The 256543-nt window shown below is 41.5% G+C and overlaps 3 protein-coding genes across 3 annotated transcripts; 2 read left to right on the top strand and 1 right to left on the bottom strand.

The window, feature by feature from the left end:
• The first annotated feature begins 4252 nt into the window (after window positions 1-4252).
• On the top strand, window positions 4253-32199 carry LOC116689421 (golgin subfamily A member 1). The gene is given in 26 exon segments (XM_032515944.1): window positions 4253-4462; window positions 5263-5559; window positions 8346-8436; window positions 9917-9955; window positions 9958-9990; window positions 12336-12433; window positions 12581-12613; window positions 13726-13854; window positions 14133-14302; window positions 14868-14979; window positions 15102-15185; window positions 16289-16414; window positions 17724-17819; window positions 19919-20014; window positions 20806-20901; window positions 21279-21419; window positions 22171-22245; window positions 22917-23006; window positions 23274-23376; window positions 24416-24502; window positions 24505-24572; window positions 25554-25712; window positions 25847-25906; window positions 27299-27523; window positions 27725-27811; window positions 29034-32199. Coding segments are annotated over 25 exon segments (2508 nt in total). The 5' UTR covers window positions 4253-4462; window positions 5263-5430; the 3' UTR covers window positions 29115-32199.
• A 2593-nt stretch (window positions 32200-34792) lies between these two features.
• rpl35 (ribosomal protein L35) lies at window positions 34793-37645 on the top strand. Its single transcript, XM_032516028.1, has 4 exons — window positions 34793-34912; window positions 35419-35555; window positions 36560-36641; window positions 37459-37645. Exons 1-4 carry the CDS (start codon window positions 34910-34912, stop codon window positions 37606-37608), a joined length of 372 nt encoding a protein of 123 aa, XP_032371919.1. The 5' UTR covers window positions 34793-34909; the 3' UTR covers window positions 37609-37645.
• A 14656-nt stretch (window positions 37646-52301) lies between these two features.
• galnt9 (polypeptide N-acetylgalactosaminyltransferase 9) lies at window positions 52302-166187 on the bottom strand. Its single transcript, XM_032516021.1, has 11 exons — window positions 164991-166187; window positions 149634-149814; window positions 133752-133918; window positions 124034-124208; window positions 108552-108749; window positions 98773-98890; window positions 75482-75667; window positions 73636-73773; window positions 71399-71494; window positions 52618-52785; window positions 52302-52459 (listed from the first exon to the last, which is right to left on the bottom strand). The coding sequence occupies exons 1-11, from the start codon at window positions 165229-165231 to the stop codon at window positions 52313-52315; spliced, it is 1815 nt and encodes a 604-aa protein (XP_032371912.1). The 5' UTR covers window positions 165232-166187; the 3' UTR covers window positions 52302-52312.
• Window positions 166188-256543: the final 90356 nt, after the last annotated feature.

The following is a 256543-nucleotide window of genomic DNA, read 5'->3' as shown; positions in this document are numbered from 1 at the left end:
ATAAAGTTGAATGCTACATGCGTTTATGTAGGGCTGCTTTCATAAAAAGGGTTTCAGAAATCCAAAATCAGAATTATGAAAAGCTTTAATTGCCACATTAAGTACACTTAAGTGGAATTTATCTTGGTGATACACACACAAACAAACTTATTAAACATGAATATGAAATTAAGAATAAATACAGAAAGCCAAATGCATGCATCCAAAATAACTCTGCATGGGTTGAGTGCAGAATTTGCAAAGAATAATATGTTCAATGGGCAGATGCATTGTCCAGTTCAAGTGTAGAGACTGAAAGGGGGGTGGGGGGGACTGCCTCGGGATCCCCCAGTCAGAGCTGGTTAAAGGGATTTTTGGGGTCTCCTGCTGGAGCTGCTGCCCCCTCAACCTGACACCGGATAAGTGGATTTAATTTAATTCATTAATTTATTTAACAGGGACAGTGTACATTAATTAACATTGCTGTAAATGCACCATAGTTAGCCAAAAGGCTATTTTTAATCCGTTGTCCCTGGACAGATCTTAAAATTGTCTACCTTAAAAACAACAATGAGAAGATTACAGTCAACAATACAAATATAAAAAAACAGTAAAACAGACAAAACTCTTCAAATCCCGTTGATAAATACAGGTTCACGTTTGCTATGATACAAAAAAAAAATATTTTTACCACATATTGACACAACAGAGACACCGTGGCAGCATGGTTGGGTTGAGGGAAAATACATATTCTTATTAATGTAGGATGACAATGGATTGATGGATAACAAGCCAGAAAGGTGATTAGTCCCAGATGTAAAGTACATAGGCAGCTGATGACCATGCCCCAGGGCATTGTGGGTGGCTTCGTATACATGCAGAGCTGTATCTACGCAGGGTCAGTTGGCTGAGTTGGTAGGGCAGTCTTGAGTAGGTAAAGGTTGTTTTGGCCAGATTCCTGGCTGATGATAGACTTTCAAAGCATTGATGATGAACAGGTGGAATTGAGGGGAGAAAGAAAAGCAAAGGAGGAGAGTAAAATGCCAAACGATGTCATGAGTTGATCACAGCTGACGTAGCTGCTACAGGAAGAAACAGGAAGGCTCTATGAGTCTGTCCGTTAATCAAACTGCTAGAGAAAGAATTTGGTGAAACGTAGAAGTAAAAAATCTTTCACCTATACTTCCACTCACACACTTTAGAATAATATCTAGTACTGTGAACCGGTATGCTGCAGTTAGATGTTCTTGTCCTCGGTTGGAATGTGCAGGTAACTGACTATGATGAAGAAATGATGGTCCACTGTTTTCTCCAACGACAATATTATGTAATACAGGAATGTTAAAAGAGTAAGATCCTGGCTTCCACACATCCACATGGAGGATGGGGAGAGTGGTGAACAGATGTAGCTAGCTGGTTTATGCTGCCCTCTATTGGCTTAACATCGATGCATGATACAAAAATCACAAATCAGTGCAAAAAGGCATTTTTTGATATGGTCGATGAACCTCATTTTTAGGAAATTATATCTAATGTTTGAGTTAGAAAAGCAGAAATTAGGAATTATTGAGACTAAAATTAAAGGAATGGATGTTGATGGATAATCACAGACTGGAATATGTCAACTTTTACTCAATAATATTTCAAAAACACTTCAATTTGTTTTTTAAATGTTATAAAATTGAATAAGATTCCCCAAAATTAATGAAAGTAGAAATTTGTACTTGCCAAAGAGCGTTGTGTGGAATTAATCATGTTATTTTGGGGAATTAAAAAGAACATTGATATAGGAAAACGGGTCAATTTGTCCCAAGGACAACATGAGGGTTAACTAAGAGCAGTAAGAGAAAAGTAAGACTTCTGTCATTTTACTTGGTCATTCCCAAAGCACATCTGTATCAAGCATGTATTAACCGCATACCCAAGTGACATGGAAGAAGAAATATTATACAGTATATCTTTGATATTCCGAGGGTAATCCACAATCTCCAAAACCTCCAAAACGAAGAGGATCTTTGTTTTTGATGGCTTCCAGCACTTCAACTGTTGACTTCTCTTGAGTCAAATGTGCAAAAGAGCAAAGAGTGAACAGTGCAGGCATGCAAGAGTCAACAAGGACATTAATGTCTGGCTTTGTTGGCTTTCGCTCCTTGTCGGAAACACGGCCACGCAGTAGAAAGTGCCTGGGAAATGTCAACAAGTACTCCACTCCTCTGTCCTCACTTGACAGGTTACCAGTAAACAGTGCATCAGCCTTTTCTTCTCCCCAGACAGCAAGATGATGTGAACTTTACCTAGAGTCTGGACAGGCTGATGGTTCAGGGAAATGGCCTCACTGAAGAAAGTGGCAATCCCACAACAGCTTGTCATAAAGGCCCTGACACACAATACCAGACGGCCAGGAACTAAAGGCCGACTGCGGCGATGCCTGGAACACAAGGGCCTAGGTTGTGTTTCACAATTGGGGGGGACACATTGTAACGGGGGGCTCTGGGTGTCCTCCCCCACAAAATTGTGTACGTCAAACACTTCATCTTCTGCATTCTGCTGAATTTGTAGGCAACGATTTGTGCCATTTCTGCATCAATTCATGGTGCAATTGTATATTCAAATCTTCATTTTCAGAATGTTTTTTTAGGAATTGTGTACGTCTCAACAACAAATCTGTTGACTCATTTCACTTCATATTGATAGCACACCACCCCAAACAATATCAGAACATTCTGACACACACACACACACACACACAGACAGACAGACACACACACACAAACCCACACACACACACACACTGACAAACAGACACACAACAATCAGACACACACACAAACAAACACACAGACCAACAGACACACACAAACCCACACACAAGCAGACACCCACAGACAAACAGACACACACGAACAGACTTACAGACACACACACACACACACACACACACACCACACACACACACACACACACACAGACCAACAGACACACACAAACCCACACACAAGCAGACACACACAGACAAACAGACACACACACACACACACACACACACACACACTCACACACACACACACAAACTCACAGTCTGCTTAACAGCACCAACCTGGTCTCATCCTCACCTCCGAATACTGCAAGAAAGGAGTACAGGTTAAAGACTGAACGTGTCATCTATCATTATTCTTTCTGTCTCTTTTGTTACGGCTTTTCTTAATATTTACTGATTTAACATTCACCCTTTGTCAGGGAACTCATTCTGTCCCAAGCAAGGGACTTCAGCCTGTCCTATGTCTCCTTTGTGGTCTCTTTGGCATGAATATAACTAAAGGTTCAATGTCAACAGCTGCCCTTGACGTCACTGTCCCAGGACAATAACCAGTATACGTCCAGCTCCTGTAACTGGCACCAGGATCATGGAGAGCCCCTCCACCTGCTCTGGATTACCTTGTGTGAGTGTCTACCCTCCTGTATCAGCCATCATTGTAGTGGTCCCACCATAAAAAAGCTATACATTTGTGCCATTGGGTGAAGAATTTGTGAATTTCAGATGGCTTGATGTGTTTTCATTTTAACTATTTTCCATGTCATAAAGGAAGTGTGCAGACACATTGCAAATTGAGCTAAATATGAATGTTTTAAGAGGGGCATGCTGTAATAGATTTAAAATTAGCTGAAATTGTGTCAATAAAATGACATAAAAATAAAAATAATTATTCTACTTCTTTGGATACAAAGTCACTGTTGGCCAGACTTGAGGGTTCTTATATAGAGATAGGCATGGAGAACTTTCCATGAGATCATCTCTCAATGCCAATCAAACCAGCTATTAAGCTAACTGAAATAAAACCATGCCATTTTCAAGGTATGGTGATGGGTATGTGATGATTGGGAGGGGGGGGGATGCATAGTATCCTGATCCATGAAATAACTGGCCTTTAATAATAAAAATCTGCCTGCCTCTATGGGAATTTAACATAGGGGGAGGGTGTGTACCCCCTGTATTTTAAGGAAGAAAATGAATACATGTACAACACATTATTCATTCACAAAGATAGTTGGTGTCATTAAAAGGTTGGATTTTTTTCTAAATATTATGTATTAAGGCATTGAGATCCATTTCCAATAGATGTTTTTTTTCGTCTTTTTACTTTTTTTTTCTCACTGTACAAACACAGTTGTGCCTTTACTGTTTGTATCCCTATTGTACAATAAAGAAAGAAAAAAAAAGTTCTGCTAGCCAATGAACAGAGGCGCTGCCGTGACGTAGCCAATCATCTGTGTTTAGCTAATGATTACGTGTAGCCAAAGATCCTGGTGTAGCTCACCAACTAGCAACAGCTAGCTTGTCAGACAGAAGAGACAGTACCAGCGAGTCCTTATCTATTGACACAACGGTAGCTATTCTATGAGTGCAACGTGTCCAGGGGAAAATACTAACGTTCAGTGAACATTTATAAACGCCACGGACTGATACTTTCTCGAAGTTAACATGGTAAGAGACTTCAATGAACGAGTAAGCTAACGAGAGCTAGCATCGCTCGGTGATGGTAACGTCAACACTCATTGTTATGGCCAGAAGTGCTAGATGGCTACCTAGCTTTCTGTCAAAACACAGCTAGTCTGACAGTGTTCTGTACGTTTCCTAATGTGATTAACACGGATGAGACACAACAGACTGAGCTTTTTCTTTGTAGCAAAATGTGACCTAACGTTAATTTATCCACACATTGGCTAAAAGATCGAGTTAACGTTAGTTGGGATACACTATCTCACACGGAAATGGATTTAACTCAATATCTGGTTTTACTTTCCAGTGCAATCATTTTTGAGGAACTGCATACGTACTCCAGTATTAGATTTTCTAATCCATATGAAAGGCATATCTAACATGTAGGGCTTTGGTGCAGTTTGTATTATAAATGAAGCACTCAGTAGCTTGTCATCTACTAATACAAATATCTGCAAAATATTAGACAACTGTTAGAAAATTTTTTTGTCCCAATCCACAGTATATCAGATACCAATTTGACAAACACTGACAGTGAAATACTAGATTATTTGGTAGATGTTGCCTTTAGAGCAGACATACAACCACAGCCAAAATGCTTTGTCATTTGTCATTAATAAGGCAAAATTGACAGTCCATTCTATGATGATAATAATAGAAGCCAAAAAGATCTTGATCTTGTTAGGCTTATTACAACAATGTGACATGTGACTGTTGCAGACAAGTAGCCACTGTTGTCAATCTTGGCATTTGGATAACTGTCTTTTTTTCTTTTCTTTTTCTAGCTGTAGCAGAATGGAATTACCAGTACAAGCTTGTTTTGAGTGGTACTGCATAAGGACGCGGCACTGTTTCGGCCATCAAAACAAGGAGCCATAAACTCCATGCATCTTGTGTAGTACCTCCCCAGAAACTGTAAATTGCATTCAAAAAGAGACCCTTAAAGGACAGACATGTTTGCCAAGTTGAAGAAGAAGATTGCAGAGGAAGCGGCCACAGCACCTCGGAGTGGGGTTCGTATACCACGCACCATCAGCAAGGAATCCATCACCTCAGTGGGGGCAGACTCCGGGGATGACTTTGTAAGTATCATCACCAGGCACTAGCCCACTGCTTCGCAATGTGTGTAACAGTTTGCCTTACACCAACCAGCAAGGGAAGAGTACATCACGCAAAATATAAAGGTAACAGACGGATCTGTTATCAGCCGAGGTAAATACAGTCCCTGCTTACTTTCATTTAAACCGCACCTAAATCATACAACACGAGCCCTCTGCCATTAAGTGGGCTTAATGAACATGTTCGTAAACAAAAGAAAGACCATAGATATGGGTTTAACAGTGTGTATTATACAGGTATGCGTTGCGGGAAGATCGGACACACTACTATACAAAGATATTTAACATGATCATAGACTCCCACACACATTTAAACCACCAAAACCCCAATGTCCCAGCAGATCAAATGTTCATTTGTTTAATTCAAATAGTCCCGATAAAGAATAGAAGTCCTCCTCATTAGAAAACAAAACACAAAAGATGCCAGGTAAAGCGTGGCGAGACGCCGCAGTCACAGGTAACATACGCAACCTCGCCACAGTCCGTTCAGCCGAAAGAATGATGCAGTAGTCCAGGGAAAAATCCCGAGAAAAAATAAAACTTTACCTCGCAGTTGACTTCATCTGGCAAGCCAGCGAAAACAGACCCCCCTAAACACTGACCGCTTCCCCTGTCAATCTCCAGAGTCCTCCCATGTCACTTCCCAGTCTCTTTTATCAAAACGCATCTGTCAGCAAACCACTTATAAAAGGAATAATACACAAAAGTCAGTCCATAAACAATCCGTGATCCACGTCCCAATATGCAACATTGCTTCCAAATATATAGATATCGTCAGTATCACATCGTTCCTCTCGGTGATGTTCACAGGACCATATATAGCTGTATGATGAGCACAATTCTTTTATTACTTGTTTATTGGATAAATCATAAAATGTCTCAGGTCAGGGAACGGGGACAGCAGTCCATTTAATTTGTAAACTATTCTCCCATCAATTGTATTCCACTTTTTTATTTTTTTTATTTAGCTTTGATAGAAACTAGATTTGAAAACAATATTGATCAATGATGGCTTGTCTTGTCATATATATATTTTCACATGATACTTTTACTCTCTGAATTCTGGAAAGTCACAGAATAATGCAGGAATTTAACGTCAACGTGCAATGATAGGAACTCTGGCTGGCTTTAGGATATTAGTCACCAGTCAGGCAGTGGAGGTAACAGGTCTTGGGTGTGACTGGCATTGTGTTGTGTTGCCAGCATGTAGGCTTAAGACCAACCAGTCCAACATGAAGCCCTGTTAATTACTTCTCAATTTACAACAGCGCACCAGCACAGCTGACTTTATGTGTTTTATCCCTGAGTTTTACTTCTTTTTGTATTTTTCTGTTTTAAGTGGAATGCACATAGTGATATTATTAGGGCTTTTGTCAATCTTTTCCCATATGGTTTGAAGTCATAGCTCGGAGAGGAAGTCTATATCTGGGGTAAAACTCCCGAGGCTGTAGCGCTGTCTCAGTTGCACTTGGCTGAATTATTTAGTGAAGTTGCCGAGTAGCAATACTGCCAGCTTACATGTGACACAGCCACATTTCTTTGCTTTAGGTACAGGTGTTCATACCTGGCAGTAAAATGTGTCTCCAAATGTGTCTTGAGTGACCACGTGTTAGGACCCCTTCTGATCGCGGTGGAGTCCTAGACGACGGATCATAATCGATTATAGACTAGTGATGTTAGGGATAAACCGATTATCGAACCATTTTTTTGTCAATTTGCAGATTGTCTTTATCCGCGTTTTAATAACCCATAAAGTTAATTAATTAAAAGTGTTCTACTTTTGGCTCGGCTACAGCTCTGCATCTTTCCCTCTGCTTCAGTTTCACCCACCACTGAGTCTGACTTAATGTCCCGCCCACAACACTATCTGACTCTCTTTTACTGCGGATTATGTTGCAAGTTTCCCATATATTAATAGTTTAGAGCATTTAACCAGAGTCGTGTATTGCATTTTGTAACTGTTAGAATAATTTCATTATCAAGAGTAGACAAGAACCTCTGAAGTTATAAGTTCCGTTTACTTGCTAGTAGGTCCGTTTTACAGTACTCACAGCATCAGTACAGAAAAATGACTTCTGAAAAAGTTTTCTACAGCAGCTCTTGTAATACTATGTAGAATGAGATAAATCATGCAGTCACAACGAAGCAGTAAGGATGACCGTTTACAGTCCAGCTGGCGCCTGTTCTTTTCCCCGCGTCACACCGCGCTCCAGACAAGGACAAGACAGTGGTTCCCAGATACCAGGTGTTCAGCAGTAATTCAAACAGTTTTAACACTGATCAGAGAAAAAAGTATAAATGTAAAAAGTAAATATGTAACGTAATTCTTCTAACCGTAACATTCCAAAATGTTAATTTTTCGTAAAAAATTTAACTTTCATTGCATCGGTTACTATTAACTACTAATAATCAGTGGCAGAATGTACAAGTACAAATACTTCGTTATGTACTTAAGTACATTTGTCATTTTTAACCCTGAGTGTGATAATAATAGAATGACCTGAAGATTTCTGACAGTGAAACAGCAACTTCAGATATATTTGTTTAAACACCCCTCTACAAACAGATGAATAAAAGTGCTACTTCCTAATGCTGTGTGTGTGTCTGTGTGTGTGTGTGTGTGTGTGTTGTGTGTGTGTGTGTGTGTGTGTGTGTGTGTGTGTGTGTGTGTGTGTGTGTGTGTGTGTGTGTGTGTTGTGTGTGTCTGTGTCTGTGTCTGTGTCTGTGTGTGTGTGTGTTTTTTTTTTCAGGCATCTGATGGCAGCAGCTCCAGGGACGACTTGCCCGCTCAGCTTCTCAGGAGGAATGATCAGATCCGGAAGCTGGAAGCCAAGCTATCAGGTAGGACCTGTCAGCCTATCAGGTAGGACCTGTCAGCCTATCAGGTAGGACCTGTCAGCCTATCAGGTAGGACCTGTCAGCCTATCAGTAGGACCTGTCAGCCTATCAGGTAGGACCTGTCAGCCTATCAGGTAGGACCTGTCAGCCTATCAGGTAGGACCATTCAGCCTATCAGGTAGGACCTGTCAGCCTAAGGGTGAGCAGCTGGAGCCATTCAGCCTGTAGCTCTCAGGAGAGATCAGCACCCAGGATCAGACTCATTTCAATTGAAAAAGTCACATTGTTACCTGTAAGCAATAGATCCTATCTATCTGTAAGAAGATAGAATATCAGAATTATATCAAATGGCCAATTCTGTATGAGCGAAGCTGAAGCATTAACCAAAATGGCAGTGTTGACACAGTGTGTGTTGACATTATTTTACCTGCAAATTATTTAATAAATGATTTTAAAAGGCAGTATACTGCTTTATTTGTATAGGCAAGGCAGCTTTATTTGTAGAGCACATTTCAGCAACAGGCCAATTCAAAGTGCTTTACACAAAAACAGTTAAAAAATAAAAACAGATAAAAGACAAGAATAAAAGTTACAGTGCAGTATAAGAAATTATACATTAAAGAAATGAACAACCATGTAAAGAAAGGCAACATCAAAAAGAAAGGTCTTCAGCCTTGATTTATAAGAACTGAGAGTAGCAGCGGATCTGCAGTTTTCTGAAAGTTTGTTCCAGATATATTTAACGCAACTTTTGACTGCAAATGATGTCCCAATTTCAAATAAACTAGCAATTTTACTTTGAATGATTCTCTTTTTTTACCGCATATACCAGACAGATTGACAACCACAGTACCAGACATCTACAAGAACAGAAGAATCCTCTAGACGAACACTGCACAGTCAAAATGTTGTCGTTTTTACTCAGTATGCTGTATTTTAGCTCATCTTTCCTTTGGGGGGGGGGGGGGGGGGGGGGGGGGGGGGGGGGGGGTGTTTGTGACTGAGCACCCTTAGAAGAGGTTAAAGGTCACACATTCTCATGCCAACCACTATGGTTTTTCTCATATAAGAAATCATTAATAGTTTTACCTTCCATTTTTTCTCAATCATGTTTTCCCTTTTGCTTTCTCCCTCTCCTTTTTATTCACTTCTCTCCTGCCTCTCTCTTCACCTTCATCTCCCGGTTCGTGTGTGTGTGTGTTGTGTGTTGTGTGTGTTGTGTGTGTGTGTGTGGTGTGTGTGTTGGTGTGTTTGTTGTGTGTGTGTGTGTGTGTGTGTGGTGTGTGTGTGTGTGTGTGTGTGTGTGTGTGTGTGGGTGTGTGTGTGTGTGTGTGTGGTGTGTGTGTGTGTGTGTGGTGTGTGTTTGTGTGTGTGTGTGTGTGTGTGTGTGTGTGTGTGTGTGTTGTGTGTGTGTGTGTGTGTGTGTGTGTTGTGTGTGTGTGTGTGTGTGTGTGTTTCCCATAACCCTACTTCCCAACACTAGACTACGCTGAGCAGCTACGAATTATGCAGAAGACCAAGGACAGCTTGAAATTGCATTAGAAACGCATCAGGATTGTACGTACCTCTACTCTCCTCCCAATTAGCTTCCTCTCTCTCATCTGTCTGTTCGCTGTAATAACCATCACCTGGCGTGTCATCATTTCCTCTCATGAAGATGATATATTTTTTTTATTGCAGATGCTAATATCATTGGTAGGGTTGGGCATCGTTTGGATTTAACAATTCCGATTCCTTCTTTTGATTCCAGTTGTTACTGATTCAGATTCTTTGAGGGGTGGAGCTGAAATGGCTCCAACACAACAAGAGCCTGGCTGCTACGGAAACCAGAACTTTTGCGTGTAAAATCTGGAACCGATGATCAGATGATGATCAGATTGGAAACCAAATCTTCCAAACGATTCGACTAGAGTCGCAATTATTAAAACGAATCCAAGTAGGAATCGGTCCTCGGTGCCCAATCCTTATCATAGCCGAGGTTTGCTTTGGGAGTGCTGAATCTGAATCTGAATCTGATCCAAATCCACCCTTGAATCTTTTACATTGGTATTTTTTGAGAACATTGATTTCAGAGCTTTGATTGTTGGCGTACTCACTTTCTCTTAATTTGCCCCACACACCCACTTAATGCTTTTCTAGATTCCCTACAATGCGTGGTAACTGCTCCTGAAGACGTGATTTGCCTGTTGTTTTCAGTTGGACTTATGCGTAAAAGAAACACAGACAGTATGATATAAATATAGCTCACTAGCATCACTACCTACACTTGCTACGGTTATGAACATTAAAACGATTGGTATTTAATTATCAACATGTCTTATAGGTTGTTGCACTGTTGGGCTCACTGCCAGCGGAGAAGCTGGTACATCTTCTGTGTGCCTAATCCATGTCTCAATGAATGTGACCATGTATTTTTTATTGTTTTTGTGGCAGTAGTTGGACTGTCTGTGGATAATTGTGTTCCTGAGAATGAATTCTAATGTCTTTGGTGACCTTTCCCCTTGGCTGGAATTTGGATTTGTGAAATACAAAAATACAGGAAATATCACAAACTAACCCCCTAATGTCCACTGGGAGCATTTGTGTCCCGTTCCGACTCGGTTCTGCTTCTCACTCGCAGGTCTTCTGTCCGTGTTGCTCTCTTTACACCCTAGGTTTATTTTTGCCAGCTCCTTCTTAAGAGTAAAATTGACTTGCAAAGGAATGTAGATAAACGCCTATATTTAGGCTGCAAAATAGATAGTTGTTTTATTACTTTGCAATATCCACTGACACACTAAATACACCTCGAAAGGCTGTGACATATCTGGAAAGACACTCGGAGAATCTTTGTGTTAGTTAAACGAAAATATCAGCAGAAAACTGCACTTTAAAATGTAACTTTCTCTTTTTTTAGTGCTGCCTTACTTTGATATTCAGTTTAATGTTTAATGTGTTTAATAAAAGAATGTTGGAAATTATTTCCTTTTGTTTTAAATTTAACAAGCAAGTTGTTGCATTTAGCAGAACTGACACTTTAATATCTGTTTATGGCAAATAATATTGCTCTCGCGATATTCAATGTTATTGCGTACTGCATATGATCCTCAAATGCAACCCAGCCTCATATTGATCGCCAATTGACATTAATTTCACGTCAGTGCATTATCATCACTTTTCTCGCTATGCAATGCTGACAAATCAATGCTAAACTTTATTGAGATGCAGATGCTAAAGAACAAGCTACTTGTAGATGTTTCTGAGACTCTTCCAGCACACATTAGCACAAGAGGAGAGCAACACGGCTGCATCCGTTGGACATGTGGGGTTACCGGCAGGTTGCCAGGAAATTTGGGCACTTCACAAGTCTCTAGTGCCACGATCAGCCTAAGATGTTAACTTTTCTCTGAAAATATCTCAAAACTTGTTAGGCATGAACCTTTTGATTTTGATCAACCCACAGCTTTTCCTCTAGCGCCCCTCTCAGAGCGAATTTTAAAGGTTTAGTTCATGGTAAAGAATTACTGAATATTGAGGTCTATTCTCAAGTATTACATATTACAGCTTAAGAATTCTGTCTTAAAGCTGTAATATGTATTGTGAGTTGTAATGAACAGTGCACCTTCAACAACGACTTTTTCTAGGGTGGATATTTTTTTCTTAGTTCACACACACTGATATTGCAGGGTTAGCTTTCATAAACAGTTTTTTAGTTTTTATTTAGTTGCCATGCATCGCTTGTCTTTGCCTCTCTTTGCTTTTGGGATGAAAACCCTTCTTAATCTGACTCTTAACTTTTCACAGCTACTAACGGTGCAAACTGCTGTGCTATTTAACATTTCTGTTCTCTTTGGTTGCATACAAACCTCTGTGTATGTTTCCATCTTTCTTTTCTTTTTCTTTTTCTCACTTTCGCTGCACAGTATCCATAAAGAAACTTCAAGACCAGAACGAGTCTCACCAGGCCAGCAGAGCCAAAATGGCAGAGGGGATGTCTTTAGAACTGGAAAAGAAGGATCGGGTAAATGCGGTCTTACTCTTTGTACAGTCCTGATTTGTGCCTTGTCTACTTATCTCTTCCTCATTCTTTCTTCCAACATGTAAAATAGGATTTACCCTTACGGGTTTAATAAAGTAAAAGTCTTCTTCTTCGATCCTTTACTTTCAGGAATGGATGGAGAAGTTGGCTGATATGGAAAAGGTAAGGTTTGATCTAGATTTGAAATTGTAAGGAATTTGTGATGAAATTTAAGATGTTAAAATGAGTGTTGTCAGTTTAACGCATTAACGGTGTTAACGCAAACCCATTTTAACGGCGTTAATTTTGTTATTGCGAGATTAACGTTCTTTTTGGCCTAGCAAACTTTGTAGTACATTTTCACATGCTGTTGCAACAACTAGTGACGTTACAAAAACTACAACGAACTAGCTAGGCTTGAAAGAAAACTACAGGCACGCCGTTTAGCTTGCGAGCCAGTCACAGAGTTTTGAGTAGATGGCGAGCGCGAGACGCCATAAAGGGACACCAATAAGATTCTGGATGGAAAGTTGACTTTTTAAAAGTTGACAAATGTTGCAAAGGGATCTGTGTTTGTGAACTGAGCTACCATCGCAGCACGTCTTGTCTGAAATACCCTCCCAGTCTGAAATACCACTTTATGGCCAAGCATACAGCTGATGCCAATTCTCACCCCCACCTCCGTAAAGTATTCTTTTCCCCCTTTTATTGATGGACAGTGTTATATTGTTTGAGAGATTATTTGCTCCAAGTGAGAATGTTAGTGTGAAATTGAACACTACAGTAGGCTATATCCAGTCATCCTGTGATGCTGTGTGGGCAATGCAAGAGGTGCAGACTAAACAACCAGACTGAGACTCCCTGAATAGGAGTCAAACATGTGTGGTGCAGTTTGATTGTGGTGAATGAGCAAAGCAGACCAACCACAGGATTTTAGGGCAGTGGATATGGATTTTAGCATGATTCAAAGCTAGCCATATATATATATATATATATATATATATATATATATATATATATATATATGTGTGTGTGTGTGTGTGTATTGTGGGAACATTGTGTTACTTTATTTTACTATGGTTATATTTTTGGTTGGAACCAAACAAACTGAACTTTAGGTGTAAAATCACACTTAAATTAGATTTATTTTGAAAATGTCCTGAAAAAATGCACAATTCCCCAGTGTGTGTGTGTGTGTGTGTGTGTGCGCGTGCGCGTGCGTGTGCGTCTTTGGGTTGTGTAAAGGCGCTATATAAATAAAAGTTATTATTTTTATAACTGTTGTGTTTGTTTAGGAGAAAGCTGTCCTGTCAGCCCGGATAGAGGAGATGATGGAGCAAAGCTTAGCACTCTTCCAGAAAAGGGATGACCTGGATGAACTGGAGGGTTTTCAGCAGCAGGAGCTCGCTAAAGTTAAACACATGGTGTGTACATGTGGAGTTGGATGGTTGGATTTGCAACATTAATTAAAAACAGAGATGCAGTTTGCTACCAACTATTTATCAGTTTTTTTGCTGATTTAAAGACATATACTAGAGTAATATGCTAGCCTCAGTGCAGGATAGGAGAGTCTGAAGTGCTTTTTTGAAAAAGCACACAATTTGTTCAGGCGTGATTTAATTTGACCTGGGTTCATAATAGCACTTTCTTTGCATCGTATGCTCTTTGATTGTGATTTATTTTTACGTTTATGTCTTATCAGTTGCTGAAGAAGGAGGAGCAGTTGAGCCAGCGGGATCAGGAGCTCCAGCAAAAGGAGGCTGAAGTTCAGTCAGCAAAGCAAGGGCTGTCTGAGGCTCGAAGGAAACTCCAGGCTCTGGAACAGCAGCATGAGGAGAGCTGCAGACTCAACTCAGAGTTCGAAATAGAGCGGTAAGAAGGAAAGCAACAGGCAGAAGTACAGTATTTTTATGAAAGCCCTGAAAAGCAAGGTGGAAAAAAGTTTTACACTGTTTAACCCAAGTCAGCGCTATACACAGTTCCATTGTATTTTACAGTAAACATTTGTTGTTAACTAAAAATGTAAAACCTTTTGTTCATGCTGCATTTGGCCAAACTCGCAATTCCCTTTCTGTAGTGCACTAAGGGCTTCAGCACGGCTGTCTCACCCTCAAAACAGCTTAATAAAGAAGTAAAAAAAAGTTAAACTTGGCCAAAACCTACGTTTAACTTGTCTATACACTTTTTTTCCCCCTTGCCTTTTAGGGCTTCTGTAAGTTTCTATGTTCTTTTCAAAGTTGTTGTCAAGCTACTGAATCAGCTGTGTTTAGCTGCTTTGCTACAATTAATAAATCTGTTAAAAATACAAACCAGATCTGTGGCAATTACATAGGGGATTTGCCTTTTGTTAACTTTAAAATTAACTTCACACCTCACTCTAGAAATTCTCAGATTACATTTGTTGTTGGTTTTTGTGCATGTCATTAAACGTGTACAGAGAGGAACTGCTGCTGCTCAGAGAGGAGGCGGACAAGAAGATCAGTGAGCTGGAGGGAGGATGCCAGGAGCTGCAGTCAGTCATCCAGCGGGTCTCTGAAGACTTCCAGAAGGTCGGTCCTGAACACAAGCCCACAAGCTACAATCTACTACTTCATGCTGAAGACATCAATACTATTTATTCATAAATAATTTTTCAAGGCAGCTGTAAGTTTGTAAAATGTTTGTTTTCCAGTCACAGAGTACGGTTTCAACTTTAGAAAGGTCCCTCCAAGAATTACAGACTGAGCATGAGGCCCTGAAGTTGCAACAACAAAAGGTCAGAACATAATCACATTGTGACTCTCCATTAGGGCTGGCTACCTTAGGGTGCTTTATTTTGGTAAATGCCTGCGCTTCACTCTTTCTTGGGCTCCAAAATGGACATTACAAGAAAGAAAAGCATAACTGTGTGTGACATAGTTAACACTACACTGGCAGGAGGTAATTTTAGCCTACCGTTAGGCTAGTCTCACATTGCCAGCTCTACCTCCACAGTGCTGTGGAGGAGGGTCTGGCTAGTCCACACAGCCTTTCGGGATGGGAAAAAAGAGCTCTGTTTTACTGGCATTTCTTTAAACCAATCACAATTGCTTGGGCGGCTCTAAGTGCTGGACAGAGCCACGGTGCCGCTGCAAAATAGCTTTGAGAAGGAACTTGTTTTGGTGGAACATGTGTACGTTCGAAAGTAGTTTGACGTGCAACAGAAAACTCTGATTGGACAGATAGTCTAGCTAGCTGTCTGGTTTATCCGCAGAGATGAGACCAGTAACCATAGTCCTCAGATTGGCAGATAGTCAGCTAGCTGTCTGGTTTACACTGCAGAGATCTGAGGACCAGGTAACCATAGTCCTCAGAATTGGACAGATAGTCCAGCTAGCGTCGGTTTACCTGCAGAGATCTGAGGAGCAGGTAACCATAGTCCTCAGAAATCCACAAGAGGTTAGAACGCCAACACAGAGAAAAAGGAAGGTAACAGACATCAGGCCTAAATGAGGGACATCCGGGGTACCGGAACAATCCCATAAATGAAATGTTGTCGGCATAGTCTACCATGTGGCAGTATTTCACTCAAAAGGATTCCAACACCAAGACATACAGTACTACTGTCGGCATCTATATACACAGAGTAGACACCGATGGGTGCGTTCAGTGGAAACTCAGAAGTTTATTGTGCATTAAATTTTATTGTAAAGTACCCCTCTGCCATCTAATGGTTCTTCCTTTTGTTTAACAATAGTTGACTGGAGATACAAGTTGTTGTTATAAATTGTTATTAAATGATTCTCTTTTAGAATAACAATTAAGAATACAGGTTGTAAAAATTAAGTTGAGATAAAGTTTGCTGGAATCCTGTTTCATGTCTTCCATCGCCATCGTCAGGCTGCTGTAACGGAGGAGGACAAGGAGCGCTTGTTAGTGGACCTTCAGAAGAAAGTGACATCTCTGGAGAGACGGTTACATGGGAACCTGAGCCAGGACGAGCATCTACAGGAGCTTCTCCAGGAGGTGAAGAACATCCAGACCAGGGCTTAGTTTAGGCCACTGTTGGCTGGAACCAGGGTTCACAATTAACTTATTTGTCCACCAGCCAAATGGCTAGTGAATGGTTAAATTTCACCAGCCACTCAACAGATTATCATTGTTTTTTGGGCAAAAAATTGAATTGCGATAGTTAGCACTAGCACCATGGCAGTCTTAAATTACAAAGCAAGGACTTTATTTCAATGGCTACATTTCATGTTTATTGTTTTCTTAAATTATTTGAATGTGTTGACACAGGATATTTAGTGATGACCTGAAAATATCTGTCTCATAATATTAGCAAGCAATGCATCATCAAGGCTGTTGTAAATGTAGATGAAAGCCTTTTACCCTTGCTGTGCACCCATCCATATGATGCACATTGCACACATCATTTGGGTGTAATGAATGTAAGATGATTGCATCAGTGACACTGATCTGTGTTTTTCTTTATTATTTTTACAGAAATGGCAGAGCAGATTTCACCTAGTTTACATTTTTATGATGTAAATCAAGGTAGCAAAAGCAGTATCGGCTCCAAATATCGGCTCAAGAAAATCGTCAGCCTGTATCGGTCATCGGCTAAGGCTGATGAAAACAAAACGGTGTTGGCTCTAAAAACAAACAAAAAAAACATATTGGTTGATTCCTAATTACGATTTGATTTGCGATTTAAAAAAAAAAAAAAAAAAAAAAAAAAAAGTTTCAAAGAAGTTCAATATTTACTGTATAACAGATAAAAGATGTCATTGAGCATTATAACATGAGACACCATCAAAGCTTCTCTATATTCCTATGCAAGAATGAGAGCATAGATATGAACACTAACACTAAGTTTCTTTTAATAAGCATGGAACATTAAACAGTCAAACAAAACATTTATCACAAAAGCTAAATTTCTAATAATTTAAAAAACATTCCAAAAAAATTATCGGTACTTTCCTGTAAACTGAAATGTGAAATCTGCCTCAGTTCAACAGCAACATCTACAAATTAGATTTTAATTCCCAATTCTTAATGTTTTGGTGCTGTTGATATTCCTTTGAGGCTGGTTAAAAACATCTTTGACAAAAATTCCTCTTTGCAGGAAAAACCCTGGAGATGGACAAATGTATATTTTTAGATAAAACAGATGTTGACAAAGTTTTTCTTTGGGGACATAATTTGAAGTTGGAAAAAAGTCAATAAACTGCAATATGTTTAAAATCGTAATAATATCCCAAGCCTAATAGATGTCAAGCTTATGTTAAATGATGTAACCTCCTATTCATCAGTCCAGTTGTTCCCTTTTCAGAAGTCCAGCCTGGAGCAGAGTTTGGAAGACACCAGAGCAGAGCTGCTGCTCGTCCGGACAAACCACGCCGATACTGTCAGCTCTCTGGAGACGCAGGTAAACCGCTGCATCTGTTCACTAACCTGTCCTATTGAATCCATAAACCAACATTTGTTATCAAATCTGGAAAGCCATTGTTATTTATACAGTCCCTGACAAAAGTCTTGTCTCTTATCTATTTTGTAGAAACACCTGCTGTTAACCTGACTTTTAATTAATCAATTGGTGTAAGAAATAGCTCATATGAAAAGCTAAAACCCTCCCAAATGATGTTCAATGCACTGAAATAAATTAGTTTCACTAAAAAAAGATTTATTATTTAAACAAGACAGAAAGGTCAAATTTTGACAAGACAAAAGTTTTGTCGCCTATACAGAAATTGAACAAATTTACTACAAATGCTAAAATATGTCAGCAAATTAAATAGTGGTGCTGTGAGATTCAAATGTAATATCTTGTATGACTTCCATGAGCTTGAACGACTGCATCCATGCGGTTTGGCAAGGATTCATACAATATATTGATGAAGTCATCAGGAATAGCTAGAAAAGCAGTCTTGCATGCCTCCCAGAGTTCATCAATATTCTTTGGTTTGGTCTTCCATGCTTCCTCTTTCATCCTACCCCACATATGCTCCATGATGTTCATGTCTGGTGACTGGGCCGGCCAATCCTGGACCATCTTGATCTTCTTCGCCTTGAGGAACTTTGAAGTGGAGATTGAAGTATGCGATGGAGCACCATCCTGCTGCAGAATTTGGCCTCTTTTATGGTTGGGAATATAAGAGGTAGCTAAGATGTCTTGGTATTTGAGACTATTGATGTTGCCTCCCACCCTGCAGATCTCTCTCACACCCCCATAATGGATGTAACCCCAGACCATGATTTTTCCGCCACCAAACTTCACTGTTTTCTGGGTGAATCTTGGATCCATGCGGGCTCCAGTAGGTCTCCTGCAATATTTGCGGCAACTGTGGTGTAATTCAACAGAAGATTCATCTGAAAAATCCACGTTCTTCCACTTCTCCAACATCCATCCTTTCAGCAAGCTGTGGGCCTTGGCAAATGCCAGACGGTTTTTCAATTGTCTTTTGTTTAGTGCTGGCTTCTGGGAACTGATTCGACCATGGAGGCCATTTCGGGACAGAATCCGACAAACCGTTCTGATTGACACAGGGACTTCAGGGGACCAGGTCTCGTGGAGCTCTTCTGCAGTGGAAAATGGGCTGGCCTTGGATTTTCGAGCCAACAAACGGTCCTCTCGAGCAGTTGTCTTGCGGGACCTGGGCTTGTCAAAAACGTCTCCAGTGTCTTCAGATGTTTTTTTAATCCTCTGTACTTGACGCTGAGACACATTGAAGGTGTCTGCCACATCAGCAGTGGATCTGGTCTTCAGCCTCTTGATAATCAAAACTTTAGTCTCAGGGTGAATCTTAGGCATGTTTACAGAGGTCTAGTTGCAGTTGATGTGAAGGTCTAGTGTACTGGGGTTGTTTTTATACACACCTGAGACCTGATTGATCCATTATTAGTCCCAGGTGAAGCTCATATGACAAGGCGACAACACTTGTCTTTGCAAAAATTGACTCAATGGGCTTTACCAAGCTGTGAATATTAGAATACTTTTTGACAGTTTCTTTTTGCACTGAAACATTATTACAAAAGCTGTTGGGATTAAAATGAGCCCTTTCTTGTAAATAAATCTTGGTTAGAAATATATTTCAGCGGCACTTCAGGTCAATTTGTACACAAGCGACAAGACTTTTGTCACGGACTGTATATTTTTTGTGGATTAGGTTGAGTTTATAACTGCTGTAAAATCTTCTCACTTTGTTAAGTTAGCAAACTTAGGTCATTAAAGAACAGTTTATACTGTTTCAGCTTCAGGTGAATAGAAAGAATGCACCTTTTAATTATTCCGTTTTCCACTAAAATGACATGAAATCTGGTCATTATAATTAGGGTATATTGCGAAGAAGATAAAAACACGATATATTGTGCAACCCTAATTTAAATTTCAATCCAAAGGAAAGGTTGACAATGGCAATGCTTCCTCTGGAAAATAATGCAGCTTTCATTTTGAGAACAGTCTTAGCAAAGGTTCTAAATCAGTGTGACAGAATGTCCCTTAAGCTGTTTGTGTCCTGTCTGAACTAGGTATCCAGAATGAGCTGCAGCATTACTGAGCTGCAGACCCTTCTCCGACACAAAGACGACTCGTCCAGAGCTTACAGAGAGCGAACAGACACACAAGTAAGCAATCAGATCACATTACTGCAACAGTAGCAGATCATGGAATTATTAAATGACCCTAATCAGCTTCTTGATCCTCTTAAATCATTTTTTATTAACAAAATCACTTGGATGTGGGGACCAAGGGAGCGTAAAGACTGTCAGATGACAACTGACAACAGTGTAACATGATGTTAGGTCCATATGTAGGACTGTAACGATAACCGGGGAGGGGGAGGAGGTATACAGTTATACTGTATTAAATGTAATACAACCGTTTTCCTGCCTCATGCCATTGTATAGTTATTGATTACATGCCACTTTGCAACACAGTCATAAAACAGAGACCTTATAATTGATATTGATCGATTTCAATATTGATCAATCTAACACCAAAGATTCTTTTGTACAATGGTGTATGTTTTGTACACCCCCTGTCTATCTGCTTCAGTTGGGATGAGAGCTGACAACAGCCCCGACCCGGGGACACGTCCACAGTCTGTCCCCAGCCAGCTAGCAGCCAGCCAATATCATGCAATCCAAACCCGGTCAGCACTTAACTCCGTTGCTAAGGACGCTAACGGCAGTTTACTGAACCTGGGAAACAGACCCAGGCACCCGAGTCAGAACAGCAGCCAACAGCGTGTGGCAGGGCACCTTTAAGCAATGGCCAGGGCATTCTTGCTGGGCTGACTTTTGTGTATAACAAGTCATACTAATATGTCTGATTCCTCACCTTTTAATGGGAAACAAAAGGATTTATGATGATGAAGTCTAGTCACAATCATTAATTGTACTACTTTTCATCTCAGATAGCTAATTTGGAGCAGAAGGTCCAGGAGAGTAGAGAGAGACTGAAGAGTGCAGAGCATCAGGTCACAGAGAAACAGCAGCACATGGAGAAACAGGTGAGTGCCACAACAGTAAAGAAAGAGCACAAAATGACTCTTCTCCCCCCCTCTTTTTTGTGTTAGTTGAAAGACAATATCAGCAGAAGACTGCAAATAAATATAACTGTTCTTTTTATAGTGTTGCATATTATATTCAAATAAAAAAAAATTGAAATTATTCCTTTCATTTGTTTTAAATTCAACAAATAGTTTGTTGTATTTTAGTGGAACTGAGTACACTTTAATATTTACCCCAAGTTATATCATTATCGCGATATTTCACATCATTATCGCACATTGCATATTTTCCTCCTATTGTACAGCCCTTTTTAAAATCAAATTAAAGTTGGTTTTTGTATGTGTATGTTACATATGCATTTGTGTGTTGTGTTCAGCTAGGAGAGTGGAGTGCAGAGAAGGCCTTTCTAGAGCAGCAGGTCTGTTTGTTACAGCAGCAGAGTGAGGAGAAGACCAGCCGCTTGGAGGAAAGCATCGCCTCTTTACAGACAGAAAGACAGATGTTGCATGACAGAATGGTAAGTTCTTCTTCTCAATTTCAGCTACTGTCATTTTTCAAAAAATGTATCAATCAATCAATTTATTTTGTCAGGTAAAATCTTATAAAAATACAATTCCATTGAAATGCAATGCTGTCAGTTTACTACAATTTATGTATTTTTATTATTTAATTGTATTTGGGTTTCCCCCAGTGTATTGTAAGCCTGGTGGCACACCGGGCCTGAGTTGCCCCCCACCAGGCTTAAACTAGGGGAATCTTTTTTGAATGTATTTTTAAGATGTTTCTTTAAACTAAAGTTACATTGGAAACTTAGACGTAGTCATATTTTCAAATGTCCAGTTAGCGTTTAGGACTGCCTTAACGTTGAGCCCATGGAATTTGTGTTTAGCTTTTTTAAATTTCACAATTTCATTCATGATTTAGTTAAAATGGAAACTATTGGGCTCTACATTAATGCTGCCATCAGTCTGTGACTGGCCCCGACCGAGCCCTTGTATAAAAAAAAAAAGACACTTGCCACAACTTTCCTGGAGGAACCTCCGAGTCATGCTGTTACTCTAGGACAGTGTTTCTCAAACTTTTTTCAATAGTACCCCCTTTGAATTGCTTTTTTTGAAATATTTTCAACTTTCACATACCCCCTGCACTCCAAAATACCCCTAGGGATAGACGTACCCCCATTTTAGAAACACTGCTCTAGGAGATGTGGGTTAATGAACGGTCTGTGGTTTGCTCTGTAATGACTGTTTCCCTTTGCTGTGTGCTAGGCGGATCTGGACAAGCAGAGGGACGAAGCAAACGCCACTCTGAGCCAGCGGACAGAGGAGCTGGAACAGTGCAGGGTAAGATCAACTTCAATGGTTTTTTTGAATGCACAAGTTCACATTTGATTGCCTTTTAAATGCAGATAATTCATATTATCTGGTGTTGTTGTGATTGGTGTAAAGAAACGCCAATAAACCGGAGCCCATTTTCCTCCCATCCCTGAATGCTATGGGAACCAGCCAGACTCTCCTTCAGCGCGCTTTGGAGGAGCGTCTAGCAAAGCAAGACTAGTAAACCTTGCACATTCCATCCAGTTGTAGACTTCACATAATATGATATAGCTTCACTGACAGCCATATTACACCAAAAGAAATATATGTAGTACTCAAAATTACCCAAATGGTAATTTTCATATAAGGAAAGCAAAGGTATCTGTAGTCTTAGTCCTAAATGGAAACTTAGTTTTTTATTTCAATCTGGACCCTATTTTCCTATATTTTTGTGTCTATGTGACTGATGGGACAATCTTTAAATCTAAAAGTGCTGTTTTTGCCACTGACAGACTCTTAGACACTTAGATTATTATTCTAAGTGCCTGACACCATTATGGAAAGGATCCCTACAGTGATAGACCTTTTTGTTAAAGAATAAGATCATTTTAGTCTAACATGAAACAGCAAAACCAAAAAGGGGAGTAGAGTCGAGCTTGACTCAACCCAAAATTCCCTTTTTTAATATGTTACCTCAGGCGGAGCTGAACAGTCAGCAGACAGTGAGCACAGAAATTGCCAAAGCTCTCGAAGAAACCAGACGACAGAAGGAGGAGCTGCAAACACAGGTCTGTTGGCCAACATACTGGACACCATGCAATGTTCATAATAACCAATAGGCAATGGCTAACATGTGGTTCCCCTCAATCATGTAGCAGTCTCTCTCTCTGGACAAGTTCAAAGGAAGAACAGACAAGTTGCTATTGAGTGCACTGAACTTTTGTATTTGATCACCCACAGATTATAATGTTAAAGAAATTGAGAGCCGGTTGTCATGTGTGAGTGTGAAAGCCTGCACCATGTAATGAAAAGTGTTTGCCTTTGCTTGTTGTCAGGTTGGAGAGCTGACCCCATCTCTACAGACCTCTCAGCAGGAACTGACCGCTGTCACTGAGAAGCTAGCACTGAGAGAGGAAGACATCAAAACTCTCCAAAATGGTACATAAACACAAACACTTCAAAAATTGCTAAATAAAGTTCCTTTGCTTCCATTTTGTAATCATGAGTTACGCTCCTAAAGTATTTTTTTGTGTAACAGCAGTTGCTCATTTCTTAAAATGGTGGACCACGATTAGACTAAATATCATCTTACCATTTTATTACAAGTCCGATGTGGTTCATCTATGTGGTTCACCATCGTAAGGAGGGATTTGATTGTGGATTGAAACAATAAAACAGAAATTGTGGATTTCAGGAGAAAGATTTAACATTACATGATGGTCTCAATGGTTTTCCATTCTGAAAAGACTACAAATATAGGTAAAGTTATGAATACTATACTTGTGTGGCTGTAGGTTGCCTGTGACTCTGCAATAAAATGAAAGAGGTCTAATATCCAATATTCGGGATTGTGAATTTTATGTTTTGTATTTTAAGTGGTTGATTGTGTGGTTGTATAATTTTTGGCACAAATACAATCGTGTAGTTTGGCTGTTAATGCATGTACTGTACATTTAGGGTGTGAGTTTTTCTACAAATGTAATTAGTTGAAGCACACAGTTCCTATAATAATAAACTGTGTATCCAAAAGACACCCAGAACCTTATGGTCAAAAATGTCCCATTGGAACACATTAGAACCAGCATGAAATCATAAATTCTATTGTGTCAGGCTGCCAGTCTATAGCCCTGGCTTCAAAACTGAAGTTTAACTGATTTCCACCAGATGGAGGCAAATACATGCAATTTTAAATTTTTAAGTGAAGCTACTGTATTATGAAACTCTGCAGCATATGTACACAACTCAAAGTGTGTGTGTGTGTGTGTGTGTGGTGTGGTGTGTGTGTGTGTGTTGGGGTGTGTGTGTGTGTTGTGTGTGGTGTGTGTGTGTGTGGTGTGTGTGTGTGTGTGTGTGTGTGTGTGTGTGTGTGTGGTGTGTGTGTGTGTGTGTGTGGGGTTTTGTGGGGTGTGTGTGGTGTGTGGTGTGTTTTGTGTGTGTGTGTGTGTGTGTGTGTGTGTGTGGTGGGTGTGTGTCAGAGGTGCAGGGCGGCAGGCATCACTGGTCCAGCTACAGCAGGTTGTAGAGCAGCAGCGAGCCCAGCTAGAGCAGATGGAGCTGGACAAAGACTCCAGCTGATCAGCCTGGGGGAGGAGCTGCTCAGCCAGACACAGCAGCTAGACAGCTGCCAGGCGCGGGTTAGCACCTACACACAGAGTCAGAAATGCATACATACAGAAGCTGCTGGATGGTATACAGTATTATTGCGGATAATTAGAAAGTTGTTTGGGATTTTAAGTCCAACCAGAAGTTTGTCCTGTCATTGTTTTGTTCAACACTGCCCTGAGGTCAATCTTTAATCTCTGGCTCATTGCCCGTCACACAGTAAAAAACACAGTAAGACCATATTTGGAGCTTGAGACTTAGGTTTTTTTTTTTTTATAAGATTATTATTATTATTTATTATTTGGGCATTTTAGGCCTTTAATTGACAGGACAGATGAAGATATGAAAAGGGAGAGAGAGGGGGAGTGACATGCAGCAAAGGGCCGCAGGCCGGACTCGAACCCGGGCCCGCTGCGTCGAGGAGTAAACCTCTATACGTGGGCACCCGCTCTACTAACTGAGCTGTCTGGGTGCCCGAGACTTAGGTTTAAGTTTAAAAATAAGTTTCATATTGTCTGCTGTACTGACGATATGGCCATATGGAGAAAATTAAATATCACAATATTTTTGACCAAATACCTTTATATCGATACCGCAATGATATTGTAGTGTTGACTATTGGTGCTTTCAGAAAACATTTACACAGTGAGGTTTTTGATAAATAATCACCAATGTGGATATAATGACTAAGTGGGTTAAGGCAAATAATAGAACAGCCTGGAATGTTCAGAAAATGACATCACTTTACTGATTCGCAGCCTTTAAAACCAGAAAAAGACAACACTGTGCCATATTACAATATCCAAAAATCTAAGACAATATCTAGTGTCATATCACGATATTGATACAATACTGATAAATTGCCCAGCCCTACAGTATACATTCATACATACGGTCTATATTCAGATTTTCTCATATCTATAACATGTTTTCTGCTACAGCTTCTCCATAGAGGTAACTGCCACTAATCACATATGAATTAATGGTCAGTGTGGTTTGGGATGTTTTGACAGATCTCATACCTGGAGGTTGAGGTGGAAACCTTGACAGAACAGCTTCACAGCCGTGAAGTGTGTGAGGAGGATCATAACGGTAGTGTGACGGTGGATGATCTGGATCACATTCAGAAGGTCAACAGAGAGCTAGAGCAGCAGCTCACCGACAAGAACAGGGTCAGTTCCCTTCATACTCCCACTCTGTTGGTCCTCTAGCTTTATATCAAATATAGCAATATCAGCTCCAAGCAGAAACCTTCTGCAGAGTAATCTATCCCCACACATAAAACACATTGACATTTATTTTGCAGAGCATCAAGCAGCTGCAGCAGAGACTGGCAGAGCTCAAGAGGACGCTGCAGAAGGAGCTGGTGAGACACAGTGAATCTCATCATGGGTTTCTGTTTTCCTTTGTTCTCAATAGGTCTGCCAACTAGGGCTTGGTACAATTCAGAAGTATTTGATAGTGGTACCGTTACCAATACCCTGACTTTGATACCAGTTCCTAAACAATTGTTTTTTTCGATACCAATTTTATAAAACAAATGGAAATGACAACATTATGGTACAAATCTTTTTATTTATTTTCCAGCTCCTACTACATGAGCCCCTTCTCGGTGTGTAGCGTAGAGTTTCTCCTGCGTTTCTCTATGACGTGTTACGTTAGACAGCCAATCACATACACTATTAGATCTTGGTAGAACATTCTGCACGCTTATTGGCTCACTGACTCTATTGAGATTTACTCCTTTGGTATTGTAATTGGGTATTGAATGACGAGGTATTTTTTGATACTCAATACTTATAGGCATAATAGGCAATAGGCAATTCGGTCAGTGCCTAAAAAGTATTGAATTTGGTTCTACATGCTGCATACGGCTATAACGTAGACGCTAATCTTCATGATTTAACATAGTGTTTTTAGTTATACAGTGCTTGGGAACTTTCCTTACCTTGTGGAACACAAAACAGAATCTAACCTTCAGTGTCTGGCAAGGAACAGGAGCTCTTAAAATAACACGCCATCCACTGTTACACCTAATGTCTTATTTCACCTTTATTTTTACAGGCAAGTCATTAAGAACAGGTTCTTATTTACAATGGCAGCCAGACAAGTAGCAGTGTCCTTGAATGGTCCTGCCAGAGCCCGGACCTGAACCCAATCAATCAAAAATCTTGTTTTTACTTTGTCATTGTGGGGGTATGGAGTGTAGATTGGTGAGGTAAAAATGTCTACTTCTGAAATATGGGTTTCTTTTTAACTAAATTACCACAAAAAAATGGGTAGGATTCCTTACAATGCTCTCTGTCAATACAATTGATCACTTTTATTCCTCTGATCTTAACTACTAATCAAAATAATTCATAATTTCTGCTCATTTTCACTTAAATATTAGGAATAATTCTATATAATTGAGGGTTATTGACCATGAATTCCAAAAAGTAGTGTAAAACTAGTGGTAGTAAGGTGGTGTTAGTGAAAACTTCTGAAAAAGTCTGAAAAACTGACAAAAATATCAAATCTTTGTCCGTTTTTGACCCGGGAGGATAACACAAGGGTTAAAAATACCAGGATTAGACTAAATATCAGCATATCATTTTATAACAAATCACACACACACACAACACACACACACACACACACACACACACACACACACACACACACAAAACCCACAGATGGAGCTATAGAGCTGTTGTTAGAGCAGCGAGGTGAAGGGGTCTAAATACATTTTGAGTGTCTTCTTCTTTCTCCTCTGTAGAAGTTAAAGCCTGAGCCAGAAGCTGAAGGGAAAGAGAAATTTCCAGAAAGCCGAGCAGAAAAACAAGAGAGAGTTTGTCCGGACCCGCTGCCAGCATCGACGCAGAGCCCCCCGACCTCCAACACCACGGTGACCAACACGTCAGACCTCAATGACTCGCGAGAAATCAACTTTGAGTATCTCAAACATGTCGTACTCAAATTTATGTCATCCAGAGAGGCTGAGGTAAGTCTTCCGTGCACATTATTTAAGTCCCTTCCATTCAACGCCTAAGTCAGCAAAAATACGAAGATAAAGCTTTTGTAGGTCTGCCTGGTATTGACTAAATGACTGACCCTGGTTCTGTTACACACCCGGTCTAAATCTGTTTGTCTTGGTCTTTTTTTCTTTTTAAAATCTCTTTTTATTCGTGTCTTGCTCTTTCAGGCATTCCAGCTAATACGAGCTGTTTCTGTGCTGCTGAACTTCACTCGTGAGGAAGAGGATATGTTGAAACAAACTCTTGAGTACAAGGTTGGTTTTTAGTCCTCAGCTTTTAACACTTTCATTTCAAACAGACATCTGCTCTTAGACGTCTGGAATGTGTCAATTAAAAGTCCACTACTGGGCGCCTGGGTAGCTCACCTAGTAGAGAGGGCGCCCATATATAGAGGTGTACTCCTCCACGCAGCAGGTTCAACTGCGACCTGCAACCCTTTGCTGCATGTCATTCCCCCTCTCCCTCCCCTTTCATTTCTCACTCTGTCCTATAAAAATAAATGCCTAAAATGCCCATTAATAATATTTGTTTCTTGAATATTTGTGTTTATACAATCCGCACCAGAGTTAATTTGATCAGGGAGGAAAAGTCTCCAAAATGTACGCCATGAGGCATACATTTGTACACTAACCAAAACCTATTAAGTTAGCATTTGGGGTGCAAGTAGAAACCTTAAAAAAAAAAAAAAAGAAATAATCGCTTGGTCAGAACATAATTTCACACTAGTGCTCACAATGGGCCAAGAACCACATGTAAGAAAGAAATCCTCCTTAAGTGGCACCTACGAGTGGTTTAAGTCGACCTTCACCAGTTTTGTTGTATTTAGAATATTTCTCTTGGTTCCAAAATGGTCCAGTCCATAACAAATCAGCCGTACATGTTGCAACTTACGCCAAACTGTAGCCCCAGTAGAGCAGAAACCATGCTCCTCTGTTACCTAGTAGCAATTTTGAAGTCCATCACTCTACTTTTTGCAAAAACTGCAAAAGTTCTTAAACCTATCTCCTTCCACATGTTTGTTTCAATTGACACCAAATTTGGGTCACTTTTCAACATTTTTCCACAATGTCTTTGTCCCTTATTTGACATTTTAGCCCTTTTTTCCAGCGTTTTTGACACTTACTGTCAGTGTTTTTTTCATAGTTTTTGTCACTTTTTCCAATATTTCTTATGCTTTTCTCCCCAATGTGTTGTCGCCTTGTTGTTGCCTTGTTGACATTTTCGACCTTCCATATTTCTGATATAACAAAATCTTGGAAACAGGTCAAATTTGACCCTAGGACACCATGAGGGTTAAAGATACAATTTAATGGCTGTGATTATGCTAATGATCACATCTCACAAATGTGCACCTCTTTGGGAACAGGCAACATTTATCACTGGCCCAATGTTTCTTTAGAATAAAATTACCCCTATATATTTTTTTATATATACAGTATATAACTTACCTCCTGACTGCTATGTTTTGTGTTCTAGATGTCCTGGTTTGGATCCAAGCCTTCTCCAAAGGGTGCCATCCGGCCTTCAATCTCAGGCAATCCGACTCACTGGAGCTGATGAGCTGCAGAAAGAGCTATAGCGATGGAGAGAAAGAAACCGAAGGACCGCCTCCAGGAGGAAAATGGCCGTACGCTGTGGCTTCCATCACTGAGCAGGACTCAGCTTTAAACTCTGAACAGCTTCCCACAGTTTTTCTCTGGCTCCGTGTGTGAAGGACTGTTTGGACACGGCTGCACAGTATGTTCATAATCAGTTGTTGATTTTTTTTTTTTTTATGACATTATTTCCTTGTCAATGGTTGAAGCAGATGAAGATTTTAATCATTATAGAGGGTAAAATATCACACATAATTAGCACTGGAGTTTTAAGTGTCTCAAGTCTCCTTTTTCTACCTGACTAATGTTGCAAATCTGATGTTTTCTATTCAGTGGAAACAGCAAAAAACAAGTAAGCATGTCAGAAATGAGACAGAGGAAATACCAGACTGACATAACTGTTATCTTGGGGGCTGCCTTAATTCTGCCCGGATTCAAACAACACAAGTTACATCTACATGTGACTTGATGCGACTGTCTTCACTCAACAAATGGTGCGGCATTGATTGCTGAAGGATTCTGTCACTTAGTTCATCTTTAGGTTTTGATGACAGGGAGGGCTTCTTATTAAAATATCATTAAATGGTCACTACAGGTTTACTAAGCCGATTGGTTTCAGTATCAGTGAGAGTTTATTTAATAGTACTTGCCAAATGGGCGTTATTATGGAACCCAGGCAACTTTTAGGCAAGACCCGCCCTTCAATACCATTCACACACTACTATTGGCTAGGCGTCCATGCTTATGCAAGGTAACATAACCCGATTTGTTCAGGTCCTACCCCCTGACCAATGGGCTATCCTATCCTCAACCGCTCAAAGTCAATGCGTAACCCCAACCAATCAAGCTGCTTCGTAGGGCGAGACTTGCCTAGATGTTACATGGATTCATAATAACGCACCAAATGGACATAAATGGTTCACATTTATGTCGATATCTAAATCTACATTTGGAGTTTGAGGCCCATTCGTAACTTTTCATAAAAATATCGTCAACCATTTTCTTTACGGAATTGTTTTCTTTATTATCTGTAGAAACATTCACAATAGCATTTTAATGATTGTGTGTCTACTAGGGCTGCATGATATGAGGAAATTATGCAATACGCGCTAACGTTGAATATTGTGATAACGATATTACGTACGATAAACGGATATTTAAGTGTACTGCTTTCAGTGTTCTGCTAAAATACAAATAAATTGCGTTTTGAATTCACAAATCATTCATATTCACTCACACAACAATCATTTCCAACATTATTTTATTGAACAAAGTGAATTGAATATAAAAGACACAACTGATAAAAGAAGGACAGTTATATTTTAGAGTGCAGATTTCTACTGAAAGGGTCTTCCACGAGACATCGCAGCCTTTTGCGATTTCTTTAATGCGGCAGTTGAAATTGCGATGACAATAAAAAAACTATATATATATATATATACAGTATATTGTGCAGCCCTAGTGTCTATGTTCTGATGGCCGAGGATTGCAGTTAGTATAGGACCACTTTACAAAGCTCCTTGCACAAACAAGGGAGTCCAGGCTGGGATTTCTGGCCCGTAGCACCCCTTCAAGAAGAGACAACGCTGACATTTTACTGTCTGTTTGTATTTTAATGTTTAATTTATCAATCATCAAAATGAAGTTGGGCATGCATTTTTAAAAGAAACTTCCTTGCAGTCATTTCGCTTTGAAATGTAATTTTCTTCATCTTGTACTGGTATGGATTTTAAAGGCTGATACCAGTAATACAGTATAGTACATACAGAGTTTAAAATTCTGCTAATATTTTGGCCTATATATATATATATATATATATATATAATATATAAAATTTACAGTAAAAATAAACATGTCCGTGCAATGTAATGGTGGCCTGTGAGCCAACATGCAGGCTGAATTTGGCTGTGCTGTAGTTGAACAGCTCATTTAAATGGGTGTCATACCCTACTGCCTGGCCATTGGACTGGTATTACTATGACGTGAGCCTCCCAGCAGACCTTGCTCTCAGATCTCAGATCCTCCCTCTGTTCACCTGGATTGCCATCTAACCCTAGCCCTAACCTAAACCACCCATAAGCTAAAACATTTGACTAAAAGAGTTTGTTGTGGGATCATACTGTATTTACGTAGCTTGGAAGTTCTGGCTTAGAGGCTCAAGTCAGGGTAAAATAAAGACACTTTTTTTTTTTTTCTTTGCAAATGCTGCTACTGGGGAAACAAATGGCTGACGCAAGCTGTATGCACAGACTGTCTTTTAACACCAATATGAATGATTTACACTATAGTCCATTTGGTAAATATATATGTGATAAAATAAATGAATGGCCTGTAAATGATGACTGGAGGACATGCTCTACCTTTACCCGCCTTTGGTAATGTAAATGAACGTACATTCCACATATTTATATATAGAAATATGTACATACTGTATGCATTGAGAACTTTATAAATCAGTGGATGTAAATGGTTTGATGTGACCAGTTTGCAGTATTTATCAGCATCATCTTCATTCTCCTTCCCACTGCCCATCACTATCCTTCCGCTGTGTGATGTCGGTCACGACACGATTTTTTTTTTCTATTTACATCAGTGGGTAGACCAGGGAGTCGTGCATCAATGCGTTGTTGACTCCCCAAAAGACCCCGGTCAGTCTTTTATAATTCTCTTCATTTCTAAAAGCCACAGGATTCTGCTTTTGTATTTATTCCAGTAATATGCATACAATATGAATCAGAAATCCATTGGAGTGCTGTCTGCATAAGATTATCATGCACAGAAAAGAACACTGTAATTTAGGTTGGATTGGGGTTTTTCTGGCATTTCAGTTTGTATCTCCTATCTCTATTTTGGAAAAAGAACATCTTTGAATGCAAAACTGTCATCATCTTGTGTTATTATTGACAGGTAACAGACTGCTGCAGTCCCCCAGACTCCGCTGGGTAAGGTAATAGACCGTCTCCATGAGAAACTAAAGAAACAAAGAAAAGCACTTTGGAACCTGATTCTGTTGTAAGATTAAACCATGAAACACGACTGTACAATCACTACAGCTTTTCTGTCTTTTGCTTTTTAGGATTTAACAATTGCTGGCGTTACAAAGGTTTTCTTTTCCCACATTTATGAATAATAAATCCAAATCAAATCACACCTTCTGGCTCTGAATCCTGTATCTTTGGTGGGAATGTTTCTCTGTTGACCTTGGGTGGGAGGCGGCCTGCACCCATGACAGGTGGTGGGAGTAAATCACAGGGGTGACAAACAACCATTCCCACCTATGGGAAGTTTGTAGTAGAGAAATTATTTTGTTGTTGATCAAGTTCATTTTGAACATGTTGAAGAAAAAAAAGAAAAAGAAATGAAGGACATGTGCATTTCAGTACATGCAACAAAACCAACAAAACCAAAAATACTCAGCAAACATATCTTTCAAAACAATGAATGAACTACGATTTGAATAAAGATTTCCATGATCAAAAAGTAGAGTAGGAGGAAGTTTTTAAAAAAAAACATCTTTTCTACTTTTCTACTTTAGTTATATACAAACAATTTAATTATTAACATTTTACCTTTTTTTTCACCTTTTTACTGTTGCAGTGTTTGTGAATGGCATCAACTGACAGGACGTTAGCAGGGGGCCAGACTGTTGCCTAGCAATGGAATTCCATTGAAAAGGTCTTATAGATATGTATATAGTAGTTACCAGCTACTTCACTTCTCCCCGGAAATTGTACCCATTATCATTTCCACAGTAGCCCCCCCCCCCCCCCCCCCCCCCGAGAATAGGGTGGATAAACACTAATTTAACTGAATATAGAATAGAATAGAATGCCTTTATTGTCATTATACACAAGTACACGGTACTTGTGCAACGTGATTAAAGCAGAACTGCATGTTCTTAGACTGTGGGAGCAACCCCACCCAGAGAAAACCCACAGCCACAGGGAGAGCATGCAGAATCCACAGAGGGCCCCAGCCTTCTTGCTGTGAGGCAACAGTGTCAACCACTGCACCACCATGCAAATGCTGATATTAAAAATGCCTAATCCTGTTAGAAAAAAATGATTTCCTCAAAGGGTCACTGGGTAACTTTAATGTAAACAAGAATGTTTGTCATATTTGCTTCAACCTGATGCCTCTGTACCCTGATTGAGAGCCGACAGTGCTGACACCAAAAGTGGATGGCATCTGTTTCACAAAGACTCACAACACTGTAGAACGCTCCCTGTCTTTAGTTTAGTAGTTTACACATACAAATACAGATTAATATACACATAATCAACACAAGATGTGATGGGTGATGCACTCTCCAAAGCATAATCCTTTCATTCATTTAGCATTAGTGTGCCTGAGTTTTAAAAGGCAATGTGATTCTTCAGTTGTTTTTTTTTTAATACATTTGCAAAACAACAATCTCAAAGGCCTGTTTTCCTTTTGTTGTGGGGTACCGAGTATACATTGATGAAGGAAAGATACATTTAATGGAGTGTGGATTGGTGGCTGGAGAGGTGCCACTTCACCTCCTGGGCACTGCCAGGTGCTCTTGAGCAAGGCACCGTACCCCCCCCCCAACCGCTCAGGGCGCTGGTTCTGCTGGCAGCCCACTCACTCTGACATCTCTCCATTAGTGCATGTACAGGACCTGAGCATGTGTGTGTGTGTGTGTGTAGTTCAGGCCTGTGTGTGATTACTAACAAAGTGTGTACGCAGAGTGTAAATTGGAATTTCCCCACTGGGGACTAATAAACAAATTAAATTAAATTAAATTTAATTAATTAATTAAATTTGATTTGCATGAGGCTGCAACATGACGAAATGTGAAAAAATAAAATGTGTCTATATGTCGATTGCATCGGTTTTGACAACAGTGTCATGTGCAGTTATACATTTTATTAGTTCATAATTACCAATCAATCATATCCTTTTATGTTCACTTTGGTGGTGCAGAGGCAGATGTTCTTATCTGTGTAGTACTGTTGGTCTGTTCGCAATACATATGTGTATACACACACATGATGTGTTGTATATCTGTTTCAGTTATCACCGTTATCACCGCCCAATAAATTAAACATAACTACTATTAGTAGTACTACTACTAATAACATAAATATTACATAAAATATATTATATTACAGAACCATTATCAACTATTAGAACCATAACTTACACGTCACATAAAACAAGCACTCAAATGTGAAAAAAAAAAAAAAAAAAAAAAAAAAAAGACAAGACCACAAAAAAACTAGTTACCCACAGCCGTTCTGATATCCCAGACCAGCTGGGTTGGGAACCGGAGGGTCGCTGGTTCAAGTCCTCATACGGGCCAAAGCATGGTGGTGGACTGGTAGCTGGAGAGGTGCCAGTTCACCTCCTGGGCACTGCCAAGGTGCTCTTGAGCAAGGCACCGAACCCCAAACTGCTCGGGGCGCCTTTCCATGGGAAGCCCCCCCCCACTCTGACATCTCTCCATTTAGTGCATGTATAGGTACTGGACATGTGTGTGTAGTTCAGTCCTGTGTGTAATAACAACAGAGTGTAAATTGTAATTTCCCGCTGCGGGATTAATAAAGTATACATTATTAAGAGTTTTTTCTCACGTAAGTTGTTTCTGCTTTATCACGCTCCACCGTCAGCGGCGCTGTTTGTATGATTGCGACGTGACATTTAAAGCGACGAAGAAGATAGACATTCTCCGGAAGCTACTTTCTCTGAGCACGCGGTACGTCCGGCCTTTCCAACAGGGCAGCGAGAAGGAAGATGGTGAGGCGCGCGATACTCGTCAAATAACTATGATTTTATAGTGTTTAGCGCGACTAAACCTCATTAAATGTGTGATATGCGTTAACATAAGCGTATCAGGTATTTATTCGTTTAAGTGTTGACAAGTAGGCTGCTACTGGAAGGGAATAAAATGTTATATTATGGAGCGCTGGTACTGACCGACGATGCTAAGCTGAGTTGCTAGCTTTAAGCTAACGTTAATGGCAACATGTCTGCCTATTAGCCTGCTAACTGAGGATACTGACTAACTACGGGTAGCAATGTGCGTACATTTGGGTAAATGGTTTAATTGGCTACATTAGAGCAAAGTGGCGTGTAATGTAAAGTGACGGTACAATTAGTACGTTATGCTGGTGTGTAAACGCAACGAGATGCGTTCACGTACGCTCGGCTGACTCGTGTCGGGAAGAGATCTCAGGTGGCGTGAGACCACTGTTGTGCGGTCTCTTTTAACATTATACATGTTTTCTTCTGTCACGGACCAGGCCAAGATCAAGGCAAGAGATCTTCGGGGCAAGAAGAAGGAAGAGCTCCTTAAACAGCTGGACGACCTGAAAAATGAGCTGTCCCAGCTCCGTGTGGCCAAAGTCACCGGCGGCGCCGCGTCCAAGCTCTCCAAGATGTGAGTAACGAAACGTTAGGGTATACAATGGTTTAACACTCGGGCACATATCCCTACTAGGACCGGGTTGGCCCAGATTTGACATAAGAGTCTCTGGCTCCACGGGTCGTGGTAATAGGTGCCGTCTTTGATGTCTAAATAGACCGTAGACCGAGCCATAGACCACCCTAGTCTGGCATGAACACCCCGGCCATTGACCGGGGCTACCCTCGGTTTGGGTAAGACATGGATGCGCGTATTTTTGCGGCTTCCCTCAAGAATACCTCATTATTTTCAATGAAACAAAATGTCCAATTTTACATTTTGGACCATTGATACCATACATGTGTCAAATGTTGATCAAGCTAACGTTGGAGCATATAAATGACACTCAAAGCTTAAAGGCAACACTTAAAGAGGTCCACTAGGGACCAACTATCATATCTGAGAAGACTTTTTTTTTTTTAATGCTCATATTGATTTTAAAGCTGCAAATTAATTCATAAGTTGACAACTATTGAAAAATGAATGGGTTTAAGGTGTTTCCTAAAGTCAAATCTGACCTTTGAGCCAGTGGGGACTTAGACATGTGCAGACTACTCAATGTACAACAGTTTTCTTGGCCACTATTTTCTTTCATGGTAATCTTAATATCATGTGATGTAAAAAATTTCCCATCAAATCAAAACTTGCGCTTTGGTTCTCTGGTCTAGGATGATACTTGTTGAGCTGATGTTTTGCTGATGCACAATTGCTTACCAAAAGACTGAGACTTGAGAGGACCAGAGTGTTCTTCGTAATCAGTACTGTACTATGGGCTAAAATAATACTCATAAGACCATTTGGTTTGGCCGTTCATTGGGGTTGCAAATGAAATGTGAAACAGCTCTGTAGAACAGCTGTCTTGTGCTTTTTTTTCTCTTTTGTGGTGATTTTAACATGAATTGTTTAGCTGTATTTGCTAAGACTAATTCACCATTGAGTCAAATCCTGCTGTGCCTGACTTTGGTGTTTGTTCATTACAGTCGTGTTGTCCGCAAATCGATCGCCAGAGTCCTGACTGTAATCAACCAGACACAGAAGGAGAACCTGAGGAAGTTCTACAAGGTGAGACCAACCAGCTACCTTGGGCTGTAGTAACACTGCACCTCACCTCACTGACCACACAAGAGGACACGTCTGTTTGGGAGCTAAGCTTCTTCACTTTGGTTCTCTGGTCTAGGATGATACTTGTTGAGCTGATGTTTTGCTGATGCATTAACAATTGCTTACCAAAAGACTGAGACTTGAGATAAACCTATTCCTTACAATCAATACTGTTTACATCATGGTGGTAAAATATCATCCCATAAAATATCATCCATCAGTTGGGTGGTACAATAAACAGAATTTACCAAGAGCACATTTTGAAGGAGACACAAATGATACAGCCAAAATTGTACTGGCCAGGCTATTTTATTCACTTTAAACACTGGATGAATTATTCTTTTCTAGATTAAAGGATGCTGAACAGAGCCCCCCCATCAAGCCAGCTAGCTAGCTGCCCATTAAATTAGTACAATGTAACAACTTAGTGTTTCATTCACACTTGTGTCACAGCATAGTGTAACCAGTACAGAATGGCAGCGTGGTGGGTGGAGCTGGGTCAATATCCAAGCTATTATACGAGCTAGGTAAAATAACAATCGCTTGCATAGCAGAAAATACATCAGTTATTCTACCCTCAATGGGGTAGGTCCTGACCCCTCGGCTAATTCCGCCTATGGTTTACATGACGTTATTTTGATTTGGATGTTCACTGGGTGATCAATAAACTGTTGCACAATCTCGTCACTGCAGAAATTAACATTTTTCCTGTCCTTCAAGGTTCAAAAAAGAAAAAGAAAAATCAGCTCCATTGTATGTGTACTTAATACCTTTTCAGGGTAAGAAGTACAAGCCCTTGGATCTGAGACCCAAGAAGACGAGAGCTCTGCGCCGCCGGCTCAACAAGCATGAGGAGAGCCTCCGGACCAAGAAACAGCAGAGGAAAGACCTCCTCTACTCCATCCGCAAATTTGCAGTCAAAGCTTAGAGGCTTTTTCTATTGACAAAATAAAATCTGTGTAAAATAATTTTTGTATTTTTTCCCCCACAAACATCACACTTAAAGCAATCACTTTAACACATTGTAGCAAATATAATCAGTAACTATGCATAAAGGGTTCTCCGGATGCTGAAAATGGGCTCATGGGAACATTACAGTATTTAGCCTCTTTAAATGTTGAAGTGTAATTTTCTGATCCATCTAATAATGATGTGAACAATAATCAGATCGGTGGTAGGAGAAACTAAGCTGCTGAGGTGTTAAGGTTGTATTTTTTTTTTTCTGCTTATGCTGGCGGAAATGTCATGAATCAATGAGCGCTTGTGATGTAAACCTTCAGGTAGTATCGGGGTTGTGGTGGAACCTCTGAGGTGTTTCAGCTTTAAGATTTAACTCATCTGAACTTCAGACAACATGTTAGAGCAGCCCCTCAGGACGGGCCCAAGCACTACACAACATGTTTAATGGTTTCAGTGTGCAATTAAAGATCAAGCCCAGGTGTTATTAAATATACATATTGTGCAACATGTTGCAGTTAGAGAATGTATTATCCAAAAATACATATACAATATTAGTACTGACGCAAAACCTTAATGTCTGCTGTATGTTTAACCCTTATCTTCCCGTCAACCAGGTGAAAAAACATTTTTGTCACTTTTTCAATGTTGTGGGTTGTTTTTGTTTTTTCCAAAGTTATTTGCTATTTCTAATGACATTTTCAGCGCTTATTTTGAAGGCCCATTTTTTGTGATTTCAAAAAAGAAAAGGTCAAATTTGACTCGAGGACAACATGAGGGTTAAACTTCATGTGATGGTCTCACAATGTATTGACACTGAACTTCACAGAACACGTCTGTATGCATAAACGGTGTTTAATAAGTATTCTTCCTAGCCTTTGTGGTAACTCCATGTTCTACCGAGTAACTGACTGGTTTGTTTGGCTGTCACTAGTTATTTAAAACCATTTGAGTCTACTTAATCAGACAGTATAGTTTCTAAACATTCAGTACAGCATATGACAGTTAAGTCTGCACTAATCACGGTAGATTCTGAAAACAGCTACAAGCATATTTGCTTTATTCAGAAATCCATGGTGAAGTAACCCTGACGTCCTGTAAGGGAACAGCCAGATTCTCACTGGGTGTGTTTCCCTGGTCTGGAAGTCAGTTCTCCTGTCCTGTCTGGATGTGGGCCTGTCCTGATGGAGCCTCACACCTCTTATGATGACAGCGGGTGAGAAGGCTGTGGGTTAATTAAAAAGTATAATAACTTCTAAAATCTAAAAGTTATCTCTGGATTGTGATAGAAGATCCCAACCTATGAACCTACCCAGACACACACAACAACTAACAGTCTTATATAATCCAAACCTTGTGGCAATGTGGGCCATTTGAACCAGAGAAGTGTTTAGCCGATTAAAATGCAGAGCTAAAATGTATTAAAAATATGAAACATGAACACATCTACTTTCCAGTACAGTCAGCTGAAATTTAATTTGCATATACTGTATTTAAGCAACAGAATGAAATGTGACTGGCAAGTAGTAGGAGGAACTTAATAATAATAATATAGACTTTATTAATCCTGCCAGGGGAAATTACAATGTTTTCCCTCTGTTGTTATTACACACATCACACACAGGCCTGAACTACACACACATGCTCAGGACCTATACATGCACTAATGGAGAGATGTCAGAGTTGTACCCGTGAGTACGCAGGCCACAATAAGTACTTAGGTTTTTTTTTTATTGTTGGCTCACTTTTACTCACAACATGCTAACCGGAAAGATAAGATTCCATTCACTATGCTAAGCTAACTAGCGGTGTAGCTGCCGGTGTTGCACCAGACTAAAACAATGCATGCACTGAAACAAAAAATGCGTTGCCCCCCCACCCCCCCCCCATCTACAACTGGGGGAGACTGTGATAAGCCATATTTCAACAAACGGTGGCATGTTCCTTTAAATACCTTTTTTTTTTTTAAAAAGCATAAGCATAAATGGACTGCATGTAGCAGTGTTGTTCTGTAGTGATGTCTGGTTAAATGGACTGTAGGGGGCATTGTTGTTCTGTAGTGATGTCTGGTTAAATGGACTGTAGGGGGCATTGTTGTTCTGTAGTGATGTCTGGTTAAATGGACTGTAGGGGGCAGTGTTGTTCTGTAGTGATGTCTGGTTAAATGGACTGTAGGGGCATGTGTTGTTCTGGTAGTGATGTCTGGTTAAATGGACTGTAAGGGGCATTGTTGTTCTGTAGTGATGTCTGGTTAAATGGACTGTAGGGGGCATTGTTGTTCTGTAGTGATGTCTGGTTAAATGGACTGTAGGGGGGCAGTGTTGTTCTGTAGTGATGTCTGGTTAAATGGACTGTAAGGGCATGTGTTGTTCTGTAGTGATGTCTGGTTAAATGGACTGTAGGGGGCGGTGTTGTTCTGTAGTGATGTCTGGTTAAATGGACTGTAGGGGGCAGTGTTGTTCTGTAGTGATGTCTGGTTAAATGGACTGTAGGGGGCAGTGTTGTTCTGTAGTGATGTCTGGTTAAATGGACTGTAGGGGGCAGTGTTGTTCTGTAGTGATGTCTGGTTAAATGGACTGTAAGGGGCATTGTTGTTCTGTAGTGATGTCTGGTTAAATGGACTGTAGGGGCATGTTGTTCTGTAGTGATGTTGGTTAAATGGACTGTAGGGGGCAGTGTTGTTCTGTAGTGATGTCTGGTTAAATGGACTGTAGGGGGCAGTGTTGTTCTGTAGTGATGTCTGGTTAAATGGACTGTAGGGGGCAGTGTTGTTCTGTAGTGATGTCTGGTTAAATGGACTGTAGGGGGCGGTGTTGTTCTGTAGTGATGTCTGGTTAAATGGACTGTAGGGGGCATTGTTGTTCTGTAGTGATGTCTGGTTAAATGGACTGTAGGGGGCAGTGTTGTTCTGTAGTGATGTCTGGTTAAATGGACTGTAGGGGGCAGTGTTGTTCTGTAGTGATGTCTGGTTAAATGGACTGTAGGGGGCAGTGTTGTTCTGTAGTGATGTCTGGTTAAATGGACTGTAGGGGGCAGTGTTGTTCTGTAGTGATGTCTGGTTAAATGGACTGTAGGGGGCATTGTTGTTCTGTAGTGATGTCTGGTTAAATGGACTGTAGGGGGCAGTGTTGTTCTGTAGTGATGTCTGGTTAAATGGACTGTAGGGGGCAGTGTTGTTCTGTAGGGATTTATTGTGTTAAATGGACTGTGGACAATCTTGTCCACCTGAAATAAACTGCCATAGTATGTTATATATTAATATTTTACCATATTACTACTATATTTTACCACATATTTCCTTGTTTTGGTCTAATTGGATCCAAAGTCAGTCTTATTATATCTTATTAATGTACTAATTACAGCATAGTTTAGGTGTTTGGTCTTTGATTAGGGTTTGTTTACTGTCATTTAAAACATTTCTTAGAAGAAGAAGAAGAAGAAGAAGAAGAAGAAGAAGAAGACAGGTAAAAACAATAGGGTCCACATATTTTCTCTGCTCGGCCCCTAATTAGTCCGGTACCAGTGTCAGCCCGTTGTGCGATAGTAATGATCACCTGTGCTGAAACAGTGAGCGGTACAACGTTAATATAATAGATCAAGAAATAAAGATTGATAGTAATCAATTTATTCTGGGGCGGCCTCTATCTCACCCAGTGAGAGCGTTCGCCCCTTGTAGACTGAGTCCTGCAGCGGCCCGGGTTCGAATCTGACCCGCGGCCCTTTGCTGCGTGTCCTCCCCCATCTCTCTCCCCCTTTCATGTCTATCCACTGTCACTTTAATAAAAGGGAAAAGCCTCAAAAAAACTAATCCTAAAAAAAAGTGTTTGTGTGTATGTAATACTGACAGGTATATATATCTGTCAAACTGGCCAGTTGATACCAACACACGTGCCATATTACAAAAGGAGAAAATACTGGCATTAGCATTGTTGTCTCTTCACTTAGCATGTTTCCTTAATATCTGATGACACATTAGGGTCATTTTCGGATTTATTACAGTACATATATTACACATTGAACCTTTAAGGAATCGTTTCAGCCCTCGTGTAGGCTACAGGGTGTAATATGTTTTGTAAAATGTAATCACACACTGGTCCCTCTGTACACAGAATGGAACTGAGAGGAATCCATTTGGACCAAATGTCCTCTCAGCACTGCTGTAGGCTACTACACATCACTGAAAAACCTGCAGAGTGGATTTAACATGAAAGCCTTACCCAAAAGAAAGGGAATGCCCTTGAGGTGTAGAAAGAGCATGCATTAAGAATAGCCAGGGGGGAGATACCAGTTCAGTGTTATTAGGCAAATAGCCAAACATGTTGACAGTCAACAGCAGGGACAGTTCAGCTGGGGGGACATATAGAGGACAATCACAAAGATAGTAACCCGTATATACACTGCACTTATAATGACACATTGGCTTTCACTCTTTTCTGCTTGAGGGAATTATGTCAAAGTGAAATTGGCCAACATCCACAGCCAGAGCTGCTGAATAAGATGTATGTCCATGTGCACCACAGACGCAGCACTCTGCCTCACACCATGTGCCTTTGACAGCGTTTTAGGCAAGTGACATAAACATCCATCCCAATCATCCTCAACACCAAAATGAGACTGCTTCTCAGTAACTACTGCCTCCCACTGTGTTGCTCCTCCCTCATCAGTGGGCCGCTCACACCAAACATCTGCACTCCACTAGAATATATCACACGGTGTGTAACTTATAACTGTCCACAAACCTCACTTTAACTTTCATTACTTTAGCTTTTAATTCACGAGCTGCTTCTTAAGGGTCTACCAATATGGAAACTCAGTATTTTATCAATGTTTATTGATCCATTTCTGCAAGGCCATAGTGTTGATATGTATTGTAGGAAACAAGCAGAAAACACTGTGAGAGACCTCTAGTGGGGTGAAGTTGCAGAAAAAGTTGGAGAACATTGCTGTGGCAAATAACCTCAAATGTTGCCATGGGTAATGCATTCCCCCTCAAGCCATTGTGCTGTTTTGGGAAATGGTGCCATTAAAGTCATCACTGTCTACGATGTGGAAAGAACACAGGGATGGGGGAGCAGCAGAAAGTCTGGCTGACCTTGATGGAGCTTATTAGCATAAAGCAACCCTTTGGGCCCCACAGACTGGGGGGTGGTGGCGGTAGTGGTGGTGGTGGTGGTGTGTGTGGGAATGTAGTAAGCTCTGCAAGCTGCTTCCTATAACCTTGTAGTATACCAACCTATAGAATAAGAAGATTATACCTCTCTCGTATTCACTGCTTACAAGCGTATATCTAGAATTCTGAAATGGAGAGTAACAGATTATATATATATATATAACAGGATTGCTGTAATAAAATGACAAAACAGATGGCAATACTGTCAGTGGAAACATTTGGAGCTGAACACAATTCATCATAATTGGATTGGATGCTTTAATCTTATGTTAGACAACACAGCACAGACTTGTACTCATTCAGACATCCAGCAGGAAAAGCCACATTCAGATTTATTTAGAGTGGTGATTTTGTCCACCCAGTCATTTTAAAGGAGAATTTTGGTCAATTTTAACATGTAGATCTGTTTTTTTTAAATGTGGAGTGCTGCCTACACCAAGTTCTCCTCCTGTTAGAGTTAGCACCCAACAGGCTTCAACAGGGCAAGTCTCAAACGTGTTTTTAACCTCTACGCAGGCTCAAAATGTCATTAAAAGTGCCTCCCCATGTGCAGGTATTCCTTCCAAGTGAACACAGGGAATTTGACTGCAGTAGATGTGACAGAAAGGCAGAAAAGTTGTGTCAATCGACTTCACCAGAAAACAAAAAATACACAGAAGTATGTGCAGTAGCTGAATTAACACAACTTTAATGCCTTTTTTTGTGACAGTTGCAGTCAAATTCACTCTGTGCACTTGGAAGGAATAACTGCACATTGATAGGGACTTGTAATGACATTGTGAATATGCTTAGAGGCAAAAAAACAAGTTTAAAACTTGCCCTGTTTAAGTCTGTTGGGTGCTAACTCTAGCAGGAGGGTAACTCGGTGTAGGCAGCACCGATTGGTTTCATTTGTCTCGCTACTGACAGCACTACACATGTAAAAAAAACAGTGCTACATGTTGAAATAGACCAGAATTCTCCTTTAAGTTCAATAATTACGCTCCTTATTTTTTTATGTCCACTAGCTTGTTTCTAACTATGGTTCTGTTTCCCTCATCTCAAGGTTAACAAACTCAGTTTTCACTGAACCTGCTTTCTGAAACCTGTGGCCTGTGGGTTAATTTGGGGTTGAAAAAACGTGTGAAGCTGTTTTTAAGTTTGTGTCAAGGGAGAGTGGCTGATCAATACCAAAGACTTATCATTTATTTGGACAGATGCTTTGCAGCTCGGTCCCGTGGTGATAAAAACACTCCTCACACTGTCATGCACGCCAAGGACGCGTGCAGGAGGAGACAGGTCGGATCAATGTTGATGGAACTTCTCTTGTTCCTGTAAAGGTCATGGATTATTAAATGTGTTGTGTTGCCTCTGAATGTGAGCTAACATATGCTCTCTTCATGATCCAATTAAAGCTGGAACAATAATATAATAATAACTCATTTCACGTGCTAGTTTCCTCCAGTTTGTCTGATAACAGTCCCTGTTTTATGGGAGCCAAACGCAGGCCACGGTCCTAACACCCTGCAGACAACTCATCGTTCTCTATCATGTTAAATGCAGGCCCAGTGAACAGATCAAACCTGTTTCTCTATTCATTTGCCAAATCAGGGCCTAAAGGCATCTTCAGACTTTATTGGTTTACAGCAGTTATTTTGAACCCTGGAGCACTTTCTCCCGACGTTGGATTTATTTGAGCATTAGCGACTGCTGCAGTCCAAACCAACTGGCCGGAGATCTTGTTGAGGGGCTGGTCCCTCTTTAGGTTGCAAAACCAGCCTGGAGCTTTGCCTGCAGAGAGAATGTGATCGGACTCGCTACAGAAAGGAGAATCATCAATATGTAAAATCATAGCACGATTGTGATGGAGCGCATGGCTGCCGTTACAGTAGCTACAGTATATGGTACCTATTTCAGCCCTCGAAGACAGACCTTAAATGTTGCCTGTAGATATGTTCATTTATTGAGTTCATGTGTTCTGTTAATGATCACAATATGCAACCTCCTGTTATCCTAACCTTTCCTCATATTTTGATGTTAATTGTGCTATAAAATGTGTAAATGTCTAGTGTTTTAGATAAATTCATGTTGGCTGTATGAAGCTTTTACACTGACTATTCACCTGAGCCACCCCTGCTGGGTAAAGTTGGTATGGTCCAATTTGAGGGGGGGGGGGCTTCTGGCCTATATAGTCTGGTAGTTGTGTTTGCTCCAGAGAGCAACTAGAGGAAGAGAGGAAAACTGAGGGAAGAGGGCGTAAGTCCCCTCAGGAATGACTTGTTTTTAGGTTTTTAGGAAACAGTGTATGTTTTTTCTTATACTGTGATCTTTGTGTCTCTCATTTTTACATTTTGTGAAAGTGTTTTGTTTTAGCTGTCCTGAATTCCATTTATTTTTGTAACACTATTTTGCCATCTCAACCTAACTTAGGTTTGCAATAAATATCCCAACTTAACAACGTCATATCGGACTCACCTTGTGTAATTTCCCCTACTGCTAGCTACATCTACCCACCACAATAATACACTATGACTGGCATGGGAAACCTAACCAAACTAATACCAAATCAAGTTTTTAATCGAACATGACATGGAGAAATCCCGGGCCATATGGTCCATTTAGAGGAAACAGGTCATTTTGTGTGGATGCTATGGTTAGCCCTTGAAGAATGGTCTGTCATTTGTTGCGTAGCTTGAGTCTTTAGAACGCCAGGACGTAAACTCACACACAAACACACACCCCACATGCACACATACCACCTCGGTGCTGCCTACACAGTTCCATCTTGGAGGCAGAGCAACGCTGGGCCTAATTGTGTCTTGGAGCTACGGTGCTGCTCATCTCTGGAGATCTCATTATAAGATCCACAAGCTGTTCAAGCACGTACCCGCGCTCCTCACTCTCTCATCCCATCAGCTTGTACATTAAAACTGTCTGAAATCTCCATCGCCCCTTTGCAGTATTGACAGAATAAAACAATTATTGTTGATAAGGTGCACCTAAAGAGATCCACATGGAGATAAAGAGATAAACTACTCTGCGAGATGTTTGATCTTGCTGTTAGCTGTCAATAGCGAGTGTCTGGTTCTGAGCTCTGATCCAAGCCGTGAGAGCACGGTGGGTTTCAAAGTCTTCGGAACATTTTGTCCTTGAGTGCTACGCTCTCAGACTGTTTTCACTCCTTCATCCCTCTCTGTTTTCTCTCGCATGGGTACATGTGTTCAACATTTTCGAGGAATAATTCATGATATGCATGTACGCGTGTGTATATAAGACACTGTAAATGCACACTCCAAAAACACATGACATCTGTTGTCTGATCTGTGGCTTTGTCTGGAATCTGAGAATTGAAATCTGTCACCCTAAAAAATAAATATACTCTAACTTAGTTATGGACTGAAGGTGCTTAGGTACCGATTTCACAAGTTACAACTTCAGTTATACGGAAGTTTATGCAGGACATGCTGTTACGTAATACGCATAGGGAAATATGCATATTTGCTCTCTTTCTGAGTGTACAATTAAAAAGATTCCATCTTTCTAGTGCGGACCTAGAGTTTGGAGGCAATTACCTTTCACTAAGCATAAAAAACTTAAAAGCAGGAGGAACAGCTGGCCTGCCTCTCTCTAAAGTTAAAAAAATACACCAACCAGCATCTCTGAAGTTTACTAATGTACAAATTGTATCTGATTATCAAACAAGATACAACGTGTGAGTTCTGTCAACTTATAGCTGCTGAAAGGCAAATGTTTTGACCTTGGAGAGTGCCCGGCTAGCTGCTTCTTCCAGATGTTATGCTAAGCTAAGCTAACTGTCTCCCAGCTCCGGCCCCAGTACCCGCCTTTGAAAGTTGGCATTCTGCCCAGGCAAAGCCACACGTGATGCTATTTTATATTTTTATTACCATATAGCCCACATTATTATTTAGTATTACTCACAGGCTATATTATGTTTATTTGAGTATTCTTTTCTATTCCATTCAGTGTCCGGGCACCATTAACAGGAAGAAAAATGACAAGGAGAAATACTTCCTCTTAGGTCAGGCCAGAATGAAAGTCCTGAATGGGTACTATTAAACTATTATTATATGGGGGCTTAGAAACTGGATGACATTAATCTTTGCAGGAATGATCCACTCTCAGTCCCCATAAAGCCTGACTGTTATCCAGACCACAGGAAAATATATGCGTATTATTATTTTTTTCATATGTAATCTCCAGTAATGGATTTAGGTAGACGGAGCCAAAAGGTCACTTTCATTTCATTTTTATTTTTTACACATTGAAAGAACTTTCAATGAATTTGGTGTTATCTGTACAGTATCTCTAAACATATAGTCTGCATTGCATATCATTGTCTATCAAATAAATCTACAGCAAATGTATATCTTACATCGTCTACAATTAAACGTTTGCGTATTTGCCCCTTAAACTTCTTAATTGAACGTTTGCACCTTTTCCCCGTATTGAGCTGGCTATCTGTCCCCCGGTCTCTGCGCTTACCCAACACGGCAGTAATTGCTGTCAGTTTCTCTGCAGATAAACAAACCTCCGATTTCTCTCTCATAGTTGTGAATATATGTGCAGACAGTATCCATTCCTGGCGGTCCAGGGAATTAGCATTAGTTTGGTCTCACAATGGAAGTGCTGCCTTTTTCAACACTTCTATCAGATGCAGATGAAAGCATACCCTGCACCAAACCCAGTGCCCCCCCCCCCCCCATGCCCCTCCACCCCCAGCCCACAGCTGTCTGAATAATGAAGTCTTGGCTCCAGCCCAGGCGTAAAAAAGAGAAAGAACGAGGGTCCCCTGCTCATGAGACAGATGTGCTGTCCTTGTCCATCCAACCCCCCAACACCAGCACTCAACACCAGTTCCCGCCTCCAGCTCTCTGTCATTCTCACACACACATGCACACACACACACACACACACACACACACCTCACCCTCCACCGGCCCATCGCTCACTGTCAGTCTGTCATCCAGTCTAAGGGAAAATTAAATCTTTAATGCAGACGAACCTTTCTCTTCCACCTTTGTCTGATGCTCAAGCATGCAGCGCTAATACTGTACACACAAGCTAACACACACACACACACACACACACACACACACACACACACTTTGTGTTCACGCAATTGTGACTTCTGTTGGTTACACACACAAGCCTTAATCCCTAATTTTAATTCATAACCCTAACTTCTAAAACTAATCCACCCTCAATGTATTCTTTGAGTTTGAAACTGTCAGTTCCACTGTGCTTCTTCACACGCTCTGCGAGGCATGGATTCAAAGAATCATTGGGACTCTTGTGTATCCAAGATGGTGCAGCCTCTAGGCTCTGGGAACATTCAACATGAGGGGGGTTGTTTGATTCCCTGGAAATCAGAATTCTCGTGAGACAATTTGAGTTTTCTCAACGAGTTACTCTGGCACAGAGTAATATATATTAATTAAATATTAATAGAAACGTATTATACATATCTATCTGTAAAGATTCTGTTTATAGTAATCTGTATATTACGCTCACATTCTGTCTATAGTAATAGCCATCTGTATATATATTAATTGTACATATTCACCTGTAAACTCTGTTATAGTAACAACCATCTGTATATTAGGTTCATATCTGTAAAAATTCTATTTATAATAATATCCACCTGTATGTTATGTTCAGTACATATCCAGCTGTAAATTTAGTTCACAATACTAGTTATCTATATATTATATTCTATATAATGGTATTCACCTCTATATTTGTTCAGTACATATCCATGTCCTGCACTTATGGAACCATTGTATATCCTGCACTTGCTGCTATTGCACTTCTGGTTAGACCTAAACAGCATTGTGTTGCCTGTACCTGTGTAATGACAATAAAGTTGAATCTAATCTAATCTAATCTAATGCTGCTTATTAACTATGCCCTTGTAGCCAAAATGCACCAATCACATCGGTGTATCTGATATAGGCGGGGCCACATGCGGGCAGCACCAATCATATCGGTGTATCTGATATAAGCGGGCCAGAGGCGAGCTGAACAGTTGACAACAGCCGAAGTCATTAGAAAACATTGCAACATGGGTACGGATGAAGACCTTGAAACGGCTTTGGCCACTACAATGAACGAGTTAGACTTGGCTTTTTATCTAAAAGAACAGAAGACGGCGCTCAGAGAAGGCCGTTTTTGCTCTTTTGCCGACCGATACGGCAAGAGTTTAATCTACCAGTTAGCTCCGCTGGGAGCTAAACATACGTACGTCACCCTGTGTAGCGTTGTAATTGGTCGTAGTGATTGGTCCAATTGCGGGCAGTGAGATTTTCAAATGCATGCTTGGTACCGCCCTTCAAGTTGGGCCATTGCCAGACCCTTAACATTTTGGATATGGGTCTGGATTTTCAGGTGTTTGATACATAAAGGTTTGATTGTAGGTGCAGCAGTACCACTACCCTCCCGACAGTAATTTCAACCATAAATTCAAATAATTGGTCTCATTTGTCATCTTTGGTCATACACACATTTGTGTAAATACAGTTAAACCTCATACAGCTCTGCGGCTCTCAGTCTCTGCCGTCTGCCATCTGCACCACACTTCCTCGGAGCCCGCTGGAAATCCACTAGGTAGGCGAGCCTCTGTGGCACAGAGCTGTAACCCACTGACTCAATCCATTCTATCAGGTGTGGAACATTATTCTGCAAGCGTAAGGTCCGGGAAAACCCATTTTGTTAGAATAACAATTTTAACGGTTCAGGCTATTTCCTGACATGTGGGCTGTGAGACATTGCACTGGCAGTGTGTTTGTAAACCTTGTCTGAGACCAGAAAAAGATATTACCTTGCAGGGGCTGGTGCGGTCTCCGTTTAGAGGACACACAGATGATGCATCGCTTATATGAAATGATTAGAGGCAAAGAAGCATGACATGGTGGCAAGTGCAGGCAATCTCTCAGGGTAAACCAGCTGGAAACCAAATTAAAATAGGCCTTTGGAACATGTGGGTTGGATAGCATGGCTAACCCCAGTAAAAAGGACTTTTCACTTTCCATTGCGTCCTAAAATGCTCGGTATGTCTGGGCTTGAGGAGAGTGGAGAAATAGATTGGACACACGCGGCAGCCTCTTGTGAACGCAACAAATGTGTTCAGTGCTTTCAGGATAGACAGCCCTCTTCTAGCTTACATGCTGCTGTATATGATGTCTGTGTCAAAGGGAAAGTAAGAGACAGGTTTTCATGCCTTGTTCTCACTCCCAAAAAAAACAGGCATCTGACTCAGCTGCATGCTGTTGGAAAATGCACAGAGCCCTCTGTAAAAAAAATAAATAAAAACAGCATCACTGTTGAAATATTGGGGAAAGAAAGCTCCACTTACCATCTGGCAAATCTAGGATCTGTAGCAGTGAACGTTCCCATTGCATGACAACCTTATGGGATGGGAATGATTGAAAACCTTCAGGCATTACCAGGAAAAGTGTTCAAAAAACATAATACTTTGATTGCAAAATGCACGAAAGTATATGTATTATATATCAGTTAGTTATCTTGAAAAAAAACTCTTTGGCAAGTGATGGTTTAAGCGGGTTAATGCCCTTTGAGGTGTCCCTTCAGGTAATGAATCAGTCTGGCGGAGGCTCCGGCTTCCCTGTTGTCCATTAGTTCCTGATAATGGACACCTTGTCGGGCATTAACCCTTTACTAAACGGTGTGCCCAGCAATAACAGGACCATCGCTGGTCAGGGGAGGAAGACCAGAACCTAATGGAGTTCATTTGTTAACTTACGTTGGGGAGCAGGGCCAGGCCTAAGCCGCACCTCTAATCACCAGAAAAACCAGCAGCCGGCCTCACGTGTCTCTGATTGCTTGACCCACCCTCCCTTTCCCTCCCCTTCATCCATCCATCTCCCCCTCATCCCTTCCTGTTGCACACCTCTCTCATGTCTCATCTAGGTACCGTCTGGGGTTCTGTAAACGGACGAAAACCGCTTCCGAGACAGAACCCCCTCCACTCTGAGTCTCCTCCATCACCCATCCTCCCAGACCAGCCGTCAGACAACATCCACAGCTATTCATCTATCTGCACATTCATAATGTTCATTAAATCTTTAACTAACACATTGTTGGTGTGGTCCTTGCTAGTGAACCAATAGTTTGCGCATTATAATCATAGACTGTATATTTATTAATGGTCTATTATTATAATGTATGTCAAAAGTGGTGACTTACATACTGTAACCGTAAAAATAAAAAAGTACAATTGTGAGCGTCTCTTGAACATATTGAAGTTAAAAGCATGTCAAAAGACACTTTCAAAACTGCCCTGTTTTTGGCTGGACATAAGAAATAAAATTAAGCAAGTAAAGAGTCTTTGAGAGTTGAATAATTGGAAAGCTGTCATTGCTTTCTGACGACCTGGTCATCTTTGGGCGTGTTGGAACAAATACAGAACATAGGGCCAGAAACCAGATGGAGGCACAAGGTGGCTGTGACTACAGCACAACAAAAGACAAGCGATTGTGTTGCATTGGAGCAATTAAAATAGAACAAAAGAAACTGCCGAGTTTTTATGGATCACGCAGCCAGCCAAGTTCGTGAGGGAGCAAGGGTTGACGCTGACTCTTTGAACTGACAACAGAAGTTATGCAAACGCTTAGAAAGAGAAGGGCGGAGAGGTTCCTCATCATAAAAAGGATTTTATTATCCTGACTGTCATCAGAGGACGGATATCAATTTTTCACTTTTTACAATATATTACTATCATTAGACTGTTTTATACATTGTTTTATATATTAATAATTTCCAAATAATTTTGTACATGCTTTTGGGATTGACATTCCCTGGTCAGATTAGACAGAAAAATGAGAAAAAGGCACATGATTGCTCGTGTCCTCGGAGAGCAATACAGTCCAAAGAAAGAAAGAACTGTAGTCTGTGGGAGTAGGACGGTAGCAGGTGAGACGCCTCCCGGTCCCATGATGGCCAGTCCCTTTGAAGCCTGTTACATGTCTTGTCAGTGTGGCACAATACGTCCAAAGCAATTTTCCAAATCACAGCGTAAAATAATCACTCCGATGTGGCAACCGACCCAATCATATATTTTGATTTGCTCAGATGCACTGAGGAGAAAAAAAACTCTCTCTTTCTCATCTCCACAAATCCGATAGTTGTACAGTAGAAACAAAAGAATGACTGGATCTTGAACCAACTTCAGTGGCTACACTCAGATGTCTTGTTACGTTGTTCTGTACATGAAGCTGAATGTCAGTAATGTGGACCATTTCTGTCATAAGGTCTCTGTGAACGTGCAGCTCAGTGGAACACATGAATTGATCAGATTCTTCTTTAATACGCGGTGTGTGAAAGCTCTGTGGCCTGAGGGAAGCTGTGTGTGCCGGGCAGTCTGCAGTGTGAAATACCACACACTAGCACCACCAGTTTGTGCTCCTTTCTGAACTGTTCCCAGTTTGAGATCCAACTGTGACTTGAAACACTGCCCAAACTGTCTCAGGGATTTTGTTTTTCTCCAGCTTTAATGCCTCGGATGCTTAATCCAGTTGCGTATCATCCATTTCTGACCAGAGCATCTCTGGACAACCAGGCGAAGACCAAAGTTAGCATCTTTGGACATTTCTACCTCCAAGCATCGACCAGTGTCCCTGCTGATGATTGGGCCATTCTGCAAGAAAAAAAAACGTGAAAATAAGACCAAATCTGTACAAAGACCTTATTGACAGAATAACTCCCATGTTAGGTATTCAGTAGCATATGTCTTGTTTTACCCTTCATGGCATGCACTGATGAAGCTCTGGCTCAAAACAGTTTTTTTCTTTTTACCTGTGTGAAGTCCCAAAGCCTCTGGGACTTCCTTGAAACAGCGTCACATTTCTTAAGTCTAGGAGTGCGTCCTCTGCCATCGTCAACAAGGCATTTTGTGTCAGGCAGGAAGGTGGTCGACCCCAGGGGTCCTAGCTGGAGGAGCCCCTCGTTAGCGTAGCGGGCAAGCTGCAACACACAGAAAACCAAAGTGTCACACTGGAGCAGAAATCACAGCTTCAAAAAACAATTTTTTTTTTCAGTCCGCAGTAGTAGGGTTGAAAGTTTTCAGACTGGTCGGCCGTGGATGGATGGATAGAAAAGTTATTATTCTTTCATTTTTTTTGCATTTTTAAGTAGGTTATTTTACACAAAAAATAGTTGGCAAAGAACTTATTGCAAATGTTGATACTGCGCTCTGCCTTTGGATAATCCTAGCCGAATGTAAAATGGCATTTTCAACAGACAATAAACTTTATTTAGATTATTTGCAGCCCAGTTTGGAATGACAAAATAAATTAAGATGGAACTTCATTTAAATTATTTATATGGATTCCATTAGAGGTGGGGAAATATTAATAGGCAAAGTACATGTAGCTTTTTTTATATGATAAAAGATGCCAAAAAGTCACAATCAGGTCTTTTAACCAAAAAGGTAGTTATTGTATTTTGCCTTAACATTTTCTCTTTAGTACAGTAAACTTCCTAGATTGAAAATGTTCGACTGTTTCTTTATGACATGTGGTTTCAGTGTTCAGCACTGCACAGAAACCCCATTGGCCAGCTATTAATGTCGCATTATTTTTCCAAACCAAAACGTGATCCCTGACTGATTAATCCTTCACATGAAAGGCTCGGTGATGATACGTATCCATTACGTAAGGACACAGTAGAGATAGCATTTATTATTTATGGGAGTGATCCTCTCGGGAAAAAAATGAGATGCCAAAGATACAGCAGCCCTGCTTTGAGGGGAACACACATACATGACTCACAGACACACTGCCAGGGTAGGGAGCTGCTGTGTTACCTCAGGAGGAATCAATGCAACACAAAGCCTCTGAGTTCAGACTCTGAAAAGCTGACTTAAGAACAATGTGTCTTCCAATGCTTTATTGATGCAAACACATGCTATATCCATGTATTTCTGTCACAATTTTTTTTCTTTTTCCGAAAACATCTTTAAGGTTAAGAGTCTGGATGTCATCCTTGACAGCACATTATCCTTTCAACCCCATTTCAATAACATTATCCGGTCTACATCAATCACCTCCGCCCCCCTCCCTACCCCCCCCCACACTGCCGCCATCCTGGTCCACAGTCTCGTCACTTCCCGTCTGGATTACTGTAACTCTCTGCTCTTCCCTCACAAATCCCCCCATAAACTTCAGCTGGTCCAGAATCCAGCTGCCCCCATCATAACTCGACCCCCCCTCCATCCACCACATCACTCCTGTACTCCAACAGCTCCACGCTGGCTCCCGGTCCAGTTCAATATCCGATTCAAAGTCCTCCTGTTTGCATTCAAGGCCATCTACAACCTCCCCCCCGCCCCCCGCCCCCCGCCCCCCATTTGTCTGATCTCCTCCAGCGTCCCACTCCCTCCGATCCTCTTCCTCCATACACCGGTCTGTCCCCTCCGCCCGTCTCACCACCATGGTACTCATCACTGGACTCTGGAACTCATCACCACCCCAGCTTAGGAACATCACCCCCCACCCCCCCCCCCCCCCCCCCCATTTCAAATCACAACTCAAAACACATCTTATTCCACTTGAATGTCTATTGCTCTGCCTTTTTCTGTTGTTATTGTTGTATAGTATTTTTTGCTGTTTTCAAAATATCTTATGTATGAATACCCTGCACGTGTCCTTGAGTGCCGAGAAAGGCGCCTTTAAATAAAATGTATTATTATTATTAATATTATTATTATTAAAAGGATAGTTTGGATCTTTTAAAGTGAAGTTGTATGATTGCATGATTGTATTATTACATGTGCTTTATGTTTAGAGTATTTCACCACTTTGCCTTGCCGTCAGACAGCCCTCTCCATACATACATCTATGCTCTCTTTAAAGCCACCAGACTCGTTTGACAGAAACATTTATTTTACCTTGAAGAAAGGAGAAGTTTCTGGTCTGCTGCTGCCTCTATCATATTAGTAGTAGTAGTAGGAGTAGTAGTTAAAAAGGAGTTGGGGGGTATGAAGAAAATTAAATAACGGTTTCAGTTCCTCGTCTTAAAGGCACCAAGGTAAAGTGGTGCCAATATTATGACTTCATATCAAGGTCTGGGTTTGTAATTCTGAATGGCAGCGTGTCCATTACAAAGTGATATAGGACACCTCATAAGGAGATCTGGTGACTGTTCACCGTTCTAACTGAATGTTCATTAAATGAAAAAGAAAATGTGAAAAGGTTTTTTCCACCACTGTTGTGATCCTTCAGTGCCTCGTCCTCTGAACACCACAGGATGGCGCTAACACACAAGCTAACAGAAGTAAGTCATACTACCCTGCAATACCCCTCTTCTTGAGGTACTTTGATCAAATCAAATCCCATTCACTGGTCAAATCGTGACAGTACACACGGCCTATCATTGGTTTGTGAAAGTCTTTATTGATTTGGGAACAGTAACATGGCTGGATACCATAATTTAGCTTGTTGGTAAACGTACTATCAAATTATATTTACTGATAGGCTGCCAACCGCACACAATGTTATTGATTTTGAATCTTGCTAGCATAGCGTTAGCTTTCTGGCTCGTAGCTGTCTGACCCAAAGGGTTCTATGAGTTGAATGGACTATAATAATAACTAAAAATATCTCCTGTTGCCAAGCGTGGAGAGTCGTAGCTAAAGTCCGTCCTATTTACTGGAGCAGTGAACCAAATTTGCATTGCATAAAAACCTTGTGGGATGGGAATGATTGTTCCAGGTATTAGTCAAACCCTCAGGTTTTCCCAGGGAAACCGCCATAAAAAAAATCTTTTCATTTTGATTTTTAAAATGAATTCAAATGAATGAATGGTCTTAGGAAAATTGTATTTGGCAAGTATACCATGGTATGAGTGGTTTAATGCCCTCTGAGGTGTCCTTAATCATATAATTAATGATAATTCTGGCATCACTGTCCATTAGTTCCTGATAATGGACAACTCGTCAGGCATTAATTCTTACATACACTTAAACAGAAATGGATTTTTTTTTTGGTGGTCCTTCTTGCTGCAGCACATGCTGCCCCCGTCCACACCCGGACATTTCCTAGCTTCCTTGTTAGGACTCCTCTCTGCTTCTCCAAACTGCCATCTACTGTAGGTAATACACAGACTGTGGATAAGTAACGTAGAAAGCCCCGCTTCAAATGATCAGAACCAACCCTATAAGACAGGGGTCTTCAACGTTTTCCAGGCCAAGGACCCCCAAACTGACGAGATGGAGCGGGGACCCCCTAATTATATATATTGTATAACATTGTGTTGTATCAAACTGGTCCTATAGTGCCATGTGTGCATTGATGACTGAAAGACATCTTCTGCCTCCATTTATCTGTTTACTACAGTGAATTCATGTTAATGTGTATTTAAAGACATTTCAATTAGTGGAAAAAATTGCGGGGGGGGGGGACTATAAAAAAAAAAGTCTAATCAACCAAAACGTTCGCGACCCCCATGCAGTACCTCCCCTGTTGAAGACCCCTGCTATAAGAACAAAAAAAGGTTTGACTAAAAATCCCATTTTCCAGACTTTTTTCTTCATAGCTGGGCTGGTCCTGCGACTTATAGTCGAGTACGACTAATAGTCGGGAAAATACGGTAAGCACATTTTTGACCCCATTGTATCTGTATGTATCTAGTATCTAGATATTCATATTTTTCAGTTTTTTTTAGACGTTATGTATTTATATTTATCACTCTACATGCTCTGCACACCCATTTAAGCATTTATTTATTTTAATTCATGTAACTATTAACTCAACTTTTCCACAGTGTTTTTAATTGTTTATTGTATTCTTTTAAGCTGTGAACTTTGCACGTGATTTTCCTACTACAGTGTACTGTGGTATGGCAATAAAGAAATCTTGAATCTTGAATTTCAAACGCAGACCTTGTGACTGCCGTCTCTAAAAAAACCTGTAAACAAATCTGTGAAGTATATCTATCATTGTGTTCACATCCAGTTAAAGTACTTTTGTCAGTCAATTCCAGCATACAAAACCTCTCTGAACTTAGAAACCTTCGTCTGAGTGGATGTTTTTTGGAGCATGGATGGATAAAGTAGAGTTGCAGTAAGTGGCCTGTGTGGGTGTTGCTCCTTGTGAGAAGAGAGAATGCAGGTGGTATTTAATCCAATGTTCTGCCCTAAAGAGCACTTAACAACTAATAGGAAAACAATGAAGCACCACTTTGTGTGTCACTCAAAGCTCACTGGAGCTGGTTGGCTTGTTTATAAGGATGCTGATAAGAATAACTCTTTGGATTAAGCTATGTCGGACAATTACATAAACATAGTTCAAACTCAGTCTAATGCGAGACCAAACACTGTGAATGTGTGCTATTTTTCTCCAGGTAGCAGCCTAAAGGTCATAATTAATAACAGGCAGTTTTTTGAGAATTCTTACTGGAGTTTGGAATTGCTGTCTTGGGTCTTTCGAGGTTATAACGTTCTAAGCAGAAATATCATGGTGTAAACTATGACTGGGCGCAAGAAAAAAAAACATATAATCCCCACTAATACCTGTTTACAGCTCAATCTGTCAGCCTTTTATATGCTAATACATTTAAAATGGGACCATAACAAATAATTAACACAAGGAAATGATTCTGCCAAGCCAATTAACCTGGGCCTCATGCAGCAACATTAGACGCTCCATTGCCTTGCTGCAATCCTAAAAATTGTGCGCCACTTTCTGGAGGTCAAGCTAATCACTTTATTAATTATAGCATTAATGCTGTAACAATGTCAACACACGATGTGAGTGTTTGTGCATTGTATTGGGTTGTAATCTCCACATTTCTATCTTTCCTGTCCCTTGCTCCACCTGGAAGTTATGAGGAAGTGTTTTCTACAGATTTGAACAAACGTCTTAACCCTCGAAAATCAACGCTTTTGTTGACGCTTTTTATGGATGTTGTTGACTTTTTCTTATGTTTTTGTCCCTTTTTTCGCCCAACATTTCTCACTTTTTTGACATTTAACACTACGTAACACTAAGTTTAGTTTTACAGTTATTTGGAGAATTTATGGTCAATACACCTCATTTATAGGAAATTATACCTGATGTTTGAGTTAGTAAAGCAGAAATAAGGAATTTAATTTGAATTAAAGGAAACTATGCTGATGGATAATCATAGACTGGAATATGTCAACTTTGACTCAACAATATTTCAAAACCACTTCAATTTGTTTTCAAATGCTATAAAATTCAATAAGACACCCCAAAATTAATGAAAGTAGAGATTTGTACTTGCCCAATTGCGTTGTGTGGAATCAATCATGTTATTTTGGGGGATTACAATTGGGTAGTTAAAAAGAACATAAATATAGGAAAACAGGTCAATATGACCTGAGGACAACATGAGGGTTAAGAGGGGCTTGGCTTGGGGCCTCAACACTGGACCTTGCACATGTCCTGTCCATATGAGGCCATGGTCTAGCATGGGAATCTGAGTTAGCTCCCCATCTCTACAGAAACCTCTAAAAGGGAGACTTAAGAGGCCTCACAGCATCAGCGGGGCACAGGGAGTCCATCAGCACCATGCACACCCACCCACTGCACATAGCTCGGATTCCTTGTGGGAGCAAATCCTTTCTTTTCAGTCTGATAGCCCTATTTTCATGGCGGCAGCAAACAGCGCAAGAAGTTGTTAAAATTTTGGTGAAAATTGGGTTTTGCATATTGCATTGAGAATAAGTACTTTTCAGTGAACAGCAAACTAAATATTTGATGCAAAAGAACAGCTATAATTGAATAAGGTTTAAAATGAAAACAATAGCAGTTAGTGAGTAAATCAGTGTGCATTGTCCTTTAAATAAGGCCCTGTCTACATGAACACGTATCACCTTTGTTGACGTGAGACAAATCTCTGCAATGGGGGACGTAGCTAAGATATTGCTGCTAATAACTGTACTAACTGGGCTTGTTACATATATACAGATACATGCACTCAGTTCTCTCGTATTACAGAACCGAGGCTGTCATGGTCTGAGCAGACCAAGATTTCATTTCTGTTTCTTTAAACAAGTTTGCAAATAATTTGTTATGCTAGAGCGCCATCTACTGACGGTAGTAGGTATTGAGAATGGACTGCTGGGTAATTTGAACGGTATATTTCCTGTTTACCGTGCTGACACACAAGAGTAGTCACCGACAAGATTGTTTGTTCTGCTGTCTCCGGACAAGTTATTATTTGCAGTTGTTTAATGTTTTTTACACCTACACGAAGGCAATGCCCGTAAGTACAACAGTCATATTCAAAGGTTTATGAAATGTATAAGCAGTTTGTTCTTGGCAGTAACAGTGTTTGTTGCATGTGCGCTGCTAGCAAGTGTGTTTGTAGCATTTACGACAAGACAAAATGGACTAAAAGTAGTTTTATGTTTGTTCAGTTTTACAGCATAAATAAAGGAAAGGAGAAAAGGAATGAAGATCTCTTGCATCCACATTCTTTGTGCGTCCTAGCCTGATGGTTGTAAGCTTGCTGGATAGCTGAGTAGCGCTACACTTAGTGAGGCCAGTACAGTAAAAGGGCAGACCCTCGCCCGTCAAGAGGACGGACTTTTCAGCAACCTGCGAACAATTTGAGAGCCAACCGCCTGCTCCATAAGACATGGAACTTCAGCCAGATACGCAGCTACCCACAGGGTTAACCGAAGCCGACTTGCAAAACCTGGAGGTGAGATCTCAAGTGTCGATGTCAGGCTCCACTCGTGCGTCCGCACGTGGATCAACCCGCAGTTCGGAGAAAAGCACGATGTTAGCCACAGCAAAAGCAAAAGCTCAAGCAGCCCGAACCAGAGCTGCCTATGCAGAAAAAGAATTAGAAATTAAACTTCAAAAAGCTAAGCTAGAAGCGGAACTGGAAGCACTGCAGTGCAGAAAGGAAATGGAGGCTGCAATAGCCGAAGCTGCAGCACTTCAAGCCGAACTGGAAGACGACAAAAGCCTTGGGGAACCGGGATCAGAGGGGAACCAACGGTATTTCACTGCACGGGATATCCCAGAAAAACGAGAAGTAAAGCTGGAAAATCACACAGCCCTTCCCAGCGCACCCAGTTACTTGCTACCCACAAAAAGATATCAGACACCAACGCACACCTGCAACAAAGCATGGCAGGGAGCAACAGGTCACACTCTTCCTGGTCCAAGCCCAGGCGGTGGCTTACCCTCTCACCACACATCAAAACCAGACAACCACGGCGCTGTAACCACAGATCTAGCCAGATTTATTGCAAGAAGTCAGCTGGTCTCCACTGGACTGACAAAGTTTGACGACAGGGCAGAGAACTACTGGGCGTGGAAAGCCTCATTTTGCAACACCATAGACAACATAGTACTGACGGTAGCAGAAGAAACTGACCTCCTGATCAAATGGCTCGGCAAAGAGTCTTCAGAACAGGCACGCAGGCTAAGAGCAGCCCACATCAGAGATCCACAGAGTGGCGTCAGGGACATCTGGCAGCGCCTCGAAGAGTGTTATGGCACTCCGGAAGCCATTGAAGGGGCGCTATTCACAAGACTGGAGGACTTCCCAAAGATATCCAACAAAGAACCAGCAAAGCTGCGCGAGTTAGCCGACCTCCTACGAGAACTGCATGCTGCAAAACAAGATGGATTTCTTCCAGGACTGGCTTATCTGGACACAGCTAGGGGAGTAGCTCCAATTGTTGAAAAGTTACCATACAATCTGCAGGAAAAGTGGATGTTTTACGGCTCACAGATCAAACGCGAGCGCCAAATTCCCTTCCCTCCATTCAGTGTATTTGTAGAGTTCATTCACACACAAGCCAAAGCTAGAAATGATCCCAGTTTTACCATCACTCTGCCTACAACACCCTCCATCAAGAGAGACAAGACCAGGGGTTTCCCAAGTCATGCACATCAGCCTGTTGCAGTTCACAAAACTCAAGTTGCTGACCCCAGCCAAAAAAGTGAGCCAAAAGCCAACGCTCCTGATCCAAGCAAACATTGCCCAATTCATCAAAAGCCTCACTCGTTAGTACAGTGCAGAAGCTTCAGAGACAAGTTACTCAATGAACGCAAACAGTACCTTAAAGAAAACTTCATCTGCTTTCGCTGTTGTGCTTCGACTGCCCATATTGCAAAAAACTGCAACACAGCAATAACGTGCGCAGAATGCCAAAGCGACAAACATGTTGAAGCCATGCATCCTGGTCCATCCCCATGGAAGGCAAAGCCGACCGCACACATTTCAGATGATAGCAGGGAGAACGAGGAGAGCGTCACGTCCAAGTGCACTGAAGTATGCGGTGAAGGGGTGAGTGCGAGAGCCTGTTCAAAAATCTGCCTAGTTAACGTGTACCCCCACGGCCAACGGGAAGCTGTGACCAAAGTGTATGCCATCATTGATGAACAAAGCAACAAGTCTCTAGCCCGATCTGACTTCTTTGAGTTGTTCAACGACAAGAGCACTCCATCACCATACACATTGAGAACGTGTGCAGGCAGCATAGAGACAACTGGAAGGAGGGCGTGTGGCTACATGTTGGAGTCATTCGATGAGAAGATCTGCATTCCTCTTCCAGTCCTCATTGAGTGCAACGAGCTCCCAAATAACAGGTCAGAAATTCCCACTCCCAATGCAGCTCTACATCACCCCCACCTGAAAAGCATAGCCAGTGAGATTCCCCCCTTAGATCCCAATGCAGAAATACTCCTTTTGCTAGGAAGAGACATTTTAAGAATCCACAAGATCCGTAAGCAAATAAATGGACCCAGCAGTGCCCCGTTTGCTCAGAAATTGGACATAGGGTGGGTGGTGATTGGAGATGTCTGCCTTGGCACAGCACACCGCCCCTCAGCAGTCACCACTCTAAAAACATCCATCTTAGAGAACGGTCGCCCCAGCTACCTCACGCCCTGCTATAACCACCTGCGTGTGAAAGACCTCACACAAAGCTGCCCTGTCCTGCAGTTTCCTCCACCTCAGCGTGCTGCTGTCCATCCAGCTCCTCTACTTTGCGGAGATGACACGGATTCCTCTATCTTCACCTGCACCGACAACGACCACCAGCCTGCTCCATCCATCGAGGACCTCAAGTTCCTGAAAATAATGGACAATGAAGTTTTCAAAGACGATACTCAGAGCTGGGTTGCACCGCTCCCGTTCCGGTCTCCCAGGAGACGCCTGCCTAATAACAGAGACTATGCACTGAAACGCCTAAAGTCAGTATGCCACACGTTAGAAAAGAAACCTGTGATGAAACAACACTACATGCAGTTCATGCAAAAGATGATTGACTGTCGACATGCTGAAATTGCACCAGCCCTTCCAGAAAAAAAAGAATGTTGGTACTTACCATCTTTTGGCATCTACCATCCCAAAAAGCCAGAACAGATTCGCGTTGTGTTCGATTCAAGCGCCCAGCATGAAGGAGTATCACTCAACAATGTCCTGCTGAAAGGGCCTGATGTTAACAACAACCTGCTGGGTGTCCTCATCAGGTTTAGAAAAGAAAAAATTGCAGTAACCGCAGACATTCAGCATATGTACTACTGCTTTGTCGTCAACGAAGAGCACCGAGACTACTTAAGGTTTCTGTGGTTCCGTGACAATCAGTGGGACAATGACGTTGTGGATTATCGAATGCGTGTCCACGTCTTTGGAAACACACCATCCCCTGCTGTAGCAATCTACTGCCTCAGAAAAGCAGCAACAGAAGGAGAAGCCGAATTCGGCTCAGACGTACGGGCATTCATCGAAAGAGACTTTTACGTCGATGATGCTTTGAAATCCTTCGCAACCGAGTCTGAGGCCATCAGCATCATCAAGCGAGCACAAGAGATGCTCTCCCGCTCTGGTCTCAGACTGCATAAGATCACAACAAACAGTGCAGCTGTCATGAGCAAATTCTCCCCGGAAGATCGTGCAAACAGCATCAAAGATCTGGATTTCTTGACGGACGAAGTACCCATACAGCGCAGCTTAGGCATAAGCTGGAACATTCTCACAGACACATTCACCTTTCAGGTGCAAGAGGACGACAAACCGTTTACACGCAGAGGCGTGCTGTCCACCATTAACAGCATCTTCGATCCTCTCGGCTATCTCTCACCCGTCACCATACAAGGAAGATCACTGCTTAGACAGCTGACCATAGAAAACGGAGAGTGGGATTCACCTTTACCGGAAAATCTGAAAGCAGAGTGGCTGAAGTGGAAAGGTTCCCTCCAGTGCCTTCATGACCTACAAATTCCTCGCTGCTATACATCCCTGTCTCCATCTGCAGCTAGCTCGAGAGAGTTGTGTGTGTTTGCAGACGCATCGACCAAAGCCATTGCTGCGGTAGCTTACCTGAAAGTGACCGGCACAGATGGCCACTCTGAAGTCGGATTTGTCCTCGGCAAATCAAAGCTAGCACCTGTCAAAGAAACAACCATACCCAGGCTTGAACTCTGCGCGGCAGTCCTGGCCGTGGAAATAGCTGAGTTTGCCGTAAGTAACATGGACTTGCACATGAACTCTGTGTCTTTCTTCTCAGACAGTAAAGTTGTGCTAGGCTATGTCAACAATGAGCAGAGAAGATTCTACGTCTATGTGAGCAACAGAGTGCAACGCATCAGACAAGCTACATCACCACAACAATGGAAATATGTCCCATCAGAGCTCAACCCAGCTGATCACGGCTCCAGATCTGTACCCGCAGCCTCGTTAAAAGACACAAACTGGCTGACTGGTCCAGTTTTTCTGCCCAGTAAGCCACCATACAATGTTCAGCAACATTTTGACCTCATCGACCCTGGGTCTGACCCTGAAATCAAGCCAAAAGTGTCAGTGCTAGTCACCCAAACCTCCACATGTCATCTGGGGATGAAGCGCTTCGACCGTTTTTCAAAGTGGACCACTATCCTGAGAACACTTGCCATGTTGATTCACATTGCTCAGTGTTTTATGCAGACCATCTGTGACAGCACATGCAGAGGGTGGCATATCTGCAAAAAGGCAGCCACGCCAGACAACCTGGAAAAAGCAAGGAAAATCCTGATTATGAACATGCAACAGGACACATATGCTAATGAACTTGACAACATACGAAAACAGACAGACGTACCAAAGCAAAGCAGCATCAAAAAGCTTTGTCCAGTGATTGACAGTGATGGACTTCTCCGTGTTGGAGGACGTATCTCTCGGTCTGGCTTAGAGATGAACAGGACCAATCCTCTCATCATCCCAGGTCAGCATCACCTAACAACCCTCCTCGTGCGACACCACCACGAGCAGGTGAAACATCAAGGCAGACACTTCACTGAAGGAGCTGTCAGGGATGCTGGACTATGGCTGGTAGGAGGAAAGAAGTGCATAAGGAGCACACTATTCAGGTGTGTCACATGTAAAAGACTGCGCGGCAAAATGGAGCATCAGCTTATGGCAGATCTGCCTGCAGACAGGCTTCAAATTGCCCCACCTTTCACCTACATCGGCCTGGACGTGTTTGGCCCATGGGAGGTGATCTGCCGTCGGACCAGAGGTGGACAGGCCAACAACAAAAGGTGGGCTGTATTGTTCACATGCCTCACTGTTCGTGCAGTGCACATAGAGGTAATAGAGACTTTAAGTGCATCCAGTTTCATTAATGCTCTTAGGAGATTTTTCTCCATCAGAGGGCCTGCAAAGTTAATCAGGTCTGACCAAGGCACAAATTTCACTGGAGCATCAAAAGAATTGAACTTGGAAGAAAATGCAGAGATGCAGCGATACCTGCAAGACCAACAGTGCACATGGATCTTCAATCCCCCACATTCCTCCCACATGGGAGGCGCCTGGGAGCGGCTTATTGGTGTGGCACGCCGCATCCTAGACTCCATGTTTCTGCAGCAGCGTTTTTCCTCTCTGACGCACGAAGTGCTTGTCACACTCATGGCAGAGGTGTGCGCAATCATAAATGCAAGGCCTCTGCTGCCTGTTCCCACCGACCCAGAGAGCCCGCTCATCCTCACCCCATCAATGCTGTTAACACAAAAGACCGGAACTCCATCTTCACCTCCAGCAGACTTCGGCAAAGCTGAGATCCTCCGTCAACAGTGGAAACAGGTGCAGCATCTTGCAGAGACTTTTTGGCACAAATGGCAACGTGAGTACCTGAACACCCTGCAAAGTCGGACCAAGTGGCAGGACACAAGGCCTAACTTGCAGGAAGGAGACATTGTCTTGATGAGAGACAGTGCTGTGAAAAGACACTACTGGCCTATGGCTATGGTCACAAAGGCTCTTCCTAGCAAGGACAGTGCAGTAAGATCTGTGGAAGTAAGAGTTATTCGCCAAGGCACTCCTAAAGTGTACACCAGACCAGTTTCTGAACTTGTTTTGCTGTTTTCTTCTAAATCTGATATTGAGCGTTTGGACATGTAGACTCATAAATATGGTATCCATAAGATACCAGGCAGGGAGTGTCATGGTCTGAGCAGACCAAGATTTCATTTCTGTTTCTTTAAACAAGTTTGCAAATAATTTGTTATGCTAGAGCGCCATCTACTGACGGTAGTAGGTATTGAGAATGGACTGCTGGGTAATTTGAACGGTATATTTCCTGTTTACCGTGCTGACACACAAGAGTAGTCACCGACAAGATTGTTTGTTCTGCTGTCTCCGGACAAGTTATTATTTGCAGTTGTTTAATGTTTTTTACACCTACACGAAGGCAATGCCCGTAAGTACAACAGTCATATTCAAAGGTTTATGAAATGTATAAGCAGTTTGTTCTTGGCAGTAACAGTGTTTGTTGCATGTGCGCTGCTAGCAAGTGTGTTTGTAGCATTTACGACAAGACAAAATGGACTAAAAGTAGTTTTATGTTTGTTCAGTTTTACAGCATAAATAAAGGAAAGGAGAAAAGGAATGAAGATCTCTTGCATCCACATTCTTTGTGCGTCCTAGCCTGATGGTTGTAAGCTTGCTGGATAGCTGAGTAGCGCTACACTTAGTGAGGCCAGTACAGAGGCGTCACAATGCAATACTCCGTAAGGCACGGCTCATGACTCTCCCACGACCCAAACTGGCTTAATGGTTAGGATTATATCGCCCCCTGCTGGTTTGGCATGCTCTTGACAGCACTTGTCTTTATGTTTTCATGTGGACGGAGGTTTTTCTAAACCTGCCTTGGGTGGACCAGATTTTTTTTGAAATTGCTAAACCACAGTCTGCACTGCCAACAGTCACCTGAGCTAAAAGGTTCACATCAGCTGCACAACTCATTCCAAACAACACAAAAAACTCCTAACACACGTCTCAGAACAAACTTAGATAACACACACACTGAGACACACACACACACACACACTCTCACCAGAACACACAGAGTAAAAACACTAGCATCAAACTCTAATACAGAAATTAGAAATTCATCTTTACAGTCTGAACAATGTAAGTGACTTCACACTAATCAGTATTTTCTTTAAAGAAATCCTTTAAATTAAATCAACAAAAAGGTATGAAAATCACTTGTTTCCTTCAATAGATATATATTTTATTGTGTCTGTAGTAATGTACTGGGGGGAAAAAGTTACAAACTTAAGGTGGGTAATAGTAACAAAGGATGGTGTGACTAATCCTGTAATCTTGCCTCTCTCCAGCGTCTTGCCATGCACCTACATCATCTGTAAATACTAATGAATGGGGCGTTTCCATTGCTTCCAACCTCCATTATGTTCTGAAAAACAGTAAGTGCGCAGTTTTACTGTAGCAAAGGGAGTGTTTTTTTCTACGTTTCTTTATAGCTGTATATGTAACCTCGAACATCTAATCTGGACATGTTGGTATTTTTGCTCTTTTATTTGTTTCTCTCTAACGGTACAGTGTATAATTGTCTCATTCTTATTCTTATACACATACACACACAGTATGTGTTCAGTAAGTCTAAAACAAGAAACCTCTTTAGGCTTTCAGCTGAAATTGCAATCAGCAGAGTTTGAAAATCATCAGACTAAAATACATTTTGTTTATACCGTGTGGTTAACAGTTTTGACAGCAGTGTAGAGCCACAGTGTTGTAAGAAGTTAGAGGCATGGGATAAATGTGTAGAGATTTGAAAACTGTGTTCAAGCGATGAAAAAGGAACTAGAGTCTGGTCTACATGACCTGCTGATGGTTAGACTGGAGTTAGAGTCTGGTCTACATGAACTGCTGCTGTGTAGACTGGAGTTAGAGTCTGGTCTACATGAACTGCTGCTGTGTAGACTGGAGTTAGAGTCTGGTCTACATGACCTGTTGCTGTGTAGACTGGAGTTAGAGTCTGGTCTACATGAACTGCTGCTGTGTAGACTGGAGTTAGAGTCTGGTCTACATGAACTGCTGCTGTGTAGACTGGAGTTAGAGTCTGGTCTACATGACCTGCTGCTGTGTAGACTGGAATTAGAGTCTGGTCTACATGAACTGCTGCTGTGTAGACTGGAGTTAGAGTCTGGTCTACATGACCTGCTGCAGTATAGACTGGAGTTAGAGTCTGGTCTACATGAACTGCTGCAGTGTAGACTGGAGTTAGAGTCTGGTCTACATGAACTGCTGCTGTGTAGACTGGAGTTAGAGTCTGGTCTACATGACTTGCTGCTGTGTAGACTGGAGTTAGAGTCTGGTCTACATGAACAGCTGCAGTGTAGACTGGAGTTAGAGTCTGGTCTACATGAACTGCTGCTGTGTAGACTGGAGTTAGAGTCTGGTCTACATGACCTGCTGCTGTGTAGACTGGAGTTAGAGTCTGGTCTACATGAACTGCTGATGTGTAGACTGGAGTTAGAGTCTGGTCTACATGAACTGCTGCTGTGTAGACTGGAGTTAGAGTCTGGTCTACATGAACTGCTGCTCTGTAGACTGGAGTTAGAGTCTGGTCTACATGAACTGTAGTTAAAGTGGCTCAGGTGTGCCCACTGATGTTTAGCAATAAATCCCCCGTAAATGGCACCATGCTGCTACAAAATAAGCGCACACACACACACACACACACACACACACACACACACACACACACACACACACACACACACACACACACACACACACCTCTTGACATATTAGACTTGTCGCTATTCTGCCTGTTTATGCGGGAAACACGGATTACAGTAATGGGGCTCATTAATCCTTGCACAGCGTTCTTTTAAACTCTTATAATATTGCTTTTTTAATATTGCGCTTTCTGATTTATTGTTAAAATGCTTTATAATGCAAACGCCTTTGTCAAATCAATCATGATGTGCTTTGTTTGTTAGCATGTGTGATACAGTTGCAGTGAAGCTGAAATGACTTTGGATTGACCAAACATTCTTCTGCAGCTTTTATTTCTATTGTCGGCCTCTGGTTGCAGATCTGTGGTGCTGTGGGGTCACATGGTACAGCTGGCACAGTTGTTACCGAGCTCTGAGACCAATGATGTAACTAGCTGAGAGTGTACTTAATATAATAATATATAGTGGCTTGAATAAGTTTACCCCACCATGCTAAAGTTGATTAAAAAGGCCAAGGGAACTTTATCAGGATGCATAGTATCCTGATCCATGAAATAACTGGCCTTTAATAATAAACATGTCCCCTGTATTTTAACATAGGGGGTCGGATACTTATCCCCCTGTATTTTAACATAGGGGGTCGTATACTTATGCCCCTGTATTTCAACATAGGGGGGTGTATACTTATGCCCCCTGTATTTTAACATAGGGGGGTGTATACTTATGCCCCTGTATTTTAACATAGGGGGGTGTATACTTATGCCCCCTGTATTTTAACATAGGGGGTGTATACTTATGCCCCCTGTATTTTAACATAGGGGGTGTATACTTATGCCCCTGTATTTTAACATAGGGGGGTGTATACTTATTCCCCTGTATTTTAACATAGGGGGGTGTATACTTATGCCCCTGTATTTGAACATAGGGGGGTGTATACTTATGCCCCCTGTATTTTAATATAGGGGGTGTATACTTATGCCCCCTGTATTTTAACATAGGGGGTGTATACTTATGCCCCTGTATTTTAACATAGGGGGGTGTATACTTATGCCCCCGGTATTTTAACATAGGGGGGGTGTGTACTTATGCCCCCTGTATTTTTACATAGGGGGGTGTATACTTATGCCCCTGTATTTTAACATGGGGGTTGTATACTTATGCCCCCTGTATTTTAACATAGGAGGGTGTGTACTTATGCCCCCTGTATTATAACATAGGGGGGTGTATACTTATGCCCCTGTATTTTAACATAGGGGTTGTATACTTATGCCCCTGTATTTTAACATGGGGGTTGTATACTTATGCCCCCTGTATTTTAACATAGGAGGGTGTGTACTTATGCCCCCTGTATTATAACATAGGGGGGTGTATACTTATGCCCCTTGTATTTTAACATAGGGGGGTGTATACTTATGTCCCTGTATTTTAAGGAAGAACATTTATTTATTTACAATACATTATTCATTCACAAAGAAAATTGGTGTCCTTAAAAGGTTGGATTTTCCTATTTTTTGAATTAAGGCAACAAGATCAACTTCCAAAAGATGTTTTTTTATTCCTCTTTTAGCCTGGGTGTGTAAACGTATGCAAGCCACTGTATGTAATATAATTCACCTTGAATATTAATAGCCTTATGGCTCAACAGACAAAGTTAATCTCATTAACAGAAAATCTATGGAAAAAGATGCATTATTTACTTTAACAGACTACTGTTTGTTTGTGAGAGAGAGAGAGAGAGAGAGAGAGAGAGAGAGAGAGAGCACTGATGCAGGCTTTGTAGCCCTTCCACTGTGTTTTTAATGCATCACATTATTGGACAAAGGTGAGGCATTACCCCATGATGGAAATTTCCACTGGGAGAGCCGACAGAGAGAGACTTATTTCTCAGAAGCACAATGAAGAACTATTCTGGCCAATTACATTTAGTCCTAATTAAATGGTGCAATGGTTGAAAAAAAAAAGGAATGCAAAATCACAGCGTCCCACCAAATCAAATTCGGCCCCGCTTCCAGTGATGGTGGTCGTTGCTGTGATCTAATGATACAAAGACACAAAATTCATCTTCATTGGGTTATTTCTCCTGAGGTTTCCGATTAAAAGAGTCAGTGAGCTCTCTGTACAGGAGGAGAGGAGAGGCCTGTGAGCTGCTGCTGGCCTCCTTATAATACTCCCTTCCGTGACATATAATGAACATGTGACTCACTAGAAGTAGTCAGGAAAGGTAGCAAATGGTCGAAGTATTATGCATGAATAGCATTTGCATGATGTGCAGGAATAGCGCTTTGTTCCACAACACAAAAACAGGACGACAACCTCCCACCCACCCAGTGCCATTTGTCCTGGTATCTATTCAATTAAAGGTTATACTGAGCCCACGTCATTTTTCTGCCGCATGTGCCCGCATATCCATCCAACCACATGCAATATCACTTGGGAGTGGCCCAGTTTCCCTGTGTTTACTGAGCAGATAGAGCTGTCGGTGATGCGCTTTGTATGATGGTACAGTCACAACACTGGAGGGAGGGGAGTGGGGGGGACAATGAGGTGCGAGAATTTAAGTGGGTTGCAATTCTAACAAAGTGTTTTTGGAGTGGCATCCTTTTATGTAAAGATGTGAAAATTGTTCTCGCCCACGCTGTGTTGCAGCATGACAAGTACGGATAGATATTAAAGAATGGAAAAAGGCATGAAGACAGAGTCCACAAAGGAACTTCCTTTCCAGTTATACCTATTTATTTGGTTAGTTTGTACTGACACAATGTGTTCAGTCCAACTCGAGACCTCAGTCATTATGATGGAGAGAAATGTCAGTGACTTATTATTCCCAAGTAATATTTGTATTACATTTTTTGCAATAGACTTAGACTAGACTTAGACTTAGACTTCTCTTTATTTATCCTTTTGGGATGACTCCCGCAAGGAAATATGTCCTATACCCGTTTATGTGATACGCTGTATAGTTAAACACATATTTCCCTTACATTGCAGACATAGAGTACATGTCAACACTGCTGTAACTGAGGATGTTTACTTGATATATGCAGTATATATATGTATTTCTATCCTTTTACTCTTGTTACTTTCCTTCTTTATCTATCTTTCAATAATTCAATATTTATGAGGCCCATAGAGAGGTGTGCAGGGGTTTTACAACTGACACTATACCCGCATCTTACTAAGCCTTGAGTATCCTGACATGCATCTTTGGTAGTTTATTACTATTTGAGTGAAATGTGTGTCTTGATTAAATCCACGCAACTTTATTTGAGCCCAAATTTAGATTTATAATTCACTGTATTTACAACTTATTGTAACTACTTGGTGATTTGGGGTATCATTTTATAATCTGCCCTCAGCGTGTCTTGGTTGTGTCCTAGCTGTTCACTTAAAAGCTTTAGTGGGGGTGTGTGGGGGATCTAGGGCGGCTCTTTAACACGTCATCACTGGGTGTTGATAAGACTCTGAGACACCACAATACTGCACTAATGCAACCTGCACTATTGGTTTATTTACATATTTATCATATTATTTAAGAAGTTGCACATTTAGTTTTCCCATTGCCATTGGCATGGCTTAATGAACACAGCAGTGGACATGGACACACAAACAGTTGATGAGTCCGGTCTGACCTGGGAGGACATGCCGTGGCAGGGGTAGAGGATGGCCTTGTCGTCGTCCTCGGCGCCCTGGTCCAGGCAGTAGCCGCTAGCTTTGCTGTTCCTCACCTGAAAGACAACCGGAGACAGATGGTCTGGGTACGGTAGGTGGCAGGTGTATTGGGATCAAGTTTAAAAGCTGTTTTCTATAAAAAATCTTACATGAACAGATTGGACAATTTTGTAAATGTGCCTATTTGTCCTGATCCCTCTCATATCACTTCAAGACTGTGTGAGCCCTGATTTCCGCCAACTCCGTGCTCCGCTGTCCTTCAATACCCACCAGGTCCGGATGTGTTGCGTAACCGCTGCGGTCACGACTGATAGCTGAAGTCCCGAGGACCCACGAGACCTCGCAAATTCATGTATGGTTGATAACAAAAGTAGTTTCTATAAAGAGAACCACAAAACCTCTGACCTGTTGACTTCAGGCCTGTCTCCGCCCATTATGACGTTTTCACGGTGTAGTGCAGGGAGATGTGATCCGCTGAGCACGGTGTATTTTATTTTGAAAATTAACCAGATGTTTTAGCTGCCGTGTGCTGAATTGCTGCAGAGCCCTCCGGCGTCCGGCAGAAATAGAAGCTCTGCGTATCTGCTCCGGAGGGCTGGGGATCGCCAGAGCTGGGACGGAGTCGGGACGCAGCCGTTCTGCAGGCAGTGGAAATGCACACGCTGACTTTAACGGGAACCTAATGAGTCCGCCGCCGTGCCGAAGCGGATCCGTAGACGTTCCACAGTTGGTGGAAATTGCGGGTGAAGCTCCAGCCTACCAGCAACTCTGCAGCTGGGTACCGGACATGTTTTGTTATCTCAATTCTCTAGGGCTGTAAGAATAGGAAATAGGAAATACATGTGTATATTAAGAAGCTCATGTAAGTCAAACTCTAGCATGTTAAGGATTTGGAGATAACAAAAATCTTGCTCAAAAACTACTTCCTGGCAAAGCTTTTGCTGTTACACTTGCCACAAAATTGAATCTGAAAGCAGATCAATTGTTTATTTCCCTTGAAATTGACTCATGATTTCCTTCCTGTGCGCATGTGATAGCACCTCCTGTCTATCAGACCCACTGTGACTTGTTCACACAGCAGTCTCAGATCATCTCAATGAGATGACCTGGCCGTGACAGGATATTATCATGCAGTGACCAGTCCCCCTTCTGTCTCTCCCTCTCCCCCAGGCCTCCAGATGGTGGTGTGCATTGAGCATGAGCTTCGGTTCTGTGTGATTTGAATGCATACGGCTTCATTTCCACATTGCGACATATTTATCATGTGCTGTTGTCAGGGAAGGTTCCACTCGGCTAGTCCGGTCAGCATGGCCGAGCGCGGCGGCGAGGCTCAGTGACAGATGAGATTCACTTCTGCGACGGCGGCTGCGGCAACACACGGCTTGTCGACAGCTCTGAAACAGTGCCACTTAAGTGGCTGCCGCTCTGAGGAATCCATTAGCTGGGAACCAGCTCCAAAGCAGGCGGCAGGGGAAACCAGGGGCGAGCAAATTCACACAGCGCTGATGAATCCAAAAGTTCATTTTGATGTATTCTGACATTGCATTTGCAGAACATATTGATTTGCCAAGGTTTTCCATTGTTGAAATCAATATGACAAAAAATGGCGGGTTTCAGTGTGTGACTCTGGAGTGTGTTCCATTCTTTAACCTGTCATACCTCCCCCCCCCCCCCCCCCCCCCCCACTGTGCTGAGTACACAGCCAAGCCCAAAACAATCAACTTTGAATGGAAATCTGAGAACTAAACTAAGTGTTTAATTAAAACTAATTTTGAGGAAATTGCATCTAATCCTGTGCGATGATGCTGCATTGCTATAGCAACGAGATACCTGTACCTGAGACCGGCTACAGTGAACTCATATTTATTTGCTTTAAAGTGGCTTTAGGGTATGAGCTTGTCACCGTGATCATACTTGACCGTTTATCTGCACGTATCAGTTTGTGTTTGACCATCCGGGGTTTTTGTACAAATTACAACTGATATCAATGAGCTGCAGAAGTCATGATGATGCACAGCTCATAAATTAATAACATTCTCACCAACTCATTTTCTGTACTATCATCTGCAGAATCAAATTAGCTGTCTCAGGATATGCATTCTCTATGAGCCACAGCTCTGTAATAGAATTACAGATGATGATAGAGCAAAATTAACATGCTGTGTTTCTCCAACAATCCCGTTAGCAAGAATCTCACCTCGCCATATGTGATGGTGTTGTTGTAGATCCGCATCTCTGGGTAGACGTGTTCAAGGTACCAGCGAAAACTCCGACATTGCAGCCTTTTCCTTAAGGCCAAGCGTTCAGAGACATCCCCGAAATCAACCCCCGGGTTCTGTCAACAAACGGTACCAAACAGAGGGGAAAAAAGATCTTAGCCAGCGGGCACTTTACTTAAGAACCGAGTGAGGATACTAGCTGCTGGAGGACGCAAGAGTGTTGTGGTGCTGAGAGGACCCAACAAGCATTTAGTTAAGATATGGATAGATGCGCCTGTCATGTGGGACCTTTATTGTTCTTTCATTAGACATGATCTGCGCTGAGCAAATTCTAATCAGCTGCTTAATTATGAGCCCTCACGGCCCTGCCTGCCTTATGGATGTGGCTTCCCAGATTGATTAGGGGAATGCCTAATAGGTGCAATGCATTGCACAGAGGCCCGACATATACACACACACACACACACACACACACACACACACACACACACACACACACACACACACACACACACACACCAAGCCCATATCAGTATGTGCACTGCTTAAATGTGCATGAATATGCAATTAAACTGACACTCTGTATAGCCATAAAAAATATACACTACATGCAAACAACATGAAAGGACAATGGATTTCTATAGAAATTGATATAAGACAGACACACACACATATGCACACACACACACACACACACACACACACACACACACACACACACACACCACACAGAGTTGTCTTAATACCAGACACTGTTTCTAGACGAATCCTTCTCATCAGTTTCCCTCTCTGTAGGAGTCCACATTCAGCTGCTGAACGTACTCTAAACATTTGTTAATAATGAATTCTAGATGGAAATGTCCACTTTTGTTGTAAATTGACACTAACAAATGCATTCAATTTCAGTGAAACGTTTTTTTTTGTATTGGGACTTGGTGCTGGCCAATATGGTGAATCATAAAGCCTTCCCCCACAAAAAGTAATTGTGCTCTCAGTGGGTAACTCAGACAATAACAATATTCAGTTATTGTGTGTATGGGCAGGTTGGGTAAGAGAGAGGGCGAGAGGGAGGGGGGTAGATGGAATAATCGTAGCGTTAGGTCTTTGTACTGTACACAAAATAACTCTGCGCCACAGGACAGCTGGGGTAATAACGTGCCGTGCCACTGTGTTTGTAATTACACTGCAGAAGGGATGTGGCCTGATTGGCTAGTTTGTCAAAGGCACCCTCCGCCCACCCCCCCCCACCCAACATCCTCCTCAACATGTCCTCCATGCTGCACTCACACATTTACAACATATCCCCAGCTGGTACTTCCTACCTGCACTGTACTGAGCATAGCAGACCTGTGTGTGACAGCTACATGAACAGCAGTGTGTTGTTTCAGGGCAGCGTGCATGGGCCTTCACCGATGTCCTTTACTGACAATCATCTCATTCTGTTTGGCTGACGAGGCAATTAGGATGCAATATTAATGTCTTTGTTAATGAAAGTAGCTGTTTATTATTTGGCGGCAAAGACTCTTCAAAGCAATTAAACTAAACTGTATGAAAATAAGCTGATTAGACACCGAGGCTCATCTCATTCACTTGGCGCACATCTCTCATCTGTTTGGAGTGAAGCTCCACTGCTTCCTCTCTCTGCCTTTGCTATGCTGCCAGTGTGAAGGTCAAATGGGATGAAATCTGAATTTGGAATTTCTATTGATTAGTGTCTCCGGAGACCCAGGCGGGCTGCGTGTCTGAATGAGCAAGTGCGAAGGGAACAGAGGGAGCTATGGGGTTTAAAGGAAGGGAGCGATCGCAGACGGAGGAAAAACTCACATTCATGGGAATGTTCCAGGCCATGTAGACATGGGATTTGTATTCATCCATCCACACCTCGGCGGCCCGCAGGGCATTGCGCTTAGCGTAATAATCTATGTCGTTGTTGTAGGGCTTCTTGGTGCGCTCGATGTGGGCCACTCGGGCACATGGCAGGACTTCCATACTCCCCCCACACTGCCACACCTAGACAGCAGCAGGAAACAGAGAGTCCGTGTTTCAATCACATGTGGATTCACACAGAAATGTTTCATTTTTTAAATATACATGAGCATAATGGAAATGAAGGGTGCTTTATTTCCAGTAGTGGCCAAAATGTAAAGCTTTAAAATAACATTGATAAGGATTTAGAAGTGGATTAACCCTCCTGTTGTCCTGGGGTCAAATTCGGCCCATTTTTTTGTATATCAGAAATTTGGGATTCTTTCAACCAAATTGTCTAAAAGAAAATAACGAGGATGGTTCCCTACAATGCTCATAACAAGTCAAATGAACAATCAGTTCACTACTTTCATTCTATTTGGTTTAAATCATTAAATCATAGCATTGGGGGAAAGAAATGATAAAAGAACGCTAAAAAAGTGGAAAACAAATGTCTGAAAAAAAACAACAAAAATGTCAAAAAGAGCAGAAACAATTGGATATGAACATCAGAAAAAAGTGACAAAAACGTCAGAAAAGCAACAAAAGACAACAGAAATTGTTTTAATTTTAAATTTAGACCCAGAAAAACAAAAGTTGCACGGTCGACGGGAAGACAACACAAGGGTTAAATAACAGGAGCAGTTTAAAACATTTTTTATAGATATAATGAAATTTATGCTATATGCACTGGACATGTAATCAAAGTTGAAAACGTAGTCCTGAAAAAGAAACAAACCTGACTATCTGGCAGCAAAGGGATTAAAGGATAATTCATGATAATGTTCCACAAAGTGAGATCTTGGAACACAGCAACAGTACAATGAGGGAAGAAGGAGCTGTCCGAAAATCAGATAAAATGCAAACAAGCCAGTTTGGATAGATGATCTTCTCCACTGTAGAGGTGAAACCAAAAGAAGCGACAGCCCCTATACGGGGGGGGGGGGGGGGGGGGGGGGGGGGGCATAAACACACAAATACTGAAGGTCAATGTTGACTCCAGAGTTCGGTCTTTAAACTCTGACGGATGTTTGCGACCTTTTTGGAAACATTTCAGGATCGTGGCAATTTACTCAGTGAGTACAATCTAACTTTTACCAATGGGAAGGATGGCCAAAATACCAAAATAACGACAGTTTGAGGCTGCTCGACCAAAGCGTCCACAGAAATGTTATAAAACCCCTTTGCAGTCCCTTCTCCTTTGTCCATCCGCATCCTTTATTTGTTCAAAAAGTACCTTTCTTTGCTAAATCATTGCTAAATACACACTTTCTGTTGTTTAGGTGGGTTTGCACAAATGAAAGTCACATTTAAATGATGTGATGTATAGATATTAAAATAATATCTTGCTTTGAATAGTATTCTTGAGAATAATAGTGAAGTGAATGAGCTTGACCCCCCATCACTGTGTCTCTGCGGCTCAGGCGTCTATGAAGGAAAATACACGCATATTCATATCTTGCCACTATTTAAACAACGGGACAAAGTTCAAATATGGTCTTCATTTATGCGTCAGCTGCATAATGTTCATAACTGGACTTGCTGTAGTCATCTGCTTTCTTATTCAGCTCATTGATTAACATATACGATGTATGCACGGACACACAGAAATCTGCTATTAAATATTCCAGCTGTTCACAAAAGAGCCCGATCTACGAAACCCAAAGTCCAACCCATACACACAAACGGGCGTAAACACTACCAGGAAATCATCCTTTACAGGAATGGTTTCTAGTCTAACTTTAATAGACAGGTGTTACTGTCCAGTATTTCTGTCAAAGCCAGTGAAAGAGTGTGTGATGAATGGTTCTGTGAGCTTATAACCCATTAATACAAAAAACTGCTGAGAGGGGCCTCTGACAGCCAGAAAGTCAGTGCAGTGAATATGGCACAAAGAGCATTATGTAAAGCAAGGTAGTAAATATTTCTCATATTGAAATGCATCTATCAAACAGATTGATTGATTGCAGACTTGGGGATGTTGTGACACTCGGCGACATACTCAAGGTAAGGAAATAGTGTCAGAGGCAGTCACATGTTAGTAAAACAGTCGTTTCTCAGAGTGCAGCAATAGATTTGATAAAACTCTCTGTAAAATAAAAATCCCCCCATTGATATACAGTATGCAAATCTACAAATCTATGCCATGCTGTGGGAAAGTGGCCCAGCAGTTACACAGTCGCATCAGAATGCCACAGCATATGGTAATGTCCTTCCAGCCGTACAAACTGCAGAGCCACCGCCACCCACGGTCTCTTAATGATGATCACCACAATGTGTAACAGATGTTCGGCTCCATTAACTTCTCGCTGAACCCAGAACCATAACCCCTGCATGGCGTTAAGGAGACTGCTGCTGCAAAACTATTTTCTCAATTACATCCAGAGTAGGGGAAGACAGTGTTGTGCTGACCATGTTTATTTAAGGCCATGCAAGTAAATAAAGATTCTTCTGCTGCAGGGCATGTTCGCAATAATCATGTTTGTAATGCTTTTATTCAAATGTTGCTCGCATTTTTATGTTCCCTTGGCCAGGCTAGACAGGTACCATTGAAAGTATAGCAACAAATCAATACATCAGGTGTGGTCTTTCTCCTCATTGTGGGTAGTCCTTTGGTTCCGAGTGAGTATGTGTACCCCCAAATGCTCTGAAGATGATCATAATCTACTTGGAGAATTTTGCTTTCTCTGTTTTGTCTCTAAGAAACTAATATAAAAGGTGTAATCTTTAAAACATGTCAATAATAAATACATAAATAAAGCAAATGCTACTTCACTGGGAGGTAATATTGTTTTTGTTAGACTATTTTCAGCCATGGATTAATACATATTTGGTGTTCTAGTGATTGTTTTTGGTAACTACTTAGTCTTTGTTATAAAGCGTTATTTGACTACTAAATCAAAATGATGACAACATAACATCAAGACCAGCATCCAGCTCTGGTAACGCACAAGCTTAGCATTTGTTAAGATATTTAGCAAAAAGCACATTCATATCCCCAGAGTCAGCTCCTCTGGGCATGCAAGATATCTAACTCTGTACGCTTTGAGCCATAGGGCCAAGTGTGCAGCAGTAATGGAAATGAGACATTATCAAACATTTACCCAAGTCCCACTTACAATCATTTACATGCGTCTGTAGTGCAAAGGGTGTATGGAATCTTGTGTTTAATTGTATGTAAATAAAGACATCCATTCTCTGTTATTCTCTCTTACTCTGAAGCTCTTAATTGCCCCTTGCTGTATCACTGGTGGTGGAGTAGTTGGCCGGGGCTGACCTATGCTTAAACACCTCCATTGACTGGCTGACCCTTCATCTTCACTGCTGATGATCCACAGTGATCCTGGCCTGAAAAATCCATTAGTTCTTAGGACTAGGCTTTGCCTGCTTTGCTGCTGCCCATGACAAGTGCTGCCCTTCTACAATGCCCCTGGTGTCTTTATGTGGGTGTAAATGCAAAACAATTTTTGTTAAGTCTTTAGTCCTTGCAGATTCCACCCATCCCCCTTTGTATCACAGTAAGCTCTGTGTAATGCCGTCTTTCTTTGGTTTCTTTATCCAGCTTTCCTTTAAAATCAATAAAAGTGTTTTTGTGTGTGTGTGGGGTGTGTGGTGTGTGTGTTGTGTGTGTGTGGTGTGTGTGTTGTGTGGTGGTGTGTGGTGTTGTGTGTGTGTGTGGTGTGTGTGTGTGTGTGTGGGGGGTGTCGGTATTTATCGTGTGTTAAGTGGTTTTGCACTCATGGATAATGAAACTGTGTATATGTGTAATTGCGGGTAGCGTTTGCCTGGCACTGAAAGCAAATTGAAGATCAATATTTTGTCGACCACCATTTCCAGAAGGTCACAAGCCTAATAGCTAACTAGGCCTGCGAAACCGGCTTTAGATTCTTTCTTTAGGTTAAGCTTCGCAAAGTTGTCATTTAAAAGAAGCAACAAGTTTTCTTCAGTAATACGGGAACAAAATTATTTTCTTGTTTCTTTCATTTGGCAGCGGTTCACTGCACGCCATAACCACTGTACCTCCAGACAGCTGATAATAATAGTGTTTGACTGTAATCATCTCAATAAGCATTATTTGTTGTAATTATATATCACGACATGGTGTGCCACAAATTCCATGCTAAGTAAATTGCAAAAAACTATTTAATGAGATATCAAACAAAGCAAAATGCTACATCATCTGCCAATTTTGGTAGCTGCGGGTCTTCCGGGGAGCTAGACACATTCAGGGCAGAAAAAAAAGAGCTTTTCTAAGAGTGTTCCAGTGCTGACAAAAAGATAGCATTGCTGAATAAATTTAGCTGCTGTAGCTTCTTCCAAACATACTGAGCTCTGTTCACCTCTGGCAGCGGGGCAGCGTCTGAGGGACTGTCTATAAGCCGACTATGTGTGCTTTCCTCTATGCGGTTTTCCTCGCTCCTCAATGTCCCTCAGTAAAATTAGTGAGACTGATTTTGTAAAAACCCATCATGTCAGAAGAAGTGGAGGAACAGAAAGCTTTCTGTTGGACCTCACATGTACAACTTGACTTCTACTGTGCATCACATCAAGGTCTGGATTTGAACAAACCCGTGTTCCACTTGTGATAAATAGGCCTACAAACTGTTGTGGTAACAGTTTGTGGACCTATTTATTACCAGTGGAACACAGGTGAATAAGCTCATCATTGAAAATGCTTTTTATTTTAAGTCTCACACTCAGCCAGGCGTGTCAGTCGCCTTCCACAGCTTGAGATTAGTCATTTCTTTTTTAGCAAGACTGCCAGTTGGAAACAGTCAAAAAGGCATTAAGTTCTGTAAGACCCAGACAAAAGGCCATCCAGAATTGAAATTCTGGTGGTGTGCCTCGCCGGGACATTTAGAGTTGATCCATCAGTTTCTCCATTCCATTCTTCAATTTAGACCTTAAAATAACCCTCAAATGGTAAGGGGCTGCCCGGGGGGGCGTGTTGCTTCAGGTGCAGATGAGATGATGAAATACGGTCCAGGAAGTTCTGAAGTTTTCAAGAGTTATTGGAGGCTAAAGCATTAAATAGCAGTTTAAAATGGTATGACAAAGGAAGAAGTGTTTTTGTACTGTTTTCTTTTCCAGAGACAAAACCATTGTAAATATGTCAATCTGGGCTCTGGGAAATTGTGACAGCCTTTTTCACAATTTTCACAATTTGTACAAACCAAAATATTGATTAATTAATCGAGAAAATGTACCAAGCAGATTAATCAAAAAAGAAAACAATCAGGTTTTTTTTGGACTACATATATTTTACGTGATTAGTTCATTGTCTTAGACTTGGAGCCTCCCCTGTTCATCCATCCAGTGTATCCACAGTGTATTTGACAGTTTTGCTGTACATGTGGAATGTGTAACGGAGGGGAAAGACCGATTCAACGCGATAGAGAACATCTGGTTACATTGTAACCGTTATTCTCTGAGTCAAGAGACTATCTGGTGATGTTGCAAGCTAATCACAAACCCCTATATTTACCGCAGGGATGAGGGGAGACGGGGACAGAGGTCCATTTCTTCCTTGATTTAACAGCAAACCACCTGACCCGAGACATCTGCATGGACTCTGCCGCTGAGGATCATCAGTGCTGAAGTGATCTTTATCACCAATCTGATGCGTTGGAAGAAAACACGGACAGCAGACTGCTGGCTCCAACAGTGCATGTTACCTTCCAGTACTGCTCTTGACTCTATCATGTAGTCTGTGTCTTCATAACCAGGGCTTCAAAGCATTAGCTAAGCAAATCAGACCAAATGTTTGATATGTTTTCAGTTGGTCATGAAAGACATAATAAGGATGCATGTGCTTTTGTGTTTTGGCACATGAAAACACATCAACATCATGCTGAGAGCACCTCTGCTTATGACCATCTCTCACCGTGTGTTATTTTTTCAAATCATTGAACTGCATTTGGAATCATTCACGCTATCCAATCTGAGTTGTTCTCTGCTAAGCCAGATTTGATCTGCTTCTGCACTTGCTAATATAATTGCCTCAATATTTAAATAAATTAGGATCAAATAAAATCCTCCAAACACATGGAATACAAACATGATAGAAAATCAATAGTATGTTATTTTGCAGGGGAAACCAAGCTTTAAGAGGGTGGAAGACATGGTGCGGTTATTGTGCCTTTAAATATTCTAATATTATGGAAATAAAATAAAATCTAAATACCAAATCGGATTGTTTTAATCTTTTCCCTCTTAAGACATCACACACACAGGTGCTCAGGACTGCATTTTGCACAAGTTCATTTGGCACTGACCCTTCATAAAATTGCAGCCTGCATCATTAAGAGGAGGAAGCACTTAACACAGAGCACTTTGATGTAGTGGTAATGTAATTGCTAATTTAATTTAATTGTCTCTGTACATGCAGTTAGTTAATTGCAGCTAGGCCATTTGCGTGATAAGCTCCAAGGGGCTACAGAAAACATTAGCCATAAAAAGCATATAAGCTATTAACAGCAGTAAACATGTTTTCATCAGCGCAATTACACAATTTAATCAATAAACTGGAAAAATTCAGCATGTAGAGGCTTATGATGGGAATGAAGACAGGCTTCGGGTTTAAGATCTTAGCTATTAGCTACTGGTATTCATATGTGGGTGAAAGAAGACTAGTTGGCATTTAATCCATTGTGGGCCAGGAAAACTCTCCACTGAAACTGGAATATATTATTTTTAAAATAAGACAAATGGGGCATCAACTGTATATCCAAAATTATTTTCAAAGGGATTGAATCGACCTTTAAACAGTCAGAACTTAACCCTTGTGTTGTCCTCGGGTCAAATTGACCCATTTCCTACATCAATGTTCTTTTTAATTCCCCAAAATAACATGATTGATTCCACACAACGCTCTTTGGCAAGTACAAATCTCTAATTTCATTTATTTTGGGACGTCTTATTCAATTTTATAGCATTTGACAAAGAAAATGGAAGTGTTTTTGAAATAGTATTAAGTAAAGGTTGACATGTTCCAGTCTGTGATTATCCATCAAGATACATTCCTTTAATTTTAGTCTAAATAAAGTCATAATTTCTCCTTTTATAACTCAAAGTGCATTAACAGGGAATGCTGGGTTAAGCCAAACTAGTTTGTACGACTTATCAGCCAAGTTAGAAGGCAAAAGTAGCTTCCAACAGCCACACTGGAACTGCCTCAACCTGTCTATATTATTTCTGTTTATAGTGTGTATATATTCTTTGTTTTGTATGTGTAAGCACATTGTGAGCAATGATGATCCAAAGCAAAATTCCTCATGTGTGTCCTCATACCTGGAAAATAAAGTTAATTCTGATTCTCATTCTGAAGGCACTGTAAATACGAAAGCTTGTATTTTCCATACTGTTGCTCTACTGTTTATGGTTAAGTTATGGTTACCGTAGCAATAACTGACTGGGGTTAGGTCATGGTTGGGTTGAGGACAAGCATTACTGAAATGACCGGTCAGGGTTATAAATATGTTTGGTCTAGGGTTAAAGTAAGTGGAAAATCAAATCGATGGTGAAGAGACACTGGCCACATCACAGAGAGCTGTGAGACCCGATAATCATTGTAAGACCCGATAAAAAATCTAATTGGGGCACCCATTTTTAGATTGTTTTAAATAATGACAGAAATAGTTTAGTAAAGGATGGAAACGGAGAGCCTCCTTTCTCACCTGGCCAGTCACTACCCTAAATAACGCGGGTGTGAATGGCGGATTGTTGGTTTTGGTAACAGAACTTTGTCAGACACAGCCCCCCCACCCCCAACTCGGATGTCAGAAAGGTGTGAATGGAGGAGATTTCGGGTGCTATTTGACCTTCTGATAAGCACCTCTGTCGGAGTCTCGGCCCTTTGAAAATGGCCCAATTTTCAGTGCAACCTTTACTGAAACGACGAGGATGATATTACCAGGCAGGCTTTTTCTGAGTCAGTGGTCAAAATGGAAAACAGGGCAGAGGAGATGCAGCAACTGAGCAGCTAAGAACCCAAATTGAGATGATGAAAGGGAGTGCTGATGTCATGCAGACTTAATATAATGCCAGACAGCTGACATATTTGACAGGCAGCAGGGAATTACCCCGCAGCAACACACCCAGGGCTCAGGTTCGCCCAGATGAGTGCAGCAGCAGCCTGGCGTCAACCAGAGTTCATCGCCACGTTTCTCAGCTACTCTGAGTCCAAGACGGGAAAATCTCCACCACAAACAAATACCAATAGGTGTGAAGATGTGTGGTGATCTAATTTGAACCATAACCGACAGAAACATTATCTGGAGCTTTTTACTGCTCACTGACGGATACATTGGGTTTACAGCATTGATCCATTGATTGCCATAACGCTTTGAAAATCATTTGAATTTCTTCCTCTTGACACACACATCGGATTATTGACATTTTAGAGTCATGGTGCTGGAAACAAATGCATCAATGGTCAACAAGGCTATAGATATCTAAGTATATTTCTATTATTCATCCGAGTTACAGTGGTCAAAGATGCTTGGTATTAAAAAAAATGGAAACACCCTGAACTGGGCTTTACATTTTTTTTGGTCAAAAAAAGTTTGAGAACTATTCACAATTTAACAAAAGAACAAGGCTCTTTGTTATAGGTGTCATATTGCTGATTGAAAACGTCCCAGCAGCAGTGGTTCACTGGTGGGCATTAATTCACCGCCAATCTACCTGCTCGCTGGAAGTTTCTTCGCAAAACATCATTAAAAAAATACATTAATTCCTTCTGCCATTTGTTGCTCTCCATATGGAGCAGAAGATAATTACCACTGTGTCATAACTGCACTGTTGGCCGAACGCTGGGAATTAATTTATAAAGTTCCATAGAACTCATCTCTTTACTTTCAAACGGCTTCATGTATTAGTATTCCTCTCAGCTACTGCAGTGTGGTGTCTCGTGATTCTGGCCTGGCCTGGTCTCTGTTTGAACATTATAAATAATGTTACAAAGAGTAAATTGATCTAAATATCTCTGCAACAGGCTCAGTTTGCAGGCGAGTGACATTTCAAAACCTGAAGGGATAATCTTCCCGCCGTATGCCTGCTGCATTCAAAATTGATTGGGCACATTCATTAATCCAGCAGCTCTCGATTCTGGTACTTGAGTACACATCCGAGATGATTTTCTGTCCTATCAACTACTAAATAACATTCATCTAAAATCCCAGGTGTTAAGTCGGTCCCTGACTAGACGGCAAGACAACCAGAAAGGCTGTAATTCTTCAGAACTAAGATTGAGAGCCATTACATTATCAATGCCCCACAAAATACTAGCACAGCATCACAAGACTATGTTGTCTAGTCTGGAACCTCTCAGTTAACAGAGAAGAGATTTTTATTATTTTATATACAGTATTTTTAGTTTGAATGCAACAACACAATTGTCTCATGCAGATTGTTGCAAAATCTGGTCAGTACAACTTAAAGAGAACGCCCAAAGTCAGCTGAGAGAGAGAGAGAGAGAGAGAGAGAGAGAGAGAGAGAGAGAGAGAGAGAGAGGCAAGAGAAGAGAGAGAAGAGCAAGAGAGAGAGAGAGAGCAAGAGAGAGAGAGAGAGAGAGAGCGAGAGAGAGAGAGAAAGAGCAAGAGAGAGAGAGAGAGAGAGAGAGAGAGAGCAAGAGAGAGAGAGAGAGAGAGCATAGGCGTCTTCCTGAGTGAACGTGCGCTAAGCTTCATTAGATTCTAAACGAAAAACGCTTTATTTATTCTAATTAAAGTTGGTGAATTCATTCGCAGAACTGTGTCACAGGACTACCTTCATGTTCCCACGGAAATGTTCACTATTAACTTGGAGGAAAGCCATCTCCAGACTTTCTGTATCCACTTGAGATAATGAGTTGTGTGCGCTTGGTTGCATGTGGGGAATTTTACACTTCCCACGTTTTAATTGAAATGCTTGCCACTCTGCAATCTCCGTACCCAAAGGGATGTCTTTTTGCAGTATATTATCCCAAAAAAGTCGCACCCAATTCAAAGAAATGACAGGAAATGCTAATTAGGAGTGCACACCAAACAGAATGCATGTTTATATCTTCTCTTATCCTTTTTGTAAGGTTATGGGGAGAAAGTTATTTAAGGGTGACTATTATAGAGCATTTTCAGGATAATACTTGTATTTTGTTTTTGTACTAGAACTTGTTTACATGCTAATGTTAACATTTATTTGAGTCTTTATTTTTCTCATATGGCCCATGACTGCTGCACCTGGATTCATCCTCTGTATGAGGCGTTCTGTAGGAGTGCCTGTCTCTTTAAGCCCCCCTTCTGAAAAAGCCCAGCTCTGCTCTGATTGGCCAGAGTTTTTCCTGGAATCTGCGTTCCGCTCCACAGCCTCCGCTCAAAGGGGGTCAGCCTCTCCTCCCTAAGCGTAGCTCCCATGGCGCCATTTTAATGCCACCAAGCCAGCACGTGCCGTTAGCATCCCATTGACTCCCATTCATTTTGGCGCCACTTTGACAGCAAATAACTTTACATCTGAAGCGTTCAGAGACTCTATTTGTCTGTTGTTTATTTCGAAAGAAACCAGACAATGGCTAAAAGACTCCGTTACCTTGTAGCTCACGTTGTGGCTCCGTAGCAGACGTTTTTGTAAAGATAGGCTTACAATTGTGTCATAATTGTGTCAAAACACCCCAGTTTTTCCTGCCTGGAGCAGATGACCAATCATAGAAGGCCAGCTTAGAGTTGCGTAACCTTTAGCCGAGAGTAACGTTCAGAACAGTTGGAAACGTGAATGTTTTAGCTCCCAGGGATTTCTCTAAAATAAGTTGACCTAATTATTGGAAAATCCAACATTATAACATTGTAGGTATGACAGAAAATACGGAATAGGATAATATGTCCACTTTAGGACTATAAAATGATTTGATGGGGTACAGTGGATGCGATGTGAGGTCCCTGCGGTTGGTTGAACCATCCGCTGTTGGACTAACTGTAATTAGACGAAGCGATGGCAGAGCATATTGAAACAGTGATGGAGCGGAGCCTTTTCCTTATTTAGAACCGCTCTGGTGTCACTATCGACGCAATGTTTATTCATACCAACATTAATTTCCAGTTCTGAAAGCTGCGAATATCCGATGGTAACAAGTCATTTCTTAAAGCTGTTGTGTGAGTGAGAAGAATATCCACAGTGAAATACAGTGGGAACATAATGTGAAGGCTGATTTATAATTTAAAAGATATATCACTCGGCATAAACTACTCTTCTAATAGGAGTTAAGGTGCCATTCGTTTTGGTTTTTCATCCCTCGGGATTTCTAACTCTAAGAGGATCTCGGGCTTTTATAAAGCAAGATGCTTCCATTTCCCATTGGCATTTGAAGAGTGATTCATGACTAATTGACCTCCATGAGCAATGGAGGAAATGCAACATTGACAGGTCTCTGGCACAGCTTACAGTGGCTTTTAATTACCATACATAATAAATTCAATTTTATTTTTACAAAAGCACAAATAATCTAACTAATTATGACAGCAACCTGACATCAAGTTAATTGGTTAACAAGTATTTAAAATGACAGTTGAAATACTTTTTTTTGTAACAGTGTGTTGGAGTAAAGTGAAAAATGACAAATGACAGGAAGAAATCTGAGCATCTAGTAAAGTTTAAGCTAAGGTACCAAGTCATTGTGTATTAGGTGTCATGGAACCTGATCCCAAAGTACTTTTTAACAGTTTCATTTAAAATAAAGACTGTGTATATTGTATATATTATAATAGTTCAACATTTTGGGCAATACGCTCTTTTGCTTTCTTGTGAAGTGAGTGTTCGATGAGAGGATTGAAACCACTCTCATGTGAAGCTCCAGCTAGTTGGCTTAGCTTACAATAGATAGCATGCAATGCTAAGTAAAGACTACAAACCGGCCTTAACAGCAACACTGGCACTGTCCAAAGGCTAAATAAATCCAGCACCTCTCAAGCTCATTGTTTAACATTTGATATCTTATTTATCCAGGAGTGCGCCCAGCCAAGAAATTGTCCTGCACATAAGCACACATTGTTATGTTTTCATGCTTTTGTTTTTGTATGGATTTGCAAATGCTATGCAATGTTTTAATTAATGAGCTTTAGAGGCGCTGCTAGGCGGATATCTTTTACCTTGGAACAGAGCCCAGCTAGCTGTTTACCCATGTTTCCGGTCTTTGCTAAGCTAGCAGGGCTTTCTCAACCATAACGCTACATGCTGAATTCGTGTAAAATCAACATAAGCATTAAAACTAACTAAATTACTTTTCTCAGATATGATGGTTGAAGTTGTTCCCCAGTGGACTTCTGTAAAGGTCCCATGAAATGGTGCTCTTTGGATGCTTTTATATAGACCTTAGTGGTCCCCTAATACTGTATCTGAAGTCTCTTTTATCTAGACCTTAGTGGTCCCTAATACTGTATCTGAAGTCTCTTTTATATAGACCTTAGTGGTCCCCTAATACTGTATCTGAAGTCTCTTTTATATAGACCTTAGTGGTCCCCTAATACTGTATCTGAAGTCTCTTTTATATAGACCTTAGTGGTCCCCTAATACTGTATCTGAAGTCTCTTTTATATAGACCTTAGTGGTCCCCTAATACTGGATCTGAAGTCTCTTTTATATAGACCTTAGTGGTCCCTTAATACTGTATCTGAAGTCTCTTTTATATAGACCTTAGTGGTCCCTAATACTGTATCTGAAGTCTCTTTTATATAGACCTTAGTGGTCCCCTAATCCTGGATCTGAAGTCTCTTTTATATAGACCTTAGTGGTCCCTTAATACTGTATCTGAAGTCTCTTTATATAGACCTTAGTGGTCCCATAATACTGTATCTGAAGTCTCTTTTATATAGACCTTAGTGGTCCCTAATACTGTATCTGAAGTCTCTTTTATATAGACCTTAGTGGTCCCATAATACTGTATCTGAAGTCTCTTTTATATGGACCTTAGTGGTCCCCTAATACTGTATCTGAAGTCTTTTTTATATAGACCTTAGTGGTCCCCTAATACTGTATCTGAAGTCTCTTTCCCAGAATTCAGCCTTGGTGCAGAATTCCAGCCACTAGAGCCAGTCCCACAATGAGCTTTCCTTAGTTTGTGCCATTTCTGAGTCTGGAGCTTTTGAGGAGGAGAAAGCCATGATGTCTCTCTCTCATGGGGGGGCCAAATAAACTCATAAAGTGACATTTTAATGCAATGGGACCTTTAACAAGTTTGGTCTTCAAGCTGTAGGCTAATTCATCGTACAGAAAGGAAAATGGTAATGGTAGAAAATCTGTCTATTTTTATTCTACTTAATTTGTCGAATAGAAAGCCTTTAATGTCATCATATACAAGTGCAGTACCTGTGCAACAAGATTGAAGCAACCCCTTTAGAGTGTCAACACGAAATAGAAAAATAGAAATAGAAAAAATGTAAGTATAGGTAGTGCAGAAAAAAAGAGGGGGGGGGGGACCTGGTGCACAGTCCTGAGAGCAACTATATACATATATAAAATAGCTTTGTATGCACATAATGTGAAAAGTAGTTAAGTATTAATAATAACTAAATAAATATTGCACAGTAATGAAATAAAATGGTTAAATATTAAATATTGCACTGTATGAAATTGCACAGAATTACAGTGTCCTTTCAGGTATTATAAATCAGTATTGCACAGTAGGAGGGAAAAAGGAAGCCGGGGGGGGGGGGGGGTAGGCTGTGGTGTGAAGTCAGTTTATGTGTGAGTTTAGGGTGTTTATGACTTTTGAGAAGAAACTGTTCTTGAGTCTGTTAGTCCTTGTTCTGTAAGTATCAAAGTGGGATTTTTTGGGCGGGGGGGATGTAGGGCTTAAAAAGACAGGCGCTTAAATGGAGGGTTTAAGACAGAGAGTAAATATAGGTTTATTTAAACAGAGTATGAGAAAAATCATGTTTTTTTTAACATTAAACCATCTTTCAGCGGAAACAATAAAAACAGTGAATATGAACCTAAAATCGAGCGTGCTGTGGGACATTTAAACATATTTAAAACATCCGTTGACTTTCTGTGGACATTTACCCCAGCTAGTAAATATATCTCACATTGGACAGAACAACGTGTCATGCTAGCCTCCCCCATTCCCTTCTTTACAAGTCTTGTATAACGATGAGTGACGTTTCAAAGCGTTGGGAACTGAAGGCTCCCTCGTCTATTGAGGGGCTGGATACATGCCGCTCCCCATGGCTCATCACTTCATTTCATGCTTCAAAAGCTAATTCCAACCAGTTGCTGCCCTTGGTCTTTGATCTGCATGCCGATCTGCTGGTGTAACCAAATCAATCACCCCCAACCCCTCAAATACGTCAGACTTGTCAGATCATTTCAAGATTTCAACCTGAGTCTAACACATCTAACAGAAACAATTACCTGGACCGAGTAACTAATCCTCAGATAATGAATGAGATGAGCCAATCTGTGCTTCTTAAGCGTTACTATATTTCCTGGTGATGATAATGCTCACAGAGACGCTTTTGATGCTTCTCAATATAATTCAGTGGTACTGAATAACATAAGAAATGTGAAATGTGCAATTCATCTGAAACTATCTTAATTACCTTGTCAAAATGTGCCCAAATGTGGGAGTATCTGCAGTCACTCTTGAAAGAGGTTTTAATGAAGTTTATGATTCACATAAATAACAGGCAAGCTGACAAGGTCTGTCTAATTACTTATCCCTTTGGCCCTGAACACCAAAGCAACAACTCTCTGATGTCTGCTGATGCTCAGGAAGCCATGCCATCTTCCCAAAGCCGTTTCGGGCTGAGGGGTATGCCACACGTCACTGCAAACATAAAGTATGATTTCCAAACAGTCTGTTGAGGCGTAAATTGGGATGTAGCAGGATCTGAGGTAAAAACAAGGCAAGTCTTGAATTATCTTTGCACAGGACGCATGAACATGTTTAATAATGTCAGCGGATGAAGGCAAAACCAGGAAATTCTACAACAGCACAAAGCATACGCAGAGCTGCTCCACGGCGCCATATGTCGGCAGTAAGTCCTTCAATAGTTGCAATAATTCCTCTGAAACAATACCTCATCTGAGTCTAGTTTACACAACTGGTACAGCTGCTACTATTCTCACTTGTCTCTCCTCCCTGAGACGGATGCACAATGGAACATACAGTAATGAACCATGGAGTAAGTAATCCTGAGTCCATTAAGCTCTAACAGATTGATTCAGCCACTAAATAATGCAGGCATTGAAAATGACAAATGCCCAATCAATATCTAATGCTTATTGCTACCCTTATGCGGGCTGTATTGATGGAGGTTCCGCCCATGTTGTATCTGTACTGTGTCGTGAGAGAATGAATCAGTCGTGTAGCAGGTATGGGAGGAGCAAACAGAGCAGGGTTGTTGTTAGGCTGCCTAATGCAAGACAAAGACAAAGCACAGTCGAGACGAAAGTAAGATTCCGAAGATCAAAGTCAAGACCAAGACTGGACTTTATTCTGAGAGTACGGAAAACATATGCTGTACAATAAATCATATTTTCATAGTGATCGCAATATGAACCAGGGCTGTAGTACTTGAGTCCGGTCATTGACGTTTTTCTATGGTCTCGGACTTGTCTCGGACTCGCTAGTATTTGGACTCTAACTTGTCTCGGTTTCGGCCGCTGGTCTTGCCAAATATGGCTTTTGGTCTCGACCGAGTCCAGGTGTCATTATTATGTTGATAATAATATTGGAGGGAAAGTGAAACCCAAAAGTGTTGTCTTGATACTGTCATGCATAAGACGTGTTTTCTGTCCTGGACTCAGACTCAAACCTTTTTGGACTCTGTATTGTCTTGGACTCGAACCTCTTTGGACTCGGTCTTGACTTGGACTCGACTAGCCATGGTCTTGCACTTGTCTTGGACTTGACAAAGGTGGTCTTGACTACAGTCCTGATATGAACATAGGCAAAAGAATTCCTAAAACGCAACAAACATACACACGTCAAGTCTAGGAAAAAGCTATTATTTATCAATGCACCCGTCCAACAAGCCTAAACATGTTGCCATGCAGAAAATTATATTTTGAATCTGCATTGCCGCAGTCTCTTATCAACTGTCGTTATGTTTTACATGAGCACAGCGCTAGCTAGTGACATAGCTGTTGGAAACATTAATGTTGAGCGTAGTTATCTTTAAATTATTCAATAGTAATTTGGTTCTGAATTTAAAGAAAACCACACTGAAATAGGAAATGTGTAGCTAATATCCATACTTCCATATGTGTTTATGTATGGCAAGTCATATTACTAATGCAATATTAAACAATGTTATTGCACATTGTAGAATCTCCACATATTGTGCAGGCCTAGGAAACATTTCTCAAAACGACACTTAAAAATGAGAACAGACTCAGGAAGCCCATCCCTGTATATGATAAAATGCTGTTATATAGGGAGAGGTCATTAAAGGATAGTCTTCTTCCCCATATGTAGCTATTAGATTGTTTGGTATATCGTGCCTTGTCGACAGGCTCATACAGCATTCCTCAGTTTGACATTTATCGAATCATTTTCCACATTTGTCTCCTCCTTTTGATGAAGTGTAATACCAGGCTTCCCCAGAGGCCTAAGATTTGTTCTTATCTTTGGAATGACTCAGTTTGTTGGAAAGGGCTCACATATGGTCAGCGCCCACTGTCATTTGCTGCTTGATGGACACGGGCACACGGGTGATTTTAAAGCTGCCAGAATGGACGGTGTCCACAGATGGCTGAGGCTTGATGGCCGCCTCATAAAAGACATTCATGTCGTTTTCAAGGTGACTTCTTTTTCTGTAAAGGACTGCAGCCTGTAGGAGGCAAGCGCTGCAGAAGTTTAGTTAGGGGCATGTTGGAAATGTTCAAGGTACAACTATCTGAATGTTGCAGTATGTAATGCATTACACAACCCACCAAAGTGCACAGCAGTACAAGAGAATGTTTGCTGTTATGAATGGGCAGAGAGCTCACACAGCTCTGCTGTTCCCCAAAGAAACTGGGCTTATCAGGAAGTAACTTGCTCTGGGCTTATCGTAGCAGCCCCGGATAACTCATTGTAGCCTTACATTAGCATTTAGTCCGTTAGTCCCGGTGAAGGATCAGTGTCTCAGTGTACAGAAAACAACATCAACAACACACCAAACTGTCCGAGTTACTTGCTGATTCTCATGGTCCTGAACTTATTTTATTTATGAGCGAGGCGGACTGAATGAAGATGCTTTCACTTCCAAAATCTAGCGAGATGAACAGCAGCACAGTACATCATTAGTTTTAGGATCACTGCCTTTGAAAAGAAAAAACAATGTGTATTTGATGGTGTTAGGAGTCATGCATTCTCTGATTCCTAATGTAAACCTGGATATAAGAGCACTGTTGTATTGTTCCTCCAACGAGTGAAAAAGTAAATTCTGTTATGCCATTTAAAATTTGTAACATGCATTAGAATGTACAGTAGGTAATAATCATGTTGTACAATATGCTTTGATGTGTTTTCTGCCCTATTAAGACTTGCCCTCCACTTGTCTGTCCTGCTATTGGATGATTTGGGTTTGGTTTCCTTAAGTGGAGTTAGTGAGTGAAGTTAAGCATCGAAGAACGATGTGGACCGCAAATTGAAGGTTTTAGTTATAGGACAGTCAATATTAGCATAAGGTCTGCTTTTAGTAAAGTGCTCATATATTATGAAAAAAAATCACTTTTTCTGGGATTCGGGTGTTATTTTGTGTCTCTGGTGCTTCCGCAAGCATAACAACTATCCATGGTGTTTTGAGTGACAGCCGGTTTCTGGATGTCCTCTGTCTTCAGTCTCCGGGTGAGCTGTTCAATATCTGCACGGCTTTCTTCGTCACTAGAGACGAGGTGGCTAACCGTAGCATGTTAGCACTAGCCTGCTAGCTCATTCTCAATGGCAAAACACTGCTCCAACAGCCACTAGTTGACCATAATCAAATGTAGCTCAGCATAAATTCTTTCAGGAAGACCTAAATCTTAATCACTGCTCTCTTCCTAAATCAAATCAGCTGTTGGAGGCGTTTACCTTCCTGTAAACCAATCAGAATCTGCCAAAATTCCCAAGGGCCAATCACAGCGTCACAACCCTGCTTTAAATCTGTTTCTCTCCCTGCTGCTGTCAGCTGTCACTTCAGGCAAAGCGTGCACCCCTCCACCCCCCCTTCCACCTCCAGTCATCGTCACCCAAAGGCACCCTGGGTCTTCCTCCTGCTATACGCTCCGTCGACTCCTTCACCCCCACCAGTGTCTAGAATCGGGGGGGGGGGGATTGTCATGGCCTCCTTACCCCTTTTACAAATTATTCTATGACGATGGAGTCTAAAGCTCCAAAGACTGTACATGTTCTTATGCTCATGTACAATAATCCTTTGCATATCTACAACTAAGTCTCTCCTAATTGAAATGAAAGTCACTCCCAAAATTACAGACTGAACTTTAAGGTGGGCAACATAACCTTAATGCCTGTCTCCAACAATCATGAGTGCAACTGGACATATTCAAGTAAAAGGGGGATTCAATTGGATATACATATGCACATACACACATAGTTATATGGACATTGTCACACGTTTAACACAGCAACACATCTGGAGTGTGCCAACTCCCTTTGAATCCATTTGTATCTACAAATTCAGGTGGCTTGCTTTCATTTGTATCAGAGGGGCATGTTCTCAGAATAAACTAAAAGCAACATCTGACTGCATCAAACTGCTGCTTTGAAGCAGCACCTGCTATTGTGTCGCCTGAAATAATTCTTACTGGCTCATTTTGGCTTTGCAGTTGTTGTTTTTTTGTTTTTGTTTTAATCTTATCTATTTAGCAAGGTTACCATCTGTTAAAAATAGATGCATTGTGATATGACAGTGGTGGGTGGCATAAGATGCAGCATAATGTACGATGGGCTCTCGGGTTTATTGTTTGACTGACTGATAATTGATGCATTTAAGGCAACAGACAACACATTTTTTATGATGCAGTTCAACAATAAACTACAATACTTGAGTATACTGTTGCCTTGGTGTCAGTTAACTGTGGGCTACCAATTGAGCCCCATTTATTTAGCCTGTATTTTTTTAACGTTTTGGCACATTTGCACATTTAAAAGTATGCCGAATCAACTATTAGCAATTCCAGTTCGCAATGGATGTATGTACAGGCAGCTATCACTAGACAATTGACAAAGTGAGACTCTAAGGCAAGTTTTCTGTGACTTCTAAGCGGTGTCATGCATGTTCATTCAACAGATATCTGAGATAGGGATATCCCCGGGAAGTTGAAGTCAGACAAGGAGTACAATTTGTGATGCAAATTGTGGAAATTGGGCACAAAGCGTTTGAAAGCATCTAAACCGGCTCCATGTGTTAGCGTTAGCTGTGTGTGTATCCCAGCCACAGCTGCAGCGCCAACGGATGGCTGTGTTGCTGAATCAAACTTTAAAAACTAACTTCCTGTTATGACGCAACAGGACAGTTCTACTCAAACAGCATCTGTCTTGTGTCCCCCGTGGGGAGGCATTAACTCACAGTTTTAATAGCAAATTGATTTTTTTTTTTAAGATTGTTTTTTGGGGCTTTTCTCCTTTATTTGATAGTGACAGTGGATAGAAAGGGAAGGTGGGAGAGAGATGGGGGATGAGACGCAGCAAAGGGCCGCAGGTTGGACTCCTCCACGGGGGGCACGCTCTTACTGGGTGAGCTAGAGGCCGCCCTTGCAAATTTATTTTTTTGATTTATGAATAGTGATACATTTTCTGGTAATATTAAATACATACAAGTGATGTGAAATCTAATCAGATCCCAAAATAATACAGTACTGAACTGTTGTACTGTAACTTGTCATCACATTGTAATAACTCTGCAAGGGGGGGGGGGCTTTGTGAAGTGTAATTATGTCCCACTCCTCACTGGCTGTACTGCTAGACTTTAATTAGCTCCATTCTCCTGACTACAGAGAGATTATGACCAGATGTCTCGAGGCCCAGCCCGGGTGGTTATGGAGAGGAGACTTCAAAAGAAGAAGAAGAAGAAGAAGAAGAAGAAGAAGAAGAAGAAAAAGTCTCATTTTTTGGTTCATTACTTCAGAAAGGAGTTCCTGGTGGGTTTAATAAATGTCATTGAGACAAGCAGGCCACCCCATGAGATCACACTTGAGTTTCTGGGATTTGCAAATACCTGATTGCTATGAAAATGATTTAATCAAGCAGTTTGGATGGTTTCCTGACGGCGAAGTGAGCATATTGGCATATTGTGCGGGGTAAACTTATCTCGACGAGGAAACATACTGATTCCTCACGGTTTCCCTCTAATGATGTTTTGGTTCATTTGAACCATCTATGGCTTTTTTTTAAATTAGTAAAGGATTCATTGTTCAGTCAATTGTTTCAACTGGGTGTTTTTATAATGGTCTACATGTTGTTTCAGAGGATAGGAAAATCATTTACTTTATGATGGAAAATGAGAACATGTTAAATAAAGTATAAACAATGTCACATTTGGAAACTTGAGAACAAATCTAACTGTATCACTGTGTGCATTAGGAGGGAAACCCCACTCGATAATGTCTATTCAGAGTCAATGGATTGACATTTCCTTGATTGCCATCTCATATAGATGAGCTGTTAACTTAAAAATATTAGGAAAATGAGAATAGAAAAGTTTCAGGCCACATCAGATGTCAGTGGAACTTGATTTAATGTAGTATTATATTTAGGGACAGATTGCCCACAGGATAATACTCACGCCCAAAAGGACCTTTGAAATGAAAGGCGATGTCCCGGTCTCCTGAGATGCTATATCAGCAAAGACTCAGCAATGCAGGAGGGGCCGCAGACACATTACAAGATAAACACATATTGACACTTCTGGCAGAATTCATCATTTCTGTCCCCGACTATTTTTCTCCGTTGCCTTGTGGCAGGCGGGATGTTCATGTTCAGACATTTACAATTATTTATAAGGTGAAGATATCAACTTCCTCTGTTGCTAGTAGATGGGAAAAATGTGTTAAGCAGCACGAGGTTAAGCAGCATCACTAGCTGATCCAGTAACGGGGAGAGTACATCCAGTTGATAATATTTTATTTTGCAATGGTTATGTAGCTTCCACGTGTCATCGGCGTTGCTGCGGATAATGTATCTACCCCTCACTACAACGTGCTGAGAGCATCTTTTACATAACTGTTTTCTTTGTCTCTGCAGTAATATTCTCTCTCGCTCTCCATTTATTTTCATTTACAGGTCCTACTGTGTAAATCATTTCACATCCAAAGAGGAAACCTCAGAGAGATTTATGATTCATTTTTCCTTCCCTTGGTTTTTATGTTATTCTCCTTCTCATGGAAACAATCCCACATGCAGTGCTATGTACTGTATAATCAAGCCTAGCACATCCTAGCCCGCTCCCTGCTTAGACAGAGGCCAGTTCTTTAGATCACGGAAGCCTTTTTTTCTGAAGAGCAAAGCAACAGAAGCCAGAACTCACAGTAAATTATAAATACGCCATAACCTTTCTGCGTGAACCCTGCCTTTCATCATCTCCCTGTAGTCAGATGGTCCCGGGCAGGCTCAGCTATTGTAAGCTGCCCTGGCTAATTGTTAAACGTGTTCTTGTCAATCAAGCCCAGGCGAAATGGCAACTCCTCAGCCGGCACTACAATGAGCTGCCTGAGCCGCGGTAGCCTTACAGAAGTAATTGCCGTCCACTCGCCAGAAGCCCATCTCCATTCCATTAGCGCTTGTACAATATGAATGGTTGCAGTGGGTTGTTGACTGCAGACCTATTGAGGCTCGTGCGTGTGCTCAATAGCCTCTTTTCAGTGGCATGTGTTACATTTCCACACAGACAGGCCAAACAGGAAGGGAGGTAATTGCATTGGTGATGGCTTTGTATTCGCCGACAGAGAGGCATATTCCCTTCACTTCATCAATCAAAAAGCTCCAGTAAATATTAATAGAGAAAACAGAGAGAGAGAGATCAAATATGTGAGAGCCAAAACAAGTTCCTTGTTCCACTACTTTGTATCAAGCAGTTCAATAGAGTTGTTCTAACTTTATTTAGCTGCTGTAGCTAAATTGATCTCCCTCACGTACTTCATCAAAATCTTTGCGGTAGTTGGGTACATATAAGCCTCTCAAAGGAAAAACGCTGTTCATGGGGATGCTGTTGGCATTTGCCTAAAACAAAATGTGATTTACACCGATGATAATAGAAAAAAAAACCTTTTAGAAACCAGAAGTAGAACTGTGGCGTGTTTGCGAGGCAAAAAAAAAAAAAAAACACGCTGTTGATGTAGGGGGAAAGACATTGTGGGGTTAATGAGAGACTCGAGACTAGAAAGCACAGCGAAATTGTTAACCAAGATCCGTTCTGGGGGCCCCGTTAAAAATGCTTTCAAAGGCACCGAATTCAGAGGGGTCGCTGAAGTCTTTTGGTTTTTGAAATGGATGGGGGGGATGAGTTAAAAAAGGAGGGGATTTTAAAGCACATCTCATTCCAATAGCCAAAGGGGCTTTTTAAATCGAATTTTTCCACGGTGGAAAAAAAAAATTTTTCTGTTTTTAAACGCAAACCCAAATTCTTCAAAACCCCTTCGCTACAGAAGCGTTAAATACCCCAAAGCACGCAAAAAAGGATTTACATTTTCCGTATACAGGCTTTAGAGCCTTTGGGTTGGTTGAAGATTTGCATTAAGGGGATTTTTTTTTCCCCCCCCCCATTAAGAAACTTTGCAAAGTTTTAAACAGGTTTTTGTTGACGGGGCCCGGGGGTTTTTTATCTTAAGCTTCCCCCTGGGTGGGAAAATAAGAAAACTTTATCAAAAACATTAATTTGAATATAGATTTTACAAACTTCCGACGGGACTTTTAAATTAAAAAAATACCTCCTCAAAAATTTATTTTTAATTTGGGTTTTTTGGGGGGCCTTCCGGTGTAAGAAGCAATGAAAGGCCTCCAGCTTTAAAGGAAGCCCACAAAAACTACTTTTTTTTTCACAATTCCCCCCAGCAATTTTTCCTTTGATTTAAAACAGGGCATTTAATTTGTTTTAAAAAAAAAAAAAAAGATCTTTTTTTAATATAATTGCTCTATCAAAGTCTCATTCCAATTACAATGCATTGCAACAGAAGCATGGGGAACCATCTGTGGTCCTTACCCGCATGCCGAGCTCGATGTTCTCGCCTCCGTAGACCTCCATGCCGGGATCCAGCAGACCAATCTCGCCAAAGTATTCCCGGTCAACCACGAAGGAGCAGCCGATCATAGCTGGAGTTCTGGATGAGCAAAGAAAGACAGCATCTTTTGAATATTATTATCCAGCCACCACACTTTTATATACCTACAGAGAATGCTAAAATATTCAAAATAAGCAAAGCAGGTCTGCACAGTTATGTTGCCTTCCTTTTACCAGAGAGACCGGAGTGGCTCTGACACATTGACAATATGAAAATGCCAAGAGGAATAAAAAAAATAATTTGAATTTTTCAGCAGTCCAGCTCAGCCTGGTTTGGTTTCAAAATGCAGCCACTGTGGTCGAGGCAGAAATGTCTGTTATCCGATCACAGTATATTGGTGGGGGTGCTAGATCTTGTGTTGCCAATTGGAGATGTGATCTAAGATGTGGTCCAGCTTTAAAGCAACAATAATTCATCTATTGGCAACCATTCCTTTGATGTTGTGTTTCTGATCACCTCAAGTCCAATATTTACTCTCTTTTTTCAGCTCTTTATACTTCCCACCTAGCCTGGATGCCAGCTGAACGTAGCTCCGCCCACAACATTTGAGGTCGGGAAGTTCGGTCTGGACTTGATCCGATATGGATCCGCTTGAACAAGAGCTGTTTGGACCAATCAAAATGTCAGGACGGGCTTTATACGATGATGGACAGATGAGCAACAGTAACGTAATCAACCACGTCACCAAAGAGCGCTTGGGCTGAATTTGTTCACTACAAAGATGGCTGCCGCTGGATTACTGAGATGTTCCTCCATCGAGTCTGTTATAGAAGATATCGACAGTGCGTTCATTTTGAAATTATCATCTAAATATTAAAGCTGCACTAATCAACAATATATATTGACAGTGTGTCAAATTATGTGAAATATGAAGGGTGTAGCTGATGACGAACCCACAAAGAATAACCCACCTGCTAATTTATCATTTCTTTATCAAAGTCTCATTCCAATTAAAAGACACTATAACAGCAGCGTAGGTAACCATCTGTGGTCCAGAAGATGTTTTTGCCATGGTCATACGTCATACTCCGTTGCTCTGATTGGTTGTAGGTCTGTCCAATTTCTTTCCTGGTTTGGTTGAAACCCGCCTCATAATCACAGCCCAATGGAGCAGAATCAGACTCATATTCTGACTAGAAGAACATCTCTCTCTCTAGCTGCTAAATGCTTCATGGTGTCTGTTGTTTGGTGCTGGCCAGGTAGCGTACAGTGTTTTTTTTGGTTTGTTTTTTTACTAAAAACAGCTGCCTGTTGTGGTTGGAAATGAGGCTGATGAAAGTGTTGAGAGTGAACCAAAACAGTAAAGTAAACCAACAAATGTAATTAAAAGACACTCTGAATCAAATGCTCTGCATCACTTAGTTGGAACAGAGCAGGTGGGCTATTCTTTGTGGGTTCATCATGAGTCACACCCTTCATATTTCACATAATTTGACACATTGTTAATATATATTGTTGATTGGTGCAGCTTTAATATTTAGATGAAATAAAAAGTGGTAGAAGTACTGTCAAAGAAAGAGAAGGAAACTACACATAGTCCTAGTCTTATCCCCAATCCTGGTGCAGTACAACAATCAATAATGATGTTTTAACAGAAATTGTCAGATTTCCTTATACTTATTACCTCCGCCAACGAGGTTATGTTTTCGGTTTGGTATGTCCGTTGGTTGGTTTGTTTGTCGGCCGGATAACAAAACGACATTACAAGCCTGATTTTCATGAAACTGTAGAAGGGTGAAACATGGGTCAAGGAAGAAGCCATTCAGTTTTGGAGTAGATCTGAATAAAACGGCACATTTGTTTTTAACTCGTTAAAATTACCAGATGGGCATTTGTGCTGCATTCATGGGGTGTCATTCATGTTGTGTCGGAATAATCGGAAAGCTCCCTTCCCAACTGGGAAAGTTCACACTGCGCTAACATTTTGAGATGCCTTGGTGGAGGGCTGCGCTCTCCGAGGGCCCTTTCAGTTATGATTTAGTAGAAAAAACTAAAACTACTTTCAAAACTAGCGCAACTTGAAAACACACAAGTTCAGCTGGTAGAGCAAGTGATAGATAGTACTTACTTACTTTCCACCTTTACTAAAAGGAATGGTCCCACTTTAGCTGCTGTCCCCTCGGGGCTGCTCTTTACTACTATTATCTGTCAGGTCTTAAGTGCTCTGGTAAAAAGCCCCACAAAGAGCACTGCATTCATACAGTACGCAGTACTGAGCTGCGTTACTTTTTCTCTAAAGTGACCAATGAGTGGCTTTATTCTTGAATGCCGCCCGGGGTACGTTCACCATATATTGTTAAACACACATACAAAAGAGGCGTGTGTGTGTGTGTGCCTCTTTGGTTTGAGAGACATGGCAGTAGTAAGTACTCAAAGTGGAAAGCTGCATTATGATTCATTGATTCTATTAAAAGAGTGCACTGAGCCATATTGTGTGCGAGCCAGGTGCTTTTAGGTTTAGACTCCATATAAAACCCTGTGGACCATCACCATGGAGAGTTATTTTGAAAATCCTTCATAAATCTCTGGTGCACGGATGAATGTAACACATGTTCCATTATATTTCCAAAAAAAGCTTTTTGTTTTGACATAAATCTTTATGATTTGACATTTATAGTGCGTGCCGTATGCGTAGTGTCAAATTGATGCAAGTTGCTTAAAATAATACAGTTTAAAGAAATGGTGAATACTGATTAAAAGTTATTTCCTCCTCATAGCATAAAGAGTGTCAAAGCATTACTTATATAAGGCTTATGGTAACAATTTAGTAGTACTCTCTTATTCTCATTAGTTCTTTGACATCCATCTAGAGTGTCAAGTACTTCTTAGTGGAAAATAAACTATACTGTAAATATAATTAGAATTACTGCACATTAATGCTGAGAATGTCTTTAGGTATTTATTCTAAATACCTTGGTTACACACTAAAAAGAAACTTTTGTTTAAACAACTCATGCTTGCTGACTCATACTCTTATTGCCAGACGTAACCTCATACAGTCTTTGTTTAAATTATAAGGCCGTGACAGGGAGGCTTTCAAGTGCCATTATTTGCACTCACTGTGCAGATAAAAAGACAGGCGCAGCACACACTCAGCCTTCGTTCACCTCATCCTTTCTCCTCTCCTGACAAGTAACCTACCTTGCTTGTCTGCACAGTGCAAACTTTGTGCAGCTCTCTTTGAGTTCTCTTTTTAAATGTTCCATGACATGGTGCTCTTTGGATAATTTTATATAAACCTTAGTGGTCCCCTAATACTGTATCTGAAGTCTCTTTTATATAGACCTTAGTGGTCCCTAATACTGTATCTGAAATCTCTTTTATATAGACCTTAGTGGTCCCTAATACTGTATCTGAAGTCTCTTTTATATACCCTTAATGGTCCCCTAATACTGTATCTGAAGTCTCTTTTATATAGACCTTAGTGGTCCCCTAATACTGTATCTGAAGTCTCTTTTATATAGACCTTAGTGGTCCCTTAATACTGTATCTGAAGTCTCTTTTATATAGACCTTAGTGGTCCCTAATACTGTATCTGAAGTCTCTTTTATATAGACCTTAGTGGTCCCCTAATACTGTATCTGAAGTCTCTTTTATATAGACCTTAGTGGTCCCTTAATACTGTATCTGAAGTCTCTTTTATATAGACCTTAGTGGTCCCTAATACTGTATCTGAAGTCTCTTTTATATAGACATTAGTGGTCCCTAATACTGTATCTGAAGTCTCTTTTATATAGACCTTAGTGTTCCCCTAATACTGTATCTGAAGTCCCTTTTATATAGACCTTAGTGTTCCCCTAATACTGTATCTGAAGTCTCTTTTATGTAGGCCTTAGTGGTCCCCTAATACTGTATCTGAAGTCTCTTTCCCAAATGCAGCCTTGGTGCAGAATTACAGCCACTAGAACCATTCCCACAACTTCTCAATCTGTAGCTTTTGAGGATGGGGGGGGGGGGGACCTCATAAAACCTCATAAAGTGAATTTTCCTGCCATGGGACCTTTAAAATAAGCTCCCTGGCAATGTAAACGCTGCCTGTTTTGGTACAAACTCAGCATTTTAAGTCAGATGCATGTGATGATGACACTAAAACACATTTGTGATGCTTTTTAGCACCGGTATGAAATATCCTCACAGTGATAAGTCTCAACTTCAGCGGGTAATGTAAAGGGGAAAGAAGAAATTATAGAAAAGCTTGGTGCCTGTCTCATTTGTCTGGGGTGCACAGTGATAAACCATGCAATATGAAGGCATGAAAAAAGTAATTCCCCTACTAGAGCCAATGAACTCAATTTAAATAAGTAATTAGAGCCAGCTGTTCCTCCAAAAATACCAGAAAATAGAGAGGCTGAATGCTATGTCCACTTCTGGTTTCAAGAATCAAAGAGCGCCGGTTTCACTCGGACTCGCAATTTTTTCAGCAGTATTCAACAATCAGACAAAGAGAAATCAATCATAGAAGAGCCAAAGGTACCAGCTTTGGCATCGACTAAAACATTCAATAGGCTTTGATGCAACACAGCTCCTGTTTCTGCTCTGTGAGTGCCTTCAATCACTTGGGTGTGAAATAAAACACAGTCTCTAGTGGCTTTTTTGGAAGATTTTGTGAGTGGGAATGACACACCCAGCCATTGTTCTCTCTCTGTCACCCGCACTGTTGCTCTGGCTCTTTGTACCTACACAGCACAGAGAAGTCACTTCAAACAGCAACATAAAGAATGTGTGTTTGAGACAAACAAGAAGAAATTAGAAGAGTTTCTTCTGGACTACGCTAGACATCACAGATTCATGCTGGAATTTTTTTCAGTGGGTTTTCTCATTTAATGTCATTAGCTTTAGGTTATTTTTAGTGTGCAGATGGTGTGCCTGCAGGGCTCATCCGCCCCTCCCACCCCTTAACTTTGCCCCCCCACCCCCCAGAATATTTGCTTGCAGTATGCAACATGAACATCTGATACATGTATGCAATTTGGCAAGATAGACTTTTATTATATATTGCTTACTTGTCTTCCAGATAAATCCAAGGCAGTTGAAATTGCTTTTTGAACTTGGCATGTGGCTTTTCTGTCACCTTACATTTCAAATGGTATGACAACCCTGATGCATTGAGCAAGGAATCGGAGGAAGATTAATGAAATGTCATAATTGTGTGTTTTTTTTAAATAACAATTAAACAAGTAATAATTTTACTTATAATAATCATCTTCAAAACCTGTTTAAAGGATACATCATGCATAGCTACTATTAATGAAAATAGCCATACCTGATGACAAAATACTACACTGAACTTTGACATATTATCTAAAAGTCCTCTATTGTTGTTAAATCATGTGTCATTTGTTGGGTGCATCATTTATTGTTACACCTGCTTAAAGTGCAGAGGTGTTAATAGTCCTGTTACAGGTTCCTTCACCTAATCTACTTGTTTATATTGAGCTTTAATCTATGGAAAGCTTATACTTCTATTTGCCTTGTTGAAGCATTCCTATAACTCTGGCCCCGCCTACATCAGATACACCGATGTGATTGGTGCAGCTCGCGTCTGGCCCGCCTATATCAGATACACTGATGTGATTGGTCCAGCTCGCCTCTGGCCCCGCCTCTATCTGATTCACCGATGTGATTGGTGCAGCTCCCCTACAAGGGAATAGTTAATGAGCAGCATTACTCGATGCCAGAGTGACTCGCTGAGCAAATTCAAATTGTGCTCTTGCGAGAACTCTGGGTTTCCATGGTACCTTATAACAGTAAATTGCAGAAACTATAACTGTATCTGTTGCTTACTCATGTCTGATTCTCATATTTTCTTTGCTCAAAAGTGATTTAAACTGTGGCCAGAGCAGATGTTTGGTGTGGGCCTTCCAATAAAGCTCTTCTCTCATCCAAAAACATCGCTTTCCACTTAGGAAACAGTGTCCATGTTGTTTTCTTTGAATATTTCAGGTTTCTGTTCAAACCACCACATGGCGGACCTTTTCACTACCATCCTATTCTGTCCTGACAATAATCTCTGTACATACATTTCCGAAGCAAAAACATCTCTTTTGTCAAATCTCCAAAAGATGGTTGCAGTCCAGAGTGTGACAGTATTGTGCCTTCTTGTTCCTTTTTACTCGCTTTGTTGAATGTCTCTAAGCAGACAGAAAACACTTTGAGACTGAATGGCCACAAATTGTCTGCTGTTGATGGGCAGAAACCTTGAGGAAACAAGTGGGAGAATGATTACCAATAGAAATCCACACAGCTGACACACTTCAGCTGGCCCTTGAGGTGGTCTGTCCATTTGCTGCGCGGGGTAACACGACCCTGCTCTGCAGTGAATGAGGCTGTTCCAGCTTTCTTCTATCCCTGGTCTAGCACTTATTATGCTCAATAATACATGGTTTTCGTAAAGCCTTGACAAGGCTTCAATATTTAAGCCCATGATACAAAAGTTATCACATTGTTTGTTTGTATAATAGCAACTGTATCAAATTAAACCTTTATTGCTCTGCCTTCTCTGGACCGAGCGAGGTAATGAAACTGCTTTGGAATTCAGTTTTTGTTGCCCTTGGTCAAGATCTGACAGCATGTGGGAATGTTTAAGCTTTATAAGTTTGGAATATTAGAAGACATTCTCTTAAGAAGCATCAGTATGTTTCATGTTTGCAGCTAGGCTTTCAGTGATATTTTTCAAAAAATTCTGATTCCAGCAACTGTTCCATTTGCCGATGGGTTTAGAATCAACGGACAGACTCACCGATTCATTTTAAAGCATGACAAGGTCAATTCTAAAATACTGCAGGCCCTTGAACTCCCCATTTGCCAGTGTGTTGCCTCAGACCCTCAGTTAGGCTTCTTAAATCCTTGCCATGTCTGTTATTAGTACTAAGTTCAGCCTTTTGGCTCTGGAACAACCTGGCAGAGAAGCTTATGCTACAACAGCTACTTTACTTATGCGAATGCTTTTACTTTTGTTTTTGCTGGCTGATTATGCTCTCTATCCTTGTCCGTGAACTTGTGGCATCGTTTTTTGTTCTAATTAATACACCAAAGTTGAGGCACGTTGCCCCCACTGGCACGTTCCACATCTCACTTGTCTCAAAACTCAATCAGATCAGTCCCTGATTTATATGAGCAGTGTGTAGGATTTAGTGGCGTCTAGGGGTGAGGTTGCTAGAATGTGGTCCCCGAACTGGTCACCCAACAAAACTGGTTACATCTGGTCATTTATTAGGTGATGCACCTCTTCATGTATTATGAATTTTGAAGTAGATTATTTTAGAGTTGGGTTGATTTCCGGTTTTACCAGTCCAGTCCGGTGTACCAGGCTAAACTAGTTGGATTGTATGCTAACCGGTTGAAATCGGCATTTGTCCCTCTGACACCTTCTGGCAGATTAAATAGTGCCTGACATAAGCAACCTGTGTGGACGACATCACGTCTTTTATTGATCTAGTAGCAAAAATAACAATGAAATGCTGCGTTACTGACTTTAGAGCAGGTTTTTGTTGGTCAATGGCACGATCACTTCCCGCTGCTTCAAGATAGCAATACGCCCAAAATGCACCTGAACACACCTCCCTGTAAGACCAGCACACCCAGAATGCACCTGAACACACCTCCCTGTGTGACCAGCACGCCCAGAATGCACCTGAACACAACTCCCTGTAAGACCAGCATGCCCAAAATGCACCTGAACACACCTCCCTGTAAGACCAGCACGCCCAGAATGCACTTGAACACACCTCCCTGTAAGACCAGCATGCCCAAAATGCACCTGAACTCACCTCCCTGTAAGACCAGCACGCCCAGAATGCACCTGAACACACCTCCCTGTAAGACCAGCATGCCCAAAATGCACCTGAACACATCTCCCTGTAAGACCAGCATGCCCAGAATGCACCTGAACACACCTCCCTGTAAGACCAGCACGCCCAGAATGCACCTGAACTCAACTCCCTGTAAGACCAGTATGCCCAAAATACACCTGAACACACCTCCCTGTAAGACCAGCATGCCCAAAATACACCTGAACACACCTCCCTGTAAGACCAGTATGCCCAAAATACACCTGAACACACCTCCCAACTGACAGAGCTACTGCCACCCCTGTGTGCTTGTCTAAACTTGTGCTAACCATCATCATCTGTAGCTAATACACTGAATATCGATAACTTAATACAACTCTGCTTCAAAAAAGCCAACCTATCCCTTTAACCGTGCACCTGAGAGGCAGCTACAGTTTTTCTGTTAAAGAGCATTTTAGGCATGACCACATTTGCCATGTGCATACTGCACCTATCTTTATCTGTTCTTTTCTGTCTCTTACTTTGCTCGCACTTACTCTAGAATCAAGCCCAGCCAGAGATATTGAATAGTATCGACGAGTATTACTAAAAGACATCACATTCATTTTTGCTGCTACCCCTCTCTTTGTGGTATTGAACACATTCCAGTTACTGATCGCCCTCTCTCTGTTGTTGTGCCTTCATGTTCAGCCATGCTGCCGTGGCGACAACATCATGCTAATGTTCTCTTCTGAATGATACAGGATTTTCTTAATGTTATCGCAGAGAAGCTGCATGGTGGGCTGCATGCTCCAGGACCTGGTGTTGTATCACACATTCAAATTGTGACTTCTTTAATTTTCTCCACACTCCTAAACATGGGATGGACAAATAGCAGGTAAACATCCATTGGTACGTACTCAGGTCAACCCTTAATGCAAAAACAAAAGTGTTTTTCTGTATTTTCAGTATTATGAGCATTTCCACAGCATTAATTCGGAGTCTTGCCATTCCCACCACTTCTGGAGAGTTTCTCTGTTTTGTTTCTAATCAGTTCTATTCCTCGGTTTTTTCAACGCCCTCCAGTGACTCAAAGAGCATAATCCCACTCTGGCTTTCTGGTAGACTTTTAAAACGACTTTCATTTAATATATTCAGACTTTCTTTCTATATATATTCAAGCTTTCATTCAATATATTCAGACTTTCTTTATATATATATTCAAGCTTTCATTCAATATATTCAGACTTTCATCATATTTACACTTTCAGTCAATATGTTCAAGATTCATTCCATGTACTCAAACTTTTAAGATATATAACAATTTCCTAAATGGCCTGCCATATGTATATACATATATACCAGTTATCAGACAACACAATCAAAGTGTCACACTTGTTACAGCAACCTCCATACAGATTAATCTCATCAAAAACACAGGATGGCGCCAGAACTTTGATGACGTCAGATTTTATTTAATAAGTTATATATATCATCTATCTATATAGATCTATATATCTATGCAACGCCCTATTCTAGCTCTTTCTCAGTCAATTAAAGACCAATATGATTTGCCCAGGGACGCATATAATCAATCCTAGGATTATACAGAAACATGATCCAAGTCACTTTTGTCCAGCAATCAGCAGTGAAAACGATGGTAGGCCCTGCTCATATACAACACACAATTACCCTAATGGCACTGCATCGCCGGGGTCTTTGTGATCCCCCATCAAAATGAATACATTCATTGTGGTAATTAGACGGCTTTGTACGAGAAGCCTTTATTTGTGTGTTTGGGTGGCACGTTGGCCCGGAGAGCACCTTGGTCTGATGGTTCCACACATGAATAAATCATATCTTGAGCCTATCCATATTTCATTAAACATCCTCATCTATAATGGACGCTGTTCGCCAGCCGAGGGCCTCACCTGATAGGGGCCGTCTCGTCGCCCTTGTCCAGCCACTCCTGTGGAGGGATGATGTACATGCACCACAGCCCCCAGTTGTAGCCATGGGCGGCGTTGGCGTACTGCTGCACCTCGAACGTGTTGTACTTGATGTTGTCTATGGCGGGCAGGATGATGCGGGTGTGATCCTCCTTCATCCGGGTCAGAATAGGTTCAGCCCTTTGGACAAGAAGAGAGGCAAAGGTTAATAGTGGACTTTCTGAGTTAAGTATGCAGGAGCTTCATTTGCAAAAGGGGAAGAAAGACAGTGAGAGGGGAACAGTCTGCCATAGGGCAAATAATAAAGCCGTGCGTATTTTACATTCTGCCCCTGTAAAGGTTTGATGTATTAATAATGCAACAATGTTTGAATGAATAAAACTGGAATGGTAACCTAGAGTGGAAGCTGGGAATGTGGTTTAACAGAACCAATGTGCAGGAAATCAACCCAAATATTTTTCAAACATACTGTAGACCCCGGTTCCATGAAACGCTGCCAGCTATGGATGACTGGGTATGTCGTCTTTACTTTCACTCCAGCGCCACATTTACATGGGTTTTTCAGCGAAGATGCAGTCTGTCGAATCAGCATCTCCTCAACATTCAAAACGACTGCCAAGATCCGCTTCCCTCCGCCGTTTACGATGTCAAGGTCTTGCAAAAATGAATTTTCCGCAGAGCAACAAATAATATCATATCGCTTTTTTACATCTCCTGCTCATGAAAAACGAAATGCCAAAATGTGACACTTATCCCGGTGAGAGACTTGATAAGAGGTAAAACCTGATGAAGCAAAACACATCCGGTGAAAGGAGAGGCTTAAGTCTGCTCCTGGGAAGACTATCCACTCTCTTTCTTTTTTTCACTTCTATGTGAAGGGTTGCAAGTTAGCTTGTGGAAAAAGGGCCTTGCTTTGAGCGCTTGCTACAGTTTCATGGCTTTTGCTCTGAGGCAGATTTGAGTGGCACACATTTCTTTTAGAGCATACTAAGTGGAGAGCAGGGGCCATTTCACAAACTATCTCAAGGCAAAGAGTAGCTCTTAACATGCCAATTTGGGATAAACACCTCAAAATTGGTGATTGGTGTGTCAGTCCACGCCCTAAAAGTTTGATAATGGTTTTTGTCTTAGCTCATCCTGTGGAAGGTTAGGGGTAGAAGAGAACTCACAAGTCACTAGGAACAAGTCCCAGTCCTGGAAGTGGCCTCTGATGGCAGTTCGTCTAGTAAGTGGGTCAATAGTTTTAAAGACGTTGATGTTTTAAAAATGAATCCATATTATGTGTTTGAATAAGAGCTACTACAGTATTCCTCACTCTAGCAGAATTATACTTTACATCAAACACTTCTTTGTCGAACAGTCGAACAGTGTCCAAGGGATGTTCCAAATAAGAGAGAGCAAACATCATTTAAGAGGAATATTTGCATATAAAATGAAACCTATAAGAACAAATGCTAAATATCACTGCATCACAACTAAAGGAGTTACTTTATGGAACACCTGCAGTGAAGAGATGAAATCATCTATAACAATGAGCAATTTCAAGAGATTATTTAAAATTAATATATTAAAGGGATACGAAAAGGACTTAAAGTGATGGTATTGTAGTAGACTGTATGGTTTCTTGGCATTTATATGCTGGTATGTCTATATACTAATATATTTATATACCGATACGTTTATATACTGGTATGTTTATATGCTGGTATGTCCATATGCTAATATACCTACATACTAGCATGTCTATATAATAAGTCTAGTATGGCTGTGTTATGTAATCTGCTATAGATAGATGGTATAGAAAGTAGAAGAAAGGGAAGAAAAAAAAAGAAAAAAAGAAGGGTTTATAAGTGTTTGTGTATGTGTGCATCTGTGTCTATGATGTGTAAATAATAATGTGTAAATAACTGAAGAATAAGATTTACTAAAGGATAAAAGTAGAGAAAGGGGGTCGGACTTGATAAGTTGTTTATCAATTTCTTCCTTTTGAACATGGAAAATTTTTGTTCCTTTTTGAATGACTTTCAATTTTGGAAGACTGTGCTAATTTTAATTATTTTAATTATATGTATGCAGGAATGCATGTATATAAATCTTTTATTTTTGTTTTTTTTTAATGTTCAAATAAACTATAAAAAAAAAAAAGATGCCACAGTCCTACAGTTCATTTCCTAAAATGTACACAAGCTAGAACAAAGAAGCCAGCGTTGTGCCAGTTCAGTTTCCCGTCCAGTCTCCTTTTAAAAGTAAAACATTGATTTATTTTAAAGTTAAAGTTGGGAAAACGTTGGGAAATTCCCTTATTTGGTTTTGTGCCCAGAGATAGTCGAGATGATTGATCCCACTCCCACGCCTGTGACTTCAGACAGAGCGAGGCTAGCGGTGCTTCCTCTCTTTATGCTAAACTAAGCTAATTGCCCCCGGGCTCCAGCTTACACAACTTTAGCTTGGTATGCTATTGATCTTTTCACCTAACTCCAAGGAAAGAATGTCAATTTCCCAAAAGCTTTAACTCCAAGGCCATTTTTCTCAATTACTATAACCTTAAAGTTATTTATGTGTTTATGTTAAAGATGAGTGTCATACCAGTTGAGATACCAGTTGTTTCTTTGTCTAACCAACGGATGAACTGATTGCTCATTACGGTTTTGTGTCTTTGTTTACCTCCGAGTATCTTGTTAGCGTGTGTCTAATTATAACTAATATTTTGACTAATGTAACATGTGAGTTCTTTCAAGATACACACTTTTTGGGGAATGCATTTTCACCACCAACCAATCCTTAGACGAGACATCATCCAAAGCACGAGCATCAACCCAACTTTTTCATTACATTTAAAGTTGTCTCCAGTAAACGCTGATCTCAGCCATTTGTTAATAGGTCCTAAGAGGCAACTCTTAGCTACCGTAGGAACTTTAGTGCCATCCAAGACAAATGGGTTCTGTTGATGCCACACAGTAAAGCTCCCTCTGCTATTTAAAGCCTTGGCCAAGGGCAACGCGGTCTTGAGATCCATATGGTGCAGATTGACACCGAAATGCTGCTGGCACTGGCTCCATTTGTATAATCTTCTCATGCTGAGAGATGATCTCCACCACATCTTCAAAGCGAGTCTTCACACGCTCAATTCTTCACATGATATATTTATAAATTTATGTGGGGGAAAAGAGAGGGTCTTATTATAAAATGATAACTGTATCTCTCCAGAACACTTCCACACTCTAACTTTCGGACTATCTCCCCTCCCACTGACTTTCTTTCTTTCTGTCTGTCTTCACCTGGATCCCCTCCCTGCCCCCCCCCCCCTCCCCCCATCTACTTCTCTTCAAAAAGTGATATCCATTTGTCTTTGAAAAAGCAAAATGGCTACTTATTCCATGAAGCCATGGGACAGAGAGTACAGAGAGAATGGATCAAAATTGCATACTGTGGGATGTCAGTAAAATTCTGAAATAATACTTAGAAATTGAATTTAATGACACGAGAGTGTTTGATAAAAGCTGGCAGATGGCTCTTTCTGACTTTTCTCCAAAGTACATTACCGGTCCCAGACACATGTTTGAGTTTTCTCCTTCACTTTGAAGTATGACAAAGAACCTATTACATGTTTAAAAAAATACAGTCAGTGGGCATTTTATTAGGTACACGCGTATAATCTATTGCATTCCATCCAACATCTGCACCATAAATTCTACCTTACATATAATCTTCATTATAATCGTTTTTGTTGACATTGCCAAAATGGGAAAAATCATTTATGTGTTCATCACATTATACGGAGGAGTTTCTATATTTTTGACGTTCCATTTAACCCTTGTGTTGTCTTCCGGTCAAAATGGAAAAACAACACATTTGTTGATGTTTTTATCAATGTTTTTAACTTTTTCTCACGTTTTTGTCCCTTTTTTCAACACTTCTGATGCTTTTTTTTCAATATTAGTTACTTTTGTTGACGTTTAACGCTACGTAACACCAACCTTATTAACTTTAGTTTTACAGTTATTTTTGGAATTTATGGTCAATAAACCTCATTTATAGGAAACTATACTTAATGTTTGTGCAGAAATTAGGAATTATTTAGACTACAATTAAAGGAATGGATGTTGATAATCACAGACTGGAATATGTCAACTTTTACTCAATACTATTTCAAAACAACAAATGCTGTAAAATTGAATAAGACGCCCCAAAATTAATGAAAGTAGATGTTTATACTTGCCAAAGAGCGTTGTGTGGAATCAATTATGTTATTTTGGGGAATTAAAAAGAACATTGATATAGGAAAACTGGTCAATTTGACCCGAGGACGACATGAGGGTTAAATACATGACACCTCTAAATATAATGCAGCCCAGTACAACGCCATCACTGACTGTGACCACAATGCTAAAACATAATCGACTTCAAATCCATGACAGTGTCAAAAAAACTTGTAAAAGTAGATTTATAGAAAAACGGATGTATTGAGTGCATGCGATCGTACAGGTGTGCTTAAAGTGGTCACCAAGTGTGAGATCATCAACATTCCCTTGGTCAGATGTCTTCACCTGCTCCAACAAATCAATTTTACTTTAATTCATCTAGAATTAGTCAACACATTTGCATACTGAATATAAAGGGGCTCCAACACAGAACCAGGGACCACTAAAGACCAGATAGCTGCCTGTAGTGTGCAGCAGGGCCAGGGCCAGAAGTAGGAAACATCTGGGGCTCAGCACAGACCTAGAGGGGTTCGGGGGCCTCCTCGGGGGGGCATTTCAGATAATAGAATGCCTAAAATGTATACATAAAATGGGAAATAAATGATAGTTGTAAAGAAAAAAAAATCCTCCTGATCCTACATCCAATTTCATATCTAATTGTGTGTTGTTCGTCTGCAGCATTTTGAAACCAGAGCACAACAGATGTTGAGGATAACTCATTTTCACTCCTGCCAACTAAAAATGAGGCAAAAATTGTCTGAAATTACTATATTTATTCATTGTTAGGCTACATAAGTAGGGTACGAATTTGGCGTGAACGGCATCACTAATCTCACCTATTTTTGTTACACAATGCTAGAGGAGATGTCACACAATGAGCGTTGCTCCTGCGATAGGTAGTCCTGAACGTTGGAGGGTGGAAGTGTTCTGGAGAGATACAGTAATCATTTTATAATAGGAACCTCCTTTTTTCCCCACATAAATGTATAAATACATCACATTATACTGAGGAGTTTCTATATTTTTGACATTCCATTTAAATACATGACACCTCTAAATATAATGCAGCCCAGTCCAACGCCATCACTGACTGTGACCTCAGTGCTAAAACATAATTGACTTCAAAAACTCATAAAAGTAGAGTTATGGAAGAACAGATGTATTGTACAGCATTACTAATCTAACCTATTTTTGTTACACAATGCTACAGAAGATGTCACACAATCTTGCGAGCTGGCCTGGGTAACCACTGCATGCGTTTCCTAGCTCAAAATTTAAAATGTGTGTATTTTGTTTTTAATTAAAAGAGAAATGGATGGCAGAGTTTAACCTTTAGACAGGACTGGTTAATGTAGCAGCGTTTCTGACCTTGTTTGCTGAGGTGTTGCTGCTACTGAATCTCCTTCTACCCCCCCTAACCTACACGAGCTCTTTCTACCATCGCAGCATCTTCCACTCATCTCCCTGCGTCCTTGAGAACCCCCCTCCCCCCCAAAAAAAAAAACAGAGCGAGCCAGCAGCTCCTGTACCTTAGGGATCCATGAGGCCGATAAGATAGAGACGCTCTGGAAATGAGGACACATCTGGTTTTGACAGACGAGCCTGTGTCATTGCTCTTCCTGTATCTGCCATTTCATCTGTACAACACTGAGAGGGTTATTCATCCACATCGGCCCAAATCATTCTCCGTTCCGTATTAAAATAGCATTTCCCCCCCTTCCAGCGATGACTCATCCGATATTATGAATACATGTTGACAACCGCCATTGCATGTTTGCTCCACCAAGCCATTTTTTGTCACGGTTCATATTGAAGCGGGAGCTCCTTTGATTTATTAACTCTTCGTGGCTGACTGTTTGTCTTTTTTAATAGCCAGTACCTTGGTGGAGCTTCGCATCACGCTGTGCACACATTTTGTAGAATTAAGCAAACAGTATGGCGTGTTACAAGCCAGGATGAATACCACTGTACAATTGCAATTCTTATCTGCTTTAATCAACCTCTGAGAATGTTTCACTCTGTGTTCTACCTCAGTGCTGACATAAACACCCTGCCGCTCTCTCCTTTCATATTACAGTTTTATTTAGAGTTTCCAGATCATCCATCCATTATGTGTAACCACTTTATCTTATTCAGGGTCACGGAGGAGGCTCGTCCCAGGTGACATTGGGCGAGAGGCGGGGTACACACTGGAATATGTCCCCAGTTTATCACGAGGCTGACACCTTCGTGCTCACATTCACACCCAAAGACCATTTGGAGTCAAAATGAAATAAACCTGCATGTCTTTGGACTGTGGGAGTCGACCGGAGAAAACCCACGCCCAAGCCAGGCCAACACGTTCCAACCCAGAACAACTTCCAGATCAACACATCTCAAACAGGTAATGATTCTAAAGCAGCAGATTATCAAATTATGAAATCTAATCGTGCTCCGAATCATGCACCAAAGAGCAGCAGGGCCTTCAGAGCCTAAAATAAGATATCCTTTAACTCTGCATTGGACTTAACGCAGTAGAATATGTAAGATAAACATGCAGGGGGGAAAAATTTAATTTTCATATACTGTTGCTTTTATGGATGACCCGAATAATTAATGTGAGAGCATGCTTAAGAGTAGCACAGCAAATTGAGGATAGCGTACGGTGGCCCTGAGAGGCCAAAACACGCAACAATTAGAAAACACCCATATACCACAACACGCAACAATAAGAAAACACACACAAAACACCACAACACGCAACAAATTTGAAAAAACACACGCAATACACCCACAACACGCAACAATTTGAAAACACACCACAAAACACCCCAACACGCAACCCAAAAAGAAAACACACACAAATACAAACCCCAACACGCAACAAAAGATAACACACGCAAATACACCACAAACACGCAACATTAGAAAACCCACACAATACACCACAACACCCCAACCATAAGATTAACACCGCAAATATCCACCACACAAATTTTAAAAAGGGGGAACACCCCGCAATATACCACAACACGCACAATTAGAAACACCGCAAATATACCCACAACACGGGAACAATAAGAAACACCACAAATAACCACAAAACGCAAAAAGAAAAACACAACGAAACACCACAACACGCAACAATTAGAAAACACAAACCCCGAATACACCACAACACGTAACAATAAAAAAACACACAAAATCCACAAAACGCACAATTCAAAACACACACAAATACCCACAACACGCAACAATTAGAAAACACACACAATACACCACAACACGCAACAAATTGAAAAAAACACACAAAAACACCACAAAAACGCACAATAAGAAAACACACACAAATACACCACAACACGCAACAATAAGAAAACACACACAAATATACCACAATACGCAACATAAGAAAACACACACAAACACCACACACGCAACAATAAGAAAACACACAAATATACCACAACACGGAACAATTAGAAAACACACACAATATACCACACACGCAAAAATAAAAACACACCACAAATACACCACAACACGCAACAATAAGAAAACACACACAAATATACCACAACATGCAACAATTAGAAAACACACACAAATACACCACAACACGCAACAATAAGAAAACACACACACATTTACCACAACACGCAACAATAAGAAAACACACACAAATACACCACAACACGCAACAATTCAAAAACACACACAAATACACCACAACACGCAACAATAAGAAAACACACACAAATATACCACAACACGCAACAATAAGAAAACACACACACATTACCACAACACGCAACAATTCGAAAACACACACAAATACACCACAACACGCAACAATAAGAAAACACACACAAATATACCACAACACGCAACAATAAGAAAACACACGCAAATACACCACAACACGCAACAATTAGAAAACACACACAAATACACCACAACACGCAACAATTAGAAAACACACACAAATACACCACAACACGCAACAATTAGAAAACACACACAAATACACCACAACACGCAACAATTACAAAACACACACAAATACACCACAACACGCAACAATTAGAAAACACACACAATACACACAACACGAACATTAGACAAAACACACACGCAATACCAAAATACACACCCAACGCAACATTAGAAAACCACACAAATACACCACAACACGCAACAATTAGAAAACACACACAATACACCACAACACGCAACAATAAGAAAACACACACAAATACACCACAACACGCAACAATTAGAAAACACACACAAATACACCACAACACGCAACAATTACAAAACACACACAAATACACCACAACACGCAACAATAAGATAACACACACAAATATACCACAACACGCAACAATAAGAAAACACACACAAATACACCACAACACGCAACAATAAGAAACACACACAAATATACCACAACACACAACAATTAGAAAACACACACAAATACACCACAACACGCAACAATAAGAAACACACACAAATATACCACTACATAAGGGAAGTGTTTCCAGAGGACACTTTTAAGTGATACACACATGCCTCAACCATTGGTGTTTCAATCTGTGATCTTCAATTTTAAACAATTTCCGCCATTTTTTTCATCATTTAATTCATTAGTGAAGAGTTTAGATGTCGAATATAGGCAGTTTGAAAATCGTTGCCAAGTTGACATTTTGCTTCAAAGTTAGCCAGCTCTACGCTTGGACAGTCCCGCTCGGAGACCTCGCTCTAAGCTGAAGGTCTTTAAGACCGGTCTCGTACATAAGAGGCTTGTAATACGCTGCTGACGGATACACATGTCCATCATAAGATTAACGGGAACTCGTGGTAATGTTAGAATGAGATTTGTCCAGCTTTGTCTGCTGGTTGAAGTTAAGTCTTTCCTGAGCAGGCACGACCTAGAAAAAGCCATTCATGCTTTTATTAGTTCCATGTTGGACTGCTGTAACGGTCTCTATGTTGGTCTGAATCAGACCTCCATCTCAAGCCTTCAACTTTTGTCAAATGCTGCTGCTTAGCTTTTTAACAAATACATCTAGACGTGCACACATCACTCCCGTTCTCTACACCCTGCATTGGCTCCCGGTGCATTTTAGAATAGATTTTAAGATTTTATTGTTTGTTTTCAAGGACTTAAATGGTCTGGCCCCGAAGTACTTGTCTGACATTTTGATATTTAGTCCGATACACGCACTACTACAAATGCAGTTCTTTTTATTTCCAAACTCAAAATTCTGTTCAGTCTGGCTTTTAATGCGTAGCAGAACAACAACTTCATTCTCCTGTTTCTTTGTAACCGTTTCAGATTTTTACTGTTTTCTATGTTCACTGTTTCTATTGTATGATGTGTGTTTTTACTCTACCACACTTTGATACCTGCTGGTTGCTGTAAAGTGCTATAGAAATAAATGTTGATTGATTGATTTTACCTCCACAGCAGACTGGTCCGGTCCAAAAACACAGACGCCCTTTACAAAAAGGGCCGAAGACGCCTCCACCTGCTGAGGAGGCGGAGGTCCTTTGCTGTGTGCTACTGCAGGTCCTCCATCCCAGCAGCCGTCCGACTCTTTAATACAACTGGATGCTGTAGCATTGCTAGCTGATTCTGCAATATGTTCCATCACAGGACAATATTCCGCACTATGCATATTTATTTTTGTATTACTCTGTCACCTTCTACTGTGCAATATCCCATTTCTTATTCATCTCATCTATATATGTAAATACATATTACCAGTCTGTGTGTAAAAGAGGTTTTTAATTAAATGGGTACATATTACCATCATTACTCTTATTTTTTTGATTTATGTTTTTTTTAATATTCTTTTATATATTCTTCTATTTAATGTGTATTATTCCCTATTCTGTTGTGAATTTTTGAGCTGCTGTAGCAAGGGGATAAAGACTATCATATCTTATCTTGTGGCTTTTTCTATATATATATATTTATTTCTGTGTAGACTCTGTAATACCCACAAAGTATATTCTAATGATAAACCTTGGTTGTCTGGCAAATTAAAGAAACATAACTACTGCTATGTTCTTCACTTACGTACAAAACTTAAGTGTCATACTAAACGTACTTATTTGAACCCAAACCATGATTTTTTAAAATATCTAACCACATGTTTAAAACTGCAACCACTTCATAACATGCACCTGTTGCTGGTACAAGCAGAAAATATGTTTCCCTCCAAACGAGTGCAGTTTACATAACATCAGTTTTATTTTTAGGCAACAGGGTTGCACCTTTGGATAGCAGTAACACTGAGGGAGTTTAGTTCTAAATGCACACTATTCAATCCAGTTTTATTTGTAGTGTCAATTCATAACAAGAGTTATCTCGAGATACTTTACAGATAGAGTAGGTCTAGACCACACTCTATAATTTATATAGACCCAACAGTTCTAGTAATTCCACCAAGAATGGTGAGGAAAAAGTCTGTTTTAGGAAGAAACCTGGGACAGACCCAGGCTTTTGGTAGGTTGGGGTACCTGGTTGGGGTATTTGTAGTCACAAATAAAGAATAATGGAACTATGACTAGAAATAATAGTAGTGAGGATTGTTAAATATTAACCACACATTGAGTCAATAGTTACTGTGTTGAAATACCAACTTGAAAAGAGTTAAATTATCACTGTGGGGTGCCCTGATGGCTCAGTCGACTCCACCCTGCGGCCTTTTGCTTCATGGCTCTTCCCCCCCCCCCCCCCCCCCCCCCCCCCCCCCCCACCTTCCTTTCATGGTTTCTGCTGTCTTATCAAAATAAAGGCTGAAAATGCCCCAGAAAATATCTAAATAATAAAATAAAACGTATTGTCACTGTGGTGTGGTAAATGAACTCTGATCGTGTTCATGTGTGTTTGCTGTGTGTATGTGACATGCACATGACGGTGCGGTGTGTCTTTGAGAAGAATCTAAGCCCGCAGTGCCTCGAGCCATTTGTAAGCGCATTAAATCTCTGGAAATGTGAGGCCGTCCATAATCGTCCTCCTGGCTGGCTGTTTCACAGAGCAGCTCAGACGTGTACATGCAGAACACATATTAATATAGGCCAGGCTCCTGCCTCCCACAAGAAATGCAGATATCTAAAGAAAGTATGAAAAAGGTATCCATGCAGAATCTCAATTAATTATGGTGTCAGGGCTATTTGAAGTAGAGAGCGAGTTGCAGAAGCATGAACTGGAAAAGGTTCCTACTGTGCCATGTTAGATCCCACACTACTTCGACTGATAGGATACAAATGTAAAGGTGGCATAAATCTCTGTCTTTTCGGTGGTTTTGGAGATGTGCCTGGCCGGTGCTCTGTGAAGCACTAAGTATAACTGCAGCTTGCTTTCTCGTCTCCAGACAGATATAAACACTGAGCCACCGCCAGACACAGAGAGCGAGAGTAAAGACCTGATTTACTTTTGCTAGAAAAATATTTCCTCAGCCTTCAAGAGCTCAGAAATGTACGTACCATTGAATCCCACATATTACCACTCCACCTGCACGGCATTATAAACAGATATAGCTCCATGATATTACCAAAAGGAACTGACATCAAATATGGCTGTGCCAAATATTACATATTTTACAATTATAGGAGGCGGAGGTTGGTTTTCATCCCTTTCTTACTATTATGAATTACACCAGATAAACTCACCGGGTCACATAGCGGCAGAGCATCCCACATTCATCAAAGTGTTGCTTTGTGAAGCGTGCATTTCATTACAACCTCCCTGCAATGCCAATCTTATCTCCAGCACACACTGAGCAGGGAGGGGCTGCGACGCTTCTAATCACTAATCATTAAGAACCTGAGATTGCAACAGTGCAGGGACTTTAAAAAAAAAACTAATAAATATCAATTTCCCTGCTCTCCCCTCTGCAGCTGCATGGTAGCACACAGTCCTAATTACAACACGCTCCCATTTCCTGCCATTAATCCTGTTTATTGACAGAGCATTCAAAGGGAAACAGGTCCTGTTTGGAGCAAAAGAGGCTAACCGTGGATATAAAGTGTTAGAGATGGATTATGAACATATAGCTGATGCAATACCGCCTTAATGATAGGCAACGATTTCATATCCTCATATTAAAGCAGAGCAAAGCTGTGGAAAACTGATTCCATCACTGCTCTGGTGGAAACCGCTCGCTTCTCAACCCCATAAAGCAACATGGTGTAAAGGAATGGGAAACAGCTGTCAAGTGCTCTGTACAGTATGCTACAATTATGTTGGCTTTAACAGTAATGCGAAGCAGCGTTACTTTCCAGCTGCAAATGTGCTGCACCGCAGGTGGAATGCCATGGCGATGAATCACAGCGCTGCAGCTAAGAGCTGGCAGCGTAGTCTCCGGCTCCGTATGCACAGGCATTGTGTACAAGGTCATTGAGGGAGACTCGCCACAACATCTACAGGAGCCATCCATCTCACTTATCACTTGACTGTGCAGTGGTGAATAATCATATTATGATAAATAGGGGGCTTCTTCCATTGTAGCAAAATAGATAGTGTAGATACCACAAGTCAATCTATCTGAATAAAGGAGCAGCAAAGAATGTTTGCAGACGTACAGTAGATAATAAATGCACACACACACACTAAAAAGATAACTAAGCAGCACAAAGAAGGTTCTCGAAGATGCCTGTCATCGCCTCCATTGCAATGTTGCTTTAGCCAGCACCTATTTGTAGAAAAACCACAGGGCTTCTGCTCTACTTTTAATCGACTCCTGTAAATAAAACAGCACGCAAAGCAAATCAAAAACTCCGGAAAAAGAAGAAGAAATCAAGGCAGCGGGTTATCAAGGGAACATGGAGGCGAGTATGTGGGTGAGGGTGTGTGGGGGGGGGAACAGAAAAGAGAGGTGTGAGAAATTCACACAATGGCAGCAGGTGAACTAACTCAAAGGAAGTATGCCGACACAGCCTCGGCATGTAGAACAAGGGGGTGGTGACGGCAAAGCACAAGAAGTGAGGAGGAGGAAACCTACATGGAGGTGAATGGGTTACGTGGGGGCATGAAAGGCAAGTCTATTTTTTAGGAAAAGCAGATGGGGAAACAGATGACGGATCACCACGGTATCAATCATCATCAGTATTGCACCTAGGCAGTGATGCAACTTTCTCCCTGAGTGCCGTTTGTTGGCTAGGTGTGTAGCAGGCAGCGTAGAGAGCGGCAACGCTCAATGCGCATCAAATCACTACAAGGGTTACAAGGTCACTGTAATAAAATCAATAACATAATACAAGCAGGGTGGTGCTCAGACTGTGTTTTCATGTCATCTTAACAAACCAGAGAAAGGGACCCTACAAATATTTATATATATATATATATATATATGTATAGTTTACCTGTTAATAAAAAGCACATAAAGCTTGCTTTCAGCTGGCATGTCGGTTTCCTGTTTTCAGGAGGCATGATGTGTGGCAGTATTTTTGGTACAGTGTATCTGAATCTGTTTATTTCACATACAGTGGCTAGAATAAGTTTACACATCCAGGCTAAAGTTGATTAAAAAGAGGAATAAAAAAAACATCTTTTGGAAATTGATCTTAATGCCTCAATTCAAAACAATTTGGAAAATCCGACCTTTAAGGACACCAATTTTCTTTGTGAATGAATAATGTATTCTAAATTAATAAGTGTTTTTCCTTAAAATACAAGGAACATATACACCCCCCTATGTTAAAATACAGGGGCATAAGTATACACCCCCCTATGTTAAAATACAGGGGCATAAGTATACACCCCCCTATGTTAAAATACAGGGGCATAAGTAAACACCCCCCTATGTTAAAATACAGGGGCATAAGTATACACCCCCCTATGTTAAAATACAGGGGGCATACAGCAGAGTATGAGGGCCCTGACAGTACCTAGTTAAGGACTACTAGCCAGTCAGGAGCAGAGTTTGAGGGCCCTGACAGTACCTAGGTAAGGACTACTAGCCAGTCAGAAGCCGAGTATGAGGGCGTGCTATGCTAGCAGCTAGGTGAGCATTATAACGTTTGTCTCTGAAGTAAAGGCTGGACTACGGTAGAGCTGTTTGGAGCAGGTTGTGAACCTGTGGTTTCTGTTGGAGATGGAAAGTACTTTGGGGGGGGCTTTGGGCTTTTTTTACTTTGTAAACCTATAACCTGCACAAAAAAGATATATAACACAATAAAGTAAAGGGAAAAAGCCAGAAAGCATAATATGAGCACTTTCAATCACACAAAGGTCAAGGGCTTCAATATCAGATCCCAAGATAAATAAAACACCTGCACAAGTTATGACTCGAAGAAGTGGGATGTTTGGGACATATCTTTTGACAACAGTGGGGGTAAAATTAAAAAAGGCCACAGAAAGAATTATGCTGCTTAGGCTTTTTTGTATGTGTTGGCAAAACAATTATTAATCTTTGTTTACATCCCTGGTATCCAGTTAGCCAATACAGGCTGAAGTTCATCTAAGGACACTGTAAACTGTTGATAAGTGGAAGGTATCTCTGTGCTATCCTCCTCCATCCCTCCTCCTCTTCCTCCATCGCTCCGTGTCCCTCTCCCGCGTCCCCGGCAGCTTCCCAGGGAACAAAAGCTACACATCATCTTCAAACACTGACAGCATGACAGACTCAAATTAGGTGCCAATTACATCCATTTGAGTGACTTGTTTGCTGGGAAAACTTAAGCAGCAGGCAGACATTGGACTGAGACCCCCAGAAGTAATTTCATATCGCAAACTAAACCCAGCGCCTGCAGGTAAAATCATGTCAAAATGCTCAACATTTTGTGCTAACTCTTTAATTACACTCACTCACGCCTTCGACACTGTTTGGCTCTCTCTCTCTTTCTTGTCATAATTTGCTGGACAGCTAGTGTCATTTAAATTGGGCTGTCTTTTTATTCAGTTTAAACCAAAAGCCTTTTACTCACAATATAATGGATGCCAGAGTGGAAAGCTTAGCATACTGTATATTATAATAATATCTACAATTATATAGCTATATTATAATCTTTAGCACCTTTATCTCTTTTTAACGATAAACCCTTATTAATAATAAGGGTAAATGTGCTGAAAAGTGCTGTCTCAGTTAGAATTGACCTGTGTGTAACTGCTTGGGGCAGACAAAACTGCATATTTCAATAATAATAATTATAGTAATCTCACACGACATGCTTCTGCTGATAGGAAAAGCAAACCACAAAGACAGAGGTGAGAAAGGACAGAGGAACAGCTCAGACCTTGCCGTGTTAAACATGACCTTTTCTTACCAGCCGGTGTTAAACTCGACGTGGGCATCGAAGAAGCCGACAACGGGAGCCGTGGCCGCGTTCCAGCCGTGTATCCTGGCTCGGATCAGGCCCTCCCGCTTGCTGTTCCGCACGATCTTCACCAGGCCCGGGTAGCGTTTGTTCACATACTGGTCCAAGTTGTATTTCAGCTCCACTGAAAGAGAGCACAATAGAGAAAATATATCAGATGACAGGGTTAGGACAATAACCATGAAGCTGTAGCAAAGGATAATGTGTTTCCAAGATGGTTTTGGTTAAACTTGCCTCGAGTCTTTATGACAGGACTGTAAAAAAAAATGAGTGTCATTAGCTACTTAGCTGAGCCCCGTCACATGTTTCTTTAACCGAATCCTAAGACTCCAGACCCACATGATATGTCTTCGGTATTCAACAAGCAGCTGGTCTATGGTTGGAGGTACAGGATCATCAATACCTAGCTCAAAGCGCCCATATCATTTTAACTTGGAAAAAAACCCTCCATGCTGTTTTGAGTGAGATCCGGTTTCTGAATGTCCTCTGTCTTCAGTCTCCAGGTGAGCTGTTCAACATCTGTACGGCTTTCTACGTCACTAACCGTAGCACATGTTAGCGCTAGCATGCTAGCTCATTCTCAAGGGCAAAACACTGCTCCAACAGCCACTAGTGGACCATAAGCTCCAAAAAAACTACTTCCTGTCCCTGTTGTGCAGGTATTTCACAAGTGGCCCTGGTCTAGAAGAAGTCTCCCAGCCAATCCTGCCTTGGACTGACCAAAACTGGAGAAAACGTTATCTAGTTGATGGGATCTTGCCAAGCTACTGAGCATGTGCAGCACCCAACAAAGATAGTACAGAAGGGAGATGTCTCACTCTGGAGCTAAAACAGAGACCTAAACACACAGGGTGAAAACAGGATCTGCAGTACAACAAAAATGTGGTGTTTTTTGAAAATGAAACCATGTAAACCTATTCTGGTCTGACCTCGAAATACAGCTATGAACCTGAAAATGAGCAGAATATGGGCGCTTTAAGGTTAAACAGGCTGCTGTACAGTGTGACTACTGTCTCTTATGCATTCCACTACTGACGTCTTTATTCCAGCTGTCTGTCCTCATCTGCTCTCTCAGACAAGTTTGGCTGTCATGACTGGGAAAAAAAAAAGTTTTCCGAATAAACAGCCAGTTGCACAAATTGCTGTCTGTGTTTCATTGGAGGATAGATTGCTGTTTGAGCTGCTCCTCTGGGTTACTGCTGAGCGTTCCACTTTCTAAGAGAGAGATTAATAGGGACGCTTGTGGCACACCGTCTCTGAACAGCATCCACACCTAGCTTCTGACTGTGGCTAGCAACATAAATTAGTCAGTGAAAGTAGAAAAATGGCAGCCTAATCCCGTCTGTGTGACTGAGGAGAGGCAGGGAGTGGAGGGATTGTAAGGAGTCTTTTCCTAGCTGAAGGTCTTAACACAGAGCGGTAGCTGCTGCAGGGAGAGAGGGGGAATTTGGAAGCAGTGACCCGTGAAGCAATCGGGCGTTAGCATTTGACACCAAATTAAAGCAACCACTGATGGGAACTTTCTTTGTTTCTGTCTCTCCGTCTGCGGATGGGTTGTTCCTTTTTCCAATGGTACTTTTGTGTTTAACGTGAACAAATGGGCAGCAGGGGGCTCGAGTAGTTCAACAGCTGGCTGCAGCATTTCTTTGTGGACTTTGAATGTTCCCCTTGTGTCTTTGTGGTTTTTCTCCCACTGTTCAAAGACATGCTGCCTGCAGATGTAGTTGAACTTGTCTAAAGTACTGTAGCTCAGTGTAAATTCTTTTAGGAAGACCTAACTATTAAGTAATGCACTCCTGAATCAAATCAGCTGTTATCCTAATAAATGTACATTGTTTCCTGCTGTGTATAGCTGTCGCATATCTGCAACTAGTCTCTCCTGATTGACATGTATCTCAGTGTAAATCCTTTCAGGAAGACCTCACTCTTAATCAGTGCTCTACCTAACTCGGATCAGCTGTTGGAGGCGATCACCTTTCTGCTAAACCAATCAGAATTGTACACAAATGGCAAGGGCCAATCACAGAGTCACAACCCTGCTTTAAATCTGTTTGTCTTGCTATCAGCTGTTGTTGCAGGCAAAGAGTGCAACCCTCCACCCCCTGTCTAGATTCCATCGGGGGGGGTCTGATGGTTCCCTATACATACATATGAAATATTGATATAGCGATGGAGTCTTATCCCCAAAGACTCCTGATTGAAATAGTAGTGGTGAAAGATAAAGCTAGGACATTGATCATCAAGAATCTAATGAGGTGTAACATGATGAATATGGCAGTCAAAGGGGGCATCTTTTATGTGGAACTATTACTTTTACTTTTAATACTCCCAAGTGCTGATAGGTTTTCTGAAATTTTGTTGAGTTTTAGTAAGTTCTTCCACTATTCTACTAATAAGTGACGATTTTAGAGAATTTCAGATTTAGGCACTGAGCTAATGTTCTTTTATCCAAAGTAAACCTGGTGTTGGGTGACCTCTTCCACCCACAAGAAGTTCCAAATCAAAAGAAAAGCAAAAATATAACAAAAAAACAAACATGTAGTGTCATAAAAGGCAGTTCAGAGCTGGACTCATCAAAGCTAGACCTTTCCTTTTTTATCTCTTTGTTATAAAGCACCACAGAGCCGTGGGTACAAATGAGCACGCTGTTAGCATTTAGTACTAATGACACGCAATATCATTTAGGAACTATGCAGTTCAACTTTACTGCGTTCCCATTTGGATCAGACAATGATTGAAGCTGCACTGCGCCTCCAGAGACCTCGGAGCTCACTTCTGTTTGCACTGCTGAAGGTTTTGAACATGAGGAATGCTGAGGAAAGCCGTCTGTTTCCTTTTGCTGCTGTGCAGCATTAAAAGTGGTACATACTTATTTGCAAGAGCTGACAACATTGTTTGCTATTTTTTTTTTTTCATTTTAGGGTTGGCACCCATAATAATCTCTACCAGAGATGTTCAACAGGGGGTCCTCAGTGTTGCTGCAGGGGGGCCACCAAATTATTTTTCGATAGTTAAAAATAATAAAAAAATAAAATTATATCTATCTCTCTCTCTCTCTCTCTCTATATATATATATATATATATATATATATACACATATATACTATATATATATATACACACAGAACATACAGTATATATATATGTATGTATATAGATATATACATATCTATATACATACTGTATATACCGTTACACACACACATATATATATATATATATACATACTGTATATACTGTATACTATACACATATATATGATAAAATCTCTGAAAATATATATTAACATGAATCCATCATATTATTTGTAAAACAACATTGATGATAGGCTTACTGGCCTATAGAGAGGTAGATATGCTCAGATACTGTTGGGCGTATGTTTTCACTGTGCCACATTTTAATAACATAAAATAATGAGTGATGATTATGTCAAATATTATTTTGATGACTTATTATTGTATGCAACATAAAAAGGTTTCTGTAAAGGCTTTACGCCACCCTACACATTATTGTGGGCACAATACTATATTTAGTAGAGGTCTCTTTTTCAGCTGAGGGGTCCTTGGCCTAAAAAACATTGGCCCCTGCTCTATACCATTTTACAATATAAATATGAGCTATGCACGCCAGTTCTTTTGTTTGAGGTTTGGAACCTATGCAATGGGTCTCCTTCATCATCGGCCTACCCTGCAGCTACAATATGATAAAAGCTATTAGAGAGTAATAATTACTGGGCTTTGCTGGGAAGGAGAAAAGTTATGGGTCTCCCTCTGATCCTAGCAAATAAAACATTGGACTGCATCCATGGGAGGAGAGTTATGGAGCAGGGAATACATTGTAAAGGACTAGCAGTGAAACATAGCTGAGGATAAATAACTATCCATCATGCTATGAATTTAAAATGAATGCTTAGTAGACGCAAGGAGCACCATTCTTTCTTCTGTCGACACGACACGATTATGGAAGCCACTGTGTTAGGGATAAATAGTAGAGAGGTATTGAGCATGCTTTTGGTTATTTAAACTGTAGTAAGGCCCTAGAGTTCACTTACATGCTGCAAAGCCTGAATTATAGCCTCCCACATGCTGACTCCTACATGCTCACTAACTAGCAGTGTACCTGTGTTCAGTCCAGCAGGGTCAGCCTCAAAACGGGTTTATAAAAAAAATCACAAATGCACCAAATGCAGGATTTGGATTGGACTGAATATTGGGCTTTTTTATTGGGTTTCTGCCAAACCTTAGAATTTTTTTACACCAAACTGAACCCTACGCTTGCACTAGGCGCGCTACGAGGGTCGTAGGCCGTTGATGACGGGAGGTGTTTACGTGCAGTAGGTGGAGCGTTCATTGTACTAGGCTGTGAGAAAGTGAAACTGGAACTCGTGAGCAGAACAAGTGTTTGGCGGTACTTTCAGTCAAAAGTAGGCCATTCAAGTCCAGCTACATGTTCAATTTGCAATGCCAATTTGTCTCGTGGTGGCGAGCACCCTAAACAATACACAACATCGTCACGGTTACAACATTTGGTATGAAACATCCGGAAGAATCCGAGTTGTGCATGAAGGAATCTCCAGACAGCAGCCAGAATGCAGCAACAGCAGGTACAGCAAAGGAAGGACGGGCACAGCACAGGACGTTGTTTACTTCATTGATAGGATTCGGCAGAATCTTAACAAATATATTTTTCTAACAGAGGATTTGTGGACTGGTCTCAGCCACTGATACGGAACCAGGTCTGAAATTGATGGTGCTCCTCAATCCCAAGCAGACTAGTGACGTTACCTAACGGGTGAACTGGCTCGCCGCGAGTAATGTGATGTTCATTCAATATTCAGCAACATTGTAGCCAAAAGTAAAATGATACTCCTCATCCTGGCATAACATGCCCATGCTGTGAGACAGTATAAGCCCTTCACTATGAGTGGGGAACATTTTGGCTCCAGACCTGTGCATTGTGGGAATAATCTGTGCAGCGGCATATCAGCGAAATGGAGCTTATCCACCACACACACACATTTGTTGGAAACAGCACGATACCTACTCTTAACAGTGTCACATCCACTTCATTTAAAATTCTGCTCCGGCAACAATGCGCCTGATTTTTCTCTGAATCACTGACGGATGAAAACAACCATCAGGGATACACTCGCTAAACTGAAATCTATTCTTTTCCTCCGCTCTCTCTTTTCATCACTCCTCCTCAATTGTTTGACTATATTAATTCTAACGCTAGCTGATTGTGTTACCTGCTAGCTGATTGTGTTATGCGGTGCACTGATGTGTGAATGCTGGTGTCATCCAAACTGAGCAAAATTGGACCAAGTGTAGATCAGTGGATCGTAAATAGAGACTGAATTGGTTCCCGTGTCACGATGTGACAGACAGATTTCCTGCAGGACGTTAATGAGCAAACCCACCGATCTTTAATCAGATTTAGCCTATGCAATGTTTAAAGTAATTCAGCTCCACTTGAAATTATTAACACAAGCTGTACTTAACTGGTCCTTAGTTTATATCCTGTTTTCATTATATGAATCATTGACTTATCAATTTGGTGGAGGTATTTGCTGGAATTCGATCCTGTAGGGCTCATTAAGCCTTTCTTTGCTGCTAGCATGGCAAACAACAATGAAATTGGAGTTGGCCTGCACCACACACACACACACACACACACCACACACCACACTCTCTCTCTCTCTCTCACACACACACTCTCTCTCTCTCACACACACACACTCTCTCTTTCTCTCTCACACACACACTTTCTCTCACTCACTCACACACACACACACACAAACACACACTCTCTCACACACACACATTCTCTCTCTCTCAATCACACACACACACACTATCTCTCTCTCAAACACACACACACACACACACACTCTCTCTCACACACACTCTCTCTCTCTCTCTCTCTCTCTCTCACACACACACACTCTCTCTTAATCTCAAACACGCACACACACACACACACTCTCTCTCTCTTTCTCTCACACACACACACTCTCTCTCTTTCTTTCTCACACACACACTCTCTCTCTCTCTCACTCACACACACAAACCCACACTTACACACACACACACACTCTCTCTCTCTCTCAATCACACACACACACACACTATCTCTCTCTCAAACACACTCACTTACACACACTCTCTCTCTCACACACACTCTCTCTCTATCACACACACACTCTCTCTTAATCTCAAACACGCTCACTTGCACACACACACACACACACACACACCTCTCTCTCTCTCTCACACACACACCACACACACACACACACACACACACCACACACACACACACACACACACACACAACACACACACACACACACACACACGACTTTAGCTGATCCGAACGCTGGAACCAGTGGTGTGAATAAACCTCTCAGCCCCCATTAAATGTCAGCGGCTGTCCCAGCTAAGGAAATGTGTCACGACAACAAGGCAAACATGTTTCCTGCGCGTGATTTATTATGCCAGGAGTGTGTGTGGCTGTACCTCCACTCATCTCACTGAGCCTTGTTCAAACGAGAGGGGACAGAAAGATCCATCCAGAAAAGGTCAAGCAGTCCAGTCTGCATGTTAATTGTCTAATGTCACAGCAGACAGGCTCCCAGGAAACAGCTCACGCTTCTGCACGAATCATCATCACCGCTGGTAAACATACAGTACGCGCCGCCGACGTCTGTGTCGACTCCCGGGCGCTGACCCGCGATGACCTCATATTAAACATGCACGACTGGCCCCCGACAACATCAACACGTCGGAGTCATGTACCGCGATGGCAGTGATGACTTTAGCGTCCTGTTTTTCGCTCGCTGCTGTTTTGGACACCGCTTGTACATCACTTTCAATTTTCTACTTCCTCTGGCTGGAGACAACTTTATTTTAATAGCTCTGATGAGTTTCCATGCCTGAGGTGTTATTGTAGCACATTTGGTGAATCTCCAGGGTTTAATTAGTGTGAATGGGCTGCCAACCTTGTGGTTTAAATATCAATGTATCAGACAGTCTTGTTATTTTGCTGATGAAGGTGGTTATTCATAATCAAAGACTCCATTCAAAGCAGGAAAAACTCGCATTTATATGTGAATATTCTTACATTGCTTATTTATTCATTGTTCAGTTGTGCTTTTCACTTTTTTGTAAATGCTTAAACTGGCATTCAATGATTTTGTTAACAAATACAACTTTGACTTATTATTATCAGCTGATGAAGTTGATATGGTGACGCTCGGCTGTAGTCAATACCACCTTTGTCGAGTCCAAGACAAGTCCAAGACCAGGACTAGTTGAGACCAAGTCAAGACCGAGTCCAAACAGGTTTGAGTCCAAGACAAGACCGAGCTCAAAAAGGTTTGAGTACGAGTCAAGACCGAGTCCAGGACAGATTTCTATAACCAAATTTGATTATGGCAGAAATGGCAGACATCTTCATTACATAATAATAATACCTGGACTCGGTCGAGACCAAAAGACATATTTGCCAAGACCAGTGGCAGAGTCCAAGACAAGTCCAAGTCCAAAATACCAGCAAGTCCGAGACAAGTCCAAGACCATAGAAAAACCGCCTTGAGTCCAAGACCGGACTCAAGTACTACAGCCCTGTGGTGAAGGTGTCAGAAACGACACGGATGTGAGTGGTGATAGTGAACCAAAACAGCAACGTTGTAGGCCAATACCTAAAAAAATGAGTTTATAGGTGGTCAAATGTTCTGTAGAGCTGAGGGAAACTACAAGGAAAGATATTTCTCTATTGGTTCATCACTATGAGCAACGCCTCTCACAGTCTTCTAATCCTTTCTTGATGTAAGAATATTGATTATATCTTTGTTGGGAGTAACTACAATAGGTAAGATCCCATCAGCTGATACTCTTTCTCCAGCTTTGGTCAGTAGCTGGGAGAATTCTTCTAGACCAGGGCCACTTGTGGAATACCTGCACAACAGGGACAGGAAGTAGTTCTTTTGGAGATTATGGTCAACTAGTGGCTGTTGGAGCAGTGTTTTACCCTTGATGACGAGCTAGCACGCTACGGTTAGCCACCTCGTCTCTAGTGACGTAGAAAGCCGTGCAGATGTTGAAGAGCTCACCCGGAGACTGAAGACAGAGGACATTCAGAAACCAGGTCTCACTCAAAACACAATGGGGAGTTTTTTTTTCCAAGTTTGTATGCATGTGGAAGACCCCAAATCCTAGAAAAAAATAGTTTTTTATAATATGGGCACTTTAAAGAATTTTTTTTAAAGAATTTTCTGCTTAATAATTCGTTATTATGGAGTTACGCCATGCACTCAAATAATTACATTATAGATCTTGGTGAGAGTTTTTGTTATCATGAAAGTATAGATGCTTGTATAGATTTCTTTTTTATCATATAATAATAGCATGTTATTCTCTCTTGACATCAGTTAGTGATTTTTATGGGGGCCATTATTTGCCCTCAATATTAATTTAGCTTCCAATTCCTATATGTTTTGTGTCTATTGTTGTGTTTTGGTATTTTTCCGTGACGTTATCTGTCCCCTTTTGTACTTGTATATGAAACTTTTTATTTTGCTGTCCCATCTTGACCAGGACTCCCTTGTAGGAGGGATATCGTATCTCAATGAGACCTTTCTGGTTAACTAAAGGGATGCAAAATATGAAACATTAAATACTCTACTAAACTTATGCAGTATTTATAGGGAAAGTAAGGTTGTCCTTCAAAAATCTATTTCAGGAAAACCCTTGTGAGAGTCAAAATGCATGAGACAGACTGACATAATGAGGGGAGGGCTCTGCTTCCTTTCCCTGTCTGTTGACTGGCTTTTAACGGTTCCCTGTTTAAAGGGAGGCAGTTAGAGCCTCAGCGGGGAGCGGAGACGTGCCAGTTGTGACTCCTGCTCGGCCTTCTTTCAGTATGTTATTCATGCGCCCTTTTCCACTGCCAGCCTGAGGGAGGCAGGCCTGTTACTCTGTGCCAAGTGAAGGAGGGCCAAGTGTCGTTTGGAATCTAGTTCATTGTCCCTCCCTCTCCAAACGGGAAAGCTTTTGGGATGTGGAGCTGAGCATCGTCAGCTGCTGTGGACGTCATGGCAAGTGAAGCATTTCCCCACATCGCCATGGAGACAGTAGTATGTAGCAGATTAGGAAAGGACAAGACAAATCCCATCCCTTCTCTTTCCTCCTTTTCTAAGCTATTTTAAAACCCGTTGTTCAACAGTCCACCCTCAGGAGTTCTCTATCCATTCAACTGTTACTCACTTAAACCACACACACAGATCCACAGCCTTTCTGTATGAAACCTTAGCTCACGTACCACCCAGGGTCCTGATAAATAGGGTGACGGCCTCTAGTGAATAAGCAAACCTAAAGCATGAGACAATGATAAACTGCAAGTTCTACTGGTGGCACGTCTTAAAGTCTGAGAGGATACACTTGTAGATGAGAAACAATGAAATATTATGCAAAAAGAAAATGATCAGAAAGATATTGCATCAAACCACCACAGCAACTGGCAAGAACTCAGTGACTACCATCATTCCCTGTCTCAGAGCATTTACACTAAGACACCAGGGATCAGAGACTTGTTGCTAGGAAGTCATTCTTTAAGTGGTGATCCTTCCATCTTTTCATCCTGTTCATAAAGCTGCCAAAGGGCTCACCGCTGTCACTGTTGTCGTCCACCAGGATGATTTCCTTGAGCACGTGTGCGGGGGTGTGGTTGACCACGCTGTGGACGGAGCGCAGGATCACTGACAGGGCCTCGTTCACAAAGATGAAGACCACCGAGATCTGGGGAAGGTCCTCTGCGTACATCAGCTGCTTGCACCTATGCAGATACAGGACAGTTAAGATAATTAGCCGGTGCTCAAACTAGCTGGACTTCTCGTTCATTGAGAAAAACATGTATATGCATTTTTCTGCATGTGAGCTGAAAGCTGACACAACTGACAAGAAATGCTGTATGCCTACTCATTGGCTTTCTTGCTGAGAGATGTATGAGAAGATTAATACCACTAATATCAATCTTCTCATTTGACTCTCCGCAAGATTTATGCCTTGAATCACAGCTATACAAAGAGGTTGTGTAATTATTCCAGCAATACATGTAGCAGATCAAATTTAATAAAATGTCAAAGTGTCAAAAGTTGTAAGAAGGACTGAACCCATTATCAAAATAAATAAATAGAGAGAATCAATCTCTACAGTGTGTATTTATGACACAAACCTTAGAATAGACAATGTGGGAAAGACAGTAAAATGAAGATTTCAAAATCTGGAGCTTTCCTAAAGATCCCTGAAAACCTCGTCTTAATACAAAGTCTTTATGGTGCCTCATGAGCACCTCAAGGACCTCTGTGTGACCACCACCCAACATTGACAGAAACAGTACAAACCTTTCTCACAGCAGACATTTTGACCTGTCATAGCAGGACAGTCACAGGTGGAACCAATGGCATTAACGAGTCACAGGTGGAACCAATGGCATTAACGAGTCACAGGTGGAACCAATGGCATTAACGAGTCACAGGTGGAACCAATGGCATTAACGAGTCACAGGTGGAACCAATGGCATTAACGAGTCACAGGTGGAACCAATGGCATTAACGAGTCACAGGTGGAACCAATGGCATTAACGAGTCACAGGTGGAACCAATGGCATTAACGAGTCACAGGTGGAACCAATGACATTAACGAGTCACAGGTGGAACCAATGGCATTAACGAGTCACAGGTGGAACTAATGGCATTAACGAGTCACAGGTGGAACCAATGACATTAACAAGTCACAGGTGGAACCAATTACATTAACGAGTCACAGGTGGAACCAATGGCATTAACAAGTCACAGGTGGAACCAATGGCATTAACGAGTCACAGGTGGAACCAATGACATTAACGAGTCACAGGTGGAACCAATGGCATTAACGAGTCACAGGTAGAACCAATGACATTAACAAGTCACAAGTGGAACCAATGACATTAACGATGGCTTCCATTCCATCCAGGTGTGCCGGTGAGCATGTGCAGTAGCAGCGCCCTGGAGCCAGCACACCTGCAGTAAATGGGATGCAGACGTAATTATTGTGATTAGTTACACTTGTTTGAAACGTTCACCCAGAAAGGCTTAGACTACGTTTACACGTGGGCTATTTTCATAAACGGACATTTTAGCCTCTCTGTTTGCCACAACACCATCGTGCACAGCTGTCAGTTTTCAGAAAAGTCTTCTGTTACGCGTACCCGTGTATATATGCCGTCAATGCTGTCAAGAGCCCGCCAAACCTCTAGTGTAACGAGAAGCTCAAGCCAACGTTAGCCATTCAGAATCACTTCCTCTCTCGGTTGCCTAGACCTCCAGTTGTCTCAGTTTACATGCAGACGTGCAAACGAAGATTTCCATAATCTCCACTCTGGCCGGAGTTTTTAGAAAGACTCGTTTTCAGAGACAAATTCTCTGTTTGCCTGTAAACAAAAGGCAAAAACTAAGGGAAATGTCTCAGTTTGTAAAAATAACCATGTCCTGTACGTGTAAACAGGACCCATAATGTGTTGAGAAATCACCCTCATCCTTCTACTGGTTGGAGTTTAAGATGCTTTGTCCTCTCACAAATTGAGTAAAACGTTCAGTTTTCAGTTCCCTGAGTGTTTCCATGGGGCAGACAGTACAGTATTCACTCTATAAAACAAAGGGAAGTTTCCTGGATAACTTTTTCTCAGTGCACCAAACCAACAAGGCAAAAAAATAGCACTGTTCTTAGACATCCTTTGATGGCCCCCATCCATTTGATGGTGAAGCTGCAGCTCCCAGACCTGGATATTCTCTATACTGTACTGTACCCTGTTATAGTATCAGTATTTTATAGTTTCAGTGTGGCAGTATAGCTGCCATACTGAAATATGCTGAGCAAAAAGTACATTTCTCCAGGAGAAGAATGTATGTATTTTCATGGTAGTAATACTTGGTGGCACCCACCATATTTGCCAGTATGAAGACAGAGAATATAAGAACATATAATGTCTACAAGTCTTCTAAAAATTATCGAAAAACATATTTACTCACAGCCATAACAAAATGTTTGGACTGCACATTATCACTGTCAATGTATTGTTTATCGTTTCCCAACAATGTCAAAGATGCCCTTAAACTTCTGTTAAATTTAAGAATGTCATACGTCCTGGATGGAGGAAGGAAAAAAAGCCAATGTTTGTCCAGGTAAAAATGATGTTTACCCTCAGAGACCCATCATTTGTCTTTTTTAGGGGGGGGACTGGGGATCTTTAGGAAGAGATAGCAGGTAAACATCAGTGGTATACATCATCTGAAAGCTGGGAAGCTGAAGATTAATGAGATGCAGTCCAGCACGGTGTGTTATCAAGTCCTACATCTGTAACACACATTGTGTTTTGGTTGGGCAGCTGCATTGTCTTCCATTACTAATGGTCACATAGAGAAGCCAGGTCCTGTCACAGTGGTAAATGCAGCAGATTTCAGGCAGCCGAAAGACAAACTGGGTTCACCCTCACCTGCTATGGGAATTCATTCAGCACAGACAAGACAGAGTGAGGCTAGGGGCCCTATCTGGCACCCGGCGCAGCGCGGCGCACGGCCAGACACAACTGTCTTTGCTAGTTTCAGACCGATGCAGTTGTTAATTTCTCGTCCAACACCCTTTTCGTTTAAATAGCAAATGCACCTGCGCCCATTTGTACGCCTATGGGCGTGCTGGTCTTACAGTGAGGTGTGTTCAGGTGCATTCTGGGCATGCTGGTCTTACAGGGAGGTGTGTTCAGTTGCGTTCTGGGCGTTCTGGTCTTACAGGGAGGTGTGTTCAGGTGCATTCTGGGCGTTCTGGTCTTACATTGAGGTGTGTTCAGGTGCATTCTGGGCATGCTGGTCTTACAATGAGGTGTGTTCAGGTGCATTCTGGGCGTTCTGGTCTTACAGGGAGGTGTGTTCAGGTGCCTTCTGGGCATGCTGGTCTTACAGGAAGGTGTGTTCAGGTGCATTTTGGGCCTGCTGGTCTTACAGGGAGGTGTGTTCAGGTGCATTTTGGGCGTGCTGGTCTTACTGGGAGGTGAGTTCAGGTGCATTCTTGGCGTGCTTGTCTTACAGTGAGGTGTGTTCAGGTGCATTCTGGGCATGCTGGTCTTACAGTGAGGTGTGTTCAGGTGCATTCTGGGCGTGTTGGTCTTACAGGGAGGTGTGTTCAGGTGCATTCTGGGCGTGCTGGTCTTACAGGGAGGTGTGATCAGGTGCATTCTGGGCAGTCTGGTCTTACATGAGGTGTGTTCAGGTGCATTCTGGGCGTTCTGGTCTTACAGGGAGGTGTGATCAGGTGCATTTGGGCGTTCTGGTCTTACAAATGAGGTGTGTTCAGGTGCATTCTGGGCGTGCTGGTCTTACAGGAGGTGTGTTCAGGTGCATTTGGGCGTGCTGGTCTTACAGGGAGGTGTTCAGGTGCATTCTGGCATGCTTGGTCTTACAGGAAGGTGTGTTCAGGTGCATTTGGGCTGCTGGTCTTACAGGAGGTGGTTCAGGTGCATTCTGGGCGTGTTGGTCTTACAGTGGAGGTGTGTTCAGGTGCATTCTGGGCTGCTGGTCTTACAGGAGGTGTGTTCAGGTGCATTCTGGGCTGTGGTCTTACAGTGAGGTGTGTTCAGGTGCATTCTGGGCGTGTGGTCTTACAGGGAGGTGTGTTCAGGTGCATTCTGGGCATGCTGGTCTTACGTGGAGGTGTGTTCAGGTGCATTCTGGGCGTGTGGTCTTACAGGGAGTGTGTTCAGGTGCATTCTGGGCATGTGGTCTTACGGGAGGTGTGTTCAGGTGCATTCTGGGCGTGCTGGTCTTACAGGGAGGTGTGTTCAGGTGCATTCTGGGCATGTTGGTCTTACAGGAGGTGTGTTCAGGTGCATTCGGGCGTGTGGTCTTACAGGGAGGTGTGTTCAGGTGCATTCTGGGCATGCTGGTCTTACGTGAGGTGTGTTCAGGTGCATTCTGGGCGTGTGGTCTTACAGGGAGTGTGTTCAGGTGCATTCTGGGCGTGTGGTCTTACGGGAGGTGTGTTCAGGTGTATTCTGGGCGTGCTGGTCTTACAGGGAGGTGTGTTCAGGTGCATTCTGGGTGTGTGGTCTTACAGGGAGGTGTGTTCAGGTGCATTCTGGGCGTGTGGTCTTACAGGAGGTGTGTTCAGGTGCATTCTGGGTGCTGGCTTACAGGAGGTGTGTTCAGGTGCATTCTGGGCGTGTGGTCTTACAGGGAGGTGTGTTCAGGTGCATTCTGGGCTGTGGTCTTACAGTGAGGTGTGTTCAGGTGCATTCTGGGCTGCTGGTCTTACAGTGAGGTGTGTTCAGGTGCATTCTGGGTGTGTTGGTCTTACAGGGAGGTGTGTTCAGGTGCATTCTGGGCGTGTTGGTCTTACAGGGAGGTGTGTTCAGGTGCATTCTGGGCGTGATTAATCGTTTTCCAATCAAAATCGCAATTTAGAAGAATGCAATCAGCTAATTTTGAAGATCGGTATCAATTGAATGTAAAATATTTAGTTGAATGTTTGGTGTTTGACATCAAACATTGGATTCAATATTTTGTATTCCTCTTTTCATTATTATATTACATATTAATATATATGTCATAAGATAAATGCTGGAATAATGTTACACACCACATATTGTTGACAGAAATGTCCTATTTCCAGTGGATCTTTCATTTATTACTTTATTTAGCATGATCCAAGAAGGTTCAACATGTAGCAAAAAAAAACCGCAAATCAAATCTTAATCACAATATCTGGCAGGAAAATTGCAATTAGATTTTTTCCCCAAAGTAGTTTAGCCCTTTTGCCTTCACTGACACAATCAGGACCCTGGCTAATGTTAGAATCACCTAAATACAAAAAAATGGAGATGAGTAACAACCAGGTGTAAGGCCAAATATGGTCAAAACCTGGCTAACACGCAAAAAAATCCATCTTGTAACCTGTGAGCTCTCTCACCATCCATCTTGCCTCATTCTCTTGATCTCACACAGTACACGGGCGCCATGGTAACCTATTGTAAATGTGTGTGATTGGAATCCTTCTTCATGTTGCCACTGACACAATAAAAGAAATGAACTGTACACTACTACGCCATGCAAATGAATATACATTACAGTGGATGCACTTGGCCTGTCTAAATGTCTCTCGGAGTGTCACACTCAGGGCCTGAAATTAACCCCCGACCACCCGCCACATGCGGCTGAATTTTGCGGGTACTGCTGTCATTCTACCTGCCACATTGGCAGGTAGCCAATGAGAATGGAGTGATTCAGACGGTAACTATTAGTAAGCAGGGTACGCAGTTGCTGACAGGCCCGGACCAATCAGGGGCCTGCATCACTGGAAGACATTGATTGAACGCCAGTTGCACACAGAGGGACACAACGCAGCACACACACACGCATGCAAAAGATTTCAAATAAAAATATGACTGTGTAAATCCTCCATCATAATAGCAAGGCACAAAGGTCCAAACGCGCCTTTTCTGGCCCCCTATCGTATTTTAATTACTCGCAACAATCCCAGCAGTCCCAGATGCAGCCACTGACCAATCAGGAGTGAGAACTCCTTGTTTCTGATATGAAGACGAGACATGTGTGACTCAAACATCTCACATTTACCAACAAAACGTACAGCGAAAGACGTCCTGCCAACCTGGAGACATTTTAACATCAATGTACACTGTGACAGTTTTTCACTATAAAGTCGCTGAAAGCGGCTGCTGTTTCAGTCCTTGCTCTCATGCGGGTTGCTCCGTTCCCCCCCCCCCCCCCGCGACTGATGCACGCACAAACACACACACACACACACACACACACACACATCACTGTGGATGCAAATGAAATGTACAGGATGAAATAAATTGAGGACAGCTACATCATTTTAGGTGCAATGATGAGTTAAAGTCCAATAAGTCCTTTATCAAACTGTATGAATGTGTGTCCTAGCCCAGGATAGGAAATTATGACTTTTTGCTGGATACTCAAGGCAACCCCCCCCCCCCCCCCCAACCCCCCCCACCCCACTACTACATGATGCACATGATGATGGCGCAATGTCTACGAGTAGGCTATCATGAATAGGACAGGATGTAGTTCTCATAGAGAAACAGCAATTGCTGTTTTCACCTTTTATGAGGCAAAAAATGGCTGGTGAAAAGTGACAGTGGCAGGTGGACTTTTTAAATCCACCTGCCACCGGCCACTGTGGCATCCTGTTGCTCTCCTCTGCTAATAATGTGTCAAACGCCCTTGTCACTTACAGTAAAACACATTGTTTTTTTCACAGACATACTGTGGCTTTGAAGACAAAAATAACACTGTTGACTGGACGGAAGCACTTAGCTGATTCCTATGGCAACTGTGAACACACACACACACAACACAAGCACACGTACACACACACACATTTTCTTTCCGCGCCGCTCCAATTAGCCTCCAAAGGCACCAGCTAAGAAACGCATCTGACGTGCTCCTGCCTTTGTTTCTCCATGTTTTCACATGTCTTATTCAGCAGTGCTGACTCATTATGTAGGGATAATGAGGTGGTTATTGTAATTGTGGTTGAATTATTTACAAGATATTTTGGCTGTACTGAAACACTTGTAGTATTGTTTTTCATTAGAATATCAAATTGACATGAATCAACTATAGTGTAAACAAATCTATGCGTTTCGTTTAGCTTTGGTAGACCCTGCCAAACATCAGGGCCGAGTGTTGAAGACAGTGACATATTGCATTTGCCAGGTGAGATACCAGTCACGCAAGACATATTAATGAGACAGTGTATTGATTTGTCAAAATGAATCAGTCTCACGTGCTATCACAGATTATTAGATGTGATAGAGGCAACGAGAGAGGCTGAAATCCAGTCTTGAAAATCTGCACTCATCATTTTTCTATCAAAAATTAGGGATTCTACAGAAAAGATCAATTGTGCAATGTCTTAATTCTGCATACTGAAGGACATGAAATTAAAACCTCAGCTTTATGTAACCGTGGTGATGTTTTTTGGTTTGTTTTTACCAGTTGGCTGTGTAGTCATATTTTTAGATATCCAACTTGGCCGTGTTGGTATCAAAGTCAGAATTCTGCTACCTTGAACACGGTTTGTTGAAAGACAGCACGGTCGCTGCTCTTCCACCCTTGCTGTGAGCCATCTGAGCTCTACCGGTGCCCTGATACCCCGGTGAACTGCGATGTCAGCTTGAGTCAGCAGCATCCATGGGGTCAGGCCGCAGGAGGACGCTTACGCAGCAGATGGATCCCAGCATGGCGCTAAAGTTACATCCTCCTCTCTCCACCCATCGGAACCCTCTTTGTTCCCTACAGCCGATGATGTGTGTGTGTGTGTGTGTGTGTGTGTGTGTGCATGTGTGCATGCTAGCAGGTTCTCACCTTTCAACAATGAGAATTGGCGAAGAAGGAACTCACAATTGTGTAGGACGACACAACAGATGGTATCTTATTTACTCGTGAAATTACAGCATATAGTAAATGCTTTTCATAGCACCATGGATGACAATTTTTAACTTTACATTACATTTTTTTACTTTGCACATCTTTCTAATACACCATAACAGGTCAAGGGACTCTTGTCACGTCAACATCTGTTGTAAATAAATCCCCTGCAAATTGAGTTGGTTGCATTTAATATTCATTTTCTCAGAATTTAAACTTATTCTACTCATACTCTGCTTTGTGTTTTTAGTTAAATTTCTAAACTTTGAAAGTTAAAAGACGACGTGACATGACAGTGTTAATTCTTCTATAAATACATATATTGTCAAGTGTAAAGTACATACATTTGCATAGTATTACATACAATAAGCATAGTATTACTGTAACCAGACAAGATTTATGGTTAATTAGCTAGCTACATGTTTGTAGCTAAAAGTTGACTATTTACACATCAAACAGATATGGAACAACATTATATTTTATTTGTGTCGTGTTAGTTGCAACCAGATAAATGTAAGTCTTATTTCTTATTTTTTAATTTTCAAAATATTCTGCCTGAATCAATGCGGCAACAGTGCAAAGTTCAGTCCAACTTGTAAGGTGGTTGTGATATAAAACAGGTGCCTGAGAAGCGCTCATACATCTTCATTCATTTAATTTCTTACATGCCTCCTTAACTTAATATTGGCATTGATTAATGCATAGAGATAACAGTCTCACTGGCCAAGTAGGCTGGTGCTTGCTGTGCTGGACTGGGAAAGCTTGATGTCATGCACTGTTATCAATCACTTCCATTACCGCAGCCCACATGCATTTGACAGCAGAGGTAATAAAAGGCAAACTAAGCCACAGAGAGTGTTTGTGATGGAGCACGCTGCGTACGTCTATCTATACTTTAAGCCCTGCTCCCGCGCTCTATTCCTAAGAGTAAATGCACAAGTGTTTTGATTGATAACCCCTCCACTGTATCATTTCAGTTCTTTCCCGTGCATTTATGCTCTCCCTCAGCAACTCCTTTGTTCCCTCTCACAGCTTCCTCTATTGCCTCTCTCAATCTGCCTTGCCAGGTCTATAAATACAATGACAAATCTGGCAGTGAGTTGAAGAGGAGAATTTTTTTGTTGCACCGCGGCACTCTTTTGCACAGACAAGACGTGGCAACTGTGCAGGACAAATGAATGTATATATTTCACTCTTGTTGGGTTCTACGACTAGTGGAGACGCTGCGTTCAATGAACATCACCTGAGTTATGTCTTGAAAATGTCAGAGGGGGCAAAGTAGCCTCGTCACTTCTAGTTGAGATGTGGTGTGAGGCTGGATTTCAGTGTCTAGATCGTAAAGTGATATTGTAGTTTCATTGCCCTAGTTACTGGATCCAATTTGGGGCATCGCTCAGGCTTAAATTTGTACCTTTCTGCTGCAGCGGGGAAGCCTTGTAAAGCCGTAACAAGATGAGCGATCTACTTATCTGTTTGTAATGGGCCTGAGCTCACTGGCCGGCGCTCATAATTTGACCTGGAACAAGCTTTGACAGAAACAGAGCGCCAGATGAAGATCTATTCCAATCACACCTCCCCTTTTCTCCTCCTTCCCCTCCACCGGGCTGCTGCCCCGGCTGCTCCCACGGACTTTTTACCCGCCGGCCGATCTTATTTGCTGTGAAATTTCACATTAACCTCCAATAACCCATGCATTGCAGGCAAGACCAAAGCAACTTTCCAATCCCCGAGCACTCCTCTCAGAAAGATAATCGTTCGCCTTGTCATTTCTCCATCCCCCCCTCCCCACCCCCCATCCAGGAGATAAACTCTAGCACTGGAAAGAGCAACAATTTCAGCAGGAGCTCCTGAGACCTTACGATCCCATTCTGCAGTATCAGACGCTTAGGAGATGAGGTAACTCTGTTTCTTTAGCCTCCTGCTCTGGTTATCACCCGCCCACAGGCAGACAAGCACATGTCCAAGGGTCCTTGGGCTTAAATATAGTTTCGGATTTAACTATTTTGGGCAAAATAGAAATTAAATATTTGACAGAGTGACAATAAAGATACAGGTGCGATCAGGAGTAAGTGAATACAAGTCCCCTTGGAGGAGGATATCTGGCAGGTGAAAAGCCGGTGTGATGTCTTGAATTGCATTTTTCTATTTAAAAGTGACACAATACACACTTAACATCGTTGTGTTTATTTTGTGGGCATCGGTAATCTTAGCAGCTCGCCTGCCATTGTTGTTTTTCTCTCCACAGCGGCTTGATGAGATGTTATCATACGTAAGCCTCCCAAGGACAGCGAATGGCAGGCTCAGAGTCACCATAATATCGAGCCTACTTAAGTCCCTTGGTCTCGCAGTTGAAAATGACACTTGCAGAAGTGAAGGGCAGAAGAGAGAAATACAGACTGGCGGGCGGTGAAAGGGGATTATAGGTTTTTTCTCAATTGCGACCGCAATGATTATGAATTGGTTTTGCCGCAGACAGGCAGGTTTGAAAAGAGAGAGTCTAGAGAATGTGCAGCTCGTTCAATCATGGCGATGTACTTTGCTTCCCTGAAGTTATCAAAGTCCTCTGCTCAATGACTCATGTTCAATTAAAAGCCCATTAGACAGGAAGTGACTGGATCCTGCATTTAACCTCACTTCTACAGTGCTGCAGTCACCTTTTTGCCCACAGGACATACTTACGGAATCAGAAATAGAAATGAGTCTTTCATACTGTATGAGGCAGAGAACTGCTTTAAACTGAGCCAAATGGGTGAAAGCCCCTGAAAGTCTTCATGGGTGCCACAACAATGCTGGCGGGGAACTTTGTTGTTTTCCCATTTTCTTCGCTTGCAGGCTAAATGTTTCTCTTTAAGGTCATAAACATGGTGCTTTTAATGCTTTATATAGACCTTAGGGTCCCCTAATACGTATCGAAGTATCTTTATATAGACCTTAGTGGTCCCTAATACTGTATCTGAAGTTTCTTTATATAGACCTTAGTGGTCCCTAATACTGGATCGGAAGTCTCTTTATATAGACCTTAGGGTCCCTAAACGTATCTAAAAGTCTCTTTATATTAGACCTTAGGGCCCTAATACTGTATCTGAAGTCTCTTTTATATAGACCTTAGGTCCCTCAATACTGCATCTGAAGTCTCTTTTATAGGACCTTAGTGGTCCCCTAATACTGTATTTTGAAGTCTCTTTTATAAGCCTTAGTGGGTCCCTAATACTGTATTGAAGTCTCTTTTATATAGACCTTGGTGGTCCCTAATACTGTATCTGAAGTCTCTTTTATATAGCCCTTAGGGGTCCCCTAATACTGTATCTGAAGTCTCTTATATAGACCTTAGTGGTCCCTATACTGTATCGGAAGTTCTTTATGTAGACCTTAGTGTCCCTAATACTGTACTGAAGTTCTTTTATATAGACCTTAGAGGTCCCCTAATACTGTATCTGAAGTCTCTTTATATAGACCTTGAGGTCCCCTAATACTGTATCTGAAGTCTCTTTTATATAGACTAGGGTCCCCTAATACTGTATCTGAAGTCTCTTTTATATAGACCTTAGAGGTCCCCTAATACTGTATCTGAAGTCTCTTTTATATAGACCTTAGAGGTCCCCTAATACTGTATCTGAAGTCTCTTTTATATAGACCTTAGAGGTCCCTAATACTGTATCTGAGGTCTCTTTTATATAGACCTTAGTGGTCCCTAATACTGTATTGAGGTCTCTTTTATATAGACCTTAGTGGTCCCTAATACTGTATTGAGGTCTCTTTTATACAGACCTTAGTGGTCCCTAATACTGTATCTGAGGTCTCTTTATATAGACCTTAGTGGTCCCTAATACTGTATCTGAAGTCTCTTTTATATAGACCTTAGTGGTCCCCTAATACTGTATCTGAAGTCTCTTTTATATAGACCTTAGTGGTCCCCTAATACTGTATCTGAAGTCTCTTTTACATAGACCTTAGTGGTCCCCTAATACTGTATCTGAAGTCTCTTTATATAGACCTTACTGGTCCCTAATACTGTATCTGAAGTCTCTTTTATATAGAGCTCAGTGGTCCCCTAATACTGTATCTGAAGTCTCTTTTATATAGACCTTAGTGGTCCCCCAATACTGTATCTGAAGTCTCTTTTATATAGACCTTTGTGGTCCCTAATACTGTATCTGAAGTCTCTTTTATATAGAGCTCAGTGGTCCCCTAATACTGTATCTGAAGTCTCTTTTATATAGACCTTAGTGGTCCCTAATACTGTATCTGAAGTCTCTTTTATATAGACCTTAGTGGTCCCTAATACTGTATCTGAATTCTCTTTTATATAGACCTTAGTGGTCCCTAATACTGTATCTGAATTCTCTTTTATATAGATCTTAGTGGTCCCTAATACTGTATCTGAAGTCTCTTTTATATAGACCTTAGTGGTCCCTAATACTGTATCTAAAGTCTCTTTACCATAGGCAGGCTTGGGGAACTCATATTAATGTGCTTCAATGAATGTAAAATGCTGCTTCAATGACATAACCAGAAAAGGCACCAAGAAAAACATATTTGCACATTTGCACTGCATTGATTTCTATTGAGCTTAAACAAATGTACTCAATCTTTATCATAGAATGGACCGATTGAATAGATTCCATGGACTGAAGCTTTGCCTTGTTTGACACAACATGTCTTGTTTGCCCTCAGACGCTTTATAGTGTTTTTTTAATTTGGCTATAAAACGTATTCTGTAGATCAGAAACACGTGATGTATTATTGCCTAGACACGGAGATCAAGAAGTGTATGATCACAAGGCTGCAGAATCTACTCACAGCCTGTGAAAATAGCTCTAAATCCATACCCCATTTAAAACCAAAAACAATCACTTCATCAAACCCCCAACACTCTCTTCCCTTTTGTCTTACTTAGGTCCCTTTTTCTTGTTGATTAAAAGAAAAGGAATTTCCTTAAACCCCTCCAATCCAGAGGCACTCTCAGCTGACTTTATTAATTAGCAAGCTCCCTTTTTGCTCACGCTCCTCCTCCCGTTCCACTCTTGTTTAATTTTTCTGGGCGTGAAAAGAGCTCGGAACAAAGCAGCGTGGATGAAATGAATTGTTATCCCCGCTAAAGCCCTCAGAAATCTCTCTTGGCCGTCATATTTCCTCTCAGTGTGTCTGCCTATCCCCATTGTTCTTTGACACTGTGTGATATGAACGCCACTGGCAGCCATCTCCTGCACTCCGGCACTCACTCTATCACAGCTGTAGTTCACTTATTAAATATAAAATGTATTTTAAAAGGGGCATTAAGGCTGCTTGCTGGGTGTCCACTGGGCCTCTTTCATAAAACATTGTTATTCATAATTCCTTTCATTGCAACTGTATAACATAGCTGTCTAACCATCGCCATCATCTTGACTTTGTCCTTTCATGTTGGGATTAAGCGTGTCTAAAGTCATTGTCTTATGTGTGACTCCCCATGGCCGAGGCCCCGAGATGCCCTGTGGCTAAACTGACTGTACTGTAATGACAGAGGAGAAAAGGAAGAATTAAGTGGAGTTAGGCAATAAGACAGATGAAGTAGATCAAAAGTATCAAACAGGAAGTAAAGGCAGCTTGTGCAGAGGGAGACTCGAGAGGCATCATTACGATGTGCATTGCGAGACACAAATTTTAGATGAAGAAACCTCAAACATAACTGACAGAAAAGGACAAACGCAGTACAGTATAAGTGTCTATAAAATTACTGTATCACAGTTTATCACAGTATCTTTTCTCAAATACTTTATGTTTAACGGCCACCCAGCTCTGTTCAAATGTCTGACTGGAGAAATATGGAAGAGGGTACAGTTCCTTTTGTAGTAAAAAGACAATGTCAATGTCAATTTGAAAAATCTAATCTCACCAAAATGTATCTCTTGTATAATTCTGTCCAGTGGGGTTGATAAGACAACTAGCAACAAAACATGCTATACATCCTGGTCTCACAGACCACGACGTCTTACCACCGCATTACATGGTGGTAATGTGTTCAAATATTGGCACCACAGAAACAATTTAGGTTCAGGCAACATAACTACTTGGTTATGTTTAGTATAATATCATGCTTTGGGTTAAAATAAGTATATTTGTTAAGTAACATAAGTTAAAGGTGCATTGTGACTTCCTGTATGGTTTCAGCACAATTTCATTTTTGTCTCAGATCAATAAGAGATGCCTACAATTGTCAAATTGTAGGCATGTCTTCTTGATCCCCCGCCCCTCCCCACCCACGAATATACTGTGAAAAACCCCGGTCTCGGGAGACCATACAGGGGTCGTAAACACTAGAGGCACAGGCTGTGCACCAAAACACAACAAACCACGTTCAAGCCAATCACTCTCTCATACAACTCACGTTCCTCAATCAGCTCTGCTCCCTGCCCCCGACCCCCATTATGTGCATGCACACTAATCCCCAACCCCTCCCCCAAACATCTTGTCTGTGTTTGGCTGGAGTGGTTTGTTGTGTTTTGGTGCACAGCCTGTGCCTCTAGTGTTTGTTTGACATTCACGAGCCCTGTGATTTTTCACAGGGAATTCAGGGGGTTGGGGAGGGAGGGGAGGGGCAGCTAATGGATCAAGGTGAGAGGCCTACAATTTGAGACACAACTGAACTTGCGCTGAAACCATACAGAAACTCATAGTACACCTTTAAGGATGTTGCGTATAAAAGTCATTGTTAACTTTTGGTTTTAAACGACCTCCTCCCTGGGCGGACTTTATCACAGGCCTGTGTTGAACCAGGGAATTTGTGTATTCACCACGACAAGGATCTTAACTGACTGTCTCTGTGGTGTCGGCAGGTAAATTTAACACATTATGTGCCACACCCAGACATCATGAGGTCGTTTCACATATTGCTGTGGGATCAGGCTGTCGCTAGCACAGGTCAAAGCCGTCCCTCAAGAGTCTCCCTAGTAAGGAGGCACAGAGGAGTAGCAATGATTCATATTTATATTTGCACGTTTCATCAGGGGCGCTGGGGAGCACATGGACTACTCTTTTGAACACAGCAGGGGTCGCAGACAATTTCTCCAAAACCATTTCAAAATAATGCCAACTGTTGTGAAATGAAAGCCAAATGTGACAGCAGCGTAATTGTTTGAATTGTGTTTGTATGCTAAAACCAATTATTATTTTCAATAGATGAATGCACTGCTCTGTAATGTCATTTTGGGTTGATGCAAATTTACAACGTGCCATGTTTCACTGGGAAGCTGGGGGCGGCCAGCGCAAAACGAATGTCATAAACCGCCAGGTGGACAGGAATGTCCCCCGCTGGAAGCCATTAAATTAACAAGGGCGACATTTGCATTTGCAAGTCTTGAATAAAGATGAAGACATTAGGAAGATATACAGCACCTTCAAATAAAGAGTTAAACGCTATGTCGGGGGCCATGTTGCATTGGTCTTAAGAGAACCATCCAGCATTCTGTCCCTGAAATCTGGACAAGACACAGCAAACTCAACAAGTCTCATTTAGTGCATGCACTGCATACATTTAGAAGTAAATATCTGATTCTCTCATATTTATCCTAATAGGAATTAAACTCTGTTGGCGAATTGTGGAGGAGAAGCTTTACAGACATTACTGACTAGCAAAAGGTTAAAATAGCATAAGTGTGCCATGCACTTTTGACCTGGTCTGAGTCTGCAGGAAGTTGTTGTAAATTCCAATAATCCTCAACACCACAATTTAACGGCACAGTTTATGATTTCTGGCACACCTTGTATTGAAACTCTGCTTCTATTTTGGCACAGTAGAATCCAAAGAAATGCCATAAGGAAGAAGGAGAGGGGGAAAAAACACTGTGCGCTTGATGAAAATGCCAGTTCCCAGGAAAAAGTCTGACTGTACATTGTGTGCTTGCATAAAAATAGAGCCCGTCAACTGCAGCAGGGATTAAACTGGCAAACATTGCAGGTACAAGTCTTTCGAACATCACACAGTCCTGCCAGAGGGAAACAGGTGTAGAGTGGTAGTTGGAAGGAGAATGTACATGACAGAAAACGAGAAGAAACAGAAGGTGGACATACTTTTTCGGCCTGTAGTCGGGGATGCTCCTGTCCAGGGAGATGCGGTCACTGAGCTGAGCGTTGTAGCCGTACTCCTCGTATTTCCCCTCGGCATCATGGCTGTCCTCTCCCAGAGTGGCAGCAGCCCCCCCCTGGCCAAGGCCTCCGGGTCCCTCAACTAGCCCCATGGGCTTCGCCAAACCTGCCAAGCAAATGACATAACAGAGAGACAATCATGCAGATGTACATGGCCATGGGTAGAGCCACACACACACACACACACAGAGAACAGGGAGAGACAGGTGAGAAGAGAGGCAATGTGAAGGGGCAGCTGATCGACATTCTCTAGCAGTGTGAGGAGTCTGGTGTATGGCAGCTCCGAGACCCAGCGGGGCTCATCCACAGGGCATCATTACACTGTCTGTCACTGAAAACGTTGCTAAACATCCACATGGACACGGGTGTCACAGAAGCTGAGCAATACAGTGGTGAGAGGGTAAAGAGAATTTATAGTTCAAAACGGTAAGCTGGGGTGGAAGTAATTATGTGTACTCTCATTACTGTAAATAAGTCAAGGTGTAATATTACTTTTACTTAAGTGCCATTTTAAATCAGGTATTGTACTTTGATAGTCTGGCTATTACCGTGCCAAGCTCAATAGATTGAGCGTTGTTCTGGGGAGTCTAATCTGTATTTTCTCTGCACAAGAGGTGTGATCAACGCGCGTAGTTCAAATGATGAAAATGAATTGGATAGTCCTTCAACCAATCAGAGCACCTATCCAGGTGACGTAGAGGCGACAGCGGCATCAACAGGTCGCTGCGCTTTGGTGGCGTTCAGTGGCCGCTATGTTGAATGTAAACAAGAAGCTGCTTGGTTGATTCTCTATCGTCATCGTGTTAAACCCGCCAATAGCGCGCCAGGTGGATAAGCTAGTTTGTGACTGGTTACCACTATATTGCGAACTGAAGCAGGAGAAATAAACGTCACGTTTCCAGACCGAGCTACAGGGAGAAATCAAATTGCCTGCAAAGTGGGCAGGGTTTACCTAGTCCAGTACTTTATTTTTCCACTTTTATTAATTTTTGACAGAACAACTAGCTGAGAAAGAGGAAGACATGAAAGAAATCTGCAGAGGTCAGCTTTGAACGCTGGACCTCTGTGTCAAGGCATAAACCTCTCAGTACACGTGCACCTGCTCTACCGCACAGTTTTGCATTTGGCTACATTTCAAGTCTGTTAATTAGTAAGCAGCAAAGTTGCATAGAAATGTATCGAGAAATTGTGAGAAAGGAGCTGAAGAAAGTCACCAAACCCAGCAACTGCAACAGAGAGGAAGCTGCTGCAGGAGAAAGAGCTCCATGTTCAGAGAGGACACAAAAGATACAAGTTCTAATTTCAGACCTCCTCCATTTTTGGCCGCAAAGGTCGTCTGTGCAAGCAGTTTATTACGACCCATATTTACATTTATTGTCAGGCCAGCAAATAACTGATAAGGCGAAAAGTTCCCATAGGAAACTTTTTGACCCACATATGGTGAATTAAGTAATACAACACTTATAAATTTATATTCTTGCGTCTAAGGCTATCTATTTTTCTGACTTGACTGTATTTCCAGAGACAAAATGTTAAACATGTGAACCGTTGGATTAAAACAAGTAAACCACCCTAAGTTAGCTTTGGCCCCTAATGACTCAGGCTAATCAAATAAGCATTATAGAAGCAGTGTGTTGCAACAGTGTGACCATGAAGTGGTTATTCAAGCCGTGCCGTCCTTTTTGTCTCACAAAGAATCCCTGAAGAGAGGCCAGATTGCCGACAGTATCTGTGTGCTTAATGGTGAAGAGCCATTCAGTCATTGGACAGCCCCATCATGTTAGGCTTCTTTGGACTAATAAAACTGAGTTCTGCACCAGATTTAATGTGTCGGACTTAGAATACCCCTCTGCTCTCATTAAAATGACTCATGACTGTGATTTAACAAGCCGTCGCTTTGGTTTCGTGACAGTGACATTTTCAAACAGGGAAGGAGAAAAATTTGGTCCAGTGCCAAAAAAGAAATCTCGGCTGATGGAAGAAAAAATAAAGCCTGTTCACTGATTCAGACCTCTAAGGGACTGTACGGCCATTTTCAGGGTGGGGAGGAGGGGCTGAAACCTATGTATTTAATTCTTTTTTAAAGCCCTTTGACTTGAGAAATAACACCACGTCATCCTCCCTCATTTCTCAACTCAAAACTCAATTTAAACTTCATATGTTTTTGGTAAATAATTTTACGTAGCCCGAATTACATATAAAGAGTAAAAATAGGAACATATAGGATTAGTTGTGTTATGTTGAAAGTTGCAAAAACGTAATAAAGGTTGTAAAAAAAGAAGAAGAAATTGTGGAAATAGAAACACATTAGCAAATATAATGTAGGTTTTATTATTCTGAGCCTTCAGCTGCTTTGTATTTTTGATTGACATCTACAGTTTCCAACAACTGATTTATTAGTTCTCCTTGAAAATAAAGCCCTGAGACCGGGACATGTCCTCTGCATATGGGAAAACAAGCCTTAATGAGCCATAGAACACAAAAAAGACAGGTTTTTAGACTATTTTGATGTACTAAACCACATATAACTTCTTTTGAGATTGTCATAAAAAGAAAAGAAATACATAAAATGTAATATAATGGAAAGATTTCATTAAAATGTCAGCAAATGGGAAAATACATAAGCCAACCCCCCAAAATAAAAGACTATTGTCAGCTTTATTCATTTTTGTGTCTGCCAACTTGACTATTGTTTGACTATTTAAAATTCCACAAAACTGAAGGATAATGTCACATAATTGTTATGCGAGCCAAGCTTGCAGTGTGGCCTCCACAGAAAAATGGAGCTGCGTCTGTTCCCCAAATCAACAGATGGACACACAGACAGTAAGTAAACAGCGCATACCAATGAAGAGCTCAGCTCTCAGCTTCACCCCTCCAGGAACTGCGGAGTAATCACCATATTTGGATGGCCTCAAATCCTCGGGTGCTACTGAAGATTTGTAATTGGAGCTGAATGGTTTCAAACTGGCTTCTCCCGCGAGAGGGATTTAGCATGCCCTGCACCAGCCAAGGTGGTGGCATTTTGACAAGTATGGGTGAGGTTCACGTCACGGACCACCATCTGGCATAGCGGCCCGTGTCACACAATAACACAGATTCCCTCCAGAGCCGGAGACTCGAGTCTGGAGGGCCTCTTTGTCTCCGCATGAGTCCTAGAAGCAGGACAATGCCTGCCAGCGTTGTTTTCTGGTCGCTGCATCATTTTACTTCCCCATGCCTTTCACTTCCTCTGTCTGATCGGAAGGAAATTCCATTAAAGGATGAGAGACCGAAAAGTCAGATCCACTATTGTCTGCCTGAAGCACCGAAACGTACGTTAAAGAGTCTTCAGAAGCAATCTCATGATGGAGAGGTTGTATTCGCTGCTGGCCCGATTTGATGACGAGTGGGAGGTTATTTGAGTTGGTGACATTGCTCTGCCTTTGTTTTCTCCATTTAGTCTTTTCATCTTGTGATCTTTGTGTGAAAGAAAGCAGAATTGAATATGCATACATTTGTCAAGAGCAAAATGCTTCTTATTAACAGCCATTTATGCACTTTCTGCCCACTCAAAGCTACATATCTTCACATGATCTGGGAGTGCTCTCCTGCGGGTCAGTTCTGGAACACTATTGCATCCAAAGTCTCTGCTCTGATTAATGATACTGTACCCGTTACTGACAATGTTTTAATTCTGAACGATCACTCAGCCCTTCAGCTCTCTAAAACTCAAAGACGGACAGACATGGACTTACAGGGGCCAAGAGAATGATGAAACTACCTCATGACTTGTCTATTCATACATGGGCCCTTTCCTTTCTGGATGTCATCTATATGGAGTAACTGCATTTCGTTGCAATGTACCTGTACATGTGTAATGACAACAAAGTTGAATCTAATCTAATCTAAAAAAAATGGATACCTGACCCGAGCCTGAAGGGTTCCGACAGTACCCGACGGGCCGGGGCGGGTTGGGACAGATATTTAGAAATTGTGGTCCGGTTTGGGTCAGACTCGGTTACATCAGCGCGATAAGGCCTTTGTTGTAAAATGGAATGGTGCAGCGGCTCCTACAAGAGAGCTCAGTGCATGCGTGTGTGTAGTTGTGTGTTTGTGTGTGTGTGTGTGTGTGTGTGTGTGTGTTTGTGGTAAGATAGAGAGAGAGGAAGCAGACGTGTAGATGCGACCGGAGTAGAGTTGGTGGAATACGTTTTGTACACAGTGTGTGCGGTGCAGACTGAAAGCTCATTCATTAGCTCACCAGAAACAGGATTTTAACCCCGACGTCGGCCCTGGAGATAGCAAGTCTCCCCTGGTTTTCTAACCCCGGTCGGAAACCAATAACATAAACACTGTTAAAACCTGTGCAATATTGATCATGTGTTGGTAGACGGCACCATCCATTTTGTCTAGAGAAACAAAAGTTTGTTGAATGTTGTGCGATTCAGTGCGAAAATGAATGGAAACACCTTAAAATGTCTAAAATCTATTCGATATACCAATAAAACAGGTAAACCACCCTATCTTAGCTTTGGCCCCTAATGACGCAGGCTAATCAAATAAGCATTATAGAAGCAGTGTGTTGCAGCACTGTGACCATGAAGTGGTTATTCAAGCCGTGCTTGTGCCATGCAGGTCCTTTTTGTCTCACAAAGAATCCCTGAAGAGAGGCCAGATTGCCGACAGTATCTGTGTGCTTAATGGTGAAGAGCCATTCAGTCATTGGACAGCCCCATCATGTTAGGCTTCTTTGGACTAATAAAACTGAGTTCTGTACCAGATTTAATGTGTCGGACTTAAAATACCCCTCTGCTCTCATTAAAATGACTCATGACTGTGATTTAACAAAAACGATTGTTGTGCGAATCAGTGCAAAAATGAATGGAAACACCTTAAAATCTCTAAAATCTATTCGATATACCAATTTGATCGCAAAACAGCATGTGATGTCGTTACACACAGGTTTTTATTCACTTTAAAGCTGGATGGGAACACACTTACCAGATTTATTCACATTTTTTTACCAAACTTCAGACAATTTGATTGACACGTGGATGGAAACGTAGCTAATGTCTGTCTCTGTGTCTTGATTGTGAGCTGGAGACATTGTTGGTGCTGTTGTGTTCATGTTGTGTGTCCCTCCTCCCCGTCTTTCCTCTCTGTGTTTTGGAGTAGAAATATTTATTCGCAAAGCAAGATTGTAGAAAAGGTGCACTCTGCCTTCATCAGTATGTGCAGTGTACTTTTCTATTTACTGTCATCTAGACCAATGTCTATCAATCGCAAATCCACAACTAAAAACAGCAAAATGCTTCTTCTACACAGCAAAATATTGCTTTCCAAAAATGGAATGGATGCTTTTAATACATTTCTTAAAAGGAAGAATTGGGCTGTGTACATCTGTGGGCAGGGCATAACACTGAGGAGATTAAGAGCTCTATTCCCACGGCGACTGCATCAGTTAAATATGTATGTTCACATGATCCTGTGAGGCACTTTGTATAAAAGCATCCAGCATGTTGGCTGTTATGTTCTGGTCCGAAAAAGATGACAATGACTAAAGGCCCATGCTGCTCATTGTTGTAGTGCTGTGACTAAGATAGCTCCGAATGCAAAGCCATTCTCCGAAAGAGCACCTTAGCTCTTTCATCACCTCCCAGTCGGCTTCTTCCACGCATGCTTCTTTCCCAGCCAAGACATGATGGTGATCCCTGCGAAGTCAGGTGCCAATTTAAATCTCATTGCGCGTGAGTCTACATCTGTCTCAGTGCTCCTTCCTCACATCCATTTGTCCAAATCCCTCTGACATGATACATGAAACCCATAACATCTATGAATTATACAGCAATCTTCAGAATGTGTCTGATTTGGCCTTTAAAAGACAGAGTCTTAAATTCAGAGACGGGCCCATTTTTGATGAATGATTTAAGAGCAAGAGTGGATATACGCGCGTCCGAAGTTCTGAATATTGATGGGGAGGGGAGGTTGGGAGATTTCTTCTAGAAGAGGAAAATAACTGGATCTAGAGAGGCTTAAAGCCTTCAAAGGCCAAAACAAATCTATGAAATATTAAGAGATGGGAGAGGAGCAGCATTAATTCTCGCACTGCCACTCATAACAGCAGCAGGCATGTCAGGAAGATAACAACTCTGATTTGAAAATTGGTAGCATGAGACCCCCAAATTTTCTCTAAACAATGGATTGTTATCCATGTGCAAAATGTAAGCCCTGTGAGAGCACAACAAATATGGAGCTGCTATCTGTATCTGTTCATTTCACACACATTAGCTGCATTCTGTCGTTGGGAATTATCTACTGCCTCCCTTTTCCCAAGTCCAATTATTCTCCTCACATGTGTATAAGTTAAGCTGTTCACACACAGTGCAAAATAACATCATGTTTATAATATGGACCTCAATTATTCAAATAAAACAGTAGTATGCTTTTGTGCCATGTTGCTTAAAAATGAATTAAGCATATGGGAGGATATCAACAACAACAAAGTTTTTACAAAGAAAATGAGCAAGCCACAGACAAAATGAGTCTCACTTGGTCATGCACTTTAAGATGGTCCCCAAATTCAGTTCATTATCCTGTAAATATACTGTCAAGAGGTCACCTTTGTGCCAGGCTTAAATATGGCATCATGAGGTGGAAATGCATCTGTGGAGAACTTTAGCCGGCATCGCACAACAAATGTTGTACAATTGAATATCATCATTATGCATTAAACATACCATATATAAACTGTATATTTCTTCTTCTACATCAACACAGGCCTTTCAAGGCGTGCTGCTTCTGTGACAAAACCGCCTTTGAACTAAAGGCGAGGACCAGTTCTAACCTTTTTGTGGGATTTCTATGCCAAATTATGTCTGAAAGTCGATTTGGTTATTGGTCAATTTAGCAGAGGAAAAAAACATTACTGCATAAATTGTAAATCCATTTGCATCTGTGGAGAATGCATAATCGGTTCATATCTGAATAATGTATTTGTATTTGGTTGCATCCTTAGTACTGTGTAACGGTGCGGTGTAAACATTTCCAAACGCACTGTTCCATTTTGTCGAAATTCTCAAAAAAACAAAAAAAAACATGGATAAACAATCAGAGGCAATTAAAAGCCATCATCAATTATCCAGGCTGGCATGCGGGCCCCTTTGTCCCTCCTCCATTGGCTGCTATCATTAAATGTTGGTAATGTAATCACTGCATGACTGTAGGCCAACAGTGTAAAGATGAATGCTCTCTCCATCTGAGATTGCCATTATTGTCTGTGGCTGACTGCTGATTGTCAGGTTAGCTGCTGAATTCATTATCATGATTCCTCAAGGCTGAGCAGAACTGATTCCTATCTGACTCTGATACTGTTTTGGCGACCAGAGCCTCATCTGCATATCATTATTGGAATATATATTTCATCAGGCTTTCGCCGCGCTTCTCTGCATCCGCCTCCATTACACACCGCACAACAACATATAGGCGCGCACCGTGATGTGTATCATCGAGATACAGTCAGAGCATCAAGTGTGTGTCAGCCTGAAAGAGAGAGAGTGTGACATTTCTCATTTCTCATCAAGTCTTCGCCCCAGCAGGCTTAGCATATAAACAGCGTTGGTTTCTTTGCCATAATTGGGCATTATAGATAAGAAGCATATCTGGTGCTGCAGCTGGGCCTGTGAGGCTGCCATCCCGTCAGCACCTATGCACTGGGAGAAGGCCGCGAGTGACATGCATGGCTGATGACAACAGCCTCACCAGGACCGTGAGCTGAGGGACAACAGCCGAGCTCAAGCTACGACACATCCGTCCAGGAGTGAACTAAGTAGTAGCACATACTCTTGCTCATTGCAATATCTGTTTATTAAGAAGCTAATCTTTCAGAGCATGTCTGCTTCGAGTGATAAAATAGTAGAAAAAAAGAGATTTAAAGAGAAGAGAAGGAAATGAAGGTCAGGTAGTTTCATCGGAGTCTAATCATATTTACAGTCAACCTGACCATGAGACCATCAGAATGAAAACTGTACACAATGTTTTTATTTTTAAATTTATTGTGTGTGATGTTTTTGTACTAGCCTATTATTATCTTTTTTTGCTATACCCATCCCCCACCCCTAAAGGAGATTGTCCAATCACAGGTATTAGCTCAGTCAGTAGGGAGTTGGCTTGGGAGCTGGGGGGGTTTATATATATATATATATATATATGTATAGTGTATATATATAACCCTATATAAACCATATATAAAATTATATTTCTCAATTGCAAAAATCCTTCATTACTCACACTTAACCCTCCTGTTGTCCTTGGGTCAAATTTGACCCATTTTCAGTTTTTTCATCACTAAAAAATGGGCCTTTGAAAAAACCTGAAAATGTCAACATTAGAAATATCAAATAACTTTGGAAAAAAACATCAAAAAAAGCAACCAAAAACATTGAAAAAGTGACAAAAATGTCAGAAAAAGCAATTTCTTTTTTTCATGGTTGTCGGGAAGGTTTACACAAGGGTTAAGAGAATCCAGTTATTTAACTATTGCAATTACAACAGGAAACACACTTTTTAAGATGCACAATCTCCACCTCCAACATTTTCAAAAGACAATGAACAGAATTCTGCACACAATATGAAAGCAATTCTGCAAAATTCTGCAATTTTGTGGTGTTTTTCCACTCAAAGGGGGTCTCGCTCTGAGTGTTATTCAATGTAAAACCGCCTCTGACGGCTGATCCTGTTTGTTGTTAGTTTTCATTTAGGCCAGTCAGACTCAGCGGGCTTTAGCAGGTAAGTACTGGCGAGAAGGTATTTGCTTCTTCTAATGCACTACTTAGGGTCAAATCGCAGCTTGTTTACAGGCTTAAACCCCCCCCTCATCTGATAATCCAATGACGGTGGCTTCCACAGAAGAGCAGTGCTGCTGATAACCATCATGTTGCTCATTTCTGGCCAGAATGGGCCGCTGATAAAGCTTGACCATTGTTTTCTTGTTGGGAGCTTGGTGACCATCCATCAGGCAACTATAAAAAAGGAATTTAGCAACTTGTTTATGTCCTTCAAATCTAATTGAACCTTGCTGTAGCTTCCATGGCATGCCATTGGTAGGCAATAAACAACAGAGGAAATGGGCAATTACTTCATAACGCTGCCGGACATGGTAATAGTTATTGGCGTGCTGAGTCCTCCTCTCACCATAGTTTTTCCCAATGGCCACAGAATACAATTTGTGGTCGGTGCACGATTTAGAAAAATGGCTCGCGACCCGGGATATGAGGACATGATTAAGTACACCATTAAAGATCTCAAGACAAATCATGGAGGGGCTGTGACAGCCCGCGAACGTCACCAGCCTGTGTTCAGTCCTGGGTACACATTGCGAATGTCAAAGAAAATATACGTACCTGCAATTAATTCATTTTACTGTTTCACACTTGTATCGGGTGGAAAGAGAAATGTGACTGTAGAGTGTATTTGCAAGTTGTAAATTTGGAATTGTCAGGCTCAGGTTGAACAATGAATTCAGCTATTTGTATTGTGAAGCTCAATTGGAAATTTAGTTCAACCTGACACCGAATGGAATTATTACGGAATCTATTGAATTAATTTACCCGGGTTCAAGATGCTTTATGCATTCCTATGTTAACTGGAAAGGCAGGCCACTGTGCCAGCTTTGCACTTAGTTCATTGCTTGTTCCTCTCTTCAGTCCATTACTGACTCTCACGCTCCCTACTTGTGTCCTAGCTTTACTTGGACTTAACCGTGCTTCAAGGGGGAGTTTCTGAGATGATATGATAAGATGATATAAGATGATATGACGTTACCTAACATGAAACAATTGAATCTAAATGCAACTCTTTTGACTGTATATGGAGCCATAGAGGAGGTAGATTCCCTTCAACCAACGCTCAGGAAAAAAAAAGTCAAATACACCGGAAGGGTCAATTCTTTCAGGGGACTACTTTTCCGTTACCTCCCAACATGTTTTGCGTTACCTCACTAAACTTTTCTTCTTCCATTCCGTCTGAGCCATGTGTCTATTTCCACTTAGCTGCCAGGCGCAAGGAATCAGCTCATTGCATTTTACTCTGAGCTGGAAAATATGCTGATATAGACCTACAGCTCAATGGGCACATTCATATCTCATAATCAATAGCCTATTTCTTAATGTATAAAAAAGAGAATGTGCAATGTCAGAGGTTTGCGTGATGTTGAGATGATCAAACCCAGAATCATCAGAGAATCTGCAGCCCCCTAGTAGTGTTACAAAGAGAGGATGTTAATTCAGGGACAAAAACATGAAAATACAGCCTGCACTGTGATTACAATCAACTATGGCTACAACCCTTCCAATATGTTCATTTTCTACCTGTAATGATCTATATTCCTGTACAATGTGGGACAAATCCATTTAATCACATCAAATTGCCATCAACAATTACATACATCAGGGTCTGATTTCTGCATATGGGCTGTAAGGGACGTGTAGTAGTGACCAGATGGGACCTGATGTGGTTTGACTTAGTTTCAGGGAGTTTTCTTCTAATGAGCAACAACTGAAACATAAAAAAGGGAAACTTAAATAAAGGCCAAATGAATGAATCTTCTTCTGTGATCTACAGGTTTTGTCGGACTTAAGGCTATGCCTGATATGGCATTACGTTCTTCTAATAAGAGCATGGGGTCTAATTAAGCCATATGCCCAGGTTGGAAAAAGTGGTGTCTACAGTTTGGCAGAATGTCATCTACTGTAACACGTCTGGACTCTAACAGCATTGTATTTGATTTCATATTAGACAAAATGGTGTCTTATAATAATTTACAAGTATTAGGATACTATCTTAGGTGGTGTCTAAATAGGTCATTTGTCTAATTTGATACGACCATGGAAATAAAATGGACACAAGCTGCAACTTATCAAAACATGAGCGGAGCCTCTATGAAGCTCCGAGGAGATCTGCAGATTCTCTGGTAATTCGATCAGTGTTGGTTCATTGTCACATGCGACACATCTTTTCATTCATTTAAGAAACAGGTAGTGATTATAGAACAGATTTAGATAACCAGTTGAGCAGTATCCCTAACTCAAAGTAAAATTCAACGAGCTGATCCATATTGTGGCATTGTGCTGGGCAGCTGAGTGGGAACAGACCCATGTCTCGGGAATGGAAAAGAAAAGTATTGCGAGGTAACACAAAAGTAGTCCCCAGAAAAGGATCTTGCCGTGACCCTTCCGTGGCTCCGTAAACTTAAACAAATATAAAAACTCTGCAAAGTCATATTTTAAAGTCCACCTACTCAAAATTGGCATGGGCCAAATATATGCTTTGCATATACAATTTCAGCTAGGACGACCCATAGCATAATCTTAGATAAGTCGTTCTATTTCTTCCTGTCCTTAAAGACTTTTGCAGACAAAGTGTGATACTGTGTGGGTCTGCATTGTCTCTACAAGGGGCAGAGAGGAGGCATTGTCCTGTTTGAGAGGCAATGCATGCTGGCTGGATGCCAGACGCCAAGCATAACGCAGAGTGACAGAGTGACCCTCAAATAGCTGCCGAAGCTCTGGAGTAATAACAAGATCATGCAGAAACAGTCCACTGTCGCACTGGTTTGGGGGCCAAAAGCTGTGAAACATCTTAAGCTACTGACTGTCGAGCAAGATGTCAAATGGATTGCCAGGAAAAGGTTTTCTAGATCTTTCTAACAGTACATCCAGTTAGAATGAGATGCTGTATGTTCAACAATAAAAGGGCCATCTCAACAGCCGATATCTCCCACACTGGGCAACTCACAACACACTCTAGATTAATAAATAGCATTAAAGGTAAGAAGGAAATATGTGTTTTTGATTTGGAGGTGGTTTGTCCCTTTAAAGCAGTATTAAGATACTGTAGCTGTAGTCTGGATATGTGCAACATTACCCAGAACTTCTGAGCAACAATACACACTGAAAATGGCAAGTTTTGAGAAAAGTTTGGATCATGCAACAAGGTTTTTTTTGGTGAATGATTGTTCAAAAAATATGTGTACGCATTTACTCTCTAACTGGGACATTTTGGGACTGATTGGCGGGGATTTGCTATGGACATAATGCAAACGGCGATACACTGGTAAGAGTAAATGACGTTTAACCTGTGCCCAGCTAATATCAATAGCTCATGTTACTATATTGGGTGCAAATGTTCCACCAAAACCAGTTCCTTCCCGAGACTATATTGAAGAGCCACGCTCGCAAGCCAGGCAGCCCCGACACACTACCAGCCCACCGGGAAATGTCCCGACTCTCCCGATTGCCACACCGCATCTGGGTGCCAGTACACCCATTTGTAACCATCGAAACACCTGCTATAGTAGGGTTTAAATCAAACTTGTGACAACAATAGTGACAAGTAATGCCTTTTATTAAAAATAAAGTAGAACACATGCAGAAGACAATGGAATAACTGTTAAACATGTTTATTTCGGATCAGAGCGGCAGCTGATTTGACTCATGAGACTCCAGGATTAATCTTAGCCTGGCTGTTAGCCTGCTCTGGACCAGGCTAGCCGCAAAGAATAAATCTCCATGGTTACTTGGCTGGATTTAATTCAACCTGGTTTCGTGCAACCAAGTCAAAGCTAAATTCATCCAGGATAACTTGAATATCCCGGCTTAATCCCTTATCCTGGTTTCGTGCAACAGGCCCCAGGAGTGTATGCTCCTGTCGTCAGACCTTCCCCTGTGGAGATAGGTCTGGTAATGCGAAACTAAGATATCTGTGACCTCTACTGGCGACCAGCATTAATACACCAACACAAGCTGAACCCGCCCCCTCCTACACAGTCCCCATCCCTAACAGTCCCAATTCAACCAGAGCAGTAATAGCGTGTTATTATCCAGATAATAAAGTCATGATTTCCCCAGGAGAACAGCAAGCTAGTGAATATAAATCGACATTACTGATAGATTAGAAAATCAATCAGTAACAACCCGCTCAGGAGTAACATCCCACCATGTTGATTTCTCATCATTTGGCTTGGGGACAAGAGGTTTGGGTTTTTGTAGTCCCTGGTTCAAAAACACGTCCTTCATTGCTACTGATCAACAAGCCAATCAACCCTTCCTGCACATGCATTAGGCTCTGTTTGGGCTGTCTTGTAGTACAGCATTTCTGTGGCTTTCTCATACAAAACCAATGACATTGAAGCATGCCACCAAAGCAGTGTGAGAAAATGTTTTTTTGTGGTCCCACTGAGCCTCAACATCCTGTGAGCGAGCACGGTGTTACTGTTAGTGCCATTGGTTTGAGTTAGATTCACATTTTCTGGTTGTTTTTCCATTTCCTATTTTATTTTGAGGGGTTTCTGTTCCCCCTAGTGTTTACTTGCTGTTTATTTTCCCGCCTTTGTGATTACCTGTCCCCGCCCTAATGTGTTGCACCTGGGTCTCATTGTCATTGCCTGTATTTTTGGACTTCCCTTTGCCTGCCGATGTGGACACTGTTGCTGTAAGTTTCTTAAAGGTCCCATAGCATGAAAATGTCACGTTAGGAGTTTTTTTAACATTAATATGCGTCCCAGTGTAAACCGAGCCATGGGTATCCTGTTCTGCCTTTGAGAAAATGAAAGCTCAGATGGGCTGATCTGCAATCTTCCCCCTTATGATGTCATAATGGGAAAGGTTATCTCTGCTTTGCCCGCCCATTGCTCAAACAAGCAAAGTGGCAGTTGGTCAAGGCTATCATGGGCATCATCGTTTGTTACCACTACCATAGATGTGAGTAATTCAGTCCTTGTTCTTGTAATGTGTGTATCTTTAATGTGTAAATATTACAACAAGTTATTACAAGTTGATATAAAAAATGAATGGCAATGCATTTTTTAAACGGCCTAGGGCGTAATGTACTTTTAATTCCATGTGTTCTTTTGAAGAGATTCATGTCCATTATTTGTGATTTGTTTTACAAATCTAATTCATTTTTCATTCAATTTTTATTTAAAATAAATACAAAAATCAGTTGAATTTTTTATATGAGGACACGTTGTTTTGCACAATTTATATAAATAAAGGAATAATTTTCAGTCATTTGTCTGCAGCTCATTCTCAAAATCATATCGTGAATCGTATGTCAATGTATCATTAAATCCCTTAGTTATAAAACTCTGATGTAGCTACTGTCTCTTTATTCATCATAATGAGTTATAAACTTGGAATAGCTCATGGAAACTGTATCCAGGCCATTCTTTTCAAGCATCTGTATGAATGAAGTCTTGAACATCAGTAGTTGTTGTGTAGCTTTCCCACAGGAGACAAGGGACATGAATAAGACAGCCATATGTAACCTGATTTTAAAGGTTGCTGTTCTGCTGAGGAGACCAAATCTGCTCCACAGACTAATGGCCGTGCAATGAAATACAAGTCTGTCATTCCGTTATAGAGCCATTACATTAGACTCTCCTTCAAAACTCAGACAGCTTGTTAAATCTGATGTGTTTCACCAGCAGTGCCTCCAGTCAAATGAGCTGCAGCTGACATACAGAGTGGGATTCTATGCAGAACTACGGACATCAACACTTAATGCATAAGTTTATGTGAAGTTTACAACAAGGCAATTATGGGTTAGGGGTCTGGTAGACTGTTAAAGTTACAGCCCAGTAAAGTCTATCAACACAGACGGCAGTCTACATCAGCACATAGACCAAGTACTGTATTGCACTGAAATGCATCACCCTGCTTCATTAGCTACTTAACAAGTAGGGTTAGTGCTTTGGAGGGGTTGACAGGCTTTATCAAAGAAATGAAGCTAAGGGCTAACAAGAAAATTCGCATGAGTCATGCTTCACACCAGTGGATGCAGCCTGTACACCTTTGGGATTCTGTCCCTGTCAGTTTGGCCAAGCAAGCCATAACAAAAGACTGGTAATAATAATGTATACTTTATTAATCCCACAAGGGGAAATTACAATTTACACACAGGCCTGCCTGCATTACACACACACTCAGTACCTATACATGCACTAAATGGAAAAGTGTCAGAGTGGGGGGGCTGCCCTTGGGAAAGCCACCACAAGCAGTTGGGGTTCAGTGACTTGCTCAAGAGCACATTGGCAATGCCCAGGAGGAGAATTGGCATACTTTTGGTCCCATACTTTGGACTTGAACCAGCGACCCTCTGGTTCCCAACCCAACTCCCTAAGGGCTAAGCTACTGCCCCCCCACTTCATAAAGTGTTTAGTTCACAGTGGCCATGATTTGCTTCTTTACGACGATTCCGTCCCACTAAGACAGATTTTGCTATTAACATAATCAATCCGGTTCCTACCGTTCAGCTGATTGTAGACCACATCCTCCAGCCTCTCCAGCCTCTGGAGAATAGACTGCCTGTCCACCAAGTTGGAAACTTTGCCATTCCTGGCTCGCAGCCTCTGGTCAGACACACGTCCTAACTGGATGAGCTCCTCGGATCGGTCCTGGATCCTGCAGTACACCGAGAACAGGATAATCCCCACGAACACAAAAATGTTGACGGTCAGCAAAGTTTTGATTTTGCGTGCCACAGCCATGAAAGAGAAGGTGGTCCGGCTGACACAGTCAAGCCCAGCAGCTGTCCATGTGTGGTGGCCTGCTTTACCACCTTGCCTGTGTTTCAAGAGGAGGGTTTTCTGCACGGGGAGGAGGAGGAGATAGAAGGTCAACTCGTGGAGACCCTTGGAGCTGACGGATCCGTTCAGCACCACGGACAGCTCTCGAAGCTGCGCTCACTTCTTAGCGGGGCATCGCATCATAGGGAGCCCGAGGTGGGCACGGCTGCTGGCGGCCACGGCGCTCGGCTCCCGCCGGGGAGCGGTGCTTCTTTTTATGGAGCTTCACTAGCCGAGAAACAGACGCTCTGTCGTCGTTTGGGGCTACATATCACACGCGACACATGCCGCCAGGGAAGGCATTTATCCTCTCCAACAGCCCACGGCACTTGCAAACCACCTTCCCTTCCTAACGTGATAAGTAGCCAGTTCCTTAGCCCCAATATGTCTCGTCCATCTTACAGGAGATACACTGCAATAACCGCTCGCATCGAAGCATCGTCCTGCTACATCTCCCTTTCCAAGTGCGTTGTGCACACTCGATCCGTCCCGTCTAACCCCAAGGAGCTTATGTCCAGAGAATGTGTGCTAGTTTCTAAAACAAGGCGGCGTTGCTCTCCCTCTTTCTCTCTTTTGTTGTTCTCTTTTCCCCTCAGTCGCTCTGTTTTTTGTGTGTTTCGTCAGTCCATTGTTGTTTCCCTTATCGGTGCAGGGTAGGAGGATGAGTTGAGAGCAGATTTGCCCTCAGATGCGGCGGGAGAGATGCAGCCGGGCTCTTGCATGATGTCTCTCTCCTCCCAGCCCCTCCGCTCTCTGCCAGGGGAGGAAGAGCCGAGCCGCCGCTGCGTCCTGACGTCCACAGGCTCGATCATGAATATTCACGAGCTGTGCTGGGCTCGCAGGATCAAATAAACAGCACGCCTCTGGAAGCGGCTAATACTTCCACTTCGTAGAGCAGTCTTCTCCCCGCGTCAGCTAGTCAACTGTGAACATGTGTGTGCATGTGTTAATAGATTTTTAGCGAAGGCTAACAGTTCCCATCTCACCTCTGACGCCACTGCAAGCCGTAGTGCTTCCCAACCGTGTTGCATATAGGATATATGTGTTATGCAACCGGCCCTGGTTCCATACATGCATGGTCTACCCCTGGAGTGTAGGGAATGAACCATCATTGCATTAATCGCATGCTTGGAGGGAGCTTCAACTCCATCACATGAGAACTTACTAACATAACCTATTTTTAATATCCAAAGCCATTGGGAAAAGAGGTCTATCTGAGCCACTTTCAGAACAGAAGTTCAACTTTTCAACAGACCATCCACCTCCCATGTGGCTTTTTTGCCTTTGACTAGCAGAAACCCCCACAGCTAAAAGCAAATATCTTTTCACCCTCCTGTTGTCCTCGGGTCAAATTTGACCCATTTAAAAAGTGTCTGTATCTAAAATATGGGCTTCTTTATAACCAAATTACCACAAAAAAATGATTGGATTCCATTCAACGCTCTTTGCAAATACAATTGGTAACCTTCATTCTTCTAATATTAACTATTAGTCAAAATTATTCATAATTTCGTCTTTTTCACTCAAATATTAGGTATAATTCTAAATAAATGAGGGTTATTGACCAAGATGTAGTGTAAAACTAGTGGTAGTAAGGTGGTGTTATTGAAAACAAAAAACTCTGACTCTGAAAAAGGGATGAAAATGTTGAGTTTTTGTCCGTTTTTGACCCGGGAGGACAACACAAGGGTTAAGGACATGGGACGTATTAGACCGCAGCCGTGCAGTAATGAGCCCAGTCATCGGCAGCCACTTCAAATCCCTTCCTCCTCACAACTCAACATACTGTAACCTCCCTCCTGCCATTACAAATCTTCACATCTCAATTCTAAAGGAATTCTGGCTCAAGTAAATCACACACAAAGAGTGTGTACTTTTTTCTTGAATAGGCAAACCCAGACATGGCACAGGCTTCCCAGAGCACTTTGATGCCACTTTACACCAACCAGAGCGCCTCAATTGTTTGCTGCTCCACTCTAATCAGACAGTGGCTGAAACTGTTCAAAAAAAAAACTTTATAGATTGCAGAGTTCTTTGTCAGAGGACGTCTGTTCGAACATGAGTATTCCCTCTTCAAATGCTCTGCTGGTTGACGTCTTCAAGATGAAATCAATTCTGCTTTCCCGGGAGCGGATTTAAGAGTTTTTTTTAAACTCCTCTTAGAAATCAGTTTCAGAGCTGTAGAGAAGTGGTGCACTGTGGCGTTGAGTGTGCTCTGTGAAGTGCATGACCTCAACATTTATTATCAAGACACACATTACCATGCTCAAGAGCACTGAGAGCTGCTGTGGTCCACATAGTCATCAAAGTCCATGCACTCCTACATATGGTTAAATGTGTTGTTTTTATGTTGAATCAGACAAAAAAACACCATATTGGTCATGCTGTTCTCTATGTTGTGATGTCCTATCATCATCCCTTTATTATTTTAATGATTGTAGCCCATGTACTTTTCATCCAGCCCTGCAGGATTCCTGGTGCACATGGGCCCTGTCACAAAAGGTTTCGATTTAACACAAGGTCTGCAGAAACACACATACTGTTGGGAAATCACGGTTACAGCCACCTCAGCCACCATGAAGGCCTCGGCACAGCTGCTTATACAGCAGCTACAGAACGACTGCCACCTACACTCCTCCATAAGACTCTCCGAAGACTTCTGTTTTCTGCATTCATCACCCTGCAGCAGGCCCCCGTGACTGCAGACAGTGGCACTCAAGTGTTTTAACCACATTAACCTGGGTCACTGCCAGCTGCACCTTAGTCATTCCACTCAGTGTTTCTATATAAGCCACTTGAACATTTTCAGTGGGAGGACGCGGCTGGATGGAACTGTGTGCATCTGAACTGCTGTGATATCCACAGCCATGTTCTCACCAGCTCTGTGCTCACAGGAAACATAAAGTAGCAGCTTCCACAATGACTATCCTGCAAAACAGTGGATGTCAGTCAGAATGTGTGTATGAATCAGTTTGCTATGTTCTGCATTAAGTAGTGTGTTAATAATGTCAACAAATGCACCGAAAGTATTTTCTTTTTGCATCATGATTCATTTTCCCAGCCCGTTCTGTAGTTGTTGTTTCTTATTATTGAAACAAAGAAACAAAGGCATTTAAAGATAACTCTGAAACACTCTTTTAGCCTCTAAGCCTAGAGGTAACTTACAGTGTGAGTAGTTTACAAACCAAGTACATCCATCTTCTCAGCAGCTGGATTGGGTAAACCAATCAGAGGCAGAGTAAGGCAGAGTAGGGCAGGACATGCATGGATAGATAGATAGATAAATAGATAGATAGATAGATAGATAGATAGATAGATAGATAGATAGATAGATAGATAGATAGATAGATAGATAGATAGATAGATAGATAGACAAATAGATATGACAATGACCATGATAAGGTGAGATACTGTTGTAGACTGTGTGTAGTGGTGATAGTGCAAAAGGGAACAGTGAGTGGCTTGAACAGTGCAGTAGATCATGATTAAATACTAACTATGAATATAAAATATAAACATAATAACCTAACTGACCTAAACTGACAGACTGAATAGGAATAAGAACAATATGTAACAGGGAATGAGTTATAACATGTAGATGTTATGACCTCCGTGTAGGAGGGCTAACACAGCCGATAAGACAGTTAACACTATGCTATCCTAATGAATTCAAATTTGCATCCTGCACCTTGGCTTACTGTACAAGCTAGCAAACATCCGCTATGGGAAAAGCGCTAATTTAATTTTGCAGAATAGATAGAATATAAGCTAGTCAGCTAGCATATTTGGCATCTTAAAAACGTACGGACAAATGTCTAGATGGGTTTGTTTACATGCTAAATATCCTGGTCTTTGTCTTCAATTCTTACCCTAACCCTAACCAATCTCAATCCTTGTGCCTAACCCTAACCCAGCCAATGAAGGCATTGAGCACTAGACAATCATAGGCAGAGTAGGGTGGGTCATGCCTTAGCCAGCCTAGAAATGCAAATTTGCATATGGAACAAAACAAGGGTCCGTCTCTTTTTGGGTCATCATGTTTCAGAATGTTGAACCAAATAAGATAAAAATGAAAAACTAAATTCAGTACATCTCCATTTGTATTACTGAATTAATACTTTCCAAAGCTGGTAAACTTGTTAGCAAACAGTTGCCTGTTTACACAGATATGCAGATATGGGGCAACAGTAGCATTCATTGGGAGTCATGTTTCAGGAGACTTGATGAGTGTAGGTCACTCTCGCTCTGTTTTGGTCCCCACCAACACTGGAGAAAAATATCAGGCTCTCCAGCAGCTAAATCCACCACTAGGTCCACCAGCTAGTCGCTAACCTTTGATGGTAAAAGGTTCTCCAGTGTTGAGTAAGTGCACAGTCAGGTAATAATCACTATAAGCGACACCTTGTGATCTATTGTTATTCTAAAAAAAATTATATTGATAAGTGCAGTTTTAATATGTGATGTGAGATAATATTAAACATGATATTGACCACTGTAAATGCCAAGGTAAGTGTTCTGTGTGTGTTTAGTTTGCTACACTCCAGGGATTTTAGTACACTGTGCATTCTCTTCCGCTGAAGCTGCTCTTCACTATTTGGTTCACAAGAGGCCAACATGGCCGGGCAGAGTGAATGTGTTCAGACAAGATGCTATTAAGCAAGGACAGCCAGAAGGCAACAGATCCCACACATCCCCTGCATTGCAGGAATACATTTAACAGCAGAGTGCAAGCTCGAAATAACTTCTCTTTAGCATTTTGTTGCGTTTGGGATTTTGTTGGGCGTGTTAGTAGCTCTGTCAGTGGGGAGTTGGGTCGCTGGTTCAAGTCCCCATACGACCAAAGTATGGTGGTGGACTGGTAGCTAGAGAGGGACGAGTTCACCTCCTGGGCTCTTGAGCAAGGCACTGAACCCCCAACTGCTCAGGGTGCCTTTCCCGTTGTATTGCATGTGTAGGTACTGAGCATGTGTGGGTAATGTGTGTGATAACAACACATTGTAACAGTACACTGTTACAATACAGCTCATTGTAATTTCCCCATGCGGGATTAATAAAGAATACATACTTGTTAACATTTCATCCAGATTTCAACCAAACACAAGCCAGCTTTTGTGCCCTTGCCTTTCTTATAGAGTAGAATATAACATATACTACTGGATGTGTTGATAGAATTTAATGAGAGACAGACCTTGTGATTTCTATAAAAGTAAAATTAGTTTGTATTCAGCAAAATACGTCTTGCTGCCACAACGGAAAATATGCAATATTTTAAAAAAATAACTCATTAAAGCGTGTCCATCATTAAAAATTCACAAGGTTGTTTTGTCCCAAGAGAAGGAATTGTAGCCTCCGTTTGTTTTTCACACTGCCTAATATGGCATAAACACCAACGATCTAACTCACCACATGCCACATCAAGGTCGGTGTGTGACCACCGTGATAAGGAAAGAAACCAGCAACTGACAAATCGGATGGAGCAGGAAGAGCAGTACTGACGTAGCTGAGCAAATCATCCATGTTAGTCCCTAATCAGCTGAAACGCAGACTCGCTGTGACGCTTTCAGAATAAAGCACCCACACCAAGAAGCTCGTCGGTCACTAATGTAGTGCCGTCTGCTAGCCTGACAGAGCTAAGTTCATACATTATCACTTTGCCCCCCCCCCAGGCAAACAGCTAAGTCCCAGTTCTGTCTTCGTTAACTTAGCTCACTCACATTCCACCTCCAGCCACCTCTCACTGCTCTGCTACGGGAGCTGTTGATTTGCCTCATGTCTTAACTGAATTAGAATAATAACCCTGCAGACTGGAATATGTGGTGTTCCGCCCTGGGCATGTTTTTAGTTTTTGTACAACATAGATGGAAGCAACAATGGGGGCCAGCATCTGAATGGTTATCAGCGCTGGGGCCTCATTAAGACACAATGTGCTTCTTGACCTTGGTGTGCTTTTTGTACCCATAATGCATCCCTCAGTGGCATCACAATCACAAATGCAAAGTGATTTTTTTTCTCAAGTGGGGACACGGGTACTGTTGATGTTAATGAGACAGAGACGGAGACAGTAGCAGCATGGGCTGGGTACACATGGTGTCTCGCAAAACAGCGACTGGATTTATCAGTGTAAGAACGATCAAACGTTGAGCAGGGGACTGAGTGCGTCGAATATAATATGTCACAATGAATGATTTGATTTATCAATATGTACATAAGCCTGGATTCTGAATGTGTTTGTTTTAATGGAGATGAGCTCTCCAGACGCCCCAAATGTTTCTTGATTTATGGCAGAAGCAATTACATCTTGCCAGTATACCCATGCTTGATGGGCGAATCGGTGCAGGTAATTAAAAAGAATAATGAAACAGGGAGCCAAGGGAATGAATCCCTGCATCTAAAAAATCTAATCAAAGATAAATGGACTATCCATATTATCTAGTCATTATGCCAAAAAGATTATTGTTTTAAATCCCCGTGTGCCCCAGCTATGGACTCTTTCGCAAACAAAAGCCATTACTCTGCTGACACCTCCGACTTGTTTGCAGACTGATTGATATTCCGTGGCTTGTAAGCTTTCCGCCAGTTTATGTTTTCAATTTCAGGGGGGAGACAATGGATGCAGATATTTCATACTGAGAAAGAAAAACAGCTATTGATGGATTTACAAAAGAATACTGAAATTTGATTTTTAAAATGCACCCAAAAGCACATATTTGAGCTCAGCCAAATATGAGAGGCCGCCAGTCTGTCATAATCTTGCATATTCACCACTATATTCATACACACACACTATTATAATCCTTTTATATGTATGTTTGAGAGGGCATAGTCATGTACAGTATGTGAGAGGGTGTGGTAGTGTATGTGAGAGAGTACAGTAGTGTGTGTGTATGAGTATAGTGGTGAATATGCAAGATCATGATAGTGTGTGTAAGACAGAAGTACATATTATTTCCTGGGCAGCCTCTCATAGACAAAGGCACACACTCACACACACATGCAAACACACACACACACACACACACACACACACACATAAACAAATACATGGAGCTCTATGCGTTGGCTAATTCAATTGGCACATTAAAGTGCATTGAGGGAACTGTTGTTAGGATTTCTACTCTGTCAACGCTGAACCCTTTAAAGTGGAATCAGGTGTAATTACAAGCCTCTGATCAGTTCTCTACTCTGTTTGGTACTCCCACAGCATACCACTGCTGCAGAGACAGAAACAAAACCTGAATCCTCCTGGAATTTAGAAAATTTGTTTTACAGTTTTTGCCCATTGCTCACACACTAAAAACAAATGGTCAGACCAATGCCTCAATACCTAAATGTCTTGCAGCATACCACAAACACAGTGTCACCATATCTTAAACACATAGTCAACGTTGCATTTTGTCTGAATTCTGTAACACACTTAATTTGAAACACTAAAGACTTTGTTCAAAAACGAAATCTCCTGTTATCGTTGGGAAAACCATCCATCCATCCATCCATCTTCATCCGCTTATCCGGTATCGGGTCGCGGGGGCAGCAGCTCCAGTAGGGGACCCCAAACTTCCCTCTCAAAAACCCTCTGTTCAAAATGCAAAACTCATCTGACAATTGTAGACACTTACTGAACATATACACCTGAAAACAGAACACCAATCGGTCCGAGCCTCAGCACTAACAGGCCTCAGGTGAGCCATTTTGAGAACTTTGCTAGCATGGAGGCAATGAGGGTCAGAGTAAGAGGAGGACAAAGAGGGAGAGGAGTCGGACGTGAAAGAGGACGAGGACAAACACGAGGACCAGTGCGGAGACGTGTGTTAGATGGTATCAGGGCTACTCTGGTGGACTGGGTGATAATGCATGGCCTGTCCATGAGGGAGGCTGGGCAGAGATACTATAATAAGATACCATCCTTTGAGTCAATATTCATGAAATTTCATCGAATTTTGTTGGTGTTCTTGTTCTTCTTCTTTTTTCATTCTATTGCATTTATTTTACAATATCACTTAATTTGCATAAAAACGTGTGGATGGAAACAGAGCTAGAATAGTTTCTCTGTGGGTTTTCTGTAACACTATTCAATATTTTCTGTTACATAGAGTTCTGGAGGGATTATATCTCCAACCTGGCCTGGGGACACCTCGGGATCCCCCAGTGGGAGCTGGTTAATGTGGCTCGGGAAAGGGAAGTTTGGGGTCCCCCGCTGGAGCTGCAGCCCCCACGACCCGATACAGGATAAGCAGATGAAGATGGATGGTTGGAGACCAGAGCAGCCCAGGTTTGTTGTCCTCTGGGATAATGTGTTTCCACCGGGCTCCTCTGGTCCGAGATTGCTTCAACAACCATAACCATTTCACACTTTTATACCTGCCCCCTTACAGCCCCATTCTAAATGCAATTGTGAGTTCTTTTCAGCGTGGCGGTGGAAAGTACATGATCGGCAGCCACACGCCCGAATGCCTCTTCTGCAAGCAATGAACAACGCATGCAGACATTGAGTTGGGATCAGTCCAAGGATGGATTCGGCACATGGATTAGGATATTGCTTGTGATGTTGATGAGGTCCGCCCCCCCCCCCCCCCTCCCCCCAGCTCCCATCACACAAACATACACACACACATACACACACACACACATAAAAAGTATATTTTTTTCCCCCAATTGCAATTTATCCAGTAATTTTTTTTTTACTTTTGTTTTGTTGCTAAATTTGATGATTTGTGATTCTATTTTTCTTTTTTCTGTAAGAATGTTTGTTTTTTTCTCTTCTTTGATCTGCATAAATTCTACTTTTGAATTTTGCAGAAGATTGAGTCTGTGAAAATGATAATAAAAATAGAAACACAAAGACTGCAGTGTTTTGTATAAAGCCCATCGGGGTGTTGCTGGTGATATGAATAATTCAGTGTGAGTAATTGAAATGGTGCTTGTGTGTATGGCTTTATTGCAAGAATTTCATTTTTAGAAAGGAGTGTTACGTTTTGATTGCAGTGTTTCATTTTGGCATGGATGTGAGTTGTTAATCTCCAAGTGCTATGTCTGATTGGCTTGTATGTGTAGTGTTTTGACATAGTATTGAGCCAAATTCTGCAAAAACTGTGTAAGCAATAGGCTCAAACTGTAAGTCCTGTATATAATTTCCAAAATGGTGTAAATGCAAAAACAGCATTTCTTTATTTAACCCTTTTGTGGTGCTCATGTTGTTTTTTTTGTGATCACATTTCTTTGTTGTTGTAAATATTCACACGAACAATTACAAAGAATACACTGAATGGAACGTTTCCCACAGCCAAAAAACTACAGAAAGGAATGCTGGAAGGGGGGGAGACAAAATGACACATGCATAAACCGACACACAACACACAAACCCACACACAAACAGACACAAGACAAGGGACCAATCACATGCACAGGTTGAGGTCCAGGCTGTAGCACAAGGCTACAGTCCAGACCCCAATGGGCCCAGGATCTTTCCTGGCGCTCCATGTACAGTATGTCTGCTGTCGAAAGTTCCATGTACACAACATCCAAAAAGGAAAGGGTCCGTAAGGTTTCCAACAGGTTGCAATCACAGCTGTAAGTCCAGCAAACACAACCCGTTTTTTTGTGTTCTGGAGAGCTGAAGGGCTGACAGATCAAACAGAATCAAAACATTGACAGTAGCAGGCACAGCAACATTAATCAAGGCATACATTTTGGATGCAACATTGTTCCGGAACTGACCAATGGGAGAGCACTCCCAAATGTGTGGTGTTCATATTGTTGTTACACAGCCAATGTTCCCGGGTCTGGTGGACTCACCACAGTATTAGGCTTTAAAATCAATAGACACACAGTTTATGTAAAACTACTTGACAGATGTTTACAGATGATTACACATGATATATACATCATTTATGGTTCATATTTTCCATTTAACCCTGTGAGATCACATTTGTGTTCTTATGATCATTTTCATTTTATTGGAGGTGCAGAAATACACATACACCTACAATACACTCGGGTCCAGTAGACCCAAAAACTAAATATGTAATAGTTATGTGCAGGGCGGGTGTACCGTGTGCAGTCATAGAAAACTATTTGTTTTTTATGTTCTTCACAGAAAATGAGCCAAGGCTAATGAGTTGGAGTTAGAAGAAATAATAAATAGCATTAAAACGAGTCCCACAGACCCAAACAACACACAATGGTTAACTCACAAATACGTTCTCAAAACAGTGCTGAGTAGGCAGAAGTAGTAGTAGTAGTAGAAGGCAGAAGGGCATAAAAAACTGAATTAGCACACCATATTTTTGATGTAATATACTATAGTATTAACATGCTTAAAAAGTAAAAAGAGGAACTTGTAGTCCTTAAAGTTTATAACAGTTTGTGGAAAAGACTTTTGCTTTCTTGTTGAATGTTAAATGAGATGATTGATATTACTTTCATGTCTGAATGCTAAATATGAACTTAATGCCATAAAACAGTTAGCTTATCTCGGGACAAAAACTGAAAAAATCTAAAAATAAATATGTATATTTTAGGCATTTAATTGTATAGGACAGCTTAGACTTGAAAGGGGGGAGAGAGTGATGAAATGCAGCAAGGGGCCACAGGTTGGAGTCAAACTTGCGACCGCTGTGTCAAGGAGGAAACCTCTATATATGGGCGCCCTCTCTACCAGGTGAGCTACCCAGGTGCCCTTTTGTAAGTTTTAATGGTTTTTCTGTCCAATAAAAGATTCATGTTCAAACACAACCAATTTTAGGTGATGATATTTATTTATATATATTTATATATATATATATATCCTCTGGGAACCCATTGAATACAAGATTATATCTATCAAGGGGTTTATCCTAATAATAAGCTAATTATTAGATATACATTACAAATGCATTTAGTATGTGACATAAGGTAACCATGTTACACAAGTTAACTTACATAAATAATAGATCACTGTTCTTCGGTCATCGTCACTGTTTGTTTGAGCCGTCCATCCATCCTGAACTTCTCCCTCTGAACATTTTGATTAGAAACGTTTTTGTGAAAAAGTATCCGTAATCTGGGAGACAAACGTTTCCCTCGAAACAGAGAATATGGGAATGTAATTTTTGAGAAGACATAGCTGCTTTAAGTGAAGACACTCCTCGAAACAAACAGTACGAGCCCACTGACGCCCTCGCTCTCCTCACAACACACTAATCCCGGCAGCCAGTGTTCACTCACAAAAGAACAAAGTCGTTGTTGGCAGCGGGGATCAAAGCCTGCAGATGGCCAGGCTGGATCGGAGCAGAACAACACGCTGATCGTTGTTAAGCTGACGTCACGGCCCGAGAACCAGCCCCGGATCCGAGCATCCGCTAGCTGCTTTGGGTAAAGATATCATGCTTTACATCCCCTCACTGCCAGAGATAAAATCATGTTGTGTGGTCAGAATGGGTATGGATATGTGGGCACCCAGATAGCTCAGTTGGTAGAGCGGGTGCCCATGTATAGAGGTTTACTCCTCGACGCAGCCGGCCCGGGTTCGAATCCAGCCTGCAGCCCTTTGCTGCATGTCACTCCCCCTCTCTCTCCCCTTTCATATCTTCAGCTGTCCTGTCAATTAAAGGCCTAAAATGCCCAAAAAATAATCTTAAAAAAAAAGAATGGATATGTAAGCATTCTGCCATTTGCTAGGAAAGAAAAAAGTAGAAAGGGTGGAGGGGTAGGATGTCATCAAAGCATGCACAATGGGTCCCTCCTTTTAAAGGCCGCTGTTGCTCTGTTGTAATTAAAGATAGAGAAGCGCGCTAGCAGTATGTCTCCCACAGAAAATAATTACATGGTTCTGCCAGTGAAGAGGAGGGTGGGTGTAAAGAGGAAGGGGTGGGGGTGGGGTAGGGGGGCTGTGCAGTGGCTGAGGTGTGCGTGGTGGGAGGGGAAGCCACTGGGGATTGCAGCAGCTGAGGTTGAAGCAGGTGCAGGGGACTGTAGGTCATCACTCGTCTTCGCACTACTCTCCATTTAAAATCTCTCAACACACACACACACACACACACACACACACACACACACACACACACACTCACACACACACTCAGACACACACACATACTCACGCACACTCCCTGATGGCTGATTACAGAGAAAAAGAAGTTGGAGGTCGGGTGTGTGTGTGTGTTTGTGTGTGTGTGTGTGGAGGGTCATCCCCCCAGAGGACAGTCAGTGTGTAATATTTGAGCGAGAGGTAGGATGAAATTATGCTCCACCAGTTAAAGATGTATTCATCATCACATTCTGCAGCTGGGAAACAAAATTCAGTTTTTTTTTTATTTTCTAAGCACTATCAGTGAGCAAGAAATTTGTCCATTTGGCAACAGCAACATCATGAAGAATCACAACACACACTGAAGCTGATTTTGTGTGTTTTTTGCGTTGATTTGTCATTTGATGTCTTCGGAGCATACCAAGATAGTGGGCCATGACAGTACCCATAATGAGAATGCAGCCGGATAGTGATCCATGATGGAACCAGGGAGGCAGTGGAGCAAGATGGTGATCCATCAGGCGGACACCATCCAGCCAGGATCAGCACAGATTAGAGCTTGTGCATTCCACGTTGCACACTAAAAATAAAACTAAGTGCAAAAACACACACAATAAATAGTATAGCTAAGGCTTGCCTACTTATTCCACTACCACTTTGTTGAGAATTGTTCTGTTACATATGATGTGATGGGATATGGAATGAAATTTCTTGATGTAGGACCAAAACGTTTATGTGTGCTCCTGTAATACATGTAGCATACATGTGCCCTTCACATTAGTTTGATATTTTGGGAGAACACGTTCTTTTCTTGCAGAGGGTTAGATGAGCAGATCAATACCCCTCTCATGTCTGTGTGCTAGATAAGCAATAGCCACATAAAATATCAAATGAAGCTTATTTAAATTAGTTTGGAGACATGGTTAAACATAATTAGCTTCCCAGTGTACCGCCGTGTGTACTTCATCCACAACTGTCCCCACCAATCGCTCCCAAAACGTCCCAGTTAGATAGTAGATATCGTAAATACATTCTTTGTAAATCTTTACAATCATTCACCAAGAGAACTCAGCAGGCATGCCTTGTTACACAATGCACATTTTCTTCAAAACTTGCCCATTTTTAGATTTGTTGTTGTTTCCTGTCTGGAAGGGATTTTGAGAATACAGAGAGTGGAAGGAGAGGGACATCATCAGGTTTTGTCCTGAAAATGTACCTCCGTTGATCCAGACTAGGTGTAACCAGACTTAAAAAATGACAAACCACATTTTTGCAGGGTTTACATGCTGGACTATTTTTTGCGTAGGAGCAGTGACTTTCTGAAATCCCCCACTGGTTTCCCGGCAACCTCAGAGGGGACAAGGCATCAAGAAGGTGCTGGGGGGTGAATTTGTTACTTCTTACTTGACACCGCCAGGCTGGCTTGTTCTCTCTGTCCCCAGTCCTCATGCTGAGCCAAGCTAAGCCTACCAGCGGCTGGCTGTAGCCATATATTTAATGGGCAGATGTAAGAGTGATATTTTAATAAGCACATTTAAAAAAAAAAAATTCAAACTATTGCCTTAAATGCCTCCCTGGGGGCACAGCTATACGAATAAAAGGGCCGTTGAAGGCAATAAAAGGAGGACAAAGGTCTAGTACATGCAGGTATGTTAACAATCTCACATGACCTCTTGAATAAAAACTGCTTTTAGTCACTTGCAGCCCCATTATAATGAATGTCATTAAAGCATTTTTAAGTGGAAAGTCTAACTTTCTTTTGTCATGAAAATCTAATGAGAAAAGTTTTGTTTCTGATATACACAGCACCCGAAAAAGGGTTTAGATGAAAGGGAAAGAGGGAAAGAGATCTTGAGAACGTACAAAAGAAAATCACAAAGGATCTTCCCTGGTGTTGAGTCATTTCCTATACTGTCCTTTGTTATGGATAATCCTGATGGAATGAAAGCACCACTGGGGTTTCAGATTGATTTTCATTACATTGAAACTCAAATAACAGGCCTCTGATGACAAAGCGTGTTTGAGTTACAGATTAGCGATGGGGCGAAAATGAACAAACAAATCTTGTTTGTGTCGAACGTCAAGAGTGCTCATGAGTTCTCAGACTTCTTCCAGTCATGCTGCCCCGCGCACTCGTTTCTGCTCACGCTGCCTGCGCAGTGGTGGCCTGGAAATCCAGACCCAAATCAATAGGGTCTGGAATCGAGTAATGAAAGTTGTCCATCACCAAGCATGGTATTTGAAAATCTCACTGCACGCAATTGGATAACACTAAGACCAATCACAACAACACACGGGGTAACGTATCCAGAGCCCCGTGCGCTTAGCTACCACCGGAGCTAACTGGTAGATTAGACTGCCGTCATCTGTTCAGCTTGCCTCTGGCCCCGCCTATATCAGATACACCAATGTGATTGGTGCTGCTGGCCTCTGGCCCGCCTATATCAGATACACCGATGTGATTGGTGCAGCTCGCTTCTGGCCCCGCCTATATTAGATACACCAATGTGATTGGTGCAGCTGGCCTCTGGGCCGCCTATATCAGATACACCAATGTGATTGGTGCAGCTTGCCTCTGGCCCCGCCCGCCTATATCAGATACACCGATGTGATTGGTGCAGCTCGGCTACAAGGGAATAGTTAATGAGCAGCATTACTCAATCCCGGAGTGGCTTGCTGAGCAAATTTAAATTGTGCTCTCGCGAGAACTCTGGGTTTACTGTCCCGAACAAGGACATCAACGAGTGACTGGATTAGAGACAGCCTTGCAAATTATCAATGAACAGGATCAAATGTACCATTCTCCCAAACTGGGAGTCTACCTAAATTCAAGGAGGATGCTTGCATTCCTTTCAATGCATTGATACATTAAAATGTATGTTGGGAAAGGTACATGTGCTATATAGGGTGTTGAAGAGAAACAAAAAAATATCAATTCTCGAAAGGTGCAACTCAATATGCATCGCCCCTCACTGTTACAGATTGGTTGCCTACTCCATTTTTTAGCCGTGGCATCTATTTTATGCGGAAGAGTAACAAAGTCAATTGAAAGTTAATTCCAATGTGTTTGATTAATGGGCACTGGAGGATGCACTCTAATCTCTGCTCTGTTCAACTGTTCCATTTCAAGCCACACGCAGGTAATTATTCACTGCTTTCTCCTGGAGTAAATGTTTTTGGTGAACCTTCCCCTCCGCTGACAGAGGTTGTCTTGTTTCTAGGCATCTTCCAAAAGGTGTATGGTAGGTGATGTGCTGGTGGTGTAGAGTGATTTTTATTCCACCATAATTATACAAATGGGAGCAGACTTGGTACTGAAAAATGTGAATTCATTTTAGTTGTCAACGTAGGCTGCAGGTGTTTCTGGATCTTAGGGCCCTATTTTAACAATCTAGGCCTGGCGCAGGTGTAGGGCATGTCCAGATCCACTTTTGCTAGATTTTGCTCACAATCTCATCCGACAAACACAAAATAACTTGATGTAGAGGTAGTGAAGAGAGTACTATCCCAGGGTGGTGTCAGCCAACATGAAACAGTATTACATTCACATACACAAGACACATTTGCATTCATATCACATTAATTCATCTTACGTCACACATACATGTCATTACATTAGCACATTTGGAAGAGACCAGAGGGTCTCATGCTTTCTCAGGGTGATTGTTTCATGCCCACCTGACTTCCAATTGAATCATCCATACCTGTCTAAACTAAACCAACTGTCCTGATAAAATGAACCTACCAGGTTAGATATACATTCAGTGTCTCCACGTGGTCTGAATTGCAAGATGCTGTAATGAGAAAGGAACCCAAAGGAACATGAGTTAAATAAAATATGTTAATGTTAGAGATATTGAAACCAGAGAAGCAAATCTGTGGATTGAGAGCTGAGCTTGGTGTGCCAATCTGCGTCTTGTGTTGTCAGGGATGTACTTCAGTTGCGTCCACATCCTCCAGGGTGTCCAGGCTCAGCTCTCCAACAGAGCCAAGTCTTTTTTCTTTTGCTAATCCTGTCTGCATCCCTGCCCTTGATGTTTCCACCCCCGGCACTCGACTGCAACGAACAGAGCGCCAGGCCAGCACTGATTGGAGGAGCATGTTGAGTTGAGTGTTCAGGAGCCTGCTGAAGAAGAATTCATGAGGAGCCTCGCACCAGCTCGATGGCCACAGCAGCGAGTTACCTGAATCCTGTTTAATGCAATCATTTGGTTTCTGAATGCAAAACATCATCCCTGTTGTCTACTGTCAAGATATGAACATCATTTTTTCAGGACAAACTGGGTTATTAGAATATTTGGGCTGCAATGAGGTCACTTGAATTTACTTTACTTTACTCATTTACTTGAATGTTAAAAATGGTTGTAGGACCTTAAAGACAAATAAACAAATAAAACAGAACATGAATCTCACAGATTTGTATTTATATCACAGACAGAGCAGTAAAACCTAAGCCATTTTCCTCTCTAAAACACTTCTCAAATGTCTTGGGAGTCACACTGTGAAGAAATAATCATCACAACTTATACAGTTGACAAAATACATACATTTTTCAAAGAAAGTCTAGACGCTTTTGCTCTCATGACATTTACTTATGCCAACAATCAACATAATAATGTCATGTTTATTGATTTTACACTCACAGTAATGCTACACAAGCATTTGTGTTGTCTAAAACAGTTCTCCTACGTGCAAAAAATAAACGTAATAAACATTATAACTCATATAAAGCACATACTATTTACATTTCTTCAAGAAAGGCCCAAACATAGGCCAAATCTCAAACCAGTGACGCCATTTTCCTCTGTAAAACGGTAGATATCTATCTTGTCCACTATGTATCTTTGATCACATACTAGACTAGTTTGATTAGAGCGATCTGTCTTTCCCACTGAACTCTTTGGTCACGTTATCTCCCATATATGGGCATACTGCTTCCCTTCACTTCCGACACACAGTGAGGAGACACGGAGCACGGAGCTAGCGGCAGCAATAAGCAAAAACGTGATGAATTATTGTTATGGACGTCAAGTGGATAAATCTTGGATGCAACAGTTTGGATTTAATGCTCAACAACCTCGAAATAAGGCACAAGTTCCAGGCTGGATAGAAAATCACTTGTAGAGGCTAGAAAGACCCGGAAGAGACCTCCGTAACCGCTAACTCGTTAGCTTTTAGCCACAACAATTGGTAAGTTTCTATCTTTTATGGTTATTAAATTATTAAACTATGAATTAGAGGTTCTGTTTTTGCTCGTGGACGAGCCTCCCGGGTCCACAGCTTTAGGGCTTAACTTTTTGATATCAACTTCCGTTACATTCAAGCCATTGCTAAATGAGGTGCTACAAAGCTAATTAAGGCTATCGGATGGATGGATCCATCCATCCATCCATCCATCCATCCATCCATCCATCCATCCATCCATCACAGTCAACACAACACAGACTATAAATGAAATACTAGGATAAAATAAATATACATACAATATCATGAAATAATAATAGGAATAATATATAAGAACAAATATTTGAATATATACAGGATGGTGGAAAAAATAAATAAATGTGCAACTGCTTAAATAGTATGCTGAAATGTAAATAAACCAATTGTGCAGGTTGAACTTAATGCAGTAATAGAATCAGAATCAGCTTTATTCGCCAGGTATGAGGACGCATACGAGGAATTTGTCTTTTGAGCATCGTTACTCACACTGTGCTTACACATACAAAACAACCAAAACAAAAATATACACACTAATATGTATATATACACACAATATATACATACTAGTATAGTATTAGTATATTATAATATATAGTATTGTGGTGTCTAAAGGTTTTATCTAGTCAGTGATGACCATGTTCAGAAGATTGGGTCCCGTGCAGAAATTCCAGTGAAGATAATGACCTCTTCTGAAGGGGGGGGGGGGGGGGAGGAGATGCGGTCACGGAAGGCTTGTATCACGTGGACGCACCGACAGTGTTGTTGTCATTGCTTAGAATTCCTCATGTGGGCGCAATGGCTTTAACTGATCTTTTTTTTTTCTTTAGCCATACACAGTGATTAAATCGAAGTGGAGATAATTGAGTGAGTGCACTTTGAAGTTCAAATGGACCTCTGGGGGACGGATTAGGTCAGATTGGCTTTGGCTTTACTTAACAAACATCTCTTTAAAAAGACTCTGTTAGAGTGCTGGGCCTGGTTCACACCGCTAACCTTCCTGCATGGCTCTTTCCATTAAGCCCACCGCCTGCTTTCATTGCATGAAGCTTGAGTGGCTTCAATACAGAATGTAAGTATGATAAATTATTTTATAAATCGGACAAAACAAGGCTATCATTCTGACGCAGACATGATGGGAGTCCATTTGCCATTTTTCTAAAATCCCGTAGCTATCAACATATTACAATATATTCAAAGATTGCCACTGACTCTATTTCCATGAGTTGTTACTGATGCTGCTATAGTGTGTGTGTGTGTTAATAGCACACCTGCTGTAGTCTGTCACACCAGGACACGCAAGCATCTAAAACGCATTCACAATGAGCTTTCACTTCCATAATAAAGCAATATACGTACATCACTGTGATGCATGCCTAAAACATGACATCAGGTCCATTCATTAGCATTATGCACATGCAGGCTTTGTCCTGTTTTTATTACATTGTGCACATGCTGGAAAGCTGTGGAAAGCCTTAAATGACCTCCTAGCACAACGAATAGATCACTGCCAAGGCGCTGCTACCTCTCTGTGGAGGAGTGCAGGGTGTTTAGAGGGTAATTGTTTGCTGCTACCACTGTGAGCGAACAGTACTTTAGAAAGCAGAGCAGTAGATAGATAATGTAAGCTTTTAAAATCAAAAGAAATGCCTCCTATTCTGTGATATGTTTTCCATTTTAGCAAATGTAACATTTATCTCAGCATGGGTAGCTAGTTTGAATTTCATTACCTTTTTTTAATTGTATCTCTAGAATAAAGCTTAATTACTTTCGGCGTGTAGCGCTCTGGTCAGATTCACGCATCATAGGGAGATAACCATCTAATCTCAGAATGATTTCTCACGTGAAAAATAATAACTATAGTCAGTGTGTTAAATGTAACGGCGTGAAAAAGGCATTTTATTAATTCTGATTTCCAGTTTCTATTTTATTTAATTTGAAATATCAGTTAATGTTTTGTTGGGTATTTGTGAATTTCATCTTATTGAGTATATCTCATTTATCACATACTGTTGTTTCCTGCGGAGATGTTGCTACTGCACTGAGACTCTTTTGTCCCTCCTGCGTTGCCGTAGCTTCCGGTTTTCCCTCACAAAAAACGTCTCATATTGCTGAGGGGCAGATAATGTCGTGAACATGGGAAACAGACCCCTGATGTGATGTTGTCTTCTTCATACCCTGTCCACATCCGGTACATAAATACAATAATAATAATAATCAGACATGGCACATTTGTATTTACAGAAAGACTGCTATTGCACCATTATTTGTTAGTGTTCAGTTCTTGTATGGCACATGGGTAACAACTCATAGTCAACCTGTACCCCAGAGGGCAGCAGGGTAAAAAGGTGATTGGCTATATTCATTTAAAGTACTTCATCTAGCATTCATTACTCAAACTTAATACCAATTGTAACTAATAGCAATGTCCAGTTTTATATTGCCAAAAACCAGGGCGTTAAATCTAAGTCTTGATACACAAATGGAGCCCCCTTCTTTGAATTTTCTGTTGTGAGTTGCCCTGATCTTGATCTTGGCTCCTGGTCAGCATGTCAGTAATTATTAAGTGGCACACTGTAGTTCAAACTGAAGGTGTCTTTCTTTTGCCACTTCCCACTCAGACCAGGTCAAACGTGTGAGGTGCACTTGTGTTCCGTGCTATTTTTGTGGCCCTGCCCAGTGATGCAGTACGACAATCTGACTTTATTACAAACCCCTCAAGCAGAATCCTAATACAAAGAAATATGAGTGCATTGATGGGGACTGTCTATACATTTCAGGGGTGGTGGGTGTTCCCTGGCTGTGGCCTGCAGCCAGTTGACTCATCACTTACTGTCATTAAACCCTTTCTTTCTTTCTTTCTTTCTTTGGACCGTGCATATTCTGGGACCGAAAAAATAACATAACCAAATGTGTTAACTCGTCCCGGCTAACAGAAGATTCTGTGTCCTGCCTTTGCTTGTGTTGATGCTGCACCTCCCACACAAGGACACCAGTTTCCCTTTTGGATGAGCTTTTGTGACAGATCTGCTCTTCTCAAAGGGAATCATCAGAACACTGTGATGCAGGGACATTTTGATAGGTATTGTATTTGCAGTGCACCACCCACACTGTGCAGCATGCACCAAACTGTGTGTCCTACATGTTGGCATTAACTGCTCGTTCTTTACATGGAATAGTCTTGTGACATTGTAAATTTCCCCCTGTGCTCATAATACACATACAGACGTCTAATTTTAAAGTTTAAAATGTACCTTTTAAGAATACTTTTAGCATTGCAAACAGTAAACACACTTGGGATGAAATAGTAGTGGATGTGGAACTAAATTGAACTACCCTGAAGCTTTACTGTGTTGCAAAATAGCATTAAGCAGAACTGGCTGTTAGTGAACCAACTGCTTTTAAATCCTTTGCAGGTTTTCGTAAAAAATAAAAAATAATAATTCAGGCACTATTTAGTGGTGAAAATTTCAAGCTGAGTGAGACAGCACATATGTGCATTGAGATTTTATCCACTTTGTTGATGTATGTATTGAGCATCACTAAAATAACGCAGGAATTCATTCAGAGCACATTGTGGCAGGTCTCTCTGCACACCAGAGCTGGACAGCAGTGCCGGTCTGTAATGTCCCCAATAGACACCCCCACCCCCCAAAACGTCACCAAGGTAAGCAATTGAAGCTGCTGCCCTCTCAAGCTGATTGAGTAAAGCTCATTATCTTCAACCGTCACAGTGAATCCATTTCATCAGTGCAACAGCTCTCTATATGGACTGTCGCAACTCATCTCGTCCAATTGAATTTCACCCTGACCCTTTTTATCGCTGACAACATTGATGTCGCCGCAGTCTCTTTTAAGCAGATTAACTTAACATTCTCATGGAACCTGCTATGTAATCCTTGCTGTGGCCAGTGTTGATCAACTGATTGCATAGAGTAAATAAAGCCAAGAACCTAAGGCAACCTGTTCTCACGTTTGGACAGTGGCTGTCAGCGTCTAAAGGGAAAAAAAGGTATTTGCCGTGTTTGTGTAACGTTCTGGGGACAGCAGCAGCTACATGGGGTTTAGCAAGTAGTATGTAAGGAAGCATAAGCCCCCCCATGACCTTTTCCTTAACATAACAGCGTCAAAAGGGACGCCAGTAGTCCAGACCAAGCGCCTTTAGATAAAACGCAAAAGGGACGGCAATTTTATTTTCTCTGCTTCTCTTCATAGTCGTCAGACTCACAAATCCTTATAGAACTGGTTCAGGTTTGCCTTGCACCAGCTCTCAATTATGCTGTCACAGATTGTCACACTGAGCTCCTCTCTCGTCTTCCTTTCCATCTTGTGCATCCATGTCCCAGATATAATAACCTAGCTCTGGGGAGCTTATTCCCCGGTGCCCTTATGGTTTCTGTTGCCCAGCAGTTTTCCTTGGTTAGGGTGGCACCTAAATCATGGTTACAGCTGTCGCCCTGGTCCTGCTATGCCCTGTTACATCCTGCTACGCTCTACAGGGACCTGCTGCACCCTGCTATGCTCTGCAGGGTCCTGCTGCACCCTGCTATGCTCTGCAGGGCCCTGTTACACCCTGCTATGCTCGACAGGGCTGTGTTGCACCCTGCTATGCTCTGCAGGGCCCGGTTACACCTTGCTATGCTCTGCAGGGTCCTGCTACACCCTGCTATGCTCTGCAGGGCCCGGTTACACCTTGCTATGCTCTGCAGGGCCCTGCTACATCCTGCTAGGCTCTGCAGGTTCCAGTTACACCCTGCTATGCTCTGCAGGGCCCTGTTACACCCTGCTATGCTCTGCAGGGCCCTGTTACACCCTGCTATGCTCTGCAGGGCCCTGTTACACCCTGCTATGCTCTGCAGGGCCTTGTTACACCCTGCTATGCTCTGCAGGGCCCAGTTACACCCTGCTATGCTCTGCAGGGCCTTGTTACACCCTGCTATGCTCTGCAGGGCCCAGTTACACCCTGCTATGCTCTGCAGGGCCCGGTTACACCCTGCTATGCTCTGCAGGGCCCTGCTACACCCTGTTATGCTCTAGAGGGCCCTGCTACACCCGGTTATGCTCTACAGGGCCCTGCTACACCCGGTTATGCTCTACAGGGCCCTGCTACACCCGGTTATGCTCTACAGGGCCCTGCTACACCATGAACTACAACAACTATTTCTAGTCCTAGTTCCATCATCTTTATTGTGACAATTATTGTCACTGTTCATCGCACCCCCAACCACCATTGTCAGACACCGCCCACCAAGAGCCTGGGTCTGTCCCAGGTTTTTTTAATCGCTACTGTCGCACTAAATGCTTGCTCTTGGGGGAATTACTAGGATTGTTGGGTCTTTGTAGAGTGTGGTCTAGACCTACTAAATGTGTAAAATGTCTCAAGATAACTCTTGTTATGATTTGATACTATAAATAAAATTGAATTGAATTAAAGGAGACCTTTAGCGTCAATAGCAACAACAAAGGCACCTGACCAAGTATTTTATGAGATGATAATGAGAATGTGTTGCCTAAGGAATATGACCTTTTGAGGGGAATTTTAAATATTTGAAGCATGACAAAAATTGCTATGAGAGTATTCTTGGACTCATGTCACGTAGAGAAGCTACAAGTGCGCATATAATTCTAGCTATAGCGATTTTTATTTTGCATGCTCTCTCTGATACGTTGTATAAAACGTGTCCCTTCTTCCTTTTACCCTGAAAGTGCCAGGCATCCATTCATCCATCCATCTCTTTCCGAGGGTTCTCATCATGTCTCCAAGCTATAAGAGATATATATTGAGTCTCCAGTGTGTTCTGGGTTTTTCTTAACGTCTCCTCCCAGTATGATGTGCCCAGAATATTTTTACACCAAGGCATCCATGAGGCATCTTAATCAGATGCCCAAGCCACTTGATCTGGGTTTTTTTAATTGAAAGGAGCAGGACCTTTACTTTGAACAATACCTTACTAACTGAGATGCTCCCACATACTTAATGACATAACATGACATTCAGAAATGAAATACATTTTGCATATTTGTATCCCAGATGTTTCACTGTGTGGCCATATGGTAAGAGTGGGAATGTACAGTAAGTTGACAGTTTCACTTCCAGGCTCCTCGTCACAACCATATGGCTCAACCACAACACCTTCACACCTCCAGTGACTGTTCCCATCTGCCTGCTTGCCTGCCTGTCTCACACTACATCTTACTCTCTTTTCTGAACAAAGGAAATACTGAGATACTTAAACTTTACTTCCACAACTCACTCCTAATGCAATTCCTGAGGGGCAATTGTTATTATGGCCATATATTTAAAGGGCTGACCACCAAAGGGGATGCAATCGTGTTCATAAAAAACACAACCGCAGCAGGGTTTTGTAGACACTGAGAATATAATTGACTCAATGCAGAGAGTGCAGACGCAACTCTTGGTCTGATTAGGGACCAATGGACCAAACTTAGTCCCCATGTAACCATGGTAGCCACAATTTAAATCCACAATTACAATACAGAGTAAATGCCCGGTCAGACCAGAAAGCTTTGAGGACATAGTTTATCCACTTGATCTCACAAAATAGGCCGTGCTAAGACTTTTTCATAAATGTAGACATTACAAGGAGGAGTTATATGTGAAAATACAAATTCAGTTGGATTAGACATTAACTTTAAATAAAGACTTTACCAGCTCCGTAGTATAAAGTCTGTGTGATGTCTGGTTGAGCCCACGTGTGAATAGAGCATGGCATTGACTAGATAATTCCAGTGTTTCTATCCTGTGGCTGGCACAACACTGGAAGAATACAAACACCCAGGGTACAATTTGCCGGGGGGGGGTACATATCCCTGCCTCTGCTGAATTATTTGTATTCCCTGTGGGGACAGAATGTATTCCCCCCTCAAAGTGATCAATGATGCTTTAGCAATAGACCATATATTATACCTAAAATGTAAGTATTTCAAACTAAGTAAAGCGCTGTAACGTGAGCAGCATGAACTATCTATCATAGTGCGATAGATCGATAAAATCCGAACAGCAGTTGTATTTAGCCCCTACAGAGCTCCAGGACTCGGGCTACCAGCAGCAGTTGTCTAGCCAGGAATAGGTGACTGTGAGCCGGGAACAGGCATCGATGACGGTCCTTACAGGGGCTGTGGTAGTGGAGATTAGCCAACAAAGTAGGCGTCATGCGGCAATGATAGTTAAGTTTAGGCACCAAAATGACTCGTTAAGTTTAGGAAGAAGATCGTAGTTTGGATCGGAACACACCCGAGGAACGAACAAGCCTTTCCTCTGTGAAAGAATTTAGTTTTTGCCGCAAAGTGAACTCCGCTCTCTGGCTTAAAAGCTGTGTTTTATGTTGACACCACGTTCTGCTACTTCATGTTCAGTCACTTTCCATTGAATATTGAAGTTCATAAATGAGTGTATTGGCATGCCAGCCGAGTGGCTTTATATCCGTGGTATCGACAGTGGGATTAATTCTTTTATTTTGTTCTGCCTGATCAAAAAACTGCTGCTTTCACAAGGGTAATGGCACTGATAAGCTCCTGTCTTTTGCTACATGTTTAAAAGGGCAACTCCAAACATTGTCTGGAGTTCATACTGTATGAGAAAATTACTCTCAGTACTTTAAGACATAGGGACTCCTGGTAGCTGGTTAACTACTGTAGCTAATGAGCTACCAGCCAACACAGTCCCACTCACATAAAGCTCTCCAAGCCTCTTTCTACTTTCTCTGTATTAAGTAATTTACTCACCTCTGGCTGAAGAGCTGTTATTTAGCAAGAACATACTGTCCCATTAGCGTGGTCGCTAATGAAACAATAAAATCTCAGTTTATTTGGCCCATAGACTCCTGACTCCTGTTTGTGGAGCAGTTTGTACTCTGACAGAGAAGCGTGTATCAAAGTGAATAGTGCAACACAGCTAAAAAGCTTTGCTAACTTCCTCTGCTTTGAACTCTCTGGCTCGCTAGTCCCTCAAAAGTCAACGTTGACAAGCCGGCTTTCTTTAGGCCAAATTTGCATGTTGAAGTTCACCGAAGATGAACTGCAAGAAAAAACACGGATTGCAGAGAATCCATCGAACTGAATTGTTTTTTGTCTGTGACATGTTGTAAATAGTGACGTGACAGGGCCTTTTTTTCAGGTGCACTGTTAGTATTCAGGAGACAGCACAGATGTAACGTGATTTGTATTAGTGAATATAACAGTTTAAATGGATGAGCTGTGTCCTTGGCCACAGGTACAAGTAAGTTGAAACGCTGCTTTCATAGCATAATGAACAAATAAATATTGATCTGTGGACTAGAGTGCCGCCAAGGGCAAAAAGCAGCCTGTGTTCCCCATCGAGTATCACAGCCTGCATGGAGGTGGTTGTCCTTGCCTGTCACAGTGACACTGCCTTTACAGGAATGTGCTGAGAACGCGTGGGTGTTAACTGCCAAGACATTTGTCAAACTAAATCCAAAATTCATTCATTTACACTTTGATAAAGACGTTCCCCTGCAGTGCTCAGAGTGATGCAAAGAGGCAGCTCAGGTCGCCGTGAAATTCATGCACCATGATTTAAATTAGGAAAAGAAATATGACAGCATTCAGACTTTATTTCATACATTACTGTGTTAAATAGCAACCATCTACCTGGCTCGCTAGTCCAAAGAAAGCGATGTGATTGGTGTCATTAAGGTTATGGTTATTTGTAAAGTTACTGATCTACATTTAAGTATATATTAGAGTACACAGCCTTGTGATAAAGAATTATAGCTGAGCAATTAAAGTGAAAAACCTTTTGTTTGGGACATCATTTGACAACAACAAAGCACTCAATTATTCATTTTAACATGATGATGACCTACATGAATTGCTAGATTTTATAATTGCTCATTTCTGAATCATTCCCTCTTGTCTAGAAAACAAAGCACAGTTTTCATTCAATGTACCCTGCACTTGAAGCATGTTGCAGAAAGGCATATTTTTGCCTTTGCGCTCCCTATCTGGTGGTGAGATGCTCTGTATCTGACCAAACAGAGACCGGGAGCATTAGTAGAGAATACATAAAGAAAAGCAGCCTCAGATTCCTTGATAGCTGTGGAAGAAATGCCCCCTTTGGGCTTGCTAATGAGTTTAACTTGAGTGCGCAGCCATTTTTTTTTCCCCTCTTTGCACTTATTAATTTTATGCAAATGGATATTCACAACAGAGGCCCCTGTGAATAAGAACACAACATGCTTTCTACAATTCCATTTTGCTGTTATCACATAGAAACATCCGGAGTGTGTTTACTGGCTGTCCATATGTTACTTGGCTTGCAGTGCTGTACAGCCAGGAAGCAAGAGCTATAGATGGACAGCCAGTTGGTCTTCATAGCTTTCCTGCAGGCTGAATCAATTCTGCCAAAGCCAAAACCTTACCCTGTGCCAATGACAAGTTTTGACAGAATAGCAGTTGCATTTTCACTTCGACTTAAAGCCCCATATTGGAAAAAGTAAGATCTCCATGTCTTTTTTTATTTTAAAGCAGGTCTAAGTGCTATACAAATACCGTGAAAATATCAAAACTCTCAATCCACTGAGAAATACACACACAACACACAACTGTGCCTTTAAACAAGCTGTCAGGACTGTGTCACATTACAAGTATACCATATTTAGGTTTAAGTGCCTGTACAACCATTTACCTGCTGCAATGATGGTGCAGAGACTTGGAGAGCGCAGACGTGGAAGACCCAAAAATGCTGACCAATCAGAGCACACTGGGCTTTTTTGGGCGTGGGGCTTAAAGCGACATGTGCTAAAATGGGCCGTTTCAGACAGATATTCCGACACATATTTATTCCGACAGACATGGGAAAAATAACGTTTCTTTCAACACTAACGCCTGTAAACATGTTCTAAAAGAACCCCAAAATCCAAACTAAAAATTCGCATAGTATGGGAGCTTTAAGAATGTCTCAAACTGGCCAAATCCAGATCGCTACAGGCCCACAGAGCTGAACATGACCCTTCATGGGCTAATAATCACCAGGTCATTTATGCCTCTTAAAAAGGTAAATCAATATCATTTATTTTACCGGCGTAGATTGTGTCTATCTCTCTTGTAAAGCCTCCGAGCAATAGAGAGGACGTGGCTCTGGAGGGCGAGATCAATAGCCCAGGAAAGCCATTGGATTTCTCTAAGCCTCAGTGTTGTGCTGGGCTTTTGATTGGTTTGTTTTATGGGTTTAGCTGGAGAAGGGGTTGTAAAATAAAAGCTCCGAGCTGCTAAATATTACAGGGAAAGGCAGAGATAAAGACATAAAGCTTTAGAGTGCACATTCTGCTGTGGATGGCAGGTGTCCACTCAGCACCCTGGGGGGTTCACACAGCAGCATTCACGCATGAGGAAAAAATGAAAGCCATCAGCAACAATCCAGAGGAAATTATATCCATTGAAACTAATGCTATTGATTGCCAAGGAATGTTTTACCACACACACGCATATTTACAATGTTGCCTCAGGCATAAAAACACCGCTACCCTTGTGGAGTTTGTCCTACAGATAATGACTGTGGTCACGATAGAGGTAGAGCTGTGAGAAGAAGAGTTCTTCCTATTTGTCATGCTTGTCTCTTTCTTTCTCTTTCCTGAGCTATACTTACATTATTCTTTTTCTACATCCCTTTTATATGATGCAGTAGACAAGCAGAGCTCGTAACTTACCACCAATTTGCAGAGTTAGAACAAATTGCTACTAGCTCTATTGTCTTGTACATTTATGTACACTCATTTATGACTTTGTTTGAAGCTATACAGCACAGTAGCATGAATAATTAATTGATTATTGCAACCAGAGTCTGCGCCGTAGTTATCGGGCGGTATTGGAGCTGTCAAGCCATCCATGTTTATATACAGTCTATGGCAATTATGCAATAGGAGCTCAATATATTAGCTTAGCTGATCTCAACTGGGACCTAAGTCCTGTGGAAACCAAGTTTTCATGAGCTAATAAACCCTGTGACACAGCATCTTTTTACAATCCAATGCATTTTTAGAGTGGCATGTACAAATGTAGCTTTAAAAGTAGCTTGGAGTAGGTTAACGTCTAACCACCGAATCTGAGGAAACACTGGACATGGATGTGTAATATGTTATGTAATATATGTAAGAGAAAGAAATAGGGAGAAGCCAGGTGTAATTCTCACTGATACCATGTCTCCTTGTACAAAGGCATGTCTTGACAAGTCCTCCCAGTCATGATAAGAGATATTTTACCTTCACCAAGTAACTGGGGACTAGAGCTGCAGTTCAGACTTTTCAACTCCCACTACTAAAAGAAGAGCTATTATTTCTTTAACTTATCATGGCTGCTATCACAGCTAGCAGCAGTAGCTGAGTGCAGCACTTAAAGACAATACAAAACCACCTCCACTCTACCAGTTCAGCCTCTTTTGTGTTTAGGGTTAAAGAAGAAGATACCATAGCAAGGCCACGGTGATACTTTCAGATTGAAATCATTTGTCAACCTCAATCCACTACTTTGACAGATAGAAGTTTCCTTTTCACTGCACATGTTACAAAGATAAAACTAATTTTACCAACTAAATCACCTATTTGACTTCATAATCAAAGGTTTACCATTTTGAACAGATAATCTCTCTCTTTTTTCTTCAAAGTTCTAAACCCCTTCTTACCTTACATGCTGACTAACTGTGCACTCACACACACACACACACTCACTCACTCTCTTTCTCCCTTATTCTGTCAGGCCCATTCAGGTACAGTAGACCTTATGTTCCACATTTCCCTTTGTTGGTCTGTAGGTACCTGACACACACACACACACACACACACACACACACACACCACACACACACACACACACACACACAATGCAAGAGTAACGTGACCTGAAAGAACACATGGAGCAAATAAAGCGTTAAAATCAGTGATGTAGTTGCGTCATAAGATCAGCAAAATGCTGTCTTATCTAAATTAGATATCCTTGGATATCCCTCATTGCCTCTCAAGTCTTGTTCTTGTATAACATGCGCGTTTTTCACAATGTCTATAATAAAATTTAGCATGAATTTACATCTTAAAGATCCTAAAAGAGCCTAAAACTGTGATTAAATAGAGTTTGGTTTGGCGTCCCTCCACAACACCCCTGCAGATGATAGACAGCGGACCATCCACATGCCTCTAAAAATATACTCCCACAGGATAAATGGGCAGCCTTGGACATGCTGTTGGACTTTGTTCAGTGGTGTGAGAATTCATTTTCGCAGCTTAGCATTAGGACGTGTTGATCGATTTCAGATGCCAATGTTGTCAAGGGCCAAGTTGTGGAGCAGCTTGACAAAAACAAATACCTAGACATGTCTGTTGATGACAAATTGAGTTTTGACCACAAGACAGAAGATCTGCAGTAAGGGACACCACATATTGTTTATATTCCATAAACTCAGACACTCTCCAGTCAATATCAGCGTTAGACTCATTTTTTATTGAGCCCGGCAAGCTGTGAATTTAAAAACTAAGAGTAAAAAAATAGCTGCCCAAAATCAGCTGCATTGCCTCGTTTAACCCAGTCACTTTGTGCATCATTTATGGAAAATATACACAGGCCTTCAATCATAACTATTAAAAAACAGAAGACTAATACATTCAGACAGTCATTTACATTTTGCAGTCTTCATTTTGTATGTGATGTGGGGAAAACGAGTATAGAGGGGATGTTATAAATGTGCTTGTCATCTTCAGATCATATTTTCACTTCATCCATCACTTTATTCACCAAATATGTAACAAAACAACAACACGACAACAGAACCGTTAAATATGTAGAGTGGGAACAGTTGGGCACATATTATATTTACTGTCTTATAAAAGTGTTTGATAATTTTTCATTAGAAAATTGTTTTTACATGGGGTGACACATTTTCACACATTTACCTTTTTTTTAATTTATTTTGAAAATCCAACAGAAATCGTTTTGTCAGACAAATTTGCTGATAAACTGCAATATTTCATCGCCACCATTTAGTAATGTTTGCTTTCTGCGGGGACAGTTTTTTTGTTCTTTTTAGAAAATAACTTTCAGCTGAACAACATAAATCGGGAAAAGACACTTGTCATTTCTTTTACCTGTGATTTGCCCATGGAAATGCGCCCTGAGCCGTTTGGGTTCGGTGCCTTGCTCAAGAGCACCTTGGCAGTGCCTAGGAGGTGAACTGGCATTTCTCCAGCCACCATACTTTGGTCCGTATGAGGACTTGAACCAACAACCTTCCGGTTCCCAACCCAACTCCCTACGGACTGAGCACCCCCATTCTGTTTCCACAAAAAAGGAAACTGCTTGTATATTTCAGATCCATTTCAATTTCAGTTTCTTTGATTTATTCCAGTGATTATTTTATTACATCCAAAGCCAGCATTTTAAAAATTCTTGCCTTCTACAACATCTGCACATGGCTACTATGGTATGGCAGCGAAATATCATTGTTATGGCAAATACTATGTTTGGGTATGGAAAGGTTTAGGCAACTACAAAACATGTCTTCGCTTTTAATTATTTTACTCTAATCATGTGTATGTGTGTCCATTCCAGGGAATATCAATCATATTGGTGTTGGGCTGTTTTGATAAAAGATCTCTTTCTACTCATAAATCATGTTTTTCTATTGTGCAGCCAGTCAAAGGAGTATCAATCTGACTAGTGTTGGTTTATTCATGTGCAGAATGGCTTTGAGCTGTTTTTACAAATCTTGGATTGATGTAGGGATTGATAACTAGCTAAATGTTAATTGCAGGCCTGTGCCAGGATGAGGCTAACTTCAGCATCATGGTTGGATGAGTGAGTGATGTAGTACACATCCATCCATCACCTTTGCTTTCACTTCCTGTGTTTGTCACTGAAAGTTGCTTTTGGACATGAATCCAAAGATGTGGAATTGTTGAATATGGACGCAAATCCTGGGAGGGATACTACTGCTTCTTCAGCTGTTTTTTCTATTGTGGTGGAAAAGCCTCTGAAATTTCAGCATTTGAACAATGATCCAGCAGCTAAAGCTGGACTTGTGAAATTGGTCAAGCAGGGTTTTTTGCAGTTTTTATGAAATTAAGGTGTTGCGTAAATTCCTATTCTATGTTTTTAGAAGGGTCATTATTGGTCTCACACTCTGTAAAGCTGCTATGGTGTACTGTCTAAGTTTAAATCAGGCTCTGTGCATGATATACACAGCGCGGCCGCCTGCCGATTGGAAGGTTGGTAGTTCAATCCCTGGCCCCGCAGTCCAATGTTGACGTGTCCTTGGGCAAGACACTAAACCCCGAGTTGCCACCGATGCTGCGCCGTGTGTGAGTGTGTATCTGATGAGCAGGTGGCACCTTGTACGGCAGCCTCGGCCACAGTGTATGAATGTGTGTGAACGGGGAATGGTTCCTGTACCATATTATAATAATATCAAATTTTATGTATAACGTAAATAAGCTGTTATTAGCAGCTGACTAATGTGCAATTGTCTGCTTCATCCTTTTCAGTCCATTATGAATTACTTTGCATTAATGTGTTGATTGATGGTCAGCCTCCTTTTACACTGTGTGTGTGTGTGTGTGTGTGTGTTTGTGTGTGTTGTGTGTGTGTGTGTGTGTGTGTGTGGTGTGTGTGTGTGTGTGTGTGTGTGTGTGTGTGTGTGTGTGTGTGTGTGTGTGTGTGTGTGTGTGTGTGTTGTGGTGTGTGTGTGTGTGTGTGTGTGTGGTGTGTGTGTGTGTGTGGTGTGTGTGGTGTGTGTGTGGCAAGTTTGTCATATTTCTTGCAGGTGTTCCATTCATTCAAGAAAAATATATCGACATGCTAAGACACAATAAATCACTGGGGTAATCATAGAAAGTGATGAAATGGGTAAATCCAGGCACTTCTAATCGATACCAACTCCAAAGAATGATTTTTTTGCTTTTGCTTATGGGGGGAAACATATAATTCTGGGTCGTGGAATCTATTATGTGTGTGACATGAAAAATAGATATTATTTACCCCCTGTGGCCTCTGTGGGCTTATTATTAATAACGGTGCACAGTGCAGGAATGTGAAAATACAGTATGTGTGAAAGTTAAGGACTAAAAACTTGGCTGCATAGGTGCATTATCTTTTTTTTTAAATCCCAATTTTCAACTCTAACAGAAATTTCTGCTGTGCAGTATAAACCACGACACGATACTTCTACGAGTTTGCAGTTTGGGGAGTTGGTGCATATAACCTACTTTTATCCCGCTGCATCCTCTTTTCACCAAGCCTTATAAAACATAACTGGACAAAACTCATGTTTTTCAATCAGCTTGCCGCCAGATCTCACCTTGTACCATCTGACAAACTATAATAAAAACAGCTCTGCAATTCCTCTTGGGTGGCGAAAGAAAAACGCAGCATTCAGCCTCTTCCAAATTGAAGTAATATTACAACTTCCACAATGACAGCTTTTTAATATAATTTGAATATCAATGGGTTCCTTTTAGATCCCTTTTTCATATTCCTGCTGTGGCTGCTTTCTTCTCATGATAAAAATTCTCTTCATGGAAAATGACATGTATTTCACACGTTACTCTCTTGGTGTCCCTATAGTCAGGGAATACTTTCAGCAGCCACAGGCGCAAGAGTGGGGGTGTGAGTGGCTGTCACACAGGCTGCTGTGTCAGAGAGACTGAGGAGTCTTAAAGTGCGAGACAGTTCTCTCATTTGGGATTGACAGACCACTGCTCCGGGGAGCACATGTCTGTGCATGTGCAGGCACACGTAGCCTATGGCAAATCAATAGCATACATGTATACATAGCCTATGGACCACAAGAAGCGCGCACACACATACTGACACACAGAGGTGCACACACAGACCCGACACTGGGGCCACCAAATGAAAGATAACATGTCTGACAGGTGTAGACAGATGGTGACAAACAAAATGGACCCCTAACAGCAGCCTGGCGGTGTGAGACAGGATGTTTGGCCTCAGGTCGGCAAAGAAACAGGAACTAATGTTGACATTTTAGCCGTAAATTACTGACTCTAATTTATCAGTTTTTTTGTAAATTGCAGACATAAATGTCACAATATGCTTCAGCCCCTAATATTTTTTCAATATCCCTACTAAAAATGTTTAATGTAAGACTGCTGCCGTGTTTAAAACATGTAGTTCTGTATTTGGTTCTTTATTCAAATAAATTTTAAATCCATGTATCATCATCATCAGTTGTGGATGAAGTACTCATATCTTTAAATAATAATAGATTTCATTTAAAGGCGCCTTTCTCGACACTCAAGGACACCGTACAGGGTATACATGCATAACATATTTTAAAAACAGCAAAAAATACTATACAACAATAGCAACAGAAAAAGGCAGAGCAATAGACATTCAAGTGGAATAGGAGGCTGTTTTAAACAGATGTGTTTTGAGTTATGATTTGAAATGGGGATGAATCGATGTTTCTAAGTTGGGGTGGTGATGAATTCCAGAGAAGGGCAGGGTGGAGCACTGCCTATTGTGTGTTCATCTGAGCGAACCACTCTTTGCAGGGTCTTGCGTTCCTGTGTGCTTCTCTTGTAGTAGCAGGCATCGACGTTCCCCATCTGGACGCTCTCAATGATGCCGGAGTAGAAGGTATTTGAGAGGAACCCCTGAATTTCCTCAGGAATCGGAGGTGACTGTCTTTGCCTTGCCTTTCTCACCACTGAGTTAGTATGCAGCACCCAGAGATCAGACCCTCTGTGATGTGGACACCAAAGCTTGAAGATGTTCACTCTATCAGCAAAATTGATGCTGGTGTTGTGAGTCGAAGGCGGCAACACAGTCGTGCGTGCGTGCGTGCGTGCGTGCGTGTGTGTGTGTGTGTGTGTGTCTGGGGTGCTCTGGTATTGGGTGGAAGAGGTGTATGCGCCCACCCTTACCAACTGTCAGGAAGACAAGGATTCAGATGCACGTTGAGGTGTTTAATCCCTTTTGAGCTTTGTGACGAGTCTGGAGGAAAATATTACTATTTTAAAGTTAAACACTGAACTGTAGTAAATGAGCTGCAATCTCACATAGCTTCCTTTTCTGGAAGGATGTGTGCCATGGCGTCTTCTGCCGTTAAACGGTTGGGATGGTAGGTGGACTGTAATGGTCGACTGTGCTGGGCTGTGAGAAGCAGATTGAGTTCAAAGCATTTCATCACCACAGAGGTGGGTGCCCCTGGTCCGTAATGCAGAATGTTGGTCTTGTTTTCTTGGGCACAGGAATGGTGGTGGACATCTTGAGCCAGTGACGGGTTGAATATCATTGTGAATACCAGCGCTAGTTGTTGAGCAAACAGTTTGGGAATAGGGCTGTACAATTAATTGCCATTTTATTGAAATCCCAATACGGACTAGTGCAATATCCAAAATCGCAGATTAAAGGCAAATATGTGTCGAACCATTCTGAATGACGTAGTGTGGTGCTGCAGAGACATCCAGCTACAATCCGAACCTACACACTAAAGAAAAAAATCTTTGTGGGGTGACCTCTAGCTCACCCAGTAGAGTGGGCCCCCCATGTAGGCTGAGTTATTTTTAAATTTAATTAAAACAGCAGGTTCAAATCCGACCTGCGGCCCTTTGCCCCCAGCCGCTCCCCAATGTCCTGTCTATCCACTGTCACTATTGAATGAAGGGAAAAGCCCCAAAAAATATTCTTAAAAACAAAATAGAAATCTTTGTTTGGTACAGATCCTCGCAAAAATAACACTATAATTTTCATTTTGATAATGATCATATCCTCCAATATTGTGAATCATGTCACAATCGCGCTATCAGTCAAAATAATGGATATTGGATATTTTCCTCATGTCATGCAGCCCTATTTAAGAACCTGCCCATTGATACCGTCAGGTCCTGCTGATTTCGTCATGTTCACACGCTGTGAAGTCGTCGTGACGTCATTTTCAGAAAGGGAGGTGGGTGTAAGCGGTGCACCCCCCCCTCCATCCATAAACCTCTGCTTCAGCTGGTTTTTGCTGGTTTTGTTTTTTTTGCTTGCTGGCTGCTGATTCCCTCAAAGCGAGAATAAAATGAGTTTAGCTCACTCGTTACCAAATTACCTTCTCAATTTAACACTTTAAAATCCACATGAACCACTCTTCACGTTGGCATGAATTGGACCCACCGCACAGCACTTATTTAAAAAAGAATGCTACACCTTTAAAGCTGGTGGTCCTGTTGCTGCAGAATGAATATAGGGGAAACACAATAGATATTTTGGTGTTATTTTTGGCAGTACAATTTTCTGGCCCAGAGGGGGTTCTTGTTGGCCCCCCAGGCATGTACAATTGAGGAAATGCTGAGTATTCTGTTCACCCTACTACCAATCCTGGAATTGGAACTGTAATTGTATTATATCAATTAATTAATCAGTGATCCCTTTACTTGTCCAAAATGGTTGTGACATTGACAGATTTTATAATGTAGCTAAATGGAGTGTATTAAGGATTTTGTCATTTATAATTGGAAAGGCAAAAAGTGTTGTCTATTGAAGTTTCCTGTTTGTTAGAATAAGTATTTGCACCTGCACGGTAAAGGCTATAGATCATTGCTGAAGACTTGAAAGGCTTTTCTATGACTTCTTTTTAAGGACAGCGATACTGTATTTAGAGCAGAGATTAAATATGTGATTTTTGTTTTTTTGTTTTTTGACAACTGGCATATGAAAAAATTGCTTTAGCCTGTGTAAAATGGCCTTCTTGAAGGATATAGACTTTTTTTCTGTACCACTCCTTGAAGAAAGTATCTTCTAAAAACTGGCAGTACATTTGGGGGTTGATTTAAGTCCATCTTCAACGCTACAACGTCCAACCAGCTCATCCTTAATAATAGCAGCCCATACCAGTACCCGACCTCCACCTTGCTGGCGTCTGACTCGAAGTGGAGCTCTGTGCCAATTAGAGATTTAGCCACGGGCCCATCCATCTGCTCCGTCAAGAGTCCATCTCATTTCATCTGTCCATAAAACCTTTTGAAAAATCTGTCTTCAGATATTTCTTGGCCCAGTCTTCCCGTTTCAACTTATGAGTCTTAAGTGGTGGTCGTGTTTCAGCCTTTCTTACCTGGGTTGGTTCTCTGAGCACTGAACAACTTACCACTTCTGGACTTGCCAGGTAGGTTGCACTTCTGGATTATGGCGTCTTTTTTTTCTCCACACATCTGTTTGCAACCCTGTTGACTATTTATTTGCAAAAAAACCATTTGAGTGTTTGGTGATCACGCCTCAATATCTCAGTGCTGCATCCCTCTGATAGGCACAATGTTTGACTTTACAGAGTCTGTTAAATCTCCTTTTTGCCAATTTTGTTTGTTTGTCTCAGGCTGTACCACCTAGTGTCATCCAGCCTCTCTCCTGAGCGAGCTCCAACAGCCTGAAGTGTGTAAGGTAAGATCACATCATCACCAAACTCCATCTGGAACTTATAAACAAAACGAGCCAATCAGCTCTAAAGCTGAACCTACAGCGTCTCTGTTCTCTGCAGAGACAAACTAAATCACCTGATTAATGCAACGTTATCACGTCTCCTGGACATTTTTCACCACAGAAAGCTGCTGCCTGCCTGGCTAAAGCTAATATAGTATCATATAGTATATATTGCCCAGGGCCCCTGAGAGGGGAGGGGCTTCCTCAGAACAGAAAACTATTTTAGCGGCCACAAGAGAGAAATGCCTTGCTCCTTCACTGGACAATACCGGCATCTTTTCTACAGAAAGTCGGCAGATGTGTCATAAGTCGCTTAAAAAAGAAAAAGAAACTTGCTAAGGGGGTCTGAAAAGTTGCTAATTCTAGTGACAAGGGTGCTAATTTGGCAACACTTAGTGCTGCTATCTCTAACACAGATTAGGTGTCCCTGAAGAACCCACGTATCTAATGGTAGTTCTGCATTAAATTAGTTACTTTATTTATTTTTACACCGTTTATTAATGTACAGAACCGTGACACCCTTACCGTTTCGGTTCAGTACGAATACATGAACTGTTCCACCCCTAGTAGCCAGGGAGTTGAAGTAGTTTGGGGGGAAAATGAGAAAGGTATTTATGCTATCTGACATATATTTTTAATAAGTTAAGTGTCTTTAGACCAAGAAATATTTCAATTATTACTATTATCTGTGGATTGACAATAGGCTACACTACAATAGTTTAAGGCTGTGTTCTTTTCATTATCAGTTGTTCAATCTACAATTTTTTCAGTTTATTGATTAATAAGCTTTTCTGAAAAATCAAAAAATATGCCCGTAATTTCCCAAAAGCCCAAGGTAAAATTCTCAAATGTCTTGTTTTGTCTGAAAGTCCTCACACTGGAGAAGTTGGAATCAGAGAATAATTTACAATAGTTAATCCCTCAAAATAGTTGCTGATGATTTTATAAAATATTAAAAACATTTTTTTGGCAACGGCGGTATTCTGTTTTATGTCATCCGCTAGGCAGCATCCATCTCCTTGTCTCAGTGCACCTCACTGTCCCTTCCCACTAATCAAACTCTGTCATAGGCAGGCAGGCTGCCAGTCCACATGGACCACCATGCTGATGAATACACCCCCGCTTATTGATTTGGCAGAGGAATTGTGTTTTCTAACCCTTTTGGGGGGCCGACTGTAGAAGCCGCTACTGGATTAGAGGTGGCAGAGGGTTGTGTGAGTGAGAAATGAATGCCGATTTCCTGCTCGGTTCCTGTGCGTCTGAGGGAAGGATTCTTTTTCAAGATGAAAACGAGGGGGTCTCTCATGATTTGCTGCCTATGAATGGCATAATTCAAGGTTCCGGCCATGCTAGCTGAGGGTTAAAGAATCAATTTGTGTAAGGGTTAAGATGCTATTTGATTCGGAATCTCAAGGGCATGCTACAGGGCTTGCTCCATCTCCTCTGCACATTACCCACAGTGAATCAGCGTGTCATTGGGCCTCACAAAGATAGGAAAGGATAAAAACCCTGAAAGAGACAAATAAAGAGGAAGAAACTGAGATGGGAGAGGGATTGCAGGATGTACAATGGGCTTCAGTAATGGCGCCGGGCTTGCGATTGTAAATCCATTCACGTTAGAATTCAATCACCACAAAAACTCTTGAGCTCATAGAGGACGATAGAAAGGAGAGTGAGAGAGAAAAGTTTTCTATGTTATCTTACTATTACTGGACCATTAAAATAAAGTGAGTGTTGTTGTTTTTTCCCAGCGTCCTGCTGGCTCGGCCTCAAGTGTCCAGAAGTGAGGGGCTCTCGGGGTCAGAGTAGGTGTTCAAAGAGAGATGGTTGGGAGGTGGGTGGGTGACCCAGGGCAGATGTGCCCGTGTTAAGGAAAGGTCAGTCGAATTACAGAAAAATCCTGTTACACCTGACTGCTTCCACCTTCCCCCACCTCAACCCCACCTGAGCCCTTCATGGCCTCATGAATGGCTGAGCAGTGCACCATGGGAGGATAGTATTGTTGCAGGTGGCAGGCATCCTGGTTTTCAAAGACAGTTTGAGGTGTCACCAAAGCAAGGGGGGACACACACAATGACACATGCGTATACAGCAGACGTGTGTACAACAGTAGGGGTGGGGGAAAATATCAATACAGCATAGTATTTTCATAATGCAATACTGCATCGATACACAGGCGCCAAGTATGGATCTTTTACTATTATGTGTTGGTCAGTTTGTCCCATTTTGCAGCAATAAAATTGATGTGAGATAAACAGAGAAATGTTTCTTTTAAGACAAAACAGATGTTGACAAAGTTTCCTTTTGGACGTCATTTGAAATTGGGAAGTTGGACATTTCTTTTATAAATTGCAATATATTGCAATATGCTCAAAATCGCAATAATATCGTATCATGACATAAGTATCGTGATGATATCGTATCGGGAGGCATCTTGTGATTTCCCCCCCCTAACATACAGGTGTATAGATATTGTCCAGTATTTACATATAGTCTATGTGTCAGTGAACCAAAACCCATATTGTTCATTAAACATAACCGAGGTAAAATGTTATAGATTTTAGGTCATATCGTCTAGCCCTGTGCATGCATGTGCACCGCATATCCATAACTACTTGGTAAATGGGTTTTACAGTGCAGTTGAAGTAAAACTCATACCCATATGGTGTAAATTGTTGTTTTCCTAAAATGTCATAGAAGTTTACAAAATTTAAAAAGTTGACACTACTTTTTATCGTGTTTGTGGCGTTCAGGTACATGAAGTGGGATAGAGTCCAGATCAGCTTTCAGTCACAGGATTTACATTTTATCATATCTCAGTTTGGGTGCAGTTGGATGTTGAATGTCTCTCAGTTGCATCAGTACTCTTTGTACTGAATGCGTGGCTCTCAAAGCTCGACACCACGAGTAATTACTCGGATCCGCTCAGAATTAAATCAATTAACAATGACAAAAATAAGCGTTTTCTCAAAAACACAGCTCCGATTAAAGGTGCTTTGCAACAGCGTGAGAAAGAAATCCGCGGCAAAACCATGAGAAGAGATGAAAAAAACCAAGGCCAGGGACATGAAAGCAAAGCATCAAAGCAAGGTTAGGAGAGATTGTTACATGAAAGGAAGTATACTAAAGTGTGTGTCCTTAGCTACAGGGATGTGGCAGACAATGCATCCACTAAACCCACTTTACTTCCTTTTTTTAAACAAGAATTTTCTACCTTTTTTTTCTCCAGGCATTTATAACTCCTAACTGCTTGAGTTCAGAGTTGTTAACCCTCATGTTGTCCTCTGGTCAAATGGATCCATTTTCCTATATCAATGTTCTTTTTAATTCCCCAGAATGACATGATTGATTCCACACAACGCTCTTCGGCAAGTACAAATCTCTACTTTCATTAATTTTGGGGCGTCTTATTCAATTTTATAACATTTGAGAAACAAATGGAAGTGTTTTTGAAATAGTATTGAGTAAAAGTTGACATATTCCAGTCTGTGATTATCATCATCATCCATTCCTTTAATTTTAGTCTAAATAATTCCTAATTTCTGCTTTTCTAACTCAAACATTAGGTATAATTTCCTATATAAAGAGGTTTATTGACCATAAATAATAATACTATAATAAAATAACTGTAAAACTAAAGGTAATAAGTTAGTGTTACGTAGTGCTGAAAATGTCAAAATGTGACAAACACAAATGTGACAAAAATGACAAAAATGTAAGAAAAAGTTAAAAAATTAAAAGCATCAACAAACGTGTTGATTTTCAATTTTGACGGGACCTAAACTGATTTTGTTGATATTTCTGGTGATTTTTTTTTCATATTTCTAGTTGTTTACCTTACCACCACATCCCTGAATAGACCCCAAAATCCAATTTTAATGAAATATATATATATATATAACGTAATTAAATTACACACAAAGTTAGGATGTACATTTTGACTTTGTGTAGTGTAGGGCTGACGTCTTCTGGTCGGTCGGCTGGTCGTTAAGCTCTTGTCCGACAAATTCTCTTTGGTCGTTCCATCGCTGGTGTTACTTTCATTCGACCGTGTGTCCACTAGAGTATTTTTTTCCAGCTGCAAACGACAGGCGCTCTTCTGTTGGTTGCGTCTTTCTGCTATTGTACAGACTCTACAGGGAGGTGAAAATATAAGCACGAGGTAAAGTAGTTGCTTTGGATTAAGCAAGTAGGAAGAGAAGGAAGATATTATGGGATGAGATGTGATGTGATATTAATGGTGAAAGCAGTCGCTGTGCTGTTGACGTTACACATCCTGTGAGACAAGCAGGCACAGTGGTGCTATGCCCTGGGGACCGACTGACAGGCTGAGGTTGGAAGGCAAGGCATACATATTTCCTTAGCTCGTTTCATCAACAAGGCAATTCAAAGTGTTTCACATAAAGTTAAAAATAGTCATGTAAATAAAACAGGCTAAAATAGAATTGTATACAAATACAAGAATAAAAGTTACAGTGCAGTGTAAGAAATGAATAATTATTTGATTTAATAGGTTGTAAGGACAGGTTTGGGAGGGGAGAGGGAGGGGTTTCATTTTGTGTTTTATGGAGTTTTTGTGTAAAATAAATAACCTAATGTTCGAAGCCAATAAGATACATACTGTAGATCTGGTGTTAATTTTACAACTGAAATATTTTTTTGTCATCAGAGGGAAAGTACCAAGAAAAGCTACAGATGGGTACCATAACTAGATTTTAGGTATTGGTATTAGTACCGATAACAATTTGATTGGTACCCAACCTTAGTGGACACACAACGCTACCTGGTAGAGGGCACTCAGGGCACTCAGGGCACTCAGGGCACTCAGGGCACCAGGGCCAGTCTGACTTCATTTAGAGACAATGTGCAGATTTGGTTTTCCCCACTGATTGGTGTGAAGCGCAGGTAGAATTTCAGTTGAACGTTTTTTAGGTTGCCTAAAGCCCTAATTCAGTGGTAAAACAAGTATTCAGACATTTTACTTGTGTAAAAGAAGCAATACTAGTGCAAAATTACAAATACTTTGGTACAGGTGTAAATCCTGCATTCATCCAAACACCATTATACACAATGACCCATTTCTGTGTGATATATTACAATACTGGATTCTAATTAGTAATGCATGATTGTGTCCATCACGTTGATGTTGCACCTGGTAAAGGTGGGTCTAATTTTACTCTATATATCTAGGTAGCTTAACCTAGCACATATGTATTGGTTAATTTATGTATTGTTTTATTAATCTAAATCTGCAAATTACTAGTAATTAAAGCTGTCAAATATATGCGACAAGAAAAAAAGTACAGTATTTGCCTGCAAAAGTTGTGGAGGAGTAAAAGTATAGAGTAGCATAAAATGGAAATCAGTCCAATGTGAACAACCAGTGATTATATCATTTGTCATTTGAAGCAACAGAAATGTTGCAATTGTTTTTCTTTCTTTTTAATTTAAGATAGGTTTTTGGAAATTGCACGCCTTTTTATTTTAGAGGACAGCAAAATATATGAAAGAGGAGAGAGGGGGACTGACATTGAATCAAACCCCAGGCCACTGCAGTAAGGACTGAGCCACTGTTGGGAGCGCGCTCAACCGGCTGAGCTATCAGGGCGCACTGAAATCATAGCTATAAAAAGCTTCACAAATGTGGGATGTTTGGCCAAATCTCTGATAAAAATGCTTGAGTCTGTTTTTAGTCATAGTCATGAGTTGTCCTTAATTGAAATTAAGACGTAACCTTTCACCGCTGTAAAAGATCTTGTACGTTTGTGATAAATATTTTTTGGTCTATTGCAAATTTAGTCTAGGTAATTAATGGCAGACAACTGCACACTTTACCTACAATATATCAGTTGAAGTATGCAGTTACATTGAGTTTATTAAATGTTACCATGGCCAAGCATTCATGTTGTATTGATATTATTTGATTATTAAAAGTTGTCCGTCGGGACCTTTCACCATTAAACTGTTTTCACTCGCCATTGATATGCAAAGCTGTCGGCACAAAACATCAACATCTAATCTGTTTTATTCATCCCCAAAGAGAGGCTGGCATAATTCTTTCAGTTAGCATTTTCAATTTGCACCAGAAGAGCAAATGAAAGCAGGGGTTTTCAATATGCTGCCATTGTCCATGTATTGCACTGCTGTCAAAATAGTCTATTGATGAATTCTTATGCTTACTAAATGGAATACCAACTGGAGTGTGATCAAAGTTTTGGTTTTGCCAAATCTGCTTGTCCTCAGTGTGAGAACAGCTAGGACAGACGTATTCTTTTAACTAATACCAAATGGGGCATTTGGGTTTATACAATGTCCTGAATGTCACCACAGATCAATAAAATGAAGGACTAGCATTTACCATAGCGTTAAGTCACTTGTTCACTGACACTTCTCTTCAATCTCTGCAACTGTTATTATTCTGTCACTACTTATTTTATATATATCTCTGCAGGTCAACAGGGCCACCGCCTTTAACAGTACAACACAGTGCCTCTGACCTGCTTTATTAGTCAAATGAATGGACATACTGTAGTACAGTTCTGCTAGGGCGTATTTTCCCTTTGTTACCCATGCAGCAGTGTATTTGGTTCCAACAGTCACACCACGAGTCAAATTAGTACATGTTGGAAACCGCACCACAGCCTGGCACCAGCACAGAGAGGATCAAGATGTAAGGGTAATGCTGGAGTGTTGCTAACATATAGCACAAAAATAGTAACCGCTTAATAACCCACTGTAAAACTGTAACCGGTGGGACAAGAGGCTGAAAGATTTCATTATTAATTATGAGAAGAAGTTCTCTGCCATAGGAGCTACACTTTGTGGAGGTTGGCTTACCACCTTGGATTTGACAGAGAACCAAGCGCCATCATCATTCTTTGTGCTTTCCAGTCTATACTGGTAATAAACAATGCATGCAACATGTAGATAAGACCAAAGAATAGTGTGACACAGTGAGTAACTCTGTATGAGATGTCACATTTGAAGTCCCATCCCCCTATCTTCATGTCTATGTGTTCTCCTATACAGACTCCCATATGGCTGCACAAAAGAACAGCTTTTTCTCCAGAGGAATAGTTCACCCCAAGATCCAAAATACTTAATTTTTTCATAACTGTAGTGCTGTGTCTATCTAGATTCTAGATGTTGGTGTGGGTTGGCTGTGAAACAGTGTTGGCTGTGAAACTTGTTGCTGTTTATTAGTTTATAGCTAAGAGATATTCTGCTTGCTCACCTGAGCTAAGGTTACAGCTCAGACGAGGAAGAGGCCATTAATCTTTCCATCTCACGCTGTCACAAGCACAGGCCTCTCGTCCATGAGTAAATGTAAATGTAAATGTAAATGCTGTATTTATATAGCGCTTTTCCAGTCTTAACAACTGCTCAAAGCGCTTTTACATCTACAGGAAACATTCACCAGTCACACACATTCATACACTGTGGCCGGGGCTGCCGTACAAGGTGCCACCTGCTCATCAGATAACATTCATACACATTCACACTCCGATGCGCAGCACCGGGGGCAACTCGGGGTTCAGCGTCTTGCCCAAGGACACTTCGACAATGACTGCAGGGGCGGGGATCGAACCACCAACCTTCCAATTGGCAGGCAACCGCTCTACCACTGAGCCACAGCACGGTGATACTGTTGCCGGGTGTAGTTTGTTAGAAAGAAAATAGATCCTAGATGAAACTACTCACAACCAGGTCTCTAGATTATCTAGAGTTACTGGGTCATGATTTCTGGAAAGTGGTATTGAGTTTTTTATTTTTAAACAAATTGTATTTTTTTGCTTTTTGAGCACCACAAGTCAAATGCCATTTAGTTTCATTTACAGCCAATATCTCCAACACTAGCCAACTCACACAAACAATCTAGATTGATAAATGGCAGTACAGCCGAGAGGATAGATATGTATTTAGGTGTCAACCGTATCTTTTCATTCCCTCATCATAACTGTCACCCAGGCAACTCACCTCTGCTGCACCATGCACCCCATCCATATCCACTCTCACACTGCATCATCAAGGATCACCATGTTACCGACAGCCCTGCTAAACTACCAGTAGTTGCATGTTAGTGCTGCTTTAGGTTTTCTCTGCAGAGTGCTGCTTTGATTTCCATATTGCTGCTAGGGGTGGTTATCACCAAAGGCTCCTCAATACGATATTATTACGATGACATATGTCATGATATTGTGGCAATTTAAAAAGAAATTGCAATATTCTGCTATGTATATTGCTATTTATTACCTTTTTTCCAACTGCATATTTTTTCTAAACTTTGGATTATGTCCCCGCAGGAAACCCTTGTCAACATCTGTTTTATCTAAAGATACTTTTCTCTGTCCATCTCACTTCAGTTTTATTCTAGTGGACAGAAAAAGCAGTTTTTATTACCAAAAAATTTAATTTGCATCTTATCATCTCATCATCTCAACACTTGGCCTCCCTGTATTGAAACAGTATTTCCACTGCAAAATATTGCAATACCATGCTGTATTCCCTATTATGATACGCTCATTTCTTATTCAGTTTTCTTTCATTCTGACACGGACGGCTAAAGACTTAATTTCTCCACTGATAATAAAGAAACCTTGGGTTTGTGTGTGCCAGGCTGAGTTGTGTTGATTCTCTCCTTACCTGACTCCTTAAGGCTCTGACACATCAACCCCACAGCCGACCAGTGGAAAAAGCAGTCGGACTGATTTGTCGGCTCCTGTCTCTCAAAAAAATGGCTTGGAAAACACCAAAGCGACGCCGACTTGAGCGTACGTTCTACGTGTGCTGCTGTAATACGTCTCCATACAGCAGGCGGCGCTGATCTGTATTGTCGCCCCCAAAAAAATGAAGATCGTAAATGACGGAACAACTCTTTAGACCTAGTAAACACACTGCACGCTGTCGTCAGTCATTGTTTTCTTTAGAGAGTGTTGATAGTAGTCAAGAACAATCTTTATTAGAAAATACATGGCTAGCAAGAAGAAGATACTGGCGTTTTCAGCTTTTCTCGTGCACTGATTTGCTAGTCAAAGGCTAGCACTCCACCATATTGGCCATATCAGATTGGCATTGTGTCCGGCTGCCCTCTGGCCAATTCAAGAACTCATATCGGCCAATATAAAGTCCAACGGCTCATCCGACTGACAACGGCACGGACCACACCGAACAGACGGTCCGATGGCCGATAATCGGGTTGGTGTGTCAGAGACTTTACTGCTCTTTCAGCGTTCCCTCCTACCCTCTATCTGACAACCCCTTGCAAAACATCGACTGCTTTTTCTGTCTCTGGTCACTGGAAAAAATGCATAGAGTGCAGCCTCACTCAGGGGTTGAGTGAAAGTTGGTGTAGTGCAGACAGTCACCTGGGAAGACTTTGTGTTTCTTTGCACCACAGTGAGAGCCACAGGCTTGTTCTGGTCAGATGTCACCCTAGTCAACACATGCCTTCTATCTAGAGATGGCAAGATAAAGGCAGAGTGACACAAAGAGTGATCTGGTATTTGCCTCCTCAGATCAGAGGGTTCTGTGATCCTCCACTCACTCTCACACACACAACCTGACCCATAGAATAATACATGATTGTGCAAATCCTCACATGCAGTAATCTCACGCAAATATGTAAAAGACGCCTCAACCAGCAGCACCATAACCAGAGTTGATCCCCTGACTTTTCCTTTGGATTGGTTTTTTAATGAAATATTTGTCTATTACAAACTGTGTGCCCAATATAAGCATTAGATTAGATTTTGCTCACAATACATTAAGTACCATTACAACAAAGTGCAGTTCAGTATCTAGCTAAATGGCAAAAATGGAAGCAAAAGTGCAGCCTTACAGAGCCACTAGCTTGGCTGTGGTTGAATCTGTAACATTTTAGTTCTTCTTATGTGAACAATGATGATAGGCATGAACAGTTGCGACCATACAGGAGAAACTGTACCCTTACATAGCCTATTGTCAGTAGGGTTGGGAACCTCGCATCTGAACCAATACTAGTCCCAATGCCCGTACCTGAAATTTGGTTCCCGGTACCCAACAATACTTTTTTCAGAACTTTACCTCCTGTAATTACAAAAAAATGATTTTAGTTGTGAAAATAATTCCAAACCTAACCCCCCCAACCAAAAAACAACATGAAAGGGATGAGAGAGGGGGGAATGACATGCAGCGAAGGGTTGCAGGTCGGAGTCAAACCCTGGCCCGCCGCGTGAGTAAACCCCCCCACATGGGAACCCCTTCCACCAACTGAGCTATCCAGGTGTGGTGTGTGTGTGTGTGGTGTGTGTGTGTGTGTGTGTGTGTGTGTGTGGTGTGTGTGTGTGTGTGTGTGTGTGTGTGTGTGTGGTGTGTGTGTGTGTGTGTGTGTGTGTGTGTGTGTGTGTGTGTTGTGTGTGGTGTGTGTGTGTGTGTGTGGTGTGTGTGTGTGTGTGTGTGTGTGTGTGGACCTCTGTTCTCTGTCAATATGTGGGGAGGACAGATAGAATTGCATTTACTCTCAGGTACTGAAATTTGGCACCGTTTGATTTTACACAAACTAGTAATAGACAGATTTTTATCAGTCAGACGATATTTGCATTTTAACGCTGCTGCATTCGCCTATAGTTTTTTTCCCAGCATTATTTCGACAGGCGTCCACAGGCAGCTCTGTGTTGCTGGAGACGCTGCAGTTCACGTGCAGACCGTGCACTGGCCGTCCAAAACCTGCTTTTCAGGTTTATTGTTTTCTTAAATTATTTAAATGTGTTGACACAGGACATTTAATGATGACCTGATGCACAGTTAGCCATATGCAGTGCACCTATCCATTTGATGCACATTGCACACATAATTTGGGGGATATGAATGTAAGATGATGGCAGAAGTGACACTGATCTGTGTTTTTGGTTATTTTTAAAGAAATGGCAGAGCAAATTCCGAAAACAAAGCCAGTGTGGCAGGTTTTACATTTTCATGATGTAAATCGAGGGAACAAAAACAGCATCGGCTCCAAATATCGGCTCAAGAAAATTAGCAGCCCATTTTGGTCATTGGCTAAGACTGATGAAAAAAAAAAAAATCTGTATTGCCACTAAACAAATCCATATCGGTCATTCCCTAGCATGAGCCAATACTCAGTAGTACCGATTCGATCGATACCGGTAAAAGTATCGGGTTCGGCACCCAACCCTGATTGTTAGTAGTATCTTGGAATCATTATCAAGACCAGACAAAATCTTTTCACAAACACTGTCCTCACAAAACTACTAGTGTGTTAAGAATCAGCCTTCACAGGTATAGCGACAGTATACCAGACAACAAATACACACACATTCAGTTTTTTCTGCCCTCCCCTGTCCTCCCCTCTCCTCTCCTCCCTTCTCTTTCCTCTCCCCAAACCCATCAGCTCACTGTAAGCCCTTCTCCAGCATGGAGCCAAAGAGTTCAGTGATGCCAAGCTGAGTCCCTTAATAACACCACAGCTCTCTTGCCTGTTCCCAGAGCCAGTCCTGCTGTGAATGACTACTAATATGATGGCGGGTCCTGCCGAGACATGGAGTCCATTTCCTGTATGACTAAAAGAGACTGGTCAGCTGTTGGCTATCAGTCCTACCTGTGAACAATGTCACATGGAAAAGACATGCCAGTATATCTCTGTGGAACAACATCTTTGACTTTACATTTGAAACTATTCAAGAGGAAAGAGCTTTGAGTGAGCAACCAATATTATAATATCCATAGTTCTCAAGCCAAGAAATCTAAAATAAGAGCAGTAAAAATGTTTTGTGCATTGTGAAGTCTTGGCACTAGCTGTTTCATCTCTGCTATAATAAACTAGCTTCTTCATTCATTGAAAGAATGCAGTATTGTCAGCAGCACAGCACACAGCATGGCCTACGTTCAAGTTGCTCAAGCTAGTCATGCTCATAATGTTGGTCAGCTGAATATCTTTGCAATAAGAAAATGTAACCTGCATCAAAGCTTTCCTTTAATTTAATATCTTAGACGTTTTTGTTCTATAAAAAGGACAAATCCATGTGAGCAATCCTGATATACTGCAGTGTTTATTAACATCACAATACAAAAGGGTTAAGGGGAAGCAATATGCAGAAAGTAATGTTGCAAAGATATAGCTAGATAGTTGGATAGATATGGATAGTTAGGTACCATAGGTAAGATTATGGCGTTTTTCCACTGCACGGTATCTACTCAACTCTAATCGCCTTTTTTGATTTTCCATTATGATCGTAAGTCCCTGGTACCTGCTAACAGGTACTGTTTCTTTTAACACCTCCGTTGAGGTTCCAAGCAAGCTGAGGCGACACCAAGAGATGACATGGGGGGGGGGGGTAGTTTATCCAGCGTTTTTTTTTTTTTTTTTTTTCCTGCCTCCAGCTTCATAAGAAACTAATCTGCCTTATGACTGTGGCAACACGCAGAGAATTAAAAACACCTTTGACGTTCTGTGTGTGTGTGTGTCGCGTTAGGTCACGCCAGTTTGCTGCTATGACGACCAGCCACGTTCGCCTCACGCATGAGGCGGTACTAATCTGCGACGGAAAAAGGACTACGGGGGCACCGCGGTCGAGTAGGTACCATTAATGGAGGAAAATGCCATAGCAGTGTATCCCCTTGGGAGCATGAATTTTCTCACCATGTTTCATTGCAATCGGCCTTCTGGATTACATATTTTACTTGTGCACAGAGCAAAGGTCAGGGGGTCACTAAAACATCTGAAATTAGCTTTTGGGGTGACCATGGTGCACCAAAACCTTTTTCTCAAGAGGTCACATTGGTGCTGCCATGGGAGGCTGTGGCTTTTACAGTGTCAGGGTCTGATCACCGGTTCCTCCTGTCCACATGTTGAAGTGTCCTTAAGCAAGTGTGTGGTGTGTGTGTGTGTGTGTGTGTGTGTGTGGTGTGTGTGTGTGTGTGTGTGTGTGTGTGTGTGTTGTTGTGTGTGTGTGTGGTGTGTGTGTGTGTGTGTGTGGTGTGTGTGTGTGGTGTGTGTGTGTGTGTGTGTGTGTGTGTGTGTGTGTGTGTGTGTGTGTGTGAGGAAGTCTATGTAATATAGTCTATTAAATAAAGAGTCTTCAAAATCATTCGTTAATCCCTTTTATCGGCCATGAATTTTCATTTCACAACCAATAGAATTTTAAACCTTAATAAAATTAGGAATAAAAAAACTTTTCCCTGTGGAAAAACCCACCATGAATCCCACTATCCCACTGCATTGTACACTTGTACACCAAAATAGTAATGAGTATGAACTCAAAGTTCATCTCTATAGTAATCGTATCGAGCCGTCGGCATTGAGAACCTCTGCTGTGACGGTGGTTTCTCCTTCACCACAGCCAGATAAGCTGCTTTTATTTTACAGTATATCGACTCAGGGTCAGGTTCAGACTGTAAAACCTGAAAAATAGCCTGCCTCAACTTTCCTTTGGGACTTCTAACACATTTAAAAGAACATCATTATTATGTCTCTCCATAGAGAGACTCACTGTCTTGTTATGGTCGGCATGTGAACCCTGTTTGTTCTGAGAAGACATGGGTTTAGGGATCGGCCGATATGGATTTTATAGTGCCGATAACAATTTTTTTTCTTCTTTTTTATCATTCTTAGCAGATGAACGATACAGGCTGCCAGTTTTCTTGAGCCAATATTTTTGCATCATAAAAATGTCAACCCTGCCACACTGGCTTTGTTTTTGGAATCTGCTCTGCCATTTCTTTAAAAATAACCAAAAACACAGACCAGTGTTACTTCTGCAATCATCTTACATTCCTATGATCCTATTCCTATGTGTACAATGTGCATCATGTGGATGGGTGCACTGCATATGGTTACCTCTACATCAACATTTACAACACAGCCTTGATGATGCATTGCTTGCTGACATTTTATATTATTATATCAAGACAGATATAATCAAGTCATCACTAAATGTCCTTTGTCAACAACTTAAGAAAACAATAAACCTGAAAATTGCTCTATCACTAGCAGCAAACGTCAGCTCTGCAGTTAGGTTGACATTTGTCAACAAGTTTAAATAATAAAAAAAAAAAAACAATAAACCTGAACAGTAGCCATTGAAATAAAGTGCTTGATCTGTAATTTAAGACTGCCGTGTTGCTAGTGGGGGAGGGGCAGTGCACGGTCTGCACGTGAACTGCAAAAACTATTGCCAAACGCAGCAGCCGTAACCAGTAACGATGCAAATATCGGCCCGATATATCAGCCGCCCGATTAAATCGGTCTATCACTACATAGGATATTGGAATTGTTGCTAAATCTTGCCTATGGGCAGCTCCAATATAACACTAACCTCCATATAGGAGCACTGAGGCCAAACATCTGCCTCCATGCCCTCCTCCCCCTCTCTCCATATCTTCCTGTAAAGCAGCAGAGCTGCGTGGTGATGGATAAGGCTGACATGCCTTCCAGGCTCTGCGAAGGCTGATGAATTCCCCTCTCCTCCTCTGATCTGACCCCAGGCTCAGCATGAACTACTACATCTCCACAGCCCGGGGTGCTACAGCCCTCCCCACAGGAACACGCAGCCCTGTGGTCAGTACACAATGCACCTTCTGAAGATTGTGGAAACATACTTGTTTAAATCCCAAGTTTTGTTTTAAAACCTTCTCTTAACCTTCAGGCAGTCACTCTTCAGATCAAAACTCAGACCTTGCACAGTATTCTTTTCATTGTTGGACTCTGGCAGATGAGCAGTGAGTGTTTTTTTTTTACTTTTCTCTTGCTTTTCTTAAATGGCAGAGTACTATGCCCCTGGACTGGGTATTGTCAAAACTGCGAGATGCTTCAGAAAACACAACTTAATAGCCTTGCATTGTTCAACAAAGTTCAATGTTGCCAACGTTATTTAATCAAAGTACACAGGGGTGTTAACTAGGGCTGCACAATTAATCGCAATTTTATTGAAATTGTATTATGGACTCATGCAATATCCAAATCACTGAGAGGTGCAATTTTTGTTAAATGCAGAATATGTGTCAAGTCATTCCATTTGGGGCAGTGGTGGCCTTAAGGTTAGAGACGTGAGCTTGTGACCGGTTGTTGTTGGTTCAGTCCCCAGGATAAAAGCTGGGTGGGGAGAGTGAAAGAGCAGCGCTTGTCCTCCCTCATCACCACCACTGAGGTGCCCTTGAGCAAGGCCCTTGACCCCAACCGCTCCAGTGGAGCTGCTCAGAGGCAGCAGATCAGCCTGTGGGTGTACTGGGCAGCTTCCAGGTACGAGTGTGGAGCTGTGTGAATGTGATCAGGGCAAAAGGGAGGTGCCTCTCGGTGAACCTTTCCTGAATAAATAAAGGTAAAATAAATTCTAAAATGATGTGCTGCAGAGATGTCCCGGCCTACAAATCGTACCCTACATCTGGGACAGATCCTCGCAAAAATCACACTTCAATAAAAAAAAAAAAATGATAACGATAGAAAAATGATAATTCTCCTCCAATATCGTGAATCGTATCCCAATATCAGTCAAAATAATCGCAATTTCCTAATATCGTGCAGCCCTGATGTTAGCGAATGACCATTGAACCGACAATTTGAATTTTGACCCTAATGCTATCAGTTAAACGGTTAAAAGGGATGTTATTAAAATGTGTCCATGCCGATGCACGCATCATCCATGGAACGTGGAAAGTGTCTGAGCCTCGCAGACGGGTGGATTGGGACTCAGTTGCCTGCTTGTTGGTTAAAGGTTAATGAGCTATTGGTTTTTAAATAAAGTATCTTCAAAAAGGATTGTGTAGCTTTATATACATAGACATTATAGTAAGAAATGACAAACATCTTGTACAATACTGCGTGCATTTCATCTTAAGTGCATACACCATTTTTTGTTTTAGTCCTGAATATTATGGTATTTTTCCACCCTTTTTGTCGCACTGTTTTTATGCACAGCACTCCCCCCAGCCTCCCCTGAGCTATACTTCTCCTTTCTTTTGGGGCCACAGAATAACCTCACTGGTTTTATAGGTGTCTTTTTAATTAGCCACTAATGAAGACGGAGTGGAAATGGTCCCACTCATCCTTTGTGCACATAATCATATCAGGGCTTTTTATAGTGAGAAGCAGAAGGGAGGCGGAGATGAGACAGAGGACACCACATGCAACCCGACGCGTGTTAAAGCCCATTAGCTGTCACATGCTGCATTCAAGGGCTTCTCTTCAGCTCCAACTGGCACATTCAACAATCAGAAATACAACTAGCGTCTCATAGGGAAATCAGAACTGAATCGATCCCGTAATAGAAGAGAGTATTTTCATTTTTTTGCATTTTTGTTGTTGCTGACCTGTCTTCCATGCTCACTACCTGTTAAATGTAATGTTTCGGCTATCAGGAATTCCAGATTTTTCCAGCCATGTCTTGTAAGGTCATTCATGTGGAGCCCACGTTTTAATGCAATATTTCAGACAGCGGCTGCAGGCAACCATGCTCAGCAGTCTGCCTGTTGCTGCATGATGATAGATCTCATACAGCCGCAGAGAACAGTGAAGTGGCTGATGTTATGATGACTGATACACAGCATGGATAGATGCTGCCCCCTGCTGACCCTGCCTGACATTTTTTTTTCTTCTCATTTTTGTGTGCTTTTGTATGCTGTTAACATCACTTGCCTTTAAAGCCTGCTTTCGTCAGTGACATGTCTGGGGCAGAGGGGAAATAACTGTCATTGTACAAGATATTTAGTCAGTTTAGTCACCCACAGCATTACTTTCACCTGGGTATACAGATTAGATGTGACCAAAGTATCATCCACTTTGATTTAGCAAGGATTTTCATGTTAAACGTGGCCAAAACAAATAATGGAAGTAAACTTATTTTAGAGAAATCCCCGTGAGCAAAAACATTCAAATTTCCAACTGTTCTGAACGCTCCAGTTTCAACAGTTTTTTCTACTCTCAAAGTAGCAAAGTGTTACGCAACTCTAAACCGGCCTTCTATGACTGGTCATCTGCTCCAGGTAGGCAGGGCTGGGGTCCTTCAGTATATTCAGAATATAGCCCTTTAATCTTCTACAGCAGTTTTCCGGTTTACAGTATAAGGGAGAGCTAAGATTGAGGCAAAAATGAGGGCAAATTACCGACTTCCAGCTTTAATTTGATATAATTTACATCCAGATTGTGTGTAGAGTTGTAGCCCTGTAAAATGGGTCAGTGTGTCATATGAAATGCTGCAGTAGAAAACCAAAGACATTAAAGAAATTGAATTGTAAAATGCTTTTAGACTGTTGTTTTCCCATATCTGACAAACATCTGATCCTAATTGGAGAGTTTTGTTTTATCTTTTGTCTTTTAATGGTCTCTCATCTAATAATTTGTAACCATATCAGTATTATAGCAATATCAGTCATTCCCACTAGTTGGAATTAAGTTTGATTGGAACTAAGCACAAATAGGAAGGATGCAATACTGCTATAGTGACAGCAGTACTGTCCATTTATACAGATATGCTACCAAGGCTCATAACAATTTTAGGATTTCAAGACTTCTTTGCTTTTTACTTCTAATGTACTTCTGTGTTCTTGTGTTTGACTGTAATTACCTTCGTCATTAGTTTATTGGTAAGCAGAGTACTATTGGCATAATTTGAGTTGGTCTGGCAGTGTTCATTTATTTTATTTCTTAATAGCTTTTCTTTGTCTATTAATTTCCATAGATAGTTTTATTGTCTGTCCCAAAGCAGTGACAGAAATTCTTCATTGAGAAGGCTCATTAAAATCACATTTAAAGCATACAAAACAGCAGCTTTCCAGTGTCTGGTATGTTGTTCGGAGGGGTTAACGCAGAGGGAATAAAGGATTTCTTGTAAATGCTTTTTGGGGCCAGTGGAACTTTGCCCTATTTGCCTGATGGTAGAAACAAGAGTGGTGGAGGGGGTAGGAGGGGTGCTCTGTGACACGGTGGCTTTCCTCATCACAGAGCGATTGTACAGTTTAGATAAGGGGGGGGGGGTTGAGGTGAACTGGGGATCTTACTGCAGTGGATTATTATGCCGGAGGGTTTTGTTGTGTTTGTGGTGAGGAGGTTGAAATGTTAAAGGTGAGAATGGAAATGGATTCAATACATTTTAGTGTCTGAGGAACCCCCCCTAAAAATGAGATGGTGCATCATAAACAGATTTTTCTTTTTTAATGTGTTAAACAGAGCTGCCACAACAGCTCCTGCAGTAGTGCAGTCAAAGTTGTGTAACCAAACTACCACTTGAGGTCAGTGTTTTGTTAAAAACGGTTGGAGTGCAATTTAATTGAACTAGTGTTTCGGTCAGGTATATTCAATGAATATAATAATGGATTTATAGCTGTGGGAACCCTGCCAGCTGAGGGGGTTTTCTTTGTGGTTCCATCACACCTGCTGGGGTTCTCTTTAGCAAGGCCTCTATTGACTTTATAGGATCTAAAAACCGATTTCTTTTTTAGGAGCTAAGATTGATGATATTGATGATGATGATGATGATGATAATGACAGAAACAAAGTTTGGCAATTTTTTAGATGACAAATTTATTATTTAAGTCATTCTTTAAGCTAACTCTTCCCCCCCCCCCCATTCTCTGGTTCTAGCTTATCCAATGTGAATTTGCAGATTTTGTATCGTTGTGAAAATTCAAAATGATTGGATTTTGGACAGTGGGTTGGACAAAATGACATTTGAACACATCACCTTAGACTTTAGGGAATTGGTATTAGCATTGTCACTATCTTATGTCATTTTACATACCAAACAATCATGGATAAAGTAATTGTTGGATAATTTGATAGTTAAATCAAATGTTAGTTGCGGTGCTAGATTTAGCATTTCCAACTACAACATTAAGTTTTGAAGTAAGCCTTATCTGTAACATTAGGGCTCTTTTATTGGTCTTCAGTACATGCATAAAATGTCGGCTGCACACTCAATTTGATCTTTACTAAAATACAAAAAGATCAAAGGATAATGATACCAATATTAAGTAAATACTAAACAAAACATTCAGATTCTATTCATGTGACATAACCCATTCCGTACGCGTGTAAAATGGCTGTTTTATTATGGGTGGCCACAGACCAAGAAAAACCTGAAAAAACAGTGACTGAAGCTCATTGAGCTTCAGTCACATCAATTCCACTTAAGTTGAAATTCCAACAGCTGGAGCTGAGTTGACTAGAATCACCAAATGTTAAGTCTTTAAAACAAAACTAACAAAACATCGGCGGTGAGTAAGTGATCTCTCCTGTTCTATTTCTTTGACTGTATGAGAGTCGTGCAGATGACAGACTGCAAGGTTGTTGAAATAAAGTTTTTTTTTTTACTTTATTGTCAGCATCATTAAATTGCCTGGAAGTATCTGCTGCAACCTCAATACACCACCTCCAAGTCCACCCAGCCCCCCCCCCCCCCCCCCCGCTCATTCCACCCACGACCAAGCATGCAGCAGCAGAAATGCATTATTCAGTGTCATGTACAACGGTGGCGCGATCTGCCTGTACGTCTGATGTTGAATTTGACACTGCAATCTGAATGTCAAATATTTATATAAGATTAGGTTTGTGAAGCTGTGCATTCCTCTCTGTGTTACATTGAATAGCTATTGGTTTAATTCACTGGGAAAGAAAAGATGATTTACATGCCAGTGAGGTGAGGATTTTTCATTTAGCCTTCGGGAGAGGTCCAGTTATGGCTCTCTCGCTTGCAATGCTAATATGGCTGGGCTCCTCCTGGGCTGTAGCTGCTGACTTCATCTGCTTTTTGTCAAGCTATTGCTGTGTTGTGCATGTGCTAACACAGGCCTACATTAACATTTTGGGATGGTGGAATTTCCCTCTTGTGCATTTTGTAGGCTGGCTGTACATTAGAGAGTGACATTTTTTCGGGACTCTTGCAGGTCACGGTATTCCTGCCGTACGGGAGTCAATTTCACTGTTAGTTACGTGATAGGGACGGAATAGAGCATAGAAATCAACGGAAGCGGGATGGAGAAATGTGTGCTTGGAGTGTGAGAAGATCTCAATTAGGAATTTGGGAATGACACTACCTAGGCCTGTAGGTAATACATGTTACCTAGACCTGTAGGTAATGCATGTTACCTAGACCTGTAGGTAATGCATGTTACCTAGACCTGTAGGTAATGCATGTTACCTAGACCTGTAGGTAATGCGTGTTACCTAGACCTGTAGGTAATGCGTGTTACCTAGACCTGTAGGTAATACGTGTTACCTAGACCTGTAGGTAATACGTGTTACCTAGACCTGTAGGTAATACGTGTTACCTAGACCTGTAGGTAATACGTGTTACCTAGACCTGTAGGTAATACGTGTTACCTAGACCTGTAGGTAATGCGTGTTACCTAGACCTGTAGGTAATACGTGTTACCTAGACCTGTAGGTAATGCGTGTTACCTAGACCTGTAGGTAATGCGTGTTACCTAGACCTGTAGGTAATGCGTGTTACCTGGGTCTGCAGGTAATGCATGTTACCTGGGTCTGCAGGTAATGCATGTTACCTGGGTCTGCAGGTAATGCATGTTACCTGGGTCTGCAGGTAATACACGTTACCTGGGTCTGCAGGTAATACACGTTACCTGGGTCTGCAGGTAATACACGTTACCTGGGTCTGCAGGTTATACACGTTACCTGGGTCTGCAGGTTATACACGTTACCTGGGTCTGCAGGTTATACACGTTACCTGGGTCTGCAGGTTATACACGTTACCTGGGTCTGCAGGTTATACACGTTACCTGGGTCTGCAGGTTATACACGTTACCTGGGTCTGCAGGTTATACACGTTACCTGGGTCTGCAGGTTATACACGTTACCTGGGTCTGCAGGTTATACACGTTACCTGGACTGTCAGGTTATACACGTTACCTGGACCTGTAGGTTATACATGTTACCTAGACCTGTAGGTTATACATGTTACCTAGACCTGTAGGTAATGCATGTCCCCTAGACCTGTAGGTAATGCATGTCCCCTAGACCTGCAGGTTTACATGTTATCTAGACCTGCAGGTAATGCATAGTGTAGCCTAAATCTCCAAGGTAACCTCAATGATTTACCAAATTCACATGTCACATATCAACTGCCAAATTATCCTCCAGACAGCGACGTACAACGTCTCTTTTTCTTTCCCTCTTTTCCACCGGGTGGTGCGCGAGCCTGCAAGCAGTGTGCTTTTCTCTCGGGATTTTGCAGGACAGGATTTTTTTTGGGGGGGGGGAGCGCAGTCACGTGATCTGGAGTACTTTTGTGGGGATGGGATGGGAGCGACTATTGATCCCGGTGTCACCCTCTACTGTATATGCATACCTGCCACAAGAGCCCGCTTATACAGAATTGCATCAGAGTCCAAAAACTGGAAACCCTCGGCAGTGACACGAGGCTGCAGAGGGACCGGCTGGTGTTCAGAGGCCTTCACTTGATCTTTTAAATTAGAGGGGTTTAGTGACATTCCTTTGACATTGCAGTACACTCTTGTGGCCTGTGACTGCGGTGTGTCCTCACGTCCATGCTTCATGTTCGCCTCATATTAGCCCCTGCTGCTAACACACAGGGACACATGTATACATAGCATTGGCAACCACACAAACACAGGGAGCGGCTCAGCCACAGCCACAGGATGTTTTCTTCCCAGTCAGTGATGATTTCCTGGAAGCCTAAGCTAATGGGCAGCATCTGTGCAGTGTAACAGGACTTTATAGGACATCAGGGAGAGAGAGACATGCTCGACTTGTTCTTCCTGACGCTACTATTGCCGCGGTTCAAATGCAATCGTGACTGCAGAGAGATGGCACGGAAACACATACAAGAGGCCACTCATGATTGGCTGGCATGATGAGGTTGGCCGCATAATGTAGTCAGCAGCTGTGGTCCTCCTTGAGTTTGGATAGTGTTCAGCAGCAGGGTCACAGCCAAATCCGTGTTGGGTATGCTGAAAGGAGAGCTGAAGCATGAAACCCAAAACTGTTCTACATTTCCAGCACACACATTTTACCTTTGCATTTAAAGTGTTTAGACAAGGCTTTTATTCAAAGAAACCTACCTGGAAATCTTGTAAGTAACTTGATCAACAGCATCACAAGCAAACTGTAGTACGGAGCGCAACGGTCAGGGCCCCATTATCCAGACACAGTATCCCCATCTTACTCAAAGTAACACATGTTGCACCCATTTTCTGTGCATATACACTTAGTTTGAATACCTTCTTTGTTATTGTGCATTCTGCTCTGCTCACCAGTATGCATTTTTTCTATGCAGACTATTGTTATTCTTAACAGTCATACAACCACAGTTGCAGCCTCACACCGGAAACCACATTCGTCATAGAATCAGGAAGTGGAAAGCAGTTCCCAGCTTCCTCTCACTGGTTATATTGTCTGTCTCAGAGAGGAAGTGGCTCAGACATACAGTTTGTTGCTGCTGCATAGGAACTAGGCCTACACGAAAAATATGAAGCACAATTCTTTAGCTTAGAATTAAATAGAGTTGACCACATTTCATTACAGTATTTGTAAACGCACAACCTTTCTATTCTTTTATATTCTGTTGTATTTTACTATTTTATTGCACCATATATTTTCCCTTGTATTGCATTCATTTAATTCTGTTCTCCCATAGTGAACATTTGCCGTTGCATAACGTTGCTTTTATTCCTCGGCACATCTCTGTCATGGAGCAAAGAGGATTGAACAGCAGCAATTTGAGTTTAAAAGGGCCACGGCAAAGCTGAGCATATAGAGTCATCACAGTACCAATGAATCTCTGTCCTCCGCTGGCCCTCGCAGACGGGGCGCGGCAGAGTGGAAAGGACAGCTCTTTTCGGCTGGAACACCACTGTGTAGTGGGATGCATGGCCTCCCACAATCCACTACAGCTCCATTACTTAGCCGAGAGTTCTCTGGGACACGACGTCTCCACACAGCATGTAGACATTCTCATTCCAACCCTATAAACCCGCGGAGGGGAGTCATCACCGAGACATTTACAATGGCCTCGCCCAGGGCCACAGACAGTTATAGATCCCTTTACCTTTTCAAGAGCAATTTCACCGCAAATAGGATTAAAACTAATGGCGTTTGACACCACCAGGTCCAGCACATTGAATCCGTCGGGTTTTATCGCGCTGACATTTCAAAAGGTTGGCCTGTGTGTGCGGCAGGGGGGCGAGGAGATGAGGAGCTGGTTGACATATAGAGGACCCTTGGGACCCAGGCTTTTACAGCCAGCTCTGGAGATGCTGCCCCTCCACGCCTGGGCCGCCACCAACCAGTTCCATTACAGAAACTTTTATGGCCATTAAAACCCAAAGACTACAAATCATAACACTCCAGTGAACCTTTTCCACTAGTTTGCAGATGGGAGACGTTGTTTTTCTTCTTTGTTCCACAGGCCGTGATATCGGGGTTGAGACTTCAAAGATGACCAGTCCCAAGATTTTGGATCTTTTGCAGCTTTATTCAAACAGTGAACAGACTTTCATGACACAGTAAGCCGCCTCTGTACACACACGGATGTCTATACACAAGTGTCCCATGACCATCAGAATAACTGTTTTTTATAGTCTTCTTCTCCTGCACCGGTCAGTTAATCTATTTCTGTTATCTTTTAAACAACACTTCTACTAGTTTCATACACTCCGATCTATTCTTGCAACCTAGTGTCCTCTTCACGCTGACCCTGTCCTGAGAATAGTTAAATACATTTGAACACACATGCATGAATACCACCCCATCAGGCCGGGTCCTTTGGCGTGACCATGCTCTGAATGTGTTAGCAGTCCCGTCCGTGGAATAATGTTCCTTATTTCAGTTGTGGGCAAAGTAATATTCTCCCAGTGTGATCTGTCTACTTCATGAAGGTAAATTAAACCAGGGAATGATTTTCTTCCTTTTTAGCCGTTTAATTTCAATTTGTTTAAACAACACTCTTCAAGGTCAGTAACTGAATCCCCGTGTATGGAATCTGAATGGAGTTTGTTGCCACGGGGATCCTGCGCTATTAAAATGTGCTCATTTAGTAGCATAGTACAGTACTTGACCTGAATAACAATTTTAGCGTTGCCCACTTCATGCTCTGACTGCGTGTACCCTTTTGAACTTGTCTCTGTACTTTATCTAGTTGATTTAGTTTTCTAACCAAAGCACGATTAAAAAAAAAAAAAAAAGAAAACCCCCCACCTCACTGTGATGTTGCATCAGCTATTTAAATACAGTTTATCTATGCAAATGACCTTCACATTTAATCTCTCCTTGCTCTATTGAAATAGGATTCTCTCTTTCATGTCTAACATCTTGAGTCTGTGAGCTTTAACCCAATAAATCCATGAAGTCTTGAGTGTATGTAGATATAGATGCATTACGAGAGGCTGTAAAGGAATGAAGATGCTAGTCCCCACTCGGCAACAAACTCAGCTGAACAGGATGTATAGTGCAGAAATGATTTTCTTAATTGCTGGCCATGTTTGTTGTAAAACATGAATTGCAAGGCAGTTGTCTTTATCGGGATGTCCAGGCTGAAAAAAAGGGCAGAAATCACGAGCTGAGATTGAAAACCTAATTAAATTTGCATTCAGCTTTGGGTGCTCCCATTCAACCCTGTAAACACCACTTTTCAGAAATCATTACTTTGGCACACTAAACACTTGGCACCCCCGAGAACAAAGCGAGTTGCAAAAACAGGAATACATTAGCAACTGAAATGAGATCATAAGCAGCATTTGCGAGGTGGCTGTGAAATCACAAAGCAAGGATGAAATATCTCCGCCTGTGGAGTGCAGAGCTGGCAGTTAGCCGCTGTGAATGATTGAACTAATATTTGGAGTTGTTAGTTCTGCTACATTTTCTGTGAGAACGAGCAGCCTGGCAGGTCCAGGATGACATAGTTAAATGCTGCTGCCGGGATCTCGCAACCAGAGGCTTTTGAAAAAAAATATAAAAGTGATGAAAATCACTTGAAAATCACTCGTGTTTTCAAGAGACAAGTTTTGCTTTTACATTTCAGACAGGGTTCAGTGCAGGGCTGTGGTCTCAATATAAAATGATTTTGGTCAAAGTATTGTTTCAGCTTCAGTGCTGCACCCCAAATGCGTATTCATTCTAAAGGGTCAGTACAACCAAACTATTAAAAACACAACTATAGCTGCAGTTGTTTGAGATATCCTTTGTAAAATGTCTGCCTCCATTTTAATACTTCTATTACCTCTTTGTGTTTTCCTAACCTCTTGTCTCTTGAGCTGCTGTAACGTGACCTTCCCTCCGGGGATCAAAAAAGTCTTATCTTATCTCATCTTTTAATGAATGGGAATAGAATTTTGTGGTGCCCACAGCATTGAAAAATTGCCTTTTATAAAAAATATGAACAGAAGCTTCTTCCAGAATAAGTGTCACAGTTTCTCTAGATCATCCACCGACCTTCCAGTCAAAGGACTATGGTAAGGTAGAACGTAGTTCAGGCCAAAACTGTTAACAATGAGTTTTATTGATTATCCAAAGTTACCAAATCCCTGTTTCTGGAAAGACCTGTCGCTGTTAACTTATTTTCATACAATTGTTAATTTCTGTCATTCCAAAAACCAAACTCCTTTTGGCTTCAATCCTGGGCAAATAAAACCAATCTCTGCATGATTCAATACCCTCAGGATTAAATAAGAGTTTTTTTAAGTTTTGGGTAACTGACCTTTTTAAAAGCCCATCAGCTATAACAGCTCTACAGGTTAGTGGGGGTTCTCTGAAGATGCCAAAATAGTCACTGGACCAGCTGGGAAAACCTGTCAAAGTAGATGGGTGAAGTCTGCTCTCAGTTTCTCAGAATCCACACAATTTGTAAAAATGTATTGTATGTGCCCTGCAAAACAAGCTCAGCCAAACACTAAGCTCAGTATAGAAAGACTATTCAGATTGACATAAAGAGAGATGCCACTAGAAGCTTACCAAGTGTTTCTCGCCCAACAAGACATCAGTTCATACTCAATCACATGTGGTTTTCACCTCACTAATGTGACATAAGCATCTAAATGATGACATGTAATTGGTTGCTTTTACAACTTTGCTTCTCTTTGAGATGTGGTAATGAAAATGTGAATTGCCTCAGAAACCAACTGATTAGTAGGTAGGAGAGAGACGGGCTTCATGCTGCTATAGCAGAGTGCCTCTCGCAGACTCACACTGAGGTAGCAGTTAAGGCTTTTAAGCCATTTTGCTATTAGTTTGTAAGTGCCATTAAGAGGCTCTTCTGAGATTTGCTCCCGATTTGGCTGCAAACAAACGCGCTCGCTTTGTGGGAAATATGTGAAAGCATGTTGGCGTCTCATCGCCAGAAGAGGCCCGATGGCTCCCTCATGGCTGCACACTGCAGGCTCTTCAGAGATGCGTTGACGTGAAAGAGGAGTCCTAATCCCTGCGTAATGACGAGCACTAAACGCAGCCCTGTGCATCGTCATTTGCTGCAGCTCTGCAAATACCACGCAGCTGTCTAATGGCATCTCGGCAATGGCAACGCTCCAGCCGGAGGATGTATGGGGGCCGTGCAAGCACCATTTACCATGCTCTCGTATGGAAAACTATGGCTGCCACTCTTCCCCCTGTGTACGGACACTTTCCTGTTTCATCTAGCATAGAGGAGTGGTGCCGCTGGTAATTCATGCAGCACGACTGGGAGAACAAATGTTCTCATTCAGCAACACCCACAGGGAGCTTTGTTTCAACTCTGGTGGTTTCAGACCAGAGGAGGGTGTAGTTAGTGAGACGGACACCAGGTGGCAGTCCAAGTCTTCTCTCTCCAGGCCCCCCCACCTACATCCCAAACGGTGATGTAATCCTTTTCAGACCATTATATCACATGGCACAAACAGGCTCTTTGCTCCTCTCCATGTGGATACACTTTGAATCCAGCGATTGCTGATACCATTGTTGTGGTTATCTCCTGCTCCTCGGTGGTTATCTCGTATTCAGAAGAAGCCTCCCAGTGTCTCTTTAATGAAATCAAAGTCAGAGCTGATTCTGCAGTGTGGAGCTGAGACGAGCTCTCCCATCTGGCCACATATCCACTGACGCTGCTCTCTCATGGATTTTAAATATGGCGGTGACCTTAACAGTAATAAAAAGCCATTCTCACAGCACTAATCCTCTCTTCTTCAGTCTCACTAGCTCTTAACCTTTTCTGCCACAGAATAAGTGAACTGAGCTGTGAAGATGTGCATATGCAACCCCACCTCACTCCCCCCCCCACCCCCTGTAAAATCAGCGCCTCATAATATTGGCTCAGCGGCAGACAGATTACGGCAGGAGGAGAGCATCTGCTGGAAGGAGAAACAATATGACGGCTTCCTCCCCGGGGAGCAGTGGTTGTAAAAGACAATCAGATGGAGAGAGAGAGGGATGGAAACAACCAGGCTTTCTTGAAGAAACATGTACGCATTAAACCACAAGTCCCGCGGGAGAGTATGGAGAGTGACAGAAGGGATATCTTTTTTTCCACATGATTGTCAGTCTGTGTATTTATTTGTCTGCCACTTATTTACCTCACGATGACAATCAAACAATAATGTTTTAATCCCTTCTAATTTGATATGACAGGGACATGAAGAATAGGAAAAATGGCTTCAAAGTAGCTGCAATAAAGGACGTAACTTTGGATTTTGATTACAGATTTAGCAATCATGCCTGTGCTCACCAAACTCAAATCAAGTAAGAACATAAATACTGATGACTGAAGACATTTTTTAAAGGAAGGGGCGAGAAATTATGTTTCATTGGAGGTCAACATTCAGAAGTTAAAGAAGTTCCAGTTTCTACTTGGCCTGGTATGGTGGGAGGAAGTTATGAGGCTTATAATGGAGCATTGTGTCAGAGCCGCAGCTAAAGTGGGTTCACACGCTTTTTACTACTATTGTCTTATCTGTGAGTGGAAGACCCATATGAATGCGTTTGATCAAAGTCTCTAAGAGTTAACAAAATGTGATATGTACAAGATGTCTGTGCATCAAAACACTGTGTGATCTGAGGCTGTAGAACAGAAGGCCTACAGTAGATCGTCTGATTGTGCCCAGTGTTATTTTTGAGGATGTGACTCGTGGTTTTCACCTCCTGAAGCTAAAGAAATCCTCTCTCGTTCCCACTGACAGATGAAGGCTGTCTGACGGCTGACAGACCACTTCACATTTTTGACCAAATATGAGGATATTGCACTCTGGGATTGACACCATTCTCACTTCTCCTGCCTGCTTCCTGCTACTTCAAGATTTGACTGGAAACAGTCCAGTGCTGCAGTGGATAGCTGTGTGTTTGAGTGTGTGGCAAAGTTTCTTAATATTCATTCATTATTATTTTGGCTCAAAAAATACTTTGTAAAAAATATTGTCTTCAGTAGATGACAAATGTAACAAATGACAAACTAAATGTGCAAATGTTCGTCCAAAAAAAGTTCTTCCCCGAAACAATTCAGCCAAGCCCCAATCAAGACAATATGATTGGTTTAAAGGTCCCATGGCATGAAAGTTTCACTTTTATGATTTTCTTTTTTTGACATTAATATGAGTTCCCCCAGCCTGCCTATGGTCCCCCAGTGGCTAGAAATGGTGATAGGTGTAAACCGAGCTCTGGGTATCCTGCCCTGTCTTTGAGAAAATGAAAGCTCAGATGGGCCGATCTGGAGTCTTGCTCCTTATGAGGTCATAAGGGGCAAGGTTACCTCCCCTTTCTCTGCTTTGCCCGCCTAGATAATTTAGCCCACCCATGGGAGAGAGACATGGCTTTCAAACGAGCAAAGTGGCAGTTGGTCAAGATCACATCATCCCCACCCACCACCTACCCCCCCTTTCTCCGCCTCAAAGGCAACATACTAAGAAATGGCACATGCATGGTGCTGACAGAGCACCATGCGGAGCACTGCAGCCGGTGTCGCAGAGCTCTGTAGCGGCTAAACACATCTACTAACTGCCGCTGATACGGCGAGCTGTGATGGGGGTCTGTAGCCGGGTCATAAAGCTCTGTAGCAGCTTCAAACAGCTAGCTCTGTAGCCGATGTCATGGGACCAGCCGGTGGTCTCCTAGTTTTCGCATGATATCATACGTTTTAGTGTGCATAACTTTTCATACAATATTCTATGAATCCGTTCATGAGAATGCGTTGGGTAGTCTGACCAAATCTACAGACAGGTCTGGTAATGTGAGATCACTGGTCGTTTTTCCCCACTGCATGGAAGCCACTCTTGAATTCTGTCAGAGTTTACAGGCTCTGCCTTGCATTTTACTGGATTTGGGAAGTTTACACTCCAGCAACCCCAGCCCATCTCCAGGAAAGTTACTTTTGGCAAACACAGCTAGTTGTAGAGTAAAGGCTGTTAAAAATGTATGTAAGTGACATAGCAGTCTGCTTTAACATTTTTCCTTGCTACACCGGGACCAACTAGCTCAACACTGCAGCACATGAACAATGCTGCTCTTTAGTTCCATTTCTTCTGCATGGATCATGATTTGAGGCCGACCTTTTGCCTAGGAGATGAAGCTTTAGCCTCGATCAGATGTATTAATACATTTCCATTAGAAGATGCACATTCAATAATCACATTTTATTTAAGCTTGCATTGTTAAGGGAGTTAAACCCTAAAAGTAAATGTAAGGGGAATCCAAGTCTGTGTAAAGCAAGCAGTACTAAGACAGTTATTAGGTCTCAGTTTCCATTACAAATCAAGCGGTTTGAAACTCTCTCTTTACTCAACAAATTATGCAGTAGTTTAATTCTTGGCATTTCAGAGAGATGATGAATTCATGTCTGCCTATTCCTAAACTTTTAAGTATTAAGTATAATTTGCAAAATGTTAAATCCCTGTGTGTCTGAAGAGTAAAAAAAAAACTCCCTCTTTATATAAACCCTCCCTCTTTTATATCGGTGCCTGTGTATCAATGGCTTTCTCTCTCTGTGGGACTCACCACCCACAAAGGTTAATGAGCTTAAACACAGCTCCGAGTGAGCTTATTAAACAGACCACAGAGACTGCAGAGGGGAGAGGAGAGGGAGGAAGGAATGAAACGAGTGTAGAGGGGGATTGTTGCTGCCACTGTAGGCCACTGGGAAGATTTCACTGTGTTGGTGGAAGTGATGCACAATCCAGCCATGATTAGTTATTTTTCCGACATAAAGACCAAATTAATTGGCATTTCTTAGTGAGGACATCTGCCATTTAAAGAGGAATCATTCCTAAGTAGGCAGGTTGGACCATCACAAACGAGAGTGACTCAGGCCAGCCTGCATTTCTCCCCCGACTCTGGTGTTCCTATCATGGTAGTAGTGGATGCAGGAAGTGGAGGTGGAACGCGTGGCAGCAGCTCAGTCTGTAGGAACTTGGCTTGGGAACGGGAAGGACGCTGGGGCGTCTGTCATGGGAGGCCCCCTCACTCAGACTTTCCATTAAAGCATGTATAGGTCCTGGGCATCTGTGTGTATTTTGTGCTTGTGTGTTAAATGTGTATAACTAACATGGTGAAAACATTGAATTTCCCCTTGCGGGATCAATAAGGTGTGTCTTAGTCTTTTATCTGACAGACCAGTTGCTCTATGTTGCTTACTTTCAAAACTACTCAGTTGGAAGTTAATGAGACAAACACATGGTTAATTGGTTGGATTCCACATAAATATGTATACAATTCTCAAAATGAATCCAGCCGTATCATTTATATATATATATACGTCTTAGTCCTTAAACGGAGAGATACACAGAAAGCATGATGGGTCCTATTTTACCCACTGAACTGTTATTCAACTATGACAAGGTAAACTCGGTTTTGCATTCCATCACCCCTTTAAAACAGCTCTAATGAATGCTTCACTTTTAAAACCTATATATGTGTGAGAGAGAGATCCATTATCTCTTATTGTCTTAAAATATTTGCATGAAGATGACAGCATGAACATCAGTAAACTGTAGCGCTATGAATGTGAACCTGCTTTTGATTCAGGTCCTGGCGTATATCCTATAATTGGACATGGATTTTGAGCAATTAGCAGTGAAAGAGGCTGCAACCTATTTTAAATCCACTTTTCTTTCAAGATTATTTTTGGGGCTTTTTCCACCTTTTTTAATTTTTTTTTGACAGGACAGCTAGCTGAGAGAGGCGGAAGACATGCAGGAAGTTGTAACAAGTAGTAATAAGTCCTTTATCAAAGCGTATGAATGTGTCCCAGGCCAGGATAGGAAACTAACAATGCTAAGATCAACAAGACACTGACACACATGTTCATATTTGATTCATTGAATACATTATTTTTTGTCTTAAATCCACCAGCCATTTTCATATTATACCAACATTTGCAGCATCCTCAGCCTTTTTGGTAAGGTTACTAGGAAAACTCACTCCAGAGTAGTTTAGTCTCCCCAAAACAAGTTTCCTTTTTATTTTTAAAGACTATACCAGAAAAAATAAAAAAAATAAAATGTGAAACATTCTCTGTATTCCACAACTTCATTGCAACAAACATAGAAAAAACATTCCACTAAAACCGTATAATTTATAACGATGCCCAACCCTAGTGTCAAGCAATTTCCACTTGTCTGACGGTTCACTGCGGGGTTTTCACAGATAAAATCCACTTTATTTCTTTACTTCACTGGCCTCTTAGAGACAAAATCGACATAACTACAGTATCACAAAATGCCGGGACGGTCATCATTTTCATTTTCTCCTACTTACATTGGAAAAATACACATTTATTTTAAAAACAGCAGATTGTCTTTCAGATTCTCATCATTAATTGATGCTTTTCCTCACACGCTGCAGAATTTGTGAACTTTAAGTCTTTGCAGAATACAGTATGTTGTGGTATTGGAACAAATTCTCAGTTATCACTAGCTTTAGCACTTAATGTACTGTGTCCATGCTAAAAAAACAATACTGGTTAAACTATAAAGTACATAATCCTAAAAACCAGGACCTCACAATGCCAATGACAGCAGACTATATGCACAGTTTAACCCTTTTGTTCCTGTCTTCCCGTCAGAATTGAAAATCAATACTTTTGATGACACTTTTTTCATTAATTATTTTTAATTTTTTCTTACAATTTTGTCCCTTTTTTCAACACTTTTTCAATTTTTGTCACTTTTTTGATGTTTAACACTAACCTATTAACTTTAGTTTTACAGTTATTTTTAGAATTTATGGTCAATAAACCTATATTATGGAAATTATACCTAATTTCTGAGTTATAAAGCATAAATTAGGAATTATTTAGACTAAAATTAAAGGAGTTAGGTTGATGGATAATCTCAGACTGGAATATGTCAAATTTTACTCAATACTATTTCAAATAGTAGTGTGTCCTATAGTATGACATGTTATGTAAAAAGAACATTGAAATAGGAAAATGGGTCAATTTGACCCGAGGACAACATGAGGGTGAAGGGTTTTATGAAACTTGGAGAAATCAAAGGCATCATAGAACGCACATTTGGAGCAGAGATGACGAGGGAAAATGGCGGAGTGGAGAACCATTAAGTTGAGTGAGAACCTTACACATGTCTTCGTGATCACTCCAACATGAGCACAAAGAGCTTTTCATGACTTCATATTCCAGGCATGCTCCAGTGGGCGGAAAACAAGGAGGAGTCCAACCAGGGTGCAATCAATACCGGAGCTTTTATATGTTGGTGGGTTTTTGTAGGGTAGTAACCTCTTTATGGATTCATCAGCTGTTGCTGCAAAGGACAAGTCTCCTGTTGGTCTGGTGTCCACACAGTGGGACAAAGACAGTGAGTACTTTGTACACATGCACACCAATATTCCACTATTATTCCAAATATGACAACATTCCAAATTTGATACAGGTCACGTAATCGGCATATTCCGGTTGGATATTTGGGGAAAAAAAGCCTTTTTATTATTAATCAGGTTTTAGAAACATAATTTGGACATGTTTACAGCGCATTCGGAATATGCATCTCAATCGGAGGTTTTGCCGCAGTTTACGGCCTCTTGTCTATTTAGGGCTTGTGGTCAGCTCTGTGTGTTGCTATGGTTACTGTACACAAACCAACCAGCCTAGAGTTTGAAGGGCTGCAGTCCAACAAGTCCACCACTGCTGGTAAACTTTTGGGAATATTAGTGGAATAATAACCTTCATTAGCCGTGTAAACAGCTTAGTTGGAATAGATATATATTCGGAATAAGGACAAAAAACAAAATATTATGTGCATGTAAACGTAGTGAAGCAGAAGTGATAACGAAGAGGAAGAAGAACAAGAGTATTGCTAAAAGAAGCAGCACTACCCTGCTCTACTGCAAACATCAGCACTTATTCGGGGTTCAATTCCGAGGTGGTCCGAGGAGAGTCATATTTCAAGTCTCCTCTGACAGACTTACGATGTCGACAGCGGAGGTATTTCACTCACAGACTGAAGTTGGATGTTGACTCTGCAGTAGAGGGAGCTGTTAACAACCATCGACATAAGGACCACAGACTCAAGGAATCGGTCCCTGGAAAGCTGCACTTAGCTCCACTTGCCTATTTTTCAAGAGCAGACTGTATTCTGTCATCTATAAATTTCCCCATAAAAGAGTGTGTGTGGTGGTGTGTGTGTGTGTGGTGTGTGTGTGTGTGTGTGTGTTGTGGTGTGTGGTGTGTGTGTGTGTGTGGTGTGTGTGTGTGTGTGTGTGGTGTGTGTGTGTGTGTGGTGTGTGTGTGTGTGTGTGTGTGTGTGTGTGTGTGTGTGTGTGTGTGTGTGTGTGTGTGTGGCGCGCGCTTTGGCATTTGCAGCTACTACGCAATGCATTCCTTTAACATACAGGGTAATATATTCATAGGTCTATTTTTCACTCATGCATAACACAGTACAGATCCTCGAGGCTTCCATTAATTAAGACCTGCTGAACACACATTTACACACACTGTAGCATGTTGTGTAAACTGCCAGGAGAGCATTCATGTATGGTCCAAAGAAAGCTTGTGCTTTTGTTACTGTTAGCAGTGTTAAAGCGACGGGGAGAGGAGAGTTCAAAGTTCTCCAGACTCGGTGGGGATGAAAGAGGCTGTCATGAAAGCACCAACAGGACCTCATCCATAATAGAAGCCGGGAGGAGGTGAATCTCCAATGCAAAAAGGTTCCACCTGCAAGCATAGCTCCAACAAACCTTGGGTTCCCATTTTGCTGTCATTTTCCACAATACTGATTGGGTTTGGCCCAAATCCTGTCGAGCTGTAGTCCTGCGTGCCAAGACTAGCAGTTTTATTTAAATACTTACTCTGCTGTGTGCACAGTATAGTTTTCCCTTTGATTCCTGAGCCTTTTGGTAAGGTTACCATAGGAAAACTCAGCCCTGAGTTTCCTTTTTATTTTTAAAGAAATATACCAACAACAAAAAAATCACGTTTTTTGACAATTTTCATTGTCTCTCACAACTTCCTTACTAAAGACATCACAACTTTTATTACAATTTTTTTATTAATTCTTTTTACAAAAGCTCTGTCAAAATCGGGCATTTTGGGCCGCGACAGAAAAGGAGAGAGAGAGAGAGACTCTCCTCCAGCGCGCTTTGGAGGAGAGTCTGGCAAAGCGAGACTAACAAGGGCACACCGGACACATTTTTTTGTTATGTTTAGCACTGTTTTCAGTGAACACCATGTCAAGGTTGTTATGTTCAACATTTATTAAAGTGAGTGAGGATGAGAGGTTTGGTCTGCCTGCAGCTTGCAGCCTGTTTTCTAATCCGGTGTTTCCACTTAACAACTTCAAGGCGTCTGCCAACCAGGCTCTCCAAGTAGAGGAGTTGAGGTGCATTCGCTACCCTCATTATTTAGCCACAATTCCCCCAAAAGGTTATTACAAGCCGCAGGAAGGATGATTATGAAAATATGTTATTGTAGGGCAGGAAAGCCCTTAGGTCCTGTCAGTCAGTAGCAGGCCTGATGTGGTGCGGCTGGAGCGCTACTCTGGGCCCACAGCTGGGACTTGTCGGTTGGCAGGGTGTGTGTGTGTGTGTGCATGTTTTTTGGTGTGTGTATTCTCAGTGCTTGTAAGTGTTAACCGTTTCTCGAGTGTGTTTATACATAAGCTTGTGTGTGGCTACATGAATTGGGTGAATTCATCGGGTGAATTCTATATTGTTGGTATGCGTGTTTGTGTGTGTGAGCTCTAATGTGGGTTGAATGTATTCCAGAGAGAGTAGCCAGCTGATTGGCTGCTTCTGTGCTGACATCATCACAGGCTCTGAAGAGCAACAAGCTTGCCAGGCTTTGTCTGTGACTGCGGCTCAGTCTACAGTGTGTAATGTGCCAGTGTACAGCACACAGTCAACAAACACTGGGCTCATATTATATTGCACAATGAAGGAACTCAGGGAGGGGGGCTACAAAGGGCCTGTGTGCCCATCTGCACATCGCACTTTTACTTATTCAAACATTCCTGAGCGCAGAGCTGCTCTAGAGGCAGAACTGATTTAATAGCATTGGTGGAGTTGAGTTTCAGTGGGAGGAGCCAAAAAGTGATATTTTTTTATTTATTTTTTAGGAATGGGGATTAAAGGATAAATCTGGCATTATTCTTTATATTTCTTTTTGACAACAAATCCCATTAAAAGACTAGCACAGCTAAAACTCAGATCTCATCTCAACACGAAATCAGTATGCAGATATTATGTTTCTTTTCTTTTCTGTATGAGTTATGAAATGTTTTCATATTGTCTGATTTAATGCCGGTTTGGACCTGCAGGAAGACTGGTCGCTAGGCGGCAGCTAATGGGGATCCTTATAATAACAAAAAAAAAACATGTCGGCTCTAGACGTCAATTTGAAAATGAGTCACACATCCGTAATTTCTTAGTTTGAGCTGTAGTTTTTAGCAAACATTACTCATACAGGTATAAATAGTGCTGTTTTGGGGGACTTTTCCAGCCTCAGATTACTAGTGAGTACTTTTGGTAGCAGGACATGTACAGTTCCCATGTTCATGATAATGAAGGAACATGTCACCCATTGCTCAAAGAAATCCAATAATTCAAGTTTTTATCCTATCAAGTCATTGCCAGACTTATTCTTTAAATGGTAGCAATCCTGTTGTTTTGTAGTTCTCTCAGATAGCGAACGGCTTCCACTGTACTAAAGATTGTGGACAAGTAATGCTTTTGGTACTCATCAGGAAACTCAATCTTAAAGGACTTAGCTACTACAGAGTGGCTTGATCTCCAAAGGTCAGCGTGGCTGTCTGACATTCTCGCACCGCCATTCTTTTTCTTTGGCAATTACAGTTCAACTTAACCGATGAGATTACTTCTGCCTCGGAAATAGCTTTGTCTCCGAGATCTTTGTAGAACAACTCGGCTCTGAAAAACATTTTTGTGACATGAAATTATTTTTAGCTTTCATGCTGTTCAGTTTAGCTCAGAATATGTTTGTGGTTGTACTCCCCGCCGTATGCACGGCACCATCTGTCTGCGTGGCGTCAGACATCCTGTCGTCTCTTGGGAACGTGGTTGCATGTCTCTGCATCCAGATTCCTACACATTTGTTGTATGTAGTGATAAAAGTGGCAAACTGGAGGAAACTAAATCATGTGCAATAAGTGTACGATTAGGCCTGCACGATTCTAAAATTGCGATCTGAATTCACTTATTTTGATTCTCATTTAATTTCACGAGCCGACTGCATCACAAACGCTACTATCTTCTTCTGTGAGTTTGAAGAGAGTTCCTCTCTGTCTGCGGGCTGCGGTGATAAGTGAAAAAAAATCTATATTTGGTACTGCCAATTTGTTTTTTGTCATGGTCAAAACAAAATCGTGGCAGAGAATCGTGATATCAATTCTAAGCATAAAAAAATTTACATTTTTCCCCGAATCGTACAGGCCTATGTACGATGCACATTTTCACTCTTCAAATGATTTGTAATTAGAAAAAACAAAAAAAAACAGCCATATATCTAATAACTCAGGAAGACACAGATAGATTGACGGTCTTCATCCCCCAAATTACAGAAATGTAGCTCAGCGTAAATTATTTCAGGAAGACCTAACTATTAAATGATGCACTCATAAATCAATTCAGCTGTTATCCTAAATAAATGTCTATTTTATCAAGCGTGTATAACTGTTTATGGAGTTTAATCGAAGACTTTGAACATTTTATTTGAGCTGTAAGGCAAGGCAGCTTTATTTGTAGAGCACATTTCAGCAACAGGGCAATTCAAAGTGCTTTACACAAAATCAGTTAAACAGATAAAACACAAGTACAAACAGTTAAAAGTCATAAGCATTAAAAATCAATAAGACACATGAATAGACAGTTAAAAACAAAATAGAAACATTAGGACACATAAAACACAAGAATAAAAGTTACAGTGCAGCATAAGAAAGAAATGAGCATTAATTTAAAGAAAGGCAGCATCAAAAAGAAAGGTCTTCAGCCTTGATTTAAAGAACTGAGAGTAGCAGCAGATCTGCAGGTTTCTGGGAGTTTATTCCAGATATGAGGAGCATAGAAACTGAAAGCTGCTTCACCCTGTTTAGTTCTGACTCTGGGGACAGAAAGTAGACCTGTCCCAGATGACCTGAGAGGCCTGGGGGGGTCATAGTGTAGTAGCAGATCAGAAATGTATTTTGGACCTAAACCGTTAAGGGATTTATAAACTAGCAAGAGTACTTTGAAATCAATTCTTTGAGACACAGGAAGCCAGTGTAAAGACTTCAGAACTGGAGTGATGTGATCCAGTCTCTTGGTCTTAGTGAGGACTCGAGCAGGAGCGTTCTGAATCAGCTGCAGCTGTCTGATTGATTTTTTAGGGAGACCTGTAAAGACCCCGTTACAGTAGTCAAGTCTACTGAAGATGAAAGCATGGAACAGTTTTTCCAAGTCCTGTTGACACATAAGTCCTTTAACCCTTGATATGTTCTTAAGGTGATAGTAGGCTGACTTTGTAATTGTCTTAATGTGGCTGTTAAAGTCCAGGTCTGAGTCCATGACTACACCCAGATTTTGGCTTTGTCTGTTGTTTTTAACATTGTTGTTGAAGCTGAGCGCAGACTTTTAATCGTTCCTCTTTTTTTTCCAAAAACAACCACCTCAGTTTTTCCTTCATTTAATTTCAGAAAGTTCTGGCACATCCAGTCTTTTTTTGTTTGATGCAGTTAGTCATTTTTTGTATTTGACTATTTCCCCTGGCAAAAGGGTTATGAAAATTTGGGTGTGTCTCCGCAAACAGGGGAAACTTTTTGGGGTTTTTTCCCCCAAATAATTTTATCCAGGGGGAACAGGGTAGATTTTTAAACAAAAGAGGCCCCAAATGGAGCCTTGCAAACCTCCGCACGTCATTTTTTGGACCTCAGATGTAAACAAACCTTTTGACACAAAAAATCCCTATTCTTTATTTAGGTTCCCAACCAGTTTTTCAAACCCCAAAAATTTTCCAAACCCTTTTTTTCCCAATGGGGTCTAGTAAATGTCGGGGTTCGACCGTCCCAAAATGCAGCCTGAACAATTTAATCCCAAGATTTTTTTTTTTTCCCCTTACGGGTTAAGGGGGGCCCTTTTAAAAGATTGGGACAAAGCCTTTTCAGTGCTTTTGGTGTGGCCGGGAAACCCGCGGAAAGGTACAAACTTTGTTTTTATTGCAAAATGGTTGATTTTTTTGAAAGCTACTTTTTTAAATTTTTTTACTTAAAAAAGGGAAAGGGTTTTTAAAATTTTGGGCCAAAGTTTCCCATTAGTGACTTGTCTGGGTTGGGTTTTTTTTTTAAAAGGGGCCCTTTATTACTGCAGTTTTCCGGGCCCTTTGAAAAAATACCTAAAAGAAGAGATTTTTTTCACAATCTTTTAAAGTCAAAGCCCCAAAAATTTGGGAAAACATTTTTAAAAAAGGCCCGGGGTAAATTCAAGAAACGGGGCGGGGTTTTCAGATTTTTTGAAAAATGTCCTCCGGTTTTTGTAGGGGTTGATTGGGTGAAATTCTGTCATTTGGAACTAGTTTTTTTTTTAACCCCGGCCCAACCCCATATCCTGAATTTTATAGGGGGGCATGCCGTTTGTCTAATCTTCTGAATTTTGCTTTGAAGAAGGGGCAAGTCTTGGGGGGCCTTGGTAATAAAATTTCGATCTACTGGTACTGGGGGGGTTTTTTAACCTATCAACATACCCAAACAAGCACGTGAATTATTATTTTTTTCTAAGAAAATATCAAGAAAAAAGGCCCTTTCCCTTGCATTCCCTCACCCCCCCAAAATTTAAAAATTTCAAAAGTCTCTCTTTATGGGTGTTAAAATGGCCGAGATTTGTTTTTTTCGCCCCCTTCTTTCACCCTTTCCTCCCCTCTTTTTTCTGTTCTCCCCAGTAGGACTTTTTCTCCATGAAAATTTTTTTTACCAAGACAATTTTTGCCCTTAGGGGGAGCAATGGCATCAAAAACATTTGTAATTTTCGGGTTTAAAATTTTTACAACTCACTGACCCCCTAGCCCAGAGAGGGCGGGGGTGGAGGAGAAAGCTGAAAATGTTTTACTGGGTTTTCAAATGTATACCGTTTTCCCGATTATTTGTTTGGACACTTTTGGGGACAGGATATTGCCCCCTAAAGAAACACATTAAAGATCAAGAGAGCAACGTCCCGTCCCCCCAAAAACCTTGGAAAGTTTTTGACCCTTTAGACAATCAGCCAGAAATGTGTCCCTTATTGTTTAGTGGGCTCCTCCCCCTGCTGATCGTCCATATTCTCAAAAACACAAACAGTTCTTTGGTCCCCCTGTCCTGGGGGCTGTCAACATGAATGTTAAAATCACCCGCAATGATTACACAATCAAGTTAATACAGATTATAGACAGCAGTTCAGTGAAGTCATCAATGAAGGTTGCACAATATTTAGGTGGCCTGTAGATATTTAGAAACATCGCTTGAGGGGAAGATCTTAATTGAGAGCCACATTTCAAAGAAGCAAACTTTCCATAACATATTTGCGTACAGTGGAATGAGTCATAAGCAAAATGGCGACTCCACCTCCTTTCTTATTCACTCTATTCTCACTCATAAAACTGAAGTTAGGGGAGCTGACTCGATGAGAACAGCAGCGCTGTTGTTATGGTCTAACCAGGTTTCAGTTAAAAACATAAAATCTAGATTGTGTTTGATAATAAAATCATTGATTAAAAGGATTTTCCTGCCAAAGACCTGACGTTTAGTAAGGCTAGTGTTAGTGTGTTTTCATTTTTTGGGACAGGCTGTAGCTGACGAGGAATGGATGCTAAATTTGCTAAGTTTGCAGTTAAGTGCTTATTCACCATTCTTTTCCTATTACCTATCACAACATAAATTGAGGAAGAGTTGAATCCACAGGGCCCGGGCTTGTCTTGGAAAAAGTCATGAGTGTCTCTAGGCCTGGAGCCAAGGCCCGGCACATATCAGGTCATGCTTACTGGATTTTGCACACAAGCGTCCTTATCAGTCTGAGTGGAAAGAGTTTGTTTACTTCCTGGCAGAGGAGCCCGGCGTTTTACTATTAACCGGGGTTGAACCCGGCGTTTTATTTTTGCCAGGGGTTGAGAGATGGGGGAAGGAAGGGGTGTAAATTTGGTTCCAGCATCTACCAGGTGATTCATGTGGTCAGTGAACTCCAACATGGGGGTAGGGGAAAGAGGGGAAAGGGTGAGTGGAGACAGCGATGGCTCCTCAAAGGATTCGGGGTTGGTAAGAGTGTTAGAGGGGTGCTGGACGGGTGAAAAGAGGAGTTGAGGTTTTGTATCTCTGCTCTGTGGTGTCCCACAATACATCTTATTTTCATATCTGCAAAAATGTCTCTCCTATTGAAATGTTGGTAATTCAATAATAGCGCACACAAGGCCGTATCAATCCCCATGCAGAAAGGGATTTTAATGTTTGGCAAAATATGATGTAAACAGAAACCAAGATGACACAACAATCCTCAGATACTCCGAAGTACTTCTACCGATGGGTTGCAGTTGTTTTTAAACGGGATGTCAAGCCTCATAACTTCTTCTTGTAAATCTAATTTGCTACATAAGTAATCTGCTACTGTGCCAGGGTGCCAAGTGAGATGATTGCGCGGCCGTAATGATTTGTTCCCGTTGCACAGGCTTGTTAAAAAGCGGCAGTAAAAACCCAGTGAGTGATGTAAGAGCAGATTTAGCTGCATGGTATTTCAGAACAACAATCTCATTCGCCTCTTACACACATCACTCTTACTGTTGTTTTTATTATGTTTCCCTCCATCCCGTCTTTCCTCTGTGTATGTGTGTGTTTTATTTTTATTTTTTTGGGGTTCTGGGACACGCACTCATGTCTCAGCATATGTTTGTAATTTTTAAATAAAAACATTTGATCACAAAAAAAAAAAACAATCTCATTCGCCTCTTGTTTATTTCTTTTCATGTTCATTATTCCTTGTACGTTGTCACAATATGTCAAGCCTGTCTTTTAAGGTCCTGCTGTCACTGTGCCAGATGTGCGAGTTAATGTTGTTGATGTTGTCACATCACACGTCTCACAAAGACAAATGTACGCTCACTTTATTCTCCTGACAGCCATATTGACTTTGCAAACGATACATTTCTCACTGCAGATTTGGCTTATTACATTCTAATGAAATCCATTTTTTTTCTAAATGAGTGTGTTTGTGTTGGGATTTTTTCAATCCTATCCCTTGCAGCAACAGACTATAGAAAGTGGCTATTTTGCCACGTTTGTGTGTCATGCGCGTGGATTGCGTTGTTGCCGTGGCTGCTGCTTGACGATAAACCTCTGGCGCTGAGCTGCTGTCAGTCAGACAGACGAGCCTCTGCCCTGGTCACTGCTGCCTCATGCCATCTGGGTCCCTGCACTGAGAGGGGAGGACAGGGACATGCCAATGGGAGGACACAGGATAAGGTTACACACACACACTGGCCTAGTGTTTGACTGCCTGACTGACTTTCTGTCTCGGGGCTGCATCAGCATATATCCAATCCAATGCAGTGTGTGGTAAGACGAAGAGTCTGCAGCCACGCTAGCGGCTCTGTGAGCCTGTACCTAATGCACAGCAGTGCTGGAGCTAAATGCTAATGTAAGCGTGGCAGCAAGCTCACAGTGGCAAAGCTAGCATGCTGATGTTCAGCAGGTGAAATGTTGTTTTCACGTGTACGCCATCTTTATTTAGCGTGTGAGCATGCTAACATTAGCTGAGTAGCAAAAAAGCACAGCTGAGGCTGGTGGAAATGCCGTTAGTTCTGCAATGCAAGTCATAAAAAGTACTGGAAAAATAAGAAGTTTGACCTAATGATGGCGCTAGACAAAACCTTAAGGCATCCTCAAAATTACAATTCATATATTAAACAACCGACAGACAAACTTTTCCATTCTTAAGATTAAAAAGACAAGAGAAGAGTGGTCCATAGACAGCCCTCCCTATGTTTTCTGTTAAATCTTAGCCTGGTGGATATGTTTTGTTCTTAGGACAAGCCAGACTAACCGACACATTTTGAGTAAAATATTTTCCACATGATTTTTATCAAACTTGACCAAAATGGGTCTCAGTGGCTCCGATGAATGTCGTGGTTTGGTTTGGGCTGTGTACAGTCGACTGTGATCTGTAGGAAGTTAAAACATTAAAGCAGTAGGGACCAATACAGTAAGCCATGTCCTAATGACTAATTAGGCTTTGAACAACTCCATCTGTGATAATCTACAAAGTTTCCACTAATGCAAACCATATGGAGCCATAACTCCTGGCTGAGATACTTATTTTGGCCTGCATGTTTGCTGACAGCATACCACAGTATTGACAAGACACTCCACAGTCCAGCCCCTCCACATCCACACTTCTCAGATCATTATGCAGCCGCTCATGTAAACGGGCTCGTCCATGTAGAAAGACTGCACAGGCACCACCGAGCTGACCTCAGATCTGTCATTAAACAGGCCCCCCTCCCCCGCCCCAAAAAGCCAAACCCCCACCTCTGCTTAATTATGCACTGAGCAATCAGTCTCCCTGTGTGCTACTGTGTACACTCTATAGTGCTGCTTCCTTGAGCTTGCAAGCTGATTATGGAGCTTTGGCATTCCAAGCACTTTGAATTATTTAAATCTCTGTTAAACCCGACGTACATATATATCAATGGAAGGAATGGATTAGGGGTTGACATGTTTTTCCTCTGGCTTTGCCCGCCACTTGTCTCTTCCTCCGAACCTGACAAACACTCCACACGAGTCATAACACAGCGCTTTTCAAGTAAATGGCAATTTTCTAATTCCCTATTGAAGCATGTTCCACAGTGGATGTTGCTTTTAGCCGTATTGGGGTTGAGATTAGGCCGTTGGATTAAGGATTGTTTTTTTTCTCAGTTTGTAGAAGGGTCCAGTTTGAGACATGGAGAGGGCTTTTGTGCATCCTAAAGGGCCCACCCTGGAGAACAGGGCTTGTCCAAGGGAGGCCTTCATGTGGGTGGGCTGTGGAAAGGTGATGGATCTCCTTTTCACACAAAACCCCGGAGGAAAGCACACAATCAATATCCTGCTGTCTGCCTCCAGTGCCAATAAATGAAAACAGGGTGGCGTAAAGAAATGAATAAATAAGGGGGGGCACCCTTTTTCACATAAGGGGTGGGATTGTACACAAAGCTGAGCAGATACTGCATTTGGAAAGACTATAATAGTCTCTCCGTCTCTCAGCGGGACGCTTGCAGCAAATTTATGTTTGCAGTGAACACATTCATTCACAGGGCAGAAAACAAGCAGTATTTATTCTGTAAAGTGCAAGCTGGCTCAGATTTGTATAAATGTTTCAATTAAGCTTCATGAAAATTGATGGCGTAACACCCCCCCCCCCCCATCCTTCTGTCTGCAGGTTTGCTGCGTTTGACAGCTGCAGCTTAGGTGTCAAGATCGAGTGTTAAATTTGTAAATGGGTCTTTTTCCTGTCAACTGACATGAAATTACAGTTGGGGGGGGTAATAGAACAGAGGAGCTGTCTGTCAAATGGAAAAGAGAAGGAGAAGGAGAGGCCAGAGGAGAGTGACATGCCCATCAGGGTGGATGAGTGACAGGGGATGAAAGAAGCTCTTCAATCCACTCTCAGGCTGCCACAGAAATGAATTCACATCACCTCAATTGCACCATTACTGGAGAGAGAGAGCAAAGGGAAGGCTTTTTATGCTTTTTATGTAGTCATGGGAAACCACAAGTAGGTCTTGCTGTGTTTTACTTATCCTTAAGTGCGTCCTAATGATGATAATGCCGCATTTCTACTCATTTGTATGACTAAGCTAATCCTATAAGTGAGATTCCTTGTGGCAAACATAAGTCTGGCAATCAGTGAAATCACACACTTGCACACAGATCTGAGACGCTACAGTTCCCTCAGTATTAGCGCTCCAGTTATGACTGCCTGTGTGTGGCTGTCAGATGCTCATAAAAAGATAGTTGCAGCAAACCGATAGAGGTTGATGGGATTTTCCAACATTTTGCACATTATACTATTCTTCCAGCGGCCTGCCTCACCACACCTGCTGACATTCAGAAGCACGGTGTGAACATGCAGAAGTTATTTGGTGTCTGTCGCCTCTATTAGAAGTCCCAATTCCAGCACATAAAATGAAGTCATTTCTCTGCCATCGTTGGCAGACTGCCCGAAACCTCCGACGCTTTTCTGCCCTTTTCTGCCACGGAGTCCTGACAAGTGACAGGTGATCTATGGCTGTTTGTAGTCAGGGATCTAAATCAGAAACGAGCTTAGCGCCAGCTCGCGAAATGAGAATTGATAATCGAATGATGCTGAATGAGGGGGCCTGTCAGTACATTGTAAGGGAACTGGCGGATTTAGTTAAAGGAGAAGGAAGGCATGGCGGATGAATTTTGGCAGAATAGAGAATTGCTCAGCTCAGAGAGAGAAGCTGATCCCCATGCAGCTATTTCTGATGCTCCGAGTGTTTACATGTTGGTACTGTTCTAGACGAGTACCCGAAGGGGGACTGAGCATATTATGATCAGGCCTTTATGAAACACAGCAGGATAGGTTCATTCTTTGTTAACCTAACCACAGGGCCTGTGGTTTGTCTTTAAGTGTAGGGTGACGCAGACAAACCGAGTGAAGAAATTTCATGTGAGCAAGGTCAAGATTACTGTTAATTTCGTCACCTATTTTTAATTGAGTCTTAGTCTTGTGCCAAATGTCCTTGTTAGTTTTAGTCATATTTAGTCACTCACATATGTTTTTTTTGTTAGTCAAGTTTTAGTCAACTAAAAGTCTCATCATTTTAGTCTAGTTTTAGTCAAAAGAGAAATCAGGTATCTTTGTCAAGTTTTAGTCAAAACATTTTTGTCTTTTTTATTATTTATTTCAGAGATTATTTCTGACAACCATTTCAGTCAAATAGTGCTTCACACATCTCAAATATTGATTAAATGTTATAATTACCTGACACTTGTTGAATGATTTTTGTTAAACGCCTCTAGTTTTATATCGAGCCTCTTCCTTTATACAAATACAATTGTACACAGACACATGTTAGATAAGAGCCAGGGCTCCTGGGCTCTACAGCACCTTGTTACACAGACACATGTTAGATAAGAGCCAGGGCTCTTGGGCTCTACAGCACCTTGTTACACAGACACATGTTAGATAAGAGCCAGGGCTCCTGGGCTCTACAGCACCTTGTTACACAGACACATGTTAGATAAGAGCCAGGGCTCCTGGGCTCTACAGCACCTTGTTACCCAGACACATGTTAGATAAGAGCCAGGGCTCCTGGGCTCTACAGCACCTTGTTACACAGACACATGTTAGATAAGACCCAGGGCTCCTGGGCTCTACAGCACCTTGTTACATAGACACATGTTAGATAAGAGCCAGGGGTCCTGGGCTCTACAGCACCTTGTTACCCAGACACATGTTAGATAAGAGCCAGGGCTCCTGGGCTCTACAGCACCTTGTTACACAGACACATGTTAGATAAGAGCCAGGGCTCCTGGGCTCTACAGCACCTTGTTACACAGACACATGTTAGATAAGACCCAGGGCTCCTGGGCTCTACAGCACCTTGTTACATAGACACATGTTAGATAAGAGCCAGGGGTCCTGGGCTCTACAGCAGTGATTCCCGAAGTGGGGGTCGCGACCCCCAGGGGGGTCGCGAGCCAGAGAGGGGGGGTCGCGAGTTGATTTCCAGAAATAAAATAAAAATTTAAAAACGATTAGAAATAGCATGTTAGCCATGATTTTAACACAAGATAAAACTAGTGGATAAATTTAAAATAAAACCAAGCAACTAAATAAAAAGGGAACAGCTGTTTTGATTTTCTTTCTTTCCGAGTAGCGGTCTCCAACATTAACACTACAACTGCCGGGATTCCAAAAGTACTGGAACCGCAAGATTCTAAACTCTATAATCTGTCATGATAAACACCTAATTGCAATTTTAATGCAGGTACTGTGTTAGGATATCTTTAGAAAAACGAAATAACACCAAAATGTACAATTTAACGTGTTTAATTATACACTTGAGTTGCCCAGGTGCTTCAATAACTCATAACATGGCATAGTAGTAAAACGTAATTATTCCATTCACATCTGAAAAATATGGTATGTAAACATGCAAATAACACCTAAAAGTATTTTCTTTGAACATTTATAACCTAACCTAACCTGTCACTGCCTCCGTGTTGGTGTCTGCCGTAGTGCGCATTGCTCCTCGGACCGCGTCCCCCCCACCCCGGGGTTCGGACCGCGCCCCGCTCCCTTTCCTCCTCTAAACTCGTGTCTCAGCTCCTCTGCCAGTTGCTGCCTGAACTTCCTCCAGACAATGTCCCTGCTGGTGCCCTCCTTGGAGAGGATGTGTGTGATTCCAGCCAGTTTGAGGATGTATAAAGTTGTATAAACACGTAGGCAGCCCCCGGCCATCTAGCTCCGTGTCCCGCTCCTTCCACAGAGCGAGCGCCCGGCGCTGCCTCCTGGTCCAGAACGGAGTCCATCCCCGCCGTACTCATGGTGGTAGCAGCGTTACCAACCCGGGCTTTACCTTCACCCCATTGCTGATGCCCACAGTTGTTACTCCAGACCGATTAAAACCAACACCACGAAATGCCGAATACTGTAAGGCCGAAATAGGTAAAAGGGATTTTTCTTTTTTTTGGCCTAGTGTGTAATGTATATAAAAACTATTTTAAATTAAAATATAGAGCTTTTTAACTTGCTGTGCTCCAAACATACTGCACATCCACCTCATTAGGTGAGATTAAGTTCAAATTAAAGTAATGAGTAAATTACTGTAGAATAATGTCATGGCTGTTGTGTTATTTTGTGTTGTCAATATGCTCATGTTTGGATACGCCTGTAGTGCGTGCGCGGTTGCGCGCAATGTTATAGTGGGGGGGGGGGGGGGTCGCGAGTCACTTGCACCGTTACTTTGGGGGTCGCGGGCTGAAAGTTTTGGGAACCCCTGCTCTACAGCACCTTGTTACCCAGACACATGTTAGATAAGAGCCAGGGCTCCTGGGCTCTACTGCACCTTGTTACCCAGACACATGTTAGATAAGAGCCAGGGCTCCTGGGCTCTACAGCACCTTGTTACACAGACACATGTTAGATAAGAGCCAGGGCTCCTGGGCTCTACTGCACCTTGTTACATAGACACATGTTAGATAAGAGCCAGGGCTCCTGGGCTCTAGTGCATTCGGCACGTGCTTGGGGACGGGGAATTAGTTATGTGCTAATATCAATAAAATGTGTTTTTAAAAAGAGATGTAAAAATGTCCTTAGATCTTGATAGTTAATCTACAGGAAATCTTCCTGTTGCATTTGTTTTCAAAGTGTGGTGTGTGTATTTGAAGCACGTTTGCTAAATGCTGGGCATATGTTATCAAATTAATTAAGTTGTTTTCTTAATTTGCTTGTCTTTAATCTATTTGCATGTGTTTCATGAAGTTGCAGTGCGTTTGGCCCCCGTTGGCCCCCATACAATCGGGTGCCAAAATGAACACCACATTCAGACCTCTCATAACATACGTCGTAATGGTGGATGTTTGTCTCACGATGTCCTCCCCTTTTTTATTTTCTGCTGGTTGTAAAGCTGGTGAGATCCGATGACGACACCCACAACTATCTCATGTTGCATTACAACACCCAGAAGACACTCATGACTCATGACACACCGCAGATATTATGACTTCCAAGGTGATGTGATAGGACAGCTCTTCATGCTACAGATACTTCAGCATGTCTCAGTGTCTCTGTAGTCTCATACTAGCTGCACTATTAAAGCTTTGCAGCAGCCAGGGAACTGATTGGAGGCTTTGTGCGCAGCTTTGTGAAATCACATTCTAACCTCTATTGAAATATTGCTCATGATCGTTGTGGGTTTTCTTTTCTCCCAAATCTGTCAGAGATCTGACCCCTCAATATCACTTTACTGGTTCCCGAAGTTTTAGGGTTTCTTTTTTGTTGGAGAACCCCTCATTGAGGTCAGAAAATTCCCCATGAAAACTGCCTTTATTGTGGTTGAAAGTTTACGGTCTCATGGCATGGAAATGTCACTTTAGGAGGTTTTTTAACATTAATATGAGTTCCCCCAGCCTGCCTATGGTCCCCCAGTGGCTAGAAATGGTGATAGGTGTAAACGGAGCCCTGGGTGTCCTGCTCTGCCTTTGAGAAAATGAAAGCTCAGATGGACCGATCTGGAATCTTCCCCTTATGAGGTCATGAGACCACTAAAGTCTATATAAAAGCATCCAAAAAGCACCATGTCATGGGACCCTTAAGGTCTCAGCAGAGCAGAAACAATGGTCCTTCTAGCTGAAACATAGACTTCCCATGTAGAGGCAGCCAGTGTGCTGTATACTTTATGCAGTCCAAGAGCTGCTGGAAGCAGTTATCCATTTCTCAATCCTTCAGATAGAATTACACTTATTTAGTTCAGTTTGGGCTTCTACAGAGTCATTTAGTTTAAATCAAGATTTCTTTTTTAAATCAGACAGTATAAGGTGCCTACAGATACTGTAAACTTTTTTTAAATTTATTTATAATTTTTGAGAAAACAGATTACAGTGTCAGTGGTTGACTGGCTTCATTATAGATACCCATGTTCAACTTCTGTAATACAGTTTAGTGCTGCGACTAACAATCTTTTCTTCTTTTTCTTTTCTTTTTTGGGCCTTTTTGGCCTGTTTGATAGGACAGCAGAAGACATGAAAGGAGGGGGTGGGGGATGATTATTAACAAAAATCTCAGTGTGTAAATATTTTGTGAAAGCACCAATAGTCAACACTACAATATTGTTGTGGTCTTTATATCGAGATATTTGGTCAAAACTATGGTTGTGCGTCCTCCCGCTGTCCCGGCCCTGTTAGGACGTCCGCTGCCGGCCTAACGGCAGAACAACTCTGTCCCACCCACTCCGCTTCCATACCTTTTTAATTATAACGGCGAGGTGGAATAACTGCACGACATTCCCACCTTGACCAGGCTGTGTGAAAGGGGCTTTACATCACTGTGGCTTTACAACAACCGTCTTTTAATTTGAATTAAAAGACATTCAATTCAATTTTATTTATAGTATCAAATCATAACAGAAGTTATCTCAAGACACTTTACAGATAGAGAAGGGGAAGACCACACTCTATATTTTACAAAGACCCAACGGTCCTAGTAATTCTACCCAAAAGTAAGAATTTAGTGTGACAGTGGAGAGGAAAAACTCCTTTATTAGGAAGAAACCTGGGACAGACCCAGGCTCGTGGTAGGCGGGTTCTGACGGTGCTGGTTGGGGGCAGTATTAGTCACAAATACTATACTATGACATTTTTATTATGTTTTTTTGGTTATTGACATCTTTCAACATTCTGCACTATTTGGTTTCAAACCCCGTGCCTTCTTGTTGTGAGGCCCCAGTCTTTACCTTTGGGCCACTGTTTAAAATGCTTTTAATATTGTTCAGCTAAAACTACTAAAAACTCCCAGGCTACATGAAGAGAACGAGCCCTTTCATACAGATCTGTAGGACAAAACCTTCATAGTATTATTACTTCTTTTATTGCTACTGGAAGTGTTATAAGTATGCAGTTGCCATTTCAGAAATGACAGGTATTACAGCTATATGAACCTTAAGAATTGCAATACTCCCCAATTGTCATTGAAGCTATTGAAAGCAGTGATTAAAGAAAGAAGAGAAAAAGCTGTAATTGTGTAAAACCTTTTCCTGAAAAGGTAGAATGAGAAATGAAGTCTTTATTAATGCCTGTAAAGTGAGGCCATGGATTCATCTTATAGATATAATCTTCATATGAAGTGGTACCCGAGACAGTTATAATGTCCAATGCAGAGCAGTTCAGTGTCATTATCTTCCCCATCATCCCCCATCCCTGAAGTTGCTGCCCTTATCAGGCGGATGGATACGGTCCTGTCCGCCTCTGCAGCGTCGTTAACAGCACCCCTGTGAGCACCCGATCAATCCACCCGGGCTAGGAGGCTACCCTGCTAATGGCTAATGAAAGGTGTAATTACAGCAGGTCAGAGAAGGCATTTAGACACAGAGGAGAGAGACAGTGACGAGTTCATTTAGATCATTAGAGCCGAAATGTGTCTGCCTCGATAGACCGCAAGTCACCCGCATCATCCTCATGATCTTCCTTTGTTTCTATTAAAGTGGGTGGGTGGCATTTGGTGGTGCAGTAGATTGTAGAATTATGAGTGGAGAAAGGTGAGTTGATTTAATTAAAGGGAGTCTAGAGTGGAACAGAATCAAAAAGAGGAGAATTTGAATACATTTAGGAGTCGTGATGATACTTGATGATACATGACCAAGACTTTTGCTTGACCATGAAAAAGAGCATTTGTCTCCAATTAATGTTTTACACTGCTGATATTGTTATAGACCTGCCTCTTGACATTCAAGTTTTCCTATAATTGTTTGTCACTTCACACAGTGGCTTCAAATTGTAATGCGGCTAATGGCAGGACAACCTTGCCTCTGAGGGCTCCTGCAAATAGACCTGCAGCTGTATTTTTAGCTATTGGCTATTAATACTTCCAGCTAATTCATTTCAGCTCTCCAGGCACCTACCAAGGCCTCTCAATTATGGATGAGGGGAAAGTCATTGGATTCTCAGCGTTGAGAGGTAGTGACAGGAGGCTCTCTGCAGACGCATGACAAACAGGCGGACAGCTGAAGGGCGGGCAGCAGGACGGAGGATCTGTGGCGCAGTTATAAAAAGCCATTATCTTCCAATAATTATTACGGAATAGAAAAACTGCCTCACTCATTATCGTAACATGTTTTTTAATGTTACGATAATGCCACTGCAGTAAGTATGGATGATACACGGACAGCAGGGGGGTCTAAGACAGCAGACTAGGGTTGGGTACCGTTCCATTTTTTTTTTGGTTGTACTGATGTAATTCGGCCTGGTACCCAACCTTACAGACACCAGATTATAACATTAAACACATTTTTCACTTATACATTTTTTGGGAATACACTGAAGAATTGAGACATTTCTGAAGAAATTATGAAATCTTATGGATGAAAAATAAGGCGTCAAAGTGCTGCTCTCTCATCAGCGCTTTACTGTGCCACCGACAGATATTTTCGTTGATGTTCTATTTAATTTTCATGTACCCACTACCCCACCAACCCTGTACTCTGTACTGTTACTACTTATTTGCTCCAGTCATGGTGGGATAAGGTGGGCCTGGAGGGGGGTGGGGGGTGTTTTGTGTGTAAGAAAGAGGGGGGCTGATATAACCTCAAAATACAAGTATGAACCTGAAAATTAGCAGAATATGGGCGCTTTAAAATATCTTTGGCTGAGCTTACAGATAGTGTCTTGTGGTACGTGTTTACTTGGTAACAGCCAACAGCTCATTTTGTAGTTAGGCTAACTCACAAAATAAATGTTGAAACAGCTGATAACATGAAAAATTGGGAGGCTGCTTACAGCACTGATGATGCCCCCTTCATTTGACTTAACTGTACTACTCGCCTACTGCGAGAATAAAGGGCATTTTCCAGTGTACCTTCACTAGCTGCTGGGTGTCACTATACATATCACAATATCATATATATATATATATATATATATATATATATATATACACACACACAGTTGCAGACAATTAAATTACACATGCTGAATTCTTTTTTGATATCGTGTAACAACAAAGCGTGCAGCTTGTTGCATTCTGTCTGGTTTTGATGAATATTTAGGCCTTCAGACTTCATAGCACAGTTTTATGTACTGTAACTTCAAACCAAATCAGAAGGGGGTTATATACATACCCTATATTCCCTTTCATCTCCTCTGCTTTATGAGGCATACACAGGCAAAAGAAAAGAGCATGGCACACTAAGTACAGCATAACAGTGCTCCTCTCCCTCCTGGCAAAGAGTCGGCCGCAGATGAACCACGTTACATTTTTCAGAAAGACTAAATCCTTCTCAACAGTTTCTCAGCTGGGCTCCTTCTGGTTTGCCACCAACATATTCATTACTCTTGGGAGTGACAAGGGGAGCATGCCGGTAAATTGGGTTTAGCTCCTGACCTTTGGGGTTTGATTAATGGGCTCTCTGTTCTGCAGCTCTATAGCAGAGGTCTAGGGAGCTGCTGGGTGTTGAAGGGGTGAAGTGACTGGCTAAGCAACCCGGCACAAACCCATACATCCTCCATCCATTTTTTTCCATCTCCAAATCTAAGGGCCGGACCTACTCGAGAGCTACCGACCCCGTCTGAAGGATTGCTTTCAGAATCCAACAAACTGGCCCACAAGCCTTGGGTAGTATTTTTATACACCCATCTCAGCTTGTAATCTGTGACGACATGTTTCAGAATAATTATTTCCCTGGCATGATTCCATCATTTTGAGTGACAAATGGAATCACAGACCTCAATGGCTGTTCAAGCAGTTTGATGGACACAGATTGATTTTATATTACACATTGTGAGCTTGATCACCATTTAATAATAGGTTATTTACAGTAAATAGATGTGCTTTTATTTTTTTCTCTAGGAGTTCACACACACATAAGGTAATGTTACTTGTTTTTAAGGCATCACATGGATTGGCCCCTTTATACGGTATATTACTGATCTCTTTACCCTACATCACTCTTCCAGGAACCTAAGATCATCTAATCACTTCCTTTTAGATATTCCACAGTCTCGGATGAAAACAAGTGGGCGTTGTGGCCCCGAGACTCTGGAACAAACATCCATTCATATTAGGTCCTCCTCTACTGCCGAGGTCTTTCAGTCTCGACTTAAAACACATTTTGATTCTTTGGCGTATGATGTAGTTTAGGGACATTTGTATTGAAGTGTGTAGCTTGTATGACGTTCATTGTGTCCATATTCTTATTGTCTTCCTTTGTTTTTATAACATAATGTAAATTTGTACAGCACTTTGGTCAGCCTAGGTTGGTTTTAAATGTGCTCTATAAATAAATTGACTTGACACGACACACACACACACCAGAGTTTGACTGGCGCAAAAATGTGATTAGCAATGGTCCAATTTCCAAATCGAATCCACCTGACAGCCTAAAACAGAAAAAGGCAGCGGGCGTCCTTAAATAACCCTGCTTGGCTTCAAATTGTATCTGCCACACATAAGGGATGAGAGACCAAGAGCCAGATAATCGGGTTTGCTTCCTCTGCCCTGCTATTATGACAAATTAAAGAGGTCTGGAAGCCATATTTTTCCGAGCAGCGTGTTCTTAGCTTGTCATTAGCTAACAGACTGACGAATTGATTAGTATTGATCGCAGCCAAAGCCTTGTAGTAGCCTGCCTTGCATGTGGTATTCTACAAGGACCTGGAGGCAAGGTCATAACGTGTTCTGAGAAGGGGGGGGGGGGAATCTAAGAAAAGATGTCATGGACTATCAGAAGCTGTAAAGCTATGAAGCAGTAAGTGAGAAAGAGATGCAGTTTAGTACTACAAATAGACCAGGAAGGCTCTACTGATGCAAACTAGGGCTGGAACTAATGGTTATTTTCATAGTTGATTAATCTGTTGATTATGTTCTTGATTAATCGATTAGTTGTTTGGTCTATAAAATGTCCGGAAATTTTGAAAAATGTGGCTCTGTGTTTCCCAAACACCCAAGATGACGTCCTCAGATGTCTCGTTTTGTCCACAACTCAAAGACATTCAGTTTCCGGTCCGAGAGGAGAGAAGAAACTAGAACATGTTCACATTTAACAAGCTGGAATCCAATAATTTTTACTTTTGTCTTAAAGAACTGACTCAAACCGACTAATCGATTACCCAAATAGTTGGCAATTAATTTAAAAGTTGACAAATAATTTATTAATGATTCGTGCCGTTCTAATGCATACACCTTAATGCATATACTAATCATTTTCCTCATGAAAAGATGGAACAAATATTTTTAGTTGAGCTGTTATCTTGATGCCACATCTATTTCACTTCTTCTGTGAGCAACCCCTGCACAGAGCGCATCATTGTCACAGTCGTTTTTTGTACAATTTCGTCACTCCTTGCAGTCCCTTGTTTTGGTCAATTAGGCATGCCGAAATGAAACTATCATCCATTGGACTGTGGTGGCAGAGTGAATGGTCCAGTGGACAGTTGCCTTTCTGCATTAGACCATGTGGATGAGATTGATTTGAGCTGTTGGATCGT

Source organism: Etheostoma spectabile, chromosome 5 (genome assembly GCF_008692095.1).
Source record: "Etheostoma spectabile isolate EspeVRDwgs_2016 chromosome 5, UIUC_Espe_1.0, whole genome shotgun sequence".
Classification (NCBI taxonomy): Eukaryota; Metazoa; Chordata; class Actinopteri; order Perciformes; family Percidae; genus Etheostoma; species Etheostoma spectabile.
The sequence above is the reverse complement of the archived record's forward strand: the minus strand, read 5'-3'. Positions and strand labels throughout refer to the sequence as shown.

Excerpts from the sequence above, each read along its gene's own strand:
- rpl35 (XM_032516028.1), top strand. Across the intron at positions 35,556-36,559 it reads GCGTCCAAGCTCTCCAAGAT|TCGTGTTGTCCGCAAATCGA; the intron begins GTGAGTAACGAA and ends TGTTCATTACAG. Across the intron at positions 36,642-37,458 it reads ACCTGAGGAAGTTCTACAAG|GGTAAGAAGTACAAGCCCTT; the intron begins GTGAGACCAACC and ends ATACCTTTTCAG.
- galnt9 (XM_032516021.1), bottom strand. The coding sequence starts at position 165,231 with ATGGCTGTGGCACGCAAAATCAAAACTTTGCTGACCGTCAACATTTTT. Across the intron at positions 71,495-73,635 it reads ACACCATCACATATGGCGAG|GTGAGGAACAGCAAAGCTAG; the intron begins GTGAGATTCTTG and ends GTTGTCTTTCAG. Across the intron at positions 52,460-52,617 it reads GGCTTTGGGACTTCACACAG|AATGGCCCAATCATCAGCAG; the intron begins GTAAAAAGAAAA and ends TTTTTCTTGCAG.